The following is a 288,358-nucleotide window of genomic DNA, read 5'->3' on the forward strand; positions in this document are numbered from 1 at the left end:
TAGCAAACATTCTCACTTTTACCAAGGGTGTGGTTATTCATGGCTGAGAGGTCATGATATGTGACAATTACGGACTCAGTGTATTACTAATGTTACTGAATGTCATTGATTATTGATGTTTTTGATTGATTATTGATTATTGATCTGCATGTACTGGAGTTATGGTGAGAAGATCTTAATTGCGAGTCGAAAGGTTCATTGACCTATTTGAGTCCCCTTCTAAGTTTACTTATTAAGGCCAGACGTGCTAACAGCTGTAACCTGCCATCAACTGCCACACTGGTGTGGGTTCTCACATTACTGAAAGCTGCTTGTAGCGGGAGGTTACCACCACGTTGCAGATGTGAGCATGTTGCTGGAATTTGCCACTTTGGTGGACGTGCCCATTATGCTGCTAAATTGCTGAAGGTTGTTTTTCCTGGAGGTTGCCACATTGCTAGTCAGTGCCACGATGCTGAACAACCCGGGGAGCTCTTCACTGAAAAATCGATCTCACACTCAATACACATTGCTTGCAGATAACAGTGGCAATGCTAAGGTGGCGATTGGAACCCAGGAACTCTCTCACCCGCCTGTGAAATTAGGTGAGTGTTTTACGTGCAGTAATCGAATTATGAGATTGTCCCCGGTAGACATATGTTAAAAAATAAATCCCTACTTCCACTCATAGGGTGCATCCATTCACCACCCTGAGGAAGATCCCCGCCTGATGATCAATTGTCACGTTGGTTTATTGAGGTTGAAACCTCTATGCGAATATAATTGTCTGTCATTTTTATGGGCTGACATTGTAAGAGTTTACGTATGACTAAACCAGCCCCAATCATTGAATACGGTTCTGTGGCCAGACTGCAGGTATATGTTCTAATATTGTTAACATTTTATATTTATATTTCACTCGCACTTTGCTGAACACGTCCTTTACACACATTGTGGAAGAAGTACCCTTTAATGATTTGTTGTTTCTGTAATGAAATAAACTAGTTAGAAGCACTATATATTGTTTTATGAAATCTAGGTCATATTTATGAGAAAGTGGCACATCAGTCCCGATGCACCACTTCTCTTGCGTCACCCTTTCCCCACCCAACAACACCATAGTTGCGCCATATTTACAATATGATGCACCATGGCGATCATTACCACAACAGCGTCAGAATATTTGACGCAGTTGTGTCACTTTGCTCCACTAGCGTAAAAAATGTTGACGCTAGTGCAGCAAAGCACAGGGAGGCCCATTGATTTTAATGAGTGGATCATTTTAATGCCTGCCTTGAGCAGGCGTTAAAAATGATGGAAAAATGGTGCAGTTAAATGTAGTAAATTTCACTGCACTATTATTTCAGGCCTTCCTGTGTCAGAATGACCCCCCTTGCATACATTATCCCTGGCGCAGGCATAATGGCCCTCATTACAACCTCGGCGGTCTTTTAAAAAGACCGCCAAGGCTGCGGGAGCCAGAAGAAAAGAGAGTAGAGAGAAGGAACAAGAGAAAAAGTAAGATAGCGACAGATAGAAGAAACAGAGAAGAAAAAAGAGAGTAGAGAGAAGGAACCAGAGGAAAAGTAAGAGAGCGACAGAAAAATGCTGGATCCCAGAAAGCTAAACATTTCTAAAACTTAGACAAAATTCTGAATTCAGCAAGGGGTCATTTGTGTAGATCCTACAGGTGTTTCCTACAGAAAATAGCTGAAATAAAAGAATATTGAAACTGAGGTGAAAAAAACAGCCATTTTTCTCCACATTTTACTCTGTAACTTTTTCCTGCGATGTCCGACTTTTTAAAGCAATATACCGTTACATCAGCTGGACTCTTCTGGGACATATAGGGCTTGTAGGTTCATCACAAACACTAGATACCCAGAGCCAATAAATGAGCTGCACCTTGCAATGGGTTTTCATTCTATACCGGATATTCAGCTTTATATTTGCTGAAATTTAAAACGGAAAAATAGGTATCAAGAAAACCTTTGTATTTCCAAAATGGTCACACGATAAGGTGTTGAGAAGCAGGGGTTAGTTTGCACATCTCTGAATTCCGGGGTGCCCATACTAGCATGTGAATTACATGGCATTTCTCAAATAGATGTCTTTTTTACACACTGTCTTACATTTGGAAGGAAAAAATGTAGAGAAAGACAAGAGGCAATAACACTTGTTTTGCTATTCTGTGTTTCCCCAAGACTCCCAATAAAAATGGTACCTCACTTGTGGGGGTAGGCCTAGCGTCCGCAACAGGAATTGCCCCAAAACACAATGTGGACACATCACATTTTCACAAAGAAAACAGAGCTGTTTTTTGTAAAGTGCCTAGCTGTGGATTTTGCCCTCTAGCTCAGCCGGCTCCTAGGGAAACCTAGCAAACCTGCACAGTTTTGAAAACTAGACACCTATGGGAATCCAAGGTGGGGTGACTTGTGGGGCTCTGACCAGGTTCTGTTACCCAGAATCCTTTGCAAACCTCAACATTTGGCCAAAAAAACAGTTTTTCCTCTCATTTAGATGACAGAAAGTTCTGGAATCAGAGAGGAGCCACATATTTCCTTCCACCCAGCGTTCCCCCAAGTCTCCCGATAAAAATGGTACCTCACTTTTGTGGGTAGGCCTACTGCCCGCGAAAGGAAATGCCCAAAAACACTATCAGGACACATCAAAATTATCAAATACAAAACTACCTTTTTTTGCGGGGGCACCTGCGTTTTTGGTCCTGGGCTCAGTAGCCATCCAGGGAAACCTATAAAACCCAGACATTTCTGAAAACTATACACCCGAGGGAGTTCAGAGAGGTGTGACTTGCGTGGATCACCCAATGTTTTCTTACCCAGAATCCTCAGCAAATCTCAAATTTAGCTAAAAAATCACATTTTTCCCACATTTCTGTGTGGGATCACCACACCGGGACAAATTTCATACCACCCAACGTTCCCCTCAGTCTCCCGGTAAAAATGATACCTCAGTTGTGTAGGTGGGCCAAGAACTTGTGACAGGGAAGAGCGAAAAACGTGTCAAAATTGAGGGGGAACCAAGGCGGGTCCAAAAGGGCAGTTTGAAAACAAAAACATTTTTAGGCTGACAAGTGCAGCAACATTTTTATCGGTATACGTGAGACAATGCTGGGTGGTAGGAACTTTGTGGATTCCTGCAGATTCCAGAATGTTTCATCACAAAAACGTGGGGAAAATGTGTGATTTCCAGCAAAGTTGGAGGTTTGCGGAGGCATTGTGGGTAAGAAAATGGTGAGGGGTGCATGTGAAACACACCACCCTGGAATCACCCAGATGTTTAGTTTTCAGATGTCTCTAGGTCTTGTGGATTTTTCTACATGGCAGTGTCCCAAAGTCCATAAAGTGCAACCCTCACCATTCCAAGTGGGACGAATTTGAGTGTTAGCCAAGCTCTCAGGGCCCAAAAGTAAAACCAAAACCAAAATAATCAAATGGCTTCTTGCTTGCTGTGGGATAAGATGTTTTAGAGTGCGGGGGAGAGCTGAAAGACTGTTACGCCCTTCATTTGGGGGTGGGGGCATAACCAGGCCAAAACTGGTTGGTAGCCACCACCCCACTATTTTTTTTTTATTCCCTGGCATCTAGAAGACTTTTTGCCCCCCCTCCCCAGGGTGTGGATCAGGGGTAATTGCCCCATCTGCTCACTGGTGAGCAGAACAACTTTGGTCCCCTTTATTTGGGGTGGAGGTATGGCCATACCCCCAACCTCTTATTTTGGAAAAAGAAACTTCCCTGGTCTCTGGTGGGATTTCTGCTCTCCCTTGGGGGCAGATGGGCCTTCCAAAAATAGGCCAATCTGCCCCCAAGGGGGGCAGATATGGCCAACAGTAATGTGCCCCCCTAAAGAAAACCCACACATACACACACACCAATCCCTGGAGCCTAAGTGGTTTCTGCCCCCTTTGGGGGCAGACTGGCCTCAGAAAAATTGGCCGATCTGCCCCCAAGGAGGGCAGAAATGGCCTAAAATAAATTACCTCCGCCCCGGGAGTGACCCTTGCCTAAGGGGTCGCTCTCCTTGCATGAAATTGGTGCAAAAAAAAAATCCCCGGTGCCTAGGGGTTTCTGCCCCCCTTGGGTGCAGATTGGCCTACCAAAAATCGTCCGATCAGCCCCCAAGTGGGGGGCAGAAATGGTCTTAATACAATTTGCCCCCCAGGGGAGCATCCCTTGCCTAAGGGGTTGCTCCCCACCTCTAAAAAACAAAAAAAACAAAAACAATTATCCCTGGCACCTAGAGGGTTCTGCCCCCCCCCCGGGAGCAGATCAGCCTAATAACAATAGGGCGATCTGCCCACGGGGGGACGGAAATGGTCTAAAATAAGTATGCTCCCCCCAGGGAGTGCCACTTGCCTAAGGGGTCACTCCCCTTGCGTGAAATTGTGGCAAAACAAAAAAATCCCTTGGTGCCTAGTGGTTTCTGCCCCCCTTGGGGTCAGACTGGCCTCATACAAATAGGCCGATCTGCCCCGAAGGGGGGCAGAAATGGCCTAAATATAATTTTCCCCCTAGGGGAGCGACACTTGCCTAAGGGGTCGTTCCCCAACTCTAAAAAACAAAAAAAACACAAAAACAAAAGATCCCTGGCGCCTAGTGGTTTCTGACCCCCCCCCGGGGCAGATCGGCCTAATAACAATAGGACAATCAGCCCCCGGGGGGGGGCGTAAAAGGCATTGAAAAATATTGCCCCCCTGGGGAGCGCCCTTGCCCATGGGGTCACTCCCCTTATGCCAATTTCATTTTCAAAAATTAATCCCTGGTGTCTGGTGGGCATTTCAGAAGCCAGATCGCTTTACGATCCGGCTTCTGAAATGCTCTGAGAGACTTCACATGGCATTTCTCTTCCGATCTTCCAGCGCGATGGGGAAGTGGCCCCTGATGAGGTCAGCGCATGAATGCGCACTGACGTCATCAGACGTCACTGGGGCGGTTGGGGTGGTCGGGGATGGAAGGTGAAGGGCTTCCCCTTCCATCCCTTCCTTGGGGGCAATTACACAATCATTTGTAATGGGCCGAAAGATGCTGGCAACGTCATAAAAGCAAAGTACAAGACCGTCAATATGGTCAGACAGCGGATCCTGCCAAAAACGGGCCGGGCAGTACCACGCTATCACACGTCGGGACCGGCGTGGTACTGCCGGGCCCGTTTTTGGCAGGATCAGCTGTCTGACAATGATTGTGTAATTGAATATTACAAATTATGACCGACTGGATACCACATAGCCCTGAAGAAGCCCCATGTTGAAGGGCGAAACGCGTTGGCTGTCTTTTCTATGTACTTCATGCCGTAACAAGATTACTGTGCAAATAAAAGTCTTTGGAATTGGAAATAAATAAATAGAAGATTTGAGTCATCACTACCATAGGAGAATTGGACTCTCTCTGTATACTTTATTTTAACAATTGTTTTTGGAGTGGTGCACCGCCTTCATAGTTTATAATGTGTCACTTTTGTCTGTCCTGTGTAATTTTTTGCCTGCGCTATAACCGGCTGCGACAGGGAACGTTAATCATATGCAAGGTAGGCATTCCCTCTTGAAAATCATACACAGAACTGATGCATCCATATCTACAAGTTTTTGGGAAAGTAAGGGCGGGGAGCTCCTCCAGCCCGGCGGCAAGCCTCTGCCTGCCAGCCGAATGACGGGGCTGCAGACTACCAGGCTTTCCGTGGCTGTCACCCAGCCACAAAAACACTGACAGTAATGCACCCGGTGACAGGAATCCCCATTCCTGTCACCGGCACACACACACCCACACATCCACACACATGCAGACACCCCCTCACCCGTCCACATACTTACAAACACCCCCCACCCGTCCACACACTTACAAACACCCCCCAACCATACACATCCATTCTAACACCCCCATCTGCTCTTACACTGACATACACACACACCCCCACTGACACTACACTCCCCCCTCTGCAAACATTCCCTCCACCCCGTCCAGATACATTCACATACACACCCCTCCACATACGTATACATTCACATACACACCTCTACATATATGCATACATTCACATACACACCCCTCTGCGTACGCATACATTCACATACACACCCCTCTGCATACATCCACACACAACCCCACTCACTCCCTGACTTGCACACATGCACCCCTACTCGCATGCATCACAATACACACACCTACTCACTCGCACCAGAAACACCCCCCCTCCGCATACATGCAGACACACACTCCCAACCGCATGCTTACATCCAGACACCTCCAATTGCTCACTCACAGACATGCACTCACACACCCGCATTCGCACACAACACACACATGCACCCAACACTCTGCCCTCCCCCCCTTTTACATGATCAACTTAGCTTTTCCAGTGAGCTGGTCGTCCAGGAGGGGATGGGTCCTGGCAGTTTTGCACCGCCAGCACCACTATGCCAGCAAGACTCCGCCAAGCTGTATTACAGCTCATAATACAGTGGGCGGAGTCTTGTTGGGGTGGCGGTGCTGGTGATGCAAACGCCTCTTCAACTCCGTCGGCCAGACATCCACCCATAAATGAGCAGAAGTCCGAACACAACTCCTAATATGGCAGTGAGCAGACTGCCAGCACAGGTGGTCTGTTTACTGCAGCAGCTTCGATGGAAAAGACCACCAAAGTCATAATGAGGCCCGTAGTATTCAGAGAGGTGTGTCTACACCTCAGGTCAGTCCCACCCTTAAGGTGAGCTGCATGATATAGACAAAACATTTGAAAATCTGCCTTCTTGGTGTTGCCAGAATTAGGAACTCTGGGACAGGGTTATGCTCACTTACCACAGGAAGTGGTCATATATGGGGTGTAGTGATCCCTGGGGTAAGTAGCCCATTGGCTACTACCCTACATTCCCCTAACACCCCTAAATTCAGTGTTTAGGGGAGCCCCTGGCACTAGGAAATCAGATTCCTGCTGATCTATGAAGAAGAAAGATACAAGAGCCACAAAAGCAAAAAATGAGGCAGAAGCACCTGACTTGGCCCCATCCCTGCCGGCCTATCTGCTGTTCCCACAGATTTGCACCAAAGTCGACTCGTCCTGCAAGCCAATGTGCCTCCAAAAGCCTGGGAGGACTGACCACCTTCAACAAAGACTCAGGAACACATGCGTAGCAGCGAGCTGCTTCCCTGCATCTTGCAAGCACTCCAAGAGACCTGAGAGGACTCTGGACTGCAAAAACCTGACACCAGAAAGCACCACTACATCCGTGCTACCTAGCCCAAGTTGAAGTGGGCCAATAGCACCAGTGTGGTTCCCGAGCCCTCCAGAGACTTGCCCAATTTGGTCTCCCTGACACCACCTGTAGCCTATATCTGCAGGACCCTCAACTGCGAATGCTCCAGGTGGAGAATTCCAGTGCCTCAGGACACCTCTGCACCTGTCGCTTCTGGCGATTTTGGTGCTTAAATATATATATAAAGATACTTGCTATTTTTGTAAATTGGTGTGGCTCTCCTTATTGAGTCAGGTGTCTCACTTATCGACTGTGTGTGTATTTGCAGATGCCTAACACTCCTCTCTCATAAGCATTAGCCTCCTTGACCATGGCCTATGTTTTTGATGCATCGCCAAAGTACGGTTTTCGTGAGCCCAGCTTCAGCAATGCACCACTCTCTGCCCTAATGTGCTGCGGCATCCTTCCCACAGATGCATCAGAATTTCTGACGTATCCATTGGACCTTACGCCATGGTGTGCTGTATTGTAAATGCAACAGTTCCATGGCGTTGTAACCTGTCTGGCTGCAGTGCAAGTAATTTTGACGCATTGCTGCCTTAGCGCAGCAATGCTTCTTTCCTTGTATATCTGGCCCTGTGTGTTTACCACACATGCCTTTTCCATGCATGTAAGATTTTTTTTTAAATAACATAAATATTACGTTATTTAGATAAAAGGGTTTAGGTGTGGGTACTGTTAAAGGGAGGTGAGGGAAATATTAGGATTTAAGGGTGGGCAGTGGTAAAGGGAGGTAAGGGTAATTTTAGGGTTTCTGGGTGGACAGTGGACAGTGATAAAAGGAGTTAAGGGTAATTTTAGGGTTAGAGAAGCAGTGGTAAAGGGGGTTAAGAGTAATTTTAGGGTTAAGGGTTGGGTAATGGTAAAGGGAGGTAAGGGCCATTTTGCGGTTTAGGGGTGGTCGTGGAATAGGGAGGTAAGGGTCATTTAGGGTTTACGAGTGGACAGTGGTAAAGGGAGTTAAAGATAATTTTAGGGTTGGTAGTGGTAAAGGAAGGTCGGGGTAATTTTTGGACTCAAGGATGGGCAGTGGTAAAGGGCGGTAAGGGTAATTTTAAGGTTTAGGTTTGAGTAGTGTTACAGGGATGTAAGATTGATTTTAGGGTTTAGGAGTGGGCAGTGGTAAAGGGAGGTAAGGATAACTTTAGGGTTTAGGGGATAACAGTTAGGAATAAATTATAAATATGGGGACTTGGGGGAGCCCCCCAACCCCAAGAAAAAAAATAATTAAATACTAATTTGGGGGTTTTACTTACCTTACTTACACTTACCATGCATGGTAAAGGCTTGTGTAGTAAAAGCATCTGAGTGGTAAAGGCTGCATGTAAAAGGAATGTGTGGTAATTGCATGCATTTTAAAGTCATACATTCGGCAATGAGAATTGATATGGCTGAGTGTCATACATTGGATGTGAAAGATGCAACCTCAACCTCCAAACAGAAGCTGCTGTGAATGCAAAAGATCATTGACATTAACCACAACAAAATGAAGATCTAGGGCAAGATCAATGCAGAATAACATTAGCATTATGAGCGTACCAGTAGCAGAAAAATCAAAAGGGGAATCCTGAGACCTTTGTGGAGGAACAACTGATTGAATTGTCTGAAAGAGACTACTTTTCACCGCTCCTCATACTGAAAAGAATGCAGAGATCACTGATTCCAAAGCTGCCTTCCATGTCCATTTATAGACAGAATGTTGTGTTGTAGGGATTGTGATACTGTTTTGTGAGTAACAAAAAAGCACGGGACCGACCTAGAACATCAGGGAGTAAGATTGTCCCTTTACATAAACTTTACAATAGTGGTACAGGAGGCTAGGATTATGATAATGCCCAACAAAAGAATAATTGCCAGTAAGTGGATTTTTTAGTACAGGAGGCCAGAATTATGATAATGCCCATCAAAAGAATAATTGCCAGTAAGTGGAGTTTTGTTAATTATATCGTCGGTGGAGAAGTTTCTACTAATTAATAAACTGCAAGTTTTCTATTGATACACAAAAATAAAAAATTAATACTTTCAAACAAACCTTTCGGGCCAAAGGGGCATAGTACCATCTGACACTTTCCTAAGGAATATGAATAACATTTAATGCTCCCTATACAGGATTCCAAGCAAATGATTCAGTTCCTCATGTTCCTAATGCTGAATTAAATTACTCCTCAGTCAAGGGAATTCCCGGGTTACACCAGCCCACTTTCTAAGCAGCACTTCATGCAGCTTTCAGGTAACCACTGGCTCGAGAAAGCATGATCACATAACTCTAATATTAATCATTCTAAAATGGATCCCTTCCCAGGTAAGAGGTGTTTTCAAGTTACGTTATGTCTTCTACCAACTGCTTTACTCTTGACTTACAGGCTATCTTATCCACCGCTTGTTATCTTGAGGGTGCAGGGACAATGTAAATTTCAGAGCTCTGAGACCATTCTTCTAAACATTCTGTCATGAAAAACCACTTAATCCTTTTCAGGGGCGACATCCAAATCTGGAACTCTGTTCCACCAGCTACCAGGACAATCCCATCCTACTGTAACTTCCAGAATTTTCAGAAAGGGTGGTTCACCAAAGCATCCCTGCAGGTGGATGGAAACCAAATTCTGTTTTGTTTGGTAGTCTATCCCTTTTCTATCAATCTGCAATAATAATTGTCAAGGTAAGTATAGATGTATTATTCTTTACTCCACATCTGCATACCTTGACCATTTACATATCTTCAACTCGATGTTTTGATATAGAATCCTTTTTTCCTAAATACGGTGCTCAAACCCTACAGAAAACAACTCCAGCAAGTGGCCAAGAAAATAATGGAGTTGGGCATTTGCGCATCAGTTTGGAATCTTGCGAAATTTAAAGTCTGTCACAACAGGTCATGTGCCTTCTCCCACAATGAGACGGCACAGTCCTTCTTGCATAACCTTAGCACCCACACCCAGGTGAAACAGTTCAACAACTAGACATCTTGCTGTTTTCATCGCTTGCCTATCTGATTGTGTGGCTCCTAATACCTTATATGCGTTACGAGTCACAGATTAGCATTACAACAATCATTGCAATATGATGCTGTTTCTGAAATACCCTTCTCTTTTCTTCTGCACCCTATACCCTACTCTTTCCATCTTCTTTCAATGCCTTTTCCCTCGTCTTTCCTTAGAATGTCTGTTGTTGAGACGGGTTAGCCTAACCTGTTGTTGCTCTTAATAAAATATAAAGGAATCCGTTCTACCATTTTCTTTTTTAGTGGTTGCTTTATATGCTTGCATTATAGCGTGTCTCTTTTGGAAAGGGTGCTATATGTATTTATTGCGGATGGTGAAATCTTGCAGTGTATTCTCTACTTAGCAGATCTACAATAAAAAAGCAATTTAATCTTAATGCAGATTTATTCATTTTTTGTAAAAGGTCTTTAACTAAGCAATTTTACTTAATTAATTTAGATCAAGCAAAAAACAGCAGTGAAAAAAAGCATTTGCAATGCAATAGGTCTCACATTTTCTTGAGTTAGAGCTATTGGCATTGTAAATTCAGAACTGGTCTTTTCTTGCCATATAAATTGGTCAACCCTGCCTCATAATTTCATCTTTACCTGACATGTTTTGGTAGTAACTGGTGGCTACTGACATCAGAATTCACTAGCCCTTGAGAAGAGATGAGATGATGACTGCACTACCTCGAGTTGTGTAAATGTCTGAACAGAAATTTGAAAATAAGGCTGGAAAAGTATTTTTCTTTTTATGTTAACAGAATGAAAAGTTTTGCAAGCAATTTTTCCTCACATTTCAACAAAACTCTAATGAAGTTATCAATAGCAGAGCAGCCTGAGAAGATTTATGGCCCCAATAAAGGAGATAAGCAATGTCCTGTGTGCAGATGTCTCTGAGGGCTGGCAGGGAGGGGGCCTGGAGAGAGAGACTCCAGATGTGATGCTCTGCAAGTTTCACATCATTGCTTCTAGGTTTAGCTACATTATACCAGAAAGGAAATAGTGTGTCTTTCGTGAGCAGTGAGCTAAATGTTTCGGCACCGGGTGTTTCTTTTGTAAAATAAGCTCATTTTTAGGAGCCAGAGGTAAACAAGGACAGCACTGGAATAAAACCAAAACAATGTCAGTGACATGGGAGGAGGTGGGAGTAACGGAATGCTGCAATAAAACTCAGGCAGCTACCAGCCTAAAACATCCACCATGAAAAGACAGCAACAAAGAAGTGACAAAAGTAGTCAGTCACAGCAACGGATACAAAAAACAAAGTGGAATACTACAGTAGATGGGCACTGCTCTGAAGCAGAAAAAGGAGGGAGAAAAACGCAGAACTGATCACTATCGAGCAAGAATTTTAAGCAGACACTGAAACAACAAATGAAACCGCTTTAAGGCATAAGAAGTATACTAAAAGCATATACAAGTCGAACGCTTACGCTCAACCTAAAAACAGGGTTGAATTTGTAAACAAGGTCCTATGGAAGTGGATAGTATGGAAGTATTAGACTGATTTCATATGTATTTTTTTCATTTACATTGTTTAATTTACCATGCAAATGGCACATTTTTTATTTACATTATATATATTGTTACATTGCAGTACTTTCAAAGCAGTAGTTTACAAAAGGGAAGTTAGAACTCCAAAAACACCTAAGCGTTTTATATCTTTTTTAAGGACTCGTGTATTCAGTTTTAAATCACTTCTTTGTGAGACACTCGAAAAAGCATAAGTAACTTACATAGTGTTTGTTGCCATGTGTCATTAGTAGGTAATACTTCCAACCCAAAAGGCCTACTTGTGTGGTTAGCTGTAAAACTATCTGTAATGTGTCCTTGCAAAAGGCAAACAATTTAAGGCCAAAAACACTTAAGAATGGCATGTAGAAACATATATAATCATGATTAGTCTTGTCTTCACTGTGGGGATATTCAAAATTACGTCGTGAGAATTTCTTTAACTAGGTATTATGGATCTTTGCAATATTTGGTTTTAGTAAAGGTGATTTAGTAATTGCTAGCACATGACTCCAAACGTCGTTGTCAACTTATAGATATTCATTTATCTATTGCAACGTCAAGGCCTTTTACACCTGTTCTGCTAACAACTTATCCTTAACTTAAATAATCCCTTGAGTATTTGCATGAATTGTCTATGCAGAAGCATAAGACGTCACCGATGCTCCTCTGCATTGTCACTGGATTGGCCATTGCCAGACCTTGGAAAGATACAAACACATCCTTTAATGAATGGCAGTTGGAGCCCTTACGGGTTGCCGACTTCAAATTGAAAATAGCTCTGCATAACGAATAAAATGAGACAGATATTAAAACGCCCTTCAAAAGCAATGGAACTGCCTCGGAGGCCACTATTTTCCTAATTTTTTTTATGGCTAACTATGACCGTCACAAAGATATCCTTTTATTTATGTTTTTTCATCTCAGGCGCCTTAGTAGGGGTAATTTTCTTGATTTAACTGCTTATATAACCACTCTCTTAATTCCAAGAAACTTTTTTTTTTCCTTTTTTCATTTTCATACATATTAACCCCACGCCAGTTCCTGGCGGCATCCCAAGATGCTCTAGGATCTGTCTAGTAATACCTAAGTGTGGTAAAATGTCATAATAGCCTTTTGATATGCACCACTTGATCCTACATACAACAGAAAGATCACGAATTTCTCAGAAATATGAAATGCAAATAGAAATTATGCACTGTCAACTATGTTTATTCCGTGCGTTCCGTGGTCGAAATGTGTATTTTATGTTAAGTAAGTAATATGGATCAAGAAGATTTGTGCCGTTCAATGCAGGAGAGCAAACGCGAAGAAAGAAGTTTGCATGTCACATTTTGCCAGAGGCTCTTGGAAGGCCTGGTATCCTCAAATTATTTTAACTGAGTAGTTCGATATGTTAATATGGGTAAATATTTCACAAACATTCTCTCTCATATGGACTGAGGGCAGAAGGACGCCGAGAGTTCAATAGAAAAGGCCACTTTGACATTTCACTTTTATGTGAAGATTTTGTTAAAACGAATCATTTGGAAAAATAAAAATATACTCTAACATGACAGAACATTTGAAAGGCTCTCATTTCTGCCCATTTGGACGCCTTTTCAGATGACTGATTTACCCACAGTGAGAACTTCGATGCAGAAATGAGAACAGAAGCAGGAAGTGACACTCGCGGTGGTAACCCATTGAAATGTGCTTTGTATGAGCCCCCAGGAAGCTCTGAGGCTTGTGAGTTGGACACGGTGACAAAGACTGAACCGCTTCTGAGAAGAGAAACGTCTTTACTTTGGAAGTCATGGGACGCCGGACGTAGATGTGTGCATGAGAGACTGTTTCCTGTGATCTTGTGCTTTGGCTCATGTTGTTCTTCCAGAGCTCAGAAAGTGCACCGTTGTTTCCTCTGCCCTTCCTTGAACCTGCAGGAGTTGTGCATCTGTCCTGCTTTTGAGCAGGACCAATACACTTGCCACAAACTCAGAGAAAACCACGAAATCCAGTTCTGTCTCAGACTTGCTTCCACCAAGATGGGCTCCTCTTTCATTTCCTCAAAAAAATACATACATACAATTGGGTCTAGTAAAGTAAGAAGCAGGTGGCCTCATCTCACACTTTCGTGCCCGGGCTCCTCAAAATGCAGACTATTCACAGTGAGCATAAATAAACTATCTCCAACCAAACTCCCAAAAAACCCAACCACCAGAGCACTAAAATATTTTGACCATGATCAGAGTTGTTTGCAGTAAAGGCCTGTGAAGACTCATTTCCCTGGGACCACCAGAAAAATCCAACCATTTCGGAGAATTTTTTGCTAAAGGTCTCTGAAACTACTACCAACAGCCCAGCCCCTACCATTATCCGTGGGCAATGAGAGGCATCTGGGCACTGGTGGACCCTCAACAAACATTGATAATATTACAATAATAATACATCACTTCTAAAGTGCACAATTACCTAAGAATGTGACCTGAGATTTTGGCCCCATTTGCCCCCTAGATACTAAATTACAGCGTGAACAACTAAGTTTTAAGCAACGTCCTGTATTGGCCATGGTCAGGCTGCCTTAGAGAAATAGGCAGGTTGTTCCACAGGTGGGAAGCCTGAATCGAGAATGCTCTGTCACCCACCGAGAGAGTCTAATTTTAGGCTGCAAGAAGGCATTAGCCTCAAAAGACCACATATAGTGGCCAGGATATTAGCTATTAAACTTGCCCAAAGGCACACAGGGCCAACCTTGTAGAAGGGTCCTTGTGGACAATACACAGAGAAATGAACATAATTCTTTTTGGTACAGGAAGCCAAAGCAGTTTTTCAAAGCAGATGTAGCAGGAGGGTCTCGGGGAACCGAAAGGGTCAAGCCTGCAGCTGCATTTTGAATGCAGGAAAGACGGTTGCTCAAGTAGTCGGGAGGGCCGAGGAATAAAACATTTCCATCTTTAATTGACTTAAAGTGGTAGCTTGAACAATCAGTGGTTTGTGTTCAACAGGAAGGACAGGTAATATTATGGAGCACTTTGAGGAATGAGAAACAGGTGGAAGCCAACCTATTTACGTGAGACAACAATGATAGAAGGTAATCAAAGATAAACCCCAAGTTCCTGACAGAAGATGATCCCACTGAAGGAAAATCAGACGTAGCAGGTGAGAAGTCTGAAGGGAGAGCACAAGGGATCTTATTTACTGCACAAAAGAGGACTTCAGATTTTTCTGCATTAAACTTGAGGGAGTTCTAGGACAGCCAGATAGTAATTTTGTGAATGCAGTGATGGAAATTTTCATATAGAGTTGAAGACGTGGTGTCCACTGAGATTACAGGTTGGTTCTCGTCTGCATAATCCATGAAGATGATACCCTGATTCTGGAGTAGCTGAGCTAGCAGCCTCAAGTAAATATTAAAAAGAGTAGGGCTCAACGCTGAGCCCTTGGGAATATCCCGTTTGGAGAAATGGAACTCATAATGGAATGGCGGGAGAGTTATTGCCTAAGCTCTTTTTGTCAAGATGTATAGAACACTACTTCAAAGCTATGTCCATTATACCCACACAACCAGCCTTGAGATCAGGATCTCATGGGAAACAGTTCGAATAATACCAGGGCAACAAAATTGCTCACTTGTCTGGTTGACTACCCTCCTCAGTTCCCCCCACAGGACAAAAAACAGACTGGGCAGATTCCAACCGATTATTACTCTCGAGATAAACTGAGAGAATTAAATTCACATGCTTCTCCAAGGTTTTATCTGGAAATGTGAGCAGTGAGACAGGCCGGAAGTTACTGAACGTAGTGGGATCTGCCGATGGCTCTCTTAACAGTGGCACCACCAAGGCTTTTTTCCCAGTCTGGGGGAAGAGTCCTGGATGACAAGGAGGCATTACAGATGGCTTGAAAAATGTTCGGACAAAGTGCTGGCACATTCTTGGCAGGATAGAGTCAATTGGAGAACCAGAGGAGATAAGCCAGTTCCTGAAATCTCACGCCTGAGATTTGGCCAAAGTTCCCCAACAAGCTTGACTTGGTCAGTGATCCCTCATCAGCTAAGGCCAAGACCTGATGGCTAGTGCACTTGGAACCGGTCCGATCAGAACTAGTTGCACATGGCAGCAAATCCTTCTGTTCTCAAACTAGAGAGCAAAATGGTCACAGAGAGCTTGAGAGTGAGCCATAGACTTGGACACACAGGGCGGGTTTACTAGTGATTGAGTGATGGTGAAGATGTTCCTGGATCAGTTTAAGGCAGATAGTAACTCATTAGAATAGAAATTAACTTTAGCAGATGCAATAATCGTTGTATAAGATGGCAGGGCTCTGTTAAGTACTGCTTTAACTCTGCAGCCTAATTTGTATGCCATAGCTTTTTCCAGTTTTTTGCAATCTATCTTGGCTCTTTGTAACTGCTCACTGTACTAAGGAGCAGTCGGATGCGTGCACAAACAAGCTTCGTAGGTAGTAACATATCCAAAGCTGATCAGTCCACAATTTATAGGTCATCACCATGGCATCAATAGACATGTCAGCAGTTAATCTTGGACAGATCACTTCTAGCTGATTATTCTGAGTTTATGCCACCTAGCGACTTTGAAAATCAGGCAACCATGCTTGCAGCACAATGAACCCAAAAGGTACTACATCTTGAGGGCCAAAGATAAGCTTAAGGGTATGACCATCGCAATGCATGGGACCACAAACAAATTGTTTTCGCCTGATCACCTCAACTGAGCTGATAAAATCAGCGGCATAAGTTAGAATCAGACTTCGCCCACAAAGTAAGATTGCCTAGTAGAAGAAAGGTGGATGAAGAGAGAAGCAAGGGTGTAATAAAGTCTAGTAGAGCACCTGTGAAATGCATACCTGAGCCAGGATAATTGACCTTTGAGAGACAAAATCCCACCCATCTGGCTTTTCCTGTTTGGTACATGCTTTCAAGGGCTTTGCGCCATCCTAAATAGACTGAACTACCATGACCAAAAGAACACATATGGCCACATTTGTTAAGACATTTTGCCTTGTTCTGGGAGCAGCCTCACCCTTTGCACAGCAAAAGATTTATTCATTCCTTTGCTGTGCAGCGAAGCTTTGAGCAGTGCGGTTCACAAGCCCACCTTATTAATAGTATTAGGGTGGGAAGTGGCCATGTGTCTCATTGCTCCTAGTAGCGAATGATGGGATGGACGCCAGCATGGGACTGTACAATTCCATTTTAGTATTTAAATTTGCAATGGCCCGCATTGTGAGCCCAGATGCCCCCATTTTTATGGGGTAGCAGGCATCAGTCCATGGGACCACTGTCTGCTGTTCCTGGTGTCCTGAGACAGCCTACACACAAAGTAAAAGCTAACAGAATTTGTCCGCTTACCCTTTTAGAACGCTTACTGACTGCCTTCAGCATTCAATAACAAATCCATGCCATTAGTCGAATGCAAAGCAAAGACAGAGAGAAGGTGAAATGATTACTTGGTGTTACCTCAACTGGTGACTCGCAGAGGTTTTCAAGGTAGTCATTGCTCTCTATTGTAATTTGCAATCCACATTTGTGCATTATACACAGATACTTTGCATTGACAAAGTGAGTTGTGCGGAATCTGTCCCACACAACTCTGTCCAAGAGACTGGCTTTAGAAAGCAGCCCTATAGATTTTCTTTGAGGAGTATTTTGGTCCCTCATTGTGCCATTTAAACACATATGGGGTTATGACGTCTCAACCTTAAATGTTAAGCAGTTCAGATTCTCACTTTTGTGATCTCTACTAACTGCTTAGTTTTCTACTGGGATATTTCAGAGAAACATCTTTGGCTGGACATCTATAAGTATTAATTATACTAACTGTCACATCCTGGTGTGTAGGAACCCATATCACTTGCCATCTCCATGGGGACACTGTGGCTGCTCCATCACATCTGCCAATGGAGAGTTAAGGAAACAAAGTGAGGCTAATCTTCACAAGCAACAATATGCAAGGCCCTGGGATACTGTGGATGAATGAAGCTACCAAACATGGATACTGAGCAGCCTTGCTAAACTCCCATAGACATGAAGAAAATGCCTGACACATCCCAGGGTCCAGGCACAACAGCTCACCAAGGTCAGAAGGGGAACCACTAAGTGTGCTGTGACAACAGCACAAATTAAAATAATTATGTCATGACATTAATTTTGACTTCCAAAGTAAGACAGGGAGAAGATAATGATTTAATAAAATGTTACCTTCTAAATATCCCATGTAGCCCAAGTGTCTGACTTTGTTAACAAATCTGTGCTTTGTGTTTTTAGGAAAGGAGCCAACGGTCTATGCCTTAGATCAAGAATTCCCATTAACATGAAACTGAAATATCTTCCAAACTAGAATGTTCTTTCAGTAGTAAGGTCCAGTGGTCAATCCTCCTGTTTTTAATCTTGTGGTAGAAAGACACCAATAAGCACGCTCATCCACACACAATTTTATTACAATTTTGACTTTTTAACTATTGGGGAATACAAATGTTAATATAAGTGACATAACCTAAATTAGAACATTGGAACATTGGCAGCTACATTGAAAACAATGGAGTGCTGTGGGCTTTTACTGGCCGGTAAAAGCCTGCAGCGCCAACATTCCAATGTTCGCTTTGTTCACAGCAACAGCTGTGAACAAAGCCTCACGGAGCCCGAGGGGATTTTAATCCCCTCGGGCTCCGTGAGCAATTTGTTTTATTTAATAGAACATTCTGCCCTGAGTGGCAGAATGTTCTAATAGCCTTAGAACCCGCCGTAGTGGGCTCTACCGTCTATTAAAGGCCCTTTCCCTTGTTAAATGCCCTCGCCTTCGGCTTGGGCATTTAACGTGGGAGCGGGCCTTTAATAGCCAGTAGAGCCCGCTACGGCGGGTTCTAAGGCTATATTAATGAAACCACAATTAGGAAACTGTTCTACCAGTCAACAGTAGCATGCTTAGATGCTTCCCAGTGCTAGATGTGAAACCCATTTATAATGCAAGTGAGGGCTCATTATCCTATGAGAGTACTTGAATGTATGGTAATTCCAAAGGAGGTTGGACTTTCAGAATTGTTGCACTTCTTGTATCTGGGACAAAATTCTCTCTGATATCAGAACAGCAACAACTATCCTACAATTCAGGAAGAAACTGAAAACTCACCTCTTCAAGGAACACTACCTCGGGAAGAATTACTTCTCGCCGTTTTTATTAGACCTAGCTCCTGCGTTGGTCCCCTTCCCTCCTATGTATCCCCACTGAGGCCTGTCCAAGGTACAGAGCTTCGTCGCTAGCTAAATAAATTTGTGCTTTTGAAAAATAAAACATACTTACATTTATGTCTGTGTACAGAGAGTGTATAACAGTCCTTTAATTTCTCGCACTCCCTCTTCAGTGTTTACTAATTGTCTAATACTTGTTTTGCATGTGTGTTGTTCCTCCTGCTACTGACATGTATACTTTACTATATCTTTTTGTTTTAGGAAAGAGTGTACTACTGCTGCCCGTGTTGTACCTTTGTTGAGGTATTAAGCTCGGTATGAAACTTTCCACTACATCAAAGACAAACATTGTGCCTTATCTTAAGGCATGATGTGGAGGAAAAAGTGAACTCTCACAAAATATGTGAGCATAGTTTACTTTTTTTTACCATCTGTGAAACAAGCACTTTTTTTTTAAATGGATTAGATGACTTTGCAAAATTTTGAAACATAGGTGACAAGTGGCTCAGTATCATGTATAACACCGTCAGACAGTTCTGGCTTTCTATCCCATAATAACAGAGTAAAAAAGCAAACCTACAAGCCCCACAATACAACATGGCATTCTGTGGGAAGCCAGAAATGAATGATGGTATCATACTTAGTACAATCTGACAGACTTTGAAATGCAAAATAAAGTTTTGTTCCTAACCTTCTGCCTTTTTGTAGATAATTGGGGTTAAACAGTCCAGTGGGGAGGGGGCAGGGAAAGCCTTTCAAATGCAAATGAAAGTGTCCGACTGATAATGGGCTAGCAGTTACTTCTTGGAAAACCAACTCAGCCTGAAAAAATATGTTATTTACCAGAACAGGGCTAGCAGCAGTGTCTGATTGTGTCTGAAGAGACAGTAAAAAACAAAAACAATGTGCTGGCACCCTCTTCCTGAGCTCACTCTCAGTCTGAGCAGGATTTCATGTTCATAGGAGCCCATTTTTAAACTGAGAGGCACATTTATTATTATTTCAAGCATAGCGGCGCAACAAGGGAACTTGCTGTACTGCTTTACGTGAACGGGAGACAGTAAAATGCTGTGTATTTACAAATATTTGGACTTTTGTGCTTTCTCCTTGTGCTGGAACACAGTGTGCTGCTTAGTGCGAACCCCGACTCTCTTGCACCACAGTGCAAGTACAAGTGCTGCTAGGATTGCATTTGTAAAGTTGAAGAAACACGTTCCTGCGCAAAAACAATCCACTGAAGAGCCACATTTCTGTTTCTATGAGTGCTGCAGAATGCAGCACACATGGAAAGAGAAAGTCACAAGGAAAATAAAGATTTTTCTCCTCGTTATGCCTCTGTCCGGTAGATGCCCCATGTTGGTACAAGTCCGTGTAAATCTGGGTTTGCATCCAAAAACGTTGGTGGATGCTTGGGAATGCCTTTGCTCCTCCCATGTAACACCTACCCAATGCAAAGTAATGTTAGGCAGCGCTATGCCATGCCTTGCAATACTTTTAAATGACTAAACCACAAAAAGCTATGAAAAGTGGCTTTGGGTGGCCTAGTAAATGCCAAAAATGATTTCCCGTCGAGTCTGTGTCACAAAAGTGAGAAACACCCGATGCAAATTCATAGTAAATTTGGGTCTGGGTTAGCAAGAGCCTCATGACACAGGACATAGTGGATTTAATAAAGACTTTTTAGAAACAATTTAACACCAGTTAAACTGTAGCTGAGACCAAATGGGTTGTTATCATCAACAGTCTCTGTAGTCCCGTGGGCTCATTTTTACTTAGAAGGGCTAGTAACTTTCGTTAAGATAATTAAGATAAGACATCAGGGAGTTAATAATGTGATCTTGACACAAAATTCATGAAAGAGGAAATCTCTGAAATGGTGGGTGAACACAGAGGTTGTTGAGAGATATCTCCTTAACCATGCAGATTCTAATAATCATAACAAGCAGTGCACGTTCTAGAGGCTGGAGGCACAATAGGGCAGGCTTTTATTCAGGGTCTGTTGGGGAGCTGCAATATTTCTCGTATTGGAAAGAGTTAATGACTATTCTATATGCTTAATGTCCTTTACTTAGAAGTTGCAAGGGAACCTGGTTTAGTGAAGTCAGATAACTAAGTGGGCAGAATATATATGAACCTCCGGGGGGGGGGGGGGGGGTCTGAGATCTTACTCGATGAATCGTTTGGCACAACAGATACTCACCTGGGTGGGCATTGTTTAACTTCTGTGGAGGCAGACTCCCTTGTCTCAGTCCCCACCTCCCCAAATTGGTACCTCCCATATCACAGGAAGTTGGTTAGGAGAATGGTATTAGCCTGGAGGATGATGGATTATGAAAAGAAGAAACATAAAAAAGGACTAAGATCAGTCGAGGAGTGAGGCCATCACTAAAACATAAGGACTGGGATGAGGAAGTCTAGTTTCAGTGTAACGAAGATTACAGGTAAGTAACATAACATTTCCCTTGGAGAACCAGTAGGGGCATCTGGCTCTGGTTAGCCTACCTGGGGCTTTATAGTGATGGTCTATTCTAGCGCAGCGCTGAGAGCCCGTTTTATGCGCCTGCAGGGCGTAAAGAGAACTCACTTATCACAATATTTCTCCGGTTTAGAGCTTTATTTCCAGACAGCACAGCTCACAAACAGAAAGAGGCAAAAGTTGCTTACTGTTTCCGAGCTGTACTATATACAATAAAGCAGTAACTCAGAGAAATATCTCTTCACATTAATTCATTTATACCCTGCAGGCACAGAAAACAGTCATCCAGCTCTGCTCTGCACCAGAAATGCCCATCATGATACGACCCCAGGCTTGCCTCACACTGTTATTGAGGACAAATGTGAGTGGTCCATGCATGTGGAGACCCCACCCACAGCCCCTTAGTAAACAGACAAATATAAAGGTTTAATAGAAGATCCATGGACATAGGAGTATACATGGCAGCATAGGAATGTCATTCGCATATAGACATAAAAACACAAGCAGAGGGTCACATTACTAAAACAGCAATGGTCGACATTTTTAAAGAGCCTTGAAACCAACAAACAATAAGAAAAGAGAAATAAATATAACCCAAACCCAAATGAGCAGATGAGGCAGTGTCTTGTCTGACGGACAGTGGATCTGTCCGAGCTAACGAGGAGATAAGCCTGTAATGTATTAGGAAAAGGTACAGTCAGCAGTGTTGAAATATTGCTAATCGGTTTTCGTTTGCAAAGCCAGAGGTATACGGTAGGTTTACAGAATCCTTATGATTGACTATGAGTAGGAAACTGGTTGTAAATTCATTGTTCATTCTAGCACTAGAGTACTAGTAATCTACGGCTTGGGATTCATAGTGGCATGTTATTTTTAACGCTGCTGGAGACTTCAGTAGGCGGTTTCCATTGATGGGCTATTAAATTAGGGTCGAACCTGCATGAGCAATATGCACTAGTTCATGCACTCTCGCATGTGACTCACCGTTGTGTACAATAAGGTGCTTGCAGCCCGCCCATTGCTTACCATTCGTTGACTTAATTGGCACTCTTCTTTGCTGCCTCCTAATTAGCCAGCGTGTGCTTTGGCATCACTTGCTGTTACTCTTGGAGCATGAACCAAGCACAGATTTATACACCTTAATTAGTCTCCCTCTGCTGATCAAGTTGAAATTCTTTCAATTGCCATTGTTTCTGCCCTCCAACCTAGATGTCATAGCACTTTTCCCATCATTTTAGCTCTGTTGCATGGCTGAAAGTTATGAAAAATACCATTGTGCTGCATCATAGCGCTATGAAAAAGAAATATGGTGATACATCTTACTTGACAGTGCTCACAACGACGTACATATGTGTTTTTATATATATATATATATATATATATATATATATATATATATATATATTCACTTAAAAAAACAACCTTTACAGGGACGTTATAGTTAGGTTCTGAATTTACTGGTACAAAACCATAGAAATTCACCTGTTATGGTTAGAATTATCTCAAGTAGCTATAACTCGTGCTCTAAGGTAACTATAACTCGTGTCTTTGCCATGCACTGCTAATTACCCCACAAGTTACGGCTCTATGATATCTTTGATAACATCACTGATAAGATTAATGTAATACTTACAGTAAAATGTTTGATGAAAAATCTGTGCATGGCAAGGAAGCAAGCTATGGCACGAGTTATAGTTACTTGAAATAACTCTGACTATAACTGGTGAATTTCTATGGTTTTGTACAAGTGAATTTAGAACCGAACTATAAGGTCCCTGTAACCTTTGGTTTTTTAAGTGAATTTCTAGAGTTTTTAAAATTCGTTTTTTCCTAATTATAATGTCCCTGTAACGTTTGTTTTTTAAGTGAATTTCCATGGTTTTTGTAATGGAAAATAATTTTCATTATTATACGTTAATCTAACCACCGAAGTGCAGAGCCTTTGGCCGTGTGCAGCAGTAGTTGTCCACGGGGCCTGGCCACACTGCAGGGCCTAGCCTGTGGACAGGCCTTTGGCCAACTTCCTATAATCATCCAACCTTGCGCCACGCACGGCTTTCGGCCATGCGCAGTGTGGTTGGTCACAGGGCCTGGCCTGCAGCCGGGCCCTGCAGCCAACCCCTCAAATCACCCAACCCTGAGAGAGAGAAAGAGAGAAAAATTTAGATTTTCAGAGAGATTTAGCCTTTGATGAATGATATACATAGAAGGAGAAATTTTAGAACAAATTAAAAAGAAAAGTGTATTTGTCTTTTAAAATTAATGAGATCACCTTTCAGTATGAACCTTTAACTTTTGAAGTTTAAAATAAATTAAAGAAGGGAAAAGACCACGGACACACCTGGAGTAGAACCCTCAACTTTCAGTCTGAGGGTCTGTGACCTTAACCATTACACCGTTGTGTCGGCTCTCATTATGAAAATGAGACTGCTGGATTCAGGGAGTGAGACACTGGATTGTGGGGAACTGAGTCCAGTCCAATCTCACACTGTGCGGCAAGTGTTCACATAGTCCTTCCAGACAGCTACCAGTGCCTCACCAGTACCTCAGTGTAGAGATGATTTGTGGCAGCTGTCAGATTGACATTCTGATTTCTCAGGGAAATTGTGGTGGAACAGATCTTACCCAGGGGTGGATAGGGAAGGAGCGTTGTCCCTCTGGCCAAGAGCCTGGAGCTGAAAAATAAAACAAAAGTTGCACTATTGTTTTATTTTTAATCTCCTGTCTCATCCAGCAGTACAAGGAGGTGCGGGGCTGGGCCACAGGAGGTGGAAGGGAGGAGGAGGAGAGAGTGTGCACCTAAGTGCGCATGTGTGTTTGGCCAGTTGTCTCAGACCAGCCAAACACAAATGCAATATGCCTAGCTGTGTTTAACAGCCGAGCTGGAGAAACTGCACAGATCCCAGGGCACTGTCTGAGTGGCTGTCACTGCCGCTCAGACCAATTCTGATGCTGCTTTCATTCTATGTTTCACATGAAAGCAGCGCCAAAATAGCTGAGGAGCCTGTGCTGGTGTCCCAGCATCTGGAGGAAGAGGAGGGCAGTAAGGTAAGTCTATTTTATTTGATTTTTTCCCCTCCCATACACTCCCCCCACCCCTACCCTTGAGATTTGTGGCGGCCACCGCTGATTGTACCCTTTTCTCTCAGTTACATTAGTCTCACACATGCAAAGACAAAAAGAAGCAGGAATTGGTTCAATTCATTTTATTGAATCAACTGCATCCTAGATAAAACAGCATGTACTGCAATAATAAGAATAATGAAACATGATAATAGCAGTGCAGTGACAAAGTAAGTGAAATATAAGAAAAGTCCTACCATAGTGTCAAAATGCTAAGTGTCAGAATTCCTACCTACACCACTAGGGTTCTATACCAGAGCACAGCAGTGCCCTTCAGGTCCCCTGGAAAGACACCACCCCCATACCTGAATAGGGAAGTAGAGAAGAGGGCTTTTGGTCTACCGAGATTTTTCTCATATGTAGGGGGAATAGATGTTTAGTCTCAGAAGACAGTGGCAATGAAGTGAACAGCATGCAGTGGCAACTTCTGGCTGGAATTTCCCTCTAACATAAAGGGGGCTTGGAGGTGTTTTATAATAAAATATATGATGTGTTAAGAAAACTGTCCTAACGTAAAAACACGTACGTCTCCATGAAATGACAGGGAATATAATGTTACGCTTTGTACCAACAACATTATTGTGTACAGCCCTTGAGCAACCACAGAGTGAAGATATTGTGCTAAGAAATGAAAACAATTCCTGAGCTGAGCGAACAACAGATAAAAGATTGAAAACATAACCACAAGATGAAGCATCTGCTAAAATAATTAAAATAATAAAATTATTTTCTAGCGTAAAGGGAACAAGCTGCATGCCTAAAGCTAAAATAACATGCCCATAAAATGATGCTAAATTAACCTCACAACAACACCGCATGTGACTACTTATGCTGCTGTTTCCAGACATACCTATGACTTTCAAGCCGTGCATGTGATAGGAAAGAAGAAGGAAAGTTTAACAGTCAAAACACTAGTGAATAAACAAACACACTGCCAAGCGATTCTAAGATCTGAACCTTCAGCCTACTGAGTGACAGCACCAGACCTTGACCATTAGGCCAGAAGGGACTCTGTTCCACTCTGCATCCAAACATAACTATAACATTTGTACCAAACGTCTTGCTGATCTGTTTGAAGTCATGGCATGGATAGACCACTGCAATGACAAACTCTCTCTCTCGTCCATCCCATTATGGGAAGGAAGAGAGAGAGAGAGAGTGACAGGAACGCAGGCGGAGCCTCAAGACCCCCAAGGTCCTAGACGGCTCCACACAACCTGTGGGAGCCGGCATTGCTCCCACAAGCAGGGAGCTTCTTTTGAAAGGAGCTCCCTGCTTGCAGAAACAATGTTTTCATTTGTTTCCCGGTATGCATATTTGCGTGCAGGGAAACAGATAAAAACGTTACCTTCTACAAGTGAGAGCTGTTTAACAGCTCTCACTTGCAGAAAGTGAAATGTTTGCTCTGACTCCACCAATTCAGAGCAAACAGCAATGTCCCGGGAGTGGGTACCCAGGAACGCAGCAGGAGCCGGTCCTGGGTGGTGGCGGTCCCCAAGGCCATCAGTGGCTCCTTGAGGTAGGCAGTGCAGCCACACTCCAACTAAAATAGCCCTGGGCAGGTGGTGGTCCCCGGAGCCCAGAGGTCTTAAACAGACCCCACATTAGATTTATTAAAGCCCTGGGGGGTGTTGGTCCCCTGGGCTGCGGGGGATCCAGGCCCCCCCACCCACATTTTACTTGTTTGAAGTCCTGGGGAGGTGGCAGTTCCTGGGGCGGGGTTCGAAATGGACCCCCCTCATGGTTTAATTTTAGTCCTGGTGAGATGGTGGTCCCCGGCAGCAGGAGGGGTGGGGTCAAGTAACCAACACCGCCATTCATTATTTAATTTTAGCCCGGGAAGGTGATGGTCCACGGAGCTGCATGGGGGGCTGCGTGGCCTCCCCACATCCCACATTTAATTTAGCCCCAGGGGGTGGATGTCCCTGGGGCTACGCGGAGGCCATATGGCCTCCTCCATTTTAAAATAAACTTTTGCCCCAGGAAGGTGGTAGTCCCCGGGGAGCAGGGGGAGCTGCTCGCCCCTTTTGCATTCTGATTACTAATCACCCCGGAGAGTTAGCAGCCACCAGGACTAATGCAAGCCCTAGCAGGGGGGGGCCGTGTGCGCTCCCCTCCCTAATTAAAAGCCACAATGTCCCCTGGACATGCCCCACCTGGAGGCTATTTAAAAGAAAAGGGCGTGAGACTGCCCTGTTTTTTAAAAAAAACAGAAAATCAGCGGATCAAACATGTGTTGTTCATCTAGTCAGGTTTCTGCTTTGTATTCGCAGCTTGTATAAAGTTATAAAAATAAAACTACAAGTCCCAGAATGCAAAACAGAAACATAAACTAAATCATGCATTGAACTAGGGAGCTAAACAACTCTACAAATACTACTCCAAGAGCTGGTTTCCAGCTTTTATCACCTTATAAAAATATAACTCCAAGTCCCAGAACGAATATGTCTGTTGCAAAGAACGTGTAATAAGCAGATCAGAGTGCATATAATGTCAAAATGTCAAAATAACTCTGGTGATTTATGTTCTTTCTGGAGAGAGAACGTACTTTCGTCTAGTGGAAGCTTGGAGTCATTATAAGGTAGGGCAGAGGGGTAAATACCTGCTGCAAAGAACTTGTACTAATCAGATCAAAGGGCATGTAACGTAAAAATGTCAAAAAACTCTAGCAATTACTGTTCTTTCTGGAGAGAGAACTCACTTTTGTCTAATGGAAGCTTGGACTTATTATAAGGCAATGCAGATGGTTCATATTCTTTCTGGAGAGAGAACATACTTTTGTCTAGTGGAAGCTTGGTCTCATCATAAGGGAGCACAGACGGGTAATCTGCCTGCTGCAAGGAACGTGGGCTACGCAAATCACAAAGTGCATATAATGTAAAAATGTCGAAATAACTCTGGCGATTTATTTTCTTTCTGGAGAGAGAACGTAATTTTGTCTAGTGGATGCTTGCACTCATCATAAGGTAGCACAGAGGGTTAATCTGTCTGCTGCAAAGAATATGTTCTCTGCAAACCACAAAGTGCATGTAATGTAAAAATGTGAAATTAACACTGACGATTTATGTTCTTTCTAGAGAGAGAACATACTTTTGTCTAGTGGAAGCTTGGAGTAATCATAAGTTAGGGCACAGGGTTAATATGCCTGGTGCAAAGAACATGCACTAGCCAGATCACAGAGTGCATATAATGTAAAAATGACAAAATAACTCTGGTGATTAATGTTCTTTCTGGAGAGAGAACACACTTTTGTCTAATGGAAGCTTGGACTTATCATAAGGTAGCGCAGAGGGTTAATGTGCTTGCTGCAAAGAACATGTACTCGGCAAATCACAAAGTGCATGTAATGTAAAAATGTAAAAATAACTGGCGATTTATGTTCTTTCTGAAGAGAAAACATACTTTTGTCCAGTTGAAGCTTGAAATCATCATAAAGCAGTGCAAAGGGTTAATATGCCTGCAGCAAAGAACATGTACTAGGCAGATCACAGAGTGCATATGATGTAAAAATGTCAAAATAACTCTGATGATTAATTTTCTTTCTGGAGAGAGAACGCACTTTTGTCTAATGGAAGCTTGGACTCATTATAAGGTAGCACAGAGGATTAATGTTATTTCTGGAGATAGAACATACTTTTGTCTAGTGGAAACATGGATTCATTATAAGGTAGCTCAGAGGGCTAATGTGCCTGCTGCAAAGAATGTGTGCTAAGCAAATCACAAAGGGCATGTAACGTAAAAATGTCAAAAAACTCTAGCAATTACTGTTCTTTCTGGAGAGAGAACTCACTTTTGTCTAATGGAAGCTTGGACTTATTATAAGGCAATGCAGATGGTTCATATTCTTTCTGGAGAGAGAACATACTTTTGTCTAGTGGAAGCTTGGTCTCATCATAAGGGAGCACAGACGGGTAATCTGCCTGCTGCAAGGAACGTGGGCTACGCAAATCACAAAGTGCATATAATGTAAAAATGTCGAAATAACTCTGGCGATTTATTTTCTTTCTGGAGAGAGAACGTAATTTTGTCTAGTGGATGCTTGCACTCATCATAAGGTAGCACAGAGGGTTAATCTGTCTGCTGCAAAGAATATGTTCTCTGCAAACCACAAAGTGCATGTAATGTAAAAATGTGAAATTAACACTGACGATTTATGTTCTTTCTAGAGAGAGAACATACTTTTGTCTAGTGGAAGCTTGGAGTAATCATAAGTTAGGGCACAGGGTTAATATGCCTGGTGCAAAGAACATGCACTAGCCAGATCACAGAGTGCATATAATGTAAAAATGACAAAATAACTCTGGTGATTAATGTTCTTTCTGGAGAGAGAACACACTTTTGTCTAATGGAAGCTTGGACTTATCATAAGGTAGCGCAGAGGGTTAATGTGCTTGCTGCAAAGAACATGTACTCGGCAAATCACAAAGTGCATGTAATGTAAAAATGTAAAAATAACTGGCGATTTATGTTCTTTCTGAAGAGAAAACATACTTTTGTCCAGTTGAAGCTTGAAATCATCATAAAGCAGTGCAAAGGGTTAATATGCCTGCAGCAAAGAACATGTACTAGGCAGATCACAGAGTGCATATGATGTAAAAATGTCAAAATAACTCTGATGATTAATTTTCTTTCTGGAGAGAGAACGCACTTTTGTCTAATGGAAGCTTGGACTCATTATAAGGTAGCACAGAGGATTAATGTTATTTCTGGAGATAGAACATACTTTTGTCTAGTGGAAACATGGATTCATTATAAGGTAGCTCAGAGGGCTAATGTGCCTGCTGCAAAGAATGTGTGCTAAGCAAATCACAAAGTGCATATAATGCAAAAATGTCAAAATAACTCTGGCAATTTACTTTCCTTCTGGAGAGAGAACATACTTTTGTCTAGTGGAAGCTTGGAGTCATCATAAGGCAGAGCATAGGGTTAATGTGCCTGCTGCAAAGACCATGTACTCGGCAAATCACAAAGTGCATGTAATGTAAAAAAGTCAAAATGACTCTGACGATTTATGCTCTTTCTGGAGAGAAAACGCACTTTTTTCTAGTAGAAGCTTGGAGTCATTATAAGGTAGCACACGGGGTTAATATGCCTGCTGCAAAGAACGTCTACAAAGCAAATCACAAAGTGCATGTAATGTAAAAATGTCAAAATAACTTTGGCAAGTTATGTTCTTTCTGGAGAGAGAACATATTTTTGTCTAGTGGAAGCTTGGTGTCATTATGAGGCAGAGCACAGGGTTAATATGCCTGCTGCAAAGAATGTGTACTAAGCAGATCAGAGTGCATATGATATAAAAACAATACTGTTGATTGAGCTTGCACTCTGAGCACTGTGAGTGCCAATGGCAGCCACATAGCACAGACAAAAGAAAAAAAGTAGTTCGTCCACGCTCAAGTATATTGGCAATCGTGCAATTATACCTGTAACAGGGTCAGTGTCAAAGACGGTAACCAAACCATCCCAAGGCGGGACAAACATAAAGCATTTACCAATGACATCAAGAGATTTTTGAAAGGCAAGCCCATGAACAAATGAAAGTGATGGGTGTGAAGTGGGTGTGGTTAAAAGCCCACTATACTTACAACAAGTCAAAGTGCTTGCGCACTCGACCTAAAAGGTGTGCTTTTGGGACCAAGATCTAGCTTTTTGCCTAATTTGGTGTAATTCCGTTCAGCGATTCTGGCTGTACTTGTGTTAAACATTTTGAAAAATCCCATTGACACACCATAGGGAAAAAGTGTTTTGGGACCCCCTCTTTTCTCAGTCCCCACTTAAAAGATCTTCCTGAAACTTTCAAGACAACAGCTGAACTGACCAAAGTATAAGTTTTGAAAATTCCATGAAGACTGGTCAAGCGGTGCCAAAGATATCGGCAAAACAAAAATGCTCTGTCTTTGGTAAAAACAAATCCTAACTATCACTCTCTAGTGGCGACTGCCACGAGGTAATATATCTAAATATATATATATGGAGGTTGATTAATGTTTGTGATCAACGTTACACCTGAGTGAGTGCTTCATTTATGATTTTGGACTTTTGATATATTTGTGCCAGCTTGCTCATCTGGCCTGGCACTCAACCCCTCTTGGGAGCTGGATGAATGTATGAGCGGGACCGTGGATACATATATCTATATATGTATATATACATAATATACACACTCAAAAAAACAAAGGTTACAGAGGTGTTATGGTTAGGTTCTGAATTTACTAGTACAGAACCACAGAAATTCAGTAGTTATTGTTAGAGTTCCTTTAAGTAACTTTAACTCGCTCCCTAAGGTAACTATAACTCGGGCCCCTGCCATGCACAGTTTTCTTTTCAATAATGTTATTGCAAACGTTGCAATGATATCAAAGATGCTATACATGATCTCATCAATGACATGTGGAGTAATTAGCTGTACATGGCGAAGGCACGAGTTATAGATACCTTATGGCACGAGTTATAGTTTTTTGAAAGAACTCTAAATATAACTGCTGAATTTCTATGGTTTTGTAGGAGTAAATTCAGAACCTAACTATAACATCCCTGTAACCTTTGTTTCTTTCAGTTAATTTCCATGTTTTTTTAACGTAAAGTAATTTTAATTACTATTCATTAATTTGGCCGTGCACAGCAGGGTTGGTCGCAAGGCCTGGCCTTGCAGCGAGGCCTTGCAGTCAAGCCCTTATAACCACCCAGTCCTGCACCACGCATGGCCTTTGACCATATGCAGTGCAGGTTGGCCACAGGGCCTGTCTCTGTCAGTGGATGTGTGAGTGGATGCATGGGTGTCTGAGTGGGTCTTAAAGTGGGTGTGTGAGCCTATGAGTGAGTCTGAGTAGGTGCATGAGTGTCTGAGTGGGTGCATCAGCTTCTGAGTGCATGTGTGAGTGAATTAATTAGTGTATGGATGGGTCTGTGTTTTTTCTTTTAAATTTTTCCATAATCGTGAATATTTTGCAAATAAATAGTGGAAAATTTATGAAAAATCGCAAATTCCCACAAATATTGCGCGCCGTGACGCAAATTATATTTAACCTATAACCCACCTATATCACACTCCTGGGGTCAGGGTACCTTTGCCCTTATGCCCTTTTAAATTTAAATTTTCACCCCCAGGGGCCGTGTCCTGTGAAATAAAATGGCAGTTGCAACGTTCTAGTCAGGTTACGGTCAGCCAATTGCAACGCTTCTCTTCACATGCGTATTCATGAAAATTCACGATTATTCGTGGCCAGAGATGTACACATTTATTTGCTCTTAAATATCTCCTAAACTACTGAAGAGATTTACACCAAATAGTAAACAGTACAATCTGCTTAGTGCAGGTAGCTTTCTGCCAAATTTGGAGTAATTCTGACCAGTGGTTTGGGATGTAGATGTCTTTGCAGGTCTTATGGGAATTAACATGGGAAACACAATTTTTTTTAGCTCCCTTTTTCTCGGGCCCTGCCTGACGGATCACCCTGAAACTTCCTGTGTGCAACAAGAATCACCAGGCCACTTTTTTGGAAAATGTCATGAAAATTCATAAAATGGTGCCAAAGATATTTGCAAGTCAAACAACGCTTTTACTATGGAAACATGGTCCTTACTATAACTACCTACTGGCAAATGCCAGTAGGTTTTATATATTTATATATATATATATATATATAGATATATATATATATATCTATATATATATATATATATATATATATATATATATATAAAATACAACTTAATTTTGCAGTAGGAGTGCTCACAGTGACAAGGGACAACGTAGGTATCCAACGTCAATTTACAGTATATTGTCACAAGTAACATACTGTCCCAAAGTGCACTACAGTGACATGACCAAATTCACTAAACGATCATCAACTGTGCTGTGGAATGTCGATATACGGCAGGAAGGCAACTAAGGCAACCTCGTCATCTGCTGGAATTATATTGAAAGAACTATCAAATTAAATGTCAAAACTGGCATCCCAAAACATAGGCAGTCCAACAAAGAAAGAGGAAAGGGAGTTTTTGTATGGTGACCAGATGTCCCGGATTTTCTGAGGAGTGTCCCAGTGTCCCAATGCTTTTGTTAATTTGAAATAAATCTCCCTGTTTTTGGGACAAAGGTCATGTGAATCAAAAGTGAAAGGTATGCTCTCCGTTCACATGCACCTCTAGAGTCTTGAATACTCTGAATGCTCTTGTCCGTGTGTGTGTGTGTGTACATACACACACAAACACACACACACACATTCTTTTACAGGACAGGCCAGATATAAAAATGAGACTAAAGGCTTTAGTCCTACTTTTATGTCTAACCTGTCCCAATTTTTTCGTTTCAAAATCTGGTCACCCTATGTTTTGGGTACGCAGGGGCTAGGCTGGCCACAACACATGAATAATTATCGGATTGTGCTATGCAGATAAAGGAAGAGCACAATAATGTGTTTTGTGTTTTCCACCGGCCCGCAGTTCACACAACATACCTGGCATTTGGCACAGTGATTGATGCAGGCAACTGACATCTGTAATGACGTGAAGGGCTTTACCCCTTATCAACACCCACTCACTTTTCATGCTTCTCTACCCCCGCCAAACCTGCCATCATAGCGCTTTTCTTATAACTGTTACGTGGCAGTTATGACAAAATAGCGCTGTGCTGCATTCGCTCTTTAATGTGCCCAGCACTGGCTGCATTATACCACTTTTTTTCAGCCATGCTGCACAACAGCCTTCCTGTGGTACAACATGGCTAAAAGACTTTGGCAGAGCCAACAGCTCTCTATTCGGCGAGATCTATTGGCTTTGTCAATGCTTGTTTTCCTTATCTGTGTAGAGCACTTCTTTACTGCACAGCCTAGGTTTGTACAGTCTCTGGCCATCTAGCATGGGGTTGGGAGTAGAAGCATGTACTATTACCAGATACCCCATCTCAGTGGTCTTCAAACTTTTTAATGCCACGCCCCCCCAGTGGAAAAAAAATCATCACCCCCCCCCTTAGATGTTTTCACAATTATTCTATTAAGTTGTCAGTGTTTAAATATGTTTGGGTTTATTTAAACATTGCAGTTAAGTTCTGTTATCTTTTTAAAAATGCAATTAAATACATGTTTGCCAAACATACTATTCTGGTCTGGTCAGGCAGGCCTTACAAATGTGTATAAAGTATCAACAGCATGATTATTAGAAATGGGGGTGGGGGGATAGAAGAACTTTTGGAGTCTCTTCTCTTTTTGACACAAACACCCAACTAGGATATAAATGACAAAAGAGGTTAGTGATGGCCCATTACAGAGTGGCTTACTGACGTGTATTTTACCCTGCTTAAAACAAAGCACTGTTATTAGCATACTGTAATGACAAGAGCCTGGCACACTCCCTCCCCCTCCTGGGTAGCTTACCCCCCCACCCCCCAACCCCCATGGTTGCCTGCCCCCTAGTTTGGAGACCCTTGCCCTAAGGTTAGTTTTGATAAGCTTGCTCAGGATCATATACGCCTTATGCAAAAGGTTGAATTGAACCTGACATTGCGGTTCACTTTATGATGGCAAGCTAAAGCCCACCCTCATTCCTCACTGAAGCACACACCTTCTAATTTCCATTTCCTAATTCTCCTGAAGTGGAGATAGCAATGTAATTGTAATTTCCAATACTGCAAATTTAGCCAACTATTTTTCTACCTGCCCCCATTATGTGGAATGTATATATTAATTAGTTTTTCTGCAGTTCACTGCAGTGCACGTATCATGTACTCACAGTGGTCAAAGCAACTGAGCTTCTCAATGTGGGTTGCTAACTGTTCCTTGGCCTCGAGGAGCCAGTGTTTAAGGTTTGGATTCCCAGGCCAAGCCAGCTCCAAGTCTTGAACCACTTTCTCCTGTGCCTCAACCTCTCCTAATAGCGTGCGCCGCACCCCCACATCACAGTCAGACAGCATCCTCTGATGAACACCTTAAAGGATCCCACTCAACGAGGGCGAAGAGGCAGAGTTTGTGTTATCTACAAAATAAGTTCTTATGTTCTTACCTATAGTGTGCAAGAACAAGAGGTTGTCCAAAGTCTCCACCTGTAGGCACCAGTCCGGTATCAGTGGGCGCGCTGCATGCCAGTTTAAAGATAGTTACACTGGGTTATGATCTGGGATCATGCGACAGAGATATTCAATGCTCTGGACAGCAACGTGGACATCCGGGAAATACAGAAAAGTTTCAAGACGGACATGTAATCCATGCATCTCTAAATAGAATGAGTAATCCCTGTCCCCAGGATGCAGGAATCTCCAGGAGTCTAAGAATCCCCACTGTTGTTGCCAGGATGAGAAGGCTCTAGCCATCAGGTGAACCTTGGAGTTTCTTAGTGGTGGGTCAGACCTATCTAGGGCAGGATTCACAACACAGTTGTAGTCAACCCCCAATAATATGTCTTGTGCCGCATACGTGACAGGTACCCTAGATATGTCGGCGAGATCCCGTTTGATCTGAGTTGGGGGCGTAAATCCCTATGATGGCAATATCTCGGCCCACTAAGTGGCCCAACACCACCACATACCTCCCATCAGGGTCAATCAGCCCTGATGTCGCTTGGAAGGGAACCTCTGGGCAAACAAGAGGACACCTCTGGCAGAAGCCAAGTAAAAGGTTCCAAATACTTGACCCCACCATCTCTTTCATATGTCCTCCATCTTAGTGGCAGTGAGGTGGGTCTTTTGTAGGAATGCTATATGTGTCTCCCACCTTTTCAAAACATGGGAATAAAAATATGATATCTGTGTGCGTTTTCTTGTGCAGGGTGTCAGCCACCACAATCTGCTGTTATATTTGAATATTAACAAAGGGAGGTGGCAAACACTACTTGGAACTTTGCCACAGAAAAATGGTGAAAAAAATAACCCTGTTTCCTGTTGTCAATATTTATTTGTCTTTCCGGAATCCAGAAAAGACTTCAACTTTTTGTCTTTTAATCTAACATTTATTCATTGCTTAATATAACCATCGGATTAATAAAGATTAAAAGTGTTGCTTTGTGGACATCAATTACATAATTAACTTGAAAAGTTATTTTAGGGGGAGTCACTGAGACTTTGGCTAGTTCTCCATCTGGTAATAACCCAGACACAATTTAACAACATTCATATTTTTACTATGAAGAAGGCAGCCAATAAACTGAGAAACATTTACATACTTTCACACAGACTTCCACCGGTATATTTCGGTTCTCCCGGCCAAGCTTTTACGTTTCCTTCAGAAATGTGAAAAACGTTTTCGCGAATATCCACATATTATGTTGCTGATTTGAACTGCCTCTAACTTCTTCCATTTTAAAAAACATATACCAACGCTTAAGAATGTTAGAGGAATGCCCATCAAAACCAGCCCTTCCCACCCTGGAAGTGTGGTTCCATCTATTGACTACTTTGACATTGATAACTTTACCAGAAGTAGCTCTTGAAAAATCATTTTGTAGTAAACTATATTTTCATCAAATAGTTGGCAACATTTCTATACCCTAATTCTGCTTTTGGTTGTAGTCACAAACATAAGGGAAAGCTTAAATGTTTTGCATGCAAATCCTGTCAGATAGGGCCTGGCTTTCAACTTCCCCATACCATAAAGTCAGTGACAGAGGGGGGAGCAAGGAATATCCTGGTAGGAGGACAATGAGGCAGAACTCGGAGCGCAGCATCAAACGGACACTAAGGATTGCAGGGACAGGCTTGAAGCAGGGCATCACCACACTTGTTTCACACGATCATATCCTTGACCACATCTCTTTCCTACAACAAAAACAAAAAACACATTTGAGAGTTTAATTCTTTCTCAGAAGACAAGGTATTTAATCGGAATCTCCCCTTCTGCCTCTGGGCCCCCCTAATTCCTACTGCGGGGCTGAAATGAGAAAGTGAAACACGCGCTGGCCAGGTGAAGGATTCTATTGACAACTTGCAGCCTTTGAGACAGCTGTGCAAAATTGAAAGGTTTTTTCTCTGCACACATCTGAAAACTTTGAAAATACTAATTCGGGACACAGTCAGTGACACAGGTTTTACTTAGTGTAAAAGGCCATTTATTTAGGACATGATTGCATCTTATACATAACACTATAAAGGCTCAAAATCAACTCTAAATTTAAAACCCTGCCACTTTGAAACTTCTCCCGTCATCCCTTTCACTCATTCCCTCACTTTTTCTCCATTCACCTTCTTCCACTTCAATTCACCCATACATCCCCTTTTTCCTTTCATCCCCTGCCTGCTTCGGGCATCCCCCACACTCTCATCCTTCACCTGCTTCTTTCTCCCCTCTGGAGGAGTGGCCAGGCCCGCATCTGACTCTCCACCCTCCCCATCTACTGTCTCCAACCTCCGTCAGCAACCTGCCCTGGCGTTCAACTCAACACACACACAGTCAACCACTCTCCCACCCCATTCTGGTACCCTTTCTCATGTAGGGCAGGTGGGTGGCCAAACTTCCGACCGCGCGACTGGCTGGCGCAGAAGAGGCCAGTCCCTCCAGTAAACCCCATATAAGTCCCCACCTTAATCCCTCCCCTGCGTATCCCCAACCAATACTGTCACCCTGCACCTCACTTCTCCTCCCAAAAGCTCCTGTGGAGAGACCAGACTGCGTCTGTTCTCAACGGGGCCCTCCATTTGAGAAAATATCCTGCAAAAGTTAATTTCTGTGACAAACTAGTTCACTGGTTCATTGGTTCATTGGTTCACCGGTCGTGTTAGCAGCAATCGAAAGTGATGCTGCTGCAAAGGTGGCGCTGATCTCCCTTGCTGCTGAGTGGAAGGCAGGACCTTTCTGGGACTATTGTGTGAGTGTACTTACAGCTTAAAATAAAGCAGCACCAGGAGCACGGCACATAGGAACAGCCCCCCGATGATGATTTGTCTCCAGTTCACCAGGAATCCATGAACTTGGACCTGTGGGCTTGGGGTGATCGTGTCAGGCACTCTTCCATTCTGTAGGGGGGCAAAAAAACAGAAAGAGGAAGCTGTAATGTTCGGACAACCAAGGTAACATAAATCTATGCGCACAGAGGCAATTAAAAAAATATGCAAATGTGTGAGATGAGAGGAAAAGTCTTCAAGGTGTGAATAAGCAATTTCAGTCACACGGTGTCCTTCCTAGAAGAGTATAAAGAGATTCAGAGATTAATGGGATTAAAAACGTTCTGCATCTCTGCAGAGATTCCCTTCCTCTTGGATCAGCCAGAGCCAGAACCACTCTCGAATCTTCCTAACCTTACTTCTCTTATATAAACTGCAGTGATCAGCTGGGCATCGATAAACACGGGTGCCTGGCCGCAAGAGGGAAGAGGTGCCAACTGGGCACAGGGCTGACACTGGAAGAAAGGGCAAGGTGATAGTGGATTGGAGCCTAGTTCAAAACAGCGAATGCATACATCCCTCAGTTCACGAATCAGGAAGCCTTTCCGTCCCGCCTACATCCCCACCCCTAATACAAAGTTGTCTAAGTTACACTCCAACATATTCTGCAGAATCGAGGCACCCTAACTTAAATTGCAGTTCCAGGGCGACCTGGTACTGATGATAGCACATCGAGAACAGACTTAAGAGCCCCATATGGGGGTATAAAGCACTATACCACTGCTGAAATACAACACAATGCAATACAACACAATACAATGCAACTGGCCCCCAACCAAAGTCACAGACGTTATACAGGCTGTAAATGGTTTGTGACAGGCAGGGCCTTACATCATACTCTACAAGAGCTAAAGGAAGAGGAAGAGAGAGGGAAAATAAACAAGTCTGAGAGAAAAAAATAGCCTTTTCGGGCCTTGCGTTGAAGTCTGTGAGCAGACAGGATACAAACCACACAGAAGGATTGAAAATGGGAGCTGAAAAGGGCAATTACAGCAATAGGTAACAAAGTGCATAAGACCTTCAGACATGTGCTTGGTATTGGGTATAGAAAAGCTTCCTTAGTGCACGGCTATGAAAGCAGTTTCTGGTGCAACCACTGAGTGGCTAGCAGCCACAGCTGAGATACAGAATAAGAAGGGGTGTAAGATTATTTTAATGTTCTTAGAGACACAGAAGAGGATTATTTTGGAAGGGTAGTCACTTGTGTTGTATCGCTATCAGGCCAGGGGCGGGTCCTCCTTTAGGGCGGAGGAGCGTTCTATCCCTGCCAGCAGCTGCAGCTGCAAACCTTTTACCAAAAATTATAATAAACTGTGTTTGTTATCGTTTTTTTAATAAAAAGGAAGGGCCACGGGGGTGACGAGCAGTGAGGGGGAGTGTGCTCAGCACTCCCCCTCAGAGCGCATGTGTGTTTGACCGGCCACCTCGGGCCAGCCAAACACATGTGCGCAGTAGGCTCTCTCCAGCCACATAGTTGCCGGGCTGGAGAGAGCCTGCACAGGCTCCCAGCCTGCGCTCCCAGCTTTGAGCAGCCTCAGGATTGGCCGCAGGGCAGGCTGGGACCCTGTGCCTGCAGTGAGAAAACGGAGGAGCGGAGTGGCGTGCAGCTTTCAGGTAAGTGGCGTTTTTTCTATTATTTTTTTATTTAATTTTAAATTCCTCCTGCCCCCTCCCCTGCACGCCCCCGCTCCTTCTGCTTGCCGCGAGATGTGACTGTATCAGGCCCTTTCCTCAGATCGCCAGAAGTGTGTTTTTATGAGAGGGTCTTCTAGTGTTTCTCAGGAATATTTAGCATATTTTCTAGAGTTTTGATTATTATAACTGACTGGATACAGCAACCCTAAAGTGAGACACTCCTTGAAAAGTCTGGGAACTCCTATTCTGTTACAAACATCGGCAGTTCCTACCTCAAGAATCTCACAAGCAGCCGCGGCCTGTCCTTTAGGGTGGAGGGGCCACGCCCCCCCACCTTTTGCCCCCTCATGAAGAGTGCCTGTCAGGCTGAGCAAAGGTCAGCCTGAGAGACATTCTTCATGTTTAGCTCAGGCAGACAGGAGCAAGACATGCGCGATTTGCGTAGACTCCTGGCTGCCTGAGCTGAACTTTGCTGGGCTGAAGAGGTCACAGCTCCTATGGGCTCAGCAAAGGTGCCTCGAGGCCCTCCTCCTTGGTGACAAGTGGAAGTGTCATTCATTGACTCCGTCCTGGACGCTTCAGGTTTACGCCCTGAAGCGCCCAGAGCGAGTGTCAATCAGTGACACCTCGTCACAGAGTGGGGTGTGGTCAGAAGTCTCACTGACCCCATCCCAGTCTGTGATGAAGTTGGGACTGCTGCCTTCCCTAACTGGCTGACCTAAGGTCAGAGGGAAGGCAGCAGTCCCAACCCTCCTGGGACTTCCGAGCCTGAAGGTAAGTGTGTGTGTGTTTTTTTTTTTAATGAATGTTTGGTGCGTGTGTGTATGCTTGAATGTTGATGAGTGTTGTGAATGGATGTGCGTGCGTGTGTGAATGAATGAGTGTGAGTGTGCTTCCAGCCCATCCCTTCCCTCCTAAAATGACCGTCCGCCACTGCTCACAAGAGAGACTTTACCTTAAGTACTTGAGGAGAAGGAGTCTGAAAAGTGTGCCAGGCACAGTAGACATCTACATCCACCTTCTCAGTCTTCAGACCCCCTACTGCATCCCTCTTGGCGCTCCTCTGAGTATGGTAATGAGGAGAAAAGGAAGAAGGTATTGGGCAAATCCCAAGGGGAACTTTAAGAGCCAGGAAGGCATTTCTGCTTTTTTAGACCACATCAGGGACAACCTGAAATTGCCTGGAGTCCCCCAGCCTAGTAGCTTTGTGTGGGTGTTTCATCAATATGATTGGTTCTTTAAAATAAAATGATTTATTCAGTCTAAGGTGCAGGACTAGATTCTCAAAGAATGGAGAGATTTGGATAAGGTGACAATTCCTAAATTCATGTGTAGGCAGTACTGTCTGAATGTGGGGGTTTGGAATTCACTAACCCTAGACAGGTGTACTATATTCTGCCCATTCTGGGTGGCCATACATCTTGTCTCCAGCCAATGCTTCTCGCTCTAAGGTGCTCTTTGTGTTTTCTATGCAGGGGTCAATCTGACGTTCTGTGGAGGTTTCGAGGTCACCTAAGCCTTCAAGTCCATGATCAAGGACTTCATGAAGCTGTCATTGGGTTAACAGATGAAAGAAGACTTTTCTGAGCTGCTGGCAAAGGGATCGAAGTTTCAGAACTTTTTCTACTGCAGGTGACCTTTAATAAGCTGAGATTGGTAGGTAAAAAAGCAGGTTATTTGATCTTGGCAAGGTGGCAAATTAGGACGATGGGCTGAAAGGTGGATGTTATGTAGAAGGTTACATTCCTGAAACTTCCTTTTTTAGGCAAGAAGCTGTTCAATGCTCAGCTCAGTAATAAGGTGCATGAACTAAAACATTTTAAAACCATTTTTTGGGAATAAAAAAGTAGCATCCTAATCTAAACACTTTTTGTTTACTATACATCATCTCAGAGCCAATCATTTCACTTAATCTGTCAACAGGTCATGCTATGGGTCACTTTTGTGGTAACGCGTCTGCCAGTAAAAAGAGTGCTACAATTGAATCTTTTGTCTGGTGTTGGCAGTAGAGTGGCACTGTTTCTACATGTTCGGGATGCCTACATTTCAGAACTCTGGGTCTGTTATGTTTTTTGTGTAGAGTCAATAAATTGAATTATTTTCTATGCCACTTAGTTCCACAGTGCTCTTTTCCCCCTGGCCAGCAAATCTAATCAAACATATGACTCAAAGGTCCGAAGTTTCCGAGCTCTGGATCAAGTCTACCATATGCTAAGTGGCCAAGGCAGAACTGCATCAAGAGCATACTGAAAGGCTCCTGAAACAGAAGCAGAGGTAGCTTTCAGTGTGACCATCGACAGGAAGGCAGTTAAGTAATTCGTTTCCAAATTCCTTTTCAAGATGGAAACTCCTCAGCAAATCACCATTCTGATCCATCTAGGAACATTTCTAGGATGTGTGGATCTGAAAAATGTTCCAGTATGCCTGTGTCATCAAAATGTCAGCATTTTGCTACAAAGAGTTTGCACTTCCAGTTCAGGGTTCTCCACTCTGGTCTCAAGACTGGCCAGAGATTATCACAAATGACTTGGCACCTTCAGAGGGTCTTTTGCCAAAGCAGATCACTGCTCTCCAACCCTACCTGGATTTGCTGCTTAAACCATTCACTGCCTAGCGATCAGGATGCTGCTACCGTGAAAAGTGTGTGCAATCTTTTATGGGCTAAGGTTTCTGTTTAACCATGCCAAACTTCAGCGGGAACATCCTAATACCAACAGCTTATTAGGGCACTGTTCACGATGGATGTGGGAATGATATCCTATAGGAAGCTGGCTCTGTATAAACCATATCAAAATCAGACATAGTGTGCACAGGTTCCAGGGGTTCCCCAGAGGCTTAACAGAGGCTAAAGTAGTTGAATACTAATGCTCTCTTTTGTGGTAGTGTGGTCGAACAGTTATGCTTATCAGAGGGTAGTGCAAAGCATTTTTTCTACACACACAAGCAATAGATGAAGCACATACTCAATGACAACTCCAGACCAAAGGATTTTGTATAGCAAAAATATATTTTCTTAATTTATTTCTAGAACTACAAGATTCAAGGTGCAGATAAGTACTTTAATAGACTTGTATTTCACACATATATCAATAATTATTTGATGGAAATCAATAAGTTATACAGTTTTTGAAATATTGGCAATTATCTGTTTTAAACGTTGACAATGCAATTTTCAGAAACAGTCCCTGGGGGAAGAAAGTTAGTACCATTTACAGTTAAGTACTTGACTTACAGTTCCAGTCTCTGGGTGTTAGGAAGCCACAGGTTGGGGTTCAAGTTAAACCCAAACACCCACCACCAGCAACACGGGGCCAGCTGCAGAGGTCAAAGTTGAGGCAAATTTAACATGGGCTCCTAAGGAGACTGGGGGCACTCAATTTCAGATCTGCTGGCAGGTAAGTACCCGCGTCTTCAGAGGGCTGACCTGGGGGGTTTAGAGGAGCACTGGGGGCCACAAGTAGACATCGAACACACACCCTCAACAGCACAAGGGTGGATGGGTGCAGGGTGCAAACAGAGCATCGGGCTCCCAATGTTTTTCTATGAGGGGACCCTGGGGGTCACTTAGATGCTGCAGGCTGGGTCCAGGGGGTCAGTTCAGGAAAACCACAGGCTGGACAAGTAGGAGGGCCGTCTGCTGAATGTTGCTGCACCAGTGTTCGGGTTTTCTAAGGCCTGCGGGCTGCGGGTGGAGTGTGCCTTTAGGCGTCGGATATCTTCCTCTAAACCTTTTGCTGTCAGGGGTGTCCTCTGGTTTCAAACTGCAGGCGTCATCGTGAGGGGCAGTAGAGGTCAACCCAGAGTGGACACCTGCACAGAATCGATTGGGGATCCTCTCTAGCTGGTTGGGCCACCTGGACACGGGCCGTGGGTGTCAGGTGCAGAGTGGTCAGGACTCGCGGATCCGGGGACACTATGAAGTTTATTTTTGGACAGGGCCACTGTCCTCAAGAGTTCTTGGTCCTTTGGGGTGCAAGGCAGTCCTCTGGAGCTTGGAAGAGGTCACTGGTCCTGCAGGATGTGTCGCTTTCTTGCTGCAGGCTCTTTGAAGCAGGAGCCAGGCCGGAAGGGCTGGGGCCAAGTCAGTTTGCGTCTTCCTTCTTCTGTGCTGGGGGTTCAGCTTAGCAGTCCTTCTTCTTTCTTTACGGGTCAACAGGAATCTGACAAATTGGGTTCAGTGGAACCCTTAAATGCTGGATTTAGGGGCGTTATAGGGGTCAAAGGGCAGTAGCCAATGGCTACTGTCCCTGAGGGTGGCAACACCCTTCTTGTGTCCACTCCCTTTGAGGATGGGGACACAATCCTAACCCTATTGGTCCCTGTCTTCCAAACCAAGATGGAGGATTCTGCAGGGAGGATTCACATCAGCTCTGGACACCTTAGGAGTGGTCTTAGCTGGGGTGGTCACTCCTCCCTGTTTTCCCTAATTTTCCCACCAGACTTGCCACCAAAAGTGGGGTTTTGTCAAGGGGGCAGGAAACTCCACTAGCTGGAGTGCCCTGGGGCACTGTAACCCAAGGCTTGATCCTTTGAGGCTCACCACCAGGTGTTACAGTTCCTGCAGGGGGGATTGAAGCACCTCCACCCAGGACAGGCTTTGTTTCTGGCCACAGAGAGCACAAAGGTTCTCACCACATGCGGTTAGAAACTTGTCTAAAAGTGGCAGGCTGGCACAGACTGGTCAGTCCTGCACTAGCAGTTTGGCTAACATACAGGGGACATTTCTAAGATGCCTTCTGGGTGCATTTTTCAATAAATCCCACACTGGCATTACTGTGAGTTTATTGTACTGAGAAGTTTGATACCAAACTTCCCAGTATTAAGTGAAGCCATTATGGAGCTGTGGAGTTCATAATGACAGACCATAGACTCAATATGGCTACACTGCACTTACAATGTCTAAGAATAGACTTAAACACTGTAGGGGCATAGTGCTCATGCAGATTTGCCCTCACCTGTGGTACAGTGCACCCTGCCTCTTTCTCCCCACCAGCACACACATGCTGCAAAGGCAGAGTGCATGTGCTTGGTGAGGGGGCCTGTGAGAGGCATCAGAAAATGGAGGGACGCAAACGTATCTTTAGAAAGAGTTTTATTGATTTAACATAAGGCAATATCAGTCTTTTATCAGGTTGTCTTTGATGGCCGTTTGTTCTTTTCCTTCTTTCTGTCTTCTATCTGGGTCTTCAAGCTTGTTCTCTTGTCTTTCTTTTGTTTCCCAGGGTCAACTCAGGAGGAGCATGTAAAGGAAAGCAGAACACAGGTAGTGGGTAAGTAGGTTCTTCCTCGTTATCCTTCTCCTCTTATTTTATTTTTTTCCTCTCCTCTTTTCCTGCTGCTAGTATCTCCTTATTGTTTTCTTCTTATTTTCCCTCTGCCCTTTTATTTCTTCTTGATTTCCTTTCTTCTTTTGTTCTCTTCTTTCTATTTTCTCTCTCTGTCTCTTCTCTATCTCTCTCTCGCTCTGGGTGAGGGAGTACCTTCCTCTTTATCTGTTTTTCTGAGTGTTCTATCACAATAAAATGTTGTTACATCTATCTTGTCTTGGGGCTTTCTGTTCAAAGTAAAGTTTTCTGTAATTACTGGTTTCTTCGAGTCCTAAATTATAGCACTTGAGACATCACACAAACGGAAAATGAATTGTGCACAACAAAAAAAACAATTAACTTAACAGGCTTCCTGCTGCTAAGGTCGGGTTCAGGGTTTTTGAAATGTGGGCGCTCATGAAAAAAAAAATACTATTGTAGGCTGAAGGAAACAAACACGGTTTTCTTTGGCGCTTCCCACGTTATAAAATGCTATGCCCCAGGACCCCTAATTCCCAGCAAACAAAATAAATCCAAACACGCCACAAAAACCAAGCAACTAAAAAAAAATCCGTTCCTGACCCCATACTGTCTTCACCCCCCGTACCTGGTGTGGCCACGCTCTCCAGAGCGTGACCGGCTTCAGCGTGGGCTTCCTCCTGGTTCCTGGCTTCCTGAGGCTTCAGCTGGCCGCAATCCTTCTCTTGGACGGTGTCGGCAGGTCTCTGGGATGCGTCTTCCGTCTCCGGTGGTTGCCACCATGTGTGATGGTGGGGGCCCTTAAAAAGCCCGATGCTCCGTCATCCTTCGTTCTGTCGGCAACACCCAGAAGTGCTTCCAGCTCAGGGCGTCCGGCTCTGGAAAGCTCCCCAGGGCCTTCCGCACTCTGGAGTGTGACCCCAGGGCACCTAGGGGCAGCTTCGGCAGAAGACATCCCGTCACAGGGCCCCTAGGGTGGCATAATACATGCTGCAGCCCTTGTGGACCTTATCTGCCCATAGGGCCCTTGGTACCATGGGTACCTTTTTACAAGAGACTTAACTATGTGCCAATGGGTGTGCCAATTGTGGAAACAAAAGTACAGATTTTGGAAAAGAGCACTGGTGCTGGGGCCTGGTTAGCAGGATCCCAGCACACTCTCAATCGAAATTGGCATCAATACCAGGCAAAAAGTGGGGGGTAAACATGCCAACAAGGGCACTTTCCTACATATCCCTCTGGAAGTTTCAGGATATGTGACCTAGTGGTTTGAGCTGCTGACTGTTGACCTGGAGAACAGGTTTCAAATCGTGGCCTTTCCTTGACAGGCTGTGATTCCAGGCAAATCACTTCATCTCCCTGTACCTAAAAAAATAAACTGTTGAGTTCTCTTTGTAAAGCATCCTAAAACCCTTGGGCCAGGGCTGTGCCATGTAAAGTTGCAAACAGAACCTAAAAACTGCAAAGTCACTTGTCAGGTCTGCTCCAGAAACTGCTGGCCATAGCCTGACTGTAGCTGAGGGTGCAGGGCAACACGATTCATACCTAGGTTTAGGCCAGAAAGGCTATTAAAATCTAAATCTCCTGGATCTAATAGCTTATTTTTTTATTTTGACTCTTGCTACAGGTATCTTACATTTTTATGGTCTTTGGTCCAGGATATACCTAGGACCCCAGTACATCATGTGTTCAATTTCAGATGCCTATATGATGTTATCTTTCAGGCCTTTTTGTTTCTATGGGACTAGTAAAACAGGAGTTTACAATTTTGGTTGATGATGCAAAGCTTAGCTATGGGGAGTCTCAACCTCTTCTCCCCAGCAGCAGCATTAATGATAGACTCATCAGGATATGGGTGGGGTGCAACACTGGATAGTCTCATTATCTAGGACCATTGGGTTGCTAGTGGCATAGAGCTCTTATTAGAAAGGAAAGTGCTATCAGCAGGGTACCTGGCCATGAAGAGCGTTAGATAATGCAGTAGTCTCCAGGTATTGTCTCTCAAGGACCATCTTTGCAATGATATGACACAGGTTCAGGTCTTTCCTCAAAAATCCTTTTGTGGAAGGCGAGAATATGTTGCCTCCAAAATTCTGTGTCCAGTTTAGCAGAAAGAAGCATAATGAGACATACATGCTTTGTAGTACCCTTGGCTGAGGGCCCTCTTACATGTCTTTCCTCTCTTTCTCCTAATTTCCATAGTTCTGGGCTGAGATCCTGTAATGTTGTGAATAACCCACCAAGTTGAGTTGTTCACAATACACAATACAGCAAAGGGTGTACAAAGGGTACAGGAGGTTTGACTAACTGCTTCAAATAAAGAGAAGGGATCGGAGGATTTTGTGGTCCAGTGTACACCCTCCAGTCAAACTGATAATATAATATAATACACTGTTCCAAAACTGGTGAACGGGAAAGGGGAGAAGTCCTGATAATCAGGAGCACAAGTCCTCACACACCACATTTGGTGTCATGCTTCATCATAGGACAGCTCCTCGTCAGGCCGGCACTGCAATGCCTGACGGGCACCCCCCGAAGGGGGGCTCTTTGCCGGAGATCTTTTAGTTAATGATGAAGCCGCGGAACCACATGTGGGTCCGAAAAAGAGGAAAGAAAAAAGACAAGAAGAGGATAAAATTGGCTCAAAACCCTCACTAAATAATTTATTGTTCGCTGTTGGGAATTGGTCAAGATTAAAAAAGTAGCAAGGGAGTGAAACAAGAGGTAATGCTCAGACACTCGTACAAAAATCAAGACAAAGGAAGACGGTAATTATCCGAAGTCCCTCAGTATAAGGTCAATATACGGTCGACATGTTTCGCGTCTCTCATGGTCCAACAGGATCCCTTGACGCTTCTTCAGGACCTATTTATTCATTGGACTTCTCCAATTGAAAACAAAGGAAAACTCATCAGCTCCTGCAATCTAACGCTCACAGTCAAGACGTCATTGGTCACTTACTAGAGGTAAACCGGACTGGCTTCCCTTTCCTATTAGTCACCCTAGATACAGGGAGAAAAATGAGATTAATAAATTGCATAACTACTTCATCTACGCTCAGGGAGTAGTACATATAAATGCAAAGTGAAAAATAGTGACAAACTGTGCAACTCATAGTGATAAAGTGGATGGTAGCAACCCATGCTCGTGATATATAGGAGGGCTTACCATCTCTATTTAGAGGAAGTGTTTCATGGGATCACGCAGGCCTGTTGCCCGGTTCACAATGAATCTAATTGCAAGATAAGCATAAGCAATGACAAAAGGACAAAATGTCTCCGTTACTAAATCATCAATAAGATCTATAACATGGTCACTGGAAGTAAGCAGAAATTCATTATATAGTAAGTGGTGCAACACTGGGTACAGATAAAGTGTAGCATACATCCATACGCATATAATAAAGCCGAAATATAGCAGTATAACTACAAATATCTCATCATTAGTTACAAGATGATAGTGATAATAACCCTAGTATTGGGTATATGTCCAAGAGGTCTGTAAATAGACAACCTTCAGGGAAAGAACTACAACAAGAGAAACAAGTCCTAGAATTACTAAAGGTCGGAGAGCAAGTGTGTGAAGGACACTCAGTAATAAGTGTGAATGGCAGTGATAGGGGGGCCAGGATATACTATCTGTACTGGCTACCTTCCTATTATATGTACAATCACCTTAAAATGTAAATAACACAAAGCCCAGGTGGTAGGGGGATAAATGTTACATAATGGATAACAAGCCGATTACTGTTCCGAGTAGCTAGACAAACAACACTCCCCAGCCAGTTAAGTTAACATTTATCCCCCTACCACCTGGGCTTTGTGTTATTTACATTTTAAGGTGATTGTACATATAATAGGAAGGTAGCCAGTACAGATAGTATATCCTGGCCCCCCTATCACTGCCATTCACACTTATTACTGAGTGTCCTTCACACACTTGCTCTCCGACCTTTAGTAATTCTAGGACTTGTTTCTCTTGTTGTAGTTCTTTCCCTGAAGGTTGTCTATTTACAGACCTCTTGGACATATACCCAATACTAGGGTTATTATCACTATCATCTTGTAACTAATGATGAGATATTTGTAGTTATACTGCTATATTTCGGCTTTATTATATGCGTATGGATGTATGCTACACTTTATCTGTACCCAGTGTTGCACCACTTACTATATAATGAATTTCTGCTTACTTCCAGTGACCATGTTATAGATCTTATTGATGATTTAGTAACGGAGACATTTTGTCCTTTTGTCATTGCTTATGCTTATCTTGCAATTAGATTCATTGTGAACCGGGCAACAGGCCTGCGTGATCCCATGAAACACTTCCTCTAAATAGAGATGGTAAGCCCTCCTATATATCACGAGCATGGGTTGCTACCATCCACTTTATCACTATGAGTTGCACAGTTTGTCACTATTTTTCACTTTGCATTTATATGTACTACTCCCTGAGCGTAGATGAAGTAGTTATGCAATTTATTAATCTCATTTTTCTCCCTGTATCTAGGGTGACTAATAGGAAAGGGAAGCCAGTCCGGTTTACCTCTAGTAAGTGACCAATGACGTCTTGACTGTGAGCGTTAGGTTGCAGGAGCTGATGAGTTTTCCTTTGTTTTCAATTGGAGAAGTCCAATGAATAAATAGGTCCTGAAGAAGCGTCAAGGGATCCTGTTGGACCATGAGAGACGCGAAACATGTCGACCGTATATTGACCTTATACTGAGGGACTTCGGATAATTACCGTCTTCCTTTGTCTTGATTTTTGTACGAGTGTCTGAGCATTACCTCTTGTTTCACTCCCTTGCTACTTTTTTAATCTTGACCAATTCCCAACAGCGAACAATAAATTATTTAGTGAGGGTTTTGAGCCAATTTTATCCTCTTCTTGTCTTTTTTCTTTCCTCTTTTTCGGACCCACATGTGGTTCCGCGGCTTCATCATTAACTAAAAGATCTCCGGCAAAGAGCCCCCCTTCGGGGGGTGTCCGTCAGGCATTGCAGTGCCGGCCTGACGAGGAGCTGTCCTATGATGAAGCATGACACCAAATGTGGTGTGTGAGGACTTGTGCTCCTGATTATCAGGACTTCTCCCCTTTCCCGTTCACCAGTTTTGGAACAGTGTATTATATTATATTATCGGTTTGACTAACTGACCCACTGTTCAAATATTCACACCAATGTTCCATGAAAGAACACACAAGGAACCAAGGGCCTTACAATAAATCATTACACCATATAACAAAGGACAGGAAATAAATCCTATCAAGAAATGCCATACATCTTCCCCCTTTTTATATTTGTTTACATGTTTTTACAGCAGAGTGTGTGAACACTAGACACAAAAAAAAAATAAACAAAATGTCAGACTAAGCACATACTATGGGGTGATCAAGTTTAATTGAAACTTAAGAGCTTGCTCAGGTAGCAAAACACTACCAGGAATGCTATAAAAAGTAAACAAGAAAACTCATCCAGTCTGCATATCTTCTAGGTAACTTCGTAACATGAACACTCATTCTCAAACCAGAACTCTCTGGATTACTTGCTGAATTCTTATTGTCACTTTCTACGTCACGCTTCTCTACCCTACCACCCATTACCCACTCGATACCCATACTGCATTTTCCCTTACTTCCAATACTCTAACCCAGTCTCTGAATTTAGAAGAACCTTTTCTTAACAAAATGAGGTCTTTCACCCGCACTACACTCCTACATCAAATTTGAACCTCCTGACACACTTGACTTTACACCTCATGTTTCTCTGACAATGAGCGACACTGTTTGTCACTTAGTAGCTTGTTACTGTCACTAACTGCAGTCACATCACACCCTTGACCAATCACCCCCACCTTCCAAAAAGGATGTAGAGAAGACACCACTTTCCTCCCTCTCATAAGCCCAAATGATACTTTCCCAGTGATCAAGTCGTGTATCGATCTAAAAGCCCAGATCAACTCTCTGATGGCAACTTCACAATTTACCCTGGATTTCACAGCACTGTGGATATATTGCACTAAAATCCTGTTAAATCTCTCAACTTTTCTTTTGGCTTGAGGGTGATACAATGGTGTATGTAAATGTTTCACTCCACACTTTCCTAAAAACTCTGTCATGGAGGATGAAGTAAATTGGACCCCATTATCCTTAAGCAATTCTTCCAGATTCCCCCCTCTGGCAAAAACCTCATTAAAAAAACCAAATCACGGAATTAGTGTTGGATTTTGCCACGCCTCGTACATCTATCCAACTGGAAAGATGATCCACTAACACAATAAAACATCTTGTATTGGGAGATAATACATGAAAAAATCCCAAATAATCAGGGGCACGTCTTTGGAGATGTAACAGGCACTGGCATAGGTACCACAGTTACTAAATGTTTGTCACTGTAGCAGCACTACACACAATTCCTTACTAATCTTTTTACATCCACTCCTGGCCACCAGACATTGCTCCTTATCCCATGCTTGGTTGAACTCATGCCAAGATGCCTTACATGAGCTGTCTCCCATATTCTTTGATGTTAACACTCTGGTGGAACCAACTTATTACCTTTAGTCAGTAATTCTCCTTCCAATGATAATTCATCTGCAACCTTGCTGTAAGATTGCAATGATATCTCTAAAGTTCTTTCTCTTGGCCACCCAAATTTCACAGAATTTATAACCTTGCTCAAAACATCCAGCTCTTTCAATCATTCACACTGTACATTCATATCAGAACAAATTACCAAGTCTCTGATTTTAGGAAAGATACATTCCTCAATTTCTTCGAGTACCTCCTCCTTGCACAACTCTCCTTCCACAGGTAACCGAGACAGAAAGTGTGCTCTAACATTTCTTCCTCCTGCAGTGTGAATTACTTTAAATTTAAACTCCAATAATTTTGTTGACAATCTAGCCAATATGGCAGCGGCTCTCTTAATCATGTTTCCTGATAAGATGCCAACTAGAGGTCTGTGATCTGTTCTCAAGCAAACTTTTTCTACCCCAGAGATATGGCTTGAATTTCTCGACACCCCAGATGCATGCTGTAGGAGGCTGGCCTGGCTTGTAGAGGGTACCAAAGGTACTTACACCTTGTGCCAGGTCCAGTTATCCCTTATTAGTAGAATAGAGGTGTTTCTAGCAGCTTAGGCTGATAGAAGGTAGCTATGGCAAAGCAGCTTAGGCTGAACTAGGAGACATGCAAAGCTCCTACTATACCACTTATATCATATGCACAATATCATAAGAAAACACAATACACAGAGTTACTAAAAATAAAGGTACTTTATTTTTATGACAATATGCCACAAATATCTCAGTGAGTACCCTCAGTAAGAAGGTAAGTAATATACACAAGTTATATGCACACAAACCACAAATAGGTAAGTAAGAGTCAGAAAAGTAATGCAAACAGTGTAGAATTACAATAGGTTGCAATAGGCAAGCATAGGTATGGGGCAACACAAACCATATACTCCAAAAGTGGAATGCGAATCACGAATGGACCCCAGACCTATGGGAGCTTGTAGAGGGTCGCTGGGACTGTGAGAAAACAGTCAGGGTGTCCAAGATACCCCACCCCAAGGCCCTGAAAAGTAGGGGTAAAGTACACCTACTACCCCAAGAGAGCACAATAGTTGTGATAGGGGCATTCTGCAAGAACAACAAACACCAGCAGTGCACTGACAATGGATTTCCAGACCTGAGGACCTGCAAGGCAAGGGGACCAAGTCCAATAGTCGAGACAGTGTCCAGGGGGGGCAGGAGCCCAGGAAACCCCGGATGAAGGTGCAAGGAAGCTGCCTCCGTATGGAAGAAGCTTGGAATTCTGCAAGAAAGAAGAGGACTAGGAACTTCTCCTTTGGAGGGAAGATGTCCCAAGCTGCGATGGAGCTTGTAGAAGTGTTCCCGCACAGAAATACCGCAAACAAGCCTTGCTAGCTGCAAGGGTTGCGGTAAAGGTTTTTGGGTACTGCTGAGGCCAGGAAGGGCCAGGATGTCACCACTTGCAGGAGGAGACAGAGGGGGCGCTCAGCAATGCAGAGAGCCCTCACAGAAGCAGTCAGCTCCTGCAGAAGTACCTGAACAGGCACTTGGAAGATTTGTGAACTGGAGTCCGTGCAGAGTTAAAAAAAGAGGGTCCCACGATGTCGGAGGCCAACTCAGTGGGTTAAACACTGCAGGACGGAGTGCTGGGGACCCAGGCTAGGCTGTGTACAAAGCAAATCCTGGAAGAGTGCACAGAAGCTGGAGCAGCTGCAAATCACGTGCTACACAGGTCTGCAGTCTAGCGTGGGGAGGCAAGGACTTACCTCCACCAAACTTGGACTGAAGGGCCACTGGACTGTAGGAGTCACTTGGGTAGAGTTCCTGTGTTCCAGGGACCACGCTCGTCAAGATGAGAGGGGACCCAGAGGACCAGTGATGCAGTCTTTTGGTGCCTGCCTTAGCAGGGGGAAGATTCTGACGACCCACAGGAGATTTCTTCGGAGCTTCTGGTGCAGAGTGAAGGCAGGCTACCCCCAGAGCATGCACCACCTGGAAACAGTCGAGAAAGCCAGCAGGATTAGGCGCTACAATGTTGCTGGTAGTCATCTTGCTACTTTGTTGCGGTTTTGCAGGCGTCCTGGAGCAGTCAGCGGTGGATCCTTGGTAGAAGTCAAAGAGGGAGATGCAGAGGAACTCTGGTGAGCTCTTGCATTCGTTATCTGAAGAATTCACCAAAGCAGAGACCCTAAATAGCCAGAAAAGGAGGTTTGTTTACCAAGAAAGGAGGATTGGCTACCAAGAAAGGTAAGAGCCTATCAGAAGGAGTCTCTGACGTCACCTGCTGGCACTGGCCACTCATAGCAGTCCAGTGTGCCCCCAGCACCTCTGTTTCCAAGATGGCAGAGGTCTGGGGCACACAGGAGGAGCTCTGGGCACCTCCCCTGGGAGGTACTGGTCAGGGGAGTGGTCACTCCCCTTTCCTTTGCCCAGTTTCGTGCCAGAGCAGGGCTGGGGGATCCCTGAACCGGTGTAGACTGGCTTATGCAGAGATGGGCACCATCTGTGCCCCTCAAAGCATTTCCAGAGGCTGGGGGAGGCTACTCCTCCCCAGCCCTTCACACCTATTTCCAAAGGGAGAGGGTGTAACACCCTCTCTCTGAGGAAATCCTTTGTTCTGCCTTCCTGGGCCAGGGCTGCCTGGACCTCAGGAGGGCAGAAACCTGTCTGAGGGGTTGACAGCAGCTGCAGTGGAAACCCCGGAAAGGCAGTTTGGCAGTACCCGGGTTCTGTGCTAGAGACCCGGGCGATCATGGAATTGTCCCCCCAATACCAAAATGGTATTGGGGGGACAATTCCATGATCTTAGACATGTTACATGGCCATGTTCGGAGTTACCATTGTGACGCTATACATAGGTAGTGACCTATGTATAGTGCAGGTGTGTAATGGTGTCCCCGCACTCATAAAGTCCGTGGAATTGGCCCTGAATGATGTGGGGGCACTTTGGCTTGTGCCAGGGTACCCACACACTAAGTAACTTTGCACCCAACCTTCACTAAGTGAAGGTTAGACATAGAGGTGACTTATAAGTTACTTATGTGCAGTGTAAAATGGCTGTGAAATAACGTGGACGTTATTTCACGCAGGCTGCAGTGGTAGGCCTGTGTAAGAATTGTCTGAGCTCCCTATGGTTGGCAAAAGAAATGCTGCAGCCCATGGGGATCTCCTGGAACCCCAATACCCTGGCTACCTCAGTACCATATACAAGGGAATTATATGGGTGTACCAGGGTGCCAATGTGAATTGGTAAATTTAGTCACTAGCTTGCAGTGACAAATTTAGAAAGCAGAGAGAGCATAAACACTGAGGTTCTGGTTAGCAGAGCCTCAGTGATACAGTTAGGCACCACACAGGGAACACATACAGGGCACATACTATGAGCACTGGGGCCCTGCCCAGCAGGGTCCCAGTGACACAAGGACTAAAACAACATACATACAGTGAAATATGGGGGTAACATGCCAGGCAAGCTGGTACTTTCCTACACATGCCAACATTTATTTTTCTATGACAGGATATCTTGTCTCCTCATCTTTCATTCTTCTAGATGCAAACCCTACAGGGACCTCTTTACCATCCTTTACCTGAGACAAAACAGCCCCCAATCCATATGCAATAGCATCTATGGTCATGAAAATTTCACACCCTTCAACGTAAGGCTGTAGTGAGGGAGCAGAAAAAACATTTTGCGTAATACAGTCAAAGCTTTGCTGACAAGTACAGACCATTCAAACTCCAATTTTTTTTAGTAGTTTCCTGAAACATTCAGTAATATCAGTGAAATTCTATATACATTTTGCATAAAATTCACAAGGCCCTAGAAAAGACCTGAGCTGTTCCTTATCAGTGGGATGTGGAGGATTCACGATGCCATCTACAATACTGGGTTTAGGCTTAACTCCCTTGGAAATCAAGACATGCCCTAAATATTCTATTTTATTTACTCCAAAGACACATTTGTCTTCTCTGATAGTAACTCCATTAACCGAGAAAATGCACAAACCTTTTGCAACACACTTGTCATGCTCCTCTTTTGTATCTGCAAATATCAATATATCAGCTTGGAATATTGCCACATTTGACATGTTTTAAAACATTCTCGTCATGACCTTTTCAAATACAGATGCAGCTGAGTCCTGCCCAAACATCATGCAACAAAACTGGAATACACCATCAGGAGTGATGTAGACCGTAAGGTGCCACGACTATTCATCCAGAACAACCCGATAGCAAGTCACTCTAAGGCCCCATTTAAAAAACCATTTGGACTGACCTACAGTATTAATCAAATCTTCAATGCGTGGAAGAGGAAAGTTTTCCACCAAATTGCATTTTTAAGTGAGTCTAAGTGAACACAAATGTGCAGTTCACAGGCCCTCTTTTTAGCTAGCACGCCAGCTGAAAGCCATAAACTTGCATCTACATGTTCAATTACCTCAACATCCTGCATTTTCTTTAAAATTGACAATAATTATTTTCTTAAACTATAAGGAACATTGCACAATTTGTGTTTGACTGGAACAATATCCTCCTTGACTTTGGTGGTGTGAACAAAATTCTTAATCTTGCCTACTTTATCTTGAAAAACCCCTTTGAATCTTTCCACTATTTTCTTTCAGTGGCAGAATTGATAGGAGTAACAGGATCCTTGTGACCTGGTGTAATCAATAAATCAAAATCAGCTTGGTGCCACCTACCCAAAACATTAATGTCTTTATGAACTACATAGACTTTCCTTCTGATGGTCTTGGTTTCAAAGGCATTATCCACCGCAAAATATCCTACTAAATCGATCCTGCAACCTTCAAATGCAGTGATAATAACATCCGGAAGTAATAAACCTTTGTCCGACCAATATTAATTGTATTTTTTAATGGAAAGTATTATTTTTGGTCCAGAGTCTAGTAATGATGGAATATGAATACCATCAATCAAAATCGGGATATGTAGATCTCTGTATTTGTATTACTATTCACACAGCCAATGTCAAGGCAAGCTACTGAAAGAACTAGATCTTCCTCTTTCTTGTCAATATCAACCACAACATCCAAAGCCTGGTTTTGAAAAATTGTGATTCCTATGCATTTACCTCCTGTGTAGACTTTCCCGAAATGACCCATTTTCTTACACATCCAGCATTCTTGTGTTGTGGCAGTACAATTCGTGAAATTACATAAATGAAATGAGGATTTACATCTATAACACATGGGTGTATTCGCCCCTGATAAGACCCTCATCACCTCCTTGCACTGAAAGTAGAAACTTGCAGTTGTAACTGATTAGTATGCGGATTATTTTGTGAATCAATCTTTGTCACACATTACCTCCCGTCCCTCCCTCGCCTTCCTTTTAACCAATGAGGCCTCCTGCCTCCCCCCTAGACCCTCCCTTCCCCTTTCAAACCCCCCCCCCACCCTTATCCCCTCCTGCCTGTTCTTTTGTCTAGCCCACGCTAGACGGTTTTCTTTCCCTTTCTTACCTGCACGGCGGGGCCTGGAGGTCGTCGATGGAGGCACTCCTCGGGACGCGGTGCTCCGCGAGGAGTGCTACGGCTGGGTCACGTCTTGAGCGAACGGCATGGCTGCTCGAGAGGCGTGTACTGGGGGCCGGCTGACGGGGTCAGCCGGCCCTCTGTGGCTGGGGCGTTAGTTTCCGGGTTTCCGCGCCGCGGAGCCGCGAGGACCGAGGAACTTCAATTTTTGGATGCTGGTCAGGTAGGACGGGCGTTCTGCCCGTGGTTTTTTGGATTTTTACAAGGATTGTGACCTTTTTTAGGGTTTGGTGGAGCCCTGTTAGGGAGGACCAGGGTCCTATATGTAGGGTAGTGTTTTGGAATGAAAGGCAGTGTTATTTTGGTTACCATGCCTAAAGCTCCAGCAAAGAGACGTGGTTGTCTCTTCTTCCTCCTCGGAGGTGGGAGGGGAGGGTAGCATTGCTCTTCCTGAGAACCCACAGGTACCTGGCAGGGGTACTCCCCTCATGTCTAGTGAGGAAGTGCAGGATATGGGTGAAATGGCTGTCACCAGGGCACTGCAAGCTGGCGTGGCCAGGACTGATCAGTCTAAGCGTGCGCACTCATCGGTAGCGGCAAGGAAATCCTCATCGGAGAGTGAGGATGAGGCCCCATCAACGTCATCTGGGGGGAAATAGGTTTCCAGAAGAGGTAATGTGGGAAGTGATGACACATGTTCGGGACAGTTTAGGTTTCCCTGTGTTTCAACCTACAAACTCAGAGTCTCATTTATTTCCTCAAATATCAGACGCCTTTTATGTTTGCCATGCCTTTCCAGGGACCTGTGAAGGATATGGTGTTTCGTGAGTGGAAGGATGTGGAGAAGGCTCAGGTTCCACGATTCCTTCAGAAACTTTACTTACTTGAGGGTGAGGGGGTTTTTCCTCCTTCAATACGCCTGGACTCTATTCTGGCTACTCTAATTGGCAAAACGGCAGTCAATCCGGAGGATTGTGTGCCTACGTATGCCACAGACCGTAAAGTGGATTCAGGTCTTAAGAGGGCTTTTGCGGCGGAGAATCTGGCGCTGAAGGCAGGGATTTATTCTGCTTATGCGTCACAATCATTGGTTCAAGGCTTTGATAAACTGGCGGTGGCTGTACAGGAAGGGGCGGAGTGTTCGGAGCTCCTGGCTGGTATGGAACAGCTGGCCAGATTATTGGCGGATGTGTCTTCAGATATAGTCCGTACTTCGGCTCTGGCATCTGGGTCTTTGATTGGGGCTCGTAGGTCCCTCTGGTTGCGTTCATGGAAGGCTGATCCAGGGGAAACGGCGGCCTTGTTGAGACTGCCGTTTGAGGGTTGTAACTTGTTTGGAGAACTATTACCATCCATACTTTCCAAGGCGTTTAAGGAGCGGAAGCATGCCTTACCTTATAAAGGGGTTTCTTCTTCGGGTAAAGGGTGGAAGAAGCATTCCAGATCTTCTCCTACTAGGGTTGCTAAATCCTTTTCGTTTAGGAGACGGCGTTTTCATCCGCGTTTTTCACCTAAGAAGTCTACTCCTGAGACCCGGGGTGGTTTCAAGAAGGGGTCCTGGCATTCGCTGTGGGCCTGGCAGAGGGCCGGTTGGGGGATGACTGTGTCACTTTCTTTCAGCTTGGGAGGACAGTGTAACCGATCATTGGGTACTAGACATGGTGACCAATGGTTATGTCATAGATTTTGTGGCGGTTCCTCCAGATTCCGGGGTGCATCCCACACCTCTGCCTTCAGAGGGGTCTTGGAGTGGAGCATTATTGGACGGAGTGCGGGACTTACTGGTCATGGAGGCCATTTCCCATGTTCCGCTAGACGACCGAGGTCAGGGCACTTATGCGGTCTTGTTTCTTGTGCGGAAAGTTTCAGGGGGATTTTCAACCGGTGCTCAATCTGAAGGAGGTGAATACCTGGATCAGGACAGTGCATTTCCGCATGCTGTCCATTCGGACTATTTTTCCATTGGTCAGGCAAGGGGATTTTCTGGTGTCACTGGATCTGCCGGATGCTTACCCACACGTACCGGGGGCATGGTCCTCTCAAAAGTTCCTGAGGTTTGCTGTGGGGCAGGATCATTTCCAGTTTTGCGTTCTGCCTTTCGGTCTGAAATCTTCTCCCCGAATTTTCAGGAATATGCTGGCTCCTCTAGTGGCTTTGCTTCATTCAGAAGGGGTGTTTCTGCACCCTTATCTAGTCGACATTTTGATTCATGCCCATTCACGAGACCTTTTGCAGAGGCAGGTGGCCCAAGTTCTGGGGGTCCTGCAATAACACGGGTTTTTGATCAATTGGGTGTAATCAGACTTTGTGCCGTCCCAAGATCTGGTTTTTCTAGGGGCTCGGTTTCAGCCTATTCCAGGGTTGGTGACTGTGTCCGAAAAGAGGTTGGATGCTCTCCAGGCTTTGGTAAAGAAGGTATGGTTACTGTCTGCTCCCCGAGCTCTTCTATGGTTGCGACTGCACATTTGGCGTCAGTGATATTTTGGGTTCTTGTGCACGTTTCCATCCCCTGTGCTTGATGACGTGGTTCTTGAGTAGGTGGGATCCAGGGTCCGGTTCTCTGAAGGACGGGGTTCCAGGGTCCGGATTGATTCACAGAGAGTTGCAATGGTGGTTGGATGCAGACCACCTGAGGGTAGGGGTGTCTTTGTCACCTCTGAGACCCGTGGTGGTGACGACGGATGCCAGCCTCTCCGGTTGGGGGGCATGGATGGGGTCAGCTCAGATTCGGGGGTTTTGGTCCCCTCGGGAGGCGAGTCGGTCATCTAATTGGCGAGAATTGCGGGCTATATTCCTGGCTCGGGTCCATTTCCAGGATTCCCTGAGGGGGTTGGCGGTTCTGGTTCGCACAGACGACTTAGTGGCCGAGGCTTATGTCATTCGGCGAGAGTGGTAAATGTTCGGGCGGATCTACTGAGCAGAGTGATTCCTTCCTCTCAACTTTTCTCTCTCCGGAGGTCTCTGTTTCGGCATCTGGTTCGGCTTTGGGGTCTTCCAGTGCTGGATGTGTTTGCGTCAGTAGAGAATGCGATAGTGGAGTGCTTCTGCTCCCGGTTTCGGTGTCCCCAAGCATGGGAGGTGGACGGGATGTCATGTCCTTGGCCGCAGGGCCTTTTATATGCGTTCCCTCCGTTTCAACTATTCAGGGCGTTTCTGTTAGGTGCCAGTGGCTTTGAGTTCTACCTTGCTGGCTTCATGGAGACGTTCAACTTTACTTTCTTATGGTAGACAGTGGAAGGTGTTTTCGTCTTGGGGCTTAAGTCGTGAGTTGGATCCTTCCTGCGCTTCTCTCTTTGAGGTGATGCAGTTCCTGCAGGACGGTGCTCGTTTAGGGTTGTCAGTGGCTTCTCTTCGGGTACAGTGGGCGGCTATTCAGGCATTTAGGGACCATGGCGTAATCTTCAAGTTGAAGGGCGATTGATGCCTGGATTTTTTCAGGGGCTTATTAATTTATTTCCTCGCCCGGTACGTTCTTTTCCCTCATGGGATCTGTCCTTGGTTTTGGATGTGTTGACGGGGGCCCCTTTTGACCCATTGGGGGACTATGATTTGCGACGTCTATCTTTGAAGACGTTCTTTTTGGTCGCCATTACTTCGGCTCGTCGGTTGGGGGAATTGGGGGCATTGGCATGTTCCTTTCCTTTTTGTAAGATTTTTCCCGATAGGGTGGTTCTGGTTCCGGTGCCTTCCTTTATTCCAAAAGTCAATTCTTCGTTCCATTCCAGGCAGGCGGTCATCCTTCCTTCATTTTGTCCGGATCCCTCATCTGGGGAGGAGGTCCGTTTGCATTTGTTGGATGTACGTAGGGTTTTGTTGGAGTATCTGCGGGTGGTGGCTCCTTTTCGTACAGGGGATTCACTGTTTGTTACTTTTGGTCCGGCGCGCTAAGGTGAGAAACCTTCCACGGCTTCCTTGAGTCGGTGGGTTCGATCTTTGATTCTGTTAGCCTATTCCTTGAAAGAGGTGGTTCCTCCTCTAGGGATTCAGGGGAGGTCTTCCAGAGGCATGGCGGCGACGGTGGCAGAGCTTCAGGGGACTTCAGTGGTGGAGATTTGCAGGGCCGCCACTTGGGCTTCTCCTTCGGCGTTTGTGCGTCATTATAGGCTATCGGACTTGGGTGGTTTGGAGTCGGTGTTTGGTCACCGGGTCTTATCCTCTATGAGATAATGTTTGGGATGTTCTTGGTGCAGGATATTAACTAAGGGTCTTGCAACTCGATGTCCGTCTCCTGTGTGTTTTTCTTGCTATGTCTCATTGGTTAAAAGGAAGGCGAGGGAGGGACGGGAGGTAATGCTTCCATTTTCTTACGATAATGGCATTACTCCTAGTCCTACTCCCTCGCCTTCCTTTTCCGTTCCCTCCCACCCTCCCGGTACGGACTGTCCGAGTTGCGGCTTGGGCTTGGTTTTTGTACAGGAGGGGATAAGGGTGGGGGGGGTTTTTGAAAGGGGAAGGGAGGGTCTAGGGGGAGGCAGGAGGCCTCATTGGTTAAAAGGAAGGCGAGGGAGTAGGACTAGGAGTAATGCCATTATCGTAAGAAAATGGAAGCATGACTGCGAGTTCTCCAACCCTAACAGTTTAGAGTTTTTTTAGTGAAGAATCTTAATGAACAGATTGCATAACTGTTAATAGTTATATGTTCTGTTGTAAAATGAAGCAAAATAGTAACATATATAAGAAAGAGAAGAAAAAGGAAAAAAGTTGTTACAGCAAGTTCATGTCAATAATACATTTGCAATGATAGAGCGTGCATTCACTGCTAAATGAGCAAAAATGAAGAAACAACATGCAAATATAAATTTATACTGTGCTGATCACTGTAATTTGTGACCAACAGATAGCACCGCAGACTCAGTTAACCACGAGCAAAATTATTTACATTGTGCTGATCACTATGATCACCAGGTGGCGTTGCGGGCTCAGTCCCGGGGACGTTCTCTGAATGGAAATGAAACTGATGCAGCCAATCAGAAGATACAGAGCAATCACTCCGGAGGTAGGATTCACAACCCTTTCTTGTTTTATTTTAATTACAAATCCATTCGAAGCACGCACTGACTGTCGTGTGTCTGATGAGCCACCGCTGTGAATGTACTGTGGCGAAACAGACACACGATGACGCTGGAACTCATTGGAGCCCCCAAGAAAGGAGTTTGTGAGCGTGCGCTCGTAGTACACCACTGAGCAGCTGCATTGGCTGCAGCTGCCTTCACACGCCATGGTCACACAACAATTCTGCCCGCAACTACCTTCATGCACCATGCCCTCACAGATATTGCCTCATGTCTCCAAGAAAGGCTTTTAAATCTCAGAAAACAATAAATAGATTCTGGAGTATGGCGTGAAGCGTAGCACACACGATCCAGGGGCCCTTAAATATAAATAAAACAGTACCTGGTAACTGTAGAAATTAAACAAAACTGCAAAGATAAAATAGGTAGTCACCCGCCCGTTGCCAGTTTTGTAGTATTGTGAATAATCCACCAGGCTGAATTGTTCACAGAGATATTTATTGTAATACAGCAGAATCACTACAACAAATACAAAGGACCCAGGAGATCCTAATAACTGACCCACTGTTCAAACAACCACAGATAAAGTTCCATGAAAGAACACACAAGGAACCAATGGCCTTAAAGTAAATCATTACATCATATAACAAAGAACATTAGAGAAATCCTGTCTACAAATCCCACAGATCGTTAAGGAGGGACCTTCTTACAACATAATTTCTTATATCCAGTTGCTCACGAAGATGGCACACAGGAGATAATGAACACTTCTAGTAATTTTGTGAACTCTGTGTCAATTGACTTTGAAATTGCAAAGACAAGTTGAAACCTTGTGGGCTCTCCAGAGAGTGTGTAAATCCAGCCTGTGCATCTCTTTGCTAATCTACACTTAGGCTTTACACCCATCCGTGGGCCTGCATTTGGATGTGGTGTTTGCCAACCTTTTGCCATTGGGATTGTGAATCAACTCTGGTTTTGCACTCCTAAAATGCAGGTTGTACGCTGGTTTTGGTCATGCTAATAGTTCAATGGGAAGCAATTCATACACTCAGGAAACCATTGAGTAGATTTTAGTTGCCAGAAGGTTACAAATCCCATATGCTTTGTGGAGCTGCCATGGCCCATCCAGTTCTAAAAGCGCCTGCATGCATCACCTTTTCAGTTTCTCTCTGAGGAGCCCCTGAAATAGCTTCCCTTTAAAGTTCTGACCCTGTGGGCCTCTAATTCTGCCAGAAATTGTGCAGAATTATGGTATCTGTGGCCACACTACATACTGTGCCCCAGAGGCACAACAGGTGTGTGCGCCTTTTTCTGTGCCCCCAGGCCACAGTTGTATTACAGAAAGGGCCGCAGATGCTTGGGCACCCTTTCTGTAATAGAGATAGTGCCGTTGCACAAGTTGCACAAGTGCTATCTCAAGGGGATGTTCCCTTATTTGCATGGGGACGTGGCATGGCCTTATGGATGTGTGTGCAAATGTAAAAAAGGCCGTCAGGAGGTGCAGTGGCTGAGGTGGAGGGGGACAATCTCCCTGCAGGTGTATGTAGTCACTCACTGCATCCACCTGCAGGAATCTTCTATACCCCTTCAAAGTACAAGCAGGAGTGACCTGCACAGTGAATGACACAACGCTGCTCCGTCCTTCACGAATGCATTGTCCTCAGGGCAGGCATGAGTTTGTAGTTGCCCTGGGAGCAGTGCATTGATTGTAATTGGGAGCATTGGCTCTTTTTTTTGCCTGGCACACCTGCTTAAACTTGCGTTATGGTGCAAGTACAGTGCGGCTATCGCAGAATATGGGCCTTGGTTGCCAGTGCTCCTTCTCCATATTGGTACCGTGAGAAGGAGGTGTTAAAAACTTATTTATGCATGAATATATTTGTATAGTGTAAACCTAGATGGGAAGCAAAGAATAATACATGAAATATGAGAATTCTAGTGTACCAAGGGAGTCTTCAATTTCTTCCTGAGCATGCAGGAGAGTAAGAACAGTTATGATTTTTATGGGGATGCTGTTTCAGTTCTTGGGAATGTAGATGTAGAAAACCTGATTTTTCTTTTTTTTAATCTTTTGGTTCAAGTCTGGTGATGTCCTGACTGTTGGTGTGGGACAGTCTGTTCAAATGATAACCTTATGGAATATAGTTAGACTTCTAGATGCTATGAGCATGAAGAGGCATCCAGTCTAGGTCTACCAGCAGAATGGCAATGTGTTCAAAAGTGTTTAGATCAGCATTCTGTATGTGTGTACGGCTGGGAAATGGGGATTACCAGAGCGGTATTATTGTGGTGATGAATCACAAATAACGGAGTTGATTTAATGCCAGGAGGTATAATAACACAAACCAAGAAGTGCATCAAGGGTAAGTCACTACCTAAAGAGAAGTATGTGCAGATTGATATGTTTAATAAGATCACCTGGGGTTGGAGGGTGATACCCATGTGAGCACTCATGAGCACATTAAGTACCAACTAAAAATTGGTTAAAAGCATAGAGGCACAGAATAACATGATTGCTCAGGAATCAACACTGGTTGTATAACTTTTGAATCTGACAAAAGCCTGCAAGCACCAAACGAACAACGTTGTTTAAAATTTGACACAAAACAGAGTTCAGATATTTTGTTTTACAACAGATTAACCCCCTTAAAAGTATTCTTTAATTAAGGAAACTAAAGGAGTGGTTAGCTCCCATGGAACATTAGAGAGCAACATCAGACATTGAATTGGTTAAGGAAAGAAGAAATCAACCAGAGACTTCACGCTATTACTATACAGTAGCATATAGTAAAACTTTAAGGAGTTTGTTGAAACCAACATTGTGTAAAAGCAATCAGAAATTTGTTGAATGCTGGTACGCCATATGAAATAAATGTTCTTTAGATTTTATATTACTTATCATTGAAAAATTGTCAAAGGTACTGAATGAATTAACACAAGAGATTGAATTACGAAAGGAGAAATTCAGAAACTTAAAGGAGACTATTGGAAAAACACATTGTAAGATAGAAATACAAATGGCTACATATGCAAAGAAGATTAATGAAAGGAGAATAATGTAATTCAAAAGACACACTATTGATTATAAAATGGGAGAAGTGTACAAATGGGCAGAGATTTACAATAAAAAAGACAAAGTAAAGCATTAACGCAACCATCAAGAGGAGAATCATCCACATCGGATGAGGAGACATCAAGTAGCAACCAAAGTAAAAAAGAAAATGCCAAACACTGGGTCAGTAAATAGTGGACAAAAGTTACAGATTTAAAAGAGCATCCATCCACTTGAAAATCGGGTCAATCTATTTTGTCAATCAGCCCAGCATCAAACAAAAAACCAGAAGGGGGCGAAGAACACAGGGGACAAAGAATTGGTACTCAGGAGTCCAGTAAGTGCCAGATAAAGATGATTTCAAAACGTAAAGTCACTAACCTGGAAACTAAAACATTGCAGAAAGGAACATCATTTGTGCCAACATACAACACTTCGGATTTGAAAATAAGAATTGGAATATTCAAGTTCATGAGAAATTTGCATTTGAAACACTGTTTTGGAAATGTTGTTAAAAAAGACAGAGAAAAATCTCCAGAATCACAAAGTGAGTTTAAATCCAAAAGCACGTTTATGGCACTTGTGAGCTAAAAGACCTTTAACTTGCTTGAACAATTGATATTGAAGGATATTGGTTCAAAGCAACAAATCAGATTAAACCCATATCAAAATCTAACAAAGAAAGAAGTAGGAATTGTAAACAAATTAGCCAAGGATGTGACAATCACATTTAAAATGGCTGGCAAACAGAGAGCATCGGTAGTAATGAATAGCACATTCTACGCAGATAAAGTGAATGCTCATGTAATGGATTCAAACATGTACATGAAATTGCAATCTTATCCCACATATGAATTCTCAAGAGCATTGGTAACTCTTATGAACAGAGCAGTGAAAACAGGTATAATAACAGAATACATGTTATCCAAAATGCTCAAATATCCTACAAACCCTCCATGTAGACCTAAAGTTTCTGAAGTGGGGTCTGTTTATGAACTAGTGGTTAAATATCTTTATGCTCAGTTACAAAACAGAGTACGAATCAGTCACTCATAATTTAATGATACTACAGACTTTTTTTGGAAATCGGACAGCTTAGATTTTCAGGGGAAAACTGATTTATGGTTATGTTTAATAGACATGAAGCTGTTATATACAACAATTCCTCGCAATGCAGGATTGGGGCCATTGAATGGGCACTATTAACTGAAACAGTGGCAGACGAAAAGAAGATATTTATTCTGGAATTACAAAATTTCACTCAGTTATTTTGTGTGGCAAGGCAAATATTTTTTTTCACAATTGAACAGAGCTTCCATAAAAAGCTCGGAACCGCCAAGTTATGCAAATCGGTTTATGAATAACTTTGAGGAAGACCATATTCTGGAGAGTGAAGAATGGAGCAATAATGTAATAACACACCATCGATTTATTGATGATTTATTTTTAATATGGCAGGAAGAGAGTAAAACATTGAAGAAAGTAAGTGAGAAACTCAATAATGTTGACAAAAAAACGAGTGATTGCACATATCATCAGTGAAGCACAAATTTCATTTCTGGATGTATAGGTGATATTAGAAAACACAAGATCATAAATGGATATTTACACCAAGGACACGGACAGGAACAATGTATTTAATTGTAGAAGTGTGCATCAACATTTCTTAAAAAACACTTGTCCTAATCACAGTTGTTGAGATTAAAAGAATAATTTCCAAACAACAATTGTATGAATTAGCGAATAACATGTGCACACAGTTTAAAGATTGTGATTACCCAAATTTGATCATTGATAAAGCAAAATAATGCACTGAGAACAAAGAAAGGAATGAGTTGGTAAAGCAAATTCGCATTATACAGAATGACCAGGAAAGGATGTTTTTTGTTTCAAAATACAAAGTAAAAATATCAAATGGATCATATTAAAGTACTGGGAGATTTTACAAACAAAACGAGATTTCAAAGGTGTGTTCGATGAGTTACCATTATTTCCATATTAGTACACTAGAAACATCAAAAATATATTAACGCAAAACAAATTTGCAGGTACAACGTCAAAAATACACAAAAGAACAAAGCCTTGTCATAACTGTGGCAGATGCAACAACAGAATATTGAGGACAGAAATAACACATCCCCAAAAGTGCACTGACAGAACACAAAAGTAGTATACACACTAAGAATGAAAAATCAACAGTGGCTGTTCGTTTTAATGAATACCAACATAATAATAGTCAATTGAAATTCACCAATTTTTGAAGTTATAATTAAAGTGAAGTAAATGAGATGAAAAAAAGAATTGTTTTGAAAAGAGATCTACTGGATCGGATTGGACAGTTTGATACCTAAAGAAAGGAATGATTGAATGGAATATTCTTGTTTCTTATAATTCAGGAAAAGATGCAGTGATGTTACAAACATTGAATATACAGTATATCAGTTAGATCTAGATTTAAGGATATTCAAAATAGAGACATTATCCATTGGGAAACAGGGATAGAGCTGAGGCAATGCTCCAAAGTATGCAGTTGATAAAAGTATAAATACACCAGCAGAATAACATATGAGCCACTAATACATGGAGGACCACTTAAATTAGTTAGGTAGAGCCAAGTTAACAAATGGGAGAGATGAGTTCCCCCCGAGTATTAATTTACATGGGATGAATAAGTGGGGAACTAGTTTTATCATTAAGTAGGGTAACGTTTATAGACTCTACAATAGCAGAATTAGATTGTTAACTATAAACACATGTGTAGTTAACATAGTTTACACAGACAACATTTCTATGTTTGTGTACATAAGTTCAGTGCACAGGAGAGCAGTTCCATCATGGCCACTACTGTGATGTGGAAATAACATCGCTGCGAGTGATGAAGATTTCCGGGTTAAAAGTGAAGAGCAATTTAAAGCGCAGACACTTCCAGATCTTTTGATAAAGATGGAGACGGTCGGATGGTTGCATTCGGGGTCATGAGCATAGCCACATTAGACAGATGCACTGAAGAGATTTAGCATTGTTCATCACGCACCACCAAGTCATCACTGAAATAGTACTGGATAGCCCAATTAAATTTAGGATACAGTATAAAAAACTGTTCAGTAATGAGTATTTTACAGTATATGAACAGGTATATTTGAGGAAGTTTCACTAGGCTAATAACAGTCAATTTCAAATTGATTGAACATAAATCATGAGTGGAAATTGTTTTTTTTTAAAGAATGTTATTTTTATTCTTTTGTTTGGGGTTGTTTCATATTTCCAGGAGAACATTTGGAAATATTTGAAAATGTGTACTCTGTGCTGAAGGGTGAGAGGCCCAAAATACATTCAGGACCAGAACGTTATTGTTACACAAGGATATATATGAATTGTGTAAAACAACCAAGAAGTGATAATTAAATTCAAATATGTGAATGAAGAATCTTACCAAGTTCATGATTTATTGAACTTATTGCTTTACCTTGATGGAAGTCTGATGAAATTGGAAGAATTTGTGATAAATCTAATCTATATACCTAAAGAGAGGAAATGATTAATGAGATCACCTAGGGTCAGAGGGTGATACCTATGTATGTATGGAGGTGGGTTATCTGTGAGCATATTAAGTAGCAATCAAAAATGGTTACAAGCAGAGAGGAACAGGATAACACAAGTACAGTGGCAATGAACATTAGTTGTACTATGCACATTGATGATCATAGATTACATAGTCGAATTGAACTGTTGCGTATACTGCTATGAAGAATACAGAGAATTATTGGAATGAAACGTGTTGGCAGAGGCTGAGTTATGGATGGTTTTGTAAGTATAGGCAAAAATAACAAATCTTTTTGTGAATACATAACATCGTGTTCTCCGGACATTAGATTCTATTACAATAAGTGATGTTGGACTCAAACCCACTGATGCAATAGAAGTACAATTTTGTCATGAATCTTAATTAGTAAGTGTGCCCTCAGTTGTGATGTGGACAGTGTTGGTGTTGCTTTAGGGAAGCACAAATAAATTACAGCTCATTTGCAGCTGGGCTCTGTAGGGTTTGAACCACTCAGAAATACTTTGAGAAATGTGTTGTGACCTGTTGAAAAGTTATTTAGATCTTTTATTAGATGAGCTGCTGTGGGGATGACTCCTTTTAAAGGTGCCAGAGTGCTTTTTGGGAAGTGGTTAAGAAGAGTATTGCCTTCATCCAGGTTGGATATGATCAGACTTTAAACCGTTGCACAGCAATCGTCTTCCAGGAGAAAGAGTTTTGCTTCTTCAGAAGAGAAAGCTGGTGCCATAGTGTCTTCCTGCTGGTGTGTGATGTCTGTTTTGTGGATGTATGCCGCAGGAGACAGATAATCTCTGGGATCTTGTGATCCCTATCTGTATGAGTTGGTAAAAGTTGGTGAGGTAGGATAGTCTAAGAACTCCACATGCTTTTCCCATGTGCTGGTCAATGCTTGATGATAAACTGTATCAAAGTCTATGAAGAAGTCATTCTGGAAGGAAGGGCCATTTCTGTTACTGGTCTGCAGGGCATCACTGCCTACTAGAAGAGTGGATGTTGCCATGATGCAGCATGGTTTGAAGCCAGATTAGTTTTCTTGTAGAATATTATTCTTGGGGAAACGCCCTGAATGCCAACTCCGGAACAACGAAGTTGTGAGCAACGAAAGCGGAACAACACTTTTGTTAACCACGACTTCGTTGTTTTGTGCCTTAACCACGCATGTGCTGAACCACGCACATGCGTGGTTAAGGCACAAAACAAGGGAGTCGGCTGAGGAGGACAGGTAAGTGGGGCGGGGGTTGTGGTTTTAGTTTTAGGGGCAGTGGTGGGGGTGGGGGGTCGGGGTAGTTTTTAGTTTTAGGGGTGGGGGTGCGGGGGTTTTAGTTTTAGGGGAGGGGGCATCGGGACGGTTTAGGGGTGGGGGAGTGAGGGGCATTTTTAGTTTTAGGGGCAGGGGTGGGGGGTCGGGGTATTAGTTTTAGGGGCGGGGTGGGGGGGTTGGAGATTTTAGTTTTAGGGCCAGGGTGGGGGGGGTCGGGGTATTTTTTGTTTTAGAGGTGGGGGTTGGGCAGTTTAGGTTTGGGGAGGGGTATTTTTAGTTTTAGGGGCGGGGGTGGGGGGTTGGGGTTTTAGCTTGAGGGGAGGGGGCGTTGGGCGGTTTAGGTTTACGGTGGAGGGAGGGGTATTTTTAGTTTTAGGGGCAAGGGTGGGGGGTCGGGGTATTTTTAGTTTTAGAGGTGGGGGTTGGGCGGTTTAGGTTTGGGGAGGGGTATTTTTAGTTTTAGGGGCGGGGTGGGGGTTTGGGTATTTTTAGTATTTGGGGGTGGGGTCGGGGTGGTTTAGGTTTTTAGGGGTGGGGGTTGGGGTGGTTTTAGGTTTTAGGGGTGGGTTGGGGGTCGGGTAATTTTAGGGGTGGGGTGGGGGGCTTGGGGGGGCTTTAGGTTTTAGGGGTGGGGTGGGGGGCTCGGGGTAATTTTAGGGGCGGGGGTGATGGGGTGGTTTTAGGTTTTAGGGGTGGGGTTGGGGTAGTTTAGGTTTTAGGGATGGGGTGGGGGTTGGGGTTGTTTTAGGTGTGGGGTTTGGGGTGGTTTTAGGGGTGAGTAGGGGGTCGGTAATTTTAGGGGTGGGGTGGGGTGGGGGGTTGCGGGGTTAGGTTTTAGGGGCAGGGTTGGGGGCTCAGGTAGTTTTAGGGGCGGGGTGGTTTTAGGTTTTAGGGGTTGGGGTTGGGGTACTTTAGTTTTCAGGGATGGGGTGGGGGTTGGGGTTGTTTTAGGTTTTGGGGTAGGGTGGGGGTTGCAGTAATTTTAGGGACGAGGTGGGGGGTTGGGGTAGTTTTAGGGGCAAGGGTGGGGGGTTGGTGTGGTTTTAGGGGAGAGGGTGGGGGGTCGCGGTAATTTTTAGGGGTGGGGGTAAGGGGACCAGGGGGGACGCATGCTGGAACCATGCATGCCTATCACTAATGCCTTTACCAGGAATGTCCTTACAACGAAAAATTGTTGTTAAGGCATTCGTGGTAAAGGCATTAGTGGTAACAACCCTGTCGTTGTTCCAACCTCGTTGTTCAGGCATGCGTTGTTCCAGCATGCGTTGTTCCGACATACATTCTTATTCTTGATGCTCTGCCCTACCTGGGTGCAAACTACTTTTTGTTAATTATTTGTCCTATGTAAGGTGATCGGTTGATTGAATGGAGGTTGACAATATCATCTGGATCTAAGTTCAGTTTCTTCAGCATGTGAAAGAACTGCCCCATCTTGAGAGCATACAGCAAGGTTTGTTGGCTGAGGTAGGCATTGACAGCGTTGAGGAAGTCTGGGAGGGCATCTCCTTGCAGAGAATGGATAGTGGATGATGCAGGATTTACTGTTCATGGGAGTGTCCTTGAGAGAGAGCAGAATGTTACAGAGTTCAGTACCCAAAGGGCAGGTTGAAGGTAATCCATTTTAGGGAGGAGTGATTATGGAAAGGTGGCAATGTAGAAGGTCATGTTGTGCTGCCAATACGGGATCTAATTTTGATCATCTTCTCAGAGGCGAAGTGAGTGATAGAATTGCATATGTTGACTGATAGAATAATTACAGGGCCAGGAAGTGAGTTGATGTTGTGCTTGACACCATTCCGTTGGTTGCTTCATTGACCGTGGTCTTGTATGTGACTTTGGTTGTGGCGATGAGGGGTCTGCGTTGGAGCCTCAGTGTTTTAAGTCAGGTGAGGTCATCTGAAAGATTGCTCCACTTCCATTTCTTTTCTTGTCTTCGTATGGAATACTTGTTCTTGATGAGTTAATGGGTGTACCACACTGTTTCACTCAAACATCTCTGTAGTGCCCCTATGACAGACTGAACATTGAGGATGTCTGTGTTGTGAACCCCTTTTTTTATAAGTCATACCCAGTAGAATTCCTAAGCTCCCAAAGGAGTTAGCATAGCTTTGGCCACTGAATAAAAATGATAACAGACAGGCACCACCACTACGTTTGGTCTATACTCGGAGACATATGGGCGAAATTAGGAATCAAACCGAACAGACAGTGAAGTTCTTGCGAGGTATGGAAGAGCAGCCTTACCACAGTCCTTCCTCAATTAGTTCACACACACAAATTGTTTGTGTTTTATAGTAAAAGTGAATTGTGTGCTAACCTAATATATACAATATGTATTACAATAATCACCAGTAGAATGGGTAACTCTGCAACTAGGGAGGTTATCAGAATGAGAAAATGGTATACTGCACACATTATTCATGGCACTTTCCTGACTGTTAGGTCTCCTCCCCCTGTCCACATATTTGCATATTTGTTATGTAGCTGCTGGGGGCCCTGGGCAATGTAGTGCCTCCCTGCATAAGGGCCGAGGAAGAGATGGACTTCACTATGTGTCCCTTTGGTCTGCATGCCCCCAGCATCCGGAGCCTCTCTCTAACTCTCCTTTGTTAGGAGACATGTAGATACCCTTTTTTCCAAAGCATCTCTATGGAGAGAGTGGGGAAACATTTCACTTGTACCTCAATGCAAGAAGCATGCACAAGTAATATTTGTGGAACACAGTGCTTTGAGAATGGATTACAAGTGTTGGGAAAATGGACCCCTAACAGATCCTACCTACTGTGGCTGTGATCTAAGGTCATAACATGGAATAAATATCTTGCCTCCACCTGGAATGGCTCTTGTATGAAGACCCTGACCTCCAACTACAACATAATCTGATCTTTTTCATCCCAGTTCAAAATTTTAAAAAATCGAGTATTGGAGGAAGGAATCATTTTAATGCCAAGTAGTAAAACAGGAGAGCAGGAGCAACAATACAGGCCCGGGGGGAGGGGGGCAAGGAAGCTGAAACTGAAGTAACGAGATTACAGATAAGTAATGCAATCACCGATCAAACACCACAAGATGGCGATCATTTTACAGCGTTTTACCTAAACCATAGGAAAACACCTAATTAATATTTTGAAAGATAATCGACACCACCAGAAATGAATACACAGAGAGGTAATAAACAAATTAATAGCCCTTTCCTACGGTCAAAATAATCTACCGTGCGCAGAAGCAACGTTTTTGCTCCTGAAGTGGAGGAGAGGGATGAAGGGGAGGGGTGGGTGTGGGGGGGGGGGGGGCGGGGGATCATAGTACACAATCCAGGTCTATCACACACTTAAAACGAGAAGAGCAAACATTTTACAACCGCGGAAGGGCATGTTCCAGAGCTGCTAAACTGTCAGTTCACTGTATTGTATTGTAATCGTATTTATATGGCGCTTACTACCCCTGACGAGGCGTCGAAGCGCTTTTTGATGAGTAGCACGCTACTCCGGAACCCAACAAGAATTAGTGATCGATTAGTATCGTTTAATAATGAGTACAGTTTTAGTATTATTATGAGTATGTGTTACCTGTCAATGCTTTCAGTGCGCGTAGGAGTGACATTTCAATGTCTTGTATGATCCTGTGAGTGACACATTCTAACAAACCGAATGCTTATGACTGCAATACCACTTATTTTATGTTACCCCTGTTATTCCAATATACATGTCTACGTGTTTTAACAATCCACAAATATGTTAATATTGAATCTAGTGAACACAGATTAAGGACCTCCTTACTTACGGATAGGCATGGCTCTCTTATTCTCCAGTATCTGGAGTCTCTCTTCGTTTCTTCTTCCTAGGGTGTTTCTAGTCCTTTGATTCTTTTTCCTCCAAGGATTTGTTATTTCCTCACCCTCTCTACATTTCCAAGCCCTCTCCCCTCAGCTTCTCTCTCTTCTTCACCCTCTTTCCTTTCCACTTGTAAAACTATCTTTCCTTCTTATTCTCTCTCCATTCTTCAAATGTTCTTATTTGTCCAATGTCCCTCTTTTGTCACATTTCTATCTCCCTCCTTCTGAAGTCTCATTTTTCTTCAGCTTCTCAATTTTTCCTCTTTGGAGTGCAGCCCTGATACGTCTCACTCATTAGGGGTCAGACTAATGCAGATCCATTAACATCCACGCATTACCACACTGAGATCACGCAACTCAGAGCTCTTCCAGATGTCCTCAGGTGTCATGTGTACTGGATCTTTAAAAATTATTTGTTAGCACTGACAGAGCTGTACCTAACTGATGCTGCCGTCTATCATACCTGGGATCGAAGAGGTCGCCTATTTGTTGGGAGATGAGCTGGGTGTAGCCCTCTCCTCCTTTCTGCTTCTTTGGGAGCCATGACGCAGTGCGCGAGGGACGTCAGTCTCACGCACCATCTTTTCAGCTTGTGCACATACACCAGGAGATCTCCCGAACACCAAAGCCAACCATTGTAGTCTGCGCATACTGCACCCGGCCGCCCCTGTGCCGCTGAGGGTGTGTTTTGTGTGCCAATTTGTGTGTCCCCCAGTGCTCTACAAACCCCCCCTGGTCTGCCCCCGGGAACGCAGGTACTTACCTGCTGGCAGACTGGAACCGGAGCACCCCTGTTCTCCATAAGCGCCTATGTGTTTTGGGCACCTCTTTGACCTCTGCACCTGACCGGCCCTGAGCTGCTGGTGTGGTAACTTTGGGGTTGCCTTGAACACCCAATGGTGGGCTGCCTATGCCCCAGAACTGAGACTTGTTAGTGTTTTACTTACCTCCTAATCTAACCTTTACTTACCTCCCCCAGGAACTGTTGATTTTTGCAGTGTCCACTTTGAAAATAGCTTATTGCCATTTTTACAAAAACTGTATATGATATTGCTTTTATTCAAAGTTCCTAAAGTATCTAAGTGAAGTACCTCACATTTAAAGTGTTTTTTTTTTTTTGTTTTTTTAAATTTTATTTTATTTTAATATGTCGGAGGGAGGGGGTTACATGAGAAAAAAAAAGAAGAAGACATAATATATCCGTGCGAAGAAAGTAAAGTAAACAAAACAACGGGAGAAAGAAGACCTTTTAAAAAAACCTCAGTTATATATATCACATATCGAAACAATTAGCATTTTTTTTTATTTTTTTTTTAAACTGTGTCTTGATATTCCAACCATCTAGTCAGTGGTGCCCACATTCGTTCTCCTCTATGTCTCTTCTTATGACCCTTTAACTTATAAAGACTTAATTCAGTATTATAGATGGTAAGTAATCTAGAGCGCCAATTCTCAAACGTGGGGGGTTCTTTTTTGAGCCAATCTGTAGCAATACATAAGCGGTATATTGCCATGGACAAAAATAAAAATCGCCTTATTTTATACAGTGCAGGTTCCGTACTTTCAGGTGAGTCCACGACTCCCAATACTACCAGCATAACAGTAACCTGAATATTGCAATGCGTGATCTTCTTAAGGAATACCTCTATTTCATTTAATATTCCCTGCAACATTGGGCATACAAAAAACATATGTATTATCTCAGCTTCAACTTCCCCACATCGATTGCAGCTTCCAGAGCATATCCCCCACTTTTTCAGTTTTGCTGGAGTATAATATAAGTCCATCAGTGTTTTGTAATGCTGGGTTTTCAAATTAGCTGATAGAAATGTTGTCTCAGCCATGGCTAAGGATTGGTCCACCCACTCTCCAGCCACCCCAAATCGTGCAATCCATCTCTCATTCTGTTGTGCCATATCATCTACTTGTAACTCTGTTAGTAACTTATATAACTTGCCAATCTTTGCCCCATTTTTAACAGCCTCAACTACCGGGATCTCCGACAACTGTACTGTAACGCACTTCTGAGACTGTAAAAAATTTCGTATTTGCAAAAATTTTAAAAAATGGGTCTTAGGTAAGCCAAATTGAGACTGCAGATCCGTAAATGATTTATAACCGGATTTACAATACAAGTCTCCGACTTTATTTATTCCCCTAGAACGCCAAAAATCTATTATGGGATCCCTAAAGATATGATTTGGGATAGTTGAAAATTTCACTGGTGTATAAGCCGTAATCTTTCCCAGTCCCATACTCCGTTTTATCTGAGCCCAAACCTTGAAGGCGGACAAAAAAGGTTTAAATCTTACTTTTTTAAAGTAACTTGGTTCCTCAAATTTTGATAACCAACCACTTGCCTCCCCACCCGCCATCATAGTATAAATAGGGGTTGATTTTACTTCTTCATTACCCTTAAAACTTCCCCTTATAAATTAATCCATATGTTGAAGGCAACAGGCGTAGTAATACAGTGTAAAATTAGGGACTGACCACCCGCCTCGATCTTTGGGAAGTGTCATATACTTCATTGCCCTTCTCGTTTTAGCATATCCCCATAAAAAATTATTCCCCATCTTTTCCAATCTTTTAAGCCATTTTTTATCAACCTCAAAGGGAATAGCCCGAAATAAATATAGGATTTTTGGCAGAACCATCATTTTCAATACATTGCAGCGACCCTCTAGCGATAAGTGCAAATTATGCATTCGGTCTAAATCCCTCTTTATTCTATTTAATAATGGGATAACATTAATTTCCACCAACCGATTAACCACTGATGTAATCTTCACCCCCAAATACACTGCTTCAGATACCAATCGTCTATCTACTAGTGAAACGTGCCCAGAACATACTATTTGTGTTTTATCTGAGTTCAGCTTATATCCGGAGTATTTTCCGAACTCTCTTGCCTCTATTTCTATTGCCTTAATAGCTTCCTCCGTGTTGCTTGTCACTATAGCTACATCATCAGCATATGCAAACACCTTATATGTTTCTCCATGATATAATAGAGGTTGAATATTTTTGCATTCTTCTAATCTCAGCAAGAAAGAATCAATATATAGAGCAAAGAGCAAGGGGGAACATGGACACCCTTGTCTAGTCCCCCTAGAGATTAAGATAGTATCTGATTCCAAACCAGCAATGCAAATTCTAGCTTTTGGGGCTACATATAAAGTTTTTATAGCTGTGATATATCCACTCCCTATACCTTTCCAGCGCATGACTTCCCATAGAAACTTCCACGATACACGATCAAATGCCTTCTCGGCATCCAAAAGTAATAATCCTAAATTTGTTTGATATAGTTCTGCAAGATCAAACATGGCTATTATTCTTCTTATATGATCTATTGTATCCGGAATAAACCCATGTTGTTGTTTTCTAACCAGCCTGACTATCACATTTGCCAATCTACTGGCCAAAATCTTTGCATAAATCTTTCCATCTACGTTTAACAAAGATATGGGTCTGTATGAACTGGGGAACTCTGTTGATTTATCTTTTTTTTTTAGCACTATAATACTTGCACATTCCCACGATAAGGGTGCCTGACCTGCCTGCGCTATACAAAAAATGCTATGCATATCCTTTTTAATGTCTATCAGGAAGGTCTTGTAAAATTCAAGTGGTATTGCATCCGGTCCAGCAGCTTTCCCTGTTGCCAGGGAGCTTACTGCCTCAATTATCTCATCAATACGAATTGGTGCATCTAATGTAATTTGTTCCTCAGAAGAGAGCCTTGTACTCTTTAATCCCCTCAGAAATTCACTAACCTTTTTTTGTAGCTGTTCAGAATACACTATATCTTCACTATACAGCTCCTGATAGTAACCCTTAAAAACCTCTAGAATTCCTTCTAACTCTGTATGTTTCCGCCCATTACCATCAATTATATTCAAAACATTCTGTTTAACTGCCTTTTGTCTGACCCGTCTAGCTAAGACTTTTCCTGTGGATTCACCATATTCATAACACTCCAATCGGTGACTTTGATAGACGGCTGCCACTGTTTTATTCAAGTAAGCATTTATTTTAGCCTTAAGAATCACCATTTGGGTCTGAGTGAGAGTAATGTCTTCTCTACTAGTAATTTTACTAGCTAATTCCCTCTCTTTTGTTATTAATCTTTCTTGAAGTTCTACAATTTCCTTCCCCCTAATTTTCTGTATTCCCAAACTATAGCTAAGAGTTTCACCTCTCACTGCAGCTTTAAATGAATCCCATACCATCCCCGGATCTGCCGTATTCCTATTGATATCAAAAAAGTGGTGAATCCACTCTTTCATATGAGATATATATCCTGGGTCAACCAACAATTTCCTATCAAATGTCCATACACGACGCGGATTAGATGGTCCCTTAATTGTTATGGACAATATTAATGGATTATGATCTGATAAGAATCTGGGTTTGCATTCTATTTCAGCCCCATGGATTAAGTTTTGTGATACGAAAAAATAATCCAACCTTACCAATTTAGCATGTGGGAACGAGTAATAGGTATACCCTGGATCTACAGTTTTAATATTTTCCCAGACATCTCTCAACCCATGTTCCCTTACTAACCTCCTTAGAGCTTTCCATACTTTAGGCTTTCGTCCCTGATATAAACTCTGGGTGTCCATGCTCCTGCTACCTACCTCTAAATGAATATTTAAGTCGCCACAAATAATTATTGGTAAGGGCCATCCAACTAGTTCCATATTCAACGTATCCAGAGGCTCAGCCTCGTCCAAAACTGATCCATATATAGTGCAGAGGGTAAATTTAAATGTATTCACAGATAATTCTAAGAGAGCCCACCGCCCATCGTTACTTGCTCGAGATCTACAAACTTGTACATTGTTATTTCTGGCAAGTATCGTCACCCCACGTGTCGAAACCTCCTGTCTGGTACAAACAAGAGGCGTCAACCCAAGCTCTCGTATGAGCTCTCGCTTACTCCATGCAATGTGTGTTTCCTGCAAGCAATATAAATCTGATTTAATTAGTTTAAGACCAGCTGCCACTCTTTTCCTTTTCTGGGGGCTATTTAGACCGCAAATATTCAGTGTACAAATCCTTAATCTATTTGCCATATCACTCAGTTTGATGTACCAAACTCACGTCAGTACTTTCTCCCTTAAAGAAACCAACTTGTTGATATTGAATCCTATACATCCTCTTCTTTTGATATGTCTTCATTAAATTATTCTGAACATTTCTACCTATATTAGTGCCCCCCCACTCCCCACCACCCCTCTCCCCCCTCTCCCCCCTCTCCCATCCTCCCACCCCTTGTACCCCAACCCTGTTACCAACCACCCCCCCCACCCCCCTACACCCCTTACCCCTACCCTTACACCCAATTTATGGAGAGTATGGGATCTCACTGTCCCTAATGATGGTAAAGCTTCCGCTCCGACCGTCCCTACCCAGTGCATGATTTTCTTTTTCTTTTTTTTTTTTTTCTTTTACCTTTTCTCCCTTTCTTTGTCTTTATCTCTCTCTATCTAACCCTGTTTCAGCCAAAACAATATCTTACCCCCGGCTCGACTTCTCAGGGCTTAACTCCTAACCCTCTCTACTTTACCCCCACCCCTATGTCCCAATCCAGAAAATCTATCTTAGGGAACCGGACCGTTAAGTCCACCCAAAAAAGCCCTTGCTTTCTCCTCTGTCGTGAAGAAGTAAGTCCTATTATCCATTACTACTTTCAGTTTAGCCGGATTTAATAAAAAAACCTGTGCCCCCTTACTTTGAAGTGGCTGAATTAACTGCCGGAGCCTCCACCTTTTTTCAACAGTAATATGGCAATAGTATGGTCTCACAAAAAACTCACATCCCTTAGCCTTACTTCTAGCATTGGGTCGAGCTCGGTCGTATATAGCCTGCCTTGCCTGATAATTAAGCAAAGAGATTAATATTGCTCTAGGTCTACCACTTCCTCCTTCTGAGTTTGGTCCTATTTTGCTAAAAGGAAATCGATGGGCTCTTTGAACCTCTTTGTCCCAGTCCCACTGGTGTAAGTCCGGAAAAGCTTCCTTAAAAAGTGCGACCATAAAGCTATGTATATCTGATCCTTCAAGTCCTTCTGGTACACCCAGGACGCGCAGATTATTCCTCCTCATTCTGTCCTCTAAATCTGTCAATTTCCACTGAGTGTCCTCAAGTTGTTTCTCCATCATTTCTCGAGATGACTGGCGAGCTCCAGCCTCATCCTCCAGACGCGAGATCCGGGTCTCTGCTTCTTCCATCCGTGTAGTAAACTCTGAACATGTCTTAGCTACTCGACGAATTTGGATTTGCATCTTGCGGCAAGCCATTTGAGTCCTACGGCTCTCTAATTTAGATTCCTCTCGATGTTCCATAATGCTTTGATATATGGTTTCCAGTGACACAGGATTAGGCTGTTTTTCACCATTATCATATAGAGTTAAATCATCCTTGGAATACTCCCACTGAAGCCCCTGAAGACCCTTAGTGTCCAATGGGTTAGTGGAGTGCTTATTAGGTCCTACTTGCTCACTTCTCTTCCTCTGTTTTTTCCTAACAGTGGCACTCCTGCCACTCTCCTGTAATTCCTTTCCCAGTGCCAAAGAGGACACCTCAGATTCGAATTCAGAAGAAGTTTTATCCGCCTCCAAATCCAGCTGCTCGTTGCTTGACCAACTTGAATGATCTGATAGTGAGAAAAACTTGTCTCCTTGTATTGTCTCATTATCGCGTAATTCCACTGGCCTCCGCTCCACCTGTAATAATGACCTAGCGCCTTGTGCGCCCTCCCTCTGCTCCCTCTGCTCCATCTGACTCCCGGTAGCTTGTTTTTGTAAAGTTGCCACATCTTCAGCATCACTCTGCCCACCTTCATGCGGGGGGGGCACATCTATAGCCGTCATCTCTTCGTTTACTAGAGGATCAGCCTCCTCCACGGCGGTGGGGGGGGGTATCTATGCCCCCCACCAGTATGTCCTTCCCTTTCTCAAAATACCTGTCCAGTGAAGCACTCTTGTTTTTGGAGACAACCTTCTCACCTAAGCCTTGTTTTATATCCGTACCCCCCCCTTGCCGTGCCGACAGGCTTACTCTTACCGGCTTGCCTCGTCCAGACAGAGTCACATTTTTCACTCCTTTAGGTGGCATTTTTACCTTTTTTTTTTGCTTTTTAATGCAAAATGCGTTATTATAATATACGCCCAGTGTCAAATACTTGTAATAAAATAAAGAAACTCTGACCGTTTTTTGAGTCCACGTCGAAAATTGCCCCCAATTGGGACCCGTGAGCACAGACCTGTAGTTGTCTTCAGGTAGGAGCAGGAGCAGTCCAGACCGCATCCCGGGAAAACACTTTGCAATCCTTTTAACCTCCGTCAGCAAATCCACGTAGTTTTACTTCTCCCAGGGGAAAAAAAAAAAAAAAGGGCCCCGCAGAAACCAAGAGCCAAGTAGCCTAGAACAATCCTCACATGAAAAGCAGTCCTTCAAAAAGCAATGTCACCCGCAATATTTCCCCTGTGCCGCCCCTCCTGAGAGTCCTGGGACGGTCATCCCCAAAAAAAAGAGGGAGCAGGTGAAGCAACGCGAGTCAGCACAATGTTGCTAAAATGCCGCTACATTGTTTTCCTCTAAGCGCGACTGCCGAAGGAAGCTCCGACCCGCGGGAGAGCTGCCGCAACACTGGGAGGTTTCCTTGGTCGGAGCAGACGCTTCGCGGCTGCGTTACGCGGCCGCCATCTTGCTCTCCGTCGTCGGTGTTTTTCCACATTTAAAGTGTTTAATGTAAATCTTGAACCTGTGGTTCTTAAAATAAAGTGTACTGAGGCCTGCTAACCAGGCCCCAGAACCAGTGTTCTTTCCCTAAACTGTACCTTTGTCTCCACAATTGGCACAACCCTGGCACTCAGGTAAGTCCCTTGTAACTAGTACCCCTAGTACCAAGGGCCCTGATGCCAGGGAAGGTCTCCTAGGGCTGCAGCATGTCTTATGCCACCCTGGGGACCCCTCACTCAGCACATGCACACTGCCTTTCAGCTTGTGTGTGCTGGTGGGGAGAAAATGACTAAGTCAACACAGCACTCCCCTCAGAGTGCCATGCCAACCTCACACTGCCTCTGGCATAGATAAGTCACCCCTCTAGCAGGCCTTACAGCCCTAATGCAGGGTGCACTATACCACAGGTGAGGGTATATGTGCAGGAGCACTACGCCCCTACAGTGTCTAAGCAAAACATTAGACATTGTAAGTGCAGGGTAGCCATAAGAGTATATGGCCTGGGAGTTTGTCAAACACAAACTCCACAGTTCCATAATGGCTACACTGAAAACTGGGAAGTTTGGTGTCAAACTTCTCAGCACAATAAATGCACTATGATGCCAGTGTGCAATTTATTGTAACATATACCCTGAGGGTATCTTAGAGATGCCCCCTGAATACCAACCCGACTTCTAGTGTAGGCTGACCAGTTTCTGCCAGCCTGCCACACACCAGACATGTTGCTGGCCACATGGGGAGAGTGCCTTTATCACTCAGTGGCCAGCAACAAAGCCTGTACTGGGTGGAGGTGCTTCTCGCCCCCCCCCCCCTTGCAGGAACTGTAACACCTGGCGGTGAGCCTCAAAGGCTCACCCCTTTTGTTACAGCGCCCCAGGGCATCCCAGCTAGTGGAGATGCCTGCCCCTCCGGCCACTGCCTCCACTTTTGGCAGCAAGACTGTAGGAGATAATGAGAAAAACAAGGAGGAGTCACCCACCAGTCAGGTCAGCCCCTAAGGTGTCCTGAGCTGAGGTGACCCCTGCCTTGAGAAAACCTCCATCTTGAGTTTGGAGGATTCCCCCAATAGGATTAGGGATGTGCCCCCTCCCCACAGGGAGGAGGCACAAAGAGGGTGTAGCCACCCTCAAGGACAGCAGCCATTGGCTACTGCCCTCCCAGACCTAAACACACCCCTAAATTCAGTATTTAGAGGCTCCTCAGATCCCAGGAAATGAGATTCCTGCAACCTGAAGAAACAAGAAGGACTGCTGACCTACAAGCCTGCAGAGAAGACGGACGACGACAACTGCTTTGGCCACAGCCCTACCGGCCTGTCTCCAACTTCAAAAACCTGCAACCAGCAACGCATCCGACAGGGACCAGAGACCTCTGAAGCCTCAGAGGACTGCCCTGGACTAAAGGACCAAGAAACTCCTGTGAGCAGCGGCCCTGCTCAAAACCAGCTACTTCTTTGCAACAAAGAAGCAACTTTCAAAGAGTGCACGTTTCCCGCCGGAAGCGTGAGACTTCAAACTCTCACCCGATGCCCCCGGCTCCAGATCCAGAGAACAAACACCTCAGGGAGGACTCCCCGGCGACTACGAGCCGGTGAGTACCCAGAGACGACCCCCCCTGAGCCCACACAATGACGCCTGTAGAGAGAATCCAGAGGCTCCCCCTGACCGCGACTGCCTGTAAAAAGGAACCCGACGCCTGGAACCAACACTGCACCTGCAGCCCCCAGGACCTGAAGGAACCAAACCTCAATGCAGGAGTGATCCCCAGGCGACCCTTTGCCTAGCCCAGGTGGTGGCTGTCCCGAGAAGCCCCCCTGTGCCTGCCTGCACCGCTAGAGTGACCCCCGGGTGCGTCCATTATTCCCTACCTGAAACCCGACGCCTGCTTTGCACACTGCACCCGGCCGCCCCTGTGCCGGTGAGGGTGTGTTTTGTGTGCCAATTTGTGTGTCCCCCAGTGCTCTACAAACCCCCCCTGGTCTGCCCCCGGGAACGCAGGTACTTACCTGCTGGCAGACTGGAACCGGAGCACCCCTGTTCTCCATAAGCGCCTATGTGTTTTGGGCACCTCTTTGACCTCTGCACCTGACCGGCCCTGAGCTGCTGGTGTGGTAACTTTGGGGTTGCCTTGAACACCCAATGGTGGGCTGCCTCTGCCCCAGAACTGAGACTTGTTAGTGTTTTACTTACCTCCTAATCTAACCTTTACTTACCTCCCCCAAAAACTGTTGATTTTTGCAGTGTCCACTTTGAAAATAGCTTATTGCCATTTTTACAAAAACTGTATATGATATTGCTTTTATTCAAAGTTCCTAAAGTATCTAAGTGAAGTACCTCACATTTAAAGTGTTTAATGTAAATCTTGAACCTGTGGTTCTTAAAATAAACTAAGAAAATATATTTTTCAATATAAAAACCTATTGGCCTGGAGTAAGTCTTTGAGTGTGTGTTCCTCATTTATTGCCTGTGTGTGTACAACAAATGCTTAATACTACCCTCTGATAAGCCTACTGCTCGACCACACTACCACAAAATAGAGCATTAGAATTATCTACTTTTGCCACTATCTTACCTCTAAGGGGAACCCTTGGACTCTGTGCACACTATTTCTTACTTTGAAATAGTATATACAGAGCCAACTTCCTACACCTAGTTATCTACCATAAACCGGAGACATGCATAATGAACAAGCACTGGCTAATCCAATAGGTCTGGCCCTAGCAAGCTGGTGTGATGGTTATTTTTTAAGCGTGTGCCACAAACAGTAAAAGAAGGGAAAAGAGAAATAGGTTGCAACTTAAGCATTGCAACCATATTCTTATAATAAAAAAGCAAGATAAAAGAAATGCCTTTTTTGAACGAGCAGTATGGGTGCTTCCTTTGAGGCTAGTGTGTTTACAATACATATATATTTTTTGTTTAATGCACATGCAAGAAAAATCTGATTCTTATTCACACAAAGAAAATATGCTATTGGCTTTGAATTACTATAACCTGATGATAAGGGATAAACAGACAAAGATGACAAAAAATAGAAAAGGATAAAGAAAGGACAAAATTAAACATTGGCAAAGTTAAGTATTTGCCCATCAGTTCTGGCACTTACTTACATACACATGTACATGTATATGTGCAAAAGAGATCAGAAAAAATAACCCCAATAACAGTGCAAAATGCTGTGTTAGGTGAAAGCTGAGCACACGTGATCAGTAAAAGAAGCCAGTTTGAAAGCCAGTCAAGAATCACAGAAAATATAAACAGTGGACACCTAGTGCCTGATCGATACTGACAGGAAGAAAAATTATACTCACATAACTCTGGCTTTCCGGTGGCGTTTGTGTGGAAGGACACTGAGAAGAGAGGACGGTGGAGGGAACTCCGAAATGTACCTCATCTGAGCAAAGTGAAACATTGGATTAAATACATTGAACTATGGCGGTAAAATGTGCAAAGCATTTATTGGATCATGAAAGAGATTATCCTTTAATCCTCCCTAAAGTAGTCCCAGGGGTGGGGGCCTTAATAAAGATATTGGGCCTCAGGGGATGGTGTCCCTATGGCCAAAAACAGCTAAGGGAGAGAGCTGGGTGCCACCTCCCCTTATGGAAAAGGATCAACCCCAGGGGGTGGGGTCTCTGGAGCTGAAAACGGCTCATCCAGGGGGCTGCATACTCCCTTCCCTTTGATAATCTAAATGGCCCCTGGAGATGGGGTCCCCAGGGCCCAAAATTGTAAAAGGAGAGTGGCCCTACTCACGCCCCTTTCCTGATATACTAAAAATAAACTGGCAGGGAAAAACAACTTTTTTTTTTATTTTGGCTCCGTGGGGTCAAACCCATGGGACCTATACCTACCCTTCCCCCTTATATTACACTCTTTTTAAAAGTTTAGGACAGGGGACTATGGGCCAGATGTATGTAGGTTTGGGTCTACGATTTCCTGATAGCAAATCTTAGCGATTCGCTATTAGAAAATCTCAGACTTGGTCAAACTGGGATGTAAAACTGTGTTTTACACTGTTTGTGATTCCCGATGTGGTTGCAAATGACATACCTCATCAATATTTATGAGGTAGGTCGCTATTTGCGACCCCATTTGGAATGGCAGCATTCACAGGGATGGTGGCCTGCTGGGGATAGCAGACCTACCATGTCTGTGACTGCATTTTACATAAAGCAGTTTTTTTTTTTTTAATGCAGCCTGTTTTCCTTGAAGGAAAGGAAAAAAAATGAAAAGTTTTCTTTTCATTTTTTCAGAGTAGGCAGTAATCCGTGGGACCACTACCTGCTCTGATAAAATATTTTTGCTTCCATTCACAAAGGGGAGGGGATCCCATGGGGACCCCTTACCGTTTGTGAATGGGTTACCACCAACTTGAAGTTGGCGGTAACTGTGATTGTTTTGCAACCGCATTCACAGTTGCAAAACAATCTTACATCCTCCTTTGACGTTATGAGAAAGAGAGACCTTGGCAAGCCCCTTATTAATAGCAACTCACAAACCTATTTTGCAAGTTTGTAACAGGTTACCGACTCACAGAATTGGACTGTTACATGCGGAAAAGCCTTTTTCCAGTTGGAAACAGCCCAATGGGCTGTTTGCGAACAGGAAAAGTCTCTCGGACATCTGGCCCTAAGTTCCTGTGTCCTGTAATGGCTGGCAGCAACATTTTTCTCAAGTTGCTAGCAGCCAAAATGAGCGATTACTCCTGGAAGAGTCTGGCTCCATCAGGAGCGTGATGGCCAAAGGAAAAAAAGTTTCCTGGACCAATCAGAACACTCTATTTTTAAACTGGTGATCTCGCAAGACTCATGTGAGCCTCTAGATATACAAATATTTTTATACCTTAATTTGTTTTCAAAAACTACTGAAAGGATTTGCACCAAATCATAAAATGCACAATCTGTGGATCAAGTTCAAGCTTCCTGCCAAATTTGATGTAAATCAGTTCAGCGGTTTTTGCAGTAGCGCTTGTTAAATATGTTTATCGAAAAAATATATGGGTCTTTTGCATTTTAGGATCCCCTTTTTTCTTGACCCTTGATTGATCCCCAAAACTTTCTGTGCACAAACTACGTAAAGGGAATCAAAACAGTGCCAGCTAGGAAGAAATTCATAGGATTAGGGCGCTCACAGTAAGTCCCTCAAAGTAAAAACACATTCCGTTCATGGCACGGTGCTTCTGACAAGAGGATCTTCCTTAGTCCTCCAATGTTTCAAGGGAAACAAAACAGCAAAAGAACAGATGTCAGAGCACTCGTGATATCAAAATTAGAAGTTACTAATAAGTCCAATCTTCTTGGTGAATTGACAACAAACTCGTGTTTGTCTCAGAGTCCAGTTTTATTCATAATGTTCTATTGTCCTCCATAAGAACAGCCAACACGTGTTTCATCCTCTGAGAAGTTTCTCTCTTGAGGACTTCATCAGGGCTTCATTTCCATTGGAGTGTAAAGTTGAGAAATTCTCAATAACTAGGTGAAAAGTCTTAATGCCATATATTCAGTCCAAAATAAACATTATATCGAGGTAGTCTCCGTCCGTATCTCTCATATGGAATCTAATCTAAATTCAGCAACACAATGTTGCTTGATGATACGGAAACGCTGCAGGGTGTATTGGACCACGCGGCTGTTTCCCGAAGCTGAATTTAGATTAGATTCCATATGAGAGATACGGACGGAGACTACCTCGATATACTGTTTATTTGGACTGAATATATGGCATTAAGACTTTTCACCTAGTTATTGAGAATTTCTCAACTTTACACTCCAATGGAAATGAAGCCCTGATGAAGTCCTCAAGAGAGAAACTTCTCAGAGGATGAAACACGTGTTGCTGAATTTAGATTAGATTCCATATGAGAGATACGGACGGAGACTACCTCGATATAATGTTTATTTTGGACTGAATATATGGCATTAAGACTTTTCACCTAGTTATTGAGAATTTCTCAACTTTACACTCCAATGGAAATGAAGCCCTGATGAAGTCCTCAAGAGAGAAACTTCTCAGAGGATGAAACACGTGTTGGCTGTTCTTATGGAGGACAATAGAACATTATGAATAAAACTGGACTCTGAGACAAACACGAGTTTGTTGTCAATTCACAAAGAAGATTGGACTTATTAGTAACTTCTAATTTTGATATCACGAGTGCTCTGACATCTGTTCTTAAACTACGTAAAGGGTTTTGTACAGATTCACCAAACAGTGCCAAAGTTATTGTCAACACAAAAAACACATTTTCTATGGAAACGCTGACCTAACTGTAACTACCCAGTGGCAACCATCACGGAATCTATCAGTGACACCATCATGGAACTTAACACCTCTATATATCACATATATAGATATTGGCCACTCTGTGTTACGCTTGTAACGCGGCGTGCTGGCCAAATTCTGCCAACCGCTGCATTGCAGGGTATTTTCTCATGCAAAGCTCATCACTGGTAAATTAGCAAGTGTGAGTGAGACTTGGCATCACCTAGCATGATTTTGGATCACGCTAGGAAGGAACCTGGCAAAATTTCCGCAACGTGGGTGGTCGCAACCGTTCTGGATAAGAAAGCTGCCACTTGAGTGAAAAATCTACTCAAGCAGCAGCAAAATCAACTCGAGAAGCAGTGCCCTCTTGCGTTCCGCATAGTGCCATTTGCACTGATTTTTAAGCATGGAATGTGCTCCCAGCATAAAAAATCAGCATAAGCAGCCTGACATGCCTGTTTCTGCCTGTTCGCAAAACTCTGCAGAGTTTTCATGTATCTCCATGCACAACAAGAATCACAATTTGTTTAAAGATTCGGCAAACAGTGCCAAAGATATAGGCAAGTCAAAAAATGTTTTTTTCTATGGAAACAGGGTCCTAACTATAAGTGTGTGTGTGTGTTCTGTCTGTGTGCGTGTGTGTCTGTGTACACTGACCAGACTAATCTGAATAACTTCCGACCAGTCACAAACATCCCTTTTCTAGTGAAATGTGTACACAACCAACTGTGCCAAGACATTAATAATGTCAACCTACTCAACAAGACCCAATTGGAGTTTAGACCAGGTCACAGTACGGAAACACCCATCACACATCATGAATGATGCACTAAAAATTCTGGACCAAAATAACTCCTGCCTGCTCATCCTTCTTGATCCTTTCTCAGTATTCAACATGGTTAACCACAACAACCTCCTTGAACTGCTTGAACGTAGAATGGGTCTATCAGGAAACATCCTAAAATGGGTCACTTCCTAGCTACAAAACCAATCAAATTGGGAAGCTTATTCTCCAACCAATCTCCTGTCTGACTGGGAGACCCACAAGGCTCCACTATCTCCCCAAAACTCTTCAATCTGTACATTGAACCGCTAACAGAGATCCTGAATCAAGCACACCTCTCCCACCACATGTACGCTGATGATACTCAGATGTACCTAAAGATATCCTCCTTAGAAGACATTATACATCTCAACGATACATTGTGGCTAATCTAAACATGGCAAGTGCTAACTCTCATCAAACTTAATTCTCTAAAGTCTGAATACCTGCTCATCTCTCCCCCTCACTACTCCCCTTTCCTACAAAAATGGCTCATTCATCTGGATGCACTGGGCTGCAATTCCACAACCATCGAATCCATAAAATCCCTGGAATAATACTCAAAAATCTCAACATTCAAGCTCACATTAGCACATTCACACAGAGTGTACTGCTACATCTTAGACTGCTGAAGAACTTGAAACCATTCATACTAGTTTCCAACCTCAAAATAGCAATACAATCGTAGGATTTATTTAGTCTTGACTATGGAAATGCAACACTGTTGGAGACCCCAAATAAAGACTCGCATCAGTGATGGCCACCCTGAATGCTGCAGCAAGACTGTTAACAGGACTGAGGCATTTTCACCATTTCACACCTTCACTAAAGTCCCTACAATGGCTTCCAGTCAAAGCTAGGATCATCCTCAGGATAGCCTGCTGGACGCACAAAGCCCTTCACCATGGTACACCTGGGTACCTAGTCCACAATCTGGCTTTATCAGGAGGTAGTCACTCTTTTAGAAGAGCAAGCTCCCCCATACTAGAACCAGTAAGATTTAGGAATTCACTAATACAAGTTTGTACTTTCTCCGGTTCGGCCCCACAAAATATGGTGGACATTCAAGGTTTAACAAGCATTGTCAAAACCAATAGTTCTCTCCTATGCAACAGCTATTGGCTTTGCCAATATCTTTTTGCCATGTTATACATCAATTTGGCAGCCGTTCAGCATGGCTAAAAGTTTGTGGTGTAAAGGAGAGTGGCATGAAGTGGAGTGACCTGCAGAACAGTGTAGTGGAGTAGAGTGGGTATTATGAACTGGTGTACAGTGGCAAGGAGTGGTGTAGAGTAGAGTTGAGTGGAGTGAAGTGAAGTAGAGTGTCATGGAGTGGCAGAGAGTGGAGTAAAATGTTGTGGAGGGAGTAGAGTGTTGTAGAGTTGAGTACAGTGTCAAAGAGTTAAGTGGCATAGAGTGTTGTGGAGTGGTGTAGAGCAGACTGGAGTGGCATGGAGGGCTTTGCTTAGAGTGGAGTAGAGTGTTGTAGAGTACAGTGGCATACAGCAGAGTAGATTGTCATAGAGTGGAGCGGCATACAGTGAAGTAGTGCAGTAGCGTGGAACAGCACAGAGTGGTGTAGAGTGGAGTGTCATGGACTGGAATGTCATAGAGTGGAGTGGCATAGAGTGGAGTACTGGAGTGGTGTAGTGTGCAGTAGTTGAGTGGAGTGAAGTATAGTAGTGTGTTATTGAATAGAGTGGAGTAAAGTGGCATGGAGTGGTGTAGCAAGAGTTACATGGAGCATTGTAGAGTGAAGTTGTATTGTAGTAGACTTTAATGGAATAGAGCATCACAGAGCAGAGTGTTGTAGAGTGGAGTAGAGGGACCTAGAGTGAAGAGGCATAAAGTACAGTGGTGCAGAGTTGATTGGCATAGAGTGTAGTGGCTTAGAGTGCCTTGGTTTTGAGTAAAGTGGTATGGAGTGCAATTGGCGTAGAGTGCAGAGACGTAGAGAAGAGTGACATAGAGGGGTGGAGAATAGAGTAGTGGAGAGTAGAGTAGAGTGGCTTTGGGTGGCTCACGGTGGAGTAGAGTGGCGTACAGTGCAGTGGCAACAGAGTAGAGAGTGAAGTGGTGCAGGGTAAAGAGGAGTGATCAGGACATACTGAAGAGGTGCAGAGTAGCGTGGCATAGAGTGCAGTGACATGGAGTGCAGAGGTGCGGAGTACACTGAAGTGGCATAGTGTAATGGTGTAGAGTGCATTGGTCTAGACATGAGTGGTGCAGAGTAGAGTGCAGTGGCATACAGTGCAGTGGCATAGAGTGTAGTATTGGAGAATAGCGTAGAGTTCAGAGGTGGAGTTCAGTGACAGAGAGTGCAGTCTTGCAGAGAAGAACGCACTGCTATAGAGTTCAGTGGCATAGAGTGCAGTGGTTTAGAGTAGGGTGTTGCAGAGTAGAGTGCTATAGAGAGCAGGGGTGTACAGTACAGTGGTGCAGAGTAGAAAAGAATGGCATAGAATGCAGTGGCACAGAGTGCAATGGTGTAGAGTAGTGTAGCATGTAGTGGCGTAGAGTTCAGTAGCAGAGAGTGCAGTCTTGCAGAGTAGAGTGTCTTAGAGTGCAGAGCATTGGTGTAGAGTCCATTGGCAGAGACTGCAGAGGCATATAGTGTTGCAGAGCAGAGTGCTGTAGAGAGCATTGGCATACCATACAGTGGTGCAGAGCAGAATAGAGTGGCATAGAGTGCAGTGGCGTAAAAATTAATGGTGTAGAGTGGCATAGCGTGCAGTAGCATAGAGTGCAGTGGCGTAGAGTAGAATGTTGCAGAGTAGAGTATAGTGGTGTGGAGTAGCTGGCATAGAGTGCAGTGGTGTGGTGACCTATTAATTTTGGGTAAAGTATTGTAGAGTACATTGGTAGAGTGAAGTGGTGTAGAGTAGAATGACACAGAGCGCAGTGGCGTAGAAGAGAGTGGCACAGAGTGGAGAAGTGTAGAGTGGTGCAGCACGGAGTAGAAAGGCATAAAGTGCAGTAGCATAGAGTAGATTGTTTCAGAGTGGAGAGAAGTGGCGTAGAGCGAAGTGATGCACGGTAGAATGGAGTGGTGCAGGGCAGAATGGAACCATCACTGGGTATATAGTATGGAGTGGCATAGGGTGACTTGCACAGAGTGGAGTGGTGTAGAGTAGAGTGGATTGGCCTAGACTGGAGTGGTGTGGTGTAGAAGGCAGTAATGAAGAGTGCAGTGGTCTATAGTGAAGTACATTGGCATAGAGAAGAGTAATACAGAGTACAGTACAGAGGCATATAGTGCAATGGTGCACAGTACATTAGAGTGTTGTAAAGTGCAGTGGCATAGATTAGAGTAGTGCAGAGTAGAGTGGCAGAGAGTTCAGTGAAGGAGAGTGCAGTGTTGAAGAGTAGAGTGTCGTAGAGTGCAGCGGTGTAGAGTAGAGTGGCATAGAGCGCATTGAGGTACAGTGCAGTGGTGTACACTAGAGTGGTGCAGAGTAAAGTAGCCTAGAGAGCAGTGGCATAGAGTACAGTGATGCAGAAAAGAATAGAGTGGCGTAGAGTTCAATGATGTAGTGTGTAATGGTTTAGAGTGCAGTAGCATATTGTGCAGTGGCGTAGAGTAGAGTATTGCAGAGTAAAATATAGTGGCGTGTAGTACAGTGGCCAAGAGTTTATTGTTTTGAGCATAGTGGTGTAGTTTTCATTGGTGTAGAGTGCAGTGGCATAGAGTGGAATAGTATAGAGTGGTGTAGAGTGCAGTAACAAAGAGTAGATTGTTTGAGAGTAGATTAAATCAGCATAGAGTACAGTGGCATAAAATAGAGTGCTGTAGAGTGCAGTATAATAGAGTGCAGTGATGCAGAGTAAGTAAAAGTGGCTTAGAGTGGATTGGTGAAGAGTGCAGTGGAATAGAGTGGAGCGGTACAGAGTGAAGTGGTGCAGGTTAGAGTGCAGTGGCATAGAGTAGAGTGGCATAGAGTGTATTGGTGTGATGTAGTGGTGTAGAGTGTTGCAGAGTAGAATATAGTAGTAGTAGAGTCAGTGCATGCAGCTTGGAATTTAGGTCTGATTACTCATTTATGTGCCTGTAAATACATGTTTTCTGTACCTTGGTTTTGGATCAGCAGTATGTATGCAAGCACAGATCCATGCCTGATACCATTTCCACAAACGTTTGGCTTTCTTTGCTTGCAACCACAGTTTGGGTTTCTCCAGCCAGAGTCTTAGGAAGAGTAACTTAGTTGCTAACACAAGTGCTGTTAACTCAAACTCATAGATGTTATAATTAATTCCCTGCAGATCAAGAAGTGCATTTTATTCACTTTCTTGAGTTCCATTCTGTTTGCAATGAGTCCGGTAATTTGTACACCAAGGGAGGCAAGTGAGGTGCTGTTTACTTACACATTTACAAATAAATGAACCTCAAATACTGCAACACTTGAAATATGTGTTTACACAATACAACTTTAAATCTCAATATATTATCTTCCTTATACATATATTCCCTTCCCATGTAATGTAGCTATGTATTTATTACTTTAGTCATAATGCACAAGACAAAAATGTCAAAAAGTCACTCTCTGCAACACACTACTCTATCTCACCCTATACCTCTATCTATCTATCCTGTATATCCACTCTCTAACTCATCCGAAACCTGATTCGACTACTATGATCATTAAAATAACACTTCCTAGAATCTTCCCTCCTCTATCCCTCCTGGCTCACCCAAACCACAGTTTACTACTATGATCTCCCAAACATCCCTACTAAATTTTCCCTCATGTATCTCTCCTTTGACTCATCAAAACCTCATTTTATTACTAAGATCCCCCTAATCCCTTACTACAGACTTTTCCCTCCTCCATCTCTTCTTTACTAATCCCAAACCTCATTTTACTACCATGATCTTCCAATTAGCACTTTCTGAATTCTTCCCTCTTCTATCCCTCCATTATTCTGTTCAATCCAACTAACAAACTCACATGTCCACCGCTCAAATTAACTCATATTTCCTTATACTAATACCATACTTAAATCTCCTTATACTAATCCACCACTAATCCTTTTGGGTTCCGGAGTAGCCTGCTACTCACCAAAAAGCTTTGACACCCCGTCAGGAGTAGTACACGATATATAAGTACAATTACAATTACAATAGAGCCCAGTGGCATAGAATTAATTGTTTTTGAGTAATAAAGTGCAGTGGTTAAAGTAGTGTGAAGTGCCATAGAGTAGAGCGGTACAGAGTAGAGTGGCACAGAGGGGAGTTGTGCAGTGCAGAGTGGAGCGGTGCAGCGTAGATTGTAATGGCTTAGAGTACAGTAGACTGGAGTGGCACAGAGTAGATGTTTCAGAGTAGAATGAAGTGGTATAGAGCAGAATGGAGCACTGTAGCATGGAGTGGTGCAGGGTAGAGTGCAGTGGCATAGAGTGCAGTTGTGTAGAGTAGATTAGAGTGGCATAGAGTGGATGGCATAGAATGCACCGGTGTAAAGTGAAGTGGTACAGAGTAGAGTGCATTGGCATAGAGTACAGTGGCATGGAGTGCAGGGTTGCAGAGTAGAGTGGTACAGAGTGGAATGGCATAGAATGGTGTGCCGTACAGCGGAGTTGCATAGATTGTAATGGTGAAGAGTGCAGTGATGCATGGTAGAGTAGAGTGAGGTAGAGTCAATTGGTGTAGAGTGATGCACAGTAGAGAGGCATGGACTGAAGTGGTAAAGAGAGGAATGGTGCAGAGTAGAGTGCAGTGATGCAGAGTGGAGTTCTGCAGGGTTGAGTGCAGTGTCGTGGAGTGGTGCAGAGTAGACTGGAGAGTGCATGGTGAGCTTTATGAAGTGGTTAACACCCACCAAATGTGGGTAACTTAACAGATATTCTCTGCGCCCAGCATATGGTCAAAGGTTATATCTATTATCATTTGACTGGTTATAGAAAATGGGACAAAGGCGTAACATGCCTAATTACATGAGCGTAGAGGACGCTGTCATCAATGATGTTGTTTGAAATGTCATAAGTGATGTCATTAATGATCTCATTTAACACGCAGTGAGTGATGTAATATATGATGTCATACGCAGAGCATGACAGGTGTGAAAGTTATGCTAAGTTCACTAATCTAAAATAACTGGCAACTTTTAGGGGGGTTTCGGTTTCTAGACATCAGTTCTTAACTCTTTTCAACACCTAAGTATAAACTCACCTTTTTTTCATTACATTTCTGAGGTTTTTGATAACATTAAAAGTAGAGCATATGCCCAACTACATAAGACAAACTGCGCCCAACCTGCCACAGGGCAGACAACCCCCACTGCACTCAGCCTTCGCATCACCAGTAACAAATCAGCATACTACTTATTATCAAAGACTAAAATACACCTAAGGTGCTGGAATTTTAGGCACATTATCTGAATCAGCAGTTCTTGCACCAGAGGTGCTGAGGTTTTACAAACATTACCTGGTATGATTTCACTGACTTGCTTCTTGGGTGCTGGCACAGACTCCAAATCTGCAAAACAGGAAGGGAAGAAGATGACCTATTAGCCAAATATGTCAGTATGTAAAGAGCAGACAGGGGGGTTTGTGTAGTGGCATATGTATGCCTGTTTCAGGGGGTGTAAGCTTTCCATATGGGTTGCTTGCTGTCTTGTATGGATTGCTCCTGTACATCTCGGTTTCAAGGTGTGTTTGACAGCAGCGCTGCCTGTCTGCCTCCATGCAGTCTACATTTGATGCCTTTAAAAAGATCTGGATTTGTATGTTGGGAGGCTGTTTGTCTGTCTTAAGTCTAAGAAAGATCTGTCTGGGTGGAGATCTGTCCCAGAAGCCATGTGTTGTGATATTTGTCTCCAGTTAGTTCGATATCTGTCCGAATATGGCTGTGGGTTTGTCCCTTCAAACAACTCATGGCCTGTCTGCCTCAAGGTTTGCCTGTCTCTGGGTCTCTATATGATGCATTATAAAGCACATTATAAATACTATTACAATACAATACAATACAATACATTATCCTGCTATGTAGATGTACAGGTCTGCTTCAGTACTCAGACACGTTCTCCCTGTGTGACGCTTTTTCGTTTCTCTCTTCCCCCGTCTTTCCCATATGAGTCTTTTGCTCGCGGTAAATTCCTGATGCAGGAAAATAAGTGCCGGTCCCTCAAAATAAGTGCCGGTACCACCCACCGGAAACCACCGGTTCAAATTAAGCACTGATGTACGCCTATGCAGGTTCAGGAAGCCACCAAACCGTATAACCCCTCTCTTCTTGTCCAAAGGTCTTGGGACACTTGTGTGATAGCCTGACTGGAATTGTAGGGGCTTCTTAACAAATGTGGTAGTGCAGGCATTTTTTGTGTTACGCTGCTGACTGCATTCCTTCTCTGGAGTGGGATAGGATCTGAAGATATTCTCTGAGTCTGAAAGCTGAGCTCTCTCAGGGAACACTGTTAAAAAGTAGGTAACACAAAGACGGACTTAACATTGGCAACCGCCTCTGGCTGTTTGTCTTCTCCGAAAGCCTTGAATTCCCGACCTTTGCCTGGCCACATATAGGGCCAGTTGTGCGAATCGGAAATTGAGAGTCGGTGCGACTCGCAATTTCCGATTCGCAAAATCGGATGCAGAACAGTGTCTCAGACACCGTCTGCGATTCGCTATGGGGTCGCAAAGACCCACCTCATTAATATTAATGAGGTGGGTCGCATTTTGCGACCCCATAGCGAGTCCCTGCACTCACAGGGATGGTGGCCTGCTGAAGACAGCAGACCTCCATGTCTGTGACTGCTTTTTAAATAAAGCAGTTTTTTAATTTATTTTGTAACCCCTTTTTCTTAAAAGAAAAGGAGTTGCAAAATAAAAAAAATAACGAAACCATTTGGTTTAGTTTTTTCAGAGTAGGCAGTGGTCCATTGGAGTGCCTGCCTGCTCTGAAAAAACCTTTTTGGCAACATTCACAAATGGGAAGGGGTCCCCTGCGGACCCCTTCCCTTCTGCGAATGAGTTACCACCAGTGTGACACTGGTGGTAACTGCGAATTGCTTTGCGACCGCGTTCGCGGTCACAAAGCAATTTGGCATCGCGATGCGAGTCGCAAATAGGAAGGGGACATCCCTTCCTTTTTGCGAGTCGCATTCACATTTTGCGAGTCGGTACCGACTCGCAATATGTGAATGTGCATCGCGATGAGCATTTTGCATGGCTCAAACTGCGATTTTCGCAGTATGCACCATGCAAAATGCTTGCTACATCTGGCCCTTAGCTTCGAATGGGCACAGGCCCAGTCACCTGGGTAGGCAGAATGCAGATCCATGTGGCAGGGTTGGGTTCACAGTCAAAGGAAGGTGGACACAGGGCGTGTCTGTCCGCACATACTACAATTTTATTTAAAAGTAATATAAGACTCGGAGTTCAAAATAAGAAGGACACGAGGTCAGGACTGCATCAGGAAGACAAGATTTGTAATTTGCGCAATTAGGGTGCTCGGGATTTTATATATGGATTAGTTATTTTGGCCCAGTTTTACTGTTCTTAGAAGGAGGTGCTTAAGACACATTTTTGACATGAGATACAAATTATGTTTTATGTTCATATTTATTATTGTCTCCAATCTCAGTGAATGTCGGTAACAACGTGATATTTATCATTTTAAAAATTGCACAATTTGAGGTTTTAGGTGATGTGTTCTATTTTATATAGCCTTGGGGTTGGGTCATAAATAAAACATTTGAATGTATACAGCTTCGAAGTCTCTCTAAAGAATTGTAAAACATTCGGTGACAGTCCCAAATAAAGACATGGAAAGGGCCTCCTGGAAACCATCTCATCGAAGCCAGCGGGCCTTTTAAACTGAAACCATGGTTAGCTCACTGAACCTGGCCTTTGTTATGTCTTAACGTGGTGGAAATTGTTCAGCCTGAGAAGAACCAAGACAGAGTGTAACGTTCATGTCTACCTACGAAGTGTGCACAAGGAAGAAAGCTTTCTTTGTGGCACTGAATCAAAGACATCGAACCCAACCAGCTGCAGAATTATCTCTGGAGCGAAAAGCTGTGATGCTAGATTAATCTCAGCATGGTATGCTGTGAATGAGAACCAACAGGGGACAAGGCTAGGGTGCAGAAACAAGGGTATTTTTGCAGTATGTAAATCCTTTTCCAAGTTTCCTGGAGGATATTTCTTCTGATTCCCGGTTGTTACGGCCTATGAATGTTCATAGGACATCATTTCATATAATGCAAGTGAAGGATTTGTCTCCTTCAATTCCTCACTGGAGATCCTTAGTGAAGTCACCTTCCTGGGAAAGCTTGGGAGAGGTCACAGCCTCCATTAGGTTTTCAATATTCTTTCTCCCTCCCAGTTCCATTTCTAGACACAACTTCGAGTGTTCTAAGCCACCCCATTAAACTGCACTTCACGGGGGAATAAATAGGAAAGAGGTCACAGACTTATTAAGGGCCTCATTATGATTAGACTGCCAGGGTCGCAGTGGCAGTCAGAGTGCCACCAAAGCGGCAGTCTGAGCGCCATATTAAGACTGCGGCAGTAGTGCCCAGTTGGACTGCCAGCACCGTCAGATTACGACTTCACGTCGGTCTGGAGGTGCTGGCGGTCCTAATCCACCAGGGTAGCGCTGTAAGCAGCGCTGCCCTGGGGATTACAACCCCATTCTCCTCCAGCAGTTTCATGGCCATGTACAGGCTGGCGGAGACAGGGTGCAGGGGGCACTTTGCTGCCCTGGCCAGCCCCGTTGTCATGTTTGCAGACAGTGAACATTGCGACGGGTGCTGGTGCACCCTACGCACTACAGCATTGCCACCTGCTCTGTTATGAGCCGGAGACAATGCTGAAGGCGGTTTCCCGCTGGGCCAGCAGGCAGAAACTGAGTTTCCGCCCGCTGCCACAGCGGGAAACTCATAATGGACCCGACGGGGAGGCTGCCATACTGGCGGAAAACTACCCGTCTGCCGTAGTCATAATGATGGCCAAAGACTCCAAGATTCCCTCCCTGGGCTTATACAGAAGGGATATTCTCCTCCAGCATCATTTCTAGTCTTGGCTACTCCAGAACTGGGATGATTGGTTCTTTAGTGCTGAGGGGATCTATTGTTGAGGATCTCCCTGGCCTCATCCTGTTATAGAGAGCTCCCACCGCTTTATTTTTCTGCTTTTAGGTCATGTGGCCTCCCAAGCAGTGAAGGGAGAGAGGCAAGTGTTCATCTTTATCCTCCAGGTGTAGGGAAAATCCCCTGGATGTTTCATAGTAATAGGGATAGCTCTTGTTACTCCCTTCCATGTTGGCTGCCACACCACCAGTTGTAGCCAACAGATATTGCTAAGTTTTCTGCACCAGGGAAAGACGCACCCAGCTGTGCAGTGCTGACAAGGGTGGCCCAATAAGTTTGGAGCTGGAAAATGTCATCCACACTAGTGTAATGACAACAGAGGCAGCCCCCAAAGAGGTTTGAAGAAACCACATACCCCATTCGGGTTCTCTGCATGTCCCTGCTGAGGTGCATGGCATCCACTCTGCAACACATTCTTTAAAACATGGCGATGCTGCTGGACAGTGGTTTTCTGAGACATCAGGTTCATCACAATAAAGAGGTAGGTTCCCTGGTTCCACAGGGAAAGGGTGTTAAATGATAGCCAGCAATAGTAAAAGATCCATGCTCTCCAAGAGCCATAAGAAATCCCTGGACTCATGATGTGAGAATTAGGAGGAGTCAATGCTTGAACCTTAGTGTTCTTTTTAATGGTCTTCTCAATTCTGGTTTCCTTGAAGGTGTGAATTACATGGAAGGTGTGAGAAGTAAAGTCCCACAGCTGATTTCTCCGGCCTTCCAGTGCCATTTCATTTTTAAGGTGTACTGTGAGGATGTGTGGGCTCAACCATATGTTAGAGGAGCTACAAGCATCAGTGGCAAATGTATATCTTTGTTTCTGGATAGCAAGGGCCACAGCTCTGTATATTATAGACTGGTGTCAGGTTTGATTATAAAGGTACTTCTTGGGTTGTAAAAGACCTAATGTGGGCTTACCAAGAATGCAGAGTGGGCTTTAAACCTGCCTACCACTGGTTTTACCGTCACTCTCATTTGCTTGCTTCTGATTCAAAGGACTCATTGTCCCACCTTCTCCGTCTTCCTTGGAACATAAGGCCAGATGTCGCAAGGTCCGAATCGCAAATTCGGATGCAGAACGGTGTCTCTGACACCGTCTGCGACTCGCTATGGGGTCGCAAAGACCCACCTCATAAATATTAATGAGGTGGGTCGCATTTTGCGACCCCATAGCGAGTCCCTGCACTCACAGGGATGGTGGCCTGCTGAAGTCAGCAGAACTCCATGTCTGTGACTGCTTTTTCAATAAAGCAGTTTTTTAATTTATTTTGCAGCCCGTTTTCATTAAAGAAAAACGAGTTGCAAAATAAAAAAAATAACGAAACCATTTGGTTTCCTTTTTTCAGTGTAGGCAGTGGTCCATTGGACCACTGCCTGTTCTGAAAAAACCTTTTTGCCCACATTCACAAAGGGGAAGGGGTCCCATATGGACCCCTTCCCTTTTGCGAATGAGTTACCACCAGTGTGACACTGGTGGTAACTGCGAATTGCTTTGCGACCGCATTCACAGTCACAAAGCAATTCTGCATTGCGATGCGAGTCGCAAATAGGAAGGGAACACCCCTTCCTATTTGCGAGTCGCAAATTGTGAATGTGCATCGCAGAAGGCTGTTTGCATGGCGCAAACTGCGATTTTCGCAGTTTGCACCATGCAAACAACTTCCTACATCTGGCCCATAGTCTCTTTACCATCCTTTTGACTGGCTGACTTTTATCCTTCCACTCTTCAGTTTTAGGGAATTACTTTTTTCTTTTCCTTGCAGAACTCCATGAAAGTTTTCTGGTCCTTTGCCTTTCTACCCAGATACTGGTGAGTAAATGCTTTCTTTTAACCAGTAGTTAATGCGCCCTTACTCACTGTGTGGGATATGTGCTCCATTCTGACCTACTTTATTCGTAGCTGCACAAGAGATGTTTCTGTTAATGGTTTTTTGTTTATATAAGAACTCTGACTGTGCTACTTACTTTCACTTCAGCCATCTTTGAATACACACTTTTCATTAAACATAGCAGGCTTATCCTGTTGCCTTATTTTATCTCATCCCTTCCCAAAATGTTTTTGCCTTAACATTGCAGGTCTACTCATGTTATTAGATTTCATGACAGCCAGCTATTGAATGTTTTCAAATAGCCATTACTAAATGCATTTCACCTCACTGCACTTTGTTAATTTTTGTTTTCTAATCTTTTTATTTATTTATTACGAACAGGGCTCCCGGTTTTATGGTATTTATTTTTTAACATTTCCATCTATATCTATCCCTATTTGTTTTTAGCCACTTTGTTGTTATTTATCTATCATAATTTTATGTTTTGTGAATAAATGGATTGTGAAATGGTATATTTCCACATTTATTTACCTGATAAACATGAAGTCATACTTTGATACCTTTCCCATTTTAGGTTATAGCAAATTAGGGATCCAGATATAATAAAACATTACACTGACAGGTAAATATTAGCATTATTTACTAATATATGTTAATACATGCCTGTACATAAGGGAATCTTATCCTGCTTTTAAATCTCCATGGTTCTATCTGCTTAGCAGTTGCTCTGGAATTCATGAAGTACAACAGGGAGAGTCAATCACAAGAAGCACAATTTTCTGTATTTTTTCCCTTTTAAAAATAAGCACAGGCAGGAAATAGATTGTGTTCTGTCTGTATCTATCTGTGTAAGATGGAAAACTGGAAGCCTTAATTACGAATACCATCATGTCAGTGAAGTTTTGCTCTTTCTTCTGATTTAGAATATACAAACACATTTCTGCTCCTGCTCTCTAATTATATTTAATTGACAAACTGAATAAACTGGCTGCCTATTTCCAGGTCAACTCTACCAGAATAATTATTTGCCTTAAACATAACAACTCTGCTCATGCTGTCTAATTGCATTTCAGGTATTCTAACAATAATTTTTGTGTCTTAAATATAAGCTCTAAAGGCCAGATGTACAAAGGCCTTTCGCAGTTCTTAATAGGCTGAATCGCAATTTTGGCCTCTTGAGGGATGCAAAACAGCCTTTTCCTATGTACAAAGGCCTGCAGGAAATCGCCAAATGCGACTTCCACCCTGTAGAGATCACATTTTGTGATTCCCTAAATAGGAAATAGGCAAATAGGGATTTCCTACTTGTGATTCCTTGGCACATGTACAAAGCATTTCCTAAATCCAAAACAAGGATTTAGGAAATGCAATTACTATCTTCAAATCAATGGTAACCATGTGCAGTTTACAAAAGCATCCATATGGGCATATGTGTGCTCTACATGTGCACCACTATTTTTGGGGTGCAGCAAGAGGGACCTTTTGCCCATTGCCATCCTTGGTTTTGCATTTCCCAATTAACAATTTCCTAATAGGAAATAGCTATTTGAGAAATCCAAATCTGGTCCATTGTCTCAAATGGTCTGGGATTTCTTATTTGTGATTTCCTAATAGCGATTCCTACTTTTTAGGAATCGCTATTAGAAAATTGGTATCTTTGCACATAGCATTTTGCATTTTTGTACATCTGGCCCTAAATGTGAAGCTTATTTTTGTGGAAACTGTCTTAAAATGTACATTTTCTGCTTCTACCGGCTCCTGCTTTCTTTTTAGTCATTGATCCAGAGAATACATGCATATGCTTTAGCATACGTCTGCCCGTTCTGCCTAATTTCATTTCAACCTGCACAGTATAATTATTTCCCCCTAAATACAAGGTGGCCATTGCTGTCTTTCTCATTTCCAAATTTTACACGGGCCTATAAGAGAGAAAGGACAAGGGTAATCTTTGAAAGGGTAACTTACAAAAACGAAACAAAGTGTTACTACTAACAAGTCTGTGCTTCTGGTAAAGGGTGTGCCATTGTGTCTGAAGCTTTAAGTTTACACATTTGCATTGTAAATACAGATTTTACAGGGAGGCAATTCCAGATTGTAAATTGCCCATCTTTAAGGAGAAATCTTAGTACTTCACACACACAATTGAAAATGCTCATAACCCTGTAAAGGAACTTTGTGCAGTGGTTAAGAGCCTTCTATGGCTAGACTATCTCAGGATTTACAGAATCCATTGCCCACATTTTTGAGGCAAAAATTGAAAACATCTATCTTAATTTCCCGGTGGAGTATACCCTTGACTCCCATCCTTACTTATGAGAAGACTCCAAGGGCCTCATTACGACTTTGGCGGACTTTTCGGAATACCGCTGAGGTGGCGACTGCCAAAAAACCACCATGTTTGTGGCAATCCGACCACTGTATTACGACTCACACAGTAAAGGCTGCCAAAATACAGCCACAAATACAACACCGCCAGGAGAAAGGAGGGTGGGAAAGAGGCAGTTCCATCACCACCACCGCCAGCCCCACACAATTCCACCCACCAAATTACGAGCCACAAATCACCACATCGATTCTTTCACCGCGAAAAACCATTGGTGGTGTGAATCAACGTGCTCAGAACCCACCACTGTCACAACACAACACCACATTGGACAGTTTGAATAACCCACACCTGACACACATGCACACATCAGACACTCCTACTCACTGCACTACATAACACACCCCCACATAAACCACAATCCTTTGCTACAAAATCAATTTTCTCATACACCGACAGCAGGCAAATACACTTATATAACCCCATTACAACATAGGCACATATACACATCTCACTCAGCACACACCACACAACTGCACTACAAACACATAACTCACATAATGACCACACACAAACGTGTCCATCACTCACCATGCACCACCCACACCTCATTAATCACCCTACACTGCACCCTTACACACACAACACCCCCCCAACACAACCACTACCATGTCCCCACAAAAGCACCTACAGTTCACTGATGACGAGTTGAGGGTCATGGTGGATTAAATCATCAGGGTAGAGCCACAACTGTTTGGAGCACAGGTCTAACAAATGTCGATTGCCAGGAAAATGGAGCTCTGGTAGAGAATAGTTGGCAGGGTCAACTCAGTAGGCAACCATCCACGCACAAGGGAGGACATCAGGAAGAGGTTGAACGACCTTAGGGGGAAGGTGCGTTCCATGGCATCACAACATCAGATCGCCTTCCACAAGACTGGCGGTGGGCCCCCACATCATGGGAGGAGAAGATCTTGGACATTCTGCATCCTGAGGGCCTGACTAGAATACCTGGTGGACTGAACTCTGGTAAGTACCTATAACTTCCATGTCACACAATTGTCATGTCCTGCATGTTTACTCAACACCCAAATACTCCCCAATTCACGGTATGACTCACTACACCTCCCACCTTTACACCGAAAACCCCTCTCCTGCATGCCACAACTCCACCCAATCCAAATGCACACAGAGTCCTTGGCAAAGGCACAGATAGCATTGGCTAAAACCATCTCTATGACTCCCACAATGTACTAGCCCATCTATGTGAACAGCTGGAATGTGCACATCACATCACATCCCTTGCATGCATGACTAATGTACTGGCTATACCAACTAGATGCTGCGACTGAGCACCACAACATGGCAATGACAGCAATGCAGTGACACAAGACCATGCCAAACAAGCCTAAATCCAGCTACAGCACTGTGATTAATCCAATTGGCCACTAATCAGGATCCACAACCCATACATTGACCCACCATGGAAGGGAATGTAAGATGGCAGACTCCATACACATTTACAACATTCAGAGACAGGAGAATTAACCTTGCAGACACACATACCGTCCTCCCACTGGGACACCATGCTGCAATGTAAAGCCATTAGGTCTCACAACTAGCAAACCTGATTAGTCACTAGCTAACAGTGCAGAACAGTCATGGGAACTATCAGACTGTAACAGAACTCAGCCACAGAGGCAAAGTTAGTAGATCTGAATGACATCAACCAAAATGGACTTTGGTACACATGTCACAGACCACTAACTACCACCAATGGTATGCTGTGCAGCATCTGTCATTGTCATTGCTGGGAATCATGTCTAGCCACTGTATGCATGTGATTAAGAGAGAACCAAACACACGTCCAATATTCAACTCCCTCTCTCACTCCATCTACATTTACCCCTGGCAGTGCCACCATTGAGAGGATACCAGAGACTGCCAGCCCGCCTCAGGATGAAGGCCCCAGTGAGGACAACTCGCCTGGATGTCAGGACACTGACGACCTACCTGGCCCATCTGGGACACCTGGTCAGTCTATGACTCCCTGCCTCACCCTGCCCACATCTATCCCCCCATCCCTGTGGCATCTACATCACAGCCAAACCTTTTTCTCCAAACCTGTGTCCCAAGCACTGTTCAACCTATTATGTGCCCCACAGTACAGGGACCTGAGTCGACCCCTCACACCCCAGACAATGAAGGTCATGCAAACGCTGGGAGCAGGCACACCATGCCAGGGGCACAGGCATATGGGGGCGTGGGAGGGAATCTGTGGGCCAGAGGATGGTGCCCCTAAGGAACCCTACTGACCAGGAAACCATCTCCCAAGTCCTGGGAGCATACCAACAAATCCCAGGACAGGATGGACCAGATCACCACCACGTTTGGGGAAAACCAAAAGCTGCAGAGGGAATACCACCAGGAGGTCATGCTTCCACCACCCACTAGCAGGCCCCTTCCTCTAGCAACATGACATCAAAGTCATTCACATAAGGTGCAGTTAGTGAAATGGCGGCCCTGCCAGGGGAACCACAGCCCCCTCAGACACCCTTCCCTCTATAGCACAAGAACCCCCCACAAATGTGGTCGTTCATCCAGACATCCGGCACAAGCAGATGCAAAGACCAAACCCACTGCCAGGAAGTGAACCTCACCTGATTTGTCGCCCTTGTGTGTCACTGAGACACCCTGTTGACAGTTCAATGACATAACTCCATCTTCGCATTGGCACATGGACACAAGACCTGTGCAACCAACTGCTGAATCACCTACTCTGATTATTCCATCTACCATGACCTCACTCATCACCTGTTGGACAATGTATGCACCAAACCTTTTGTAGTCACTAATTCATCATATGCACAATAAACGCCACTGGAACACAGCAACTGCGTATGTGTCTTCATTAAAACATAAACAAATGTAATGATTGCTAATTGTGATGTGGTTATGCCCCCCTACATCCAACAGGCAGTATAAAGGACAGCAGAGGGAGGCACCCTCGTCAGGAGACACAGTGCAACAGAAATGTTGCAGTACAGGTGTCAGAGATTCAAAAATCCAGGCCCACACAAGAGTAAAGTCAGTATTCCAACCTGCAAAAAGACAATGACAAATAGTACCATCAGGATGGAATGCATGGAGCCACACAAAGCACATATCAAGCTCATTGATGTCGTGCCAAGTTCAGAATACAACCTAAGCAGGGGCCCCCAGAGATTACCTATACATCCCCAGTCACAAGATGATCATCAAACATCACTTTAGCTGCCATCTGTAATGCAAAAGCCTCAATCCTGAATTCATGTAGCAATGGCTAATGACTATGAATGTCTCAAGCCATAGGTAGTAGAGGCACATATTTCAATTCCACATTCAGTGGGTGGAATCAAATGAAAATAGGAGATTGCAGCAAACAAAACTCAATAGTCGTCTGTACAGTGGAGATGTGAATTTAGGAAACTGCAGTAAGGTAATTTGTAACAGTCTCAACACTTTTACTGTGCAAACTACAAACAATCAGTCATCTCCCCCAACACACACATAGGGATAGGACCAGATTACACCCCCATTGATGAGGCAACCCAGGAGGAGTATTCACAGCACTTCATGTGAATATACATGACTTGAACATACACACTCACCATACCTGTATGTCTCTGTAAGTACTGACTGATGAGCTCAGTCCTAGAGTCAGCTGCACTTTCCTCCTCTATCTCCCCATCACTTGTCATGTCAGCATTACCAGCCGCTGGTCCAGCTGCCTCACCCTCATCTACTAGCAATGGCATCTGACATCTCAGGGCTAGATTGTGGAGCATGCAGCAGGCTACTATAATCTGGCATACATTTTGGGGCAAATAGAGGAGGGCACCTCCAAGTAGGTCCAGGCACCTGAATCTGACCTTCAGGAAGCCAAATGTCCTTTCGATTACATGTCTCGTCCTCCCGTGGGCCTCATTGAAATGGAGTTCCCCATCAGTGGCAGGGTACCTCACTGGTGTCAACAGTCAGGGAAGGTTAGGATAGCCAGAGCCATCTGTGTTACAATATGTAGGCCCAGTGAAAATACAGGTACAGCGACATGGAAGAATGTGAAGACAGATGCCATAGTAGTGAAACACCTTCATTTGCATACATACCAAGGAGCCAGGCATTGCTGTTCCTCAAATTGTGAGAGTCATGCACAGATCCAGGAAACTTGGCTGTGACCTGTGTGATGTACTGGTCTGCCAGACACACCACCTGAACATTTATGGAATGGTAGTTCTTCTTGTTCCTATACACTTGTTCATTGGCACTGGGAGGGACCAGGGCCACATGGGAGCCATCAATGGCCCCTATCACATGAGGTATGTGTCCCATATCATAAAGGTCTGCCTTCACAAAAGCCAAATCTGATCTTTGGGGGAACCTGATGTAGCTGTCCATGTGTTTCAACAATGCACACAGTACATCCTTCAGCACAAGACTGAACATGGGCTGTGACGTCCCTGCAGTTAAGATCACTATTCTGAAAGGAGCTTGTGGCAAGGAAGTGTAGCACTGATAGGACTTGTACTATGAGAGGGATGCTAAAGGGATTGCGTATGGCTGGTAAAAGATCAGGCTCCAACTGTGCCCACAGATCCATGATGGTCTGATGATTCTGGCGATAAGTCTGGATGGTATGCCTGTCCTTCAGGGTTGCAAAGTCAACTAGTGGACACTACACTGGTGGTTATCTCAATCTACTCATGGTAGGATATTAAGGTAGAGAGGTGGAATGTACATTGACACATCAGGGTTGTGGACTTCCTATTGCCCCAGGACACATTGTTTCAGGTCAAGGGCAACAAGTTTTCATGTCTATTTTGTTCTAGGCCCAACCCCCTGTAGTACAAACCATTTGGCTGTCAGTATACAGGGAAGGAAACTGTCTGCAGTTGAGGTAATGCGTGTGTCCATACATTAATACTGATCAAACTTGTGTTTATGGTTCCTTAATGGAAAGCCTTCATTGTTAGGGTGAGCGCTGTAATAAATGTTTTAAGGTCACACTGCACTACTGACAGTGGTTCCAGTAAAAAGTTTTAAAAATGTACACATGTTAGAAAGTTTAACAATATGAGGCTAAGTATAATGCTCCCAGAATGCTCTCTGATTAGATGCAAATGTTTGCAGAAGCTTGTAAGCAAGAGTGATTATTATTTGCTTTCAAAATAAGCAGGAGCTGCAAATCTTTCGAAATAAAACGATAATTAACAGTGTTTATTATCGTTTTATTTTGAAAGGGGTGGGGCCATGGGGGTGACGAGCAGTGAGGGGAGTGCGCTGTGCACTCCTCTCAGTGCGCATGTATGTTTGGCCGGCTGTCTCGGGCCGGCCAAACACACATGCGCACAAGAGCGCTCTCCAACCCGGCACAGTGTTGCCGAGTTGGAGAGAGCAGGTACAGGCTCCCAGTCTGCATTGGAATGCCCAGCCAGGGCGCTCCAGCCAATCATAACGCTGCTCTGAGCAGCGTCATGATTGGCGCAGGGCAGGCTGGGAGCCTGTGCTCACCAGACTAGATGAGCTCACAAGCAAGGTAGTTTTGTTTACTCTGGTGGAATGCATTCACGTTTCTTTTAACAGCAATCTCTGCCCAGTACTTGACTGCCTTATGTCTTCAATTAAAAAGAAAAGATATTGTGCAGGTAATGCTTCATATTCTCGTATGAGGTGTGGAAATAGCTCCTAACTGGTTGGGTCTAGCTAGTATGAGCAATCTATTATGCAAAGTATAAAAGGGCATATGTAGCTTGTTGTGACTGAAATTGTCTCTATGGTTTGCTGGATGTTTCTGTTTGTCTGTTCCTCAGTGAACTTGAGCATCATATCCCCTCACTGACCGTTCACCCTGTAATTGCCCTGATTTCCAACTGCTTTAGAGGGACCATCCGAAGTGCAACCCTCTTTTGTAAAGATCTCTCTGCCCAGGCTGAATTAGAAATGCAGTCGGTGCAGCATGATTATAGTTAAGGATATATGTATCTACTACCATCCTCTGTGAAAAAAGGTCCGACCCGCCTCTCCTAAGTCCTGTTCTTTACCTCCAAGCTGCATGGGTCATGTGCATGCCGGTGTATGTTTGTGGATCAGTGGAATGTCTGTATATGCGTCTGACTGAGTGCCTCGTAGTGTCCTTCCAGTGAGGTCCAGCGCACATATGAACTTCATGGACCTGTGGGCAAAGGCAGTGACAAGGTAAGTTTAATTTTTTTATTTATATATTTTTTAAATTTTTGTTTTGCTCCCCCGCCCCACCACTTTGCCCAGTCACTAGTCGCAACTGTATAATGGGCATGCTGAAGCCCCTTGGGCACTATCCTTGCAGCGCAGTGCTGAACCTGTAAGTCTGATGGGACACATATCACATGTGAAATGTATCATATGTGGCACACTGAGCTTTACTGCACTGATCTGTTGAATAGCCATGGGATACACCAATATAGTTCCACCGCCTATGTGCCTCTGAGTTACTTAACACGCCCATCATCAGGTATACTGCCACATAATATCACACTGTCATGCATGTCACATGTAATTGACATACCATGATGGCACAACATAGGCTTACTTCGCCATTAGAGCGAATATGTGTATGGCTCACTTATTTAAGCACATCAAAGCATGATATGTACACAAAATGGCAGCCGCCTGTCCTGCTGCACTGGACATTTGGAAGTGACCTAAGTCTGCCGGCGTATTGCATCATGGCAGTAGGAGGACGCAACCGCCGTGCAACTTGTCATTGGAAAACATTGCTACCTATGGCGGACTGGGGCCAATGGCGATGACCGCTGGAGGTGAGAGTTATGTACGTGGCAGTTGTGATCCCCATTTTCTGCAACCTTGCTTACTTGACTTCTGACACTGTTGCTAGCAAGACCTCCACGACCTTGCTGCCTAGGTTCCTAATTAGGTGTTAGCTGCTGTGTACTGTTTCTGGGAGCCATCATGCCACGTCCTGCAGGTGATAGGGCCCCAGTCTTCACCCCAGAAGAGCTGGAGAAGAAGCTTGTGGAAGGGGTCCTACCCGTGTATGGACAGCTGTGTGGGGCACCATAGGAGCAGGTGAGCCTAATGCCACAGTCATGTGTGAAAGGGGTGTTTGTGACAGTGAATGAGTACATGCACGCAAAGAACACAAAGTGAAGGCGTGTGTGCCGAGAGTATGGATATGTGTGGGCACTTGGTGAGTCAGATGTGTAAAGGCCACTGCTGTTGGTATGGTGCCAATAAAACAACATTCTCCTTTTGTCTGTTTCATCCATGCAGGTAAATGCCCATCAAAAGAAAGGGATCTGCGGTGCCATCGCCAAGCAAGTGCAGACCCTGTGGGTCCATAGCCGGCGGAGCACCCATTGTCACAAACGGTGGGAGTACCTGAGACACTGGGCCTGGAAGACTGCAGCCACCTAGCTGGGGAGGGATGTCCTCCCAACGAGGGAGGGGTGCCTGTCGGACTCTGACACCCCCTAGTGGCCTGCATTGTAGTGGTGGCCTACCCTGAGGTGGAGGTGGATGGGTGTTTGAGGGCAGCACAGCAGCCACAAGGGGGTGAGTACTGACTGTATCCTGGGGCTTGGCTCTGGTTAAATGGGTTTTGCTGCCTCACTGTAGCTTATGTGACCATGTAATCAGTGCAACATGTATGTAGACTAGTGGGAATGGGTAGTAACCACCTGGGCTGAGGATAAGTTGTAGATGTGTCTTGATGGTTTTCTGTCAGTTGATGTACATTTCCCATTTCAAGAAATCCCCATGTCTGGATTGTGGAGATGGTCTAATAAAATTGCCCTGTGTGACTCATCCTGCCTATAAAATTCATGTGAGCTTGTGTATCACCCTAACCATTGAGTATGACCTGCTCCTCCCATCTGCATTTGTGGCTCTAAGGTGTCCATCCAGTCACATCTGCATACCTGTACATGCAACTGTGTGACTCTCGTTTTATCACAGGGACTATATACATTCAGTACTGGTAATGGTATTGATTGAATGTGAGGCATCCATAACATTTCCCCCAGAGATATGGCCTGTAGAGGACTGGACTAATGGCTTGATAGTTGTATACCCATATATTGGTCATCTGCTAACTATAGGGTATGTGAAGGTTGCCTAAGTAGGATATTTATACATGTACAATCGATTACCTCTGATTGCAATCATCATGTATTTCTAAGTGCTAGACGTCTGGGGATGAAACCTTGAAGCCAAAGGGATTGTACTAGAGGTGGTAAGTGCCTAGGCAGACCTGGTCATTGTCACAATGTAATGTATATGCCATGTATTCCAATGCGCTAGCAAGTAAAGTGCAACATAGCTTAGTTACTGCCTACCTCATGTCACAATGGTTACTTGGGGGCACATCTGGTGGAGTGGGGCAATGTCTGCTACCGTTGGCCTAGTAAACGTGATAGATTAGGACATGATTGGGTGTTGCATGACTTATGGGATAATGATATGATTCAAATGTTGTATATTCTCTCCTAAGGCTGCCCTGTGTAGTAGTGGGATGTGTTGTCAGTGCAAAAGCAGTGATGTTGGTCCATGTGTGCATGATGCTTACATGTATTTACAGTCTGAGATGTGTGTTCTATGGACTTAGGTACAGATATACACACATCTGTAATGGTGTGTGTGAGGGTGGTGTTATCATGTTGTGAAGTCCTACTGGTGAACCTGAATGTGTGTTGGTATTGTGTATGGACCATGTTGTCATATGTGTGTTAATGAAGTTCATCAGTTGTGACATTGTACTCAGTGATTGAGTATGGAAGTGTGATATGTGCAATATGCACCATTGTAGATGCAGTTAGATGTATGATATATTGTGAAATATGTGTTAGGTGTCTGCAGATCTTCCTCTCTGATTGGGTCAGACTAATCGCAAGGCTATACCCCAGACTAGGATGGTACACATCAGATGTCAACTGTATGGATGTCTAACTTGTACTGGCTAAATCAGTTATTAGATCTATACTGGCATTACTGTGCAGAGTGTTAGATCTGCCATGTAATGTGACAGGCAGATGCTGTGTGGTGTGTGAGTGGAGTAGCCTACAGCGTCATGGATATTTCCAAGAGGACACGGACTGACCAGCTATTGTAACTGTAGAGGCCTGATGTGTTTTGTACAGTCAGCTGTACTTCTAATGGGTGATGGGGTAGGGAGAGGTATGATGTGAAATCAGGGAGTCCTCTGTACTTCATCCAGGGCATGATGTGCATACAAACATGGCTTTGGTGGTGATCATGTGGATGACTCCAGTTGTGCTGACCTACTTGGATATAAACATACGTGTGAGGGTTGGCATACAGGGGTGGGTAGTAGTTACATGTTGTGACATGATATAGGACATGTGTATAGCCTAGCCAGGATATGTAGTCTCACATATGTGCATGTTTACATGTGTTTATGTGTGGTATATGTTAACCCTGTCTCTCCCTTTCTCTCCCTATCTCTCTCTCTCCCTCCCTCTCTCTATTTGTGTGCATCAGCAGGTGAAGGAGAAGGGGCACAGGTGAGTGGTGATGCTGCAGGCACGAGACCCAGGGTGCTGCTACCAGTGACAGTGAGGGACCCAGTGACACGGAGGGCGAGGGGAGTGCCACGGGGGTGACTGAATCTTCCACGTTGTCGATGGAATCCTCCTCCAGCAGACACTCCCAGGCGGTGGCAGACCCATCTGGGACCACCCCAGCACCATCTTTGTCCACCAACCCCCTTACTACCACCGCCCTCCCTGTAGCTTTCTATCCAGTTGCCCATGCCTGCTCACCCAAGAGGGCGGGCGTCTCCTTTGCCACAGGCACCTTTGCCCCTGCTGCCCCAGTCAGCTCTGCTGCCTTCCGTGAGGAGGCTATTGACCTCCTGAGGTCAATCTCTGTGAGTCAGTCGACCATTGTGAATTCCATCCAAGGACTGACAGCTCAGGTCCAGCAGAGCAATGCGTTCCTGGAGGGCATTCACAGTGCACTGGCTAGCCTATAGAGATCCTTTCGGGCTCTGGCCTCCTCACTGATGGCAGCCAGCAAACATCCACCGCAGTCACCGCATCCGCAGACACCACAACCACCAACACACCCACAGGCAGCACATCTTCCGTACCTGCAGACACCACCCCAACAGACAGTCACCTATCCAGCATGGCATCTCCCAGCACCTCCTCCCAAGACATATAAATTCCTGCACTCATCCACCCAATAGACACCCAGCACTAACAAGCATTCCTCACACACACATACCCCCAAGACATCCACCAAGGCACCTCCTACAACTACTCTCTCTACCTCCACTCCCAAACCTTTTTGTCATGACTGTCCCGGTGTGTCTAAGAAGATGTTCCTCTCAGAGTTTTCCCAGTTCCCTACTCCTCTCCCACCGTGATACCCCAAAACGGTCTGTGTCTCTCCCCAAGTCCAGCCCTTCCGCTTCCAAGTCCTCCCCTGCTCCCTGGTAGTACCCATGCCCCTCCCCTGCCAAGAAGTCGACCCGTCCCAAGCCCAAGCCCAAAGACCCCCATCCCAAGCACAAGCCCAGAGACTCCTCTTCCAAATCAATGCCCAAACCCCACCCAACCCCCAAATCCCTGCGGTGCCTGCCTGTCCCCTTTGTTCCCCTACCCTGTGGAGGTCATCTAGCAGTCAGGAGTCATGTAGGGTCACATAGAAGTGTCATTTGTGCCTTGTGCACTTTGGACTGGCCAATGGCCTTATATTTGCACATAGTTATTTATTTGTATTAATCTTTTTAGATTTCTATTTATTATATCTGGGCCAACCAGTTGTTGGTTCAATGGTAACATACTTGCCCTGCCTTTCTTTCCACATGACTGCTTCGGTCTTGCCTGCTTTGGTTTGTGTGTGAGTGACGTGTGTGTGTGTGTGTTGGATGTGCTAGTTGTTGTATCTGGGCTGCACGTGTGAGTGTTGCCCTGCCATGTGTTCCGCTGTGGTGGCAGCGTGTTGTGTGTAGGATATGTTTGTGTTTGGAACATGCATGGATGTAGATAAATTGTGTATTGTTTGTGTTGACATGTGTAATGGTGGTGTTGTGTGCCCTTGTGTGGCTGTTATGTGTGCGCGTGTGTATGTGGTGATGGGTATGTCAGAGGTTTTCTATGTTGTGTTGGTGTGGTATGACATATGCCTCATTGTATGGCTGTGTGATTGTGTATATTGGTTGTCAGGTGTTGTGTTGTGTTGTTGTATGTATGTAGTGTCATGTAGAGGTATGTAATGTGCTATTATGCCGTAGTGTGTGTGTAACTGTGGTTATGGTGTAGTTGTGTGAATCAGTGGTGTTGTGTATTGTTGTGTTGGACTGTGCAGTGATGTATGAGTGCGGGTTGGTGTGTGTATTGTATGTGTGTGTTGGCCATGGTGTGGGTATTATGGGTGTGCGTGTGTGTATGTGGGTGTGTGCATTTGGGTGTGTGGTTACATGTGTGTGTCACCGTCGCCTGCCGCCCCGGATGTGTATGATGTGTGTGCGTGTGTACTTTGGGTTTTCCATACGGTGTCAAGTAGGTGTGTGTACCCATAGTTGTTGTTGTCGTCACAGGTTATGGAGTCGTTGTGCAAGCAGTGGGAGGACGTGCAGCTCAGGTTCCATAGCGGCTCTAAACTTGTATGTCTTCCAGAAGTTGAGTGTCGCTTTTTATCGAGTTGGTTTCTGCCAGGGTTTTCGTGGTGATGCGACTGCGGCGGAAACCTTGGCGGTATGCAGCCTCGTAATATGTCTGGCAGGAACATGGTGTCTGCCAGCCTGAAGGTGCCTACTGCCGTCCATGACACCATGATCGTACTGGCGGTACAGCCAGTGATTTGGCTGTGGTTTATTGGGAAGACCGCCATGGTCATAATTTGGCGGTCTTCTCTGCCAGGCCGTAGGCGGTGTAGCCGTCGCTGTCAACATGGCGGTCCTGGTACCATCAAACTCGTAATGACCCCCTAAAATTGTCAGCCTAAGGTCTTTCAGAAGTTTCCTGCTCTTACTGAATGCAAGTTGAGGAATTAATTCTTACATCGAAGCTGGCATACCTACTGACCCTAACCACCCCCATATTTAGCTGCACTCACCAGATATTATCTCCACCTATCTTACCAGTCTATACAACACCTTTATAGGAGTGGGCATTTTTCCTTCAGATCTGGATGGTAATCACTGTTATTCCTCTCCTAAAAACCTTCTGTAGATCCTAAGGAATCAAAAAACTACAAGTCGACATCTCTGCTGTAACTTCCTTCTAAAATCCCAAAGAGACTCCTTAATCAGGAATTATGTAGATTAGTTTAAAACAATGATTTTTTTTTATATATCCCAATCTGGTTTCAGAACTGGTCACAGTACAGATTCAGCACTAGTGGCTGTTGCCAATGAAAGTAGAGGAACGCCTCATTGACGTGGTTTCACCACCTTGGTCCTGTTGGATCTCTCAGTAGCATTTGACACTGTGGTATCTATGTACTAGCAGACCATCTAGCTCAACTATGATTTAATGGTGAGCCCCTCCAACTACTTCACTCGTTTCTGTTAAACAGAACTCTAACTGTTGCTTATGACCCTTTGAAATCTAAACCCTTCTCGCCTCCATGTGATGCTTCTCAATGCTTTTCCCTGAGCTCTACCCTCTGTTTTTTTTAAAAATGTTATTTTTGCTTTTTTTATTACTTTCGGTACATACAGAACATTGCACCATAACCGCATGTGCACACATCGGCCGGTCCCCCCCCCCCCACAGTACAGTATATGATAACATGTCTGATGTAGGCCGTTTCCCAGCTTGCAAAGGTGTAACAAGTGTTTCACATTATTATTCGTCCTAATCACAGTCCCTCTGCATAAACTGCTCTTCATAATTTAGCCTGCCCCAACGCTACGCCTGTGTGCTCAGGGAAACCTCCTGCCCGTGTCCTCCTGCTCAGCAATACCTTCAATCATCTCACGCCATGCCTGCATACAGTGCTTAATTTGTAAAAAAAGATGTGACGGTTCCCAAAGCCCTGCTGCATTTAAATTGGTGAGTACAGAATACAGAGGTAGCGTAATCCTGAAGCCATCTCAGGCCTCTTCAATCCATTTAAAGCCCCTCCTGCCCCTTCAGTTCACTCTCGCAGCGTTCTGCTTTCTCCCATTGTGATGGTTTTTCGTATTTCTTTTCCTCCGTCTTTTCCATATGTGTTTTTTGCTTGCAGCAAATACTTGAGGCAGAAGAATAAGCCCCACATCTGGAGACCGTACACCCATCCTTTTTTTCTCTTGACATCTCCCAAAAGGCACTGGACAGGAGTTCATCCCACTCTGACTGCCCCCACCAGACACAAAATTCGGACCACTGCCTCCCAGAAAGTGTGTACTATGTGACAGTTCCAGGCTAAGTGTAAGAAAGTCACTGGTCGCGCACGGCAGTGGGGGCAGCTGTCATCTTTGCTAGGATCAATTCTGTGGAGGCCGGAGTGATATCCGTGTGATGTATATAGTTAAAGTGTATCAACTTCAATCTGGCATTACAGGTCCCCCAACGGAGCAACGCACATATTGTGTTCCACTGCTCCTCCCCCAGCATTTCAGACAGGTCCTCTTCCCATGTTACCCGTGCTCGCAACACAGTCTTGGGCATATCTGCTATCATGGCCTTATATATATGGGATATAACATGACCCCCCTCATATTCCTGGAGCGTCCGGAGCAGGACCGAGGGAGGCGGGCCTCCAGGTGAGTGGGCCATATCTCCCGGGTGATATGCTGTATGCTGGCGCACGTTAAGAACTGTCCCTGATTTAACCCGAAAGTATCCAGCGCCTCAAACGTGGGAAAGGTTTCTCCGGGGTATAAATCTGCTAGAGTCAAGCACCCAGCCTCCTGCCAAGGTCGAGGATCAGCCGTGGCAGCCAAGTGTCGGAACACCAGAAGGTCCCAGAACTCCAATTCCCGTGCAAACGTCGCACGCCGCATGATTATTTTTACCACACGCATCCAGAGCTTTGCCATATGGTGTATTAAGTATGGAAGCGGTTGGTCCCCTCTGCCCCCTGTTTGCAGCAGCTGCGCCAGGGTGTCGCACCAAGTCTCATCCCTCAGTAAGGTTTTTTCCCAGTTATCACCCTCCGTTACCCAAAGCGCCGCGTATTGTAGCTGGGAAGCTAAGTAGTAATACTCCAAATTAGGTAATGCCAGCCCCCCCTCCTCGAGAGGGAGCTGAAGGGTCTCCCGTTTTACTCTGCAGTGGCCCCCCCACCCAAACTAAGGATTTCAGCAATGAGTGAATGTAGGAGGCTGGACTGGCTTGTAGTGGGTACCAAGAGGTACTTACACCTTGCACCAGGCCCAGGTATCCCTTATTAGTGTAGAGGGGTGTCTAGCAGCTTAGGCTGATAGAAAAGGTAGCTTAGCAGAGCAGCTTAGGCTGAACTAGGAGACGAGTGAAGCTCCTACAGTACCACTAGTGTCATATGCACAATATCATAAGAAAACACAATACATAGATATACTAAAAATAAAGGTACTTTATTTTTATGACAATATGCCAAAGTATCTCAGTGAGTACCCTCAGTATGAGGATAGCAAATATACACAAGATATATGTACACAATACCAAAATATGCAGTAATAGCAATAGAAAACAGTGCAAACAATGTATAGTCACAATAGAATGCAATTGGGGCAAATAGGGATAGGGGCAACACAAACCATATACTCTAGAAGTGGAATGTGAACCACGAATGGACCCCAAACCTATGTGACCTTGTAGAGGGTCGCTGGGACTGTAAGAAAACAGTGAGGGTTAGAAAAATAGCCCACCCCAAGACCCTGAAAAGTGGGTGCAAAGTGCACCTAAGTTCCCCAAAGAGCACAGAAGTCGTGATAGGGGAATTCTGCAGGAAAGACCAACACCAGCAATGCAACAACGATGGATTTCCAGACGAGAGTACCTGTGGAACAAGGGGACCAAGTCCAAGAGTCACAATCAAGTCGGGAGTGGGCAGATGCCCAGGAAATGCCAGCTGTGGGTGCAAAGAAGCTGCCACTGGATGGTAGAAGCTGTGGATTCTGCAAGAACGACAAGGGCTAGAAACTTCCCCTTTGGAGGATGGATGTCCCACATCGTGAAGAGTTGTGCAGAAGTGATTCCGTGCAGTAGAACCGCAAACAAGCCTTGCTAGCTGCAAGGATCGCGGTTAGGGTTTTTGTATGCTGCTGTAGCCCAGGAGGGACCAGGATGTCGCCAATTGCGTGAGGGGACAGAGGGGGCGTCCAGCAAGACAAGGAGCCCTCTCAGAAGCAAGCAGCACCTGCAGAAGTGCCGGAACAGGCACTACAAAGGGAAGTGAACTGGAGCTCACCCGAAGTTGAACAAGAGGGTCCCACGAAGCCGGAGGACAACTCAGGAGGTTGTGCAATGCACATTAGAGTGCCGGGGACCCAGGCTTGGCTGTGCACAAAGGAAATCCTGGAAGAGTGCACAGGAGCCGGAGTAGCTGCAAAACACGTGGTTCCCAGCAATGCAGTCTAGCGTGGGGAGGCAAGGACTTACCTCCACCAAACTTGGACTGAAGAGTCACTGGGCTGTGGGAGTCACTTGAACAGAGTTGCTGAGTTCAAGGGACCTCGCTCGTCATGCTGAGAGGAGACCCAGAGGACCGGTGATGCAGTTCTTTGGTGCCTGCGGTTGCAGGGGGAAGATTCCGTCAACCCACGGGAGATTTCTTCGGAGCTTCTAGTGCAGAGAGGAGGCAGACTACCCCCACAGCATGCACCACCAGGAAAACAGTCGAGAAGGCGGCAGGATCAGCGTTACAAGGTCGCAGTAGTCGTCTTTGCTACTTTGTTGCAGTTTTGCAGGCTTCCAGCGCGGTCAGCAGTTGATTCCTTGGCAGAAGGTGAAGAGAGAGATGCAGAGGAACTCTGATGAGCTCTTGCATTCATTATCTAAGGAATTCCCCAAAGCAGAGACCCTAAATAGCCAGAAAAGGAGGTTTGGCTACCTAGGAGAGAGGATAGGCTAGCAACACCTGAAGGAGCCTATCAGAAGGAGTCTCTGATGTCACCTGCTGGCACTGGCCACTCAGAGCAGTCCAGTGTGCCAGCAGCACCTCTGTTTCCAAGATGGCAGAGGTCTGGAGCACACTGGAGGAGCTCTGGGCACCTCCCAGGGGAGGTGCAGATTAGGGGAGTGGTCACTCCCCTTTCCTTTGTCCAGTTTCGCGCCAGAGCAGGGCTGAGGGATCCCTGAACCGGTGCAGACTGGCTTATGCAGAGATGGGCACCATCTGTGCCCATCAAAGCATTTCCAGAGGCTGGGGGAGGCTACTCCTCCCCAGCCCTGACACCTTTTTCCAAAGGGAGAGGGTGTAACACCCTCTCTCTGAGGAAGTCCTTTCTTCTGCCTTCCTGGGCCAGGCCTGGCTGGACCCCAGGAGGGCAGAAACCTGTCTGAGGGGTTGGCAGCAGCAGCAGCTGCAGTGAAACCCCGGGAACGGTAGTTTGGCAGTACCCGGGTCTGAGCTAGAGACTCGGGGGATCATGGAATTGTCTCCCCAATGCCAGGATGGCATTGGGGAGACAATTCCATGATCTTAGACATGTTACATGGCCATGTTCGGAGTTACCATTGTGACGCTATACATATGTCGTGACATATGTATAGTGCACGCGTGTAATGGTGTCCCCGCACTCACAACGTTCGGGGAATTTGCCCTGAACAATCTGGGAGCACCTTGGCTAGTGCCAGGGTGCCCACACACTAAGTAACTTAGCACCCAACCTTTACCAGGTAAAGGTTAGACATATAGGTGACTTATAAGTTACTTAAGTGCAGTGGTAAATGGCTGTGAAATAACGTGGACGTTATTTCACTCAGGCTGCACTGGCAGGCCTGTGTAAGAATTGTCAGATCTCCCTATGGGTGGCACAAGAAATGCTGCAGCCCATAGGGATCTCCTGGAACCCCAATACCCTGGGTACCTCAGTACCATATACTAGGGAATTATAAGGGTTTTCCAGTATGCCAATGTAAATTGGTGAAATTGGTCACTAGCCTATTAGTGACAATTTGGAAAGAAATGAGAGAGCATAACCACTGAGGTTCTGGATAGCAGAGCCTCAGTGAGACAGTTAGTCATAACACAGGTAACACATACAGGGCACACTTATGAGCACTGGGGCCCTGGCTGGCAGGGTCCCAGTGACACATACAACTAAAACAACATATATACAGTGAAATATGGGGTAACATGACAGGCAAGATGGTACTTTCCTACAGTGAAGACGTTTAAAGACCGAGCGAGGGAGGGTATCAAGCGAATTTTGCAAAGTGTACAGGCATAGAGGCAAAAATACCATCTCTGCGATTGCAACTCGTCCCATTATTGATAATGGAAGTGAGTTTCAAAAACTCACCGAGCTCTCCAGGCCCGAGATCACCCTCTCAATATTGAGCTGATTCCGACGCTGAGACGTGGGGGTCACCATTATCCGGAGATATCCGAAATTGCCAGTTTCCCATCTCAGGAGCATGGTCGGCAGCGCATCCGGCGGGATCCATTTTAAATTCTCCAGAGGGAATATCAGAGACTTGTTCTCATTGATTCTTAGCCCAGACAAAAGCCCAAAAATCTCAAGCTCCTGCATCAAAACACGCAACGAGACCCCGGAGTCCCTCAGATAAAACAGCGTATCATCGGCGTAAAGTGACAGCAGATGGCATGTCCCACTGAGCCAAATCCCCACCTCTCCATGACCCGGCGAAGTTTACATGCTAAGGGCTCCAGGGCCATTACAAAGAGAAGTGGCGACAAGGGGCACACCTGCCGGGTCCCCCTCCATATCCTGAAACTGTCCTAGCCATGTCCCCCCATCCGAACCTGCGCCGATGGTTCGGTATATAGGATTTCAATCCATCGTCGAAATTGAGGCCCCACGCCAAAGGCTTCCAGAACCCAACTTTGGCTATATCTACCAAAACCAGTGCTAAGTCCTCGCAAACTGTCTACGACCCCCTGCAGAACATGCATAAGCCTACGCGCGTTCATAGCGGTGTTTTGCCCCGGTATGAACCCACACAGGTCCAAATGGATCAAGTGTGACACCTCATTTGCAAGGCGCACTGCCAGGATTTTAGCTAGGACCTTTATGTCTGGATCAATCATTGTGATGGGGCTGTAAGCCACTGGGTCGGAGGCCGCCGCTTCCGATTTAGGGATCATTGCTATGATGCCTTTCGCATTGAATTCGGCAGTATCCCAGCAATAAACGCCTCATTATATACAGCTAGTAGCCGCGGCTCAAGTAACGTCACAAATGTCTGATACAATTCACCTGTGAATCCATCGCTTCCCGGGCTTTAAGAGAGATTTAATGGCCTCTGTCACTTCGTCTAGGGTAAGGTCCGCATCCAGTGCCACCACTCCCGCTTCACTCAATTGGGGGAGACACACCTCCGTCAGATACCCCCCCCCAAGCTGTCCAAGTCTGGATCCCCCGGGCTGTTGTATACTCCCTCGAGGTGATCCATAAATACTGTGACTATGACACGTTGTGTGGTCGCCTCTCCACCCCTGGGATTTCTAAGATGGAGTACTAAGGAGTGCGGGCGTTCCCGTTTGAAGATCCATGCAAAGAGTTTCCCGGAGCTATCACCCTCCCAGTGCAGAAGCTGTTGATATGATTTTAAGGGGTAATGTTCCAGTCTGTCTCTCGTTTCAACCACCTGAGATAGCAAGTTAACTTCCTCCCCCTGAGCATTGGGCCCCAGTCCCTCACCCCGCTGAAATGCAGCCAGAACATCCTCCCTTTCAGTCAGTTCTGCCTGGAGGGTTTTTCGCACTCCACAAGTATACCCCTCACAACCTCCCCGAAGCACTGTCTTACAAGCTTCCCGTTCAGTCGCTCGGCTGTGCATGGACTGCCAATTATGTTCCATGTATTCTGTTAGTAATTGTGTCACTGTGTCCTTTCCCACCGGATCCTGAAGTACCTCTGCGGGGAATCTCTAGCTATAAAGAGCGCAAGAGGGACAGCCCCACTGAAAGGCACACACCACAGGGGCGTGATCCAACAAGTATCGTGTAAGGTGAGACACCTGCTGCATCCCAGGGGCAACATGCTGAGTCAGCAATATGCTATTGAGCCGACTGAACGTGCTGTGAGTGTTCGAATAACATGCATATTCCCTGGAGTTTTGGTGGGTATCCCTCCAAATGTCCGTGAACCCAAGATGTGACATTGTGGCCCTCAAGTCTGTGGTCATTCTTGGCTTAGTCCCCTGTCTTGGTGGGGGTGCAAGTCCAAGGAGCTCAACCCTCTTTAACCTGTATGTGTTGCAGTTTGACAGCCTGATTCGATCTTCTTCACTTTCAATTTTCTTAAGTGGACGACACACAGATTATGGTTAACATCTCTGGTGACAGTCACTCACTCCCACTTATTTTCATGGCTGCAATGTGTGACTAAGCAGCTAGATGAAATTAAGCTTAGCAGGGAGGCATGGATGTGATCTTTTGGTCTAAAGCTTGGTGACCAGTGAAACTATGTGCCTTATCAGCACCAGTTAACTCTGCCAAGAATATGGGAAAAGACTTCATCAATTCCCTATCTTCTACTTCACAAGGTATTAAAGTCACAGTCATCTGTTTTATTATGCGTACTAAAAAATACTTTTGCTTTTATCCTCATCATGTCATGCCTTACTTGCTTCCTACCTTAATTTCCTCAGGCCTTCATTGCCTCCCACCTTCATTACTGCAATGCCATGTATTTGGTGCTAAACTGAGCAAGTGGTGCAAAATGTGGCTGCACACTGCATCCTCAATTTATTAAGGTCCCAGTCTGTAGCCACAGAACTACATAGGCTCCACTGACTTTCAGTTTGCGAAGTGTTGTGTTTAGTTCATAAGGCACTAAACAATTATGGTCTTAGATTCACCACAATGTGATTTCAGTAATATATTCCTGGCCGGCACATGAGAGTAGAAAGTTATTGGTTTCTAGGATCAGATTGAGAAGATGGGGAGATAGACTATTTTCCTATTCTCAGCCAAGCTCTGGAACTCGCTGCCTCTAGATAAAAAAAGCCATTGAGAGCCACACAGGTTTTAGAAAACATATTAGGACCTGGTTATTACCCTCTCACGCTTGCTTACTGGATCCTTGTTCCTGGCTTCAGCACCAAGATGTCTCCAGATAGTATGTGCATTTTACAAGTCTATTTCATTTCATCAGGGTTTTAAATGTACCTGTGCCATATATGTGGTATATGTGTGTGTACATTTTAAACAAGCATTGGCATAGTCAATAGGTTTGGCCTTTGGGATCTTATAAGTGTTTAGCTAGAGCAATTGGTTTTGTAAGCTGTGTTGTACAGTATTGTGTCTACTGTGCAGCATGTTGATAAGTTTAAATAAAAATGTGTTATCAGTGGTGTTGCCGCTCAGGAGTGCATAACAAGTGGTGCAGTGACAGGACTGCGGCATTTAAAATGCTGCGTGCTCCAGAGTTGGTATTTACATAACATATGAGCAGGGCCACTGAAAATATGCATCCGGATGACCAAATTATGTGCTAGGTGTGACTAAATTAGGCACAAAAAAAGTCAAATTATGCAGTATAATGAGGCACATTTTGTGTTGGTGAGGGTCCACTTGTACTTTGTTAATGAAATGGGCTTGTCTGTCTCACAAATGTCCAACAATCAATGACATGCTCCTCACTTTCTCACGTGCTTTGCGTGGCTAGTCTAAGAATTTCCTGCTCTCAGGGCAAGCAGGCATTTGATCACATTTCCCTGAAATGGAGCCCACAATTGAAATTTCTGAGCTATGTCTGTCAGCTTTAAAGTGTCCTCGGTGTGTGAGCTTTACTGTATAATGAGTCACTGGGCACCGATAGAGCAGCAGCGTGTGGCCCTCCCTGTAGGTACTCTGTTTGTTTTATGCCAGCTGGGAATGCTAATGGGTCACCTGGCCACCGGTTGCAGATGCCTTTCTATCTCTCCTGTGCTAGGGTGGCTGGAGGACTGGACCCTAACTGATGCATTCACTACCTGTGCGTCTACTCACTGCAGCAGTCTTTGCTAACAAAAGTAATTTTGAAAGGGTCTTTTTGTTCATGATTTGTAAGTTAGGCTGTGGAATAATGAGCTCTAAGGAGGACACAAGATAAGGCTCTGTATACATTTCCGTGCCTTTGTATCTGCATTGTTAAATCCCTCTTATGTTTGTAGTGACCAGAAAGTTGGTAGCACAAACTATTAATATAGTTTTAGCCAGTGTGTTTTTCTTTCATAATTACATTGGGATATCCAACAGTAAATCCAGCTACGTGATTATCAAAAGCCATCATCGGGAAATAATTCAGTGACAGCTGTTTTAGTGTAAAAGGTCATTTATTATGACAGGATTGCATAAGTAACATAACCATTAACTTTCAAACGTAACCGTAACTTTAATAACGCCCTCCTATTAACCTCTCCTCGCTCATCCTTCTCCTTCAAAACCTTTATCTCGTTTCCATTCCCCTACGCACTCCCCTTTTCCTTTCATGCCCCATTTAGTTCGTGCGTACCCCCACTCAGAGCCTTCACCTGCTTGTTTATTCCCTGGAAGGGTGGCCAAGCCCGCATCTGACTCACCACCCTCCCCCATCTACTGCTCGCTCAGCCCTGCAACCTGCCCTAACTGACAATTTCCCTCCCCTCCTTGCTATTCGACTCTAACTTCCGTCCTTCCAAATCGCTCTTCCAATTGCCGGGTGGGTGGGAGGCCAAATTAAAAAGCGCGAGGGAATCGCGGCAAAGAGGCCGGTCCCTCCACCCCCAACCCCTTTTATTTACTCCCCCTAGACCCGCCCTCACTTACCTTCTTCCCAATCCCTGTCCCTCGCCGTCACTTCCTTTCCCGAATTGACCCGCGGGAAGACTAGAGCGTTGCTCTTGCTTCCCGCGGGCCCCTCCATTGCAGGAACACTTCCACTCCCTCTCCGGTCACCAATGAAAAAATATACCATTTCACTTTAGGTTTTTGTTTGATAAATTGAAATACTTTATTGTATTTGTCACGCCGGTTTTGAGAAAGTTTGTAGAAGTCTACTAGTTACGGCCCTCTTTCATAACGTCATTTCACATGCGCCTTACTGTATGTAATGAGCAGCAGTGATAAAAGCAAAAGTGTGGCGGGCGGGGCGAGGACGGAGGAATGGCATGGCAAAAATTGCATCGGTTTAAGCTCAGTTGTTTTCCCCACCTCTAAAAGTCAACAAACCAAAATCCCGAGGCAAGGCAAAGTAAAAAAAAATTGTCCAGCAAAACTAACCTAAATGCCGATTGGAGAGATAACACATTTAAGAGGGCCAGTCCCATGGGTGTGAACCAAGCCACAAAAGGAGAGACAAATGTGACTGATTCACCATACAAAGGAACAGGATTAAGAAAGGCACAGGAAGGGGCCAATGATAAGTAAGGGTGTGCCCAGAGTCCATAAATAGATAACAGCATGTCTAGCAGAGCAGCTCATGCACTGCCGAGGCGAGACCTAAAAATGCAAACAACTGGCCTGAGGGCTGACTGGGAGATGAAGGAGGAGTTTTCCCAGGAGCTATGGAGATTAATAGCCTGTGTTTGGGACAACTCAGCAACAAAAACGAGCACTCAAAACAGCATCAAAGTAATGTAAGTACTTGTCAACACTTAGACAAGTCACAAGCCTCATATCTTGGGGGATGCGGCCCAAACTGCAATGGCAGAGTAGAAATGTATTCACTGGGCTTCCAAAGGCGGGAGGAGCAAGACATGGGGACAAGCCTATCCGGGGGCGGTGGCACATATTGCCAAGCTTGAAACTAGGTCAGACCCTACGTGCTCCCACCACTACATATAGAGTATGAGGGGATGGGACCGTCTCCAGGGTACATCCAAGGATACTAGACTGCCCATTGACAAGGATAAGAACGGTATTGCTTTCAATATGAACGTCTCAGTACAAGGAGGCAATGCTCAGGGCAGCCACTGGGCTCGCGTTCTTTTGGGAAATGTGGAAGTATTTGCCCCAGCTAAAGCTACAGCAGAATAGCCTGTGTGCAGAGGCACAACATATACCTGCATGAGAAGTATATGGTTATCAAGCTAAGGTGGTTCAAGATGATCAGGAAGGGAGGGGCACTTTTTCTATTTAGAATGCAGAGGCAGCTGAGAGTTGCTCAGCATGTTTGATGAGGAGATTCCTAGGTTTTAGGCCACTGGGCTGCCTGCCCCAATTCATACATTCAGATGGCACCTTCCTGAGTAAACACCAATTCACAAGAGTAATGTGCAAGGCAATGCGAGGGTTGGGGTTGGTGCATATGTAGTTTGCAATACGCTCCTCAGATTAGGGGTAGCTACCACAGCTGCTGAGCATGATGTGCAGAGAGAAGCCATTATGAGGTTGGGTGGATGGGAATCCAATGTTTACAAGAGCTATGTCAGTATGGCTTCTGTTTCCGCAGGGCACCCACAGGATGAAAAGACGATGTGGCTATTCACACATTCATATGTGGCATGAGTACAAAGATGGACAGAATAGAGGTAAAAGTTCAAAGGTTTCTGGCTGGCGAACATGCAGGTCGAGTGGTTCGGTAAACCTGGCATGGCACAGAGTCAGCTACTCATGATGGTCAAATGTCTATAAGAAAAGTGCTGCAGACCTGATGTGCTAGTTTTACCTCTGGGGAGGTAATGACCTCAGGACACTAGGGCAAGGCCAACTGCTGGACGCAATGAAAACAAACAAGACAGCAATATCTTGTCTTGTTGGGTCTACCTGCTTTGTATGGTCCAAGGTCATACCAAGGTTCAGCTGTAGGAGGCACTGGATCACAGTGCTGTGGCAGGGTCCCACAGGAAAGTGGATATAGCAATAAATACATTTTGCAGAAGCATTGGCTGGGAGTTTGACAGACATGGGCTGATCAACCTGCGGGTCCCAGGGTACTACACTGAAGACGGGATCCACATCTCAGTGTTTTGGTTGGAAGTCAGAATAAGATTCATAATAATTTTATTCGGTTTTACAACAAAACCATAAAAGAACAAATAAAATGTAAAAACAAGTGATAAAACATTAAGCAACAATTTTCTTTCACAGCGTCTTTTTGGAAACAATGCTACATAGTGGCAAATACATTCATTGAATAAAAGCTGTAAATACACTAAGGCAGGTCTAACCTGCCTGGATTGTTTGCCTTTGAGCAATGGGATGAAAAAATATTTGTAAAGTTACTTATAAAATGAACAAAACACCATGAAACGCATAGAAGGTTTCATCGAGATCTCTTCGCATCCACATGGACCTAATGAGGAAATACGTGTCCAATCCCTCGGAACTGCCAGTAAACAATAAATTAGATTTATTCTAAACCTACTTAATAAAAAGCAATAAACTTTAACTGAAATAAACATGAGGTACATCAGTAAACTTCACCGTTTTCATCATTATATAAAATCATACAGTAGGTCTTGTCAGTTCATCTTGTTCTCTATCTGATTGTTTTCTCGCAAGAAATGAAAGTTTAATCCATAACAAGGCGGTCTTGGTTATAATCTTATGCTTTTCAAATAATTCAAGTCTCCCAAGATCGCTAACTGTCATTTTAATGTAATTTAACTAGTTCCTGATTTTAGCTTGATTAAGCTTGGTTTCCTCCTTGACCCACAATGAAAGCCACAGGTTAAAGACATCCCATAAATATCATAGGACCAGCTCCTCATGAGTAAAAATGAGGGAGCTTCCTGCGGCAAAGACAATAGGTGTTGCATAAAGTTGTTTTCAACAGTTTATAATGTTTAACTTTCAGTGTAGTCCCAGATGTCACATCCATAGGAGACGACCAAGAGACATTTAGATTGATACATTTTTAACAGTGCCAGCAAAGGTTTATTGCCTACCCTTATTGCAAAGTCGAAGACTGAAGATATAGTTCTTGAGAAGAGATATCTTCATGCTAAAAATAATGGGGACCAACAATTAGAGTGACTGAGCAATACCCCTAAATAGGGGAACATATCAACCCTGCTTACAATGTTCTCTTTTAATCTGAACACTCTGAATTTGGTAGTTCTTGGACCTACTAACAATGCATAATATTTACTAACATTAGTAGTTACATCCATAGTGTCCATACATGACACAAAGGAATCTAATAGCCTTTGAAGCCCCAGTGCTGTCCTGGATAGTAAAACAGTATAGTTGGCATAATGTAGAGCCGGAATCAAGATATTTCCCACTAGAGGCATATCTTGGGTTATTAAAACCAATACCTTTTCATAATGGCTAACATATGATGTAAACTAAAAGGGCGCCAAGATGTAACTTAAATAATCTCCTACTTTATCTGGAAAAACTGCATTCACTCTCCATTCGCCCCTTATCTTATCATAGCGAACAGGTTATTATGTAAATTACATAAAAACAAGACAACGTTTATGTCTATGTTTAAAGATAACATAATTTTATAAAGTTTGGCCATATTGACCATGTCAAAGCTGATCTAAGGACCATGAATGCAATATGTTGGAAACTTTGCTTGGCCCCTGTGTATTTGTTAATGATCAAATGGAGATTTAAACATTGGTTGATAGCCCTAACCAAGGTTTAACCCCATTCTGTAGATCCTGTAGTATGTGATTATCCGTAGCCCAAGTGGTTAGCTAATATACTTAAGATATTCCGCCCCATCACTTTGACCACCAAATCGATAAAGGAGATTGGTCATCTTTGTTGCCTTTTTTAAAAACAGATACTATTAAGGACTGTGACCAGGTATCTTAAATACCACTTGTAAGACATGAAGTTACTGGTTGAGGGGGGTGAAACCCTACTCAAGGAGCAACCACAATCCTTGCCAGGGTGAAGTCCCAACCAAACCCCAAATTAGCCTGTGCATTACCTCTGGTAGCTTGGCACAGACCAGTCAGGGCTTAACTTAGAGGCAATGCATAAAGTATATATGCAGCAGTTCAAACAGTAATAATGTGAAATCACAGCACAAGAAAAATCACACACCAAATTAGAAAAATACAGTAAGTTTTAATAAATTCAAAATTCCAAACAGTAGAACCCGAGATATGCAAATTTAAAGGAGTCAGTGAAAATAGCACCAAAAAGCACAAAGCACCAACTGTGGTAAAGTGGTCATGCCAAACCGAAAAAAAGTCATAAGTTCAGGCCAGCTAAAGGGACCCACTTAGATCTGCTGAACAAAGTACCTTAATCCTGGTTGCAAAGAGATCTGGAGCCCTTAGTTGAAGGCGGGTCATGCAGCAGAGGTGATGATGCAAAATGTGGGCGTTGTACAGCGGTGGTCCCGGGAAGCTGCAAAGTGCGCTGCAACGGCCTTGCATGGAGATGTGTTGTGCAGTGGTGGTTCTATTGGGCTGCATTGGGGAAAGTCAAAGTCCTTGCATGGAGATGTGTTGCGCAGCAGTGGCTATGATGGGCTACTTTAGATGAGGCAATGTCCTTGAGTGGAGCTGCATTGCACAGTGGCAGCTTTGATGGGCTGCTGTAGGTGAGGTGGAATCTTTGCGGTGGGGAAGTCTGCAAAACAGAGGCAATGCATCGGTTCTGAGTGTGATGCATCAATCAGCAGAGGTAATGCGCCAGTTCTGCAGGAGATTAGTCATGGAAGAGATGCTTTGTTTCTGCTGAATTCAAAGATGGATTGGCAGAGCACTTTCAGACCCACTTCCAAGGGTCCACGACTGGGGTTGCATCACTTGGGGGATGGGAGGAATTCACCTTTGCAAGTGGGATACCATCAGTTTTAAACTAATGGTAAAGTACTACTGTTTTGCAACAGGAATTCATTGCGAAAGAGTTATACATTCCATATCAATTTGGCATTTGAAAGTGATGCCCTAAACACGTCGCTTCCATCTACTGAATTGCAATTGCAAAATGCTATTCGGTAACAAGTTACCAAATCACATTTTGCCTTTTGTATATTAGAAAGCCCATTTGCAACCAGAAAAATGCTTTGTACATCTGGCCCTAGATTCAATACCGCAGCCCAGATATTTCAACTTAATAGCATCATCCTTAACAAAGGAAACTAAATGCCTGATTTAGAGTTTGGTTTGCCGTATTATGATTCTATTTTATCCTATGGAAATCATAATACGTCACATTTGTGATTGAGTAACATTCCGCCAAACTATAAATCAGGCCTTAATCAGAAATAGTGTTTTCAATTGCCAGGAGCCTTTTATTATAGCTGTCAAAATAATTCAAAATTAAGGTTTCCAAGTTACTGTATGAGTGGCCTAGTTGGGGTCCTATTACTTTAGCATCGCTACCCTTACCTCCCATGTTTGATACCTGACTTTGTTTTACGGGTCTCTTCCTCATCGAATCATCATTTTATTTTGTACCTCTTTCTTGCTTGAGGCTCTTTATCGTAAGGCTCCTTATGGGGGACTGATGAACATCGATGACAGTGGTTAGTGAGCTGCCACCCAAGTTAGGATTTGTCAGAACCTTTGGGGCTTACTGAAGGGCAGCTTTGCTAGTCAGTGAACCATCCTTGCTGTTTTAGTCAGATGGCCCATGCCCTTCTCACAGGCACTCAAACTCAAATCCTCCTCAACCGAGGTGATTTCATCAGTATGTCCTGCAAATAACTAATTTTCATAATGTGATGATAGAAGAGTGTTTACGAGGTCCACTGTTAGGTTTTACAACCTTGCGCTTAGCCATTGGTAGAAGGCCAGGAACTTAAAAGGTTGAAAATCAAACAGATTTTGCCCTGTCCGGTCACTGATAACCTCTGATGGGCATAGACGAGCATGGTCTTTCCTTCTAGAACGTGTCCTGAACAGCAGGAGACAAGTGTGCTTAAGTAGCGCTGTGAATTGTGCCCCCCCTTCCAGAGAAAGTGATAAGTGCAATATGAGCTGAGAGATCTGTTTTACCCCTCCACATGTTTACAGGACACCCTGCACAGCGGGAGTCAAGCACGAGCATGTAGGGCAGTAAATTGTGCCCCATCTTTTCCAAAGAAAGTGCCAGGTGCCAGGTGCAATATAGGTTAAGAATTCAATTTTAGCCCTCCTCCCTGTCTGCAGGGTGTCCCATGAAGCAGGAGATAAGTGCTTTTATGTGGTGCCATGAATTGTGTACCTCCTCCTCCAAAGAAAGTGCCAGGTGCAGAAAGGGCTCAGAAATCCATTTTAGCCCTTCGCACGGTCTTGGGTTGGACGTGTTCCTACTCTAAATTACTGAGATATTGGAGTTAGTGGTCTGCATGTAAGACAAAGGGCAAGAACCATTTAGGCGGGAGCTGCTCTGGGGTGACAACTCCAGAGCAGCGTGGCAGAGTCGGAGTAAACTGAACAGCAGCAACAAGGCACCCTAGAGAGGGCTAGAAGGGGGTGGCAGATGACCCAGGTGGTCTTGAGATGCCACATGGCAGGGCCCCTGGGAAAAGGGATTAGGGCTGACTATGCGGGCACAGCACCCACAACTCACCATGGATGGGTCACACAGCCAGTGAAGGAATAACTGGTGGCAGGATTAATCCACAAACCTCCCCCACAGAAGTTACAGACCAATCATGTGCTTTATGTATTTGTTTCATAATATGCAAAGTTTGATTGCCTACGAGCGGAGGAATGAAGAATCATGTGAAATATTTCATTAAGGATTGCTGCCTTTTTCTCCAAACAGTGACTATGTGTGGCAAACTCATGTAAACAGACAGTGTAACATCCAGTAAACTCAAAAGTCTCTCAATCTCAAAGGTAAGAGAATGATAGAAAGAAGAAATAATGATTTCTTGAGAAAAATGAAATTTAGAGTTAACTTTAGGAAGAAAAGATGGATATGGTTTCAAAACTACTGTATCATCCAAGAACTTCAAAAAAGGACACAATACAGAAGCACTGAAAGTTCATGAAGACGTTGTGCAGAAGTAATAACCACAAGAAAACACACATTAAAGGAAAGACATTTCACATACACTGTCTCTAAAGGCTCAAAGGGATGAGATTGTAGGAATTTTAACACCAAAACAAGGTTCCAAGGTGGAGTCAGATTACGAGAAAGTGGTCTAGTGGCTAAGAACATCTTGAATAATCTGAAAAGAAGAGATTCAGCACCTCTTAGTGAAGGTTCACCTCCATGAATTCTTTTTTATAGAAAATAATTGGAGCTTAAGAGTTGCCAAAGATATGTTCTTGTCAGAACCTTCTAACCAAAATTCAAGCATAGTGGAACTCAAACAAGTATGGAAGAAACATTCTGAATCAAGCACCATGAGTGTAAATTTGTCTAATGCCTGGAATAAGACGCCTTCTAGAATTTTGAACAGCTTAAACAACTTTTAAGAGGTAAACCTTTTTGTCACAGATTCAGCCTTTCAACCTCCAGACCGGAAGGGTGGCACTTAGGTGACTCAAAGGGTTGATAGATGTTAGGGGAGGAGCAACAAGTGGTAGAACTTAAGGAGGTTGAAGGTCTATCCTCTTTAGGACAGGAAACCAAGTTCTGCAAGGCAAAAATAGAGCCACCCATTTTATATCTGCCTTTACCGCCTGAATTTTCAACAATAACCTCTGACTAAATGGAAAGGGGAGGTAGGTGTACAGCAGTTTCTTTGGCCAATGAAGTAGGAAAGCATCCACTGCCCAAGCCCCTTACTTTGTGAATCTGGAACAGAATCTTGGAGCCAAGTGGTTTGTCCTGAACACAATCAGATCTATGAATGGGGTTCTGAACCTCTTGTAAATATTGACTAACATTGTCCTTGATAGGCACAGATTTTGAAACCTCCCTGCACAGGTGGTCAGCTTCCAGATTGTCCTCTCCCTTGAGATGTACTGCTGGGATTGAAAGTTTATGCTTCTCTGCCCATATTCTGAGATTCCATGTTACTTCCTTTAGTGATCTTGAATGTGTACTGCCCTAATGATTTATGTATGCCACCGTCACTGTGTTATCTGTCCTCACAAACCCATTGGTCTTCTGTAGAAGCTGAAACTTGAAGAGGGTGCTAACAACTGCTGTCAGTTCCCTCGAATGTGAAAATGTAATTGCTTCTATCCAGTTCCAACTTCCTTGTACTGGATTGCCATTTAGAGTGGCCCCTCAAACAATTTGCTTGTATCTCTTGTGAGGATCTTTGGTTGTTCTAGACACAGTAGACGCCTCAGATTCATCAACTACTGGAAACCTGCTTCGATGTCTGGTAATAGGAAATCATTTTCTCCAGGTTTTGTGATATTCGAGGTAGATAGCTGATCAGATGCCATAACAGCATTCAAAGATGTAGCCCTGCACATTGGACTGTAAAGATGCAGGATGTCATATGGCTCTGTATCCTCATCCAGATCCTTGCTGGACTATTCTGCAGATGGAAAACAGTAGTAAATAATTTATGTAGTGAAAGCATTCTCTCTTTTGGAAGGAAGCCTTTGTCCAGATCTGTTCGAATCTGGCTTTTATAAATATGAAGTCATTCTTCCGATTCATTTGTAACTTCAGAAGGTTCAGCAAGAACGATTTTGGTTTAGCCTAAGCATAGTCTTCTCTAATGACTGAAGTAGATATTTTTCATTTGGACCATGAATTAACCATTCACCCAAAAAGGAATTCCTTGAACATGAAGAAAAGCAATTAATGAAGCTATGTCTCAGTAAAAAAAAAAAACTCTCAAGACTGAATGCAGTCTGAAGGGCAGGGCCCTGAACTGCCAGTGACTTTTTTGGATGCAACATCCTAAATACTTATGATGAGTTAGTTTTCTGCCAATGTGACATGCAGGTATGCATCCATCAAGTATATTGTAATGAAATTATCTTTCTGAACTTTCTGATCCTTCAGATTTAAAGGGGTTATCCTTTGTAAAGTTTCCATTGTGCACGGGATTTTCTTGATACAACCCCGGACACTTTGGGAACTAAGAACACTGTTGCATATCCTCCTTTTCCTCTCTGAAAATGAGGCACTGGGACAATTGCTTTCTTCTGGAAAAGCAACTAAACGTCTTCCTTCAAAGCCTGTTTCTTTTCTGGAGAGTTGGAATAAGGTGTCAGAATGACACCTGAATTTTCTAGAAGGAGATCATTTCTGTCCAATATCATGTTCTATGAGTTCAAGGACCCAATGATCAGTCAAGGTATTTTAATTTTTTTACAGAAAAAAGTGAATCCTTCATCTAACTTGGGAAGGCAAGCCAGCCTTTTGCAAGAGATTGACATAGTCACGAATGCTGATCATTGTTACGTCCCCCTCACCAGGTTTTCTGGAATATTTTTGTAATAACCTTGGGCCAGATGTATCAAGCAGTTTGCACATCGCAAACAGTGAATTTCGCTGTTTGCGACGTGCAAAATGCACAGACCTCGTTTTGCGATCCGGTAACCTGGTCTCCTTGGGACCCCTTCCCTCGTTGAGAATGGCACTGCAAACATTTTTTCAGAGCAGGCAGTGGTCCTATGGACCACTGCCTGCTCTGAAAAAATGAAACGAAAACGTTTCATTTTTCGTTTTTGTAGTGCATCTCGATTTCCTTTAAGGAAAACAGGCTGCATTACAACAACAACAAAAACTGCTTTGTTAAAATTGCGACCCACCTCATGAATATTCATGAGGTGGACCTTGGCGATCCCCCTGCAAATCGCAGATGGTGTCAGGGACACCATCCAACATTCTGAATTGCAACTCGCAAACTGCGAATCGGTCTGACTCGCAATTTTTGGGTCGCAATTCAGAATGTACCTACATTTGGCCCCAAGTACCTTGCCATAATATTGTCTTCTCAAGGTTTGGTGAAGGAAAAAAGAATGCTTTACTTTTTGAAACTTGTGTGCAGTTCTTCTTCCAGACTGTTTTTGAATAACCTCTTCCTTTCACACAACATTCTTAAAGCAGTTGCTCTCTACAAATCATCGGTGTTCTAATCTTTTAAAAATAGGTTCAGATGGGCTGCAACTGAGGCTTTGCAAGCCAGAGCATAAGCCCTTAGCCTATCAAAAGTAATGTCTAATAAGTATTCTACCTGGAGTTCAATGTCATCAAAATGGTCCAAAGATTCTTGTCCCCTTGCTTAGCTCTAAAAAGGGACTTTAATTCTGAAGGCAAAATTTGAGAATTATAAGCACTATATATACTCCAGCTCTCGGGGACAAATGTGTGCCAGCATATTTGTTATGGCAGCATCAACTTTATTTTCTGCAGAATTGTTTAAGATGTTCTCTTTGCCATGGAAGAACTGCCAACCAAACGTGCTGCAACTGAGTGAATACGTATAGAGTAAAGCAGATTCTCCTCCATTTTCTTTGGGAGATTAATTTTATCTGAATATTTCCATTAATTCAAAATAACCTACATAACACAGTCATGCATTGCCATGGCAATGCCTGGTGCTTTTTCTAAATAGTCACAAAACTGAGTCCTTAGATGTGGCAGCACTCTCATCACTTGGAAATCCCATGTACTCCTTTACAAGATTTAAAATCTCTAGCAAAGCTCCTCTTGAAATATAGTTTCCCTTTAAATCTGGTGCAGGAGTTGAGGAGTCATCAGAATCATCAGGTAAAGAGGCATATCAATAAATATTTGCATAAATATTTGCATCAACAGAATTACCTACCCCAGTCTTCTTTCTTCTAAGAGAACTTAATGTCTCAAAAGTGATTTCATAATATTTTCTTCACTTAATGTATCTCCTTTCCAGGCCCTTAACCCTTAAGGGGTGAAGAAGGTGATCTGGAGCTTCCTGAAAAAACAATGAAAAAGAGGAGGAAGACACATGCCTTCTCTTGGAAGAAGGAGGTCCCGGGGGGATCGCCGAAGGATGAGGTCTCCCCCCCGGGAAGTTTGGGGAAGTGGATTAGCCCACGGGCGCCGCTGGGCGCTTTTTGGGCTATGGGGGCGGCAGGTATTTAGACCTGCCATTTTAGGTGTCGCCACCATTTTGTTGGTGGCGACACGTTAGTGTGGCAGGGGAATTATTGTTCCAGTGGTGGCAGGTGGTTTAGGCTATAAGAAAAAAATAAAAAATAAAATTTCTCAGTATAATTCGTAATTCGCGGCCCGTCGCAATAGTATAATCACTCTCGGTTTGCGACTGTGCTCGTGCTTACCTGTGAGCGTCGGTTTTCACTTTGGCGTTTCGGGGGCCCGGGTGGCGTCGGCGAAGATGTCTGAGAGGAAGGTGCAGGAGGCGTTGCATCTGTTGGAGGAAGCAGGACGCCTCGACCTCCTTCAGGGCGGAGTTGGGGGCTCGTCGCGTCCTCCGCGACGGACTTCGGGCGGCGTGGCAGCAGCTGTGTTAGCTTGCTCCACGGCGCGCGACGGAGGCCGGAGGCAGGCGGTAAGTAGGCGGGGCAGGGGGAGGTTTAGGGGCCGGGCTGGCGGAGAGTTGGCGAGGGGCGGGCCTTGGAGACCCACAGGGCTACTCCCAGGGGATCTCCAAGGGCGCGAGGTGCTGCAGTGTGCGCCCGGGCCTCTTCGGGCGCTCGGCTGCGGCAGGGGAGGGGGGAAGGTGTGGGCGGGGCCTGAGGACTCGGGGGCCGGCCTTGCCTACTGGCGGCACGGCCCGTGGCAGTAGAGAGGAGAGTGGGCGCGACGCGAGGCCGCATGGTGACGCCCGCTCATTGCGATAGAAAGGCAGGCACAGACATTAAGGTGGAGCTGGGGGACATGCCCCCCTGGCGGGCCTCCACCCCCCAGGACGTTTCAGAAGGTTGTGCCAACATGGGGGTTCTAGTAGATGAGGCCCAGGCCACTGGGCCCATGGAGGTGAGTATGGGACAGGGGAAGGTAGAGCAGGCAGCTTTGAAGGGGCATGAGGGGCAGGGGTCCAGAGAGTTGGGAGTGGAGTGAGGGTGAGGAGGGGGTTGGAGGAGGATAGTATTACCCTCCGCGTGCTTCCTCCCCGGCGTACCTATTCTAGAGCAGTTGCCCAAGACAGTTCCTTTGAAGGGGGGGAGGTTGGGGACCCAGAGGGCGGCTGGGGAAGGGGTGTGGAGGAGTGGGAGTTTCGGGAGTTTCGGGACTGGGAGGTTTGGGAGGGTGAGGGGTGTTCTGGGCAGGTAGACCTCACCGGTACTCCGGGTTTTTCATGGCAGGGCGAGGAAGAGTTACGGCAGGACCTGGGCGGGCCACGGGCAGCCCGAGGACCCCGGGAAGAAGTGAAGGCAGGGCGAAGCGCGGCCGGCCGGAGGACATCCCTGGAGGTGGAGTACGGCGTAATTGCAACCAAGGGGGCTTCCGCAGGGAGCAGTGGTGGAGTGGCTTTTGCGCCCGCGCTGCGGTTTTCCGGCGGGAGCGACAACCTGGTGCGGCGGTTGCAGCAGCGGATCAGCGGACAATGGCCTCGGCACAAGGGCAGAGGCGGGGCTTGGGGAACTTTCAGTCAGTCATGGAGGAGGGGATGCAAGTGATAGACGAGCTGGACTATGACGAAGACAGTCTGGAAGAAGGGGAGCTGCGGGAGGAGGACGAAGGGGCATGGTGGAGAGCGCGGGGGAGTCTAATGATGTTCTTCAGTCATTTCAGGTTCAAGCCCAGGAGCACCGGCAGCAAGTCCCGCTGCGCCAGAGGACGCTGGAGCGGCAGCACGTTTTGTCGCCAGGTAAGAAACGCGCGGCGGGGTCTGTTTCGGTGGCAGTAGAGGCGAAGATTGGGGAGGATCAGGAGCGGCTGTATAAAGGGGTATATGTCACCGATGTCGGAGTCGGGCCTGGCCTGGAGCAGGGTGACGGGGACAAGGCGAAACAGGGCGTACAGCAGGACCCAGGGGCCGTGTCAGCCGGGAAGGAGGAGAAGGCGTCGGGAGAAGGGACGGATAAGGCAGCAGCTGGGGGGAGAAGGTCAAGAAGTTGCCATACATGGGGACGGCAAAACCGCTGGTGGCCCATTTAATGTTGGCCACGAAGGAGGAAATTTGGAAGGGTGAGTACGTGGAAATGCTGAAGTTGCTGCATCGGGAGATCAGGGCGAAGGAGGGCTCGAAGGAGGAGGAGAACGAGCTGGCAAAACGCCCAAGGGTACCGGTCACTATAGAGAATTGGACAGTGGCGTTTTTAATCTACGCCAGTGTGTATTGCGAGCGCTTCCCTGAAAGGGCTGTGGCGCTTTTTAAATATATGGATGTCATCCGGAAGGCGTACCTGAACTACGGTTGTTACGCCTGGGTGCAATATGACGAGGAGTTTCGGGCCAGAATGGCGGCTGATGAGGAGGTGAAGTGGGGCGAGATTTATTCGGACCTGTGGCAGCATACCATGGGCCCTGAAAAATTTAGTAAGACTGTGTATACAGCCAGCGGGTTACCGATTACTTACCGGCCCTTTCGAGAGCGCCCCACACAGGGTGGGGCAAGCGGGACGACAAAAGGAGGGTCTGCAGCCGGTAGCTCTTCCGCTAAGACGGGGGCATGTTGGGACTACAACAAAGGGTTGTGCACCCGCGAATATTGTAAATTTCGGCACAAATGCTCCCGTTGCGCAGGACGACACGTGGTCCTGCAATGTACCGTCCCGGCTGCCCAAGGGGCCATGGCCGCTGCCAGGGTCTACAGTCAGGGGGCAACAATGGGGGGAATCAGCAGACAGGGCGGTATCGGGGAGGACAAGGGCCATTGGGAAAAAGCTTGTACGCCGGTTAGGTTGGACAGGTTGGCCCCATGGTTGCGCGTCTACGAGGACAAGGGCGCGGCTACGACTTTGCTACACGGTATCGCAGATGATTTTTCTTTGGGTTATGAAGGGGCGCGGGTGCGCCGGTGGGCGGAGAATTTGCGTTCCGTGACTGGAAAAGAGGACATTGTTAGGGACAAGCTACGGAAGGAACTGGACGAGGGCCGCATGGAGGGTCCGTTTGCGGATTGGCCACTTGAGAATCTCATGGTGTCCCCCATTGGCGTGGTGCCAAAAAAGGAGCCGGACCAGTATCTGCTCATACATCATTTGTCTTGGCCAGAGGGGTCATCAGTTAATGATTTCATTCCGGTTGAGCGGACCAAGGTGTCATATGCTTCAGTGGACGTGGCCATTGAGTTGATACACGGTTTCGGTCAAGGGGCATTGATGGCCAAAACGGACATTAAGTCGGCATTTCGTTTGCTGCCGGTACACCCCGACGACTTTGGGTTACTAGGCATCCAGTTTGGTGGCCACTGGTATGTGGACAAAGCGCTCCCCATGGGATGCTCCATCTCATGCGCCTTGTTTGAGTGCTTCAGCACGTTTTTGCAGTGGGTTTTTACAGCAACAACAGGGCATAATGCTGTGACGCATTATTTGGATGACTTCTTTTTCGTGGGCCCGCCGGCGTCGGACCTCTGTGCGGTCGTGCTGCGGTGTTTTCAAGAACTCATGGGGGACCTGGGTGTGCCCCTGGCCCCCGAGAAAACGGTTGGGGCACTGACTTTTTTGGGCATTGAGTTGGACACCAGCATTATGGTGGCGAGGCTGCCCAATGAAAAGAAGGCGGTCATGATGAGGACACTGACGGACATATTGCAGAGACGTAAGGTGACAGTGAGGGACATTCAGGTGTTGCTCGGGCATCTCAATTTTGCGTGTCGGGTTGTGTGGGCCAGGCGGACTTTTTGTAGGAGACTTGGCCAGGCCTTGGCAGGCAGACAGCTTCCGCACCATCATGTGCGTTTGAGTGTGGGGGTAAAAGCGGACATGAGAATGTGGGGCATGTTTTTGGAGCATTTTAATGGCATTCCTTTGCAGTCCTGGCAGGTGGTGGACTGGGACGTTCAGATATTTTCCGACGCGGCTGGTGGGTCGGGGTTTGGCGTGTACTGGGACGGTAAGTACTGTGCGGAATAGTGGCCGGTGTCATAGACGCGGGGAGGACGGAGCATTGCATTTCTGGAACTGTTCCCCCTTATTGTTGCGGTATGTGTGTGGGGACATCTTTTGGAGCACCGGCGGGTCCTTTTTCGCGTTGACAATTTAGCAGTGGTACATGTGGTAAATAGGCAGTCCGCGAGGGAGGTGCAGGTCCTCCGTTTACTGCGTATTTTTGTCCTCCATTGCTTACGTCATGATATCCATTTTACTGCTCGACACGTACTGGGTGTGAGCAATGACACTGCGGATGCCTTGTCTCGTTCGCAGTGGGAGAGATTCCATGGGCTGGTTGCGGGCGAAGACTTGTGCAGGACGAGGATGCCAGAAGTGTTGTGGTCCGCGGGAGAGACAGAATGCTTCAGATGTTGCTGAATTCACTGGCGCCATCCACGCAGCGGGCATTTCTGCGGGCATGGAGAGAGTTCACGCGGTCAGAAGCCTGCCGTAGAATCGGCGAGCGGGATAGAGTTGAAGATGTGGTACATTTTATTTTGGACCTGGTCGAAAGACACCAGTCCAGAGTCACCATTGCAGGGAAGTTGGCAGGTATAACGTTTATGGGAAAATTACTATGGGGTTACCCACCATCGGCGGGTGAGCTGGGGCAGCGTATTTTGGAGGGGTGGGAGAGGGAGGACGTAAGACAGGGGTCTAGGAGACAACCACTGACACTGGGCTTGCTGAAGGACGTGACGGGACGTTGGGTGAAATTTGTTACGATGGCTTTGAATGTCTACTCTTTCATACTTTGAGGACTTGGATGTTTTTTGGAGCGTTCCGGGTGTCGGAGCTACTGGGAGCCCGAGGGTGCGGGCGGTGACTTGGGATGACGTGGTACTTAGGCGGGATCACCTGGTTATTCGGCTTGCACGTTTAAAAGCAGACCAAAGGGGTTTTGGGGTGAGGGTGGTGTTGGCGTCCTACCCAGATCATTCGGTATGTCCCTTGCGATGGGCGCGTGAGCTGCGAATGGTGTCTTCCGAAGAAGGACAACCGGTTTTTAGACATAGTTCAGGGGAAGGGGTGACATCATATCAGTTACTACGGGTGCTGCGTGCAGGTTTGCGGAGCGTAGGACAGCGTGAGGTGCTATTCGCCACTCATTCCTTTCGGATCGGGATGGCAACAGAAGCGGAGTGTAGGGGGTGGGCAAACAGATGAATAATGGTTTTAGGGCGATGGAAGTCTGACGCATATAAGCACTATGGGGGTCAACGACCGCGGGAGCACCGCCAACAGGGCTCCCAAGGGCATTCTGACCGCAGCGGTATGGCCGCGGTCAGAAACGGAAAACCGGCGGTCTCCCGCCGGTTTTCCGCTGCCCTGAGGAATCCTCCATGGCGGCGCAGCTTGCTGCGCCGCCATGGGGATTCCGACCCCCTCACCGCCATCCTGTTCCTGGCGGTTTTGACCGCCAGGAACAGGATGGCGGTGAGGGGTGTCGTGGCACCCCTGGGGGCCCCTGCAGTGCCCATACCAATGGCATGGGCACTGCAGGGGCCCCCGTAAGAGGGCCCCTAAAAGATTTTCAGTGTCTGCCATGCAAGGGGGGATGCAGTGGGGTCAGTTATTGGCGACATTGAAGGACTTGAAGGGACGGTGGTTTGTCCGGACGTGCTGCTGTTACATTTAGGCGAAAACGATTTGGTGCGACGGACGGGACTGGACATAATAAAAGACATGAAAGGGTGCCATGTAGTGTGGACGGCGTTTGTGCCAGGTAGGGTTTGGAGAGGGGCTAGGAGCCCGGCAGCCATAGAAAAGGCGCGTAGGAAGATAAACAAGGAGATGAGAGTTTTTTGCGCTACTCAATGAATTACTTGGCTCGAGCACGGAGATTTGAGGTTCGAGGACAAGGAGTTTTTTTAGAGATGACGGTGTGCACCTGTCCTTTATGGGCATGGAGCTATACCTATTGCTGCTAAAAGAAGTTTTGAAGTCTGAGGTTTGAGGGGGGGCAGAAAAAGGCGGAGTGTGCCTTTTTCTGGTGGCGGGGATTGGGCCGGATCAGGAATGTGACAACAGGGAAGGGCGGCAGGGCCGACAACATACTCGCAGGTGAAAAGGGAGTGGAAAACAACAGGACAAATGAGGACAGATAGTTCGACTTTAGGAGACTAGTAACGTGGACGTTTCGATGATGACAGGGGGATTTACAGTCGAAGGTTTAGAGGACATGCAGTTCAAAATGAGGGGAGGGGGTGGGATGGTTAGGGGTGGGGGGGGAGAGGTAGTAGGAAATTTTATGTCTAGGGAGGTTTTTAGTTTTGTGAGGCGGAAGGCCTAGGGTACAAGAATGTGAGTGCACCTGTTTCCAATGAAGCGGCCTTTTACACACACAACAAGCCGGTGTGGTGTCCTTCTTCCCCAATGCATTCCTGTTGCTATCCTAACTTGGGAAAAACAACAAATACAAAGCTCAGCGTATCTCCGCCAAAGAAGTATTCTGAACAAATGTCCAAAAACAGATATCTAGCAGAAACATGTACATGGAAGCCATGCTCACTGTCTTATGGCTGGCATAGCATAGGCTGAAGATTCTGAGCATTCCAAGCTCGAAACGAAAGTTTGCATATGTGCAGCAGAAGTAAAGGAAACAGCTAGCATGCTAACCGCAGAGGCATAAACGCAGGCTCTCGCTTCCTGAAACTATGGGCAAATAATACTCAGCACACAGAAAACCACACTTTCAGTACTATGCAACCTGAACCTTCCCGACCCCCTCAGTATTGTTTTGTCCTTGCCCCTGGACAGGAAAACAAAACATAAAGGGCCAGATGTATCAAAGGGTTTTACCCATTCCGTGTCAATGGGAAAATGCTTTGGTACATATGGACCAAAGTTCGGAGGGGAATACTTGTGTTTATAGTTCCCAGTTGAAAGTGTGTGCGATTAGACATAGCGTTTCTTGTTTTGGGAATCAGTCCTCAAAGATGGTGACTGGATGAGGACGAGGAATGTAGAGGTAATATCTGTTTGCTAAAAACTAAATCAGAACCCAAAGAGCTGTCACTGGGAAAGATATACTGGGACCACATCATTTACTTGTTTTTCAGCAAATGTGGGTACCTACTGCTCATGCCAATACTCTAGCAGTACACTTCTACAAACAAAGTCATCAGTAACACTGCTCGCACACTTATAATTGCACGGCAGTACTATTAGTGGAAATATTTCAACTGATTTTCAAGTCTTTAAAACAGTGTTTAATTACCCTTACAAATACACTGGTAACTTCTTATTTATCACTTCTTGTCTCCCACGCTGTTAGTCGCGTTAAGCAAGCCAAGGGGCAATGCTGCTCGTACATTATATTTGAATGCAGTTTCTAACATACTTCCCAAGATCATCTTGGGCACCCTACCAAATTACTCGTCAATGTTATGGTATGTTTCAATAATGTGTTTAAAAGAAGTGAAAGCAAAATGGCAAGTATTACAACCACACAAATATACATAGACACAACTATGAACACAAGCATTCGCTTGAAAAGACACAAACAGTTGTTAAAACATATGCACACTGAAACGTGAAACTACAGAAATCTTCACAAAAAAAACTGTCTGCAAAGAGCACAGACATAAGCACACATCTACACTGAGTCATGCACTCCTGTAAAGTCTTTTACATACCCAGAATCAAAAAATACAACAAAGTTGCACATACGCATGCACATCCACACACACCAACACCTATGGGTTACTTGCATTTTACCAATCCTAATGATAGCTTCACTAAAGACTTTTTAATATTTTAGTTTGAGCCAATTAACTACTTCCCTTCCATCCTACCCTATATTCATTATTTTGCTCTTGTTGCCCTTCTATTGCTTAGGAAGGGCTATTTCACCACTATTTATATCTAAGACATAAGGTACATTTTAAAGCCTTTGATCATGTTTCAGAACTTGACGTAAGCTCTGCATCCTTTAAAGTGATTGAAATCTTCTATATTACCCCCAAATCACAACCATTGCACTATTTTCCCATCAGCTTATTTGGCTTTCCACCAGCCTTTTCTCTTGTCTTCTCCCCAGCCCCTTCCTCCTATATTAAACTCGCGTGTGGTGATTCCCCCACTAACATTCTTTCCCAAGCTTCTCTTGCACCAATGTCCACCCTCACCACGTGTTGTAAAGTCCACTTTCTGGATGGTCAACACACCCACCCCCCACACACATACTTTTTGCTGCTGGATACTGTTGCTTTTGACCTGAAAGTGTACTGAAGCCTGCTAACCAGATCAAAGTATCAGTGCTCTTTCCCTTAAATTGTACTCAGAGTTTACAAAACCAATTAGCAAGGACTTTCCCTGTAAGGCCCTAGTAAATGGTACCTATGGTGCCCAGGACAGGGATGACAAAGGGATCACCGGGGCTGCAGCATTGATTGCGCCACCCTGTGTGACCCAAGTAAAAACAAAGCCTGCAGAAGTGCCCGTCAGCCTGCACGAGCAGCTTTTCTGCTCAAATTTGACTCTGCCCACACCAAGTGCAGGCAGAGTCCCTTCACTGCCCATAGCAGAGGTCAGGCACCCCTAAGCCAGGCCTCCCATAGCCCAGGAGGCAGGGTGCACTGTGTTATGAGTGTGGACATATATGCACAAGCATATATGACCCTGTGATAGCATTTAAAACTTAATGCTATCACACGTGACCAGAGGTCCATAGGACAACATGGGCTGGCATCCAGGCAGTCCCTAGATGTCCAGCTCCATGATATCCCGGTCGATTCCCCCCTGTGTTTGGTATCAAACACTGTGCTTTGTAACCCTGAGCATAATTCTCATGCCCAAGATTAGCTAGCATGTACTCTGATGACACCCTTAGAGGATGCCCACCAAGATACCAGCTTCCCCTGCCTTGGTCGGTTCTTTTGAGCCATTTGCCACCAGGACAAGAGTCCGCCCTCCTGCTGGTCGTGCTAATACTTCCCCCAGGTCAGAGACAAAGGACCTGGGCAGCAAGGAGGTCACACCTCCTCCCTCCCAGGATGGCTAGTGTAGGCAGTAATCAAGGCGGTGACCCTCAAAGGCTTCACCGCCCTTGATCTGTAATCTGTTGCCCCCACTTGAGGACAAAGCCCTTCCTGCCCTGACCAAGCTGGCAAGTGGGAAAATTAACTATTCAGGAGCTGTACACCTCCAAAAAGCTAGCCACATCTTTAGGGTGGGCTAGGAAGACTGTACAGCGGAGGGAAGGTTCTGCCATGTTGGTATAACTTAAAAATAGTTGGTTCTGGGTAGAAAAGTAATGCACTCCCACAGGAAGTCGTCACTTCAGAGGCAGGCTAGCCGCAGTGACCAGTAGGCCATTGGCCACTGACCCCCACACACTTAACACCCACTAAACCAGGATTTAAGGGGCTCACTGGACACCTGAGAATCAGTTCTGACTTTGAATCCGGGAAGAACCACAAAGGAAACGCTGTCACAGACAACAGGACTTCAGACTTGTCCGCAGCGCAAAGAGAGGACACTTAGGTGCCTTGAGGAGACCATATACTGGAACTGTCTGATCACCAAGTGCCCGTGGGGAAAACTCGTTAGTGAAATGAAGAGAGACTCCCATGGATGCCAGAAGCTATAGCTCTCACCAAGTTTCGAGCAGCAACCCTCTTCCAGACGACCCCCAGTCAGCAAAGTAACCGTGGACTACTTTTGTCGCTCCCAAGGACTGTCTGTCACCAGCCCAGTAACCGACAGCTTCTCAGACATCATCAACTCCAGAGCAGTTTCCCATCATAGTGACTGATGTTGGCAACGACCCTACTCCTGCAAATCTGCATCCTGAAGGAGGCACCTTAGAGAGGAGGAGCAAAGCCTCTTTGGCACGATCAGTGCCCGTGATTGACAGCTGTAAGGCCACCTCTGCACCTACAGCCACCGGACTTTGTGGCGAAGTTCCAGCTGTGGAATCCAGGTCCTGGGACCCCAAAGGCCTTTACTCTCGAAGGGTAGAGTGTGAGTCCACCCCAAAGTGTGCTTTTGTCAAGTGCTGCAATATTGACAGCACCCACAGATCCTGTCAGCACCAAGGACAGCCGGAGCACCTCTTCACCTGGACTCCCTGAGCAAGGTAGCTAGAAACTGACTGTTAAGGCTTGGTCTGGGGACCCGCAAGACCTTAACTCCAAGTGGGTTCCCCAGAGCTCACCCTACATGTGACCGATTGCACACTGAGGTTTTCCCCATTGACTTCAATGGGAGTCATTTGACCATTAAAAGTACTCTATTTTTCAATGCTTTAAAAATTCACAACACCGGTTCCATGTAAGATACAAAGTTAATTTTGGTGTCTAAATTAAGATAAAAATCTGCTCTGTTTTTTTCTAAATTGGCGTTGGATTTCTTTTGAGTCGTGTCATTGACATCATCTATGTGGGTGTTCTGAAATGCTTTGCACATGTTCATCTAAGTAGCTCGACTGCTCTTTGCCACTCTACCAGGATGGAGGTATGATTTACTAGTGTGAACCTGAGGTCCACTTCTGAGTAACAAGCTAGTACTACATGGTAAGACTTCCCAGTTATACCACATAATATTGCCACTTTGCTACACCACCCTACGTACTTTTCCTTATGTGCTCTCTCCTGCTCTTCATCACCAGCTTTCTCCTGTACCTCTCTAGGCATCTCCCTTGAAAGTTCACATTTGACACTTCTTCTCTGCACACCAGTCAACTTATGTGCTCCTCTGCACCCCGCTGCTGTCCCTCAGCACGCTATTTCAGCTTTCTTGCAGCACATTTTTCTCAGCAGTCTTCTTTTCATGGATATCCCCCATGGTTCTCCTGCACTGTTCACTAGTGTGGGGGCTGTCACCCCTCCCCACCCAAACACACACACACACTTCACCTTCACTCTCCATTATGTGCCCTTTTCCCTCCCTTGCTGTGTTTCACTTGCCTCCCTCTGTACCCTTTCTCTTTGCTCACCCTCACAGCCTCAAATCAAAAATTACACTGATTTTACCAAAAAAAGTTGTCCTTTCACGTTCTTTTAAAACATGGGTACTCGCAAACATTTTCCCAGGGGCCAAAAAGTTTGGACTGGGACGTGCCTGGGGGCCGCATTGATGCCAGGGCGGTGGCGGTCAGGTGGGGTGACTAGGGGGATTGGTGGCAAGGTAGGTGTAGGGGAAGCAAAGGATATACATCTAGTGGGTGAAATAAACAATGGGAAACCAGAAAACCTGGAATTAATCCCAGCTTACCCACTTTTCCAAATTTTGTGATCCTAGGCAATTGTTTAGTGTCACTTTCCCTCCTTTTTCTGCATTATCACATTTAAGATGACCTCGAAATACATGATTTATGCTGTGCGCTGCACAAAACCTGCTTCTATGTTTGATTTAATAAACTATAATGTTGTTTATGTATGATAGGAACCCAGGCCACCCATAAAGTGCACATACCAAGTGACTTGCCTCTTTAATTTACTATTGGTGGTGTTCTCAGGGTAAGGGAAATAATTAATGTTTCCAAATTTATGTTTGAAAACTATCACTTTAAAATGAATACATTTCAATGCACTGATAAAATAAATTGTACTAAGGCGAAAAGATTCTGCATGTTAACTAAATACACTTAATTAATTTTGAAGAGACTGTCTTAGTTTTACACTTATGCTGCAAGATGTCTTTAAAAATGAAGGTGTTTCTAAAGTTCAGTGCAGGAGTCCCTAGTTACATCCTTTCTTTAACACCAATTAAGTTTGAAATAAATGATTGTGTGTGTATTTCATATTTTTGTTAGTGTGGAGTCGAGCAAACAGCTGCCCAGTGCTCCTGTTGCCCGAGGGGCCGCATGTAAAGGTCAGAGGGGCCACATGAGACCCGCGGGCCGTACTTTGGTATCCCTGTTTTAAAACGTATAAATTCCTTGATGTAAAATAATGTATTTGCACTTTTGTAAATAAAAATGTGTTGCAAAGATTTAATAAGTAAAGACATTTTATAGTTTGTATTAAATTCTAGAATTATAAAGTTTACAATCAAAAAAAGTTTAAAAAGTTGTTTCAATTCCAAGTACACTTTCATATATATATAAATTATCTTTATTTTTTCCTCATTCCATCAGTCTTGACAACGCATCCGCTAATGCACGTATTCATTCATGTCCGAAAACAACCATTAAAAGGTGAGCCCTATCGGTCTTGCCAGTGCTTGTTAATATTGGCTCAACCCCCATCTTTTGAAATATTTTACTCTAAGAAACGTAACCTGTCTAGATTTTTTAGACTAAGACAGAAGTGCATATCTGCTCGTCACAGTGAGCAAAAGAAAAACAGTCAAATAGGGCCGAAGTGGGGCACCACCATTGAAAGTTAATAGGAGAAAAGAACTGACGCGCACAAAAACGTAATGCCTCATTACAAATAAAAAATAATGAGTTACAGAAGAGAGCTGCTCTTAAGACTACTGGCACATCAGGAATTCAGCACTTCCTGTATTTAGTGCTCTATGAAAGAACGCATGCTGCAGCTGTGGCGAGGCAGTGATGCGCCTTTGCAAACACCGCTGGTAATTGCAGGGTTCTCTGAACAGGAAGGATGGACGGTCCCCCCACCAGAACTATATGGAAGACACATTATTATAAATAATGAGAGAAACCCACAAGATACTCCACTGACCTTTACTCCGAAGGGGTTCTCGACCTACCTAGATCCACCTCGAAATTTAGCATGTGTTTAAGGTCATTAAACCAGCCTGAGATCTCCACGCGACAGCAGTATGTCCCAGTGTCTGAAGTGCTCACATCTTCAATGGTCAGAGACACCTCCCCGCCTTGGATGTCTCCTTTCATGTGGTATCTGGTGGATTTACTCCATGTCACCTTCCAGCCGTCTGTGCGGAGGATTTCAGTGCCGCATCCCGAATAACGGCAGCGCCCACGTCCCCAGCACATGGAGGAGACGTCACTCCACCTCATAACGGGGTAAGTGCAGAATAGTGTGATGGACTGGCCCACAGCTCCTCGAACTGCTGATGGTGTCACAGGGGAACCTGTAGAGAAAGCAAGAGTATTGCATTGTATACAGTGCTTAATTTGTAAAAAAAAAAGGTGAACTTGCGGCTGCTGCAATTAAATGTGTGAACAGGGAATACTGAGGCGGCGTAATCCTGAACCCATCTCGGGCCTCTTCAATACATTTAAAGCCACTCCCTGCTCCCTCAGCTCACTCTTACAGCTTTCTGCTTTCTCCCTATTGTGACGCTTTTTCGTTTTTCCCTTCCTCCATCTGTCCCATATGTGTCTTTTGCTTGCAGCAAATGCTTGAGGCAGAAGAATAAGCCCCGGCCCTCAAAAATAAAAGCCGGTGCTCAGCACCGGAAACAGCAAGCACAAATTAAGCACTGATTGTATAGTGTTGTTTTTACTCATAAAGCGCAGGTATAGATCGGTTCGTGGCCCTAAAATCTGAGTGAAGTAAAACAGATAAACAGTGAAGGATTGCAAATTAGACGAGATTTCAAAAGTTTTTGAAGCTTAGTAGATGAGGGATGGCACGGAGATCACTGGTAATTTATTCCATTCCTTCAAAGCTATAACTGTAAAGGCGCCATCACCGGACACGGATCCATTAAACGGACACAATAGTAGGCGGGGGTGTGGCCCTTGTATCTGTTATGATTAAATACTCAGCCGTTGAAGCACTGAATTTGAGAAAATGCACACCCATCCACTGTTGAGTTGTAGACATGACGAAGGGCGATGCTGTGATGGATTTATGTCTGTGGAATGCCACATCCATTGTCTGATCCAGGTCTGATCTGCGTAACATCCCCATACATGTAAAAAATAACTCTAATGCTGTTACGCAATTTTAAGTATGGGTTAGTAGGGTAAAAGGAGGTAGGAATGGAGATACCAAATGCATTTTGGGCAGAGGGTCGGGTGTGGCAAGAGCGACCCTTCTCATAGCATACGTAGAACCTTTCAGCAACATTCGCAGAACCTTACTACCTCACATCATAAGCACCCGATGACGCAGAAATGAAGGTTTTACATTTATTAGCGCACAAACGTAGTGCTGCAATAATCAAGTGTGACTTTAACCGAACTAATAAAGATTGTACGGGGACAAAATGTGCCCTCAGAGTAGTTTGCCAACATTTATAAGCGTGCTTTATATAACGTGATGTATTAGAATTGTATTAATCCGACATAATCGTAAACGTGTGCTATGATTTGCTTGTTTGAAATGTTTTAGCTTAGCATAACTTTAGTGGAGGCTTTGGCCTAGTTGCCTTGTCTCACGGTTTAGATGCTCGTATTTTTCCAATGTGCTAATAAACGTGTATTCTTGCTTGAAGCTGTACTTTTCCAGTGAGATCGGTTCACATGCTTATCTTAAGGTTTCGTGCCAGCCTGGCATCTTCTTCTTTGCTCCAAGGTCAATCTGCAGGTGCGGACAATGGACGCTCTGAAAGTGAGTTAATTGGTAAAATATGTTGCAACTTACGTTCCCGACTCCAAGGATAATGTATGCCTAGGTAGAAGCTTGAGAACTGTTGTTTTTGATTGGACAATTTGAAGCCAACCTATGAACCCTCCAATGGAAGACCCTACTGGATTTGAACTGTTGTCTATTTAAACCAGGTGCACAAGAAGAAAGTAGCCATTGCCCGCCATTTTAGCCCATTATGAACTTTACCAGCCATTATTGAGAGACATCGCCCCATACCCGCCATTTTGCAGGACATTGCAGACATTATGGCCCATCTTGCTGCGACGCCATTTTGAATGAGACTTTGATGCTTTCTCTAATCGAGAGAAAGAGACTTTAAGTAATTCTCGCCCTAGAGACTTTAACTTTGATTTGCCCCATAGCATGAAGTAGTAGTTTTATCTTGCCGCTGTGAGGCAATTGCCCCGTCCACCCTGCCCCTTTGCCCCCGTCCCATGCTGATCGAATCCGGTTCCTGTGAGACGAAGACTTCCTTGAATGCTGATCGAATTTGGTAAATATGAAAGGAAATTGTACAATTGCATTGTGTTTTCTTTTTAGGTAACCAACTGCTGATTTTTGATAAGAGCCCTAGTTAGGAGTTTTCTAAATTAATGTTGTCAAATTGTTTTTGCATGAAGACCCACATGCAGATGCTGATTTGAGGTTAGATGAGGATTCATTTGATGCACGATGCAATTTGAGACCTTGTTATGCTGACTAAATGTATGCAATTAGCCCATTACAGATTGTAGTTTTAGTGGTTTGTGTTGCTATTATCGAAGGCATTGTTATTCAAATGCTGCATAGATTGCATCTTTTCCGCCGTTATGGACAGCTATTAATGTTCATTTACATATATCATTTGGTGTTGAGACACATCTATATCGTGCTAGCTTTGTTAATATAGGGAAATAAATTCATTAACTTTGAATAAACTGGTGTGGTTATTCATGGCCGAAAGGTCATGGTTTCGCCGAAATGTTTTCTGGATTAATTGTGAAGTGTTATGTTGATCAGGGTATTGCTTATGTTCGTTATTGATTATTGATTTGATTAAATTGATTACTCTCGGGTGAAGAGAGCCCCACTTGGTCAAAAGATTAATCGGCCCAAGAGCGTCCAAATACAGGTAATTTATTAGGCTGGAACGCTCTATCAGTAGATGGTAGCAGAGGACGGTTTCGACTTTTGGGACCCCACTCGAGACATACATGGTGTTGAATTAACGGTTACGACTTTTGGGATCCCGCTCGAGAAGTTGAATTAGATTTTTCTTGGGTAAAACAGATTGAGAGAATGATGATGGGCTAAGTCCCCCGCGACTTTCCCGGGATCTCGGAGCTTGCGAATGGAGAGAATGGAGGTGTGAGATCGGCGTTGGCGGTACTAGTGACGGTATGAGTGAAGTTAGGGTTTTGCGCTTGCACAGCTTATTGCCGCAGATTGTGTGAAAAGGTTGCGAGGATTTTAGAAAATAGCGGAGGTGCGACTCCGAGTGTAGGAGTAGGGAAGTCGTCGAACTTCATAGAAAATAGCGGAGGTGCGACTCCGAGTGTGAGAGTAGGGAAGTCGTCGAACTTCATGTGCATGTGGCGCTTTGTGCAGAAAAAGGTCCACGTGGTTGTTGTTGTTGAGACGGGCCCTGCGAGGTCAAGAGACTCCGGAGTATGTTGAAAAGTGTATGAGACACTTGTTTTATGTTGTGGTCTGGTCGGTTTAATAGGTTGATCGGGCGTGGTCAACAAGTCGGTACGTGTGTTAAGGGAGTGAAAGAAACTTCGACTTCGGGCTTTGACAAATTCTAAGTGCACTAGAATAGATCATTGACAAGTTGAGAGCAGAGTCTGCGGGCCAGATTTGCTTGCGAAAGTGGGGGCCGAGAAAGATGGAATAACTGCCGAGGCTAGTGAAAAATCCCTAAGGTCCTAAAGCGATTGTGTTACCCCTCCTGTAGTAAACCGACAGATCTGTTTTATATTTTTTGGTTGCTCGCGATACATGCTAGAAATTGTTACAAGAGGAGCTGAGTGAAGGAGGACGAGCCGCGAGGCTTTGTCAGCCGCAGTGTGTGTGAGTGTGACGTCACTAGGAGCCGCGCTGGGATAGGTTGGTTGCAGAGAAGGGTCGCGCACGGATTGGACGCAGTCCGTGGGGCTCGATTGGAAGGGGAAAGGCAGGCAAAGAGTATTCCGGGAATTAAAGTCATCTTATTGATTACAAACTTTGTGAAACAAAAGACGAGAAAATGACATTTTTTAAAGCATTAAAGAGTGCGATGAAGGGAGAGTCTTACATTAAAGCGAGCGTAGGAGAGGAGACGCCACCCGAAGGTACACCAGCTTACATTGTAATGGAGGAAAAAGGGGTAGCTCCATGCCTTTGGCTAAAGCAATGGCACAAACTGACAGAGAAACATGGGAGCGTAGCGTTCCCGATCCATGGGACATTCAATATAAGGATCCTAGAGAATTTGAGATTCGCGATGTACGACATGAAGGTACCTCCAAGGCCAGCACAGTTTGAGGCTCTAGCGATTTGGGAACTAATGGCTAGACAGCAACAGCAAAAGAAGTTCGAGACGAGGATAAGAAAGGTAGAAAAGACACTAGCGGACGCTAGGTGGGACAATGCACAGAAGGTGTGGAGGTCAGATATATTGCAGGGGATAAAATTGTTCCCCGCAATTGCTGAGGAAGAAGAGGAGACAGGCAAGAAAGCTACCTGTAAGACAAACAGGAGGTGTTCCAAAGATAGAGAAGATGAGTCAGAGGATGAGGAGTTCATCACCCAATTGCTGAACGACCGTCCACCACCCTATGCAGCGAGTGGACAATGTCCAAGTACCAGTTCTGCCCCTCCGGCACCGGTACAGAATAATGAAACTCCGAATTCAGAAACGCCATCGGGATCTAAGGACCCGAGTTTACTGTTTACCCCGCAGATACCGCAGGTTAGGAGAATATATCCAGATGTGCCTATATTGAAACCAGCAGAAAATTATCAGCCGCAGGTCCCAAGGTACTACAGCAGTGACAACAGTACGGGAATGATTCTAGATCCAACCGTAATGGGAGTACAGAATGGTCGCAACCCAACATTGGCACAAGCTGAATCAACCCAGCTTTTGATGCCTCAAAAGCAGATGCAGGGGGGAACGGCACATGCTCAGATGACGGGGAGTCAGATGGGCATGCCGGCAATGATGACCCATAGTGTGGGAATGAACATGCCTCAGAACTTGGGAAATGGACAGAACCCAGATGCGATAACCCTACCCATTACTGTAGGTCCACCGGTACCTTTGTACACCCAGCCTAACTTAGGTATGAGCGGTCAAGGATCAATGGTGCAGAGTGGAACGGAAAGGAGGTGCATAGAAAACACTCCAGAGACAACTCCGATAGCGGCTCTGCCAACTGGATCTGGGTCCTTGATGGAGTTTAGTCCCATATGTGCTCAGTCCACAGTGGTGAGGTCGAGTCCCCCACTGATGATACCGCTAACATCGAACACTGAAAAGTTGCCGCAACCATCAATGGCAGTCGATGCAAATGCTACACTGATGGGGTTGAATGCACAACAGCTGACACAGTGGTTCAACAGTCTGAATTCCACACAAAGCTCAGCCAGTGGGAAGGGAGAAGACTATCTGAATAGAGTCAGGTTGAACATGGAAGCAGAAGAATTGGTGGAAGGGACTATGGGGTTGAATAGGTTAGAGTCCTACTCGGAAGAAGAGCTGAGGTATCTATGTCCCAGGATTACGAGAGAAGTGAACAAGGTACATAGAAGGTTGCAAGAAATAGCTGACAAAAACTGGGTTGAGATAGACAAGACAAAACACTTGAGCAGGAGCTATAGATTGGATTTCGGGACCACAGACTTTGAACACATGAGGTCAGCAGGCATGAAAACGCACCTTAGAGAATTGCTGCAGAGTGCACAAATGTGGGGGTGCTTAGACAAATGGGAGAGCAGATGGGCAAAGAAAAAGGAAAAGAAGAAAGACAGTGTCCCAGAGCATAAGGAGAAAAGACCACAGAGTAATGATGCAATAACCATGTTACCAATGAGGGAGACAGCAGGGGGAAAATTGATACATGTACCGTGGCACAGAAGCGATATTCAGTCTTTTACGGATGATTTTCCCAAACTGAGAGAGAAGCCAATTGAATGGTATCAACAGACTGATAGGTTTGTGAAGCTTGCGAAATGTCTTTGGGAAGACCTGAACACCCTCTTTGAGATTGTGGTTCCGGCAGATTTGTGGGAAGACTGTAAAAGGGCTGTAGGTTGGCCGACAAGTGAACCAGAAAGAGACAGGGATACAGGTGCACCATCACCTATGGTGATGAGCTTGTACTATAAGGTGATTGAGCATTTGAAGACGAAGGTTGCCGCGAAAAATGTGGATTGGCAGAAGATCGATCGAACTTCCCAAGAGGCTAAAGAGTCGATTCATGGTTACTATGAGAGGTTGTTGAAGGCGTTCAAGAATTACAGTGGCACAGAAACAATAGAGGCGAAGGACATGCTTCATTTTGTATTTAGGTTTGTGGAAGGGCTGAGACCAGAGATAAGTCAGATGATAAAGACGCATTTGATTTGCTGGCAGTCGAAACCTATTGATGAGGTGTTGAATTATGCGAAATACTGTAGCGACGAAATTGAAGTGAAACAGAAAAGGTTGAAAGAGAAAGTGATGATGATGCAGCTTAAAGCAGCTCAGACAGGTTTGCAAGGGTTGCAAGGGTTCCAACAGCAGGTACCGCAGCCGCAGCCGCAGGGAAATATGGTGTTTCAGCCACAGGCGAGAGGCAGAGGCAGAGGAGGCTTTGGGAGTAATGGTCCGGATTTGAACACTGTTGTGACTCCGAATGGTGTGCAGGCAATGAAAAGGGTGATGCCGTGTCACGTGTGCGGAATCGTCGGACATTGGAAACGCGAGTGTCCGATGGTGGTGCAGGAAGGTGCAGGTGTTGGTCAGCAAAACAATGATGTCAATGCATTCCGGACAATGAGGGGACCGAAAATGAGAGGTCCAAACCCAAATTTGCAGACCATAAATCAGCTGCAAGGATTACAGCCCATGCAGCCGCAGCAGATGCAGATGCCCCGTATGCAGATGACGCAAATGCAGCCAATGCAGCAGCAGTTTCCCATGGTACCTAATCAGCAAATGCAAATACCTTTGGCACCAATGAATCAGCAGCAAGCGATGGTTCCTCCACAGGTCTTGGGTCAGGTGATGAATACAAATGGCACAGTACAACAGTTCCCATTACACAGTGAGAATGGAATAAACAATGTATGGGAGAGTGAAAGTTCAGGAGAGGAGGGAGATTGTGTGCTTGCAGCATCCCTGGAAGTTGATCAAAAGGGTCCATATGTAGAGGGAAGAGTCATGGGTCATCGTGTTTCATTCTTAGTTGACACAGGAGCCACACGTTCAACTGTTAGGAGCATTGAAGTACCAAATTTGCCACTCTCAGGGAGGACAGTTCAAGTAGTGGGAGTAGCAAACAGGCACCTGACGAACCCAATCACAGATCCAGTACCAGTCAGTATTGGTAACTATCAAGGGTTACATAATTTTGTGGTATGTGACTCAAGCCCGATAGCACTGTTAGGGAGAGACCTGTTGTGCAAATTGGGATGTTCAATTACGTGTTCGGACGATGGAATTAGAATTCAGACGAACAGTGATGGGGAAGAAGAGGAAAGTGTAGAAGGGGATGAGATGGAAACTGTCGATGAGGAATATCCTCTGATTAACCTTTTCCCGATGATAACTGAAGAAGAGATTCCAGCTGAATTACGGGAAACAGTCGGAAAGGAAGTGTGGGATATGACAGGAAAGGAAGTGGGATTGGTGAAAGGAGTGGAACCAGTGAAAGTGACCGTAAAACCCAATGTAACCTTTCCCCAGACCCCACAATACCACATGGCACAAGACACCCTCATGAAAGTCGCCCAACTCATTGACGAGTTTGTAAAACAGGGAGTACTGAAAGAAGTGTTAAGCAGTCCATGTAATTCACCAATCATGGGACTAATAAAGCCGAGTGGAAAGGTCCGAATTGTGCAGGACTTTAGGAAAATAAATGACATCATAGTTAAATGCTGCCCTGTAGTACCGAATCCAGCTGTGATAATGTTTCAAATCCCTTGCGATGCTGAGTGGTTCTCAGTCATCGACTTGTCACAAGCATTCTTTTCGGTGCCTCTTCATGAGGACAGCCAATTTCTCTTTTGTTTCAAATTCTTAGACAGAGTCTACAGTTGGTGTCGAATTCCTCAAGGGTTTTCTGAGTCACCGTCAATTTTCAATCAGATTCTAAAGAAAGACTTGGAAGCGTTAGAATTGCCATTCGAGTCAACCCTAGTGCAGTACATTGATGACTTACTGATTGCATCTAAGACAGAAAGTGGCTGCACAGCCGACACCATTGCTCTACTGAACCATTTGGGAAGGAATGGACACAAGGTGTCTCCTTCAAAGTTGCAGTTTTGTCAGAAGAAAGTGAAATACTTGGGTCATCAAATAGAGAAAGGGTCACGGAGAATAATGAAGGAAAGAATAACAAGTGTACTTCAAATGAGTCCACCAAAGACAAGGAGGGAGGTGAGGAAGTTTTTGGGGATGGTGAGCTACTGTCGCCAGTGGATTCCCAACTTCTCGACTCTAGCAAAGCCTTTACTGAAACTGACCCAGAAGGATGCCTTGGATGAAATTGAGCTGAAAGGAGATGAGATGGATGCTTTCATTGAATTGAAGGAATGCATGTGCTGGGCTCCAGCTTTAGGTATGCCTGATTACACAAAGCCTTTCACATTGTTTTGTCATGAACGTGATGCATGTTCTTTGTCTGTCTTGACCCAAGCCCATGGTGGCATAAACAGACCAGTAGCGTATTTTTCGGCTACTTTGGATCCGGTCGCAGCAGCACTTCCAGGGTGTTTGCGCGCCGTAGCAGCAGTTGGTATCAGCCTCACTCAGAGTGAAGGAATAGTGATGGGACACCCATTAACAGTCATGGTCCCTCACTCAGTTGAGATACTTTTGACCCGCTCCCGAACTCAACACATGACTGGAGCAAGACTCACAAGGTATGAAACAATAATTCTGGGCTCACCGAATGTGCAGCTGAAAAGGTGCACTACGCTGAATCCAGCAACCTTGCTTCCAGGAGAAAATGCTGAAATTGAGAACGCTGAAGACGTCGAGCATGACTGCCTTCAGGTGACTGAATTTTGCACAAAACCCCGACCTGACATTAAGGATACTAAGCTTGATGAAAATGACCAAATTGTTTTTGTTGATGGGTCATGTTTAAGAGATGCATTGGGAATTTTGAAAGCAGGATATGCTGTATGTACTGTAACAGGTGTCTTGGAAGCGTCCTGGCTCCAAGGAGTCTATTCTGCCCAAGTAGCAGAGCTTGTAGCCCTTACAAGAGCATGCCAACTGTCCACATTGATGAAGGTTACCATTTACACTGGTAGTCAGTACGGGTTTGGAATTGTGCACGACTTTGGGCAGTTATGGTCACAGAGAGGTTTCCTGACTTCTTCAGGGTCCCCAGTGAAAAACGGGGAGAGAATAAGGGAATTGTTACACGCCATTCAGATGCCAGCCGAAATTGCAGTGGTAAAGTGTAGTGCTCATACAAAAGGACAGGACTATGTTTCCCTGGGAAATGCATATGCGGATCAAGTCGCAAGATTTTGTGCCTTGGACTGTATATTGCTCAGGGATGAATGGAATTCGATAAGTGAACCAGAGCTCGAACCAGCTGAAGCATTTGCCTTAAAGGTCGTAGATACAATGGATGAATTAAAAGCATTACAGAATAGCGTCAGGGAGGATGAAAGAGTTTCCTGGATTAAGTCACAATGCACCAAGAGACCAGATGAGTTATGGGTTTCAAATGAGGGAAAATATGTTTTGCCAAATTGTCTCTTATCGCAGCTAGCGCGGTTCTATCATGGGCAGGCTCACCTAGGGAGAGATGCCATGATAAGATTGTTCAAAACTGATTGGTTTAACCCCAGATTTCGTCAAGCTGCAGAAGCAGTTTGCCATCGTTGTGTCATTTGCCAGCAGATGAACCCGGGAAAGAGAACGGTTGTGAACGCGAGCCACATTGGCAGGGCGAGTGGCCCGTTCAGCAGAATGCAGATGGACTTTATTGAGATGCCTGTGCATGGAGGTCTGAAGTATGTGTTGGTGATTGTGTGCATTTTTAGTCACTGGATTGAAGCATACCCTACACGTAGAAATGACAGCCTTACAGTTGCAAAACTATTGTTGAGGGAGTTAATACCACGTTTCGGATTCCCGATCTCTTTAGAATCAGATAGGGGAAGTCACTTCAATAACGAGGTGATAAAGTTACTTTGCGCAGCGCTGGACATTGAGCAAAAACTGCATTGTAGCTATCGCCCTGAAGCCTCAGGACTGGTGGAGCAAATGAATGGTACACTGAAATCGAGAATGGCGAAAATATGTGCATCGACAAATTTGAAATGGCCTGACGCATTGCCCTTGGTGTTAATGTCAATGAGAAACACCCCTGACAGAAAGACTGGATTGTCTCCGCACGAAATTCTCATGGGCAGGGCCATGAGACTTCCTGCAGTTCCCGCAAACGCGCTTTTGAATATTACAGATGATATGGTGTTAGACTACTGCAAAGGTCTGGCTGACGTGGTTCGCTCTTTCTCTCACCAGGGGGAAGCAACCACCTTGCCACCGATCCAAGGTCCAGGACACACACTGAAAGCAGGTGACTGGGTCGTGATAAAGAAGCACGTGAGGAAGTCGTGTCTGGAACCCCGTTGGAAAGGCCCTTTCCAAGTGATCCTGATGACAACTACCGCTGTGAAGTGTGCGGGGGTTCCCAACTGGATTCACGCCAGTCACACAAAGAAAGTGTTGTGTCCCACAGATGAGGAAGTTGAAGCGCTGAAACTGCCAGTAACTGATAACAAAGTGTCGAGCGCTGAGACAGAGCAAAACAGAACTAGAAGCGAACAGGTAGAAATAGAGGAGAGAGAAATATTCTCTGAGGACGAAGAAACTGATTCACTTGGGGAAGACCAAGGAGAAACCTCAGACAGCGACGAAGCAGCTGAAGGTAACAAAGAGCCTGAAGCAGCTGAAAGTGACAAAGAGCCTGAAGAAAATAACGGTGACAAAGGGCTCGAAAGAGGTGAAAAAGCAGGAGAGCCTGATCAGAGGAGGGCTTTCCCAGAAGCAGACGGTACAGAAAAAGAAAAGGAAAACGTGATTGACTCCCCAGAACAAGGGGACAAGGCAGAACAGAACGAAACTGTTCAAACTTCTTCAGAAGAGATCGCAGGTCCATCAAGTGGACACAGTGCAAAGAAAAGACAGAGTATATCGCCAGTAAAACTAAGAACTAGAGAAAAATTGAATGACGAAGGGCCAAAAGTGAAAGAGAAAAGAAAGGAAGTGTCTGTCGTGGTACCAACCTCAAGTGAAGAAAAAGACTTGGCCTAAGAGGAAAGTACCAGCGAGGCAGAATCAAAGAGAGAGGCAAAATTGAAAAGGAAAAGGATACCAAACAGGAGATATTCCGGTCCAGAATGGGCATATGTAGTCAATGACGATTGGACTGACGAATTTGTATCTCTTAGCCTCGAGAACGAAGAAGAAGAGATATCAATAGAAAAGAAAAGTTTTATGGACGCTGTTGATTGAAAAAAAAAAAAAAAAAAAGAGAACTGATAAATGACATTGCTTGCTATAATCTAACGTGATACAACCAGCTAAGACATTGCTAAACCGGATGAGACATTTGCTAACTTGATAAGACTTTGATAACCTGATTGACTCTTAAACCCGATCTGAGACAACATTGCTAACTGAAAGAAAAAAAAAAAAAAAAGAGAGACTGAGTTATTGCCGAATTGAGTTAAATGCCGAATTGAGACAAATGCTGCTAACCGATAAGTGACTGGGCTCCTGAAGAAGACTGTGTGAACATTGCGCTCGTTAAGCTTTGTAACAAATTGCTAAATCGTTTCTTTTTATAGGTGCTTCTAGCTCTCTGATTCTATACAGATCATGACACAAAACAGTAGAGTGAAATATTGTAAATATGCGTGTATAGGCTTGATAATTGCATGTGTACTAATAATAATGGCAATAGTGCTTGCAACGCATGGAAAGGGTGAGAATGAGAAAATTGATGCTTCTACTTTTGCTCCTGTTACTGTCACTGAACTAACTGCATTGAAAAGACTAGAATTAGATGAGAGACACTTGCATGATAAAAAGGAGCTTTCGTATAATGTTTTCTATCGCTTGCTAACAGAATATGTTGAGACTATGGATGCGAAAGATTGTTATGTGTGTACACAGATACCGACATCGGTAACGGAAGGGGTGACTTATCATCACATGCCTCTTACATATGGGATTACATGTAGTATAGTAACTTCTAGATTTTATGGTCAGACCAACATACAGTATTTTTACTCGAATTATGATGTTACCTTTGCATATGTTCCTATAATCACGCAGCTAAGCCAGATTGCTAAAGATTGGGATGCTAAAATAATGAGGGAATTTTTCGAGCCAATGCAACCTTTTGAAACAGCTCACGCACATAGGGAAAACCTTACCTGCTCGCTATCTGCAGTAGAAATAAGCTTTTTAGATCGCACAGATGATAGAAGGGCGCAAATGAATGCGAAATTAGAAAAAGAGCTAAGTAAGAGGACTTCAGTAGATAATTATGCTTTTGCTGCAATAAAGACACAAGGGAGAATAGCTTTAGATGCTTGGCATGTAGGGAAATTTTGTATATATCGAGGTGAATCTTATTATGATAACATTTTCGTAGGAGCGAGTGAATGTAAACATACGTTCATCTTTAAAGCCAAATGGACATTCATGCTGAACGGACTTGATCCTGTCATACCAGGTGTATATTACATTTGTGGGCATAATGCCTATTATCGTCTTCCAAAAGGATGGTGGGGGAGATGTTATTTGGGTATAGTGTTCCCAAAGGTTTATCAACTGGATGACTTATCGATGATTCCAAAGACGTCTGGATCCCATCGTATCCAGAAAAGAGAGACCGCAGCTGCTGTGGTAGGAGATATATTTGGAGCCATGATTCCTTCATTGGGAGTTGTGTTGAATTCCATCAAAATACGAAAGTTATCTACTATAGTGGATAACATGTTGACAAAGTTTTCAGGTGCTACAATCCTGATGGATGCTGAACTTGCAGCAGAAAGAGCTATGACTCTTCAAAACAGGCTTGCCCTAGACATTCTTTTAGCAAAGGATGGCGGCGTTTGCAAAATGCTTGGTGCGCGCCACTGTTGTACGTATATTCCAGACAACAGTGCAAAGATTAAAACAATGCTTGCTAATTTAACAAAAGAGAGTGCAGATTTGAAGGAATTGAAAGAACCAGGAGTTTGGGAGAAGGTTGGAAAGGGACTTGCTTCAGTGGGAAATTGACTTGGTGGCATTTGGAATAGAATATTACTAAAAATAATACAGGGAATACTAATAGTACTAATTTGCATCTTTGGAATTTGGGGAATAAAAAGAGGAATATTAATGATCATGGCAAAAATTAAGAGAAGGAAGGAAGAGAAAATGATGAAAAGAATGGCAGAAGAATACAAAGCAAGGACAAGGGGAACTAAAAGGCAAAGAGAACTGACAGAATTTTAATGGAATAAAATTTGTGGGATTAGTTTTGTGTGATGACAAGTAGTCATCAGAGGAGGGATTGATGACGCAGAAATGAAGGTTTTACATTTATTAGCACACAAACGTAGTGCTGCAATAATCAAGTGTGACTTTAACCGAACTAATAAAGATTGTATGGGGACAAAATGTGCCCTCAGAGTAGTTTGCCAACATTTATAAGCGTGCTTTATATAACGTGATGTATTAGAATTGTATTAATCCGACATAATCGTAAACGTGTGCTATGATTTGCTTGTTTGAAATGTTTTAGCTTAGCATAACTTTAGTGGAGGCTTTGGCCTAGTTGCCTTGTCTCACGGTTTAGATGCTCGTATTTTTCCAATGTGCTAATAAACGTGTATTCTTGCTTGAAGCTGTACTTTTCCAGTGAGATCGGTTCACATGCTTATCTTAAGGTTTCGTGCCAGCCTGGCATCTTCTTCTTTGCTCCAAGGTCAATCTGCAGGTGCGGACAATGGACGCTCTGAAAGTGAGTTAATTGGTAAAATATGTTGCAACTTACGTTCCCGACTCCAAGGATAATGTATGCCTAGGTAGAAGCTTGAGAACTGTTGTTTTTGATTGGACAATTTGAAGCCAACCTATGAACCCTCCAATGGAAGACCCTACTGGATTTGAACTGTTGTCTATTTAAACCAGGTGCACAAGAAGAAAGTAGCCATTGCCCGCCATTTTAGCCCATTACGAACTTTACCAGCCATTATTGAGAGACATCGCCCCATACCCGCCATTTTGCAGGACATTGCAGACATTATGGCCCATCTTGCTGCGACGCCATTTTGAATGAGACTTTGATGCTTTCTCTAATCGAGAGAAAGAGACTTTAAGTAATTCTCGCCCTAGAGACTTTAACTTTGATTTGCCCCTTAGCATGAAGTAGTAGTTTTATCTTGCCGCTGTGAGGCAATTGCCCCGTCCACCCTGCCCCTTTGCCCCCATCCCATGCTGATCGAATCCGGTACCTGTGAGACGAAGACTTCCTTGAATGCTGATCGAATTTGGTAAATATGAAAGGAAATTGTACAATTGCATTGTGTTTTCTTTTTAGGTAACCAACTGCTGATTTTTGATAAGAGCCCTAGTTAGGAGTTTTCTAAATTAATGTTGTCAAATTGTTTTTGCATGAAGACCCACATGCAGATGCTGATTTGAGGTTAGATGAGGATTCATTTGATGCACGATGCAATTTGAGACCTTGTTATGCTGACTAAATGTATGCAATTAGCCCATTACAGATTGTAGTTTTAGTGGTTTGTGTTGCTATTATCGAAGGCATTGTTATTCAAATGCTGCATAGATTGCATCTTTTCCGCCGTTATGGACAGCTATTAATGTTCATTTACATATATCATTTGGTGTCGAGACACATCTATATTGTGCTAGCTTTGTTAATATAGGGAAATAAATTCATTAACTTTGAATAAACTGGTGTGGTTATTCATGGCCGAAAGGTCATGGTTTCGCCGAAATGTTTTCTGGATTAATTGTGAAGTGTTATGTTGATCAGGGTATTGCTTATGTTCGTTATTGATTATTGATTTGATTAAATTGATTACTCTCGGGTGAAGAGAGCCCCACTTGGTCAAAAGATTCATCGGCCCAAGAGCGTCCAAATACAGGTAATTTATTAGGCTGGAACGCTCTATCCCACCAATGCCCATATTTATACTTTTTAGTGCCGAATTTGCGTCGCTTTTTGAAGCAAAAGCGGCGCAAACTTACAAAATACAATTGTAGTTTGTAAGGCCCATATTTATACCTTTTTTGCGCCGCATTTGTGTCACTTTTTGACGCAAAAGCGGCTCAACCTTACGGAAACTAATCCATAGCACAAGAACCCCATGTGAATAGTAGGTAACAAAAACGTTCACTTTCCACCCTAATGAAATGATCAATCTAATAAACTGAATATTAGATCCTGCACTGACCACTACTGCAGAACCCCCATAATAACAACACAGTATCACCATCCCACCTAAGCTCTGGACAATATTCATCTACCTAATACCTGAAAAGGGTAGCCATTTGACACTTGTAACCACACACTGAAGATAACCACTCTTGGACAGATACAAATGGCAAATATAGATCCGCTTAGCCAGGGGCACGGAGACAACTTTCTCAGTTTTTTAAACAACCTTCTGCATTTTATCAAAATTGTCCGACTCATGCTCTTCAACTCATCGACAATCTTTTATAAACTAAAGACTAATCAACAGAAAGACAGAAGTCTTGGGAAGCATCACAGATTGCCACTGACGTTCTCAGGTCCATTTTGGTGCACCTCACCTTGCTAGTCAGTAAATGATTGTTAAAATCTATCCATGTTGTCAGATACACGATAAGAAGTATATGTGACCGGAATCAAGCACCAAGGCCCATATTTATACTTTTTAGAGCCGCATTTGTGTCACTTTTTGACGCAAAAGTGGCTCAACCTAACAAAATATAATTGTATTTTGTGAGTTTGCGCCGCTTTTGCGTCAAAAAGTGACGCAAATGCGGCGCAAAAAAATAATAAATATGGGCCTAAGTTTGTGACATTTTTGCGTCAAAAAGCGGCACAACACAAATGTGGCGCTAAAAAGTATAAATATGGGCCCAAAAGTCAACTTTAAAAACATCAAGTGATACAGTTGCCTCATTACAACCAAGTTGTAATGACACAACAGTGGGCAAGTGCCTTACAATATATCACCAAGAGTGAGTAGCTACCTCAAAAAGATTCTAGCAAATATACAACTCACCTGCATGAAAAGTACACTTCTGAGATCAAACATCAAAATGGTGCAGACACTATTTTTGAAAGAAGCAACACCAGCATCTAAGACCCACTTCTTGGACAAAGATGTGCATAAAAACTGCGTACTGCATAAAGCACACAGATAATACTTACTGGCTATTGTCTCTACTAACAAAAACCTAAAAAAAACAGAAGCATCCAGGCCGAAAAAACATCCCAGCAAATCTTCCAGACTCTCCACTCCTTAACACCAATGAAGCTAGACTCCTCCCTCTACTCATTTAAAGGAAGCAGTGGACTAGGCAAATCAGTGACTAATGCAATCAAAGCAATAACAGTGTACTGAACCCTTCACACATCTCTTCCAATTCTAATACAACCCCACAGAATGCTTTTAGGAGACAAAGCACACATAGGTGGAAGCTAATCCATAGCACAAGAACCCCATGTGAATAGTAGGTAACACAAACGTTTACTTTCCACCCTAATCAAATGATCAATCTAATAAACTGAATATTAGATCCTGCACTGACCACTACTGCAGAACCCCCATAATAACAACACAGTATCACCATCCCACCTAAGCTCTGGACAATATTCATCTACCTAATACCTGAAAAGGGTAGCCATTTGACACTTGTAACCACACACTGAAGATAACCACTCTTGGCCAAATACAAATGGCAAATATAGATCCGCTTAGCCAGGGGCACGGAGACAACTTCCTCAGTTTTTGAAACAATCTTCTGCATTTTATCAAAATTGTCCGACTCATGCTCTTCAACTCATCGACAATCTTTTATAAACTAAAACCTTATCAACAGAAAGACAGAAGTCATGGGAAGCATCACAGATTGCCACTGACGTTCTCAGGTCCATTTTGGTGCACCTCACCTTGCTAGTCAGTAAATGATTGTTAAAATCTATCCATGTTGTCAGATACACGATAAGAAGTATATGTGACCGGAATCAAGCTATTTTCAATTCAAGAAGCTCCTGAAAACCGAACTATTCAGTGGTCATTTAGAACTGATTACACCAAGGAGAGGTACTGAATAACTCTGGATGCTGCACTGATTATGGATCCTGGGCCGGTGCACTCATCAGGGTAATCTCTAACCCCTTAATTAGTATTGTCTCGATCTCGTGTTTGTTTCTTTCTATCCTAATTCTATGAAATGGCCGAGGCGGCATGTGATGTTATGTACAACTCTGAAAAAAAAAAAAAGAGCTGCTTTAATTACAAGTGGAAAGAAGTCAGAAAAAGTGGTGTATTACAACCAGGTGAGCCCGCAAAAAGTGGCAGGGGGTAAGGGAAAGGTATTTGAGGCTGATGATCTTTATAAACGTATGCTGGGATGTACTGAACAGACTTCACCACTCAAACTGGAGATGAACAAAACAACAAAATAAATAATAAATTACTCCACCACTCAGTTTTTTTTAATTGATAACGTATGTTATGTTCGTCAATCTGACCGCATTCTCTTTCACGGTTTGTCTTTTTTGATACCAGAACTTTCAAAAATTTAAAAAATGATTGAACCCATTCTGTGTTGATGATAGTGCTACATCCACCTAGCCATCCGTTGCATTCTAATAGGGCGCACCTCATATGACTCAAACACACTCACACTTAGACGTTGAAAAGAACAGACGCATTAACGACTTATCGGGGTGGATAGTCAACATTTATAGCATAAAGGAGAGGAAAAATGTCTCTGTGATTTTCAGAGACCCAATGTTAATTTTAATGTTAACTAGGGAAATCTACACTTTTGCTTGAGTCTGCCCCTTATTCATGTTTAAAGAATTCTAGGTTGTAATTTTCTTTACAAAAATCACACTTTTAAGCTATCCCAATATACAAAACATTTATCATTACATTTTCAGACAGTCTATACAATAACTACTCAATGATCGGTTGGCATATGAATATTTTGGTGTGTGTTGTAGCAAAGGATTTGCATTGAGAATGTAACTGAATACATGTAAAGCCTTAGCAAAAATGTGATGATCTCATCACAGATATTTACGTTGAAGGCTTTCCAAATTAAAGTTTCTCCAACAGACCACCAATAACATGCAAAACATTGATTTATTATGTCCCTAGGGACATTTGGATGAACTGTCCCAATCCCCTGAGTTAAAGAAATTGGTATCCTAGAGGATGGTGAAAATCCAGATTGACCCTGAGGCTGCACAGTAGAATACAGGGATACCTTTGCTTATCAAACTCAAAAGTGACAGGTGCCCCACCCCAGAAGTGATGTCCTCAGTGCCCTTGAGCCCTCAGTGGAACTGATGTACGTGTAGATGGGTCAGGTGGGTTGTGACATCATCTGAACATGTGTTAGTCATGTGACAGGTTCCTTGCCATAGTGCCTAGGGCTCTTTTCCATAGAGTCTAGGGCTATGGGATATGTAAAATTGTAGCCCTAACAGTGTGCACAGCACAAGTCCGTCCTCCTTTTTGCTGCTGTAGAGAAAGTTAAGTCATTACAGTCTTTTCCTATTTGTTCTAAAAGTATATTTCCGACTCAAGCGCGGCCCAATGCCTTCAAGCGCCTCATTGTTTTTCTTTATTTATACTTCTGTTTGCTTTTAGTTTGCCACTTCAATTGCCAGGTTGTGTGTCGGGCTTACGTGCCTGTGCGCACGTTATTTCAAACCTTTTACAGGTCGCAGAAATCAGTAGAGTGTTTTATCGACCTTAGGCGCCCGTACGTGTGTTGCCTTTGGCAAAACCTATTATCAATTTAGTCGTGTTTCACACCCTCGCGCATGCTTTATTTCATTCTTAGCCCCGCCAGTGAGGAGGCCTGAAGCGTGCAGGTCCTTTCCTCTTATCACCTCTCTTGAGGGAATGTGCAAATGCGCACAAACGCTTCTGTGCGAGCACGTGTTTCCCGGCGAGAAGACGCGTTCTTTTTCCCGGTGCTTCAACTCTTGCCTGCTTCGCTCCAATTACGCCCAGAGGGGCTGAAACAATACTATAGAGCCTGGCTCCAGGGACAACTTGCCTCAGAGTGCCTTCCTCCTCATTTATCCAGCACATTCCTATTTCAATACAAGGCACTTGGGTTTTATCCCCCCACTTCACTGCTGTGCATTGGGACCTCTCAAATATATTATAACACAGCAATATGGCCCAATTTAATGATGACCAATATGGGGAATATGATGCTGGTCACTGCGATCAGCACATGGAGGAGCGCCTTGTTGAAGCCCTTGATATCCATGTGCAGGACTGTTAACAAGGCGTTGGTCAAAGCCTTACGTCATTTGCACAACCTATTTTTAACTATGGTTTCAGGAGCTTTGGTGCAGGCTCAGGGAACCCCACCCCAGTAGAGGTCAATATTACTGAGCCGGCAGGTCATCTGATGACCTCCTTGACCAGACCGGTAATTTGGTCTTAAATGATCATGAATATGGGGCTTTTCAATCTCTCTCAACACCCTCTGGCCACACTAGCCAACATTCTGATTCAGACTCTTCCTCTCCAGATAAATCCCCTGTTCAAGACACAATTCAAGGGAAACGTAAACGCAAGACACAGCTGCCGATGACCCTGAAACACCAGTTGTGGGAAAGAACTTACAGTTTGACCCTGATTCCATTGTTCATCCCCGCTCCACTCAATGGATTCCATGTCAGGAGGTGGCGGAGTATGTGCAATCTAGATTGCGAAAAGGCTTTGAGAAAGACATCAGAAATACCCTCCGTTCTGAGTGCCCCCATCCAGCGCTATCAGGCAAGGTCGCGGAGATGCCAGAATCAGATCCACACTTGGTGACTTTCTTAAAGAAGTATGTGAAAGATCCCCAAAAAAGTTATTGACAGAGCCTGGCAAGGTTGCCAAGAGAAATTGTTAGATATTTCTGGCCCTCTTACTAAGATTTTGGATTTGGCAGCTCACGCCAAGGAGTCACAGGAGGCTATTGATCCTGAGGTCTTACTAGAATAGGCCCAATGAGTAATGTGCCTTTTAGGGAACACCAACTGCGCCATTTATACAGAACACAGGAAATCCCTCATTTTGCACATTGATCCCAAACTGACTGAATTGGCTCCGCCTGATGCAGGCCCTTCGGCTAATGGACTCCTTTTTGGTGACAGGTTTGTCAAAGATTTAGCTAAATATGTGGCAACCTTCTCGGCAAGAGATAAGGCTCAGACCTCCATCAAAAAAGTCTTCAATAGTGGCCTTTTTTGCAGGGCCGGGTGTTTTGGAGGTCGAACGTCAGGCCAGTTTAGTCCGCAGACTTCCAGAATCTACTATAGGGGCAGAGGCACTTGAAGCTACCAGACCAACTCAATTTCTACCCAGCAAGAGGTCGTGGTTACAGAGGACGGAAGCCCAGAGGACCACATAGAGGAGAACAATATGGCCAGGGCTCCTCCCAAACAGGTAAATCTTCTTCCTTCACAGGAAGTGGTTCTGGTGGGCAGAGTGGGTCTATTTATACACAATTGGTCTCGCATCACTCAAGATCCTTGGGTATTAGAAACCATTCAAGGTTGTCACCTAGAGTGCTACTCAAAGCCAGAACAAGCTTTCATTCCCCCTCCTCTCTTTTTTTCCCAACAAGAGAGTTCTTTCATAGATTTGGAGCTCAAAATGTTACTTCAGAAAGGGGCGGTTGTTCATTCTCTTCTACACCCCAGAGGCTTCATCAGCACAATCTTTTTAATCAAAAAGAAAGGAGGGGGTTTTCGATTAGTTCTCAATCTCCGACATTTCAATTCTTGGATTGTCTATCGATATTTCAAGATGGAGGGCATTCATCTCCTTCGAGATCTCTTGTTAGAAGGGGATTGGATGGTCCGGTTAGACCTCAAGGACGCCTATCTAACCATTCCCATTTTTGCCCCTCATCCACGCTTCCTTCAATTCTTTTGGCGAACAAAATGTTACGAGTTTGCCGCCCTTCCCTTCGGGCTGTCTTCAGCCCCTTGGTGTTTCACCAAGATAATGCGTCCAATTGTTCAATGGGTTCGAGAAAAAGGTGTTTAACTTATAATTTATCTGGACGACATTCTAATCATGGCTCAAGAGAAAAGCCTTGTTCTTCTCCATCTCTCTTGGACCATTCAGTTGCTCCAAGACCTGGGGTTTATTATAAAGGCAGAGAAGTCCCAAATGAGTCCAGCCCAACAGAAAGATTTCTTGGGATTCAAGATAAATTCGATTTCAACACAATTGAAACTTCTTTTGACAAAGAGACTGGCCATCAAGAAGGATATGAGGAGAGCATTGTCGGCTACTTCGATTTCCTTGAGGGTTCTTGCCCGATTGGTGTGCCTCCTAGCGTCGTCTATTCAAGCTATTTTTCAGGGCCCTCTACGTTATCGAGCGCTGCAGAGAATGAAGATTTTGCATCTTCGAAAGGGTCTCTCTTACTCAGAACAAGTGATGCTGTCCCAGGAAGCCCGAATGGAAATCCAATGGTGGTTGACTCACATGGATACCTGGAATGGCAGAGCAATTTTTGCCTCGATTCCAGAGATAGTCATAGAGTCAGATGCCAGCAGATGGGTCTGGGGAGCCAGATGTGGACAAACGGAGACGGGAGGACACTGGTCCCTGGAAGAGCTACAATTGCACATCAATGGTCTCGAGCTACTGGTGGGCTCCTTTGCAGTGAAGACATTGTCCCCTGTCAAGAATCAATGTTGTATTCTCCTGAAGATGGACAACATCTCCACTGTCAGGTATATAAACAAGCTGGGGGAACAAGATCCAGAATGTTAGCGGGGATTGTGAAAGATTTCTGGCATTTTTGTCTAGCCCATCAGATATCGGTCACAGCAGAATATCTTCCAGGCTCGGTGAATGCAGTGGCAGATTGGAACTCCCGGTATCTTCGGAATGTCAGCGGCTGGAGGTTGCATACCAAAATATTTCACTTCCTCAATCAGTTGTGGGGTCCTTTTTTCAATAGACTTGTTTGCGTCACATCTGAACACACATCTTCTGCGATTTTACAGCTGGAGACCGGACCCTCAGCTCAGATGCTTTTCTTCAGATATGGTTGGAGGAGCTGACTTATGTTTTCCCTCCTTTCTTGATGATTCATCGAGTTCTTTCCCAGGTCCTGCGACAGAAGGTAGAGATGGTTCTGGTGACACCTTGTTGGAAAGCTCAATCCTGGTTCCCAGTGGTTCTAGATCTTTGTTGCGCATCTCATGTGAGGATCCAGAAATCGGAAGATCTTTTGTCGGATCCGATGGGCCTTCCAACATCCTCTCATTCTGGAGGGACAATTATCCCTCATGGCTTAGAGGATTTCAGAGGATCTGAACAAATCTCTCAAATTTCAGAAAACACTAAGGGGGTCATTCTAAGTTTGGCGGGCGGCGGTCGCCGCCCGCCAAACTTACACCGCCAAATGACCGCTCCGCAGTCAAAAGACCGCAGGGGTCATACAGACTTTCCCGCTGGGCCGGCGGGCGCCCGCCAAGGGAGCGCCTGCCGGCCCAGCGGGAAAGGCCCTGCAACACAGAAGCCGGCTCCGAATGGAGCTGGCGGTGTTGCAGGGGTGCGACGGGTGCAGTTGCACCCGTTGCGATTTTTCACTGTCTGCTATGCAGACAGTTAAAATCATGCTGGGGCCCTGTTAGGGGGCCCCTGCACTGCCCATGCCAGTGGCATGGGCAGTGCAGGGGCCCCCAGGGCCCCAGGACACCCGTTCCCACCATCCTGTTTCTGGCGGTAACAGGCTGGCAGGAAGGGGGTCGGAATCCCCATGGCGGCGCTGCTTGCAGCGCCACCATGGAGGATTCTCCCAGCCAGGGGAAATCCGGCGGGAAACCGCCGGACCCGGCTGGGCGACTGCGGCTGTACCGCCGCGGTCGGAATGCCACATGAAGCACCGCCAGGCTGTTGGCGGTGCTTCCGTGGCCATCCACCCTGGTGGTCTATGACCGCCAGGGTTGGAATGAGGGCCCTAAGGCCCTCATTACAACATTGGCGGTAAAAGCCGCATACCGTCGTGCAGAGGACCGCCAACACACCGCCGCGGCCCCGGAATTCCGCCACAGCTATTACGACCCACTGGTCGGAATCCGCCGAAATTCAGACACCCACACAAGTCTGCCACACCAAAGGTCAGTGATAAACTGGCGAAAACAAAACCTCCACCGTCACGCCAACAGAAACACGCCCATGCTATTACAACCCACGAATCCACGCGGCGGTCTTTCAACCGCAGTATTCCATTGGCGGTACACACTGCCGTGCTCAAAATACACACACATCTCCAAAACACCGCCACATTGGACAATTCCAAATACACACACCTGATACACATACAAACACCACACCCACACACCCATCACAAAATAAAACACACACCCACATCACCCACAAACCCCTACAACCAAAAATTAGAGACGAAGGCGACAGACAGAGAGCACAGCAATAGACAACCCCACCACATAGAGGCACACAACACCATCACCCATACAACACCTACGCACAAAACACCCCACACCACTACACATCGCCACACTCATCAACACATACACCCCCCACACATCACCTACACCACCCCATGGCACGCCAAAGACACCCCAGGTTTTCGGAGGAGGAGCTCAGGGTTATGGTGGAGGAAATCGTACGGGTAGAGCCACAGCTATTTGGATCACAGGTGCAGCACACCTCTATAGCTAGGAAGATGGAGCTATGGCGAAGAATCGTGGACAGGGTCAACGCAGTGGGACAGCACCCCAGAAATCGGGAGGACATCAGGAAGAGGTGGAACGACCTACAGGGGAAGGTGCGTTCAGTGGTCTCCAGGCACAACATCGCGATTCAGCGGACTGGCGGCGGACCCCCACCTCCTCCCCCACAATTAACAACATGGGAGGAGCAGGTCTTGACCATTATGCATCCAGAGGGCCTCGGAGGAGTCGGTGGAGGAATGGACACTGGTAAGTCAAATCTTAACTATCATATCCCCCACCCTACCTGCATGCTATCACACACCCCCACCCTCACCCCCTCCCCTATCACTCCAACTCCTCACTAATGTACTAATAACACAAACCACCCATCCCTACACCAAGCCCTGCATGACACAACAAAGCATGGACACCCATCACTAAAGCATGCCCACTGCACATACCCATAACACCCCCCCAACCATCATCACACAAGCCCCAACACAGGAATGCTTGCACTGGGGTACACTCACACCCGCCAATTGCAGACCATGACACACACAGATGCAATAATCATGCTTTTATACCCCTGCAGGACCACTACGTAACGTCACCAGACAGGAGGGTCTAGACATCTCCACTCCACCCACAGAAGAGGCCCACAGTGATGACAGCAGCTTTGGCCAACTGGATCCAGAGTTTGCGCCGCTTTTGCGTCAAAAAGTGACGCAAATGCGGCGCAAAAAAAGAATAAATATGGGCCTAAGTTTGTGACATTTTTGCGTCAAAAAGCGGCACAACACAAATGTGGCGCTAAAAAGTATAAATATGGGCCCAAAAGTCAACTTTAAAAACATCAAGTGATACAGTTGCCTCATTACAACCAAGTTGTAATGACACAACAGTGGGCAAGTGCCTTACAATATATCACCAAGAGTGAGTAGCTACCTCAAAAAGATTCTAGCAAATATACAACTCACCTGCATGAAAAGTACACTTCTGAGATCAAACATCAAAATGGTGCAGACACTATTTTTGAAAGAAGCAACACCAGCATCTAAGACCCACTTCTTGGACAAAGATGTGCATAAAAACTGCGTACTGCATAAAGCACACAGATAATACTTACTGGCTATTGTCTCTACTAACAAAAACCTAAAAAAAACAGAAGCATCCAGGCCGAAAAAACATCCCAGCAAATCTTCCAGACTCTCCACTCCTTAACACCAATGAAGCTAGACTCCTCCCTCTACTCATTTAAAGGAAGCAGTGGACTAGGCAAATCAGTGACTAATGCAATCAAAGCAATAACAGTGTACTGAACCCTTCACACATCTCTTCCAATTCTAATACAACCCCACAGAATGCTTTTAGGAGACAAAGCACACATAGGTGGAAGCTAATCCATAGCACAAGAACCCCATGTGAATAGTAGGTAACACAAACGTTTACTTTCCACCCTAATCAAATGATCAATCTAATAAACTGAATATTAGATCCTGCACTGACCACTACTGCAGAACCCCCATAATAACAACACAGTATCACCATCCCACCTAAGCTCTGGACAATATTCATCTACCTAATACCTGAAAAGGGTAGCCATTTGACACTTGTAACCACACACTGAAGATAACCACTCTTGGACAAATACAAATGGCAAATATAGATCCGCTTAGCCAGGGGCACGGAGACAACTTCCTCAGTTTTTGAAACAATCTTCTGCATTTTATCAAAATTGTCCGACTCGTGCTCTTCAACTCATCGACAATCTTTTATAAACTAAAACCTTATCAACAGAAAGACAGAAGTCATGGGAAGCATCACAGATTGCCACTGACGTTCTCAGGTCCACTTTGGTGCACCTCACCTTGCTAGTCAGTAAATGATTGTTAAAATCTATCCATGTTGTCAGATACACGATAAGAAGTATATGTGACCGGAATCAAGCTATTTTCAATTCAAGAAGCTCCTGAAAACCGAACTATTCAGTGGTCATTTAGAACTGATTACACCAAGGAGAGGTACTGAATAACTCTGGATGCTGCACTGATTATGGATCCTGGGCCGGTGCACTCATCAGGGTAATCTCTAACCCCTTAATTAGTATTGTCTCGATCTCGTGTTTGTTTCTTTCTATCCTAATTCTATGAAATGGCCGAGGCGGCATGTGATGTTATGTACAACTCTGAAAAAAAAAAAAAAGAGCTGCTTTAATTACAAGTGGAAAGAAGTCAGAAAAAGTGGTGTATTACAACCAGGTGAGCCCACAAAAAGTGGCAGGGGGTAAGGGAAAGGTATTTGAGGCTGATGATCTTTATAAACGTATGCTGGGATGTACTGAACAGACTTCACCACTCAAACTGGAGATGAACAAAACAACAAAATAAATAATAAATTACTCCACCACTCAGTTTTTTTTAATTGATAACGTATGTTATGTTCGTCAATCTGACCGCATTCTCTTTCACGGTTTGTCTTTTTTGATACCAGAACTTTCAAAAATTAAAAAAATGATTGAACCCATTCTGTGTTGATGATAGTGCTACATCCACCTAGCCATCCGTTGCATTCTAATAGGGCGCACCTCATATGACTCAAACACACTCACACTTAGATGTTGAAAAGAACAGACGCATTAACGACTTATCGGGGTGGATAGTCAACATTTATAGCATAAAGGAGAGGAAAAATGTCTCTGTGATTTTCAGAGACCCAATGTTAATTTTAATGTTAACTAGGGAAATCTACACTTTTGCTTGAGTCTGCCCCTTATTCATGTTTAAAGAATTCTAGGTTGTAATTTTCTTTACAAAAATCACACTTTTAAGCTATCCCAATATACAAAACATTTATCATTACATTTTCAGACAGTCTATACAATAACTACTCAATGATCGGTTGGCATATGAATATTTTGGTGTGTGTTGTAGCAAAGGATTTGCATTGAGAATGTAACTGAATACATGTAAAGCCTTAGCAAAAATGTGATGATCTCATCACAGATATTTACGTTGAAGGCTTTCCAAATCAAAGTTTCTCCAACAGACCACCAATAACATGCGAAACATTGATTTATTATGTCCCTAGGGACATTTGGATGAACTGTCCCAATCCCCTGAGTTAAAGAAATTGGTATCCTAGAGGATGGTGAAAATCCAGATTGACCCTGAGGCTGCACAGTAGAATACAGGGATACCTTTGCTTATCAAACTCAAAAGTGACAGGTGCCCCACCCCAGAAGTGATGTCCTCAGTGCCCTTGAGCCCTCAGTGGAACTGATGTACGTGTAGATGGGCCAGGTGGGTTGTGACATCATCTGAACATGTGTTAGTCATGTGACAGGTTCCTTGCCATAGTGCCTAGGGCTCTTTTCCATAGAGTCTAGGGCTATGGGATATGTAAAATTGTAGCCCTAACAGTGTGCACAGTACAAGTCCGTCCTCCTTTTTGCTGCTGTAGAGAAAGTTAAGTCATTACAGTCTTTTCCTATTTGTTCTAAAAGTATATTTCCGACTCAAGCGCGGCCCAATGCCTTCAAGCGCCTCATTGTTTTTCTTTATTTATACTTCTGTTTGCTTTTAGTTTGCCACTTCAATTGCCAGGTTGTGTGTCGGGCTTACGTGCCTGTGCGCACGTTATTTCAAACCTTTTACAGGTCGCAGAAATCAGTAGAGTGTTTTATCGACCTTAGGCGCCCGTACGTGTGTTGCCTTTGGCAAAACCTATTATCAATTTAGTCGTGTTTCACACCCTCGCGCATGCTTTATTTCATTCTTAGCCCCGCCAGTGAGGAGGCCTGAAGCGTGCAGGTCCTTTCCTCTTATCACCTCTCTTGAGGGAATGTGCAAATGCGCACAAACGCTTCTGTGCGAGCATGTGTTTCCCGGCGAGAAGACGCGTTCTTTTTCCCGGTGCTTCAACTCTTGCCTGCTTCGCTCCAATTACGCCCAGAGGGGCTGAAACAATACTATAGAGCCTGGCTCCAGGGACAACTTGCCTCAGAGTGCCTTCCTCCTCATTTATCCAGCACATTCCTATTTCAATACAAGGCACTTGGGTTTTATCCCCCCACTTCACTGCTGTGCATTGGGACCTCTCAAATATATTATAACACAGCAATATGGCCCAATTTAATGATGACCAATATGGGGAATATGATGCTGGTCACTGCGATCAGCACATGGAGGAGCGCCTTGTTGAAGCCCTTGATATCCATGTGCAGGACTGTTAACAAGGCGTTGGTCAAAGCCTTACGTCATTTGCACAACCTATTTTTAACTATGGTTTCAGGAGCTTTGGTGCAGGCTCAGGGAACCCCACCCCAGTAGAGGTCAATATTACTGAGCCGGCAGGTCATCTGATGACCTCCTTGACCAGACCGGTAATTTGGTCTTAAATGATCATGAATATGGGGCTTTTCAATCTCTCTCAACACCCTCTGGCCACACTAGCCAACATTCTGATTCAGACTCTTCCTCTCCAGATAAATCCCCTGTTCAAGACACAATTCAAGGGAAACGTAAACGCAAGACACAGCTGCCGATGACCCTGAAACACCAGTTGTGGGAAAGAACTTACAGTTTGACCCTGATTCCATTGTTCATCCCCGCTCCACTCAATGGATTCCATGTCAGGAGGTGGCGGAGTATGTGCAATCTAGATTGCGAAAAGGCTTTGAGAAAGACATCAGAAATACCCTCCGTTCTGAGTGCCCCCATCCAGCGCTATCAGGCAAGGTCACGGAGATGCCAGAATCAGATCCACACTTGGTGACTTTCTTAAAGAAGTATGTGAAAGATCCCCAAAAAAGTTATTGACAGAGCCTGGCAAGGTTGCCAAGAGAAATTGTTAGATATTTCTGGCCCTCTTACTAAGATTTTGGATTTGGCAGCTCACGCCAAGGAGTCACAGGAGGCTATTGATCCTGAGGTCTTACTAGAATAGGCCCAATGAGTAATGTGCCTTTTAGGGAACACCAACTGCGCCATTTATACAGAACACAGGAAATCCCTCATTTTGCACATTGATCCCAAACTGACTGAATTGGCTCCGCCTGATGCAGGCCCTTCGGCTAATGGACTCCTTTTTGGTGACAGGTTTGTCAAAGATTTAGCTAAATATGTGGCAACCTTCTCGGCAAGAGATAAGGCTCAGACCTCCATCAAAAAAGTCTTCAATAGTGGCCTTTTTTGCAGGGCCGGGTGTTTTGGAGGTCGAACGTCAGGCCAGTTTAGTCCGCAGACTTCCAGAATCTACTATAGGGGCAGAGGCACTTGAAGCTACCAGACCAACTCAATTTCTACCCAGCAAGAGGTCGTGGTTACAGAGGACGGAAGCCCAGAGGACCACATAGAGGAGAACAATATGGCCAGGGCTCCTCCCAAACAGGTAAATCTTCTTCCTTCACAGGAAGTGGTTCTGGTGGGCAGAGTGGGTCTATTTATACACAATTGGTCTCGCATCACTCAAGATCCTTAGGTATTAGAAACCATTCAAGGTTGTCACCTAGAGTGCTACTCAAAGCCAGAACAAGCTTTCATTCCCCCTCCTCTCTTTTTTTCCCAACAAGAGAGTTCTTTCATAGATTTGGAGCTCAAAATGTTACTTCAGAAAGGGGCGGTTGTTCATTCTCTTCTACACCCCAGAGGCTTCATCAGCACAATCTTTTTAATCAAAAAGAAAGGAGGGGGTTTTCGATTAGTTCTCAATCTCCGACATTTCAATTCTTGGATTGTCTATCGATATTTCAAGATGGAGGGCATTCATCTCCTTCGAGATCTCTTGTTAGAAGGGGATTGGATGGTCCGGTTAGACCTCAAGGACGCCTATCTAACCATTCCCATTTTTGCCCCTCATCCACGCTTCCTTCAATTCTTTTGGCGAACAAAATGTTACGAGTTTGCCGCCCTTCCCTTCGGGCTGTCTTCAGCCCCTTGGTGTTTCACCAAGATAATGCGTCCAATTGTTCAATGGGTTCGAGAAAAAGGTGTTTAACTTATAATTTATCTGGACGACATTCTAATCATGGCTCAAGAGAAAAGCCTTGTTCTTCTCCATCTCTCTTGGACCATTCAGTTGCTCCAAGACCTGGGGTTTATTATAAAGGCAGAGAAGTCCCAAATGAGTCCAGCCCAACAGAAAGATTTCTTGGGATTCAAGATAAATTCGATTTCAACACAATTGAAACTTCTTTTGACAAAGAGACTGGCCATCAAGAAGGATATGAGGAGAGCATTGTCGGCTACTTCGATTTCCTTGAGGGTTCTTGCCCGATTGGTGTGCCTCCTAGCGTCGTCTATTCAAGCTATTTTTCAGGGCCCTCTACGTTATCGAGCGCTGCAGAGAATGAAGATTTTGCATCTTCGAAAGGGTCTCTCTTACTCAGAACAAGTGATGCTGTCCCAGGAAGCCCGAATGGAAATCCAATGGTGGTTGACTCACATGGATACCTGGAATGGCAGAGCAATTTTTGCCTCGATTCCAGAGATAGTCATAGAGTCAGATGCCAGCAGATGGGTCTGGGGAGCCAGATGTGGACAAACGGAGACGGGAGGACACTGGTCCCTGGAAGAGCTACAATTGCACATCAATGGTCTCGAGCTACTGGTGGGCTCCTTTGCAGTGAAGACATTGTCCCCTGTCAAGAATCAATGTTGTATTCTCCTGAAGATGGACAACATCTCCACTGTCAGGTATATAAACAAGCTGGGGGAACAAGATCCAGAATGTTAGCGGGGATTGTGAAAGATTTCTGGCATTTTTGTCTAGCCCATCAGATATCGGTCACAGCAGAATATCTTCCGGGCTCGGTGAATGCAGTGGCAGATTGGAACTCCCGGTATCTTCGGAATGTCAGCGGCTGGAGGTTGCATACCAAAATATTTCACTTCCTCAATCAGTTGTGGGGTCCTTTTTTCAATAGACTTGTTTGCGTCACATCTGAACACACATCTTCTGCGATTTTACAGCTGGAGACCGGACCCTCAGCTCAGATGCTTTTCTTCAGATATGGTTGGAGGAGCTGACTTATGTTTTCCCTCCTTTCTTGATGATTCATCGAGTTCTTTCCCAGGTCCTTCGACAGAAGGTAGAGATGGTTCTGGTGACACCTTGTTAGAAAGCTCAATCCTGGTTCCCAGTGGTTCTAGATCTTTGTTGCGCATCTCATGTGAGGATCCAGAAATCGGAAGATCTTTTGTCGGATCCGATGGGCCTTCCAACATCCTCTCATTCTGGAGGGACAATTATCCCTCATGGCTTAGAGGATTTCAGAGGATCTGAACAAATCTCTCAAATTTCAGAAAACACTAAGGGGGTCATTCTAAGTTTGGCGGGCGGCGGTCGCCGCCCGCCAAACTTACACCGCCAAATGACCGCTCCGCAGTCAAAAGACCGCAGGGGTCATACAGACTTTCCCGCTGGGCTGGCGGGCGCCCGCCAAGGGAGCGCCTGCCGGCCCAGCGGGAAAGGCCCTGCAACACAGAAGCCGGCTCCGAATGGAGCTGGCGGTGTTGCAGGGGTGCGACGGGTGCAGTTGCACCCGTTGCGATTTTTCACTGTCTGCTATGCAGACAGTGAAAATCATGCTGGGGCCCTGTTAGGGGGCCCCTGCACTGCCCATGCCAGTGGCATGGGCAGTGCAGGGGCCCCCAGGGCCCCAGGACACCCGTTCCCACCATCCTGTTTCTGGCGGTGAAAACCGCCAGAAACAGGCTGGCAGGAAGGGGGTCGGAATCCCCATGGCGGCGCTGCTTGCAGCGCTGCCATGGAGGATTCTCCCAGCCTGGGGAAATCCGGCGGGAAACCGCCGGACCCGGCTGGGCGACTGCGGCTGTACCGCCGCGGTCGGAATGCCACATGAAGCACCGCCAGGCTGTTGGCGGTGCTTCCGTGGCCATCCACCCTGGTGGTCTATGACCGCCAGGGTTGGAATGAGGGCCCTAAGGCCCTCATTACAACATTGGCAGTAAAAGCCGCATACCGTCGTGCAGAGGACCGCCAACACACCGCCGCGGCCCCGGAATTCCGCCACAGCTATTACGACCCACTGGTCGGAATCCGCCGAAATTCAGACACCCACACAAGTCTGCCACACCAAAGGTCAGTGATAAACTGGCGAAAACAAAACCTCCACCGTCACGCCAACAGAAACACGCCCATGCTATTACAACCCACGAATCCACGCGGCGGTCTTTCAACCGCAGTATTCCATTGGCGGTACACACTGCCGTGCTCAAAATACACACACATCTCCAAAACACCGCCACATTGGACAATTCCAAATACACACACCTGATACACATACAAACACCACACCCACACACCCATCACAAAATAAAACACACACCCACATCACCCACAAACCCCTACAACCAAAAATTAGAGACGAAGGCGACAGACAGAGAGCACAGCAATAGACAACCCCACCACATAGAGGCACACAACACCATCACCCATACAACACCTACGCACAAAACACCCCACACCACTACACATCGCCACACTCATCAACACATACACCACCCCACACATCACCTACACCACCCCATGGCACGCCAAAGACACCCCAGGTTTTCGGAGGAGGAGCTCAGGGTTATGGTGGAGGAAATCGTACGGGTAGAGCCACAGCTATTTGGATCACAGGTGCAGCACACCTCTATAGCTAGGAAGATGGAGCTATGGCGAAGAATCGTGGACAGGGTCAACGCAGTGGGACAGCACCCCAGAAATCGGGAGGACATCAGGAAGAGGTGGAACGACCTACAGGGGAAGGTGCGTTCAGTGGTCTCCAGGCACAACATCGCGATTCAGCGGACTGGCGGCGGACCCCCACCTCCTCCCCCACAATTAACAACATGGGAGGAGCAGGTCTTGACCATTATGCATCCAGAGGGCCTCGGAGGAGTCGGTGGAGGAATGGACACTGGTAAGTCAAATCTTAACTATCATATCCCCCACCCTACCTGCATGCTATCACACACCCCCACCCTCACCCCCTCCCCTATCACTCCAACTCCTCACTAATGTACTAATAACACAAACCACCCATCCCTACACCAAGCCCTGCATGACACAACAAAGCATGGACACCCATCACTAAAGCATGCCCACTGCACATACCCATAACACCCCAACAACCATCATCACACAAGCCCCAACACAGGAATGCTTGCACTGGGGTACACTCACACCCGCCAATTGCAGACCATGACACACACAGATGCAATAATCATGCTTTTATACCCCTGCAGGACCACTACGTAACGTCACCAGACAGGAGGGTCTAGACATCTCCACTCCACCCACAGAAGAGGCCCACAGTGATGACAGCAGCTTTGGCCAACTGGATCCAGATGACCAGCCCGGACCATCGTAGGCCTCGGGACAGTCGGTTCCCCTCGCACAGGCACAGCCCAACACTGACCTTCCACCCTCTGGGAACACCAGCACAGCACCCACCCAGCTGGCCCATACCTCCGTCCCCAGGACACGTCAATCAGCTGTGTGTCCACCACTACAGGGAACCCAGGATAACCCACCACCCCAACAACAACAGGGACCTGGGGGCAGTGGTAGTGGGCACACGGTCCAGGGGACGGAGGCCCAGGAACACAGGGGAACTGGGAGGGCTGCTGTGCGACAGGGGGCGGACAGGCCAAGGGAACCCACTCTCCACGAGGCCCTCTCCTCCATCATGGGAGCCTACCACCACTCCCAGGAGACGATGGCAACGGTACTGGCCAAGTTTCAGGAGACCCAGCGCATGCAGGAGGAACAGTATTTGGGTTTCAGGGAGGAGCTCAGAACCATCAGCTCCGCCCTGGGCACCATCATAGGGGTGCTGAAGGACATACAAAAGACCATGAGGAACACCGTGGCACTCCAAGGGGCCCCTGACACTAGCCTGGACGATGAACTGCCCACCACCTCATCCGGCGCTAGTGGACAGGACACCCCGCCACAGGACCACCACACCACCACACCACCCCCTGCAGACAGTGAACCACCCCGCAAGTGGTGCCTGAGATCCAGGAACAGGACAGACCAAGATGGCAAGACCCCTGCCAGGAAATGAGACCACCCTGATTGTCCTCCCACTGTCCCACTTTGTTACCCTGTCCAGATTGGAACTGCCCCAGCTCCACTTCCTATGCCCATATGGGCAAAGCACCTGTAAGACTAATAGACTGGACCCTGCCATGGACATTCCTCCACCATCACCCATCACCATTTTGCCACCCCCTCCTATAATTAGCACTTCAATAAACACCCTTGAACCACAAAACAATCTGGAGTCAGTCTGTGATTTTGAAAAATTGTAATATCTATGACAATGACAAAAAACGTTAGAAAATGTAATGTCAACATACCTATGTTACACATCACAAGCCCATGAAGGATGCAAGCAGAGGACACACGTTGGTAACCACACCTGTGAAACCGTAATGGAAATGTATCACTCAGTTAGCAAATACTACTTCAAATTGACAGACAGGATAGAGGTAGAAGTGTGAAAGTACTTGTAGTAGGCAGGAATGTGTTCTCACCTGTGTGTCACTGGAAATATTGCTGTATGACAGAGTCCCTGTTGTCAATGTCTTCTTCCTCTGCTTCCTCCTCATCACTGTCCACAGGCTCCACAGCTGCCACAACACCGTCATCTGGACCATCCTCCTGCAGAAAAGGCACCTGGCGTCGCAAAGCCAAGTTGTGAAGCATAGAGCAGGCTATGATGATCTGGCCCACCTTCCTTGGTGAGTAGAATAGGGATCCACCTGTCATATGGAGGCACCTGAACCTGGCCTTCAGGAGGCCGAAGGTGCGTTCGATCACCCTCCTAGTCCGCCCATGGGCCTCATTGTAGCGTTCCTCTGCCCTGGTCCTGGGGTTCCTCACTGGGGTCAGTAGCCAGGACAGGTTGGGCTAACCAGAGTCCCCTAATAGCCACACACGGTGCCTCTTGAGTTGACCCATCACATACGGGATTCTGCTATTCCGCAGGATGTAGGCGTCATGCACTGAGCCAGGGAACATAGCATTTACCTGTGAGATGTACTGGTCTGCCAAACATACCATCTGTACATTCATCGAATGATAACTCTTCCGGTTCCTGTACACCTGTTCACTCCTGCGGGGGGGACCAGAGCTACATGGGTCCCATCAATGGCACCTATGATGTTAGGGATATGTCCCAGGGCATAGATGTCACCTTTAACAGTAGCCAAATCCTCCACCTGAGGGAAAACGATGTAGCTCCTCACGTGTTTCAGCAGGGCAGACAACACTCTGGACAACACGTTGGAAAACATAGGCTGGGACATCCCTGATGCCATGGCCACTGTTGTTTGAAATGACCCACTTGCTAGGAAATGGAGCACTGATAGCACCTACACTTGAGGGGGGATTCCTGTGGGATGGTGGATTGGTGACATCAGGTCTGGGATGTGAGGTAACTGCGCTGGCGTTGTACACCGTCGCGGTAGGCGGTTGTAGACCGCGGCGCAATGCTGCATTGGTTAACATTGGACCCTATGGGTCCCAGGAGCCAATGATGAAGTGCGCCGGCGGTGATGATACCCACCGCCGCGGACGTCACCGCCACGGACGTCACCGCCATTTTCTATCTGTTCAATCACTCGATACCTGATCTTCGACAGGACAGGACCTACACTGCAAGTGCTGCTGTGACCTCGGTCTGGAAGAGACAATGGCTGGTGCATCTGGGGAAAGGGCCCCTGCCTTCACTGCACAGGAGTTGGAGAAGCTTGTGGACGGGGTCCTCCCCCAGTACCCGCTACTCTACGGTCCTCCAGACCAACAGGTAAGTACACAGGGAGCACGTTGTATGGGCTGTGCCTGGGTGGAGAGGGCTGATGTCAGTAGGAAGGGGGCAGAGTTCTGCGAGCATGAAGGACTGTGAATGCATGTGCCACATGGCAAGGGTAGGGATGTGGGCCACTCACTTCGACGGTGCTGTTGCTAATGACTTCTCTTCTTCCCCTGTACATATCATGTAGGTCAGCGCCCACCAGAAGAAGGATATTTGGCGTGCCATCGCCAAGGACGTCCGGACCCTGGGGGTCCACCAGAGACGGAGCACCCACTGCCATAAAAGATGGGAGGACATTGGCCGCTGGAGCAAGAAGACGGCGGAGGCTCAGCTGGGGATGGCCTCCCAATGTGGGAGGGGTGCCTGTCGCACCATGACCCCCCTAATGTTCCGGATCCTGGCGGTGGCCTACCCTGAGTTGGATGGGTGCATGAGGGCATCACAGCAGACACAAGGGGGTGAGTACACTCACATTCTGATGACTTTGCGCGCAGTGGAGGGGTCTGGGTGGGGGAGGAGGGCTGTGGGTTTCCGTAGGCCAGGGCAAGTTCCGTAGGCTAGGCCCCTTCGGAATGCAGGCCATGTGCCACTCCACCCCACCTCTGTAGAGTGCCAAGTACAGGTATACATGCCCCTGTGTCATCTATGTGGCAGATGACACTCATAGCCATGTAGACCATATCCCAGGAACTGCATCTGTAGAAGCCAAGAGCACGGCGTAGTGCAGGGGGCTGCTGTGTCTGTATTGTCTGCCAACGGTAGCGGTAAGCCATGCACTCAACCTGTCTTTCTTCTGTTTCCCCACCCCTTTTTGTGCCCTCCCTGTTCTTTTGTGCATCAGCATCATCAGGCGGAGGTACAGTGGCACCGGAGCATGAGGGAGCTGCATCCCACATGGCCATGGAGGGCCATACCACGGACTCAGAATACACCAGTGGGATGGAGGGCGAGGGGAGCTTCACGTCGGTCACCGGATCAGCAAACAGCGACACGGACTCGTCCTCCGATGGGAGCTCCCTTGTGGTGGTGGCACCATCTGTGCCCCCCACTTCTACAGGTACAGCCGCCACCCCCCCTACCAGCACCACCCTCCCAGCAGCCCCTCAGCCTTCGCTCCGTGCCCGCTCATACAGGAGAGTGGGCAACACCTTCGCCACAGGCACCTCAGCCCCTGCCCCTGTCACCCCTGCTGCCCTCAGTGAGGAGGCCATTGACCTCCTCAGGTCATTCACTGTTGGGCAGTCTACCATTGTGAATGCCATCCAGGGTGTAGAAAGGGAGTTGCAACACACTAATGCATTCCTGGAGGGCATTCATTCTGGTCAGGCTGCCCATCATCGAACCCTGCAATCTCTGGCCTCAGCACTGATGGCAGCCATTGTTCCTGTGTTTAGCCTCCCCCCTCCAACTTCCTCCACCCAGACCCAATCCCCTGCACCCCAGCCTATCCCAAGCACACCATCAGACAAGCATGCACACACCTCAATACACAAAAGTGGCTCTGGCAAACATAGGAACCACACATCCCACAGGCACTCACACAAGCATCACCCACATACAGACACAGCAACATCCACTGCCTCCACTGTGCCCCCCTCCTCGTCGTCTCGCTCCTCCCTCCCAGTGTCGTCTACACTCTCACCTGCATGCACTACATCTACAGCCACTAGGACTCGCACCAGAACACCCAGCACCACACCCCGCTCACCTGCACTTATCACCCCCACTACCATTTACACGTCCCCTGTGTCCTCTCCCAGTGTGTCTGTGATGCATCCCCCCCCAAAGTACACAAACGCAGGCACACACGCTGAACAGGGCAAAGACCGCCATGGCAAGCACCGCTGAACAGGTCAGAAACTTCAAAGTCAAGCACCGCTGAACAGGGCAAGCACCGCTGAACAGGGCAAAGACCGCCATGGCAAGCACCGCTGAACAGGGCAAAGACCGCTGAACAGGGCAAAGACCGCCATGGCAATCACCGCTGAACAGGTCAGAAACTGCAAAGTCAAGCACCGCTGAACAGGGCAAAGACTGCTGAACAGGGCAAAGACTGCCATGGCAAACACCGCTGAACAGGGCAAAGACCGCCATGGCAAGCACCGCTGAACAGGGCAAAGACCGCCATGGCAAGCACCGCTGAACAGGTCAGAAACGGCAAAGTCAAGCACCGCTGAACAGGGCAAGCACCACTAAACAGGGCAAAGACCGCCATGGCAAGCACCGCTCAACAGGGCAAGCACCGCCAACTCAAGCATCGTTAGCCCATGTGCGGCTGGGACAGTGACAGAACTGGGACCGTCACAGGGAGCGTGATGCACTCTGGGCACCAGTCCCCCTCCAGAACCAGTGGAGAACTGCATACACTACCTGAATCCTTCACAGGATGAAGCACTCTGGGCACCAGTCCCCCTCCAGAACCGCCAGTGGAGAACTGCATCCAATACCTGAAGCCTTCACAGGATGAAGCACTCTGGGTGCCAGTCCCCCTCCAGAACCAGTGGAGACTGTTATCTACTTGAGAGACTGTGGCTTTGCAATTCCCAGGATGGTACAGTGGGCAAACCACCCAGTGTAGAGACTTGAGAGACTGTGGCTTTGCACTCCCCAGGATGCAGCAGTGGGCAACCCACCCACTGTAGAGACTTGAGAGACTGTGGCTTTGCACTCCCCAGGATTGAACAGTGGGCAAACTACCCAGTGTAGAGACTTGAGAGACTGTGGCTTTGCACTCCCCAGGATGCAGCAGTGGGCAACCCACCCACTGTAGAGACTTGAGAGACTGTGGCTTTGCACTCCCCAGGATTGAACAGTGGGCAACCCACCCACTGTAGAGACTTGAGAGACTGTGGCTTTGCACTCCCCAAGATGTAACAGTGGGCAACCCACCCACTGTAGAGACTTGAGAGACTGTGGCTTTGCACTCCCCAGGATACATCAATGGGCATGGAGCCCCGTCGTGGATCTGGCGTGGTGCTGTCATCCGGCTGAGGTGCCCCCTCTTCACTTCCCCCTGAGGTGCCTGTTGTATTTCTATCTGATGCCCCTGCAGTGTTCTCTCCGTTTGTGGACAGGTATCTAGTGGGGGCCTCACCCATTCATTGTGGGCCCAGTGGTCCACGGACATTGAATTGTGCATACCTGCACTACTAATCGTGATGTATATATTTGGAATGTGTATATATTTCTGTATATATGAGCTTACTGTATTTGGATACATTACAATGGTTCAACTAATTTCGTTTTGTCTTTGAATTCTTCCGGGGGATTGTGGGTTGTTACTGTGATGTTTGGAAATGCATTGGTGTGTGTGTTGTAGTGTGCGAGGGTCGGGTTGAGGGTGGGGGTGTTGCGTGTGTGTGTCCCTGACTTTTGCCTCCCCCGTCCCCTATGTCGTAGGTGCAGTACTCACCATTGTCTTCGGCGCCGCCGTTGCTGGTGTTCGCAGAGGAGCAGGAAGACATTCGCAGGGAGTATTTGGTGTTCCGGCTCCATGGTGGCCTCCTTCCTCGTGGAGTGTGTTAAGGTGAGCGTTTTCCTATTGCAAAAGCTGTTTCCGCCGTGTTTTTATCCACAGTGAATCCGCCCCGGAAAAGGTGGCGGATTGGTGGGTTGTAATAGTGTGGGCGGTACATTGTCCTCCGCCTGTCTGTTGGCGGTGACCGCCGCGCTGCTTGTCTGTACCGCCGTGGCGGTCGGAGTGTTAAAGTGGCTGTCTATGTTGGCGGTTTCCGCCACAGTCATAATTCCCTTTTTTTTCCGCCGGCCTGTTTGCGGTATTACCGCAGCTTTAACACCGTCCGCCAGGGTTGTAATGACCACCTAAATTCTTTCTCTCCCAATCCTTGGCTCCTAGCACACACAAGAGATACCGTTCGGCCTGGAAGCGATGGTTGGATTGGTGCGTATAGAACAATTACAATTTAATAATTTCAGATCAGCCATTTCTGCTAAACATCCCAGAATATATGGTAAACCAGTTGGGGAACATCCTTTGATTTGTAAACTTTTACGTGGTATCAGATTGGTTCGACCTCCTCAACCTCAGTATTCGGTTTTATGGGATGTGAATGTTTTTTTGAAATTTCTAGTGGCTTGGCCAGCCAATGAAAGTTTAACCAGAAAACAATTGTCGGCGAAACTAGCAATGTTGCTCTTATTTCCTGCAGGAGGGTGTCAGATGTAAAAAGCCCTGGATATTGCAGGTAGAGTATTTACCCCTTCAGGGGTTGCTTTCAGAATTTTGAAACGGACCAAATCTCATTCTACATGCATTTCTTATCCTAATTTTAGAGATAATGCTAATCTGTGTAGTTAAATGTTTAAAAGTATATGAAGATCTCACTCCTGAATTTCAAAGGGATTAGAGTGGCCAATTGTTGATTTCTCTCCAAAACCCCTTTGGACCTGTTTCGGGTGCAACGCTGGCCAGGTGGATCAGATGGTTGCTTCAAGAAGCGGGCATTGACACTTCAGTCTTTGGAGCCCATTCGGTTAGAGGGGATATGGCTTTGAAATCATTTAATGTGGGTTCTAGATTGGGGGATATCAGGAACGCCGCAGATTGGGCTTCCAATTCCACATTTAAACTGTTTTATCATAAACCTATTGTGTGTGTGTAGCTTCTGTAATCATAGATAAGCTTTAAACTAGCATAAACAGAAGCCTCCGGTCCTGACATATAATCCAAGATTTTCTAGCTTACGCGACAAGAATTTTCAGTTCTATTAAGGACACCGAGGTAAGGATTATCCCACCCATGTTGTCAAAGATTATAAATTATTGTAAAATACTGCATTATTATTAAATGTTTTCCTCCCAAATTTGTAATGCATGAGTATGCTGTTTCATCAATCAAAGATTATGGCACTATATTTCTGTTTTCAGATGAGAAGACTTCCTGAGAAATCTACAAGGACTGGGTCTTGAAGTTGGACGTCCCGTTCTGGTTGTGTTGTTTCCTTAAAGTTGACAAACTTTTAGTTGGACTTATTTTCTTGATGTTCTTACTGAGCAAAGAAAGAGGACTGACTTCCGTAGAATATGTTATATATAGGGAGGGATAGAACCTGATTGGGGGGTGATATTGAGGCTGTGACCTCATGGGTAAAGTAGTTTTAATTTTCATTGGCTGCTATTTTGTTGACAGTAAAGAAAGAGAAGTATAATCAGAAGCCTCCGGTCCTGACAGAGAACTGGAAATACACAACCAACCTGCCTATTGCTGCCTAACCCAAAGGGGGTGGCCAAATGTGACATTTCTTTTTAAAAAACATCTTCAAGCTGCACGTACAGACTGGTACAATGAGGTTGTATCCTGTCTTAGAGCAAGACAGCTAAAGACCACAAGTCATAGATGTCTAACAAAGAAAACTGTGTAAAGGGCAGATAAAAGAGGCCTGCACACTCACTGAGTGTGTTTCATGAAGATACACATTTTTCTGGGGAGGTGCTATCCCCAACCCTATTGTCTTATTTGTCCTACTTGTTGCTGTTTATTTCAAATAATAAACTTTCAACCTCTGTTCTTGTGCTTTTCACAAGGCTCACACATGATTAGCAGGTGTCAAAGTATTAAGTGACAACTCAGGGTGACACAATCAATTGTTGAAGCATCCCAAAGCTATGAAATGAATCCCCCAAAACATAAACATATATTTATGCGCCCACCCTCCTCCACAAAGGGAGACCTGTACATAATTAGCATGCTGTAACAAGTAGAAAAGCCCCCTCAGGGATCATACACACATTCACAAGCCGCTTTGAACTGCTTATTTGAAGCCTGCAGAGAGCAGGCCGTCAAGGAGAAAAAGTATGAAGGGCAGGGTGCTAAGTGTTGATGCAAGCCATCTACTACTTAAGGTAAATAACTATGGCATGTTTTATATTTACAATGTAGTTGTGATAGGCTTTTAACGCAGGGCGGATTTATTTTTATAGTGACTAATCATGCACCATATTGCTGAAGATTTTGGGTGGCACCCCTGCTTGTAAACTTAAGGTCATTACAACTCTTTGAAGACTTTTTTTTAGGGTGTGTGGTGCTTTAGGGTCGGAGTGACCTCAATATAGTAAACAATTTACAAATAAAAAACAATGCTTTCATGTACTCACCCAAAGGCGACATTATTTGTAGGGTGGCTGTCTGCATCCTCAAGAGTAGTCTCTGGTTGTAGGTGTGGCAGTATTTAGGCATCTATTGAGGGTTGTATCTATTTCTAAAGGGTTAGGCTCCATGCTCCATTCCTCTTATGTGTTTTTTAATGTGTTTTTTTATTAATATTTGTTTTTTGTAATTATGTTAGTCAGCCAGTAACACTGATGGTGGGGCGGACTCTGCAACACGAGCAATAGCCAGGTTGTCATTACCACCAAAAAGGCACATCTCAGAATAAACATACTATCAAAAATGCCAAGACATCAATATGGGTGCACATAGAGTTAAACGTTCCCCCAAATGGCAAGGCATAAAATCAGTAGATGATAGTAATAGTGGCCTGGGAATCACCCGATACTCCTCCACAAGTGGGCTCAGTGTGAGAATTCCCAGGACTCACAAGCCGAACGCAGGAGCCCCTGCCTTCCTATTACCACAGGGTAGTACTTATCCAGCACGTCCTGCCAGCAGGGACTGGGCCTCCGATGAGGATTCCTCCCCAACCTTGGGAGGTCCAACCCAACAGAGTAGTACCAGAACACGTACTGCTCCAGGAGTGGGCCCGGGCGGGTGAGCCTTAGGCGCCTGGCCCACCCCAGGTAACCAGGACAGTGTGCCCATCTTTGTGGGGGAGGAAGGAATACAAGGGCTGAGCAGTGATCCTGCCCTCCAGGGCAGATGGTGCAATGCTCACTGCTGGGTGCCCACACCAGACTCACAGGGTGCAGGGTGGGTACGATTTCCCCCACCATGTGCTGTCCACAGGGTCAGGCCCTCCTAAAGTGAGGAGCAGTTGTGGCTTCTCTCGTAGACTGGTCTCTCCTCTCCTGATCTTGTGCTGACCTGGAAACCCCTTGTGGTCACACCCTGCACTCATCTTGTGCAAGGTACAGGCCAAACGAGAACTCCAGCCCCAGCTCCTACTTTAGCCTGCACTGCAGGAACGCACAAGAGCTCACCACGCACTAACTTTTTTGGGGAGGATGTGATTGCATAAAGTGCTTCCCAGGTCCACAAGTGGACAGTAAATCGCGTAGGTCTGTCAGACTCCTCTCCCAAGCTGCTGCTGGGCATTGCACGTGTGCTGCAGAGCGGAGCACGAGGCTTGGCCCCTCAGTGCACGTGCAGTGGGTTGCAGTCGGGGCAAGATAGTTGTGTGGGTCCCGTGCTGAAGTCCAGCTCCTCATCTAAGCTGCTGCTGGTCATTGAACGTGTGCAGAGGAGCGGAGGGCGAGGCTCTCCTGGCCCGCTCTTCCGGCACAGCTTCCTTCTACCCACAGGCCGGCCTCCCACACCCAGCTCCACCCTGCGCAGGAGGAGAGATGAAATCAGGACTGGATCCCTGGGGGAGTGCACCCTATAGCCATAGCTGCCAAGGTTTCAGATTGCTATGTGCTACATTTTTCATAATTTAGGTATAATTATGAGTGACATTTCAACAGCTATATGGGACACTTTCTCTCAAGTAAAATCATGCGATGAAGACGCCTGAACCATATAAATATCATAATATATCTAGACTCCTATACCTTACGTTGTACACCAGTGTCACCTTGTGGCCTTTGATAAACACTACTCTGCGCTTGAGAAACTGGAACAAAAGGTTTTTACCTCACTTCAGGACATGCTTCTTTTGTATGACAATCTCAGGCACTGCGGTAATGCAGGAAAATGACCTGAAGTTGCATTATTCGAATGCGATGAACGTGACCCTGTGAGGTGGAGAGGAGCAGAGTAGAGGAGTGTGGATTGTTACGTGTACTTAAAACACAGTATCTTGAGAAAGAATGCGTAAGTGTTTTTCTCAGTGTGCATGTAAAAATTCCTGGTGAAACCTCAACATATCCGACTGAAAGCACCTGTACTCAACTATTCAATAAAATAATACATTCATTAGGGGAATGGCAGAAGGAGACTGAACCAAACCCGTTTAGCATATGCATAGTAATTACATATTTGCCATGAACGGCACAAACACCATAACAGCATAAATAGATGTGACCATTAGTAGTAAATGAAAATTAACATACGCTCTATGTAGAAATAGTAGATGGGCACATATACAAAACTCCAAGAGGAGAAGCTAAAATGAGGCAGTGGATCTGTAAGATGTCACTCCCCAACTTTAAATAGGAATATTCCTTAAGGCCACTCATTTTATAATCAAAGAGTCTTGATTCATCACTTAGTTATTTTAGTAAGATTTTTTACTGCCTTTTTATATTTTCACAGCGTTTTTTAATATGTGTGTTGTGAGTACAATAAATCTCTTAAACAGAAAAATAAGTATGGCGCAGGGTCTAACCAGGATCATAATTTGAAACAGCCAATGAAAGAGACTTAATGAGGGTCTTGTGTTTGCATGCTTAACTTTTAATGCAAAATTCACAGTTGTAGTTCTGAACAAATAGTGTAAAAAACCCATTTGGTAATTAGAGCCCTTTATGTTTATTTTCATGTGTTTTACTTAACCGCGCAGTCTCCAGGGAGTGGTTGCTTTTCCAGGTTGTAATGTTATGTTTTTTTAGCAGCGTATTACTCTTGACTAGAACATAATTAAAAAAGGGTGGTTGTCAAGTGTTTATAAAATGTGCCACAAAATGAGATATGGGGCCTCATTTAGACCCTGGCAGTCACCAGACCATCAAGGTCACGGGCGCGGTGGGACTCCTGCCAAAGCAGCAGTCCGGCCCGACATTACGACTGTAGTTAAATCGCCACGGTCGGACCGCCAGGTTGCCGCCTTTCAACAGCCTGCCAATCACGGTGGTCGCAATCTCCCTGCTGGAGATTATGAGTCCCCTTTCTGCCAGCATTTGCAAGGCGGTCGGAGAGCCATGCAAAAGCTGGCAAAAATGGGAGTCGTGCCCCATGGGGGCCCCTGTACTGCCCATGCACTTTACATGGGCAGTGTAGGGGTGCCCATGCACAGCCCGTCACGCTTTTCACTGCCCGAATTACAGGCAGTGAAATGCGCGACGGGTGCAGTCGCACCCAACGCACCACAACATTGCCGCTGGTTCGATTACGAGCCGGCGTCAATGTTGTTGTGAGTTTTCCACTGGGCCAGCAGGTGGAAATCTCCAAATAGGGCAGCCAGCACACTGCCAGCACTTGCGGTATGCTGGCTGCAGCGGCATCACCGGTCTTCAATTGTAATGAGTCCCATGGTCTAAAGCCGCCTGTGATTGTTAGAGTTGTTTTTTAAAACTAAATTTGTCTCTTCTGTACATAGGATCTTCCAAAGCTAACGTGGACCCAGAAGGGAACAGCAGCCTTTCAGCAAGGTGCAGCTAGTTAGAACTCTAGACTTCAGAGACCTGTGTCAACCTACCAGTCTCAACAACGCTGTCTTATTAGTTTTTTTGTTTTTTTTCTAAAAATGTTTTCATGTGTATGTGTGCTTCTTTTTTTTTTACAGATGGGATGCTGAAGTATAGCTGGTGGTTGACGCTCTACAGCAAATCCTAGAGGCTCATTACGCAGTAACCATAGTGCAGCAGCTCTTGCAGGTAAATAAAATTGGCCCTGGTGTAAACGCTATACAAGCATCAACTCTGAGAACCCAAAAACCCTAGTGAGGCCCTATCGGGGGGGCCCTCAGAGAGCGTGCCAAGTCCATGTATTATATTGTAAATGTGGCATTTCATCCTTTTTTTTCTTTATAGACCCCCTGGAGGCATACAAGTACAGCATACCGCCGCAAAAGGTAGAACCACAAGCAAAAAAAGTGGTCCAAAAAAGGAAATCTACAATGCCTAAAGACAGTCCTCCCATAAAGAAAGGGACACCGCAAAGGAATCCACCAGGTGTCCTTTTACAAAATTCAGAGTCAAAAGAATCCTAATGCCTTTCTCTCTCAAACAGCTTGTTTCTCTAGCACATAGTACCAAAAAAAATAGTAAAACAAACTATGTAATAATATTTAATATATATTTTTATGTTTATATCATAGAGCCGCCAGCAAAGGTCTCTGGGGGAGTCCTGCGTAAGGCTAAGCGGACATCAGTGCCTCTAAAGGACATCACCAAGAACCTTCAAAACACACAGACGTCAACAGCCAGTGAGAGCCACACTGTGCACCAGGACAAACCAAGCTCTGGCTCTGCAAATAACAATCACAGACCAGGTACTGACTTTAACCCCTATACCACTTTACAAGTAAAGTCTACAACCAGTACATTGAACAATAAAACAGGAACTTAATTTGTGCATGAGAATAGAGACCTCCAAGGGTGCACACTTCCAGTCGCAGATACACCACAGCAGGGGCCATGTAAAACCACTGAAGGGGATCTGAAGCCATGCAAAAAAAAAAAAAAAAGTGAATAGCCTTTACTTAAAGAATAGGAAGAAGAAGCCAGCGGTCCTGGAGCTACAAACAATTCCTTTAGATCTATCCTTAAAAACACTGTTACACCTAAGGCAGGTCCCCATAATCTACAGGTCTCTAAATGTTTATCATCTGAGGCATGTAATGTAGCTGTGCTCCCCAGAGGACCTGCCTGAGAACCGTTTATAACCATATCGCATAGTCTTTGGGACTCAAGGCTTGAAAATGATCATTCCATAAGGGACCCTTATTCTGTATCTATAGGGCTTCTCATGGTACTGACAGGTGTGATGGAGCGTTCTGAAACACCAGCAGCCACCCGCATAGTGGGCCTTCTAGTGTAGACCCTGAGGGGCGGCAATCACTGTTCCAAATCACCTGATCCCAGTCCCTGCACCTCCTATCCCTCTGCAGCCATAAGCTATTACAACCAGCATTGAAATTCCCCATATCTGATGTCACTGATAACATCCCCGGAAGGGTACGATCTCACCAGCCCCCTATCAAGTGTAAATCTATCATCACCCGCCTTGACATACCCCGACAGTACAGGGTGGAGCGGGTTTCAAAATCTGTGCTTTCAAACAGCGTCTAGCGGGGAACCGTCCTCTGGAGTCCTGACCTTCAGAATGGGGCTATTGATGGTAACCAGGGAACTGTACTAGGTGCACTTTGTGGTAATATTCACACCACTCCAACTGCAGCTGCTAATGCCCCAGAATATTATGTTTTTCACCAAAAAACTGTACTAGGGACATTTATCAAAGACATACAATAGGCTGTCACAAAGCTAAAATCCAAGCTGAACTCTTAGACCTTAATACTGGGGAAGGAGGAAGTGAAAACAGTCCCTTGAGGGATGCCCAGAGGGAGATAATTCAGAGGGTATAACGGTAGAGAAGAGAGGTGTTACAAGCTTGTGAATCAGCCGGTGTTATACCAGCATACCTAGGCCTACGGCGCTCCCTAAAGAGTGCTGGTTCCACATTTATTATTAAAGCTGTCCAGAGGTCAAAATATAAAAAGAAGGTCCAAGATATACTTACTAAAGCCTTTCGGTTCTTATGAACCTCAAGAACAAAAAGCAGCTAGAACCCCTCAACCAAGGCCTAAAAGTTCCTAACACGTGGACAGCGCCATATAAAGCAGCTCCTGTTAGGCCTCAAAGCATAAATTTAGGAGAGAACATCACAAGCTCCAGCCTTTTCAGGCACTCACGAGGTAAAGTTGAGAGACTGGAATACCCTCAACACCCAGAAGGTTCCTTTCTGGGTCTGTAGTAGGGGAAGCTGTGAGGACACCACTTGCAAATACAACTGCTACCGTTTAAATAGGCTGTGGGAGGTTGCCTAAAAACTGGTGGCCCTGTAAGAAACAAAAGTAGACTAATAGCGCTAAGCAGTACAGGCTTTTAATAAGTAAATTAAAGAAAGAATATGTGCTACACAGAGGCTTAAAAATACATCTGCTCAGAACCAAAGTCAGCAATCCCAAAATGGGTCAGCTGAGAGCTCACCATCCAATACCAGCCCCCAAACTGAGGATTCAGAGCCTGTGTTTTTAGAGAGTGTTAGAAGATACAAGCGTACTGTAGAGAAATTTAAGGCTACAGAGCATTACGAAGAATTCAGGTTTGTTAACCTAGAGTGCATAAACTTCTCTGATGAAGGGGTTTTAGCTATCCACCAGGCTGTACAAACGCTAATAAAACGGTTGTTACATGCTGTGGGGCCTAACGATTTCTTCCAACTGTGCTTACAGGGGCAGGACATTGACATTCCCTTGTTCATCAGACGAACACCTTGTGATGTGTCTGATGCTGTTGAATTTCTAGAAAGCCTCTCTAATCTTTTACCAAGAAAGGCAGAAATAGTAGCATATGGGACCTTTAGCGTTATCGCTCTCGTTGTATGGAACCTTGAAGGGGGTGTTTCCAGACCTTTAAAGTGTATCTTGTACAGTAAAATCACTGGTAAGAAACAGCGTTGATTGCTCAACTTTAACAACGGAACATCCAACACTTGTCTGGCGGCTAACATCACCGGATTACTTATGGATCGCAGCACACCCAAGACGGATATTATGTCTAGAGCGGCTGAAGCCCATGCAGCGCTTAAAATATAGCACAACAGACTGGTCGGGTTTTGGGAAATAGGGCTTTTTGAGGACTATTTTTTCATTTACGGTAAACTTGCTTTACCACAATGGATCTTGGAAGTTCTTGACAACCGGAGAAAGTGTGGAAAAGAAGACCATCATATATGTTCTCCATCATGAAAATCACTTTTATGGCATCTTGAACCTGAAGGGTTTTCTAGGAGCCAAGTATGTGTGCTGTCATTGCAACCACATCTACAACACTCAGTCATCTTACCATTGTGAAATGCACTGTCAAATGTGTAAAAAGGATGGCTGCTTCGTAGTCACCAATCAGAAGGTGAGATATTGCATATGTAATCTGTTTTGTCACTCACAAAACTGTTTGAGCACACACAACAGGTTTGTTCAGTGCATCATTAAAGCAGACTGTAGGGGGTGTGGGCGCTACATAACCAAAGATCACAAACGCAAAGGCATGGAATGTCGCAGGTATAAGGCATCTGTTCGGGCGGAAACAAAACACAGGTGTTACATGGTTAAAGGGTGGCCCCAGACCAAAATAGAAGACTACATAGTGTTCAGTATAGAGTGTACATAAGGGACAGGTGTACACCAGCCTAACTGTATCTGCGCTCATCGTCTAACTTTTGCTGACAGCTGGGAGTTTGAAGGTCGCTCATGCATGCACGATATCCTCAGCACTTTAATTCAGCCACAATTCAAAGTGTATATCTGATGACACATAACTCAAAAGCGAATGACTCATTCTTTATTTTGTAAAACATGATTCATGAAAAAATGCCTGTAGAACTTATCACCAGGGCTTCAAACTAATGCTGTTAATGGCTGTGCCTTTACAAATAAGGTTCAGAGATAACCTGAATTCTGCCCATGAAATTGAGCAAGTTGCCAAAAGCCTTTGGTGTTCCAGGGTGTAAAGGTTAATCCCCCCACACTTTTAACACCTGGGTGAATGAGAATTATGAGGGTCCTAGGCCTCCGCCCAACAGCAACGGTGTGGAGTATATGAGGCCTGCAGAGAAAGAGAACTTTCTACAATGGTATGATGAAAACTGTGAAAATAAGTTTAATTTTCAAACGGAGTTGAAAGCTTACTAGCTCACTGTCAGGCGGATGTAATAATCTTGCGAAAAGCATGCATTCGCTTTAGAGACGTTGTGGTGGAGATGACTCAGCAGGAAAAGGTTTTGAAACCAAACACAGCGAAGATGACAAAACCCATAGAATACATAGACCCTTTTCAACTCATTATGCTGGCTTCCATGTGTATGTCTATCTACAAACACATGTTTTTAAAACCTGAAAGCATAGCCCTAGTACTGCCCGACCTCTACAACGGTAAACAGAAGCATTATCAGCCCCCTCTATCCAATGGCGAAAACACATTGTTACCTACAGTCCTTGTAAACATGGTGATTGCAGACGATCTTATGTGCAAAGGTGGAGATCACTCTCAGATAGAAAAACCTTTACTCAATATTCACACCATCGCAATCTAAGCATATGCTACATAATGCAGAACTTGTTTTACAAGAGTAAGAGCAGTCATTCTATAGCTCTCAATGCCTCATACCTTTTTTAATTTAGGACCCCGTGACAAAAAGCAGATATCTATCATCGCTAAACAAATGTACCCTGGAACACCCAGTTTTTCTTGGTAGCCTTTAACGACACTACCACGAAACCCCACTGCTACTTAGTGGTAAACTTAAAACCCGATACTCTAGAAGACTACAGACTATGTGCTGGTATTTCCACACCTGATCTCCCCATTGCTTACACACCTAAAACCAGAGCCTATGAAAAGAATCGTTAGAAGACTTTCGTAACATTTACACTCTAAACCTTATAATATAAGGTGTTGATTATGTCTGCGCGTCTAGGCCATAATTTAGCACTCCTAAAACTGATAGTCACAGCTAGCCCCCAGCAAAGAAAGGACTTCCTGTGCACAGCTTCGGATGACGTAGTAGCTGCCATTCAGAAATCTCCATAAACACCCTAAAAGGCAATGTCCTTATATCAGAGAGCCAGATCCATGTGTTGAAGAAGAAGCATCACCTTATCAAAAAACTTAGTAATATTCATTTATCAGAAGAAACTGGTAAAGCAGTCAGGCGGTTTTATAGGTTATTTTTGGGGAATCGCAATACTGTTAATTACAAGCCTCCTGTCAGAGAACTGATGGATTATGCCCAAAAGATGTACTTGGTGCCGCATCAGCAGGTGAAACTGTTGGGCTCGTCTATGTCTATGGGCATGCCTGGGATATATGAAAAAATGAAAAGATACGTCTAGATGCCGAGGTTAAAGACTTTTTGAACTGTACTAATTTTAAAAAATCACTGCAAAGCAGGTCTTTACTCCAGAGCTCTTCAAAACTTTTTACAATATTACAAGCAATAGTATAGTGAAAAAAACAAGCTGACACTACATACCCCAGCCTCTGGACTGCCTCCACCAACCCCTGCAATGCCTCAAGATCAACAACCACCACAACCATCACCGGCCCTATCCCCAGACGTCTTGTTGAAGAACTTTTAAAAAATATAAGTCAAAAGTACAGAGGGGCAGCACAAATGTCGCTAAGTAAAATGTCAGCTTCTAAAGACCTGACCTCATGGAATGAGCGGGGTGACTTCCTCTACAAAGGTCAGCCATTTGTTGGTTTCCACACGTAAGAATTAGTCAAAAGTCTCACACACCCCAAAACACTATTGCTCCAGAAACTGCCTAGAGGTTGGGAACAGTTTCTACGAGTTGCTGCGAAATTCAACATTCCTTCTACAATCGCCTGTAATGCTAAACACAGGCTTGAAAGTTTTAAAGATCAGACTTACAGCCCCCCAAGTACTCCAACACCTGTTGTTTTTAACCCCCACCTTGAGATGCCAGCAACCCCTTTTTTAACCCGGCTATACCCCTCTTGGAATACCACAGCTCTGCCTTTGGAACCTAAAAAAATAAGACATTGTCCAAAATGAACACCTGGTTAAATGTCTGATGTTTCTTCTGACTTTTGAACCTATGTAAATGTGTTCCAATATTTGTGTGTAAAGTTTTGCTCCGGATAAGATAATGAATGAATTGAAGGATTTTTCTTCTTTTTTTGTTTTCTTTAGTAAGTTTAGCAGCATAATGTTTGAAAGCCTTTAACAAATGTGAGTCCTGGCATCAGAATAAAGATGCATAATCTTAATTCAAGTTTAAATTCCTTTATTGTAGATATTCATTGTTACACATACAAGTTTTACACAGCCTTACACGTTTGCCAAACACAGTGTTCTGTTTTAACAGAGCTTGATGTAGACCTGCTATTTTTTTTTTTAAATATTTCTCAACCATACTGTCATTGTTTACAAGATCACTCGAATATAGATTTAAAAAAATTCTAAGCGTCATACCTTCAGACATTTTACTATTAAAATATAATCAATGTTCCACACATGTGATGGCTAGAGAAGCCTGTACCCACATCTTCTTAAAGTCTACCCTAGCAGCAACTTTGTTCACATACTTTATACAGGTTTTGTATAGATTCTATGTTCGCGGAACGCCGCTGAATCATCAAACACTGTCAATATCCAAAAACAGGGTCACCCAGTGTGTTCGACCCTTCAAATGCGGATCTGTGTTGTTAAAGAAGAGTGTGCAGAGTCTTTATACCCCTATTTCCTCAGGTAGTCTGTCGCTTGGAAAAACACCTAAAAAGTATTTCTTAGCATAGAACTTGCATATCTGAACAGTGTCCATTTGTAAATATTTTAAAGATAGTCAAACGGAATCTGTCGGACATGGTTGACCTGAATGATGCTTTGGGATACAGAGAATACAACCATGTTCACATTGGTAGCCATGGGTTGACTAAAACGTATTTCAGCTTTTAGATTTCTGTTTTTGAACAAATTATAGTGGTGGCCATCTTCCATGTCAGGCATCAGATCAAAAGCGAACAGTGTGTTGCCAGCCCCATATCCTTCTCATGATACAGTGACTCCCGAGTCCTGCAGGTATTTCCTGGTTATCAAAACCAGCCAGAGATATTCCCTGATAAAATTATCTGCTCCAAAAATCAATGTGTATGGTTTTGCAGGAATCACTCACCCCTCGTGGACCAGCACCGCATAGCTTTTTTGAGGCACAGAGGCTGCTAAAAGCAGTATTGTCCACATAACCTACGATAATAAGTTTCAGTAGTTGCCCCAGAATAAATTTTGCTACTGGGTTAATCTGGTACAGACTGAGATGCTGAATATCTTCAGATCTACTCTTTCAATGGTGTACTGGGTGTCCAATAGCTGTAAAGCTTTGTCGTTAGCCAGTCTGACGCTTGGTGACACTTTCACTCGCTTTACAAACAAGCTAATGGGAAATATGACCAGTTTCTACTGTTCCGCATCCCCGCTGATGAGACAGAATGAGACCTTGTTGCCGATAAGTTTGTTCTTAAGATCGATACCCTCTGAAAGCTGGCTGTCCAGGGCGTCACAGCTGTAATTTAGAATACTCTCAATGTAGGCATACATGTTATCACTTTGCATGACAAGTCGATCGCCGAGGGTGATGTCCATCTGATTAAACATGGTGGCAAAGGGGTAAGCGATCGTCTCCACTTTAGCGGCATTTGCTATGTTGGAACCGTCCGCTTTTATGATTTTATAGATAAGGTGCAGCAGAGTATTGTTAAGATCCAGATACATATCCGTGGGCCTGGACACAAAAAACTCTATTGTGCCAAAGCGGCCTGCGGCGATACCTCCATGAAAAAACTGTTTTCGATGATGGTGTGGGTGGGTTTTAGAGAAAACATGTCTAACTCTGATTCGGCACATTCACCCAATGCCCAATGTACGAAGGCCATGTTTTGGGTTATTGCACTTTAGAAAATATTTACGCTAGCGCCCTTTCTCTTCTTCTTTGAAGCTTTCTTTCGCAATATGGATCTTCTTTTGTGAGTGCTTTTTGAGGGCGCCGTCTTTTTTTATAGGTAGCCAGTGGCCCCCTGCGCCTTGAAGCCCTGCACTTCCTATGTGTGTGAGACTTGCACACCAGACCCGCTCCTTCTAGGGGTTGTTTATTCATACGGTCGACAACAGCAGACGTCACAGAATCCACCACATCCTGTGCAATGTACATAGCTGCCGCTTTAACGTGGTGTTTTGTAATTTCGTAACCTCTTGTCAAGCACTGCATGGCTCTTCTAAACAAATTATTGAAGAAACCCCGCAAACCACCCACCTTACATAACAAGGGCCCCTTGAAAGTATGGTGGTGGCCCTTCATATCCAGGCTGGTTTCTGTAATAATCTCTGTACATAGAGGGTCGCCGGATATTTTCTTGATCACCAAGATGACTTCTTATTAAACGCTGTCGCGTCATAGCTTTAAGTGAATATTAACAATAACATTCTCATATTTAAAGGACACTGGCTTAGACTAGTCATGGAAGGTGATGATCGAAATTGTGTCAAAATGTTTTTTAGAAATTGCAACTTAGTCAGGTTTGTTGTATTGAATATTAGCAACACAAAAGAATGATGGACGGAGTGCTGAACAAAGCAAACACTCACCCCCAGTCACAGATATGGGTTTAATCCATCATTCATTTGCTCACCACGCCACCCCAGTTTGGACCCAGCCATATGTAAATCAGTCTTGACCCTATTCCCCATGGGAACAGTCCAGCCCGAACTGCCAGGCCAGGTCCTCCCTGACCCGAAAACAAGCATCCTGGGACCAGTTTCAGGGTATCACCATTCATCAGCCAGGCTAGCTTCAAACCAGTGGCACAGTGAGCACAGGACCCACGTCTGGGCATACCCAGCGCGCTTAGGGCGACAAAAGCAAACAAACAGAAATTATGGATGGAACGCAGAGCCAATCAAACGTCAACCCCCAGTCATAGGTCTGGGTTTAATCCATCAATTCTTTTGCTCACAACGCCACCTCAGTTTTGACCCAGCCATATACAAATCAGTGCTCACTGTGCCACTGGATTCAAGCTAGCCTAGCAAGACCTATTGGCTTTGCCAATATTTCTTAATACAGAAACCAACTAAAGCCCACCCAGAGAGATTCTTAGAAAGAGTTCAGATATTAGAAAAATAAGTTTTGTTCAAAAACATTGTCTCACTCACTTGCATCAGTAAATGTTTATGTTTTCTAAGGCTTTTGGAAGTAAATGTCAAGCTTTCAGAAATTCTTCATATGCTTCAAACTTTTTAGGAACTGTTCTGGGTCACATATGCAAGGGATTCAAGTGCGAGAAAGAATACTGTTCATCTTGCCTTCGGTGCCACAGCTGAATGTCTAGTTCCAGCTCTGGAGAATGCTAGGCATTTTTCTCCAAGTCACTCACAAAGCTTTCAAACTGCTGGGGCACCTTCCAGGATCCCAGGGCATAACTTGCAGTGAAATACGGGTTTAACAGCCATAGTAAGGTGTGCTCTTTGGGAGACAGACTAATGCAAATTAGGTCATGTCACCACAGATGTAGCAATTGAAACACAAATGTAAACATTTAAGCTGCTGATTATGAATTATCTCTGTGTAGACCTCTCGCATTCAGTTGATGCTTGGAGGTCGATCAGAGGTAGTTGTCATGGTTATGGAGGGGGCTTCAACTCACACAGGGAGCTCTAAGAAATTCAAGGAAAGACGAAGTGTACCATGTGTAGTGTCCTCCCTAGCTCGGGAACATGTGAATGACCGCACCACACACGGAGGTCTGTAACAGACGTCATTATTCCTCAGCTTACAGTCACACACTACTCTCGTTTGACCAGGACCCATTCACCTTCATCGAAGACAGTTTCCTGAGCTCATCAACTCCAGTTGGCATATGTTTTCATTTTGCACTTTCGGACATTGTCCATGACACAAACATTATCAGTATTCAAAGGTTGGTCCACTATCCACTGTGGCAACTTGGTTCCAATGGCTCTCCCAGATATCAAGGTGGCAAGACTCTCACCAGTTGTGGAGTGAGGAGTTGGACGACAGGCATGGTTTAACTATATTCCCTCCATAAATGCTTGTTGAATCACTCTTTTGAGGGTACCAATGAATCGTTTGACGACACCATTGGCTTGTGACCACAGAGGTGTGCTCTTTTGATGCTTGACAATTTGTCTGCTAGAAGCCCCTTGAATTCTTTGCTATTGAGCAGAGGACCATTGTCAGATTTGAGAAAGACAGGGAAACCCCATGCTGCAAAGATGTCTTGTCACGGATTGATGATAGCTCCTCTACTAAAGGAAAACTTGAATATTCATCAATGACTACCATGAGATGATGTCCGTTTTCTAAGGGGCCCAAAGAAATCAATTGCATCTCTTTCCCAGACCTGGACAGGAAGGTCAGACATTGTCAATGGATTCTGCATCACTTTGGGGAAAAGACAGTTGAAAAGATGGCACTCTTTAAGTTCCTTCTCAACTCGCTTGTCTCAGCATGGGAACCACACTCAGGCCCTCATTATAACCTTGGCGGTAAATCCCGCTTACCGCCGTGCCGACGGCCGCCAACATACCATGACCGTGGCAGAATTCCACTACTTCTATTATGACCCATACACAGAATACCGCCACAATACAGACCCACACAAGTCCGACAAACCAAAGGTCAGTGATAAACTGGCGGTACCAAAACCCACACTGTCACGCCAACAGGAATACACCCACAGTATCACGACCCACAAATCACTGCGGTGGTCCTTCAACCGCGGTAAACCATTGGCGGTAACACTGCTGAGCTCAAAATACACACATACTAACAAAACTACACCACATTGGACAATTCAAAATACACACACCTGACACACATACACACACCACACCCACAAACCACTATAAAACACACACCCACATTACCCACAACCCTTTCAACGAACAAATTAGAAGAAGCAGAGACAGAAAATCAAAGATCACACATTCACCCAGAGGCACAGAACACCATCTCTCATACACCATCCACGCACATCACATTATACATCACAACACAGCACCCCACACATCACCTCACACATATCACTCACACCACATCATGGCACCTCAAAGACACCCTAGGATTTCTGAGGAGGAGCTAAGGGTCATGGTGGAGGAAATCATCCGGGTAGAGCCACAGCTATTCAGATGACAGGTGCAGCAGACATCCATTGCTAGGAAGATGGAGCTATGGTGGAGAATCGTCGACAGGGTCAACGCCGTGGGACAGCATCCAAGAACCAGGGATGACATCAGGAAGAGGTGGAACGACCTACGGTGGAAGGTGCGTTCCGTGGTATCAAGACACCAGATTGCTGTACAGAGGACTGGCGTTGGATCCCGACCTCCTCCCCCACAACTAATAACATGGGAGGAGCAAGTCTTGGTGATCATGCATCCTGAGGGCCTCAAAGGAGTAGCAGGAGGACTGGACTCTGGTAAGGCAAATCTATACCACCATATCCCCCCACCCTACCTGCATGCCCTCACTAACTCCGACCCCAACCCTCACCCCATCACTCCACCACCTCACATATACACTACTATCACAACCCATAAATCCCAATACTAAGCCCTGCATGCTACACCAATGCATGGACCCCCATCACATACCTGCAAGGACACCCCTCATCACAGTATGCACACTAGAGAGACACCGACCCTACACAATCAGAAATTTCACAAGGCCAAGGAGACAGGGAAAGCATAATTCCATTAGGGAAACACACCCATTGCCCAAGATTGGACACACAGATACTATAACAATGCTTTTGGATCCCAACAGGACCCCTACCCAACGTAACCGGACAGGAGGTGCCAGCTATATCAAGTCCCCCCACAGAAGAGGCCCACAGTGATGACAGCAGCTCTGCATGCCTGGATCTGGATGACCAGCCTGGCCCATCTGGGACCTCTGGACAGTCGTTCCCCTGCCACAGTCCCAAACCACCACAGGACCTCCCCCCTCAGGAAACACCAGCACAGCACCCACCCAGCGGGCCCATGCCACTGTCCCAAGGACACGTCAATCAGCAGTGTGTCCACCACTACAGGGACCCCAGGCAACCCCACTAACCCAGGACGAGCAGGGACCTAGGGTCAGTGGCAGTGGGCACACGGTTCAGGGGACAGAGGCACAGGACAACAGGGAAGCTGGGAGGACTGCTGTGCCACAGGATAAGGACAGGCCCAGGGAACCCACTCCCCACGAGGCTCTCTCCAACATCATGGGAGCATACCACCATTCCCAGGAGACCATGGGCACGGTACTGGCCAAATTTCAGGAGATCCAGCGGCTGCAGGAGGGACAGTACATGGGGATCAGGGATGACCTCACCAAAATCTACACCATCCTGGTCACCATAGCAGGGGTGCTGGCTGATATGGGCAAGACCATGAGGGAGGCAGTGGCTCAACAAAGGGCCCCTGACACTAGCCAAACCGAGGAACAGCCTTCCACCTCGCCGGCGCTATTGGACAGGAGGAACCGCCACAGGAACAACAGGCCACCAGCACCCCACCCCCTGCAGAAGGAGAACCACCCTGCAAATGGTCCCTGCGATCCAGGCAGAAGACAGAGGACATTGCCAAGACCCCCACCAGGAAATAGGACTCTCCTGATTGTCACCTTTATGTCCCACTATGTCACCCTGTCCTCCTTGAACTGCCATTGCTCCCCTTCCTAGGCCCCATTGGACAATGGACCTGTGATACCAAGAGACTGGACTCAAACATGGACCTTCCTCCGCTATCACCCCAGCCCCTAGCACATACCCCTATACCCATTAGCACCTAAATAAACACCCTCTAATCAAAAATCAATCTGGAGTCAGTCTGATGATTCACAAATGTGTTACTACAACATTAGCAACAAATTGCAATGTATATGTACATTTACTCATACCAATGTATTACAGTTGTTGGGCAGCAGTACACATAGCAGAAGCCACAATGGGGTACACAGATTTGAAAAAAGGAAATCCAAACGGAACTGTCAGTGTCCAAAGACAGAGGTTAAGAGGCTGCCATGTACAATGTCCTAAAGTAAACTGATATGTGAAGATGAGTTACAGTCTCTTACCGCATGTCACTGGAAGTACTGCATGATAATGTTCGTTCTGTTGTCAATATTTTCTTCCTCTGCCTCCTCTTCCTCACTGTCCACAGGCTCCACCGCTGCCACAAGACCATCACCAGGCTCATCCTCCTGCAGAAAATGCACCTGGTGTCTCAATGCCAGGTTCTGCAACATACAGCATACCACGATGATCTGGCACTCCTTCTTGGGTGGGTAGTACAAGGAGCTACCTGTTAGATGGAGGCACCAGAATCTGACCTTCAGGAGGCCAAAGGTCCCCTCAATAATACGCCTAGTTCGCCCATGTGCCTCATTGTAGCGTTCCTCTGCCCTTGTCCTGGCATTCCTCACTGGGGACAGTAGCCATGACAGGTTACGGTAACCAGAGTCACCTGCAAATTTCAAGGGATACCTGTTAGACACACAGTAACCCTTAGGGACTACCCCATACCCAGACACCTACTCATACTGTGTGGGGACCTTGGGCTTACCTATTAGCCACACCTGGTGCCTCTGGAGTTGGCCCATCTCATAAGGGATACTGCTATTCCTCAAAATATAGGCATCATGCACAGAGCCAGGATACTTGGCATTCACATGGGAGATGTACTGGTCCGCCAAACACACCATTTACACATTCATCGAATGGTAGCTTTTTCTATTTCTGTACACTTGTCCATTTCTGCGGGGGAAAAGCACCACATGTGTACCTTCAATGGCACCAATGATGTTGGGGATATGTCCCAGGGTATAGAAGTCAGCTTTCACTGTAGCCAAAACATCCACCTGGGGGAACACGATGTAGCTGCGCATGTGTTTCAGCAGGGAAGACAACACCCTGCTAAACAAGTTAGAAAACATTGGCTGAGACATCCCTGATGCCATGGCCACTGTTGTTTGGAAGGAGCCACTTACCAGGAAATGGAGCACTGACAGGACCTGCACTAGAGGGGGGATACCAGTGGGCTGGCGGATAGCTGCCATCAGGTCTGGCTCCAATTGGGCACACAGTTCTTGGATTGTGGCACGATCAAGTCTGTATGTGATAATGATGTGTCTGTCTTCCATTGTCGGCAGGTCCACCAGCGGCCTATCCACCGGAGGATGCCGCCATCTCATCATCTGCCCCAGCGGTTTGCAGCCTATGGAGGAGAACAGTGAGCAGATGGTCATTTACCACATAAATAGCACAACTGTGTCTGAAATAATGTTACAGAATCCGTGTGTGAAATCGTGAGTCCGTATATGTGCCAATATATGCTGTGATGCAGTTAGGTGCCATGCCATGTGCACCCCTGAAATGGCGGCTGCCTGACTTGTGAGGAGGGACAAGGGGAAATGAGGTAACTGCGCTGGTGTTCTGCAGCGTCGCGGCAGGCGGTCGGAGACCGCCGCGCAACTCCGCATTGGTTATCATTGGGCCCTATGAGTTCCAGAAGCCAATGGCGATGTACGCCGGTGGTGACGGTACGCATCGCCGCGCACGTGACCGCCATTTTCTATCTCTTCACTCACTTGAAACCTGACCATCAACAGGAGAGGACCTACACTGCAAGTGCTGCTGTGAGCTGAGTCTGGAAGTGACAATGGCTACAGTGTCTGGGGAAAGGGCCCCTGCCTTTACTGCGGCGGAGTTGGACAAACTGGTGGATGGGATCCTCCCCCAGTTCACTCTACTCTATGGTCCTCCAGACAAACAGGTGAGTACACTGTGAGCATGATGCGTGGACAATGCCTGTTTGGAGTGGTGTGGATGTAAGGCACATGTTGGGGGGGTGTCCTGAGTGCTGCATGTGAGGATGGTCAGTGTATGTGCATCAGGGCATGGGTGGGAACTGGGGGGCACTGAGAATGACGGTCCGGACGGGTGAGTAATTTCCTTTCCTCCTGTCTTTTCTCTCTAGGTCAGCACCCACCAGAAGAAGGGTATTTGGTGTGCCATCGCCAAGGAGGTGCGGACCCTGGGGGTCTATCACAGACGTAGCACCCACTGCCGCAAGAGATGGGGGGACCTGCGCCGCTGGCCAAGAAGACGGTGGAGGCCGAGCTGGGGCTGGCCTCCCAACGTGGAAGGGGTGCCCGTCGCACCATGACCCCCCTGATGTTCTGCAGCCTGGCGGTGGCCTATCTGGAGGTGGATGGGCACTTGAGGGCATCACAACAGCCACAAGGGGGTGAGTACAGTTTCAGAAAGCTGACTCTGCGCGGTTTAGGAACTAGCTGGGTGGGGGGGTGGGCTGTGGGTGCCCCTAGACCAGGGCGATCATGCCAGGGTAGGTCCCTTGTTTGCAGGCTTACCCCAATGGTACAATTGGGAAGCTACTAGTGTGCAGGGTCCTGTGGGTGTCAGGTGTGCATGTGCTGACGTTAGGCATTGTACCACATGGGGTAGTGACTACCATAGTGACTGGTTGGGCAAGGCCTAGTGCATAGGGAAGCTCAGTGTGTGTTGTGTCTGCCAACTGTAGTGGTGTTGCTGGCATTGACCATGTGTGTCCTCTGTCTTTCCCCCCCTTCTTGTTTTGTCACCCTGTCCTTGTGTGTATTAGCATCATCTGGCGGAGGAGCTGAGGCACCGGCGACGGAGGGAGCTGCATCCCACATGGCCCATGAGGGTAAATCCACAGAGGGTGAAGGCACTAGTGGGACAGAGGGGGAGGGAAGCTCCACGACGGGGACAGGAGGGGAGACCAGTGACAGCGACTCCTCCTCCGATGGAAGCTTCCTGGCTGTGGCGGACACCTTTGTGCCCACCCCAACTACAGGTATAGCTGCCACCTCCCCTACCAGCACCGCCCTCCCAGCAGCGCCTCAGCGTGTTTCCCGTGCCCGCTCACCCAGGAAGGTGGGCATCTCTTTCACCCCAGGCACCTCAGGCCCTGCCCCAGTCAGCCCTGCTGCCCTCAGTGAGGAGGCTATTGACCTCCTGAGATCCCTCACTGTTGGGCAGTCAACCATTCTGAATGCCATCCAGGGTGTCGAGAGGCATTTGCAGCAAACAAATGCATACCTGGAGGGCATTCATTCTGGCGTGGCGACCCAACAAAGAGCATTTCAGGCTCTGGCCTCCACACTGATGGCAGCCATTGTCCCTGTGTCCAGCCTCCCCCCTCCCAACTTCCACTACCCAGACCCAATCTCCTCTACCTCAGCCTATCCCAAGCACACCTTCAAACCAGCATGCACACACATCAACACACAAAAGTGGCTCAGGTAAACATAAGCACCACACATCATCACACAGGCACTCACACAAACACCATACCCATGCACACATACCAACATCCACTTCCTCTACTGTGTCCCCCTCCTCCACGTCCTCCACCTCCCTCCCAGTCTTGTTTCCACTCACACCTGCATGCATTACATCATCAGCCACTTCCTCCATCACCAGCACACCCATCACAACACACCGCTCACGTGCAATCACAACCCTCACAATCATTCACACGTCCCCTGTGTCATCTCCCAGTGTGTCTGTGAACCCTCCTCCCAAAGTAAACAAATGCAGGCACACACCCACTCAACGGGCATCCACTTCACAACAGCCTCCAGCCCATGCACCTTCACCCAAACTCAGCAGACGCACACCTCCTACCACCACTTCCTCTGCCTCCACTCCCACTCCCCCTCTATCTTCCCGTCCCAGTGTGTCTAAAAAACTTTTCCTAGCTGCCATTAACCTCTTCCCTACATCTCTCCCCGTCCGTCCCCTAGGGCCAGGATGTCTAGATCCCGGCCCAGCACCTCAGCCACCACATCTGCGTCTGCTGTGATCCGTGCAAGTCCGGGTAGGTCGAACGGGGCACCCGTCAGAGCTGCCACTGTGCCACCTACAGATGTGAAGGACCACCCGATTCCACCACCAGCCAAAGTCAAGAAGGGGCCAGCATCCAGCGGGGGAAAGTCGCACCACCCACCCAGCAAGGCCTCATCCAAACACAGAGAGGACAGTGCCAAGGTCCCAGCAGCGACTGCCGAGGTGGGGAAGGGACATAAGACAAAGGGCAAGTCACCTCAAGGCACAATGCCTCCTGGTGAGGGGCTGGTGACCACCATTTCATAAGGGATGCCAGCGACCTGTACCACAGTCACCACAGCCGCAACGACTGCCACTCAGACACCCAGGTAAGAAGCGGTTAACTGCCACACCCCAGGTGCACCATCACTGGGCACAATACCCCCTCCAGAACCAGTGGAGATATGCATCCACTCCCCCTATCCTTGGCAGGATGACGCACTCTGAGCACAATGCCCCCTCCAGAACCAGTGGAGATATGCATCCACTCTGCCTATCCTTGGCAGGATGCAGCACTCTGGGCACAATGCCCCCTCCAAAACCAGTGGAAGACGCCATCCACTTGAGAGACTGTAGCTTTGCACTCCCCAGGACCAAGCAGTGGGCAAACCACCCACTTGAGAGACTAGAGAGACTGTGGCTTTGCACTCCCCAGGACCAAGCAGTGGGCATTGAGCCCCCTCAAGGGGCAGTGGCGTCGTACCATCTTTCGGCTGAGGTGCCCCCCCTCCCCTTCCCCCTGAGGTGCTTGTGTGTTTTCAACCTGATGCCCCTGCAGTGTTCTTTCTATTTTGAGGCAGGTGTCATGTGTGGGCTCCGCCCATGCTTTTTGGGACCATTGGTCCACAGACATTTACAAGGGGCAGTGTACGGCCTTGTGTATATAATGTTACCTTTTGTATATACTGATTATTTGATTTTCTATTGCTATATCTTAATGTTCCAATATAACATTGGTTAGATTCATTTCCTCATTTCCTTTTGTCCTTGCGTTCTTCCAGGGGGTGACGGGTGTATCTGTCATGTTGGTGGATGTGTTAGTGGGTATGTTGTTTTGGGTGTGGGTGGTGGATGGGGGTGTTGCGTGCCGCGCATGTGTGTCACTCTCTTTTCCCTCCCCCCTACCCTGTGTGCTAGGTGCAGTACTCACCGTCGTCCCCGCCGCCTCCTTACTACTTCCTGGTGTATGAGAAGATACACCAGCATGGAGAGGATCTGCAATTAAGGCTCCATTGCGTCCTGGTTCTTTGTGGAGGTTCGAAAGGTGAGTGGTTCCCCTTCGATGTACTGTTTCCGCCATGCTTTTGATGTCGTTGGTACCGCCCCGGAAAAGCTGGCAGATTGGCCTGTCATAATAGTGTAGGCTGTACCTTGTCTTCTGCCTGTCTGTTGGTGGTGACCGCTGCGGTGTTTGTTGCTACAGGCGTCACGGTCGGAGTGTTAAAGTGGCTGTCTATGTTGGCGGTTTCCGCCATGGTCGTGATTTCATTTTATTTACCACCAGCCTGTTGGCGGTGTTACCGCCGCTTTAACACCGACTGCCAGGGTTGTAATGAGGGCCTCAGTCTCTAAGCGCCTTTTTGGTGGCTACAATGCCACAATGCCCTTCAGTGGCCAGTACACTGATGTACTGTCTGAGGCCCTCAGATATAACAATTCTTGTGCCTCTCAATACAGCACCTTCGCTGGTTACTGTAGGAAAGTACCATCTTGCCTGGCATGTTACCCCCATAATTCACTGTATATATGTTGTTTTAGTTGTTTGTGTCACTGGGACCCTGCCAGCCAGGGCCCCAGTGCTCATAAGTGTGCCCTGTATGTGTTACCTGTGTTATGACTAACTGTCTCACTGAGGCTCTGCTAACCAGAACCTCAGTGGTTATGCTCTCTCATTTCTTTCCAAATTGTCACTAACAGGCTAGTGACCAATTTCACCAATTTACATTGGCATACTGGAACACTCTTTTAATTCCCTAATATATGGTACTGAGGTACCCAGGGTATTGGGGTTCCAGGAGATCCCTATGGGCTGCAGCATTTCTTGTGCCACCCATAGGGAGCTCTGACAATTCTTACACAGGCCTGCCATAGCAGCCTGAGTGAAATAACGTCCACGTTATTTCACAGCCATTTACCACTGCACTTAAGTAACTTATAAGCCACCTATATGTCTAACCTTTACCTGGTAAAGGTTGGGTGCTAAGTTACTTAGTGTGTGGGCACCCTGGCACTAGCCAAGGTGCCCCCACATTGTTCAGGGCAAATTCCCCAGACTTTGTGAGTGCGGGGACATCATTACACGCGTGCACTATACATATGTCACTACATATGTATAGTGTCACAATGGTAACTCCGAACATGGCCATGTAACATGCCTAAGATTATGGAATTGTCACCCCAATGCCATTCTGGCATTGGGGAGACAATTCCATGATCCCCCGAGTCTCTAGCACAGACCCGGGTACTGCCTTTCCCAGGGTTTCACTCCAGCTGCTGCTGCTGCCAACCCCTCAGACAGGATTCTGCCATCCTGGGGTCCAGCCAGGCTTGGCCCAGGAAGGCAGAACAAAGGACTTCCTCAGAGAGAGGGTGTTACACCCTCTCCCTTTGGAAAAAGGTGTCAGGGCTGGGGAGGAGTAGCCTCCCCCAGCCTCTGGAAATGCTTTGATGGACACAGATGGTGCCCATCTCTGCATAAGCCAGTCTACAACGGTTCAGGGATCCCCCAGCCCTGCTCTGGTGCGAAACTGGTCAAAGGAAAGGGGAGTGACCACTCCCCTGACCTGCACCTCCCCTGGGAGGTGCCCAGAGCTCCTCCAGTGTGCTCCAGACCTCTGCCATCTTGGAAACAGAGGTGCTGCTGGCACACTGGACTGCTCTGAGTGGCCATGGCCAGCAGGTGATGTCAGAGACTCCTTCTGATAGGCTCTTACCTGTGTTGCTAGCCTATCCTCCTTCCTAAGTAGCCAAACCTCCTTTTCTGTCTCTGCTTTGGGGAATTCTTTAGATAACGAATGCAAGACCTCATCAGAGTTCCTCTGCATCTCTCTCTTCACCTTCTGCCAAGGAATCGACCGCTGACTGCTCTGGAAGCCTGCAAAACTGCAACAAAGTAGCAAAGACGACTACTGCGACCTTGTAACGCCGATCCGGCAGCCTTCTCGACTGTTTTCCTGGTGTGTGGGGGTAGTCTGCCTCCTCTCTGCACTAGAAGCTCTGAAGAAATCTCCAGTGGGTCGACGGAATCTTCCCCCTGCAACCGCAGGCACCAAAAGACTGCATCACCGGTCCTCTGGGTCTCCTCTCAGCACGACAAGCGAGGTCCCTGGAACTCAGCGACTCTGTCCAAGTGACTCCCACAGTCCAGTGACTCTTCAGTCCAAGTTTGGTGGAGGTAAGTCCTTGCCTCCCCACGCTAGACTGCATTGCTGGGTACCGCGTGATTTGCAGCTGCTCCGGCTCCTGTGCACTCTTCCAGGATTTCCTTTGTGCACAGCCAAGCCTGGGTCCCCGACACTCTAACCTACAGTGCACGACCTCCTGAGTTGTCCTCCGGCGTCGTGGGACCTTCCTTTGTGACTTCGGGTGAGCTCCGGTTCACTCCACTTCGTTGTGCCTGTTCTGGCACTTCTGCGGGTGCTGCTTGCTTCTGAGTGGGCTCTTTGTCTTGCTGGACGCCCCCTCTGTCTCCTCACACAATTGGCGACATCCTGGTCCCTCCTGGGCCACAGCAGCATCCAAAAACCCTAACCGCGACCCTTGCAGCTAGCAAGGCTTGTTTGCGGTCTTTCTGCACGGAAATACCTCTGTAAGCTCCTTCACGACGTGGGACATCCATCCTCCAAAGGGGAAGTTCCTAGTCCTCTTCGTTCTTGCAGAATCCACAGCTTCTACCATCCGGTGGCAGCTTCTTTGCACCCACAGCTGGCATTTCCTGGGCATCTGCCCACTCCTGACTTGATCGTGACTTTTGGACTTGGTCCCCTTGTTCCACAGGTACTCTCGTCCGGAAATCCATCATTGTTGCATTGCTGGTGTTGGTCTTCCTTGCAGAATTCCCCTATCACGACTTCTGTGCTCTCTGGGGAACTTAGGTGCACTTTGCACCCACTTTTCAGGGTCTTGGGGTGGGCTATTTTTCGAACCCTCACTGTTTTCTTACAATCCCAGCGACCCTCTACAAGGTCACATAGGTTTGGGGTCCATTCCTGGTTCGCATTCCACTTCTAGAGTATATGGTTTGTGTTGCCCCTGTACCTATGTGCTCTCATTGCAATCTACTGTGAATGTACATTGCTTGCATTGCTTTCTATTGCTGTTACTGCATATTTTTGGTATTGTGTACATATATCTTGTGTATATTTGCTATCCTCATACTGAGGGTACTCACTGAGATACTTTTGGCATATTGTCATAAAAATAAAGTACCTTTATTTTTAGTATATCTGTGTATTGTGTTTTCTTATGATATTGTGCATATGACACCAGTGGTATAGTAGGAGCTTTACACGTCTCCTAGTTCAGCCTAAGCTGCTCTGCTAAGCTACCTTTTCTATCAGCCTAAGCTGCTAGACACCTCTTCTACACTAATAAGGGATAACTGGACCTGGTGCAGAGTGTAAGTACCCCTTGGTACCACTACAAACCAGGCCAGCCTCCTACAGTTACGGACAGTTCATCTTGTAAATTTTTGAATTTTTGAAATTCAACATCATCAGCAAGAGTTGAAATCATGTCTTGGAGTATAAGCATGTTTTGATCAGCATTAGTGGCAGCAATAGTTTTTTCAATGGTTAGGGCTGCTGGGGTACTGGACCTCACAGTGAAGTGAATGTATGTCATTTTGGATGTCACACTGTAACAATGTAGTGGTACATGTGAAAACTAACCAGCAGGGTTCTGATCTTTACCCTTTTTGTGTATAATTGGATAGTTGTATTCTTGCAGTCGCAACCCCCACATCTCGATGTGATGGGGCATCTTGGCTTTGGGTTTCCAGAGTAGTGAGCAGTGCTTGCTGGTCAGTAATGATGGTAAAAAGTTTTCTATGTAGAAACACATGAAAATGTTGTCAGGACCACACTTCAGCCAGACTCTCCTTCTCTGGCTGACAATAAGCACTTTCCGTATCAGACAGGCCTTGACTGGCGGACACAAGAATTGCCCCCAGCACCACTAAGCTCTTGTGTACTTGCATTTCTCTTTTTGTAACTTGAGGTCAAAATAGGCCATTTCAGTGGTGTTGTCATTTGCATGTTTTGATCACATGCAGGGGACCACTGGAAAGGGACTTTTTTTATTGAGTCTCTTAATGGGTCACTCACTGTAGCAAAGTCAGAAATATACCTTGAGCAATAACAGGCCATGCCTAAGAAAGATCACAACTTGGTGACATTTTGGAGGGGACAAATAGCTGACAGTGCTTAAACTTTATCTGAGTCAGGAGTCATTGCCCCATCAGAGAATATGCGCCCAAAGAATTTAGGTTTGGTTTTTATGAAACTCACACTTTGCTACATTCAAAATGAGACCTGCATCAGCAAGTAAATGGCACATTTGTCTAAGAGCATTGTCATGCTCCTCTTGCATTGCTCAAAATATCAGTATTTCATCACTGTAGTTAAAAGTATGCATGATAGATTCAATATTTCACCACATAACATCCTGAAATATTTCAGCAGCTGACAACACTCCAAAACTCAACCTTTTGTATCTGTACACACCAACGTGAGTCGAAAAAGTGGTGATGTACCTGTAGTTTTCTTCCAACTCAAGCTGATGGTATCCCTTGTTCAGGTCAAGACAGGAGAAGCCTTTGGCACCATTCAATTACATGATCATGTCTGCTATGTGTGGACCAGGATGTCGTTCTCTCTCGATTGCTTTGTTGGCCTGGCCCATATTAACACAGATGCACACTGCTCCTCCACTGTCCTTTTTTGTCACCACCATTATGGATGAAATCCATGGCGTAGCACCGGTGGAGAGGTCAATGATGTCATGTTTTAACATCATTTCTATTTCTTCCTCAACAGCTTCTTTCAAGTGAAAAATGGCTCGACTGTGCAGTTGGGAAACAGGGCGAATGTCCTCATTAATGTTAAGTCGCACTTTCATTGTCTTGAGCTTTCCCAGGCCATGAAACAACGACGGAAACTGACTTACAATTTCAAATGAACTGTGAAGGTTATAATTAAGAGATATCAGTCCCATGTCAGCAGCAGTGACAAAACTGAGTAGGCCGGCACTAGAAAAAGTTCCTTGAAGAACATGAATTGGCACTTGCACTCATACTGTTTTATGTTGCATTGTCAACATGAATTACCCTTGACCCTGCAACGGTTTGGAGGCAGCCCTTGTGGATACTTTCATGTTTAATGGGTTGAGGCATGGCACAGGAGACAGGCTATTAAACTTCTCAACTGGCATGATGTTAATCAAGGAACCACTGTCTGTGATGAAGGTTATGGGGCAACCATTGACGTTTACTGTAATTTTCTGGGCATGTCCAAATGAATTCAGTTGTTTGATTTTATAATTTGCCTTCGTCTTTTGTTCTTCCTCACACGCAGCCCATCTGACTTACACCTGTTGTTCCTTGGTCGACATCATCATGGCACATCCAGCTTTTTCATTGGTGCTTTATAATGACTTTGCAGAGCCTGTGTAGGATGCACTTGACAATTGACTTTGTCAGGTTTGTATTTGTTGTAACTGATGCTGGCTTTGTGGGTGTGACTAGAATTCCTCTGGAGCCTTATGGCATCATTTACTGTTCTCGCTGTAACGTATGTGGTTTCTCCTTCACTTTGCATGAACTAGTTTTCTTTCCCATAACCTCTACACATTTGTCCTATAGCTGGACATCTACATTCATGGGGAAATTAAAACCCACTTCTGAAACACATATTTTCCTTCTTTGATGACATAGACTGGTGTTCATCTGCCTGGTATTTGTTCCTGCTCTTTATGACCAATGCTGATTCATTTTTCGCTGTTCCAGCTTCCATGTCAGCAGCTTGTCAATCTACTCTTTCATCTGCTCTTGTGACCATCAATACTTTCTCTAGACTGAGCCTCTCTCTCAACATGTGTCTTCTGGTAGAGTCTAAAAGACAGCCGTCGATGGCCATGAGGCATATTGCTTTTTCCTCATTAAATTTACTAAACTAGAAGTGTTTGATAAGCATACCTAGTCTTTCAACAAACTCATCCATAATTTAACCAACTTGCTGTCTCAATTGATTGAAAATGTACCCTTCATAGTCGACATTCTGTATCTGATTGAACTTGGATTCCAATACTTCCTTGATGTAACAGCACAATATAGCATCCGTCTGTGAGATTTTTTTCAGCACTTCTTTTACTCCATCACCAGCAAAGTTCTTAAACAATGTATTTTTTTACTTGTCATCTACTTCTTCTAGGGCATCTATGAAGTCAAACGTCTTGATCCATGTGGTCTATCTGGCGCCAATATTTTGCTTTTGGCAGTGTTGAATGGCAGTGGTGGTTTCAGAAACACACTTGCATCACATCTCATGCTCTTTTCTGCAGCCATTGAAAAATTTGCTATTCTGATGGCGTTCGGTGCGATGGATGCCACTTGCCACTGTGCACGCATTGGCTTATCAACTCGGCATGGGTCCTCACTACCGATTCGTTGCCCTGGGGATTAGGAGTCGCCATCCGCCATCCTGTCCATGGCGGTAAACACCGCCATGGAAATGCTGGTGGTATGGGGCCGTCGGGGGGTCCCTGCACTGCCCATGGACTTAGCATGGGCACTGCAGGGACCCCCATGCACAGCCCCATCGCACATTCCACTGCCAGAATTACGGGCAGAATTCAAGCGAGGGAGCCACACGTGATTCCTCACTGCCCGCTTGGTGGCCACTGTATGGGCGAGTTTACTAACCTGCTGTTTCAAACTCGCAGGTATTACAATCCGGGATCCTCTTAGCATAATCCCTCCTTTAGTGACAGGCAGCTCATTTAGAACATATTTTTGAAGTTCAACATCGTCACTTAAAGGCCAGATACTCCATCTCCAGGACTGGGCTGCAATAATGTATTTGAAGACACACATGTCCTTATCAGCATTGATAGCAGCAATGATCTGCTCAATAAACAGAGCTGCAGGTTTGTTGGACTTTACAATGAAGTTGATGTACTTCTTTGCAATATTCAACATTGAACTGTGCTGCTGTAGGGGTACTCATGAGAAATAATTGGCAGGGTTTTGATTTTTACCTGGCTGGAGCACAATAGTATAGTCATACTCTTGTAGACACAACTCTCACCTTTCGGTAAGAGGGGGCACTTTGACTTTCGGATTTTCAAAAATGGTGAGTGACGCCTGGTGATCAGTGCCAATCATGAAATGCTTTCCTTACAGTAACACATGAAATTTTCACACGCCCATATCACCGCCAGAGTCTCCTTTTCTGGTTGGGAATAGGCAAGTTCTGTGTCAGACAAGCTTCGACTGGCGTATGCCACAATGCGTCTTCGAGCATTTGGATGTCCACTATGTTGGGCAAGGATTGCTCCCACCCTCCGGGGCTCACATGAACAGTGATCTCAATGTAAGCCTTCTCAGTGGCATTTTCAAATGCATGTTTTATATTTTTCGAACTGCAGTCACATCTAGCGGAATATTGGAACGGGACATTTCATTTTGTCAGGTCTCGCAAAGGGGCTCTCACAGTGACAAAGTCATGAATGTACTTTGAACAATAGCTGGCCATTCCCAGGAAAGACATTGTGGGGAGCACTGGTAGTTGATAGTGCTCGTACTTTGTCAGGATCAGGAGTCATGCCTCAATCAGAAAGCACATGTCCAAAGAAAAAATCTAACTCTGCTTTGTGAAATTCACACATTTCACCATTTAAGGTGAGGCCTGCATTGCTGAGTAATTGAAACACTTGTTTGAGGGCTTTGTCATGCTTCTTCCATGTTAAACCAAATACCAGTATATCATCACTGTAACTGAGGGCATGTGTCACAGGCCAAACAATCCTATGTATAACATCTTGGAATAATTCTGCAGCAGAGGACACTCCAAAGCTTAATCTTTTGTATCTAAGTAAATCAACATGAGTTGAAAAAGTGGTAAAGTACCAGCAGTTCTCTTCCAGTTCAAGCTGAAGATAGCCCTTGTTCAGGTCAAGACGAGAAAAAACTTTGGCTCCATTGCTTCCCCTGCTTTAACATTTTCACCTCCGGATTTTGGCAAAACCACTCTAGAAGGCTTACGCCAATCAAATCTTACTGTCCCTTCCACAGGTAGACTAATTTCTTCAACAAAAAATTCCTTCATGTCATCCCAGTACTTATACAATTACACTAGCTTTCCATTGAGATGAACAAGTACAAAACATGCTGTCCTATTACGCAGCTGTTCACCTACATGGATACCTCATCAGCTTGCTGAGCTACCATGGATGGCTCCACAGCATCAGGAGTAAGCAAGCAACAAGATTTAGAGATTTAAACCTGCCCCCCCACACCAACTTATTATCATCTAAATACAGGCAAAAAACTGAGAGAACACTCTGCTTGTCAATCTGTGCTCTCAACCCAATCCTCTTTCTTTCAGTAAAATGGTAAAAACACATATTTTTCATAGTCACCTAAACCGATGTTGATATTTCTATGGTTTACCTAATAATATTAACAATTTTTGGTTGTAAGTGTCTCACACTCATGTAATTTAGAGTAACTTGGGGGGAAAATGCCTACCGCAAGAGCAACAGAGGACGAGTGGCTGCTGCTGTTCATGTTTTGTCCCATTCGGTGTTCTTTTCTTAGCATAAAATGTATCCTTGGGTCCATTGTGATGATGTATTTTGTGCTTAGAAAATAGCATTAAATGTAGGGTTACAGTCCTTGCATATTTCTGCGCGATCATGTGTAATTTTGCTGTCAGTTCGCGTAATTATGGTACAGCAAATAACTATAGTTACACCCACCACCCAGTCTACCTTATGTCTCCTTAATTTACCACCAGACACATCTTACCCCTTCATCTCACACATGTAGGTTTTGTTTTCACCCTGGTTTTCAGTCTTTTTTCCCTCTTTCTTTCTTCCTTGTGTGATTTTCCCTCATTTGCTCTGGGTCAAAGTCTGATGAGGAAAAATAAGTGCCAATCCTCAAAAATAAGCTCCGGTGGTCCCTCCTTGAACCACTAGCTCAAGTTAAACACTGCATGACATCTGTGACTGACCAACAGTTCTCAGGGCTGGTTTCCTACAAAATCGATTCTCAGCAGCCCCCTGGGCAGGGGCGGCTCCTCCGCAATGGAGGAGGGGCATTGCTCCCATAGCTAAAATCTATCAGATGAAAAATAAAACAATAGCTTACTATCATATTATTTTTCATCTGCTGGCTCAACCAGAAGTGCAGAGAGGAGTGAGGCTGGACCACAGGAGGTGGGAGGAGGAGAGAGTACACCTAAGAGCGCATGTGTGTTTGGCCGGCCGTCGCAGGCCGGACAAACACACATGCGTACTTAGGTTTCTCCAAACCAGCCAGGCTGGAGAAACTGCACAGACCCTAGGGTTGTGTCTGAGTGGCAGTCCAAGCTGCTCAGACCAATCCTGATGCTGCTTTAATGCTAGGTTTGACATGAAAGAAACACCAGGATTGCTGGGGAGCCTGTCCCCGTGTCACAGTAAATGTAGGCACACCAAATCTAGGGAAGAGGTGTGAGGCACCAGGAGACAAAGGCATCATGGTGAGAGATAAGTTTTTTGTTTTTTTAAATTATTTTCACCCCCCTCTCCATCTCTGACGCCCCGACCCTCCTTTTGAGATTTGGGGTAGCCTCTTCTGCACCTAGGGCTCCACCAGCAGATGCATCGAAGATCACCCTTAACAGCATCAAATGCGAGAAAGGATGAACAGAGACAATATGCCAAGAGCAACAAGAACCACTGCATCAGTCCTGCTCTCACTAGATATAGCCCTGATTAAGCTTTTGGTGAATAGCAACATATAGACGAGGACACTATGGGGGTCATTACAACATTGGCGGTAAAAGCCGCTTACCGCCATGCAGAACACCGCCAATACACTGTGGCGGCGGCGGGAGACCGCCACAGCTATTATGACACATATCACGGATTCCGCCGAAATTCAGACACCCACACAAGTCCGCCACACCAAAGGTCAGCGATAAATATGCGGAAACAAATCCTCCACCTCCACTCCAACAGAAACACGCCCATGCTATTACGACCCACGAATCCATGCGGCGGTCTTTCAAACGCGGTATTCCATTGGCGGTACACACCGCCGCGCTCAAAATACACACACAGCTCCAAAACACCGCCACATTGGACAATTACAAATACACACACCTGATACACATACACACACCACTCCCACACACCCAACACAATATAAAACACACACCCACATCACCCACAAACCCCTACGACCACAATTTCTGAGAGAAGGCCAGAGAGAGACAGCACAGAATAGATAACACCATCACACAGGTGCACACTACACCATCACCCACACAACATCCACGCACAAAACACCACATAACACTACACTCACCACACTCATCAACACATACACCACCCCACACATCACACACACCACCCCATGTCACGCCAAAGACACCCCCGCTTCTCCGAGGAGGAGCTCAGGGTCATGGTCGAGGAAATCATCAGGGTAGAGCCACAGCTATTTGGCTCACAGGTACAGTACACATCCATAGCCAGGAAGATGGAGCTATGGCAAAGAATAGTGGACAGGGTCAACGCTGTGGGACAGCACCCAAGAAATAGGGAGGACATCAGGAAGAGGTGGAACGACCTACGGGGGAAGGTGCGTTCCATGGTATCCAGGCACCACATCGCGGTACAGCGGACTGGCGGCGGACCCCCACCTCCTCCCCCACAACTAACAACATGGGAGGAGCAAGTCTTGTCCATCTTGCATCCTGAGGGCCTCGCAGGAGTCGTTGGAGGAACGGACACTGGTAAGTCAAATCTTCACTATCATATCCCCCACCCTACCTGCATGCTCTCACACACCCCTACCCTCACACCCTCCCCTATCACCCCAAATCCTCACTAATCTACCCATAACACCAACTACCCATCCCAACCCCAAGACCTGCATGACACAACTAAGCATGGACACCCATCACTAAAGCATGCCCACTGCACAGACCCACAACACCCCTCAACCATCACCACACAAGCCCCCACACAGGAATGCCTGCACTAGGGTTCACGCACACCCAACCATTGCACACCATGAAACACACACATGCAATAATCATGTACTTATACCCCCGCAGGAACCCGAAGGAACGTCACCACACCAGAGGGTCCAGACAACACCACTCCACCCCCAGAAGAGGCCCACAGTGACGACAGCAGCTCTGCCCTACTGGATCTTGATGACCAGCCCGGACCATCGTGGGCCTCAGGACAGTCGGTTCCCCTCGCCCAGCCACAGCCCAACACCGAGCTTACACCCTCTGGTAACCCCAGCACAGCACCCACCCAGCGGGCCCATACCTCCCTACCCAGGACAGGTCAATCAGCGATGTGTCCACCACTACAGGGCACCCAGGCTAACCCAACACCCCAACAACAACAGGGACCTGGGGGCAGTGGTAGTGGGCACACAGTCCAGGGGACGGAGGCACAGGAACACCGGGGAACTGGGAGGGCTGCTGTGCCACAGAGGGAGGACAGGCCAAGGGAACCTACTCTCAACGAGGCCCTCTCCTCCATCATGGGAGCATACCACCACTCCCAGGAGACGATGGCAACGGTCCTGGACAATTTGCAGGAGACCCTGCGTCTGCAGGAGGAGCAGTATTTGGGGTTCAGGGAGGAGCTCAGGACCATCGCCTCCGCCCTGGGCACCATCGTAGGGGTGCTGACGGACATTCAAAAGACCTTGAGGGACACCGTGGCACTCCAAGGGGCCCCTGACACTAGCCAGGACGATGAAATGCCCACCACCTCCGCCGGCGCTAGTGGACAGGACGCCCCGCCACAGGACCAACACACCAGCACCCCACCCCCTGCAGACGGACAACCACCACGAAAGCGGGCCCTGAGATCCAGGAACAGGACAGAGCAAGATGGCAAGACCCCCGCCAGGAAATAAGACCACCCTGATTGTCCCCCCACTGTCCCACTTTGTTACCCTGTCCAGCTTGGAACTGCCCCAGCTCCACTTCCAATGGCAAGATGTGCAATGTACCTGTGAGACTAATAGACTGGACTCTGCCATGGACATTCTTCCACCATGACCTCTCCCCATTTCACAACCCCCCTACATTTTTATGCACTTCAATAAACACCCTTGAAACCTCAATAATATTGGAGTCAGTCAATGATTGTGAACTTTGTATTGTCAATTACAGTGTTAAAAAAGGTTACCCATAGGAAGGTCAACATACCAATGTCACACATCACAAGCCTTTCAAGGGTGAAAGCTGTTGACACGTAGGTTACCACATTACTGAAAATGAAATGGAAGGGGACAACTCAGTTACCACATAGGGAGTGAAATGTAGGTACAGGATAGAGGTAGACGTGTGAAATGTAATATAATGTGAAACATGAAATTGGACTCACCTGTGTCTCATTGAAAATATTGCTGTATGACTGACTCCCTGTTGTCGTTTTCATCTTCATCAGCTTCATCCTCATCACTGTCCACAGGCTCCACAGGCTCAACCGCTGCAACAACACTGTCATCTGGATCATCCTCCTGCAGAAAAGGCACCTGGCGTCGCAATGCCAAGTTATGGAGCATGGAGCAGGCGATGATGATGTCGCACACCTTCTTCGGTGAGTAGAATAGGGACCCACCTGTCATATGGAGGCACCTGAACCTGGCCTTCAGGAGGCCGAAGGTCCGCTCGATCACCCTCCTAGTCCGCCCATGGGCCTCATTGTACTGTTCCTCTGCCCTGGTCCTGGGATTCCTCACTGGGGTCAGTAGCCAGGACAGGTTGGGGTAACCAGAGTCCCCCAATAGCCATACACAGTGCCTCTGGAGTTCACCCATCATATCAGGGATGCTGCTATTCCGCAGGATGTAGGCGTCATGCACTGAGCCAGGGAACATTGCATTTACCTGCGAGATGTACTGGTCTGCCAAACAGACCATCTGGACATTCATGGAATGATAACTCTTCCTGTTCCTGTACACCTGTTCATTCCTGCGGGGAGGACCAGAGCTACATGGGTCCCATCAATGGCACCTATGACGTTGGGGATATGTCCAAGGGCATAGAAGTCACCTTTCACTGTAGGCAAATCCGCCACCTCAGGGAAAATGATGTATCTCCTTACGTGTTTAAGCAGGGCAGACAACACTCTGGACAACACGTTGGAAAACATAGGCTGGGACATCCCTGATGCCATGGCCACTGTTGTCTGAAAAGACCCACTTGCAAGGAAATGGAGCACTGACAGCACCTGCATGTCAGGGGGGATTCCAGTCGGATGGCGGATTGGTGACATCAGGTCTGGCTCCAACTGGGTACATAGTTCCTGGATTGTGGCACAGTCAAACCGGTAGGTCACGATGACATGTCGCTCTTCCATTGTCAACAGGTCCACCAGCGGTCGGTACACCGGCGTATTCCGCCATCTTCCAATATGTCCCAACTGACGGTGCCTAAGAAGGACAACAGTGAAGAAACTGTCAGCATTCCTCCAGGTATGTACCCACAGTCACACACAAGTCTACAACAGACAATTAACCCATCCGGGAAAGGTTTTGAGTGTAGGCCTCGGTATGTGTGACACAGTAGTAATTGAAGCCATGTGGGCCCCTGAAATGGCGGCTGCCTGACCTCTAAACTGGGACAATGGAATTGTGGGGTAACTGCGCTGGCGTTGGACACCGTCGCGGTAGGCGGTCGTAGAGCGCAGCGCAATGCTGCATTGGTTAACATTGGACCCTATGGGTCCCAGGAGCCAATGAACAGGTGCGCTGGCGGTGATGATGCGCATCGCGGCGGACGTCACCGCCGCGGACGTCACCACCATTTTCTATCTCTTCAATCACTAGATACCTGACCTTTGACAGGAGAGGACCTACACTGCTAGTGCTGCTGTGACCTCGGTCTGGAAGCGACGATGGCTGCTGCCTCTGGGGAAAGGGCCCCTGCCTTCACTGCACAGGAGTTGGAGAAACTTGTGGATGGGGTCCTCCCCCAGTATACGCTACTCTACGGTCCTCCAGACCAACAGGTTAGTACACAGGGAGCACGTTGTATGGGCTAGGCCTGGGTGGAGAGGGCTGGGTGGATGAATGAAGGGGGAAGAGTACATAGAACCGTCATGCATGGGTATGAATGGGCCACAGGGATAGAGTTGGGAGGGGGCCAATTACAACGACGGTGCTGTAGGTAATGACTGTTCCTCTTTCCTTGTGCATGTCATGTAGGTCAGCGCCCACCAGAAGAGGGACATTTGGCGTGCCATCGCCAAGGAAGTCCTGACCCTGGGGGCCCACCCGAGATGGGGCACCCACTGCTGGAAGAGATGGGAGGACATTCGCCGCTGCAGCAAGAAGACGGCGGAGGCTCAGCTGGGGATGGCCTCCCAACGTGGGAGGGGTGCCCGTCGCACCATGACCCCCCTGATGTTCCGGATCCTGGCGGTGGCCTACCCGGAGTTGGATGGGCGCTTAAGGACATCACAGCAGACACAAGGGGGTGAGTACAACCTCATCCTATGGACTTTGCGTGCAGTGGAGCTGTCTGGGTGGGGGTGGTGGGCTGTGGTTGTCCCTAGGCCAGGGCGAGTTAGGTAGGCAAGGCCCCTCCGTTGTGTAGGCCATGTGGCAATCTACCCTAGCTCAAAAAAAAGGCAAATTGATGTATAGTTGCCCCTTTGCCGTCCATGTGGGCAGATTTCTACCATTGCCATGTAGGCCATATCCCAGAAATTGCATGTGCAGAGGGCAGGAGCATGGCGTAATGCAGGGGCCTGCTGCGTTTGTGTTGTCCGCCAACGGTAGCGGTATGCCATGCACTAAAACTCTCTTTCTTCTGTCTCCACCCTTTTTCTGCTCTCCCTGTCCTTCTGTACATCAGCATCAACAGGCGGAGGTACAGTGGCACCGGAGCACGAGGGAGCTGCATCCCACATGGCCATGGAGGGCCACACCACAGACTCTGAATTCACCAGTGGGACGGAGGGCGAGAGGAGCTTCACGTCGGCCACAGGATCACCAAACAGCGACACAGACTCGTCCGCCGATGTGAGCTCCCCTGTGGTGGCGGCACCATCTGTGCGCCCCACTTCTACAGGTACAGCCGCCACCTCCCCTACCAGCACCGCCCTCCCAACAGCCCCTCAGCGTTCGCCCCGTGCCCGCTCACCCAGGAGGGTGGGCATCACCTTCGCCCCAGGCACCTCAGGCCCTGCCCCAGTCACCCCAGCTGCCCTCAGTGAGGAGGCCATTGACCTCCTTAGGTCACTCACTGTTGGGCAGTCTACCATTGTGAATGCCATCCAGGGTGTAGAACGAGAGTTGAAACACTGTAATGCATTCCTGGAAGGCATTCATTCTGGTCAGGCTGTCCTTCAGCGAACCCTGCAATCTCTGGCCTCAGCAGTGATAGCAGCCATTGTCCCTGTGTCCAGCCTCCCCCTCCAACTTCCTCCACCCAGACCCAATCCCCTGTACCCCAGCCCATCCCAAGCACACCTACAGACCAACATGCACACAAGTCAACACACACAAGTAGCTCAAGCAAACATAGGCACCACACACACCACAGGCACTCACACAAGCATCAGACCCATACAGACACAGCAACATCCACTGTCTCCACTGTGTCCCCCTCCTCCTCTTCTCCCTCCTCCCTTCCAGTGTCATCTACACACACACCTGCATGCACCACATCGACAGGCACTAGGACTCGCACCAGGACACCCAGTACCACAAGCCGCTCACCTGCACTCACCACCTCCACTGACATATACACGTCCCCTGTGTCCTCTCCCAGTGTGTCTGTGACGCCCCCTCCCAAAGTCCACAAACGGCGGCAATCACTCACCCAACATCCATCCACCTCACGACAGCCTCCAGTACCTGCACCTGCACCCAAAACAGCTAAAGTGACACCTCCTACAACCACTTCCTCTTCCTCCACTCCCAGAGCCCCTCCAGCTACCCATCCCAGTGTACGTCAGAAACTGTCCCTATGTCAAATTGACCTTTTTGCCCTCACCCCCCCCCTCCAATTCATCAGTCCCGTCGTAGCGCCTCAGCCAAAAAGCCTCCAGTACCAGTGGTGCGTGTACCAGGTTTTTGGAGTGCCCCGTCCACCAGGGCAGGCAGTAGGACCCGGAGCCAAGGCACTGACAGCCCACCCCCTGTAAAGGCTCCGAAATTGGAGAGTGGACGACGAGACCGCGTAAAGACTCCTGGTGGGACACACAGTGAAATGGGATCCAAGGTGATTGGTGAGTCATCTGTAACTCAAAAGAAGGTGGAGAAGGTCCAGAGGAAGTCTCCCCAACCTGTTGTGAGTGTCACAGCGGAGAAGTGCGCCATCATTTCCGGCGGTCCAGACACAACCGCCAGCACCGTTGTTACTGGTCAGGAGACCACCGCCAGAGTCATAGCCCAGGAGGGCTCAAGTATCGTAACTGGTCAGGAGACCACCGCCACCGCCAGAGTCATAGCCCAGAAGGGCTCAAGTATCGTCACTGGTCCAGAGACTACCGCTAGAGTCATAGCCCAGGAGGGCTCAAGTATTGTCACTGGTCCAGAGACCACCGCCAGAGTCATAGCCCAGGAGGGCTCAAGTATCGTCACTAGTCCAGAGACCACCGCCAGAGTCAAAGCCCAGGAGGGCTCAAGTATCGTCACTGGTCCAGAGACCACCGCCTGAGTCATAGCCCGGGAGGGCTCAAGTATCGTAACTGGTCAGGAGACCACCGCCAGAGTCATAGCCCAGGAGGGCTCAAGTATCGTAACTGGTCCAAAGACCACCGCCAGAGTCATAGCCCAGGAGGGCTCAAGTATCGTCACTGGTCCAGAGACCACCGCCAGAGTCATAGCCCAGGAGGGCCCAAGTATCGTCACTGGTCCAGAGACCACCGCCAGAGTCATAGCCCAGGAGGGCCCAAGTATCGTCACTGGTCCAGAGACCACCGCCAGAGTCATAGCCCAGGAGGGCTCAAGTATCGTCACTGGTCCAGAGACCACCGCCAGAGTCATAGCCCAGGAGGGCTCAAGTATCGTAACTGGTCAGGAGACCACCGCCAGAGTCACAGCCCAGGAGGGCTCAAGTATCGTAACTGGTCAGGAGACCACCGCCAGAGTCATAGCCCAGGAGGGCTCAAGTATCGTCACTGGTCCAGAGACCACCGCCACCACCGGAGTCAGAGCCCAGGAGGGCTCAAGTATCGTAACTGGTCAGGAGACCACCGCCAGAGTCATAGCCCAGGAGGGCCCAAGTATCGTTACTGGTCAGGAGACCACCGCCACCGCCGGAGTCACAGCCCATGAGGGTCCAGAATCCCACAGCCCCGCTGGGCAATGATGGAACGTCATGCCACACACCAACGTCCAGTGTGGAGTTCGTCATGCCACACACCAACGTCCAGTGTGGAGTTCGTCATGCCACACACCAATGTCCAGTGTGGAGTTCGTCATGCCACACACCAATATCCGTACCAGAACCGCCATGGCAAAGCACCACTGAACAGGGCAAAGACCGCCATGGTGAAGACCGCTGAACAGGGCAAAGACCGCCATGGCTAAGCACAGCTGAACAGTCCATAGCCAGCCATGGCAAAGCACCGCTGAACAAGGCCAAGACCGCTATGGTGAAGGCCGCTGAACAGGGCAAAGACCGCCATGGTGAAGACCGCTGAACAGGGCAAAGACCGCCATGGCTAAGCACTGCTGAACAGTCCATAGTCCAGCCATGGCAAAGCACCGCTGAACAAGGCCAAGACCGCTATGGTGAAGACCGCTGAACAGGGCAAAGACCGCCATGGCAAAGCACTGCTGAACAGTCCATAGCCAGCCATGGCAAAGCACCGCTGAACAAGGCTAAGACCGCTATGGTGAAGACCGCTGAACAGGGCAAAGACCGCCATGGCTAAGCACCGCTGGACAGTCCATAGCCAGCCATGGCAAAGCACCGCTGAACAAGGCCAAGACCGCTATGGTGAAGACCGCTGAACAGGGCAAAGACTGCCATGGTGAAGAGCGCTGAACAGGGCAAAGACCGCCATGGTGAAGACCGCTGAACAGGGCAAAGACTGCCATGGCAAAGCACCGCTGAACAGGGCAAAGACCGCCATGGTGAAGACCGCTGAACAGGGCAAAGACCGCCATGGCTAAGCACCGCTGAACAGTCCATAGCCAGCCATGGCAAAGCACAGCTGAACAAGGCCAAGACCTCTATGGTGAAGACCGCTGAACAGGGCAAAGACCGCCATGGCAAAGCACCGCTGAACAGTCCATAGCCAGCCATGGCAAAGCACCGCTGAACAAGGCCAAGACCGCTATGGTGAAGACTGCTGAACAGGGCAAAGACCGCCATGGCTAAGCACCGCTGAACAGTCCATAGCCAGCCATGGCAAAGCACCGCTGAATAAGGCCAAGACCGCTATGGTGAAGACCGCTGAACAGGGCAAAGACTGCCATGGTGAAGACCGCTGAACATGGCAAAGACCGCCATGGTGAAGACCGCTGAACAGGGCAAAGACTGCCATGGCAAAGCACCGCTGAACAGGGCAAAGACCGCCATGGTGAAGACCGCTGAACAGGGCAAAGACCGCCATGGCTAAGCACCGCTGAACAGTCCATAGCCATCCATGGCAAAGCACCGCTGAACAAGACCAAGACCGCCATGGCAAAGCACCGCTGAACAGTCCATAGCCAGCCATGGCAAAGCACCGCTGAACAAGGCCAAGACCGCTATGGTGAAGACCGCTGAACAGGGCAAAGACCGCCATGGCTAAGCACCGCTGAACAGTCCATAGCCAGCCATGGCAAAGCACCGCTGAACAAGGCCAAGACCGCTATTGTGAAGACCGCTGAACAGGGCAAAGACTGCCATGCTGAAGACCGCTGAACAGGGCAAAGACCGCCATGGTGAAGACCGCTGAACAGGGCAAAGACCGCCATGGCTAAGCACCGCTGAACAGTCCATAGCCAGCCATGGCAAAGCACAGCTGAACAAGGCCAAGACCTCTATGGTGAAGACCGCTGAACAGGGCAAAGACCGCCATGGCAAAGCACCGCTGAACAGTCCATAGCCAGCCATGGCAAAGCACCGCTGAACAAGGCCAAGACCGCTATGGTGAAGACTGCTGAACAGGGCAAAGACCGCCATGGCTAAGCACCGCTGAACAGTCCATAGCCAGCCATGGCAAAGCACCGCTGAATAAGGCCAAGACCGCTATGGTGAAGACCGCTGAACAGGGCAAAGACTGCCATGGTGAAGACCGCTGAACATGGCAAAGACCGCCATGGTGAAGACCGCTGAACAGGGCAAAGACTGCCATGGCAAAGCACCGCTGAACAGGGCAAAGACCGCCATGGTGAAGACCGCTGAACAGGGCAAAGACCGCCATGGCTAAGCACCGCTGAACAGTCCATAGCCATCCATGGCAAAGCACCGCTGAACAAGACCAAGACCGCCATGGCAAAGCACCGCTGAACAGTCCATAGCCAGCCATGGCAAAGCACCGCTGAACAAGGCCAAGACCGCTATGGTGAAGACCGCTGAACAGGGCAAAGACCGCCATGGCTAAGCACCGCTGAACAGTCCATAGCCAGCCATGGCAAAGCACCGCTGAACAAGGCCAAGACCGCTATTGTGAAGACCGCTGAACAGGGCAAAGACTGCCATGCTGAAGACCGCTGAACAGGGCAAAGACCGCCATGGTGAAGACCGCTGAACAGGGCAAAGACCGCCATGGTGAAGACCGCTGAACAGGGCAAAGACCGTGTGGGTATAAATAGTCCGGCACATCAGGCATCCTTCTCCCATGTGCAGCTGGGACTGTGACAGGACATGTACTTTCACGGGGAGACTCATCCAGTCTGGGCACCAGTCCCACCCAGTACCAGTAGAGAACTGCATCTACCTGCGAAGATGTGTCTTTGCACTCCCCAGGATGGCACAGAGGGCAACCCACCCACTGTAGAGAGTTGAGAGACTGTGGCTTTGCACTCCCCAGGATGTAACAGTGGGCAAGCCACCCACTTGTGAGACTTGAGAGACTGTGGCTTTGCACTCCCCAGGACGTAACAGTGGGCAAGCCACCCACTTGTGAGACTTGAGAGACTGTGGCTTTGCACTCCCCAGGATGGCACAGTGGGCAACCCACCCACTGAAGTGACTTGAGAGAATGTGGCTTTGCACTCCCCAGGATACATCAATGGGCATGGAGCCCCGTCGTGGATCTGGCTTCGCATTCATCTGGCTGATGTGCCCCGCTTCCCTTCCCCCTGAGGTGCCTGTATTGTTTCAATCTGATAACCCGGCAGTGTTCTCTCGGATTTTGGTCAGATATCTATTGTGGGCGTCGCCCATGCATTTTTGGACTGTTGGTGCACGGACATTGTTGTGTACATATCTGCACTACTTCTTGTATTGTACATTTATTTATGACAGATTTCGTGATATATATATCCGTATATTTTTTAATGAGTAGTATATTTGCACAATACAAAGTTTGACCGCTATTCGCTTTGTCTTTGCATTCTTCCGGGGGGATTGTGGGTTGTTACTGTGATATTTTTGACTGCATTGGTGTGTATGTTGTGATATGCGAGGGTGGGGGTGTTTGGTGGGTGTCCCCGTAACTTTTGCCTCCCCCCTCCCCCGTGTCGTAGGTGCTGTACTCACCGGTATGTTCTGCGCCTACGTCGCTGTTGGTCGTAGATGAGCAGGAATGCAAGGGCAGGGAGTATTTGTAGTTCTGGCTCCATGGTGTCCTCGTTCCTCGTGGGATGTGTTGAGGTGAGCGTTTTCCCATAGCACAAGCTGTTTCCGCCGTGTTTTTATCCACGGTGAATCCGCCCCGGAAAAGGTGGCGGATTGGTGTGTTGTGATAGTGTGGGCGGTACATTGTCTTCCGCCTGTCTGTTGGCGGTGACCTCCGCGCTGTTTGTCTGTACCGCCGTGGCGGGCGATGTGTTAAAGTGGCTGTCTTAGTTGGTGGTTTCCGCCAGGGTCGTAATTCCCTTTTTTTGTCCGCCGGCCTGTTTGCGGTATTACCGCGGCTTTAACACCGTCCGCCAGGGTTGTAATGACCACCTATGTATTTTCAAGCAGTACAACAACAATCAAACAAACAAACAGGAAAACTGATTTCTCCTGGAGAGTTCATTATATATCAAAACAGGTGAATTCATCACTTGGGACCCCCCACTAAGTAAAATGGGGCATTTAAGAAGAATTAAAGAGTTCAAACATCACGCCTCCAGGAGGAAAGATTGTATTTATTGAACTGAGCCATAACTTCCCCTCATTTCTGTTCCTCATTGAATATGAAAGTATAATTGATTGTATATGTCAAAACTGGGCCCAATACAGGTTTCATGATTTTAATTTTCTTAACTAATACACAATTCATAGGGTGAAGGATAACACCTATGCTTTGTGCACAGACTAAATATCGAGGAAATTGTGTTTTACATATGTCCTTTTCAGGTGTTAATGTAATGCAGATCCCTTACTAAAAATATGCAAGCGTTGAGCTAAAAAATATGCCCTATGAGCAAAATTGATGCACATCGATCAGCAAAAAGAAGTGTTTGATTCATGGTCGATTGGGGCAACCTATTTTGACAAAAATAATCCAGTACAACCACATTTTAGTTTCAGTTTGGGTTTTTGTAATAGAAATTGAAGACCATCTTCTCAAACTCCAAAGCTTCCCTTTTATTGTAAGTGTTGTTGATTTCTCACTTTGATCTGTGGGGATAATTGCAATGTCCATTTTCGGCCATATCTACAGCTGCTTACTCAGCTCATGTATTTATTTGCTACCTGTTGTTGATGTATGGCGCATGCGCCACAGCCTGTTATTGGGGGAGTCACACAAAGGTGCTGTACAATGCAAAATACTCACTGTTAGAACTTTATTGACATCAGAGGCGTAACAAAAACCTACCCCCCACCCAACCCCCTACAAAGTACAGGGATGGCCCCCCAAATATAATCACCTTTTCCCCGGTTGTGTTCAAGTACTCCTGCAACTCACCCCTAAAGTATCATCAGCAGTTTCATTGAAACATGCCCACGGTGACAGAAAGGCATATCACAATTTAATTTTTAAAATAGGGGTTTACTGGCTAAGTGTCTAAGTCTCTACCTTCACAGAAACGTAAATCAATGCTGTCTCTAAGAAAAGAGTTTTCAAAGAGTTATTTTGTGAAGGTTGTGTTGATGCAAATGGAATCAATTCAACAATTAACAAAAAGTAAACTGTCACCATCATTACCTTCACCCCTAGATTTTGAAAAATATATACATATAGATGTATTCATATATGTATATTCCTATACATATATATATATAGGTCAACACTCTGCACCAACTGGTCAATTCAAGTGTCATTCACGTTTTGCTTCTGCCCACTACAGTATGATTCAATGGGTCAGCCCACGTAATCCATTGGGTGTCTTGCACTGTGGCACTTTGCATTTTTCCTTGTCACATGTGCACACCCACTTGAAAGAAGTGTACTTCAAGGCTAAGTCTAGTGCGGAAAGGCTCCTAGGCCACTTGTTTCATTTTATAGTTTTTTGCATATGCGTATGTTTGAGAAATAATAATAAAAATTGCATACCAGAACTATTAGGGATACTAATGCTTGTTCTTTTTTGCATTAGGGCCCTTGACACTCTTGTAGTACCACAGGAATAAGGATCCACAGCCTGGGTACTGGCGTTTCATAAGGTGTGGACTGTCTCACAAGCACACACACTATGTTGCTGTGATCATGCTAGAACTCACTTGAGCACTGGCCAGCGCTCACGTATTTGCCTCCACGCCTCTTAAGGGATTGAGGAAATGCCACAAACAATAATCTGTTACAGCGTTTTGGCAACATTGAGACATTCTTGATGCATGTGAACATTTCTACCTGCTTCTGGATACCTGAAGTAAGAGTACAGGAGTTGCACCAGTACCTCCGAAATAAACTTGCAGCAAAGTTGGAGCGGAATTAGCAACATTTCCTTTTTATCTTGTTGCAGTTGCTATTCGTTCAAAGACAATGATAAAACGTCAGGCATAGACATCTGACAAATTGCTGTTTATTCTCTTAACGTGGAGATTGTGATTTCCTTTTCCTTTCTCTAAATGCAACATTAGGGAACAGTATAATGCAGGCAGGAGATATTGGGACCAACGTGACCCTGAACACACCTGATATCCCACATGCCGACTTCTTTGGAGTCTGAGTAATTGTGCCAACACTACTCCTTCAGGACTTGACTCTTTGTGGTCGCACAGGTCGAGCAGTCCAGGGTTCTTCAGCAGGGAGGTACGTGTGGAACATACACAGGCTCAAAGTACACACTCGAATGGCACTAAGATAATTGTCTAGTCAAGCACTTGCTTTGACGAAAAAAGGAGTATTTTAATGTGATCGCACAAAGCATAAAACTGAAACTCTAAATAATCCCAAGGCCTCTTAAAGTCACTGTGCTGGTGCCGTCCATGGCGGAATTCCTGAGTCCTTCTGTCCTGTCTAGTGAGATTGGTCATTCCCCATTCTATGCTAAATGTGACTCCCAGGTGCAGCCCACACTAGTCCCCACACAACAAATTCTATGTCTCTCCTTAAGTTAATGCTACCAGCGTTTAGGTGCTACTTTCGTGCAAGTCCCCAGACAGCCTGGAAGTCTTACCAGATCCAATGGCAGCCAGTAGTAGAGGCTTTCCTATTCAAATCCTGGTCCCCTAATGCTGAGGGTCTGCAGCCTCTTGTGATCATACCTTGATGATGGGCCGGCCTCCTCGGTCTTCTGATGGCCTGTGTCGGTGTCAGACATTCTTGCCCAGTTTCTGCAGTGATCAGTAAGTTTTCTTTCTGGCATCAACTGCACAACCAACCAGGACAACAGCCCTGACTCTGGCTGCCGCTTCCCCCCGGTCATAAGTGAGGTCGCTGACCTCGCCCGCACCCAGGCCACAGCTAGGGTTCATAGTGGCCCCCATCCTAGTGACACCCATCAAGGAGACTAGCAGACCTTGATTCCTAGCCCTAGTTCCAGAAGCAAAATGTTTAATTATCTTATTTCTCCTGATGAACAGTTCTGTTGAACAACTTGTGGGTCCTATGTTCCCAACCTTTTAGTCCGACCATTGCACAGGCCAAGGGAAAAACTAAGGATTCTACCTGGCTGCCAGCCTCAACCAAAATATGCTTAATACAGGTTCAAAGGCCTACGCTGCCTTCTCTATCAAGAACCCTGGTCCACAGTGCTAACTTTATAAATCCTACCACCTCCCTGGCAATTAGCCCAGGCCCCGCTGGACAGTAACTCTTCCTGGAACAGAGACTTTTGATGTGCACAGAGGATGTTCTGCTCCCCTTCCTTTATTGTGTGCGCCCACTCCTGTCCTCAGGATTGCCAGCAATACGCATTGCCTGTCTGGGGGTTGCACTCCTCATCTCTCCTAGCCTCTCCATGTCCTGTGTTTCCAAAATGGAACCCACAGGGTTCCATGTTATGTGCCATGTACAGGCACACACACATCCTAGCATGGGCACAGAAGTATAATGTGCTGTCTAGCGCTACACACAATCAATGCAGACAAAGAGTGAGTTAGGTACACATCCACTGAACTTTACATGAGGGGGCCAGTGGGCACCACCATTGTGATACAGGTAATATGGCTTGTTCACATTATTGATCACTATGAAACACAAAACAGGTATGCTGCCACCACTGCGTTTGTGTCACCTCCTGTTAAGGGCAGTAGTGCTCTACCATCTCAAGGGTAGCGCATGGTGTGATCTTCCCGGTCCAAGAAGACTGTATTACCATGAGACAAGCCTAGGTTATGGAGCACATGCATGATCCATCTCCATTGAAAACCAAAAATCGTTATTAGGGTCCAGATATCTATGCAGCAGGGGCGGTCAAAGCAGGGGTGCACGTCGGTCACCATGCAGAGGACCTTTTAATCCAAACATATGCTTATCAGTAAAACTACATATCTGACGGCAATTTAGTGCCCATTTCAATGTACAATGTGTACTTTGTAAAAGGCAGTACCTTGACACACCATGCTTTAGTCATGGCACAGCGTGCTCCAAAAAGCATTACTGAATAACAAGCATTGGCAAAGCTAATGGGTCTCACCTATGCAAGAGCTATTGGCTTTGCCAGTATGTTTTAGCCATGTTTTACACCTGCGTGGCTGCTGTTAAACATGGCTAAAAGTTACTGGTGTAGAAGAGAGTGGTGCGGAGCGTTGTGGGGTGGAATGGCAAAGAGTGGAGAAGAGTATTGTAGAGTAGAGTGGCAGAGAGGATAGTATATTGGAGTTGAATAGAATGGCATACACTGGAGTAGCACAGAGTACAGTGGACTGGTATAAAGTGCATTGGCATAGAGTGTTGTAGAGTATAGCCACAAAGAGTGCAGTGGCATTGAATTCAGCACAATGCAGCACCATAGCATGCAGTGGCATAGATTACAGAGGTGCATAGTAAAGTGCAGTGGTGCAGTGTGGAATGGCACAGAGTACAGTGGCATAGAGTTGAGTGATGCAGAGGGCAGTGGCACATAGTAGAGTCGAATGGCATAGAGTGCAGAGTAGAGTTGAGTGGCATAGAGTACAGTGGCATAGAGTGGTGCAATAGAATGCAGTGGAGTGGAGTAGTGCAGAGTAGAGTGGTGTAGAGTTCAGTGGCGGAGAGTTCAGTGTTGCAGAGTAGAGTGTCAGAATGTAGTGGTGTGGGGTGGAAAAGAGTGACATAGAGAGCAGTGCTGCAGAGTAGAGTGCAGTGGCATAAAGTGCAGTGATAAAGTGCAGTTGTATAGAATGCATTGCAGTAGATGGCAGTGGTTAAGAGTAGAGTGGCATAGAGTGCAAGGGCCAAGAGTGGAGCGGCACAAAGTGGAGTAGAGTGATGTTGAGTGCAGTGACATAGAGTAGATGGTTTCGGTGTAGAGTGGGGTGGCATAAAGTGAAGTGGTGCAGGGTAAAGTGCAGTTGTGTACAGTGGTATAGAGTGTAATGGTGTAGAGTGCAGAGGTGCAGAGTACTTTAGATTGGTGTACAGTGTACTGCTGAGAGCGCAGGTGCATGGAGTTGAGTGTTACGGTGCAAAGTGCATTGCAGTAGAGCATTGGCATTGAGTGCAGTGACATAGAGTGGCATTGTGCAAAGTATATTGGTGTGGCCTAGACTGGATTGGTGTAGAGCGCAGAAGCGAAGAGTGCAGTGGTGCAAAGTAGAGTGGCGAAAAGTTCATTGGCATAGAGTAGAGTGGTACACAGTAGTGTAAAGAGGTGTAGCATGAAGTGGTGTAGAGTACAGTGGCATAGAGTGGAGTGGTGCAGAGTGCAGTGGCGTGGAGTTGTGTAAAGTGGAGTGGTGCAGAGTGGAGTGCAGTGGTGTGGACTGGTGCAGAGTAGAGTGGAGTGGCATAGGGTGGAGTATTCATGGTATGGTAGCACACTGATATATTCTGAAATAGTTACACAGTTCATTTAAATGTTTTCATGTGCTAGAAAAAACGCTTTCCTACCCCCACTGTCCAGCAAGATTGTCATATAATCCTCTCACTTTGAAGTCAGAAAAAGAAAAGTAAACAAGCACCCTTGGAAGACAGGGCCTGACATTTGACCTCAGTCTTTGACTGCACAGAAAATGTGATAGGATAAGCACAAGATTTAAAGGCCTGTTAACAGAAAGCGAGTTTGTGGAAGGATACAGAGAACATGGTTTAGGCAGCAGGAGAGGCAAACTGAACCTGGAGAGCCTAAAGCAAAAGAAAAACCAGCAAGTGTAAAGCCAGAAAGTGTGTGTTACAATTGACAAAGCCAATGGCAATCAACGAGTGGAATGAATCCCTAGGTCAACTTTCTGAAAGTCCCCACGATGTCCTTAGCAAGCTAAACAGCTGCGCTGTCTGGTAGGCTGCAACCTAAAAACTGCTCCCCTATTATGTTTCTGCTGAATGGGTGCAGCTCATTTGCTAGACTTATTTTTGTGAAATACTTGGATCTTTTTTTATCATGCCTATGACTTCAGGGGCTCAACATTGATGGCAGCCCCCCACTCTGAAAATTGTTCCAGCGCCATTGCCTGCTGGTGTACAGGGCAGCTTCACATTTAAAACCCATCTGCTGCCACCACTTCAGGCACTTGCCCCTCCAAATCGGGGACAGAAAGCATGGGAACTCCGAAAATTGGCTTGGTGGCAGAGTTTTGTTTTTCAATCAGCCCTAGCACAGATCAGCATGCACCTGCGGTAGGGCCAAAAGCAACTCTCAATATTTTGATCGGAGGCAGCACCGCAGCCGAAGTCTTATTTTGAATGCACACCCGCCAAACATTTATAAATCTGTGAGACGTGGAAACCACATCAGACAGCAGTAAGAGTGTCTGACTTGTAGACACAGTCATTGCTGCTCCAAATGACACTAATTTAGGATCATAATGGTGTACCAAAAATGACTCACTGCCAGACAGGTTCTTCGCAATGGCGAAGGAGCGTCGTCCCACTGGCTGAACCAGCTGCTGAAAAATAAAACAATATTTTACTATTTTTCAGCTGCTGGCTCAGCCAGTATGTGTAGGGAAGGGCTGAGCTGGGAGGGAGAAGAGGGTAGAGGAGTGAGGTGCACTAAGTGTGCATGTACGTGTGACCGGCCGTATTAGGCCGGCCAAATTAACATGCACACTTAGGTTCCACAGCCGTGCTGGAGAAACTGCACAGACGACGTTGCCCTTTCCGAGTTGCAGACCAAGCCGCTCAAACCGATCCTTGTGCTGCTATCATGCTAGGTATAGCATGAGAACAGCACCAGGATTGCGTGGGGAGCCTGTACTGGTTTTCCAGGGACTGCTGGGACACCAGGAGAGCAGAGGAGCAAGGCAGCAGGCAGAGGAGTTAACAGCATCAGAATGGTAGGTTTTTTTTAAAAACTATTATTATACTTACCCCTCTGCCCGCCCCTCCCCTTGAGATTTGCGGCAGCCGTGTGCAGAAAAAAAAGAGAATGTACACAGGGTACAACGGATTATGAAAGACCCTAAAATGTATTTTGCTCATTTTTTAATTAGAGGGGCCTCTTAGGGCCACCCTCCACCTTGAAAAGTTCAGGGCATTCCTTCAAACTCCTTGCACAAATAGTGATCCACATTCCTCATCAGCAGGGCTGCTAGTCCATCGACTCCAGTGTACCAAGCAGTTTTGCTTTCACCATTTGTGAGTCTGATAAATGGTCTTTCAACATTGGTGCTAGTGATTGGTGAAGCACACACTCCCCTGCCTGGTTTTACTACTTGGATGCTACAGGGTTTCTAGCTTTACCTTCGTCATTTAAGTTTTAGCCAGCATTTTGGTCAATAACACAGGACCAAACATTTCATTCTGGACTAGGAACTCAAACAAGGTCAGAGTGCCCTCATCAGAGATACCAAGGGGTATATAAATAATTTAGAGAAGCTATTTACTCAACAATCCAAAGAGCACAGTTGCATTACGCAGGAAAAGAACAGTTTTTTACGAAGTATGCAAAACCATTCTATTGGTGTTAGATACGGCTTTGTGTTATATCATGCATTGCAAAAATCAAGAATTTCACATATAAGCGCAAAGCAAAAAAACATTGAAACATTTGCAAAGTTATTGTTTTTCGTTAATGTTATGAATGTTGCAAAACAATTCTTCAACTTTGCACACAACAGCCATAGCACACAGTTTGTCAGTCTTGGGCGCTACATGGTATGCTGGACGAATGGTGATGTCCGTGCCGCTGTACTGCTGAACAAGTTTAGTGCTACGGTAGAAGTCTAGGAATGAAGTCTCCTACACCAACACTGGAGTCTGGTGGATTCTAGGTAAAGCGAAAAGTAAAGTTGTCAGATCAGAATTCTTGGTAAAGGAAGTTTGGAGATTGGCTTGAAAAGAGAGGGTCTAGCAATGTTGGGCAACACATTTTTGTGAGAACTAGTTCAGAGGAATTCAGCTACTGCACAAAGTAAGAAGACAAACTCTTTTTGGCAGATGCAGTGAAAGGGTCAGGAAGCTTGAAGGAAAGGAAAGGCAGTGAGACTGCGAGCCAGGATCAACACCTTATTGCTGGGGCTCAGGCCATCGGAGTAGCTCTACTGAAACCAGAGAGCACACAAGGTGCATAGAATGCTGTGAACCGGGCTGTAGGCTTAATGTTCTGTGGAAAAACTAGACAAGGACCCCATTCCCCTGAACCATGTATAAACCACAGATTTTTTAATTTTGTATAGGTTGAACCAACCAGCGTCAGACCCCTCATCTTCCTTCTTTTGAACCCAGAAAACATGGAGCTCATTAACCTAGGCAGTGTGGAATGATCAGGGCCAGCTTTGGTGCCTGTGGTGCCCAGTGCGACGATCTAGGTGGGTGGTCTCCAGGGATTCTTTCACCACCACCCTCCAGTGGTGCCCCTCATCTCTCCATAGCCTCATCACACATTTAATTTCTTTTATAGCGCTTCTCATCCCAATGTATAGTGTCAGAGAGCTTTACATTAGACACACACAGAGAAACAGTGAATCATACAAGTGTATAAAACAATGTAAAGAAAAAGTGTCAAACCACAATGAGGGATTCAAGGGACAGGGGGTCACGAACTATCCTTACGGGTAGGCACTATATGTTAAGACTGCTCGCTCCAGAGAAACACAGAGTCAAGATTTAAAAGGTAACAGTGGTTGGGGGTTTCTGCACTGTAAAGAATATATTACATGTCGTTTTTTGCAACAGGCACTTTGAACATCTATATTGTGTTATAATGAATCAAAACTGCAACTAGACAACACTCAGATTTCTTCAGCAAATAAATTAAGAACCAGCATTATCTTGACATTTATATTACTGCCTGAAGATTTGTCAGCACAAAAAACTCAGCAGCAGATGCTTTTAAGCCTGAAAGGTATTTTAAAACACAGCGCCTTGGAGCTCGGCGCCCGGTGTGGTGGCACCGGTTGCACCTCCCTAAAGCTGGCACTGGCAATAATCTCACTTTGTCAATTGTCATGGGTCTTTTAGCCCTTATCTTTGCTTTGGATAATGTGTTGTGAGTTACATGTGATTGCTCCTTTTTTAAATCCCCTATACAGCGTTTTGATGAACACATCAGTAAATCTGTTAATACTTCATAAAGCATTTAATGTTAGTGTGCAGGGGTATGCTGGAGGTAACTATCTCTCAGTCGCACAAGATGAGAGTTGCATTCAATCAAACACTAATTTCGTTATTTATTGCTCCAGTGACCTGTATACACACGTTATCTATAGGTGCCATTTTTTACATTAAACTAAAATTTAAACCTCCATATTTGATGCAGCACTAAAACTGTAAGTGACACACTTACCAATGGTTAAAAGGAAATTCCAGCAAAGCAGGACACAGACTTCAAACATGTTGCTCGCTTGTACAGTCACTACACACAAACCTTATACATCTGCACTTTTCTACAGACACAAGAGAGAGGAAGGAACTACTCAGTGACCACAGGCTGACGAATGGAAACTTTACATCAGAAGATGGTATTATTATTCTTCTACGACAAAGGCCCTTCATTGTCTGTAGAACCTAAAGATGTCAAGGGGTACAGCTTCTTTATTAGATTCTTAAGAGGGATTGTAATACATCCCCAGTTTATTCTGTTTTGAATTTTCAGAAATACCAAACAGAACTACACATTTAGAGGCTACAGTGAGAAAAGATTGGCTCATATGCCTGTAGTTAATATATGATTGTTTTACACTAAGGGCCCTCTTACGAGTCTGACGGTCCAACTACCACATTACGACCCTGGCATTCGGACCGCCAAAAGAGTGAGATCTCTGCCAGGATCTTTTATCCCGACGGAATGACGGTGGTCGTGGTTGCAATCAGCCACTGTGGCACTGAAGTTAGCCACAACCTTTTCATGGCGTTTCAACTGCCATGAAAAGGCTGGCGGAGAACAAGTGCACAGGGCCACAGTGGGGCCCTACCCTGCCCACGACATTGTCCCAGTGCGACGTTATTGGACTTGCCCCACATGCTGAGCCGAGTCCAGTGCCACTGCACGTCCCCCGCTAGGCAAGGTTTTCGCTGCTCAGCCCAGTGAAAAACTCGTGATGTGGCCGGTGTGGAGCCTGTCAATATCGTGGCAGACTCCTCCTGGGGAGTTTGGCCTTTGGGTTTTTCCAACCGCCAAACTCATGATCAACTCCTTGGTGTTTGTTAAGGTAAAGAACAAATAATTCTCCAAAGGTAACATATGACGAGGCACTACACACAGAGAACAGCAAGGTGAAACGCAGATCCTGTTGTGCTCACTTTCCTGCAACAGAATGCAGTGTAAGTCACAATCAATATCTTATTGGGTTCCATTCTGCCTATAGCTCCAATGCCAATGCTATTTCACTTGGTTTTTTTTCTTTAAAATTGGAATGAGGACAACACTGAGAGCTGTTTCTGTGTTTTATAATGGCCAAAGAATTGACTTTTTAACTTTGGAAAAACTAATTTTTCTATTTTGCTATCCAAACATGACTGTGTTATGATTTTCAGAAACAAAGAGGAACATTTATAAGATACGATATAGTATGATTTATGATTTGTGCTACTCCCTTGGCTTCTTTCTCGTCGCTGTCTTTCCTGCTTCTTTCTATATTACTTTGCATTCTGCTCCCCTCCCCAAACCTTATGCCTTTAGAGCAGTGCTTCCCGAAACTTTTTAAAACCACAACTGATTTTTCAGAATGACATACTTTCTCAACTCACATAGCTTTAATCGAAATAAGGCTAGTGATGTTTTAATGTAATAACAGTAATTGTTTGTAAACCTCACAACTTTGGCCATGCCCTTTAGATGGTGAACTGCACTGGAATCAATAGCCAACACACTTTCAGAATGTGGTGCTAGCATGTGGTATCTGGTCACTAAAATCACAAAGTTTCTGAAAAATGTTGGTGTTGATTTTGAGATTTTAGCAAATTTGAAAAACTTGTTCCGCAGCAGATTATGGAGTAAGGCCTCACACCCATTTTTGGGTTTAAAATGAGGCCCTATGATGCAGAAGGATACAGTGCAAACATGCCCCAAGTGCAGTGGAGTGCTTCACATGAGCACCAGACTACATTACACAAGGTCAGAGTCATTTTATTTTAATCATAAATAAGTGATTTGTCAAGAATCAAAGGATGTTGAACATACACAAGGATTCAAACCTGATTCCCCAGATCCAGAGTCTGCAGCTCTGTCCATTAGGCCACATCCATATTTGTAAATTTATGCGAGAAAGTAATTTACAAGTGGTATGATTGTATTTGATCACATATAGTGAGCACATTTTGTGTTGAAATGCCATTGCAAAGTAAAAAAACATAAACAGCAGCAACAAATACTGGGACGTTCACCCACAGTCCTGTTTGGGAATGCTTGCAAGGGTTTGTTTTAAAACTGGATATAGGGACTTTGTAAATGTTACAGAAATATAGACCAGGACTTTTGCAACCCACCAGAAATCAGCCTATGATATCCACAGTTTAGGAAACGCTGTTTGATATACAGTTGTCAATGTGACGTCTTGCTATTTCAATTATTATTACATAAATTCAGATATGTATAGCCTATAGTCTGCATTGATAGATAGATAGATAGACATTTGAAATGTTAATGTAAAAATTGAATTATATTGATAACGATTTTCTTGAAAAGCAATAAATACATTTTTTAAAGAATGTACAGATAGTACCCTAACACACCCATAATTGCCATAAAATGCAACTAATTAGCTACTAAGGCGAACAACACATGCTTCCACTATCATCCTAAAGCATGTATCCAGCAGTCGGGCAATGGTATGCGTACTAAATGAGATAATACGTGTGTGACCTGGTAAAGCACACTGTCCTCACCCTTGAAATCCACAACTCACTAAGACTGACACATTTGCCTAATCACATCCTTTAACTATACTGAATTCAAATTTCCCATACACCTGAATCAGACTTTGGTTTTAAATGGAAACCTCACAATTTTTTGGCACGTAACCCTTAATGTGCGGCAATGCTAAACAATGGCAAACTGTGTGGGAAATAAAGGATAGATAACAATAACACTATACTGGGCACACAGAGTGAATGATACTTTGACAACATTGTAACCGGAGTTGAAAAATAAAAAGAGGAACGTGTGAAGAGATCAAAGTAAGTAAATAAAATAAATGAAGGAAGCTTATGTCAGCAGGGCTTGTAGAAGCTGCTGAGGCTGCTCAAGATTTTTGCCAATAACAACTAAGGCCCAGGCCTAGGTGAAAAAGGCCCAACAGTGGAATAGGCAGAAGGCAAGTCTGAAGACATTTAGGGGCATATTTATACTCTGTTTGCGCCAAATGTGCTTAAAAATTTTTGACGCACAATCGGCGCAAACCCTGCCCCATAAGTCCCCTGGGCATGGCCATTGGGCAAGGGGGCATGACTCCTGTCTTTGCTAAGACAGGAGTCATTTCAATGGGGGTTGGGCGTAAAAACAAATGGCGCAAATCGGGTTGAGGCCAGAATTTTGCCTCAGACCTGACTTGCCCCAATTTTTGTCGCCCAACCTCCATTTTCCCCTACTCCGGCGCTGCCTGGTGTGAGTAATTTTTTTTGACGCACACCAGTCCGCAGCGCCGGCTAACGTCATTCAATAAATAAGGCGCCCGCATGGCGCTTTGGAATGTCGTTAGCCGGCGGTGAAATTTTTTACGCACAACTGCATTGGCGCAGTTGTGGTCAAAAAGTATAAATATGGCCCTAAATTTAAATTTGTAACAGGGTATACAGGTTAGTTTCCTGAATGGGACTACTGGACACTCCGTCCCTCATTATGAGATTGGTGGGTGGAAAAGCCCGCCAAACTCCCACGGTCAGGTTACCGCTTACTCGGCAGCCCTCCCGCAGCCCCTATTATGGGTTTCCCGCTGGGCCAGCGGCCGTAAACCAAGTAATCGAGCCAGCGGCAATGTTGCAGTGCGTCGGTGCAGCAGCACCCGTCGTGCTTTTCACTGCTAAGCAGAAAGTAAAAAGTGCGACGGGACTACCCATGGGGTTGCATGGGTACCCAATTGCATGGGCAGTGCAGGGGCCCCCACAGCAATGCGTCTCCGCCAGCTTTCACATGGAGGTGCAACCGCCATGTAAAGGCTGGCGGAGATGGGACTCGTTATCCCCAGGGCAGAGCTGCTTGCAGCCCTGCCCTGGCAGATTAAGACCGTTGGCACCGCCAGGCTGTCACCCGGCAAAAACGTGGCCAGACTCGTAATGAAGGCCTCAATTCCATTAAGAGAAATGTATTTTTCCATTCCCTACTAAGTTCTAGACAGGCGTTTGTAGTTCTGCTGTAACAAGTAGATTGACTGGCAAGTAGACAAAAATCAGGATTTGGATTCCCAAAATATGAAGAAAGTGTTGTCAACTGGCTTTCACAAACTGTAGTAGGTGACACTTTCTGCAAAGTGGAGGAAGTGATTTTTGCAAGACAGTAATGATCTTCTAAGGAATGAATGATCTCCCCGAAGTACAGGATTTCCAATATGAATCAGTACTTTCATTAAAAAAAGAACAACCTAGGTTTTGGATCCCAAATCATTCTACCTGTGGAAAAAAACACGTTTTGAAGGCTCTCAAATGGCAGATGTTTCTAGGGATGCATGTGCATTTAATGTAAAAAGTACCATGTTAAATACCATTAAAATGCAGACAAATTAGGGTTTGGGACCCCAATATCTCTGTTGACGGCACACAGCTAGTTTTCCCGATTTTCAGTCCTTTAAAAGAAAAGTAAAATTTAATAGCTAATATGAAGGAAAGTCTCAATTCTAACAAGGATAGAAAGTCAAGGATTACACTTCACTTTATATCCTAGAAACAGTTGGCATTAAAACATTCTACAAAATATTTTCAGACTACAACTTCCCATCTTCAAACTACATTTCCCATAAGGCAGAGCAGACACTACAAAACATGTCACATAGTTATTCAATCACACAGCCTAAGTCCCTTAATGGTATTCTTTGCTCTCCAGCTTGGCTTCTTTGCTAATAAGGCGGTCAAGTACCTGTCAAGAAAAAGCAAAAATGGTGAATATATGTTTGCTTATGGGATATATGAAAACTACATAGAAGCTATTATGACTTCACAGAGTCTCAACTTCGGTTAATTCCAATCATGCGCCATGTGCACACCCGTACACGGAAGGCATCATTTTTATTGAGAGAAGTGCTGGAATGCAAGATGAAGTTTGCCACTAGCAGAACATTCTGGAGTTTTCTGTCCTATAAATATGCCAACATCAAGGTTTGACATTTGCAGGGCATTCTGTGGTGGAGAAAGTGGAGGCATCCAAGCAAGCCACATCACCCTGGAATGCCTGTTGGCCTCTAGTATTCAGTAAGGTAGGGAAGGTTACCAGGGGTGCTGGCTTTATCTGAGCCCAAATACGACACTTACCCACCTATTTAAAAGAAAAAAAGCCTTCTTGAAAAGAAGGTTGAAACCCACAATGCTTTTTGAAAAGTATTGAAGACATGAATCTTTACCCTCTAATTAATCAGCAGCATGTCTTCCTTTATTGATCGCAGAACTCTTCTTTCTCATGACTCTACTCGCCTTCGGAGCTCTCCCTCCTTGGTGTCTTGATGCCTTGTGGTATTTGTTGCACTCTTATAAATCTACGTCATTTCATTTCATATCATATTTACATTTTGTGAGCCAGTTCTGTCCTGGGTGATAGACCCACCTAAATATGAGGATTATAATTTTTAGAAGAAGTGTTGGAATGCTGATCAATAGAATTTTTACAATTCCATGCAAATTCTAGAGCTTTCAATCACAGAAACATGAGGAAATTCTGGTTTTTAAAGCTCAGTTTGACATTTGCATGGCACTCTGGGTAAGAAAAAGTGGCTGATCCATGCAAGCCACTGTGCACTGGAAATCTGGAACTTGTAGGCTTTCCTGGGTGCTACTTGACCAAATATGGCAGCTACCCATATCCCTAAACGAGCCTTCACGAAGAAGGGCAAAGCCTGTTACTCAAGTTTTTGGGCATTTCCTCTCTAGGGTGATAAGCAAACCCCCACATGGGGTACTGTTTTTACTGGGAGAAGTATGTCAACAATGGGCAGTTAGAATTTTACCATTTCCTGCAAAGTCCAGAACTTTCAGTCACCGACATTTTAGGATATCATGTTTTTGAAGCAAAGTTCAACATTTGCAGGGAAATCACAGTAGGAAATCATGGAAGACAACAGGCCACACTACTCTGGACTCCCCCAGGTCCCTAGGTTTCAGAAATGCCTGTGTTAGGCATATTTCATTGAGTGCTGGATGCCTCCGGGAACAAATGCATCCACTATATACAGACCAAAAAAGGCCTTTGGCAAATTAGGTTTTAAATTTAAAAAATAAATAATTGTGGTTATGATTATGGAGTGTTCTTGTCACAGGGAATATACCAACCCAGATAGGCGGGAGTACTGTTTGTCTCAGAAGAAGTGTGGTAATAAAGGGGTTGTGCGACTTGTGTATGTTCCTGAACACCCTGCAGTTGTCAAAACTATGCCTCACAATAACCCAATTTCCTCACAATTTCCATGCAAGATGACTGGAGCTTTTGGGTGCAGGGTCAACCTGCACTTCAGGATCATTACTAATAAAGGGCATTTACAAAACACAGAGCCCCACAGCAATCCATGGTTGCATGAGTTGTGTGGACTCCTGTACGCTTTCAAGCAAATGGCAAAACTATACCTGACAAAACACCCTATATTCATGGGGCATGACTGCTGTATCTGGGACTGTGGGTGGCCGGCAGCCAGTGACCTCGGCAAACATAGGAATTTCTGAAAACCCAAGTAACCCAAGGCATTTCTGGAAACTCAACCCATTCCTAAAGCCCCAAGTAAATACAAAATTGAGAGGCAAGAATGGATCCGTGATAATGTCCTTACATAGAAGGCGCTGCAGATTTAAAAACTGAGGTTCACAAACCCTCAATCTCATCATAGTTATGCGATAGAAAACTCCAGGACTTTCAACCAACAGTAAATGTCCCCATTATTACATTCACTAGTATGTTTAATCAGTAGTTAGCTTCTTTGGAAAAGGTTCAAGCTTTCTACACAAATGACTAAGGGGGTTATTACAACTTTGGAGGAGGTGTTAATCCGTCCCAAATGTGACGGATATACCACCAGCCGTATTACGAGTTCTATAGGATATAATGGACTCATAATACGGCTGGTGGTATATCCGTCACTTTACCGTCACTTTTGGGACGGATTAACACCTCCTCCAAAGTTGTAATAACCCCCTAAATTCTGAAATAATAGTTTTGTCTGATTTTCAGAAATATATGACTTTCTGGGTTCAGTGATAGTTTTCCCACATTTTTCCTACAAATTGCAAGAAATTAATACCCACGAACATCATCGCTTTAGACGTTGGTGAAAATTATTTAGCCACTCTGCTCATTTCTAAAAGCTCGTAAGTGGGTGACCTAAGCACACCAAACGTTTTGCTGATGCCATTTTATATGACAAAACACTCATACACCTTCCTGTACAGCACTTTTTTCTGTTTAACAGAAAAAACAAACAATTGCCAAATTTGTATCATTTTCTCAGGCCCCTCCAAGATAAATCACATCTTGGAGGTACCGTTACAATCCTTAGCATGTAAAGTAAAAAAGGGATGCAAATGTGTTCTAATATCTGTCGTTGAAAGAAAGGTATGATCATTAAAGCACAAACTGTCCTTAAGTCTCAAAACACGCTCCACACTAGTGGGCGAAGAAAGGGTACCCTCAGCTTTTAAGGGTTTAAAATGTTTACAAGGTCGATCAAGAAGGAAAGTTATGGGAGATGTTAACAATTCTATTTTCTATTCAAAGTTCCTTAGTAATTTGTGTTTTCAGCAACCGCAAAATCAGGACCCTGGTCCAACTTAGCTGCATAGCTTTGTTTTTTTTTTAATTGTTCAAGGTTTTAAATCTGTCTGAGAGTTTTGATTAATGCAAAAAATTGCATTTGTAGGTCTCTAAACAACTAGTTTGTGGTTTCACAAAACTAAATTTGAACTTGGAATCAGAATCTAATTGGCTGAACTATGATAGTCTCTTCGGTCATTTCAAACTAAGAGGCATACTTACTTCAATAGTGGCGCAGGGTAGTACAGTAGTGACCTTGCTGCACTGCCCTGCACCACAGGGAAAGGGCAGAAATGCATTGTATTTACAAAATACTGTGCATTTCTGTCCCCCCCACCCCGCATTAGCTCACTTTTAGCTCCCTAGAGCCAATGTAGGCACCCTTTTACCACGGAGCGAAGGTGCCTGCTTTGCATGAGGGGTTATTTGTGCAAAGGAAGGGACACTTTGCTGCACAAGACAATCCATGGATGTATTTTCCTCTTTCTATGTGTGCTGCATTTTGCAGCACATAGAAAGAGGACAAAAGGAGGGGAAATAAAGATATTTCTCCTTGTTACGCCTCCCCTGGGGAGGCGTAGTGTTTTCATGCATTCCCAGGTTTACACATCCTTGTAAATCTGGGAATGCGTCAAAACCCATGGGTGTTGTGTGGGAAAACCCACAGCAACACCCATGGAACATCCCCCTATGCAGAGTAAGGCAATGCAGTGACTTACTCTGCTTTGCATTACTCCATATCTATGAGGCCATGAGAAGCCACGCAAAGTGGCTTTGCGTGGCCTCATTCATTTGGGTTTGGAGTCTGAGCTGCTGGAAAATTTAAAAAAAGATGCTTCGGCAGTGCACGGGCTTGTAAATATGCCACTTAATTTAGCAAAGTAATTTAGGCATGTCTTCACGCTCTTAGCAGATGCTTGTAGTATACATTTTCAAAGAACATGTACAAGTAAGAAGGGTCAGCATTTTCTGGTTGGTTAATATCTCCCATCTTATGCATTAGAGCCACTTCTGCTTCCCTTCATGGCCATTGTACCTCTCCCTGGTAGAGAAATCATGGCTCTCTTCCAGGCTTGTGCACTATAGCAATATCCAACTGAAATACATTGTGTGGGATTTTATCGATCCCCACTGCCATGCCACAGTTCTGTAAAGCCAAAGCTTCTACTACCTCATATAAATCAAACATTTGCAATATCCATCAGGGGCTCAGTACATCCAGGGGGCCCCCTGATCTTTTCCAATTAGTTTACCTCATCACCCAAACAAATGTGTGGCCCCAGGAATTATATGGATAGAACTGCTGCCTGAGAATATTATTTTCCAGACCTCATCCTGGTTCTTGCCTTGTTTGGTGCTTTCAAGGCCTACCATTCACTTCCCTTTTATTTCTTTTTATCATTGTATCATTTGTGTGCACACCATCCTTAGGTCTGAAAATATTTTTCTATTGTGCATATGGTGTTCTTAGTTGCCCTCAGCAAATTGACTACTGTTGTTCTGTAGTCTATATCAAACAAGCACTGGTGCTTTTGTTTCTATTCTAAATTGCATGTAATTTACTCTTATTAGGGCTTCCCGTGAAATATTTCACCTTTAGCATGATTATGGAAAGTAATTTACATTTTTGATCAGAAATTTGCTTCAGTTACACAGGGGCCTAGAAGTTCAATGCTACTAGTGGGCAGCAGCGCCTATTGCTCCATCCGTTATAGTGGCAGCGCAAACATGGCTTCAGACCTACCTGTGTACTCTGACTGTAACAGTGCAAAACATGCAACCTGTCAAAATAAAACCTTTTGACAGATAAAAACATCCCATTTAAATATTAGTATGTCACCTCATGTAAGCGTAGTATAGTGCATGGCATTTAAAAGTGGGGCATGTAAAACATATACTATTCCCATGTTCCTACAGTGACAAGACCCTAAAAGCTTTGTTCACTGTGGCAGGCCTAGCTGTCCTATGTAGAAAACCAGAGTTTAGATTAAAATATTAACACTGTATCTTTGGAATGTGAACAGCAACAAAAATAAACAACTATTTTTAAATAGTTAGTAAAATCCTATTTAATCCTGAAGTCAGAGTTTTAATAAATACTAAGGAAAATAACTATTAGAAAGTTAACTTTCCTCTGCCTGAAGTTCATGGAAGCTAATTAGCAATGACTCCAGCTTTTCTCAGCCAGTGATTGGCCTTCAGTAGGTGTGAAAAAGGTGTGAAATGCTTCCCAGCAGCAAAAAGGCTAACCCTAATGAGCAAAGATGACTCCTTTGAACTCCACAGAATACACAGGGCATACTTATTGACATTCCAGTGTCAGTTCATGTCTGACTGCCAAATCTTGCTTGAGAGATCTGCTAGTTTCAAACACTTGGAACGAACTTTAACGGGAGAGAACAGGGAGGTAAGACATTACTCATGAATCCACTGCCTGGGTGCTGAAGGACCCTGTTTTTGTTCTGAAAGATTTATGCCTCTAGGTTTTTTGTGGGTACAGTACCGGCTCCAAACTGGATTTTAGTGCTAGATGTGGGAGGACACTAGGATCATCGTAGCACACTCCCTACACACCCAGGCCCTAGAGCCTACATTAAGTGGCCAAAGACTTTTGCTATCTTGACAATGCCCAGACTCATTGCATTTTTATCCTGTTTTGCAGTGAGGCAAACAAGAACTATTGAAAATGTGTGTAGGTTTAGCCCCAGGAACATTTACCCATTTGGCTAGGGAGGGGCCAGAAGTCACCTCATCCACTGACTACCTTGTGCAAGGCATAAATATAGGAGCTCCAGACACTCACTTCAGAACACTTTCTGGACCTACAGAAGATCAAAAAAAGAGCTGGACTTACTGTCTGTGACTTGGGAGAGCCTCTAAGGAACTGGACCTGGTCTTGTACCTAGGACAAAGAAGTAGGCCTCAAGGGTTAATGGGCTGACCTCCCGTGTGGCTACAGGAGGACAGCAAGCTGCAAGAGGCCTTTTGCTAGCAGTAGCCAGCTGACAAGTGGCAAAAGTACTTGAACTTCACCATGCTGTTGGCCTCTGCTTGAGACCCTCTGAGATTAGTGCCTCTCCTGTGGTCCTTGGGGCTTTAGAAGTGTATTCGGTTGGAGGACTGGAACTTGGAGAACTAAGTCAGAAGATGAAATCTTTGACCAGGTTGAACATGGTAGGTGTATTTGACTGGCACTTAATCGCAGTCATCCTCAAATTGTGACCATAGACTATTGTTGGTGCTTTGTGCTTTTTGGAGCTATTTTCCCTCAAATCTTTTAAATTCATATCTCTGATTCCCCCTATTGGATTTTTGTCATTTTATGTCATCTTGTTTATTACGTTTTGCTCTATTTTTCTAATTTGGATTGAGATTTTTATTGTTTTGCATTTTGTCTTTATTACTGTTTTGGTACTGCATTAACACTTAACACATTACTCTAAGTTGAGCCTGTTTGCTGTGTGCCATAGCTACCAAGGGGTAGAGTTCAGGTTAATTTAGGAACTAAAGATTTATGGGTTCTTCCTGGCAAAGCTTGTGGTTATCCCTTAAAGAGGGCAGTCGTCTATCACAAATAACAATCTAATTTCATGCAGTTATTGAGATAAAAATCACAGGATTGTGATCATTTTCATTCTATGTCACATTTTGAAAACTAGGCAGCAATCTGTGAGTAAAACTAGCAGGAGTCTCTGTTTTAGCTCGTCCATGTTTGAAGGACACTTTCTTCTAAAAGTAAAAACAAAAAGTGCAAAACGTGACCTCGTTTTTCTTTCTAATGTCATCATGCAAAATTCTTCATAAGAATATACTAACATTAAAGCCACCCACTGAACTATTGACAGGTTATATGGATCTTTTTATAGAGCTTCACAACCCATCAAAAGATAACTAGACCTGATTTTTAACCTAACTCAAAACATTATAGAATTATATCAAGAGACACTATGTGGCAGTCCTTTCAAATAATACTATATCAAGGTTGTACAGCACAATCTGGAGTACCTGGCCCTTAAATCAAGATGATACCCAGAAGGGGAAACCCCATCACACCTTTAGCCTCTCTTTGCATATTTACCCTGCAATGTAAAAACTTGTTAATGGGTTAAAAATACACTTTTCTTGCCAACAGCACATAGAACATATTGATGTAAACTCAAGCCAACTCAAGTCTTCTTACTTAGTATAATGAGGCAAGCTATGTTCCATATTAAGATGGTCACTGGCTGTTAGTCTCTTACTCCAATGAAAAAAGGGAAATACTGGGTGTGTCCATTCCTGCAGAGCGTACTGCAAAGTCATGCTCAGCAACAGCTGAACAAGCCTTGCTACTTTGGCTGGCATAGCCTTACTCCAGAAGTATCATTATTTTATCATGATTGCCCTACAAAACTGAATCTGGCAATTTTGAAAGGAAGATTGTCATGGTTATGCCCCATTTCTTAAGCTGATGACATGGATTGGTCATGGTGTAGCCAGGTAAACAACATAGGTCCTTAGGTTGTACAGAGGTATTCTTGGGAGAGAGGGAGTAAAGAAAATGACACCCCTATTGATCCACTTACATGGTCTTTTACGAATAGATCAAAGTTAATGGTTGGGTAATAACATTGCCATACCAAAATGTAACAATGTCACAGCTCACATATCAGGTGTGCAACCTTTAGGGCAGAATCTAGATTGCAATAATCCTTTAATTAGCTTTTGGATTCCACAATAATTACTATGTTCAGCTTGATTATCTCTGTATAAATATACGTTGGGTTCATAATTGTATTTATTATTTTGACAATTCATGTAGCACACACTGACCATGAGATGTTAGAACACTTTACATACACCATGACAAAAGCACAAGAGGGTACATCAGAATGGGGGAGCGGGTTAAAAAAGCTACCACAAAGGGGTGAAGAAAAACAGGTTTGAGAGTAATGTCTATAAGTAGGAGAGGTACTACTGTTATGTTCAGCAACAGGAGTGGCAAATACTGCACTTCAGCATAACTGCTAATGGAAAGTGTGGCTTTGGCCCCTGACCAGGGTATTGTGCCTAAATGCAAAGCTTCAGTAAAGGACCCCTCGAGCAATGACTGCCTCTCTGGGCTTCATGATTTCGCTATAGTTTGTAAAACAGATTTAAAGTAAACAGGGTATGAATTCTCTGAAGAACTCATTATGACCCCTGCAGTTAAACAATGTGGCAATACTGAAACTGGAAATGCTGTTATCACTGTAAATACCAGGTGCATTATTACTGCACCATTACAAGTGTTGTCCCCTGGAATCAGCCCAAGCATTTTTTTAGATGTTTTCCACCTGCTTTTCACTGGCAAACTGTGTTCAAGAAAAATACCAGTGACACAGGCTTTTGTTACAAAAATTGCAAACCCAGTTTAGGCGAATCTGGTTTTTCCCTCTATTCTTGATATACTGCAAACTTGGAATGGGTGCTTGAGTGCTGAAGCACTTAAACTACAGTCACCGGAGACCTACCAGCTCTCACCCTCACATATCTTTCTTCTTTTTTTCTTAAAGGGAGCCACCAGATAAAAACAATTTACAATTCATCATTGACTCCCAAGGCAACAGGAAATATACAGATTTATAGCTTATGCATACTTGTTCCTTACCTATGTATCTCAAACAACAAATCAGTGGAGTGGCCCTTGTACCTATCTGGGACAATCACTCATGAGACTTTAACGTATGGTGTAAATCAAGGATGATCATGAACATGCGGGTTCTGACCCAATTATTGCTCCATATTGTAAGGACACTGTGGAAATCCTGAAGTAAATATGAAAATACCATCACTAATTGACAAACCTGCCATTTAAACCTTACCTGTCAAACTACTGATCAAAGCTGAACAGGTGATGACACATTACATGGATGGCAATTTAAAAATTATTTACCTTTCATGTATCTTCCACTTTTGCTGCTCCTTTGTTCAGAGAAAAAGAGACAACCATCAGCAGAAATCAACAGAATAACAACAAAGAACAAGCATGGGAAGCCTCTATATTCACAAAACAGATGTGTCAGTCATTCTGCGGACCCCCAGTGAACCACTACCAGAAGCCAAGGATCCAGACCAAGCAACTTCCACGATTTGATCTTTGAAACAGTAAATACAAATACTGAAGCAAGTATACAGTAAACAAATATACACATTATGAAATATTTAATTTAATTTGCTAGCACTATATTTTTTTCTAAAAGATGAAGCAATGTACTAGAGCTTGACTTGATATTTTATCTTTTTTGCTTCTAATGCTTCTAGTGCATGCTTTCTTTTTGTCAGCAAATAGCAGTGGTTCAATTTAGGTCATTAACTGTCAATAATAGTTTTTGTTTGCAGTACAAAATCAACTTAAGGATAGTTTATGAAATGGCACATAGGTCAGAACATAACAAGTGGACAAGTGCATCTAATACAAAACATAGATATTGAGAAAATATTGTATTGCCAGTTGAGTTTTACTTAGACAATATACTGATACACTTAGAATATTTTAAATGTGTACCTCATGTGATAGACTTTCTTTCTCGATAATGTCATTATTTCCTTTATGCCCAAATGGTAAAGTATCCATTCTATGTAGCAGAAAACAGCACCGTGCACACATCCTGTCCTTTAAAAAAGTCACCAACAAAATAACTATGGAACTATTTTATGCATCCTTGACTGAAGAACCCCATACTTCTAGCATTCTGTTGAAGTGAATGTGGACTTGAAGACACCCAAAATGTTTCTTTAATTCCACTGTTGATTCAAGCACAACATGACATTCAGTTGAACACAATAGATACAAAACAAGATGCTGGGACAGTAACCAGAACAAGAATATTCAGATGACATTCTAGTCTCTGCACTTTCTGGGTGGGAAGCAGGAATCTCAGCTAATGACATTGGCACTGGCAATACTCTGCCTCAACTTATTGTGATTTGTCCCTAACGTGGGGAAGAAGCATTGTCAAAGCCAATAGGTCTTGTCTTCAATATATGTTTTTTTTATTATGTTGCTGTTGTTCTAATGGAGTCCAATATGTGTGTGTTGTGTTTGTAAGGTTGTGTGACATATTTTTAAAGGTTGCATTTTTTTTGTAAATGTAGAAGAGAAGTAGTTTGCTTTGTTATTTGTAAGTGCTTGGTGAACTAAAATGTTGTAATGAATCTTTGTAATATGTTAAAGTATTTTGTTGTAAGATTAGTATACATCAATAATTTATTTTGTGTTTATGTACAAAGGAAAGTTTATAATTAATAGTTATTTAAAAAGTTACATTGACCCACATGCTTTTTATTATGTAATATACCTATTACAGAAAATAAATTCACATGTAATTAGTAGATATTCTATTAATGAATTTGTTAAGTTTGCAGCATGTGAATCGAAGAACCAGTCCATGATTAGGTCATTGGTAACATCCATTGATTGGAAGTCATTCTGTATTGATGACTTGTGTTGTTGAAAGTATTTTATCCTCACTATTATCTTCAATTCCATCGATGTGAATTTGTAATGTTCCAGGTGGTGCTTTTGAGATCTCTAAAGTATGAAATTAGAAAAATTGTTAATTTGTACATTTTACGCATTAGTTTATTTTTTAGGTATTTGTATTAATGCTTATTCTTCCTTATACTTTGACTTTGCTGTGCTTTTTTGTGTTTAATACTTTTTCTCTACTGTATCTATTTACAATGACATGAGTGATTTTGATGTAATCTCCAAAGTAAAATTGAAACTGAGGCCCATATTTATACTTTTCTAGCGCTGCGTTTGCGCCGCTTTTTGACACAAAAGTGGTGCAAACTTATAAAATACAATTATATTTTGTAAGTTTGCACCGCTTTTGCGTCAAAAAGTGGCACAAATGCGGCACTAAAAAGGTATAAATATGGGCCTGAGTTTCTTCTCTCCGCAGTGTTATTTTAATACAGTCTGTTCAGTTCTTTTTTTTTATGGATTTGATAAGCGATTCTTTTCCATTATTACATTCTTGGTGGTTCTCTCCAAAAAAAAAAAAGAAAAGTTATTTAAGCATTTCAACTGTTATGCATGATTACAATAAGCGTTTTGTAACCCTGTTCATACAGAGAAGTGATTGTTGCTGATAATGTTGCATGTTGTGGGGAATAATATAATGTTGTGTGATGTTTTTATAATAGTAATACATTGATTAGACAGGCAGGCAAGTCTAGATGTTGAAATATGGTGGTTAGTATGTCCTCCTAGGTAACGGAGTACCTCATTCTGTTGCCCTGGTAGAATATAGTACATTTAGTTAATGGATCTGGAATGCTTTTTGAAGTGGTACTATATTATGAAATATCATCTTAATAAGTGTGTTTTATGTGTCAAATTGTGTAACAAAAATTGTTATTGGCAAGTTGTTTCAATCTTTTCATTTGTTCTTCTATGTTTGAATGTATTATGAGATTTTGCATTCAAGTTTTGAAAGTATATGTTATTACAGGATTTAGCTATGCTTACTCACCTTGCGTTCTATACATTGTTCTGACTGATGCTTATTGTGAGAGGAATTGTTTGCAAATAATATAAATAACTGCCTTTGTGTACTGGAATTGTCTAGAAATAGTTTGTATGGGTTTCAAATCTTTAGTAATTGAATTGTGATATGTGTTGTTTATGTTGCCTTGTAATCTTACAAACCAATTTATTATCAAATGTAATACAAACAATAGTGGGTGCATATTTATGGCTTCAACAAGTTCAACTATTTCTGATGCTCCATCAGTTAATCCATCATTGACTGCTATATTCTAAGTGAGATAGAGGTGTATTTGTAAACCAATATGCAGGGTGAGTCCAATCATTTTACTAGGAGTTTTTGGTAATATTACCTTTGCCGTTTACTTGAATTGGTCTGTGAGATCCAAAACAACAGTGTCATCAAATTGATATTGTGTGATATGATGCATTAGAGCTGCATTATCTTTTGTTTCGAAATTATTTTATTGAGGATTAGACATAGTAAAATTACATTATACAGGACAGTGAAAATGCAAAAAGAACAGCACGGACTTACATATACAATAATATACGCCCAGCATTGTAACAGCCATGATTGCCAAATCCAAAAGGACAGGGTTCCATGCAATACATGTACACTCTATGAGGGACATACCAACAACTGCTAAGAACTTTTGTACATGGCTCCGTGAGTCTAGTCCCAGTTCAGTACCTCCTCCCAAAGTGAGGGGCAGGTCGCTATGTAACAGTAGGTCTGGGCAAAGCCAGAATAGAGGTTAGGGAATGGCACCTCGGCAGGCTTATATTATGGTCACGAGAGTATGGGCCTGGGATAGCAGTGCATAGTAAAGGGGTGAGCTCTCTACATTAGAGACCTCTGAGAAGCAAGGGGCATGGCAAGCTGCGATAGCGCTGAGAAGGGTGCTAGGGCGTCAGGAGGACAATAGTGACCATGGAGAGTCCTCATCTCATGGTGACCGGATGGTAAGCAGCCATGCGATGCAAGATGTAGAATGAATAGTTGTAGGGCCAATAGTCCATTGTCAGGGAAAGGAGAAAGAAGAGGAAAGAAGGAAAAGAGAGAGGAGAAGGGGCTAGAAAAAGAGAGAAATACATATAAAAGAGGAAGAGAGAGGAGGGGGTGGATAGTGCGAGTGTGGGGAGGGCGGTAGGGAAAGCCAAGGAATGAAATTCAGGAAACGTGGAAATAGAGAGAGGAAAGAGAATATTGTGCAGGAGTAGGGAGGAGGAGTAGGTGGCAAGTAGGTTTACCGGGAAGAGAGGGGGGTTGGGGATTGGGGAAGAGAAGGGAGGAAGGGAGAGAGTGGGAAATAGACTAAGAGAGAAAGGTAGCAGGGAGGACAGGTACGACCGCGGTAGGGGGGCAGTGGGAGAGTGAAGGGAGAGAGGGAAGGGAAAAGGGAGGGAGAGGGGAGGAGGGGAGGTATGGTGAGTCGAAGTGGTGCTCAGTGGTCTTCAAGAGTTAGGAAGGGGATTCAGGTTTGCTAAAACACCTCTGTCCAGTCCTGTAGGTCATAAATCATGCACTCATGGGTAGCAGTTTGGAACATTTAGGAGAGCCACTCATAATGGGAGGGGGGGGTTTGCCGCCCTCCAATGTCGTAGGATACAGAATTTTGTCATGGCCAATGCAGTATATAGCAGACAGACTTGCGTGCCAGACATGTCCCTAGCATCGCCAGTATCATGCAGTAGAAGCAAGGATGCTGGGAGAGTAGGTGGTAAGGGCAGTACCTCCCTTAGTGTGTCCCCAACTGTTTTGCTTTCACTAATGACCAAGCTGACAAAATGCTCTGGAATGCACTTCTTAGCTGGGTCCAAACTGGAAAGGCATGGGTGGCAAAAAAACCGATAGATTTAGGCCCAGATCTCTGTACTGGGGGTGAATGTTTGACATTGTTCAGCATTCCATCCATTTTTGCATTATATTACAGCATACATGCAAAACAAAATATAAAGTCAAAATTCATCACCGTAGGACCAAGGCTCATCTTTCTTGTGCCAGCAAGTTGATGACCCCCTGTTCAACTGCGAGAAAGAGATATCCACCCTCACAGGACAAGTGTCTGTGTCAGGCATTTGACATCCAATCCTGACCGAGGACTCTGAAATTCCCCTCGCTACTGCCCAGGGCCATCTTTTATAGCTTGAACAATCATGGAAAAAGCCATCTGAAAGGCCCTTCCCTCTCAGATGTTCAAATATTCAAAACATGCTGGCTACTGTAGGTCAGAGTTGGAAGAAAAAAAGTTGAAAATTGGTCAACATTTCAAGGCTCCCTCTTCCAAGGCCAACCTGTTCCCTGCACTGAAGAAAAACAAAAAATATGTGCTTTCTTATGCTATTGTGTTCGGTAAGAGAAAATACGAAGAACACAAGCTTACTTTACTATGTGAAAAACCACAGCTCATCTGCAATGTCTCAACTGCAATGTCTAACGCGACGATAAAGCCAATAGGCAGCTAAACTGAATACAAAATGTAATGTCTAACGCCACGATAAAGCCAATAGGCAGCTAAACTGAATGCAAAATGTAATCTGCAACTGGTGAACATTGAACAACTAATATGCACAGTGGTGAAACACAAAGTCAGTGGTCAAACATACTTATTTTCACTACACCAACTGCCTCCCAGTACGGCTGTATGATTGGACAATCACATAGTATATGCATTAGGTCACAGTGCAGAGGGGGGGAACACCAAGATTGTGCGTGGGGAAGGAGCCCAGCAGATCTGAGCTTCAAGGGTGACCAGTACCAGTCGTGCAGGGTTTTAAAGAGACTAAATTTAATTCTTGCTTCACGAACCCCTTTTTCCCGAACCTCAAGGAGCGTAGTCGAATCTTCTATATCAGTCTACCCGCACATGTGTTGCCACTTTGCCTTAAGGGATAAGCGAAGAGGTAAACAGAAAAGGTGTTGGTTCAGAGGTTTATGCACGCCCGACGTCACTCAGCAAAAAGAGCCCCAGGTTCGCAAATATTCAAGCACCGGTGAGAGATGCAAAGTCAGCGAGCGAGTACCCATACGGCTGATAAGACAATGGGAAAGCTGTTGATATTGGCAGGAATAGTGGGCAAGGAGGCTATACTCGGCCTGCAAAGCCGGAAATGTCTAATAGCCTGTTCTTGAGGAGTTGGTCGATAGTTAGGATGCCCCTAGTTCGCCAGCCTTCCCAATCAATCATTTCTCCACCTATCAGTAAGCCGATATTGCCCCAGAGTGGCACATGGGTGTGAATCTGAGGGTCAGTTCCTAAAAGGCGGTGGGCTCAACGCCTTGAGTGTAGCATGGCCTGCACCAGTGGGTGGGCAGATTGTGACATTACATCCAGGCCTCCCGATTCAGTCAGGGGAACGCGTGCCGCCTGTACCCAGAGGGTGGTGGATCTGGTTTGCCCGGGTGCAGGAAGGCCAGCTGCGACATGTAGAGCACCAGTGCATAATGTTTCACAGAGGGCGGACCCAGGCCTCCGTATTCTCAACACGCTGAGAGCGTGGCCTTGGACAGCCTCGGCCACACGGAGCCCCATACAAATTTTCATATGCAGGTATCCACCTTCCGCAGCATTGGTAACTGTACTTGTAGTGGCAACATCCCAAGAACGTACGTGTAGCGGGGTAAAGTCACCATCCGGACAGCTTGTACCCCCCCCAGAGGGAAAGTCCCAGTTGGGACCATTTCGCTAAGTCATGTTGGGTGCGGAAGAGCAGGTGTTCCAGATTGTCATGTATCATGTGGTCCAAGCCCTTGTTGATGAGTATCCCTAAATATTTAAGGCAAGAGCTTTTCCAAGAGACTGGAAAGTCTGCCATAGCTGCGCATGTGGTCAATGGAGTCAAAGGAACGGTCTCAAACTTTCCCAATTAATTTTGTATCACGAAAGTGCCTCAAATTCTCTCAGAATGGCCTGTAGGACTGGGATGGAGTGAGTAAGATCCGTGAGTGTAAGTAATTTGTCGTCGGCATAAAGATATGGAGCGGCCACCTGGGATAGCAACGCCAGCTATGGCAGGATTTTTGCGCATAAGCACTGCTAAAGGTTTAACAGCTAAAAGAAATAGCAGCAGCGATAGTGGACAGCCCTGCCATGTACTCTGGTTAACGGGGACACTGCAGATAGAAAACCCCGGCAAATGACCTGCACCGTAGGAGAGTCATACAACCATTGGACCTTTCTGATAAAACTATCTACGAGGCCAAAATGTTTCAGAGTTTCTAAGAGGTACCACCATTCTATTCTAGCGAAGGCTTTCTCTGCATCAAGGGAGATAGCCATTGCCTCCTCCCTGGAATCTCTAGCAGCCCTGAGTGTATGCGCTAATGTGCAGAGGTGATTCCTCGATCATCTCCCGGGTACGAACCCCACTTAGGTATGATGAATAAAAGATGGGATGACTTTCTTGAGGTGGGCCGCTAAGACACCAGCCAATATTTTATCATCTCCATTGAGGGGGGAGATGGGGTGGTAGCTACCACATAACAAGGGGTCTTGCCCAGGCTTTGGGAGAACTGCTATGGATGCTCTATTAGAAAGAGGGTGCAGAGAGCTCCTCCTTTCCGCACCCTTGAAGGCTTCATACAGGGAGTCCACTGTTTCAGAACCCGTCCATTTATAGAACTCTGCCGGGAATCCATCTTCCCTGGGGGCCTTGTAATAAGGCTAGTTAGAGATGGCTTGTTTAATTTCTTCTTTGCTGATCTCTCTATTCCAGGAGCCCTCTTTCCTCGAGACGGGGTATGCGAGTCTCTGTAAACAATGCAGTTAGTCGGTCATGCTTCTCTGTAATCTCTAGGGTATACAGAGCGTGGTAGGGGCGTCTGAAGGCACCGGCTATGTCCTGTGGGTGTGTAAGGATTGTGCCGTAAGGATATCCTATAGCAGGAATGGCTATGCCTCTTGTTGGCGCAGTAAGGCTTCTAGTAGGCGCCCTGCTTTTTTCCCCCTGCTCATCATGCCTGCCCTTTAGCCATTGTAGCGCGTACTCCTCCTGGGAGGTATAGAGGGCATTGAGCTCCATCTTTGCTTTCTCAAGGCGGCAGCGTGTGGCCGGAGGAGGGGTCGCAGTGTATGCACGGGTGCAAGAAATTATCTTTTCTAAGTCCTGTCCTTGGGAGCAGTTCTGGGCATTAGCAAGGGCAGCATCTCTCATGAGCTGCCCTCTTATTGTTGCTTTTGCCGCTGCCCAGAAAACTTGAGGGGAGGAGACAGAGCCCTTATTGTCAGTAATATAAGTAGTGACATGATCGCAAAGTAGGTTGTTGGCCTGTAGTGTGCCATAGCGAGATGTGTTCAGACACCAGGATTTGTGACCAGGAGAAATAAGGCCCAGCACTAGGGCTAGTAGCACAGGGGCATGGTCAGATATTGCCGCCTCCAGGATCCAGGAGTCTCTAGCCATAGGAACCAGTTTGTAAGAAACAAGGAAATAATCCACCTGGGACTGCGTACCGTGGACCGGCGACATGAATGTGTACTACAGATCGAGCAGGTGAGACAGACGCCAATGTTCCACCAGTCCATGATCCATCAGAACATCTCCCCACAGGGCTCTGTCTACATTATTGCCGATATCTAGTCTGCCCGTGCGGTCTAGGATCGCATTGCGAGCCAGATTCAAATCTCCACCCAGAAGATATTGTGTGACACCAATATCTGGAAACCTTGGAACCTGGGTGGGCATATATGGAGCCTACACAGAGTGTGTGCACACCGAGTCTGAGTTTGGTAAGGATGTAGCGTCTGTCCGGGTCAGACCATGATTTGAGGGCATTGCACTGTACACGCGGTACCGAGGCCCCCAGGTGCGGATGATGTGCTTCGCTATAAAACACTCAGCCCACCCAGTCATGTCGTAGTTTCTCGGACTCTGAGGGGGACAAATGATTTCATGCAATAAGGCAATATCTGTATGATTAGATTTTCAGTAAGAGAGGACCTTCTTTCATTTGATATAGCGCTTGAGGCCAGGAATATTCCACGACACTGCCGTCAGTGGGAGGGTAGTTCCCATACCTTGGATTGTCACCTGGGTGTGGTGGGGGCAGGGTGGTCTCTTTCATTTCTAAAAGGTGCGCTGTGGGTGTACAAGCTAGCTATATTGGGGTGAAATATACAGTGGGGAAAAGGGGAAGAGAGGTAAGGCAGGGTGAGAGGGGGGACCGCGGTCGCACTCCAAAAGATTAAACCAAACAAAGATAAGAGTAGAAGTAGGAGGTGTGGGAGAAGGTGGGGGATGGGTAATGAGCAATAGTAGAAGCAGAGGGTAAGAGGAAGGGAAGAGATAGGTTATAAGCAAAAGAGAGATACAAGTCTCAGAAAGAAATGAAAGAATGGACCAGGTTGGTCACAAGATCTAGGGATATATCTCACAGAAGCTTGGTGCTGTTAATCCATGGGTCTAATCCTATGAAAACCCGCAGCCGGCGGCATCCAGACGGTCAGTAATGACTATGATATCCCTTAGCTAGGTTGATGATGGAGGGGGGGAGCGGAAGAAGGGATCCGTATTTTACTCAGACGTAACTGTTGGCCAAGGAGGGGAATATTGTTGGTAATAATGCATAGTACTTAGCGCGCAGCCATTGGTCACCTCCTGATGTCACTGGTGAAGGGCAGGAGGTCTGTCAGGCATCCCCAGAGGGCATGTCAATGAAGCCACCAGCAGGGAGCTAAGGCTTCAGAGGGGACCTTGATTTGTCTCTGTTTCTAGGTGGCCCCTGGGTGATGTCCATCAGGAGGGCAGGAGGCCCGTCAGGCATCCCCAGGGGGCATGTCAATGAAACCACCAGCAGGGAGCTAAGGCTTCAGAGGGGACCTTGATTTGTCTCAGTCGATAGGTGGCCCCTGGGTGATGTCTGCCACGGTTTAGAGGCCCACGTCCCTCCCATCTTGAGACCTCGGGGGACAGTCCAAAAACCTGCCACTTTTCTACGTTGCAGTTTGAATGTGGGAATTACTAGCATCAGCAGACAAGAGCGGAGTGTAGGCACATGGCAAGGGAGTGTTTGCCGTGAGAACCTCTGCTTCCTGATCCACAGGTTGGGCAGAAAGATTGTTAAAAAGAGAGCAGGTCCGCAGGGCCGAAGAAATCCTTGGATTTACCATCCACCATGATCCACATTCTGGCCAGTTCAAAGAGCCCAAATTTGATATTCAGTTGACGCAACTGAGGCCTAAGAGTGAGGAACCCATTACGCTTTGCATTCGTCTCTCGGGAGAAGTCCGCAGCAATACGAATCTCATGACCATCTTGTCGGTATGGACGGTGTGCCCTCGTGGCTGTCAATAGCTGGCAGGCCTGTTCATGGCACAGGAAAAGGCAATAATAGGGCGGGGCCTCTCAACGGCTTGTTGTGAAGGGGGCCAATCCGGTGGGCTCATTGGAGTTCAAGAGTGGGAGAAAAAGTAAGGCCTGTAATGGTGGGGATAAAGTCACGGAGAAAGGCCCTCATGTCGGCACCCTCCAATTTTTCCGTCAGGCCAAAGAAGTGGACATCGTCTATGCGGCTCCGATCTTCCAGGTCCATGAGCTTGTGTCAGTGATATTGAAGTTCAGGTGCATTATCCAGGAGGCTCGCCATTTGGCTTTCAACAGCGTGGAGACGGTGGTCCAGATCCGTGACCTTGGCCTAGAAGCTTGCAATGTCCACTTGGATTGATTTGGAGTTGGCTGAGGTCTGTGTTCTTAGAATCCATGGTTTCTAGGTGGCTACCTATTGCAGAGATTTCCTGTAGTATACGCTCAATCGCAGTGTACAAGTGTGTGCCCACAGGAGCGTCTGCGCCAGTATTATCTTGGTGTGCCGGGTAAGATGACATTGGCCGTGGCTGTGAGACAGCTTCCGAGAAGATTAGTTGGCATGTGGCTTTTCCAGACGTTTGCCAGCTGATTTGCCTGGGGACATCTCTTCCAGGGAGGGGGAAAGAGGAGCGCATGAGAGGCGATGGGCCTAAAACCTAAAACCGGAGGCCCGGATTCGCTTGGGCGACTACACAGTATCTTGACAAGACCTGGGGTTTGCCAGCTGCCACTCTGAATATGTGCAGTGTCCAATAATTTTTGCTTGGAGTAGAGACTGCCAATGATGAAGAGGAGGGAGTGGATGAGACCCTCAGAGCACCGTTACACATCCTGGAAGTTCCGTACCACCCTGACGTGGGACTCCGTTGGCCTACTCTGCTGTAATCCGTGGGTCCTGCCTACTGCCCAGAGGATATGGTGACCCCACAAAAAGTCCTGTCTACTGCTTTCTTCTGTTCACAGATGTGCCCGGTGGCTCTATGTAGGGGAAGGTATCCAGAGAAGGAGACAGAGAAAAGCGCGTCAGGGTTGGCCATCGGGGCTCCTGCACTGCCTATGTCAAGTGCATGTGCAGAGGACCCATGGGGCCCCTGCACCCCATCTCCACCAGCCTTTACATGGCAGGGCTACCGTCATGAAATAGCAGGCGGAGAAGGGATTTGTGGCGGTGCTGGTGGTCTGACAGTGTTCCAACCGCCACAGTCGTAATGTGGCTGCCGGACTGCCATATTGGCGGCGGTCCGACCACCACTGTGACCATGATGCCCTAAGCATGCTGTGAAATTCATAGCCCTAGCGTACGCTTTGGCTAAGCAGAGGGTTGCTATGACTTGGAAGTCATTGAGGGAGGGCACCCAGCAGCAAAGTGGCTCAATTATCTCCTTAAATGGGGAACGGTGATACGGATGCATGGGACAAATTATGTGCCTAGGGCCTTAGAGGCCCTCTTGCAGATGTATGGGACGATTACCTGACTGTGTTAAAATCTAGCATAGATGATAAACCCCCATGAATGTTGGACAGAGACAGACCAGAATTTTCACAATTGGGTGGCTATAGAAGCGTGACCTGGGGCACATCACTCCCTACCCACACTGAGCATCCATGATGTGGGTTGTACCACGCACGAAGGAAACCCTGTAGGAAGTTGAACAGTTGCTGAAGAGATGGGCACACATACTATGAGAGTAAGTGGATTTTATTGTATGATTACTAAAAATCATTAGATAAATATCGAACAGTTTAAAATACGCAAAGGAAATAAAAGAGAAGATATAAAAAATTAATTCCTCTGCAGTTCCGCGTTCAGCTCACAAAACCATTTAGGAGGTTTGCATAAAAGCAGCTGGGTGCCTTATGTTAAAAGTGCAAAATGAAAATCATTGGGCAGCAATTTACTGGACGGGCGCAGCATTAGATCCCCCTACTCGTGCAAAACTAGTGTAAGATTACATTGCTTGTTACTCAATGATCTGTGCCCTAAAGGGGAGGGTTCAGTGTCCAGCCGTTGGAGTGCTAATTCGGGAAACCTATCCTTTAACAATGTCCATGTCAAGTGGATGAATTTACCAAATTGTTTTAGATGTGATGTGGTTTCCAGACAGAATAGGAGATTTTGCACCTCTACAACATTGCATGTGCCATAGTGTTGAGAAATTGACCTCAGCAGCCTGCAGCGGACATTGTACAATGCCAGGCAGCAGGATAACAAATTAACTAGTGACTCTTTTTTATATTCGCACTGCCTGCACCATACGATGTTAGTGTAAAATTTCCATCCGACGTTTAACTCTCTTATTGGGAGAGGGACCAGCCTGGCCCAAAGCATTAGTTTTAGACAGCATTTGCAGAAATATTGATGCAGGTACAATTGCCTGGTGTGGGTTGTTGAAGATGTTATTAATGGAGCATATGTGCCCTTCTCCAGTAAGGCCTCGATATCGGTTTCTCTTGACAGCTGGTTCTGTTGCTTATTTATGGCGGTTTTGAGTAAGGGATTATGGCCCTCATTTCGACCTCGGCGGTCTTTTTTAAAGACCGCCGAGGTACCACCGTGCTGAAGACCGCCAGTGCAGGTGGTTTTCCGTGCAGCGTATTATGACTGCTAGAAGCCCTCCGTCCTTTATCGGACAGAGAGCCTCCAGCAGCCATACTGGCGGTCGGCGGGGAAGTGGAGGCTGCTCCACCTCCACCGCCCCGTCATCAGAACAGCGCCCACCGAATCACGTCCCATGATTCAGTGTGGCGGTGTTCTGGTGACGGGGTGCTGGAGGCAGAGCAGCCCCCATGGATCCCATCCCCTCCCGGAGGATCAACGGACAAGGTAAGTTGATCGTCCGTTAGGGGAGGAGGGTGGGGGGATGTTGTGTGTTGTGTGCGTGCATGGGGGTGTGCATGTGAGTATGTAGATGAGGTGTGTGAGTGCGTGTATGCATGCGGGGGTGTGTTGTGTGTATGGGAAATGTGTGCGGGTCAGTCTGTGTGCATGTCTGTTTGTATGTGTGCGGGTATATGTTGTTGTAGTGTATGTGTGCGTGTATGGGTGTGTGTATGTGCATGTTGGTGGTGGGGGTGGGGAGGGGGAGGGGGTGTGTGTATGTGCGTGTAGGGGGTGTGGGTATGTGCATGTTAGGGGTGGGGGTCCTGCCACCGTTGGGGGGTGGCAGGGGGGTGGGTGGTATGGGGGGAGGACTCGGTGTGGGGGGGACCCCTGTCAGTGCCAGGGAAGGAATTCCCTGGCACTGATAGTGCCTACCGCCATGGATTTCGTGGCAGTTCCAAACCACCCGAAATCCATGGCGGTATGCAGGGTCCTGATACCGCCGGCAGTCTGGTGACGGCCGCCGGGCTGGAGACCGAAGACTCCAGCCCAGCGGTCGTCACCGCCCTGGCGGTTGGAGTGGAGAAGTGGCGGATGACCATGGCAGTAACCCCATGGCCATAATTCATTTTTTTCCGCCGGCCTGTTGGTGGTATTACCACCACTTCTTGTCCGTCCGCCAGGGTCATAATGAGGGCCGATGTTTTGAGCCCAGTTTTCTATGGCTAATTGTAGTTCTCTGCTGCTATGTTTAGGTAGTTGTGCCGGGGATTATTACAAGTTGTGAAAATCGTTTTTAAAACCGCCTTCATAGTATTTTTTCGGGGGCTGATATTATCTGGAAAAAATATTTCGCAAGTGTGGCCATGCATTCAAATGTTTGTATTGTAAGGCCAAATTCCAGTCAAATCACTGAGATCGCCGTGTGAGAGCGCAGTTGAAAGGCACGTTTATAATCCATGCATTGTAATTTGTCTAATTCAGCCCCAAGCAAACTGGGGAATGCTTGCTGGGTAGAGTTAATGGTAAGCATGATTTTTGCCCTAATTACCTCAGTCGGGGGGCTGACAAGACTGTTATTTAGTTTACAAAGTGTGTGCATGACCATCTTTCCTTTGCAGATATACTGTTGTTTTCCCAGATCGCTGAGCTATGCCACACTCTTCCATTTGGGACCCTCGCCAACACTTCTGGGCCCTTTTTTCTCTCACTTGCAAGAAGTTTGTTTTTTATGTTGGAAGTTATCAGTGCCTTCTGGAGGTCACTTTCGGTATGGTCTAAAAGGATGAGGTCATCAGCATATTGCAAGAATTTATTTTGTCCTATACTTGCAGGTGCTAAATTAGTACCTTATAGTGCTGAGCCCACGTCCGCTGTATACAAATCAAAAAAGATGGGAGCAAGAACACAGCCTTGCCTAAGCCCACGATCTGTTGTGGTTTTTTAAGTGGCTGTCGCCAGAGAGCTTTACACAAACCTATTGTAAAGAAATGGCTCCCTGTTGCAGTTACCCCCCACTTTTTGCCTGATACTGATGCTGACTTGACTGAGAAGTGTGCTGGGACCCTGCTAACCAGGCCCCAGCACCAGGGTTCTTTCACCTAAAATGTACCATTGTTTCCACAATTGGCACACCCTGGCATCCAGATAAGTCCCTTGTAACTGGTACCTCTGGTACCAAGGGCCCTGATGCCAGGGAAGGTCTCTAAGGGCTGTAGCATGTATTATGCCACCCTAGAGACCCCTCACTCAGCACAGACACACTGCTTACACGCCTGTGTGTGCTGGTGAGAACAAAATGAGTAAGTCGACATGGCACTCCCCTCAGGGTGCCATGCCAGCCTCTCACTGCCTATGCAGTATAGGTAAGACACCCCTCTAGCAGGCCTTACAGCCCTAAGGCAGGGTGCACTATACCATAGGTGAGGGTACCAGTGCATGAGCACTGTGCCCCTACAGTATCTAAGCAAAACCTTAGACATTGTAAGTGCAGGGTAGCCATAAGAGTATATGGTCTGGGAGTCTGTTTTACACGAACTCCACAGCACCATAATGGCTACACTGAAAACTGGGAAGTTTGGTATCAAACTTCTCAGCACAATAAATGCACACTGATGCCAGTGTACATTTTATTGTAAAATACACCACAGAGGGCACCTTAGAGGTGCCCCCTGAAACTTAACCAACTAGCTGTGTAGGCTGACTGGTTCCAGCAGCCTGCCACACTAGAGACATGTTGCTGGCCCCATGGGGAGAGTGCCTTTGTCACTCTGAGGCCAGTAACAAAGCCTGCACTGGGTGGAGATGCTAACACCTCCCCCAGGCAGGAGCTGTGACACCTGGCGGTGAGCCTCAAAGGCTCACCCCTTTGTCACAGCCCAGCAGGGCACTCCAGCTTAGTGGAGTTGCCCGCCCCCTCCGGCCACGGCCCCCACTTTTGGCGGCAAGGCTGGAGGGAACAAAGAAAGCAACAAGGAGGAGTCACTGGCCAGTCAGGACAGCCCCTAAGGTGTCCTGAGCTGAAGTGACTCTAACTTTTAGAAATCCTCCATCTTGCAGATGGAGGATTCCCCCAATAGGGTTAGGATTGTGACCCCCCTCCCCTTGGGAGGAGGCACAAAGAGGGTGTACCCACCCTCAGGGCTAGTACCCATTGGCTACTAACCCCCCAGACCTAAACACGCCCTTAAATTTAGTATTTAAGGGCTACCCTGAACCCTAGAAAATTAGATTCCTGCAACTACAAGAAGAAGGACTGCCCAGCTGAAAACCCCTGCAGCGGAAGACCAGAAGACGACAACTGCCTTGGCTCCAGAAACTCACCGGCCTGTCTCCTGCCTTCCAAAGATCCTGCTCCAGCGACGCCTTCCGAAGGGACCAGCGACCTCGACATCCTCTGAGGACTGCCCCTGCTTCGAAAAGACAAGAAACTCCCGAGGACAGCGGACCTGCTCCAAGAAAAGCTGCAACTTTGTTTCCAGCAGCTTTAAAGAACCCTGCAAGCTCCCTGCAAGAAGCGTGAGACTTGCAACACTGCACCCGGCGACCCCGACTCGGCTGGTGGAGATCCGACACCTCAGGAGGGACCCCAGGACTACTCTGATACTGTGAGTACCAAAACCTGTCCCCCCTGAGCCCCCACAGCGCCGCCTGCAGAGGGAATCCCGAGGCTTCCCCTGACCGCGACTCTTTGAACCTAAAGTCCCGACGCCTGGGAGAGACCCTGCACCCGCAGCCCCCAGGACCTGAAGGACCGGACTTTCACTGGAGAAGTGACCCCCAGGAGTCCCTCTCCCTTGTCCAAGTGGAGGTTTCCCCGAGGAATCCCCCCCTTGCCTGCCTGCAGCGCTGAAGAGATCCCGAGATCTCTCATAGACTAACATTGCGAACCCGACGCTTGTTTCTACACTGCACCCGGCCGCCCCCGCGCCGCTGAGGGTGAAATTTCTGTGTGGGCTTGTGTCCCCCCCGGTGCCCTACAAAACCCCCCTGGTCTGCCCTCCGAAGACGCGGGTACTTACCTGCAAGCAGACCGGAACCGGGGCACCCCCTTCTCTCCATTCTAGCCTATGCGTTTTGGGCACCACTTTGAACTCTGCACCTGACCGGCCCTGAGCTGCTGGTGTGGTGACTTTGGGGTTGCTCTGAACCCCCAACGGTGGGCTACCTTGGACCAAGAACTGAACCCTGTAAGTGTCCTACTTACCTGGTAAAACTAACAAAAACTTACCTCCCCCAGGAACTGTGAAAATTGCACTGTGTCCACTTTTAAAACAGCTATTTGTGAATAACTTGAAAAGTATACATGCAATTTTGATGATTTGAAGTTCCCAAAGTACTTACCTGCAATACCTTTCGAATGAGATATTACATGTAGAATTTGAACCTGTGGTTCCTAAAATAAACTAAGAAAATATATTTTTCTATACAAAAACCTATTGGCTGGATTTGTCTCTGAGTGTGTGTACCTCATTTATTGTCTATGTGTATGTACAACAAATGCTTAACACTACTCCTTGGATAAGCCTACTGCTCGACCACACTACCACAAAATAGAGCATTAGTATTATCTATTTTTGCCACTATCTTACCTCTAAGGGGAACCCTTGGACTCTGTGCATACTATTCCTTACTTTGAAATAGTGCATACAGAGCCAACTTCCTACATTGGTGGATCAGCGGTGGGGTACAAGACTTTGCATTTGCTGGACTACTCAGCCAATACCTGATCACACGACAAATTCCAAGATTGTCATTAGAAATTCATTTTTGCAATTTGAAATTTTTCTAAATTCTTAAAAGTCCTGCTAGGGCCTTGTGTGTTAAGTCCCTGTTTAGCATTGTCTTTTTAGAGTTTAAAAGTTTGTTAAAAGTTTGAATTAGATTCTAGAAACAGTTTTAGATTCTTAAAAAAGTATTCCAACTCTTAGCAGAATAATGTCTGATACAGAGATGCAGGTGGTGGAACTCGACACCACACCTTACCTCCATCTTAAGATGAGGGAGCTAAGGTCTCTCTGTAATATAAAGAAAATAACCATTGGCTCCAGACCTACCAAAATTCAGCTCCAGGAGCTGTTGGCAGAGTTTGAAAAAGCCAACCCCTCTGAGGATGACTTCACAGAGGAAGAAATTAGTGACTTGGAGGGCAATTCCCCCCTTCCAGTCCTAAATAGGGAGACCAGGGCCTCTCAAGCCCTGTCTCCAAAAATGATAGTCAGAAATGTTGCTTCCCTCACAGGAGGGTCCAGCATTTCTGAAATCACTGAGGATGCTCTCAGTGAAGATGACCCCCTGTTAGCCAGGATGGTCAAAAGATTGGCTTTGGAAAAGCAGCTCCTAGCCATAGAAAGGGAAAGAAAAGAGATGGGCCTAGGTCCCATCAATGGTGGCAGCAACTTAAATAGGGTCAGAGATTCTCCTGACATCCTAAAAATCCCCAAAGGGATTGTAACAAAATATGAAGATGGTGATGACATCACCAAATGGTTCACAGCTTTTGAGAGGGCTTGTGTAACCAGAAAAGTGAACAGATCTCACTGGGGTGCTCTCCTTTGGGAAATGTTCACTGGAAAGTGTAGGGATAGACTCCTCACACTCTCTGGAAAAGATGCAGAATCTTATGACCTCATGAAGGGTACCCTGATTGAGGGCTTTGGATTCTCCACTGAGGAGTATAGAATTAGATTCAGGGGGGCTCAAAAATCCTCGAGCCAGACCTGGGTTGATTTTGTAGACTACTCAGTAAAAACACTAGATGGTTGGTTAACTGGAAATGAAGTGTGTGACTATGTTGGGCTTTATAATTTGTTTATGAAAGAACACATTTTAAGTAACTGCTTCAATGAAAAGTTGCATCAGTATCTGGTAGACCTAGGTCCAATTTCTCCCCAAGAATTGGGAAAGAAGGCAGACCACTGGGTCAAGACTAGAGTAACCAAAACTTCCACTGGGGGTGACCAAAAGAAAGGGGTTACAAAAACTCCCCAGGAGAAAGTGGGTAACACTAGAAACCAAGAAAAAGAGTCCTCTGTAGGCCCCCAAAAACCAGAACAGGTGGGTGGGCCCCAAGACACAACCCAAAACAAAGGTGGGTACCAGGGTAAGAACTGGGATGCCACTAAGGCCTGGTGCCACAACTGTAAACAGTCTGGGCACCACACCAAGGACACTTCTTGTCCCAAAAACAAACCCCAGAACAAAATTCCTGGGGTAACCAGTGTAGCCATGGGAGATGACTCCTCAGATGAGGAGGTCTTCCTAGCCTTCAACTGGAAACAGGGCCCAACAGGTGAGTTGGAGATTCCAGAGGGAAGTAGACACTTCCACCACCTACTGGTGAATGGGATCCCAACCACTGCCCTGAGAGACACTTGTGCCAGTCACACTATTGTGCATGACAGGCTGGTGCTCTCAAACCAGTACATCCCAGGTGAGACTGCCAGGGTAAGAGTTAGCCTAGACAGGGTCACTAAGAGGCCTGTGGCTTTAGTGCCCATAGAAGTGGGTGGCACTCTTAGCTGGAGAAGGGTAGTAGTCAGTACAGACCTCCCCCTTGATTGTCTCCTTGGAAATGACTACCCAGAGGTTAGTCAGAGCCCAAGAGAGAAACTGGTCCAGTGCCAGTCCTCTCCCAAGGATTCTGGAAGTCCTGCCTCTGCAGTAAATGCAAGCAGGCCCCAGAAGAAGAAGAAAAGAAAACAGAGTAGGAAGGGTGGACAACCTTTAGCCAAGGTTACAGCAAGCCAGGGAGATTCTGCTCCAGTAGGGGAGAACTCCAAAAATGGCCCTGATAAAGTCCAACCTGACCCACAAGAAGTCCTGGCTAGTCAGGCAACTGTTAAACCTGAGTGGGTGGCTCCTCAGCTAACAGAAGAAAGAGTGGAAGAAGGGTGTTTACTACAAGATGTGGTAACCCCCCACTCCAATACAGCAGACAGGCAACCTGAACCCAAAGAAGCCTGTAACTTAGCCCCTTCCCTTTTAGGTGAAGAGCTAAAGGTGTGGTTCTGGGCACTGACAGCTGTCAGTGGCCTCTGCTGGGTGTTAGCCTTTATGGCTGCACTATCCTTAGCATGGTGGTCTGACCCCATGCCAAATAGCAAGTTAGGCCCCCTGACCCTATTGGTCATGGTGGGGTTACTCCAGCTCTGGGTAACCTCTCTGGGTAAGCTAGGGGTGACCCTGGCCAAGATAAGATTAGCAGAGGTGGATACCTCTAAGACCAAAATAGAAAGAATGGGTGGAGACATTGAAGAGGCAGACAAGAGGCAATTCAGACTAGGTCCTATCACTGTGGAAGTAGGTCAGTTCCCCAAAGGCAATGACCTGAACAGGAGGATGTAAGGCAGAGTAGGCCCTGCAACAAACCAGCCATTTCCTCTACTCTTCCTCGCCTGACAGACTAGGAAGACTCTTCCAGCGTTGGCTGAGTCTCCTGGCCTGTGGGCTGGGGGGGGCTTGTGTAAAGAAATGGCTCCCTGTTGCAGTTACCCCCCACTTTTTGCCTGATACTGATGCTGACTTGACTGAGAAGTGTGCTGGGACCCTGCTAACCAGGCCCCAGCACCAGGGTTCTTTCACCTAAAATGTACCATTGTTTCCACAATTGGCACACCCTGGCATCCAGATAAGTCCCTTGTAACTGGTACCTCTGGTACCAAGGGCCCTGATGCCAGGGAAGGTCTCTAAGGGCTGTAGCATGTATTATGCCACCCTAGAGACCCCTCACTCAGCACAGACACACTGCTTACAAGCCTGTGTGTGCTGGTGAGAACAAAATGAGTAGGTCGACATGGCACTCCCCTCAGGGTGCAATGCCAGCCTCTCACTGCCTATGCAGTATAGGTAAGACACCCCTCTAGCAGGCCTTACAGCCCTAAGGCAGGGTGCACTATACCATAGGTGAGGGTACCAGTGCATGAGCACTGTGCCCCTACAGTATCTAAGCAAAACCTTAGACATTGTAAGTGCAGGGTAGCCATAAGAGTATATGGTCTGGGAGTCTGTTTTACACGAACTCCACAGCACCATAATGGCTACACTGAAAACTGGGAAGTTTGGTATCAAACTTCTCAGCACAATAAATGCACACTGATGCCAGTGTACATTTTATTGTAAAATACACCACAGAGGGCACCTTAGAGGTGCCCCCTGAAACTTAACCAACTAGCTGTGTAGGCTGACTGGTTCCAGCAGCCTGCCACACTAGAGACATGTTGCTGGCCCCATGGGGAGAGTGCCTTTGTCACTCTGAGGCCAGTAACAAAGCCTGCACTGGGTGGAGATGCTAACACCTCCCCCAGGCAGGAGCTGTGACACCTGGCGGTGAGCCTCAAAGGCTCACCCCTTTGTCACAGCCCAGCAGGGCACTCCAGCTTAGTGGAGTTGCCCGCCCCCTCCGGCCACGGCCCCCACTTTTGGCGGCAAGGCTGGAGGGAACAAAGAAAGCAACAAGGAGGAGTCACTGGCCAGTCAGGACAGCCCCTAAGGTGTCCTGAGCTGAAGTGACTCTAACTTTTAGAAATCCTCCATCTTGCAGATGGAGGATTCCCCCAATAGGGTTAGGATTGTGACCCCCCTCCCCTTGGGAGGAGGCACAAAGAGGGTGTACCCACCCTCAGGGCTAGTAGCCATTGGCTACTAACCCCCCAGACCTAAACACGCCCTTAAATTTAGTATTTAAGGGCTACCCTGAACCCTAGAAAATTAGATTCCTGCAACTACAAGAAGAAGGACTGCCCAGCTGAAAACCCCTGCAGCGGAAGACCAGAAGACGACAACTGCCTTGGCTCCAGAAACTCACCGGCCTGTCTCCTGCCTTCCAAAGATCCTGCTCCAGCGACGCCTTCCGAAGGGACCAGCGACCTCGACATCCTCTGAGGACTGCCCCTGCTTCGAAAAGACAAGAAACTCCCGAGGACAGCGGACCTGCTCCAAGAAAAGCTGCAACTTTGTTTCCAGCAGCTTTAAAGAACCCTGCAAGCTCCCCGCAAGAAGCGTGAGACTTGCAACACTGCACCCGGCGACCCCGACTCGGCTGGTGGAGATCCGACACCTCAGGAGGGACCCCAGGACTACTCTGATACTGTGAGTACCAAAACCTGTCCCCCCTGAGCCCCCACAGCGCCGCCTGCAGAGGGAATCCCGAGGCTTCCCCTGACCGCGACTCTTTGAACCTAAAGTCCCGACGCCTGGGAGAGACCCTGCACCCGCAGCCCCCAGGACCTGAAGGACCGGACTTTCACTGGAGAAGTGACCCCCAGGAGTCCCTCTCCCTTGTCCAAGTGGAGGTTTCCCCGAGGAATCCCCCCCTTGCCTGCCTGCAGCGCTGAAGAGATCCCGAGATCTCTCATAGACTAACATTGCGAACCCGACGCTTGTTTCTACACTGCACCCGGCCGCCCCCGCGCCGCTGAGGGTGAAATTTCTGTGTGGGCTTGTGTCCCCCCCGGTGCCCTACAAAACCCCCCTGGTCTGCCCTCCGAAGACGCGGGTACTTACCTGCAAGCAGACCGGAACCGGGGCACCCCCTTCTCTCCATTCTAGCCTATGCGTTTTGGGCACCACTTTGAACTCTGCACCTGACCGGCCCTGAGCTGCTGGTGTGGTGACTTTGGGGTTGCTCTGAACCCCCAACGGTGGGCTACCTTGGACCAAGAACTGAACCCTGTAAGTGTCCTACTTACCTGGTAAAACTAACAAAAACTTACCTCCCCCAGGAACTGTGAAAATTGCACTGTGTCCACTTTTAAAACAGCTATTTGTGAATAACTTGAAAAGTATACATGCAATTTTGATGATTTGAAGTTCCCAAAGTACTTACCTGCAATACCTTTCGAATGAGATATTACATGTAGAATTTGAACCTGTGGTTCCTAAAATAAACTAAGAAAATATATTTTTCTATACAAAAACCTATTGGCTGGATTTGTCTCTGAGTGTGTGTACCTCATTTATTGTCTATGTGTATGTACAACAAATGCTTAACACTACTCCTTGGATAAGCCTACTGCTCGACCACACTACCACAAAATAGAGCATTAGTATTATCTATTTTTGCCACTATCTTACCTCTAAGGGGAACCCTTGGACTCTGTGCATACTATTCCTTACTTTGAAATAGTGCATACAGAGCCAACTTCCTACACCTATGTATTGTTGCAAAGTGATATAATGGCTCTCAGCAGTTTGTTATGGATGTTCCAGTTCTCATGCTTTTGTCAGAGTTTGTCGCGTACCACTCCATCTAAGATGGTGGAGTGGATAAAACAAGTGAAAACAGGCAGGGTGCTGCAGGTGGCTGCTTGATGGGCTATGTAGGGAAGGGCTGTGATGTTATCTACCGTTGATCATCCATCACAGAACCTAGTTTGATAGAATGGAAGCAGGTCGTCTTCAGAGACCCACTTGACCAGGTCTTCTAGTTGGGTGATAGCATAGGCTTTCCCCTCGATGTGTAATAATGCACATAATGTGTCATTTTTTGGGGTGGTGTTGTCCTCCTTCTCGTGAAAGCCCGGCCATAAGTCTGGAACATCTTCATTTATTATTCATACAGTGGAGTGAGGACTGCTGCCTAAAAGTGGGGATATTCTCTAAATAAGGACCCATGGAGGTCATTGGGGCCCAGTGCCTTGTTGTTTCAGATCTTCTTCAAGACCTTGGTTACAGCCCAGTCATCCACTGATGAGTATTCTGCCTTTGTGGTTTGTGTGACCTTTTCGACATACAGAGGTGATGAGGATGGTTTTTACCCCAATAGTTTTTTTTTTAACACAAACTTTATAGCATTTTAATTGTAACAGACATTCACTTGAGGGAGCGAGTAAATTATGGCATAGTACATATATTTTCCTAAAAATTGGAATTTGCAGTCTGCTGAGCATATAATGTACAATAAAGATTACTGTAGGGATAACATTCCAATTAATTGAGGTTATCAAAGGAGTGCTCACCTCAAACATCTGCCCCCACTGAAACCAACTAATCCCCCCCCACCCCTCCCCTTCCTATAACTGGACATTGTCACCTTACAACATGCCATGTAATCGTAGAATCAATGGGTATTGATAGCCATCGAATAGTACAAGTGAAATGGATTTGGAAAGTGTACTGTCCCTGGGACGAGGATACAATACATAATAGGTGTTGAGCGTCATACAAGGTGAGTGTATTGAGGAGCAAATCGGGACTGTGCAAGAAATGATGGTAAGCTGGGTGGGGGGATAGTAGGGCCATTAGCCCAGCGATGGACGAGGTCTGTATGATCACAACCACAGAACTCACGTCTGCCTCACTGAGTGTTGAATGCTTGAACCAGTGCATCCCATTCCATGCCTAGGGGTCTTTTGCGTAAGCCTCTGTATTCCTCCCTACGCAGAGCCCCACTCTCGTCCAGACCCCAGTGGCCCACCTCCTTGTGCCATTGAACAATAAGGGGTGCCACTGATAATTTCCTGTGTTTTGTTAAGTGTCGCTTCGCCAGCAGTAAAGCCAAATCTGTAAAACGCACCACTACTTTAGAGCCCTTGGGTTGGGGGTCTAATCCCAGGACACACTGTTTCAGCATTTGCCAGCAATCTAGTCCAGTCAAGTCCAAGAGTGCCATTCTGATGTTTGACCTGGAAGGAGAGAGGGTGGGGCATACCCACAACATATTTATGAGGTCTGCGACTAGGATACAACATCATGGCCAGGCCAAGGAGAATACAGCGAACATTGTCTGTAGTCTAAGGGGTGTGAGGTTGGCTCTCTGTAAAATTGAGAACAGGTTAAATTTGAAGTGTGAATTGCGAGAGATCTTTTTGGGGTATTCAAGCAGGAAGGCCCATTCTCTGTCATTTTGTTCCTGTGAAAGGTCTCCTTCCCCCTTGGCTTACAGGGGAGCTAGGGAGATTAATAGGCATGTGCAGAGTCCCAGATACAGCCTGCAAATTGTCTACTGTGTTCCACAGTGTGTATCAATTGGAGTAGCTCATGGATATCTGGTTTGATCCCATCTGGTGCCCAGTGCTGATAGAGAATGCTGGTGTCTGTCAGAAACAATGGTTTCACTGTACTATGAGCATGTGTAAAATTAGAATGTGTCGATAGGATGCCGTCTGCAAGCAACAAGCCCACTGTCAACACTCCCTCTTGCTCCCAGGGGTGAAGTCGTCCCACATTACGGGTGTGCCTGAAAACGTGGGGAGGCTGCGCAGGGGGATATTTGGAGCGTGGGGTCCCGGTGAGGTAGTGCAGCATACTTCTACCTTTCAGTATGCAAGGCCCATATGCAACAGGAGGGGGGCGAGGGGGCAAAGTGGAACCCGGACAGATCAGTTTATGTAGTTGTCCCTGGTTGGTCATTTTTTTTGCATATCACATTTCTATGAGATTATTTCTGGCTAACCAATAGGCAAACCACTGTAGTTGTCCAGCCAGGCAGCAGGCCTTAAAATCTGGAGCACATATGTCATCTTAGTCTGGTGGTAATTGTAATTTAGCTATGCCTACTCTGCGTTGGCCACTACCCCAAGCCAGATCAATGAAGGATGTGTTTAGAATCTTAAATACCTGGGCTCATATGAGGACTGTCAGGTTCACAAAGTGGTACATACATGAGGCTGCAGAACCATCTTTGCAAGGGTCTGTTACTGACAGGGGCAGCGTGATCCAAACAGGACATATGGAATATGCAATTTGGCTTTAGAGGTGGTGAGACAGGTCTCCTGCAAAAAGGTGGCTGTGTCTTTCATGTACCAAATCCATGCCCTTAACATTCCAAGTGACTACATTATAGTTGTGTTAAACAGTTAGCATTTTGTGTAGTGAATGAATAATGGACTAAGCTCAACAATCCACATGGTGCAGTACCCCAATTATACATTATAGGTGACCGAATCAAACAACCAAACAAATACCCCCAATACTCGGTCCAGCGATGAATGTTTGTTCCACCGAACTAAAAAAAAAAAAAACACATGTAAACTATATAAAACACGGTGCCTACGCTTCTGGGTGCGTGGTTCCAAACTCACAAGCATATCCCTATCAGGATGACGGGACCATATCAATCCTTGAGTTTGTCTGGACCGAGGGCCCGACATGACATATCAAGAGTAAATTAAACATCGAGTAAGACAAGAATTGCACTAAACCATGCTTAATTTTGATAGGTCCTCACACCAATGTGCACGCCATTGTAGGGTCAAAAAAGCAATTAGAAAACATTACCAGAAGAATGATCTGTTACCTCCTCTCCCTTATGACCACACATCCAGTATAAAAGTTTAATTTCCCGTGTGAACAAATTAATAAGTGACATCTGACGTGCTATGGGCAGAGCCCATAATATAGTGTTACTGCTATTAGCCCAGTAGATCATTGGCAGTCTGTGGAGTAATCAATGGGAACAGTGCCGTGATAGAGCCAGAATCAAAGTCATCAAAGTCAGAGGCACTGCCAGGTGAGGAGCTAGTGCTGGTATGCAAACAGGTGTTTTGTAGGGAGGTCGCCGACTGGAGTGTAGCCCTCTGGCCTTCTAGAGCCTATTGTGGGGACACAGCCACCTCCATGCGACCTCGGGGAGAAGAGGCACAGTGTCGATGTTGAGGTTTCAGTTGGGCCTTAGGTGTCAAGTGCTGCAAGGTTCTCTGTCTCGGGGGTCAAGAAAGTGTTGCTCTAGCCAGTCTCATGCTGTCTCCGGGGTGTCGAAAGATAGGATCCGTTGGTCATGAATCACTTTAAGTTTAGCTGGGAATAATAGAGCATATGTGAGGCCGACTGTATGTAGTTGGTGCTTAACCACCTGGGAGGAAGAGTGCTAGACTGCTAGGGTGTGGTCGGTAACAGAGAGATCCATGTGTTATCTACTATGATGTGTTCATTTTCACATATGGTGCGGAGGAGCACATCTTGGTCTTTAAAATTGAGTATTTGGACCACAATAGGCTGCGACGGTGCGTCTGGTGGGGGCTTCTTTGTAGGTACCTGGTGCGCCCTTTCAAACATGAACATGTCTGACAAGCCAGTCAGGGGCACTGAGGTCTAGAATTAGTCTTCCACATATTGGGTGGTATTGAGGTGTAATGATTAAGGCACGCAGATCTTCTTATGTTCTTTCTTTATTTATATAAGTTTAATACACATGACATCTCCAGCAGAGCCCCTCACCTTCCAGCTCTCTCTCTCCTTCCCATTTCCTCACCGACTTTCCATATGACCTCATAACATTCTTAATCACTGTTCCAGCATGCTGCTTACATAAAGTACTCCATAAAATATCTTCACACATCTTCCCCCTTATATTGTTCGAACAAAAACTTTTTTTTTACTCTCTTTACAAGAGGTGTGCTTCTCACAATGCCTAACAGTCTAACGACATCCAAGAAGAATATAACTAATAATATACATTATATACATCACATTAAAATTCATCATAAATCGCTTCCATGTTATTTTATTTTTTTTATTTCTCATCACATCATTCACAATATTCTGATGATACCAGACCTTGACTATTGGTATTAACAATTAATTTTACAATTGTTTCCCATACTCCACGTCAAACCATTCTCCAAAACTACCACATTGCATCTGGTTTCTTTTACCTTATGTGGAATTGAATATTTACTATCCCCTTTCTGAAGAATACCTCCCTTTTTTATAACAATCCCATAACCTGCTCATATGTAGCACTGTTCGACACCATTCTTCTGTTATAATTCTGAGTAGCTTTCTCTTGTTTCTGACCAGCTTTCTCTTTGACAAGTCTCCAATCCACTGTCACCATTTCCTTTTCCCTCAACCACATGGGACACTTCTTCACTCCAGACTCTCTTCCCTTCAAAGATACAAATAGTGATACCCCTGTTACAGAATGAGGAGTTGTTCTATGTACCCACATCCTTCTTCTCAACTCTTGCATCCAGGGAAGATGATTAGCCTGTGGTCGGAACAGAGCAGCCCTTTCATGAACTATACCCATCCTAGCTAAGTAACTAGTCATCTCCTTAGATACAAATTGCACCCTATTGTCTGATACAATTGTCTTAGGAATTCCTTCCTCCGTAAAGGTCTCTTCTAAGAATTCAATAACATTCAATGTACTCACTTGTTCTACCACTTTAATCACAAACCACTTTGTATGGTAATCCACTAATACTATATTATACTTACTCCTCGAACCAAGTCTAGAAATCGGACCAAAGATATCTATGGCTAATTTTTCCCAAGGTCTACTAGGAAAATCAACTGTCCTGAAAGAAAGCCGTCCCACTACCTTAGTTTTGTCAGTATTCACACATGCAATGCAATTTTTCACTGTCTCCTCTATTTCCTGATCCATACCCGGACACCAAAAGGACTGTCTCACTTTCCTTTTCATCATTCCCCTGCCTAAATGACCTTCATGCGTAGTACTAATTATACGTTATATATTTGTGGAATTGTTTCCTCCTCATCAACTTGCCATCTTGTAGACTCAACTGATCTCTAACCTTAAAATAATTAGATAAATAATTCAACTCATCTTCATTCTCCCGTCCACACACAACCTTTTTCTCGACCTCCTCCATGATCAAGTCTTCCCTTTTAGCAAGCTTCCACTCCCTCACATTTATTGCTACACTTTCCAAAACACTTTCTATTTCTCCAACAATAGTACCTTCCTCCACCTCCTCCACTTCAACTGGCATCCTTGACAAATAATCTGCTACTACATTTCTCTTACCCAGTAGAAATTCTACCTGAAAATTGTAATCCATTACTGTTAACAACCATCTCAAAATACATGGTGTAACACTTCCTTCTAAACCCCTTCCACCCTTAAAAATTTATGTCTGGAGTTTATGGTTTGTCCTCAACTTAAAAGGTATACCCCACACATAAAACCTGAACCGACTGATTCCCCAGCAACACGCCAAGGCCTCCCTCTCTATGACTGAATATGACATCTCTGTACCTTCCAGCCTTCTAGATGCAAATCCTACCACATACTCATCCCCGTCTTTAACCTCTGTCAAAATTGTACCAATGCCCACCTTACAAGAATCATGAGTGATGTATGTTCTTGCTGTTACATCAAAGTGTCCTAATGTGGGTGCCTGCGTAATCCATTTTTTTATTCTCTCAAAAGCACACTTACAATGTTCAGCCCATATATATTCCACATTTTTTTCATTCATTTTTTCAAGGGCTCAACTACTTCTGTAAAATTCTTTACAAATTTCGAGCAATATTCTGCAAGACCAAAGAACAATTTCAGTTCCTCCTTGTTACGAGGTACAGGGGCATTTTCTATTGCCGTCACTATACTCTTTTTCGGTCTGATCCACTGCCATTCACAAAATGCCCCAAATATGTTACTTCATGTCTCTTAATTTGACATGTCTTTTTTTATAGTTAAACCATGTTTTTTCAATCTTCTCATTACTTCTTCGAATAACAGATCATGCTCCACTTCATCCTTCCCTACAATAAGTGTATCATCCTGAAAACATAGCACATGCTCCATATCTCCAAAAATATTTGTCATCACTTTTTGGAAAACAGCAGATGCCAAAGCCAGTCCGAACGGCATCCTTTTATAACGAAACACTCCTAACAGTGTAACAAAAGACATTGTGTCCAGATGCTTCATGTAGATTGACTTGATAATACGCGGATGACACGTCAAGAACCGTACACACTTCTCCTTTCCCTTCCATTGTCAACATCTCAGAAATATTAGGAAGTGGTGGCCTGTCAACCCATATATTCTTATTCAAATCCCTGAGATCTATACATAAGCAAATGTTTCCTCCCTCCTTCGGTGCCACCACAATTGGTGCTAGCCATTCAGAAGCTTTAATAGGTTCAATGATATCTTCCTTTAATAATTTGTCCAGCTCTAGTTTTAAAGGATCTCTCATCATGCGAGGAATGTTCCGTACTTTGTGAACCACCGGTGTAGCATTTATTTTTATTATTATTTTATGAGAAAAGCCCTTCAACAAACCCAATTCTGTTGAAAATACTTTAGGATATCTTTCAACCAAACTATGTTGAAACTCCATGCCACCTTCTCCTATGTTGTCCCTTTCCGTTAACATCACTGGTTCTTTTGCATTAGGATTTAATATTATACCCAAGTCTCTCTGATGACACCATCCTAGTAAATCCGATCCATAGTCTGTAATGTATATCCTTGCATAAACAGCTCCATCTTTGAAAGCAAATGTCATCCATTTAATTCCTATAATTTCTATTCTTTTTCCTGCATAACCGACTTCCTTTAAGTCTGGTTTGTCGAGCTGAGAATTCAGTATACACAACCACCAAGACTCATATGTTTCTTTGGATATAAGAGTGAATAAGCTTCCTGAGTGAATAAGCTTACTGATGGTCACATTGTTCAAAACTACTAGGGCATGTGGTTTTTCCAAAACATCAGTATTTTCCATTTTTATTCGTGAATCTTCTATTTTTAAGTGAGCTGGACATTGAACATCCCTCATCAAATCTTCCTTTAGCATTAAAATTATCTCACAGTCATTCTCACAAACATCTTGGACTTCTTGATCAATCATTTGAACTTTCTTTTTAATTTCTGTTTCAAACTTGAACCTGCACACTTTTGCAAAGTGTCCTCTTTTCCCACAATTTCTGCACATTGCGTTTTTCGCTCCACATATCTTGCTGGATGCAATATGCCCTGGAGCTCCGCAACGATAACATTTCTCTCCAATCAAGTCTTTTCTCACTTTTTTCTCCATCATTTTTCACTTATCCTCTTTCTATATTGTCTATTAGAGTCTTACTATTCTTTACAGTCCTGTCTGACACAGTCTTATTTTTAATTTCATGAATATCATTATACTTCATTTCCTGAACCGGTTTATCAAATTCTTGCAACCACACAGCTGTGTGTTCCATTCTCCTAGCTATCTGTATAGCTTCTTCCAAAGAAGGATCCTTCATTAACAACATTTCTTTTATCTTTTTATTATAGGAGCATCTTACTATTAGATCTTTTATCAGTGAATCAGTTATTTGTTCAAAACGACAAGATAGTGCAAGACCCCTTACTTCTGCCACAAACGATGCAATATCCTCATCTAATCTCTGAGTTCTTTGAAAAAACTTGTAACGTTCCAAAACTAAGTTAGTTTTGGGAATAAACTGAACGTCTAACATCTGTATAGACATATCGAAAACATTCATAGGTTGGCCATCACCGATCCCTAAAGATACTTCTGGTAAGTCTTCATAAATTCTTCTCCCTTTGATTCCCAGATGATGCAGAAGAATGGCTTGTCTTCTAAGTGGACTATAGCGATCACTACCTATTGCTAAAATATAGGTCCTAAAAATCTTTTTCCACTCTTTCCAGGGTGTGGGAGGCTCCCCTGCTGTCGATAAAAAAGGTGGTGGTGATGGCTTTTTTTTTTACAGCTAGATGAAATACAATGTAATAGAATAAATTAACACAATTAATAAAAATAATAAACTAATACAACAAGCTATAATAAAGAGTCATAAAAACTAACTAAAATAACAAAAGTCCATGGTAATCATCCTTCTTCTATTTCTGTTGTTTCATGTTGTTGTAAATCCTCTTTCTATTGCTATTGAAATTTTAGTCCTTCTTTTATTTCACCTATTTCGTCGTGTATGAAGCTGAAGACTAGTAGTCTGCAGGTATCGTAGTAGTTGTTAGAATATGACAATTTGTTGTTCCTCGCTCCTTGCACTTGCCTGCTTCCGGACGGTTAAGTATACAATTCACGTTTAAGTTATTTTTTTTTTATTTGATCTCGCGCTTCACTTAGGGCCATATGTACGAACACATTTTCCCATTGACAGAGGATGGAAAAAACCCTTTGATACATCTGGCCCTTAGAGACTTCCTCACACTCAATTACATAATGAGTGTTCAAGACTCATGCTGCAGCTCGTGCCTGTCATTAATGTTCTGTTTCATCCTCAGGCTTGCTGGCTTCCTGCGTGTTTGAAAAGTCGTGTTGAAGCTTGCGCGAATGTCATTAGCGTTGACGATTCAATTCTTGCAAATAAAAACGTTTAGTATGTTTGTAAAATTATATGTTGCCGATGTCCGTAATGGATTTAAACCCAATTGACTTGCTTTAATCCATATTGTCTTGTAGTATTAATCAAATACAACTGTTCAAGGGCCGAAATTTGGAGATGCCCCTCTGTCTTAAGTCTGCCCCCTGCGCAGATAGGTCCCTCGTCGCCAGTGTAAAGATGAAGGCATGCGGTTCTTCTTTTCTTCTTTCTTTATTTATATAAGCTCAATATACATGTCATCTCCAGCAGAGACCCTCACCTTCCAGCTCTCGCTCTCTCCTTCCCATCTCCTCACCGACATTCCATATGACCTCATAACATTCTTAATCACTGTTTCAGCTTACTACTTACATAAAGTACTCCATAAAATATCTTCACACAAGGCCTTCCTTGCTCTCTGGAATGCAAACAATCCGGGCATTGTTTCGGCAGGCCCGCCCTTCAGCATCTTTGGCCCATTCCTGAAGTAGATCTACTTATCTATGAAGTTGGGCAACAAGGCAAGTTTGCTCCGCCTTCTAGCGCGTCAGTGTGGAAAGAGTCAACTTGTTGGTTTTTGACTCTAGCATAGTTTCTGGTGGTCATCTTTCAGAAGGCTAATATCCATGGTAATTGCACCCAATGCATTGTTCAGTGGCCACTCTGGAGTTGTATCTCTTGTAGAATAATCTCCAATTTGTCCAGGTGGAGCACCCATGGTGAGGGTATGCAGTCCTCAAATGCCAGTGTTGAGGAGCACTCTGAGGGGGTGGAGTGGGAGCAAGAGTGGCCCATGGGCTTAATAGTCTTGCACCATATGACATCAACAATCAAGAAAAAGGGGGAAGGAGGTAGTGCTGGAACTCTACACACGTTGGCAGACAGTCTACAACCCCACCAGAGTATATGGCCCTGCAGTCATTGATTCTGTCCACGCATGTATGAAAACTCCACAGTGGTTCGCGTGACAAATGACATAACTCCTGGTTGGGCAGTTAGGGCTCCCTGGCAGGGTGTGATGCAGTCCTTCAGTGTGTCAACATTGCTGAATATAGCGGAGGCTGCTCATCAAGGGGAATTCTGTAGGTGATGGGACGATCAAAAGGGACCCAGCAAAGGTTCAGGCTCCTGATAGTGGATCCATTGGAGAAGTCGAAGAGATGGAAACTCCCCGGTGTAGTTCGCAGGGGACCCACAAGCACATAGAACCCACCCGGCACCCTCTCCACTCACTGGCTTAGTGGTTTAGTTCATTAGTGTTTTGTTGGTAGGGAGTCTGTTAGTCTGAGGCCAGGCGTCTGTGGTCCAACCTTTAACTAGTGCATCACAGAGGCCGCTTCAGTGCTCAGACGTTGTGCCTCATGGCCTCTCATCCCTTTCCTCCATGACGGTGTTTCATCCAGGTTGTGGTGATGCAGATAAGTTCACACAATTCAGACCACGTGAGAGATTCAAACAGTACTTTCAGGTTTATACCACCTATGGGTGAATGCAGGGCCCAATATCCAAACTTTTTGTCTTCCACCTCATCCCACGTGGGTCTTAACTGGAACCCGAGGGGGTTTCCCTGCACCCAGGTCACGTGTAAATTAGCAACTTTGGGTATTCTTCCTTGGCGGTGCCGCACTTATTAACCCCAGTGGCCTGGGCATTCACCCAATGCAGTGGGCCTGCAGTTCCGCCGGGAACTGTCTCTCTCAGTCTCCTGGGGTATGTCCGAGTTCTCTGTGCGGACGCTTGCTGCCACAGACTTGTTGGTTTACCATGTCTTACTGCCACTCCAGAGGTCCTCGAACTCGGCGGGAGCTGTCGGAACTGCCCCACTGTGGGGTTGTCCGTGTCAGAGGCAGGATTCACAGTCCTCCTATGGGTGGCCGCCTCCACACCTCCCCTAGCATACCCCATCTGCAATGATGGCATTGTATAGGTGCCTCCAAAGGGTCTGTGGTAGAATGCCCCGGGGGGACCGCACGACAAGCAGTCTTCACTGTAGCAGCACACCATGCTCAGCACCCAGTCAGTGGGATAAGAATAAAT

At 45.5% G+C, this 288,358-nt stretch overlaps 1 protein-coding gene across 1 annotated transcript; it reads right to left on the reverse strand.

Annotated features, from left to right (window-relative positions):
- Nucleotides 1–63,127: 63,127 nt before the first annotated feature.
- LOC138246987 (hepatitis A virus cellular receptor 1 homolog) lies at nt 63,128–241,616 on the reverse strand. Its single transcript, XM_069201736.1, has 5 exons — nt 241,554–241,616; nt 147,690–148,034; nt 94,341–94,391; nt 84,141–84,223; nt 63,128–63,259 (listed from the first exon to the last, which is right to left on the reverse strand). The coding sequence occupies exons 1-5, from the start codon at nt 241,600–241,602 to the stop codon at nt 63,128–63,130; spliced, it is 660 nt and encodes a 219-aa protein (XP_069057837.1). The 5' UTR covers nt 241,603–241,616.
- Nucleotides 241,617–288,358: the final 46,742 nt, after the last annotated feature.

The sequence above is a fragment of the Pleurodeles waltl genome, chromosome 7 (assembly GCF_031143425.1).
Source record: "Pleurodeles waltl isolate 20211129_DDA chromosome 7, aPleWal1.hap1.20221129, whole genome shotgun sequence".
Taxonomy (NCBI): Eukaryota; Metazoa; Chordata; class Amphibia; order Caudata; family Salamandridae; genus Pleurodeles; species Pleurodeles waltl.

Excerpts from the sequence above, each read along its gene's own strand:
- LOC138246987 (XM_069201736.1), bottom strand. The coding sequence starts at position 241,602 with ATGTTTGAAGTCTGTGTCCTGCTTTGCTGGAATTTCCTTTTAACCATT. Across the intron at positions 94,392-147,689 it reads AAATTTCGAGGTGGATCTAG|ATTTGGAGTCTGTGCCAGCA; the intron begins GTAGGTCGAGAA and ends CCTGTTTTGCAG. Across the intron at positions 84,224-94,340 it reads AGTCAGTGAAATCATACCAG|ATGAGGTACATTTCGGAGTT; the intron begins GTAATGTTTGTA and ends CACTTTGCTCAG.